Source organism: Coregonus lavaretus (genome assembly GCF_964263955.1).
Source record: "Coregonus lavaretus genome assembly, chromosome: 2".
NCBI classification, from domain to species: domain Eukaryota; kingdom Metazoa; phylum Chordata; class Actinopteri; order Salmoniformes; family Salmonidae; genus Coregonus; species Coregonus lavaretus.
The window spans coordinates 16,634,736-16,855,447 of NC_139989.1; the positions used below are offsets into that span (position 1 = coordinate 16,634,736).

A 220,712-nucleotide genomic window follows, 5' to 3' on the forward strand; every position below is an offset into this window, starting at 1 on the left:
ATTTCTTCCACTTTACCAGTGAAATAGTCATTGAAATGAATGGCAATATCGAAAGGTGTTGTTATAAATGACCCATCAACTTCAATGAACGATGGAGATTCATTGGGTTTTCTGCCCATGATATCATTTCTTTGTTTATTTAAACAAATAAATAGATATCACTTGATTCACACACATGCACATGCACAGAGTGTAGAAACATCTTATTGTTTGCTTAATTAATATATCCAATGCTTGGGTTTCAGGGACAGGGAGATGGAGAAGACCTTTGAGGTGGTGAAGCACAAGAACCGTGGCCGAGAGGAAGGAGGCAGTGGGGCTTCCCTTCAGCAGTTGGAGCTTGGTAGTGGCACATTTATGACATGAGTGAGACCACAGATTATTTTCTTCCCAACATTCTTTATTGGTCTCCTTTCGTTGTCTCCTCAACTTCATGACTACTGACCACAAAGAACTTGACAGGTATAGTGTAGGTCCTTTCCCCCATCAGTATCCATAAGAAAGAGGAGGCAAAACCTTGTTTATACCTGGCTCTATCATGCATCCTGTGCAGGGCCAGCCCTAGGCATAAGCGACCGTTTAAGGCCCTGCGGCCACTAGGGCAAAAAAATGTGGCTGCCTGTGTAAACATGGACTACTCGTCTACACGTGTTTAAAAATGTGGGCACAATCAGAATGTGGACAAGATCTGGACAAAGGATGCATGTTAGAACTAGGTATAAACAGGGCTAAAGAGAAGAAACCAATTAGGAGTATTGGGACCTAACCAAAAACTGCTACAGGTGCAAAAGCTTAGTAAATCTATCTGGCCCCTGTTAAAGTTTGCACCTGGTGCAAATCTGGCCCGATTAATATTGTAATTAATCTTTCAGCAATTATTTTCAAGAGTACCTGTAGTATTTATCTCCAAAATAAATTGCAAACCAAAATAAATCTGAGATCTGATATTTGAACCTTTGCTGATCAAATTCCCTTAAATCATTGATTGTTATTTATATACAGTAAGGGTATTGATTCCTGTAAATTTGTGTTTACCCACTTTCTGTATTTGGTAATCAACCAAAGCAAATATCACATTTGTACCTTTGGACTGAAGTATCTTGGCAGAACAAAACATTTTACTTGCAAGATGGGATCAAGTGTAAGCTATAGGACATTTATGAATGGGATGGATAACCCCACAGTGACCCATTTTCCCCTTACCTCAAAATTGACAGATGGTGTAGTTGGTCCACGTTCTATTTGACTGTGGATGTACGAACCATTGTCCAGACTCTGCACAAAACTTTGTGACTTGCTGATAAAACAAAATGTAGGATTAGACACATTTTGGAACACTGAGATTCAGTTTCCTGGACAGAGATGTTCAATGGAGATTCTCCATTAAAAGTGCCTTTTAGTCCAGGGCTAGGTTTAATCTGTGTCCGGAAAACTGGCCCCTGAAACTTGATGGCGTGTTAATAAGCTCTGCTCCCGTTTGAAGCTATAACATTTTACATTTACATTTTAGTCATTTAGCAGACGCTCTTATCCAGAGCGACTTACAGGAGCAATTAGGGTTAAGTGCCTTGCTCAAGGGCACATTAACGTCATTTAGCAGACGCTCTTAGCCAGAGCGACTCACAGATTGGTGCGTTCACCCTATAGCCAGTGGGATAACCACTTTACAATTTGGGGGGGGGGGGGGGGGTTAGAAGGAATACTTTATCCTATCCCAGGTATTCCTTAAAGAGGTGGGGTTTCAAATGTCTCCGGAAGGTGGTGAGTGACTCCGCTGTCCTGGCGTCGTGAGGGAGCTTGTTCCACCATTGGGGTGCCAGAGCAGCGAACAGTTTTGACTGGGCTGAGCGGGAGCTATGCTTCCGCAGAGGAAGGGGAGCCAGCAGGCCAGAGGTGGATGAACGCAATGCCCTCGTTTGGGTGTAGGGACTGATCAGAGCCTGAAGGTACAGAGGTGCCGTTCCCCTCACTGCTCCATAGGCAAGCACCATGGTCTTGTAGCGGATGCGAGCTTCAACTGGAAGCCAGTGGAGTGTGCGGAGGAGGGGGGTGACGTGAGAGAACTTGGGAAGGTTGAACACCAGACGGGCTGCGGCATTCTGGATGAGTTGTAGGGGTTTAATGGCACAGGCAGGGAGGCCAGCCAACAGCGAGTTGCAGTAGTCCAGACGGGAGATGACAAGTGCCTGGACCAGGACCTGCGCCGCTTCCTGTGTAAGGCAGGGTCGCACTCTCCGAATGTTGTAGAGCATGAACCTGCAGGAGCGGGTCACCGCCTTGATGTTGGCGGAGAACGACAGGGTGTTGTCCAGGGTCACGCCTAGGCTCTTCGCACTCTGGGAGGAGGACACAGCGGAGTTGTCAACCGTGATGGCGAGATCATGGAACGGGCAGTCCTTCCCCGGGAGGAAGAGCAGCTCCGTCTTGCCAGGGTTCAGCTTGAGGTGGTGATCCGTCATCCATACTGATATGTCTGCCAGACATGCAGAGATGCGATTCGCCACCTGGTTATCAGAAGGGGGAAAGGAGAAGATTAGTTGTGTATCGTCAGCGTAGCAATGATAGGAAAGGCCATGTGAGGATATGACAGAGCCAAGTGACTTGGTGTATAGGGAGAAAAGGAGAGGGCCTAGAACCGAGCCCTGGGGGACACCAGTGGTGAGAGCACGTGGTGCGGAGACAGCTTCCCGCCACGCCACTTGGTAGGAGCGACCGGTCAGGTAGGACGCAATCCAGGAGTGAGCCGCGCCGGAGATGCCCAGCTCGGAGAGGGTGGAGAGGAGGATCTGATGGTTCACAGTATCAAAGGCAGCAGACAGGTCTAGAAGGACAAGAGCAGAGGAGAGAGAGTTAGCTTTAGCAGTGCGGAGAGTCTCCGTGACACAGAGAAGAGCAGTCTCAGTTGAATGACCAGTCCTGAAACCTGATTGGTTTGGATCAAGAAGGTCATTCTGAGAGAGATAGCAAGAGAGTTGGCTAAAGACGGCACGCTCAATAGTTTTGGAAAGAAAAGAAAGAAGGGATACTGGTCTGTAGTTGTTGACATCAGTGGGGTCGAGTGTTGGTTTTTTGAGAAGGGGAGCAACTCTCGCTCTCTTGAAGACGGAAGGGACATGGCCAGCGGTCAAGGATGAGTTGATCAGCGAGGTGAGGTAGGGGAGAAGGTCACCGGAGATGGTCTGGAGAAGGGAGGAGGGGATGGGGTCAAGCGGGCAGGTTGTTGGGCGGCCTGCAGTCACAAGTCGCAGGATTTTATCTGGAGAGAGAGGGGAGAAAGAAGTCAAAGCATAGGGTAGGGCAGTGTGAGCAGGACCAGCAGTGTCATTAGACTTAACAAACGAGGATCGGATGTCGTCAACCTTCTTTTCAAAGTGGTTGACGAAGTCATCCACAGAGAGAGAGGAGGGGGGGGGGGGGGGATTCAGGAGGGAGGAAAATGTGGCAAAGAGCTTCCTAGGGTTAGAGGCAGATGCTTGGAATTTAGAGTGGTAGAAGGTGGCCTTAGCAGCAGAAACAGATGAAGAAAATGTAGAGAGGAGGGAGTGAAAAGATGCCAGGTCGGCAGGGAGTTTAGTTTTCTTCCATTTCCGCTCCGCTGCCCGGAGCTCTGTTCTGTGAGCTCGCAATGAGTCATCAAGCCACGGAGCTGGAGGGGAGGACCGAGCCGGCCGGGAGGATAGGGGACACAGAGAGTCAAAGGATGCAGAAAGGGAGGAGAGGAGGGTTGAGGAGGCAGAATCAGGAGATTGGAGGGAGAAGGATTGAGCAGAGGGAAGAGATGATAGGATGGAAGAGGAGAGAGTAGTGGGAGAGAGAGAGCGAAGGTTGCGGCGGCGCATTACCATCTGTGTAGGGGCAGAGTGAGTAGTGTGGGAGGAGAGTGAGAGAGAAAAGGAAACAAAGTAGTGGTCGGAGACATGGAGGGGAGTTGCAGTGAGATTAGTAGAGGAGCAGCATCTAGTGAAGATGAGGTCAAGCGTATTGCCTGCCTTGTGAGTAGGGGGGGACGGTGAGAGGGTGAGGTCAAAAGAGGAGAGGAGTGGAAAGAAGGAGGCAGAGAGAAATGAGTCAAATGTGGACATAGGGAGGTTGAAATCCCCCAAAACTGTGAGGGGTGAGCCATCCTCAGGGAAGGAACTTATCAAGGCGTCAAGCTCATTGATGAACTCTCCAAGGGAACCTGGAGGGCGATAGATGACAAGGATATTAAGCTTAAATGGGTTAGTGACTGTGACAGCATGGAATTCAAATGAGGAGATAGACAGATGGGTTAGGGGAAAAATTGAGAATGTCCACTTGGGAGAGATGAGGATTCCTGTACCACCACCCCTCTGACCAGATGCTCTCGGGGTATGCGAGAACACATGGTCAGACGAGGAGAGAGCAGTAGGAGTAGCAGTGTTTTCAGTGGTGATCCATGTTTCCGTCAGCGCCAGGAAGTCGAGGGACTGGAGGTTGGCATAGGCTGGGATGAAGTCAGCTTTGTTGGCAGCAGAACGGCAGTTCCAGAGGCTGCCTGCGACCTGGAACTCCACGTGGGTGGTGCGTGCAGGGACCACCAGGTTAGAGAGGCAGCAGCCACGCGGTGTGGTGCGTTTGTGTAGCCTGTGCAGAGAGGAGAGAACAGGGATAGGCAGAGGCATAGTTGACAGGCTGTAGCAAATGGCTACAAAAATGCAGAGGAGATCGGAATGAAATGGGCTAAGCATCTGGGAGCGGAGAGAGCAGGGCCTCCCTCACCAAAAACTTCTACCTCAGAAACTAAAATTGTTTCACTGAACCACCCGAACAAAAACTCTCCCAACTTCCGCCTTTAGAAATCAGAATTGTTGTGAACCACAGCGGTTCAATGTTTAAAGGAATAGACTCAACCCACTTTATTCAGCTAGCCAACTATGACACCATAGCCAACTAGCAAGCTAGCATCCAATAACAATAACACACCGTTTAGCACCAACACTTGGTCACAACAAACCACCAATAATGTGATAACACACTAAACAGATCATTCGTGTCTGTGTCAAGTTCCTTTCATGACGCAGCAATGATTAGACGTTGGCTAGCTAGGACAAGTATATTGTAGTTAGCTACTACAGTACAGCTAGCTGGTCGTGTTGGGGAGCTAGCAATGGCCACTGTGTTGACTTTGTTTGAAGAACGGCTAGCTAGCTAGCTTCGTGCTACAGCCGGCACGGCCGAGGACACTGCCAAGACACAGTAACTACCCACAACAACCCACGAAGCCTAGCTATGACGCCGTAGCTAACTTGCAAGCTAGCATCCATTAACACACAATTTAGCATCAATACTTGGTTACAACAAACTGCCAAGAGTGTGTTAGCACACTAAACAGATAATTCAAGTCCGTGTCTAGTTCCTTTCATAACGCATAACGCAGCAAAAAATTAAACGTTGGCTAGCACTACATTAACATTGGAACCAGCTCTCTAGCGTTGCTAATCGTTACCAGTAGCTACCCGCTAGCTAGCTAGCCTCGTGCTTCGATACTAACCTACAATTACCTACGGAAACCTACAATAACAACAATACTAACCTATAATAAATACAATACCTAACTACAGCTAACTACCTACCTACGATCTAATACATGGTTAAGCAAAAAATTAAACGTTGGCTAGGACTACATTAACATTGGAACCAGCTCTCCAGCGTTGCTAATCGTTACCAGTAGCTACCCGCTAGCTAGCTAGCCTCGTGCTTCGATACTAACCTACAATTACCTACGGAAACCTACAATAACAACAATACTAACCTATAATAAATACAATACCTAACCACAGCTAACTACCTACCTACGATCTAATACATGGTTAAGCTTTACTCAACACCATATGAGAAGCTAACCTCCTGCTTACCTCCAGCTAGAGAAAAACACGACCTCTCCCGACTCGTGATGCTGCCGACCAAAAAATAAAAGATATGCATATTTCAAATTCAAGTACATTACCAGACCAAATGACCTATTCTGGCCAAGTCTTACCAAATATGTTAAAGTCTGTGAAATAACCAGGGCAGTCCTGCCAGTTAAGTGTTCCAGCTGGAGTGCCATCCCAGGTCCGGTTACAGTGCAGACCTGAATCACCAACCAGATACCAGACACAACACTTATGAGGAGAGCTAGGCCCATACGACTTAAGACTAACTGTAATTATGTGAAAATATGACTGCTCACTGTAACAAGGTGGTGAAAAGATTGAAGTACAACATAATATTCTCGACAAGATTCTATTCTATCGTATTCTATTATGTGTATTCAATTCTTAGCCGTGTTCAGTTCACTGAGATAATAATCAAACTGTAGAGAACTATTATTCACTACCTGACTCATTGTAAGGTGGATCTCTATTCATCCTGTCAAAGCAATTGTGTTGCTCATCAAGGATCATATTCTGACTGATAGTGGGCTGAGACCCTGTGTCTACCAAGCCATGCAATGTCTCATTCTGGGGAAACACATGCATTATTAACAACATAGAGAAATACAAATTATTAGCCCATTCATCTCTCAACTGTGTCTTTTTTACTGTCTATTTTACTACTGTAAGTACTATAAGTTGCACACCAATACAAAACAGAGAGATGATCAGAGATTTGAGCCACACAACATTTACATTTACATTTACGTCATTTAGCAGACGCTCTTATCCAGAGCGACTTACAAATAGGTGCATTCACCTTATAGCCAGTGGGATAACCACTTTACAATGTTTTTTTTATTATTTTTTGGGGCGGGGGGGGGGGGGGGGGGGTTGGAGTAAAGGGGGGGGGGGGGGTAGAAGGATTACTTTATCCTATCCCAGGTATTCCTTAAAGAGGTGGAGGTAAACATTGATTCTTTGACTCAGGTTAATGAACTCCCTGATATCTATTTCTATAAGAGTATGTATACCCTTAGAGGCCATTGACACCAGACAAAGCGAATATCAAATGACTCCAAATACACTTTCTTCTGTTCTCTAACAAATCAATTAAACATTCTATAATATGAAATAATGTCTACGTTTGGCCTTTTTTTTGCACCCCCCCTATAATATCCTATAATTATTCCTTAGTGTTGTACTTGTCTTTCTTGCTCACTAACACTGACACTTGTCTCTTCTTATTAGCACTTGTTTTACTGCTGCTTTATTGAGGAAAGTTCTTACTTGCAATGACTGTGATCCATGGTTGTTTTATCTACAATGTACCTTAGTTGAATGCACTGACTGTAAGTCGCTCTGGATAATACCGTCTGCTAAATGACCAAAATGTAAATGTATGATCTTTACTGAAGTATCTTAATGGAACCAAAAAAATGTTAATGTGGAACTCAGTCTTTAAAAAGTGTTATCCATTGTCTTTTGTTTAATCAAAATTATCTTTGGATGAATGTATAAGAATTTATACCTAGCAGTTCTTTCAGCCTACATTGGTATTCACTCAAAGGAAATTATTTCTTACCGACAGCCATTGAGGTTTAGGCAGAGCCAGGACAACACCCAGAAGACTAAGCAGTATAGTTCCCCTCATCTTCACTTCAGTCTGTGATTGTGCTTTATTCAGAGACCACAGCAGAGATTGTTTAGTAGCTATCTCTACTGTCTCTGACCACAGCACTGATGTATTTTATAGAGATTTCTGGGCGTGTTCAAGATCTGCTGCCAACAGGTAAGCATGGCTGCTTTGACTGGGGTTACTCAACTCCCTGATATCTATTTATATAAGAGTAGGATTCTCGTAAGTTTGTGTTTACCCGGTTTCTTTATTTGGTTACCAATTTCTACCCTTTACCTGATGGACAAAATCTCCAAACACTGTTCAGTTGGACATTGCATTTCACCTTTGGAATGGGGATAGTACTTAAGGTCTATGGGATAGTACACTGGAATAGTAACCTAACCTGTGCCTGCCATTTGTAAATATTTTGGCATCACATTCAAAATGTATACACTCAATGTAGGAATACACATGTTCATATCTTGATATAAATACTTTATATTTTTACTACATGAAATTAAACAATTAACAAACAATTTTTATGAAATTGCCTAGAAAGAATATCCATTCTAGTCCGTGTCCTTAGCGAAACAACATTACGCGGTGGATTAAAGCATGACATTTGGTAAAACATTCCTCAGGTGATATGAAAACATCCAGAAGTGGTGCCCATTTCAAACTTAACAAGGAAACATATTATGCAAAGATTCCAAATGGCTTCCATAATAGATGGTATTTGACCATAAAAACTGTTATGCAACAGATGAAAGCATGAAATGTCCTACAAACATTCCTCAGATGATATGAAAACATCCTTGAAGGGGTACTCATTGCAAACTTAATCAGGAAGCAGAATTCAAAATGGCCACCAATGTAGACGGTAACAATAGTCCAGGAGCGTTTTCAGCAGGACACAATGTTATGTAGAAGAAACATGCTTCTCTGACAGAACAAGGAATCATGTCGGCTTTATTCATTACATTTCTATCTGCAACGTTCAACAACGTTTAGCAACTGAACATGGCCCTGTTTAAAAAAGCTTATTACGTGACATTGTCATAAAATAACATGAAATTAAGTAATAATACATCAACTGTATTCCTTAAGTCCTGATAAGTGGAGAAAATAAAATACTAAGGGCCCTGGTTCACATGTGCAATGGCATAAGGCAGTGCATGATAATCCAGCATCCTGGCATCAACACATCCGGGAACAGAGGGGCTCATTTTTGCAGCCATACCTCAGGAGTTCTCTGCAAGCTTTGGCAGCCTTTGGTAAGAGTGTCCACAAAGGTGTCCAGGAATAAACTGTTTTAGCCCATCCAAATCTTTCTAGTGAAGGTGCCGATTGGATAGTTTTCAGACTTGTTGACCAAATGCTTGTTTGGTACACTGCTTGGTTTGAATGTCGCAGGCTGTGTTGTGGGGATGTTCTCCTTTGAGAAATACCACTTGTAGATGAGAGCCTACCACAGCTTTATGGTTGGATAATCCTTGGTAAGATGGAAGAACAGCCAGGCAAGGAGGACAATGATGTCTGTATCCACTGTTTGAAGTGATAATGGTCTATACACCCTTTTGAAGGGCATCTTTAAATGAAGGTATACTCGTCTGCCTTTTCATGATCACATTCTGGCATTAATGTCAGAGAGCCTTTTGATGCCACACTCATCAGTTGTAACCTTGATATCTTTTCTATCTTCAAATTCATTGGTACACACACCTTCTGTGTCAACATTTTGAAAACCTCCTGTTTGTAGTAGAATTTATAAGAAAGTAAGAGAAATTACATGGAAGCTTAGTTGTCTCCCCAACTTTCTTTCAGATGCCTTTCTTTCAGACGGTTCTCTCTCGTTTAGTCTTTTAGGCCATCTTCTTTGTATCTTTCCCACACAATATCGATTTTATTGCAGTTTTTCAACTGGTAATTTACCCAAGTTTGGCCATATTCACCAAATGTGGAAACTTGGTGGGTAGGTAAGGATTGGACAACGACGGCTTCCGTCAATGATTTTGGCATCTAAAGAAGAGGGCTCAGGTGGGTAGGAATCGACAGCAATCAGGCCTAGCAGATCTGATTTTGGTTTGACAGGTTAAGAATTTTGTTATTTGAAAGGGCTGGATGACATGGTTTATTCTTATGAGAGAAAAACGTATCCAGGTTTCCATCTCGCAGCTTGCTTGCAATGTAATGCTGATTATTGCTTCTTCTCTTTTGTGAATGGCTTTGCCCTAGCATTTTTAAGCAGTGAATTTTGTGTTCCTATCCACAATGACTTCTGTGAGGTATTTCTGATATTGAGAAATGAAGTTTCTCAATGGTGCAGACAGTGCTAATGACATTGTGTGTATCCAAAACCAGAAGCTCTGGACATTTATCTAGGAATGGACTCCCAATGCTTAAGATTGTATTGCACAAGCTGGCCAATTGTTTTTTGAATGTTTGCTAGTGTGATGAACTTTACTTGTGTTGAAGATTTCATGTTAAAGTGGACTCTACATTCAAAAGCTGGGATTCAAAATCAACCAGTAGTCTAGCCTGCTCAGGTCCTGCTACTATCTCTGGAAGGCAGTGGGGTTCTCTGTTAGACCAATGGCTCCCCCTGTACCTTTTAACAGCTCATTGTTTTGCTCATAGGCATGCATGTTTGTTTTGTGTTTTTGGCAGGACCCAGAAGTCTGAAAATTATCTGATGATTAATGACTCTTTGACCAGCCAGTGTCTGTCGATTGGATTGGTGTGTTGACCCAGCCTTGTGCTTTAGGTAAATAAAAGTCTATGATCTAATTAGATCAGCGATCATCAGTCATGCTGGTGACAGGAGATTAGCATATGGGCCAAGCTTGTGAGGAGTGCATTCGGAAAGTATTCAGACCCCTTGACTTTTTCCACTTTGTTACATTACAGCCTTATTCTAAAATTGATTAAATTGTTTATTTCCCTCTCATGGTCTGAGAGTCCTTTAGGTGCCTTTTGGCAAACTCCAAGCGGGCAGTCATGTGCCTTTTACTGAGGAGTCAGAGTGACCATCCGGTTCTTGGTCACCTCCCTGACCAAGGCCCTTCTCCCCCGATTGCTCAGTTTGGCCGGGCGGCCAGCTCGGAAGAGTCTTAGTGGTTCCAAACTTCTTCCATTTAAGAATGATGGAGGCCACTGTGTTCTTGGGGACCTTCAATGCTGCAGGAATGTTTTGGTACCATTCCCCAGATCTGTGCCTCGACACAATCCTGTCTCGGAGCTCTACGGACAATTCCTTCGACCTCCTGGCTTGGTTTTTGCTCTGACAACTGTGGGACCTTATATTAACAGATGTGTGCCTTTCCAAATCATGTCCAATAAATTGAATTTACCACAGGTGGACTCCAATCAAGTTGTAGAAACATCTCAAGGATGATCAATGGAAACAGGATGCACCTGAGCTCAATTTCGAGTCTCATAGCAAAGGGTCTGAAAACTTATGTAAGTAAAGTATTTCTGTATTTTATTTTTAATAGATTTGCAAAAATGTCTAAAAAACAGTTTTTGCTTTGTCATTATGGGGTATTGTGTGTAGATTGATTTAATTTTATTTATTTAATCCAATTTAGAATAAGTCTGTAATGTAGCAAAATGTGGGAAAAGTGAAGTGGTCTGAATACTTTCCAAATGTACTGTAGATCACTTTATATAATCTGATCCATTTTATTTTCTTCTTTAAGCTATTAGGCCTGTGCTTTTTGCAATTTTCTTTAATAAAAGGTAGGCCTATGGCATACACTCTCATACCCCCTCAATTCAAGTCTTGGTTTTAACTTAACAGCCCTTCACTGACAAGGGGATAGGCTATTTAAAGAGTGCATGGTGGGTGGAGGAATTGACCTACAAATCTATGGATATAGCATTTCGTCTGTCAAACAGGTAGGCCTACCTCTTATTTATTAAATAGGAAGAAATAGGCTCCAACACAAAGCTCTCTTGTTGTTAAAATTAAAAATGTTGAACTTAATTATGCCTATTCGAATTAGCCTACTTTCAGCACCATTTCCGATTGTTTGTGCTGCGGCTGCTGCTTCAAGTTTCAGCACCACAATGTAAGTTACTCGAATCTGGCTTATTGTGAGGTCAATAACTCTGATAAATACATAATGGGCATGAAACATACTGTTTTTATTAAAATCAATTATAGTAGTAGCTAGGGCTGTGGCGGTCATGAAATTTAGTCCGGCAGTTATTTGCTTGACAATCACCGGCTGTCTCAGGGTAATTTACCATTAATTAACATAAACACATTTCAAATCTCCTGGCTTCCACGCATAGCCTACCATCCACTGATGCAGACCTTTGGAACATCTACATTTGAAAAAAATCTAATAAATCCATGTAATACAGCCTACACCATCACAATAAATCCATTATTTATTTTAGACAGGTCTAAACATGATATGAAGAAAATGTAGTCTATTTCAGAAGAACAGAATCACATACTATGAGTTGTCCTTATGTTAGTCCCTGATCTGGCTTTGCCACATGGCTGTGGGCTACACTAGTTAATTTAGCAGACAACATTTGCTTAGAATTCTGTGGCATTATTTTATATTATTTTATAGTATGAAGAATACAATTGAACATAGTTCAATAAAATAGTGGGCACATGCGGCTATTATGTTGAGCGGTTAACAAAGACACAGCTACTCCTATATGCTTAATTTAGAGTTATTTATGTAACTGTAGTTGTGATACAAACATTGGGCTATATGTTTTGATTTTTAATGCATTCTAAGGCTGCATGATGCAACTCTAATGATGATTTGAAAAAAGTCGCATGAAAGGCATGAGCTCTGCTTTGTTTTTTGCGCAGGCTGTACACACTTCATCAGTCTCTCATTCACAATTTGACAAGCACTTGATATTGCCTGGAATTTCCTGGCGGCATCCCCTTTGTGTGGCTGTAATGCCCTCTAAAAAAAAATCTATGTTTTTTGTGGCCAGTGGCCGTTGTGCCCTTGGGCTGAATATAATACTTATAATTCCCTTCTCCCGGCTGCGTGCTCGAAGCACCTCTCACTCACATGGCTCTCCGTCACGTGATCAGGTCTTTCTCACAGGCTACAAGTGAAGACAGACACATTGGGGACGCAACTGCGCGAGTCCTTATCCAATTCAGGGGCGCATATTGAAGATCTAGGAAGAACTCGAAGCAGGGGAAAAAAAGACATGTCCTCTATGCACTTAAATAGCAAATGGAGGATGCTTTTCCCGTGGTTCATCTTCATGCCAGCCAGGTAGGCTATACTCCTGTTGTAACGATAAGCAATGTGCTTAATATTAGGAAAGTTGAGAAGCCTATAGAAAGCTGATGGGATCCTCCTCTTTTTAATAGAAGCCATCACTCTGTTTTCTCACACAATTGCATTGCCTATAGAAATGTTGCGCAACATGAGCTCATGGCCTCTCATGAAGTGTTTGATCAGATTTCCGATTACATTAGCATTGATGTCAGAGTGATTAGAGGGACAATAGAGTGCTGAGTACCAGGCGGTTAGCAAGTTTGGTAGGCTACTAATGACCATCAGCAGCATCAGAGCTAGGAGAAGCCTAATTACCGTGACTAAACGGTCACGTGGAATTTGACTGCCGTCATGACTCATGACCGCCGGTGAGGCAGTAATAAGGTCACCGTAACAGGCCTAGTAGTAGCAAGCTATCAAAGTTGAGTCCTCTTTCTCATCTTCGCGCTCTCCTTCTCAAACTAAATAGAACATAGGCTATAGGCTAGTCTGCACGCAAGGTAGTGCATTTTCTGGACTAGGCCTAATCAAAAATTATTTTAGGAAGAAACCTTTGACTCTCCTGAACTGCCACCATAGGCCTACACAGCACAGCCATTGGTCAGGCAGCGCACAAAAACGTTTTTGATCAGCAAATGCAGAGCAGGGTTGGAATAACCATTGCAGTGTGTAATGCAGCCTAGTTTTACTTAGACCATCCCAGCAGCTAGCTCAGAATTATAACTTTGCTCAGTGCTTCTCCGAGCATGCACTTTGTAGCCTATAGCCTATTGATCATTTGATTGAGATCACACTAAATAGCCTATAGGCACACTTGATATTGGGCACCCAGCTGAGAATCAGAGATGAGAGGCAGCATCGGGCACAAATCAATATACAGCCTAATAAGCAACTAATTCTAAAATGTCATCAATTACAAATGACATGACCCTCCCCTGGACTAGATTTTAAAATGACTAAACCCTCCCCTTGACTGAAATTGAAAAAGCATGTCTCTCCTCCATTTTCCTCCAGGTAACCATTCTGTAAATTTGATCCATCCCTAAACCTAAAGGGCTCAGGTGGGAGGTGCATTTACTCTATGGTCATTATAGCCTAGATAGCTGATAGAAGTGGTCAATAGCAACAAAACAAAAAAACTGGCCAATAACTAGAATAGTAGAGCAAAACAAAAAAAGAGCTGGCAAGAAAAGAGACCATCACTAACAATTCGAAACAAAACACAGAAACCAACCAAGGACATCAATAACGGAAAAACATGAACTGACAGTAATACCAAAAATCGAGAATAACACAAGATAACAACGAAAATAGTAAGGTCTTCCCTTCAGATTAAATAATTCAATCCATGCAATCAATTTCATCATCCATAGCCTGCCTACATTAGGGAGATAAAATATACAAAATGAAAATCCACTCAAAATGTGGTCCTATAGGCCTAGACCAGATGTTAACCAATAAGCACTATCACCATAATGGGGCTGCTACATACAGATCCACTTTACTAATTCTCCCCCGTTTCTCACAGCGTGAAAATAATCCTGCTGCAACAGGACATGTGAAACATGTGGATAATAATTCATGGAAATCTCCGTAGGGGTTGACACATTGTTCATTAGGGAAAATCAAGTCTGACATTTTCAAGTGGAAACCACAAATCCTAGAAGCATCTTTAAACCTCAAATACACTAGCCTACAATTTGCACTTCCTGCTGCACAGGAAAATTATCCGCGATAACAGAACGATCAAATGAAGACAGCACACCCGCAGTCTACCTATTCACAAAGAAAGTAGAAAACGACATGTCATCAGTCCAATTAGTCCAGAAGATGCAGAACAGAATAAGCAATTCGTTCTGCAAAAAAAAAGAATGAAAATGTTTTTCTCCATCGCATAGTCCAGATACAGTGTGGAAAAAAAGTATTTAGTCAGCCACCAATTGTGCAAGTTCTCCCACTTAAAAAGATGAGAGAGGCCTGTAATTTTCATCATAGGTACACGTCAACTATGACAGACAAAATGAGAAGAAAAAAATCCAGAAAATCACATTGTAGGATTTTTAATGAATTTATTTGCAAATTATGGTGGAAAATAAGTATTTGGTCAATAACAAAAGTTTCTCAATACTTTGTTATATACCCTTTGTTGGCAATGACACAGGTCAAACGTTTTCTGTAAGTCTTCACAAGGTTTTCACACACTGTTGCTGGTATTTTGGCCCATTCCTCCATGCAGATCTCCTCTAGAGCAGTGATGTTTTGGGGCTGTCGCTGGGCAACACAGACTTTCAACTCCCTCCAAAGATTTTCTATGGGGTTGAGATCTGGAGACTGGCTAGGCCACTCCAGGACCTTGAAATGCTTCTTACGAAGCCACTCCTTCGTTGCCCGGGCGGTGTGTTTGGGATCATTGTCATGCTGAAAGACCCAGCCACGTTTCATCTTCAATGCCCTTGCTGATGGAAGGAGGTTTTCACTCAAAATCTCACGATACATGGCCCCATTCATTCTTTCCTTTACACGGATCAGTCGTCCTGGTCCCTTTGCAGAAAAACAGCCCCAAAGCATGATGTTTCCACCCCCATGCTTCACAGTAGGTATGGTGTTCTTTGGATGCAACTCAGCATTCTTTGTCCTCCAAACACGACGAGTTGAGTTTTTACCAAAAAGTTCTATTTTGGTTTCATCTGACCATATGACATTCTCCCAATCCTCTTCTGGATCATCCAAATGCACTCTAGCAAACTTCAGACGGGCCTGGACACGTCTGGCACTGCAGGATTTGAGTCCCTGGCGGCGTAGTGTGTTACTGATGGTAGGCTTTGTTACTTTGGTCCCAGCTCTCTGCAGGTTATTCACTAGGTCCCCCCGTGTGGTTCTGGGATTTTTGCTCATCGTTCTTGTGATCATTTTGACCCCACGGGGTGAGATCTTGCGTGGAGCCCCAGATCAAGGGAGATTATCAGTGGTCTTGTATGTCTTCCATTTCCTAATAATTTCTCCCACAGTTGATTTCTTCAAACCAAGCTGCTTACCTATTGCAGATTCAGTCTTCCCAGCCTGGTGCAGGTCTACAATTTTGTTTCTGGTGTCCTTTGACAGCTCTTTGGTCTTGGCCATAGTGGAGTTTGGAGTGTGACTGTTTGAGGTTGTGGACAGGTGTCTTTTATACTGATAACAAGTTCAAACAGGTGCCATTAATACAGGTAACGAGTGGAGGACAGAGGAGCCTCTTAAAGAAGAAGTTACAGGTCTGTGAGAGCCAGAAATCTTGCTTGTTTGTAGGTGACCAAATACTTATTTTCCACCATAATTTGCAAATAAATTCATAAAAAATCCTACAATGTGATTTTCTGGATTTTTTTCCCTCAATGTGTCTGTCATAGTTGACGTGTACCTATGATGAAAATTACAGGCCTCTCTCATCTTTTTAAGTAGGAGAACTTGCACAATTGGTGGCTGACTAAATACTTTTTTTCCCCACTGTATGACGCAAGATCCATTTGGAAATGTGTATATGATATGATATACATGGACAGGAAAGGTAATTCTTGTTGTTTGTATACTGTGGAGTAATAAAATCAGAGTTATAATTTTGGATTATGACAGCGTAAATTAGTTGTGCTTAGCTCACAATTAATTCATAAATTGGGTCGTTCATAAATTGCTGTGGCATTTGCGTTCCTCACCTTTGCAACCATAAAAAACACTTTAAAATTACAAATAGTTACACCTCATACATGTTTTTGCTTATATTTAAATGTTTATGCACTGTTTAAAGTACTTAGAGTAAGCAAATTGGCTTGTCCCAGTAGTGACCCGGTAAAGTTGTAGTGGCATCCCATTGGGCAAAAACAGGTGGAATCAACTTTACCGGGTCACTACTGTGGCTCAGCGGTCTAAGGCACTGCATCGCAGTGCTTGAGGCGTCACTACAGACCCAGGTTCGATCCCAGGCTGTGTCACAACCGGCCGTGACCGGGAGTCCCATAGGGCAGCGCACAATTGGCCCAGCTTCATCCTGGTTAGGGGAGGGTTTGGCCAGGGGGGGCTTTACTTGGCTCATTGCGTTCTTGTGGCGGGCTGGGCGCCTGCAGGCTGACTTCGGTTGTCAGTTGAATGGTATTTCCTCTGACACATTGGTGCTTCCGGGTTAAGCGGGCGGGTTTTAAGAAGCACGGTTTGGCGTTTTGGGGGACGCATGAGACAAGATCATAATTGGATATCACAAAATTGGGGAGATTATTAATTTTTTTCTCACCCAACTTTTAACCTAAATCCAATGGTGAAATGTTTTGTTGATTTCACGTTGAATTTACAGAAGCCCTACATGTTAGTTAACAACTCAACCTAATTTAAATCAAAACTAGACAAACTGATGTATGTGCCCAGTGGGATGTCCTCTTAATAGTCTCTTCCATCTAACACATTTTACACAAAGGGCATTGTTACATGTTCTTAGTCATTGTGTATTTATTTTGTGAGTTCGCAGATGTCTCTTCAGACTTGATGCTAACTTCAAGTGAGTTCCACACAAATGACATTGAACTCCCTCCCCTGTATGAACCTTCATATGCACTGTCAGGTTTCCCTTTAGACTGAAGCATTTGCCACATTCGTTGCAACGATGTGGTTTCTCCTCTGTGTGAGTCATCATATGCTTTGTAAGGGTTCCCTTGTCGCTGAAGCATTTGCCACATTCTTTGCATCGAAATGGTTTCTCCCCTGTATGAGTCCTCATATGCAATATCAAGCTTCCCTTAATGCTGAAGGATTTGTCACATTCTTTACACGGATACGATTTCTCCCCAGTGTGATTTTGTTGATGCTGTTTCAGACTTCCTTTTGTTGTCAAGCATTTTCCACACAAATCACATTTAAAAGCCGGCCCTGTATGAGTACCCATATGATTTTTCAGGTTATTCTTGTGATTGAAACATTTGCCACATACGGTACAGCAATGTTGTCCCTCCTCCGTGTGAGTCTTCATGTGCCGGATCAGGTAGCAGTTCAGGACAAAACCTTGTCCACATATGTCACACATGTATGGTCTCTCTTCACTGTGCCTATTTTTCCCATGCATTCGTAGACCACCTCTTGTCACAAAGCATTTTCCGCAAACATCACATTTCAGATCAGGCAACTCCCTGGATTCTTTCATTGGCCGTCCTTTTCCTCTCTTTGATTTAAGAGGCTTTAACCCTGACAATCGTATTCTATTCTCCAGATTTACTATTACATTATCACTTTCACTGTTGTCACTGTCAGAGGGGGGCTCATAGTCACTGGTTGATTCGGACTCGCCGTAGCTCTCGCCATCAGATTCTGTCCGGTTCTCTACAGTTATGATGTTGATAGAGTTCCATATAGACTCTTCGGCATCAGACTCCTGCGGCCCCAGACAGGCGCTCCATTCCTGCTCACAGTGCTGCTGCTCAGGGTTAACCTCCTCTTCAGTGAGAGTGAGCTGCTGGAGGTCTGGGGGTAAGGAGAAAGGAAGACATTTTATGAAAACTTCAACGATGAAGAGACAAATAGTGCTAGTAACTAAAACGGTGGGACAGTGACCACCTTTTCTGCTTTCATTTATGGTATCCAGCCCCATATTGTTTTCAATGGGATTCAAAATGGTATAATCCAATTCATGAAAAACGCAGTCATTTAAGATAGGCCTATATCTAAAATAATATTTGGATTTGTGGATTAATTTATAGTCGATGCCTGTTATAAAAATATTTAATGCTCAAGAAGTAAGACATCTCAGAAAGTTAAAAAAAGTATAATGTGAACTACAACTCCCACTAGTTCTGTTTGCGTGCTGGATTACATGTCACACTCGAGTCGTTCGAGCAGAACACTCACAGGTAAGGACCGCCGCCCGTAAGAACATATTATATAGATATTTTACTGAACATCGCCTGCATTGTGGGATGCACTCTTTGTCAATCTTTAGGGTGTTTTTTGTATTTTACCCACGCTAACGTGACCAGAGGTGACTGAAACAGGAAACAACTCTGCAGTGATTCAAAAGCTACAGTGGATACAAATTAAAGTTATTCCCCAAAAGTAACCACGTAAAACATGTTTTCAACCTGATAATCCTTAAATAGCAACATCACCATTAGAGCTTTGTGAACAGACATATGTCAGTAGCCTAGCTGTCCTGTGTCACTCAATCATAACAAATTATATTTCTTAGAAATTAAAGTTACATTTCACTGAACTCAAAAGTAGACTAATGTTGAGATATGTCAACATCTCAGGCAATCTGCTGTGTAGATCCAACTATATACCTCAATCCCAAATGAATGGAAAAGATCAGCACCATAATTTCCTGGTTTCCCTGGTTTGATTTGATTGTTATCTTTTCCATTCATTTGGGGTGAAGGCATAGAGCTAGATCTACAAAACTTGGTTTATACTGATAGAGTTCTGAACATGTCTGATGTAACGGAGGCTCCCCTATAGGTGGAGGTTTCAGTGAGGAGGCAGACAAGAAGTAGCAGTGCAATGTCCAGGGGCGGATGTTTATTTACAGTGACGTAGAGTAGTTGGCAAACTGTACACATGTACAACGGAAAATAACAAACAGGACGAGGAAACAAAGTGGGGGTAAATCAAATAAGTAGAGAGCTCAAAATAAACCAGGCCTCCATCATGCCTGAAAATATAGTGTACGCCAGCGGGAAACACTCTTTTCACAGCACTTCGATACCGACATGACTTTTCCGTAGCAGGTTAGGAGAACTTACGCAGCAGGTTAGGAGACTTAACGTAGCAGGTTAGGAGATGCCTATGGAGCTGTGAGGGGAACGGCACCTCCTTACCTTCAGGCTCTGATCAGTCCCTACACCCAAACGAGGACATTATGTTCTTCCACCTCTGGCCTGCTGGTCCCCCTACCTCTGCGGATGCACAGTTCCCGCTCAGCCCAGTCAAAACTGTTCGCTGCTCTGGCACACCAATGGTGGAACAAGCTCCCTCACGACACCAGGACAGCGGAGTAACTGACCACCTTCCGGAGACACTTGAAACCCTACCTCTTTAAGGAATACCTGGGATAGTATAAAAGTAATCCTTCTACCCCCCCCCCCCACAAAATATATAAAATAATAATACAAAATAAATAAAAAAGCACAATAAAAAATAAATAACAATAATAACATTTGTAAAGTGGTTGTCCCACTGGCTATCATAAGGTGAATGCACCAATTTGTAAGTCACTCTGGATAAGATTGAGATTGAGGTTAAGAAAAGGGTTAGGGTTAGCGAAAGTGCTCTCCTAACCTGCCATGAAAATCACTTTGTATCAAAGTGCCGTGAAAAGAGTGTGTCCCCTACGACCAGCATGGCACCTTACCCCTGTCTCTGTCTGGCCAACAATGAAATGGCAGGGTTTAAATACAAGTCCCTTAGGCCTCACCTTGGAATGTACCACTTTTGACCGATCACAACTAAATGGTCAAAATACATTAATGAAATGATCAATAACCATAAAAAGGTAATCACATTGACAATTCATAAATACACACACTTAAATAACAGTATTTGCATAAAGCATATAATAGCTTTGGGTAACACCCCCCCCCCCCCCGGGATTCAACCACATTATAGAGCCCAGTAGCACAGGATAAGTAGCGCTCCTGAACACAGCTCTGTTGGACACACCTCCAGATGCAGAGGAGCATCAACCTGGTCTCAGAGCATTTTGTATTACTCTAAATCAAATCAAATTGTATTTGTCACATGCACCGAATACCGTGAAATGCTTACTTACAACCCCTTAACCAACAATGCAGTTTAAAAAATAGAGTTAAGAAAATATTTACTAAATAAACTAAAGTAAAAAATGAAAAATACAAAAAAGTAACACAATAAAATAACAATGAAGGTATATACAGAGGGTACCGGTACCGAGTCAATGTGCGGGGGTACAGGTTAGTCGAGGTATTCTGTACCTAAATCCGCGACACTCCATTTAGTATGATATGTTATGTTTCGTATGGTATGTATTAATTTGTGGATGTCCATCATACATTTCGTATGGTATGTTACGAATTTGCAAAACGTATATGTTACAAATTCCAATTTGGTGTGGCTAACTTTAGCTAGGCGGCTAATATTAGCTAGACAACTAGGTGGCTAACGCTAATGTTAGCTAGCAGGCTGGCTGTTAGCTGGGTTAGGAGTTAGGTTAAAGGGTTACGTTTACGATGCTACATCTAGTCTATGAGACCAGGCTGGGAGCATTACAGAGTGGAACAAACAATTATCCTTTCAAATTACCCTTACCAGGTAAGTTTGCAAAAAATTCCTACCTTTAACATAACCAAAACATGTGCACTTGAATGGTAAAATGAATAAGCAAAAGCATGATTTCACAGAGTAAATTAGCGGAGCTTCAAGCAAAGGTTTGGCGTGCCCAAAACCAATTGAATGTCGGCATCTGACAAACATACATGCGTTTCTTTATAGATCAACATTAGCGGTACAGAGGGACCTCACAACACACATATAACATTTAATAAATTCATTTCATAAGCCAATGGGCCTAAACCGTTTCAATGTCTGGCTATTTTATTTGACAAGTCAGAACACAGGCACGGACTGACCCAGCTCCGTGACATCTGACAAACTCTCTTAGAATGACCATTGAACAGATTCCCAGATAGCAAACTGTACCATTAACCAAGAGCAGTGATCTGAGGGCTGTCTTCTTGATACGGTCTCTTCTACCTTCCATCTAACACATTTAACAAATTGCATTGTTACGTGTTCTTAGTCTTTGTCAATATTTCTTCTGTGAGTTTGGAGATGTCTCTTCAGACTTGATGCTAACTTCAAGTAAGTTCCACACAAATGACATTGAACTCCCTCCCCCGTATGTGTCCTCATATGCACTGTCAGGTTTCCCTTTAGATTGAAGCATCTGCCACATTCGTTGCAGCGATGTGGTTTCTCCTGTGTGTGAGTCATCATATGCTTTGTCAGGCTTCCCTTCTCGCCGAAGCATTTGCCACATTCTTTGCACTGAAATGGTTTCTCCCCAGTGTGAGTCCTCATATGCTTTATCAAGCCAGACTCACAGTCGAAGGCTTTGTCACATTCTTTGCACGGATGGGATTTCTCCCCAGTGTGATTTTGCCGATGCAGTTTCAGACGACCTTTTGTTGACAAGCATTTTCCACACAAATCACATTTAAAAACCAGCCCTGTATGAATATTAACCATATGATTTTTCAGACTTTCCTTGTGAAAGAAACGTTTGCCACATTTGGTGCAGCAATGTTGTCTCTCATCTGCGTGAATCTTCATGTGCCGGATCAGGTAGCGGTTCAAGGCAAAACATTGTCCACATGTGTCGCACATGTATGGTCTCTCTTCACTGTGCCGGAGTTGCCGATGCCTTTTCAGACTACGTGCCGTCGCCAAGCATTTTCCGCAAACGTTACATTTCAGATCCAACAACTCACTGGTTTCTTTCCTTAGTAGTCCTATTGGTCTCTCTTCACTGTGCCAATTTTGCAGATGCCTTCTCAGACCACTTGCTGTCTCAAAACATTTTATGCATACATCACATTTTAGATCAGGCAACGCCCTGGTTTCTTTCCTTGGCCGTCCTCTTCCTCTCTTTGATTTAAGAGGCTTTAACCCTGACAATCGTATTCTATTCTCCAGATTTACTTTAACATTATCACCTTCGCTGTTGTCACTGTCAGAGGGGGGCTCATAGTCACTGGTTGATTCGGACTCGCCGTAGCTCTCGCCATCAGATTCTGTCCGGTTCTCTACAGTTAAGATGTTGATAGAGTTCCATATAGACTCTTCGGCATCAGACTCCGGAGGCCCCAGACTGGCGCTCCATTCCTGCTCACAGTGCTTCTGCTCAGGGTTAACCTCCTCTTCAGTGAGAGTGAGCTGCTGGAGGTCTGGGGGTAAGGAGAAAGGATGACATTTGATGAAAAGACGTAACATAGTAAATGTAAATCCGGGACGTTTGGTATGGTTACATAAGACAGAATGTTCCTTAAGGCAAAAAACAAAATAACCCAAAGGTTTGAAGCTCATCACAGATAACTTTAGCATTTTAGCTAATTAGCAACTTTTCAACTACTTACTACTTTTTAGCTACTTAGCATGTTAGCTAACCCCTTCCCTAACACCAAACCGTAACAACTAGCCTAGCTAACGTTAGCCAGCTCGCTAGTGTTAGCCACCTAGCTAACATTAGCCACAACAAATTGTAATCCGTAACATGATACGTTTTGTAAATGTGTCACATATTGTATGTTTTGCTCATTCTTAACATGGATGGTGGACGGGGACATTCACAAATTAAAACTTACCATACCATATCATACTAAATGAAGTATCTCTGATTAACGTAAAGAATAATATGAAATGCTCTGAGACCAGGCTGGCTAAACATGTATGATATAGTCATTTCAGCGTTAATTAATTTGAATGAAAGATGCCTTCGGAAAGTATTCAGACCCCTTGACTTTTTCCACATTTTGTTACGTTACAGCCTTATTCTAAAATTGATTAAATTGTTTACTTTCGTCATCAATCTACACACAATACCCCATAATGAAAAAGCAAAAACAGGTTTTCATAAATGTTTGCTAATATATATTTTTTTAATAAAACTGAAATATCACATTTATATACTCTCAGTACTTTGTTGAAGCGCCTTTGGCAGCGATTACAGCCTCGAGTCTTCTTGAGTATGACGCTACAAGCTTGGCACACCTGTATTTGGGGAGTTTCTCCCATTCTTCTCTGCAGATCCTCTCAAGCTCTGTCAGGTTGGATGGGGAGCGTTGCTGCACAGCTATTTTCAGGTCTCTCCAGAGAAGTTCGATCGGGTTCAAGTCCGGGCTCTGGCTGGGCCACTCAAGGACATTCAGATACTTGTCCCAAAGCCACTCCTGTGTTGTCTTGGCTGTGTGCTTAGGGTCATTGTCCTGTTGGAAGGTGAACCTTCGCCCCAGTCTGAGGTCTTGAGTGCTCTGGAGCAGGTTTTCATCAAGGATCTCTCTGTACCTTGCTCAGGTAATCTTTGCCTCGATCCTGACTAGTCTCCCAGTCCCTGCCAATGAAAAAGATCCCCAAAGCATGATGCTGCCACCACCATGCTTCACCGTAGGGATGGTGCCAGGTTTCCTCCAAATGTGACGCTTGGCATTCAGGCCAAAGAGTTCAATCTTGGTTTCATCAGACCAGAGAATCTTGTTTCTCATGGTCTGAGAGTCTTTAGGTGCCTTTTGGCAAACTCCAAGCGGGCTGTCGTGTGCCTTTTACTGAGGAGTGGCTTCTGTCTGGCCACTCTACCATAAAGGCCTGATTGGTGGAGTGCTGCAGAGATGGCTGTCCTTCTGGAAGGTTCACCCATCTCCACAGAGGAACTGTAGAGCTCTGTCAGAGTGACCATCGGATTCTTGGTCACCTCCCTGACCAAGGTCCTTCTCCCCCGATTGCTCAGTTTGGCCGGGCGGCCAGCTCTAGGAAGAGTTGCGGTGGTTCCAAACTTCTTCCATTTAAGAATGATGGAGGCCACTGTGTTCTTGGGGACCTTCAATGCTGCAGAAATATTTTGGTACCCTTCCCCAGGTCTGTGCCTGGACACAATCCTGTCTCTGAGCTCTACAGACAATTATTTCGACCTCATGGCTTGGTTTTTGCTCTGACATGCACTGTCAACTGTGGACCTTATATAGGCAGGTCTGTGCCTTTCCAAATCATGTCCAATCAATTGAATTTACCACAGGTGGGCTCCAATCAAGTTGTAGAAACATCTCAAGGATGATCAATGAAAACAGGATGCACCTGAGCTCAATTTCTAGTCTCATAGCAAAGGGATGCACCTGGTCTGAATACTTATGTAAATAAGGTATTTCTTTTTTATTTGTAATACATTTGCAAATATTTCTCAAAACCTGTTTTTGCTTTGTCATTATGGGGTATTGTGTGTAGATTCCTGAAAAAATTATTTTTACATACATTTTACAATAAGGCTGTAACGTAACTAAATGTGGAAAAGTCAAGGGGTCTGAATACTTTCCGAAGGCACTGTACAATGGTATACCCTGAAACTGTAATTCTGCACACAGTGTACAGTATGCTATCAACATTTGTGCTGCAACAGTAAAATACTAATTCAAATTTAAGACAAAATGGCCTAAAATATAGAAAATGATTGACAAATTAACTCAGTCTTCTTTTTTGAAGTAGGCCTACATTTTCTATAGGGTTGTTCCGTTCAACTTTGAGGTCAACTTTGAGCACCTCTATCTCCTAAATGTTTTGGCATTCAGGTACAAAAAGTAATTTTCTGACCACTCCTACCATGGGCAAATATGTATGGAAAGTTTTGTTCAAATCAAAAGGTGTGCGGTCAAAAAGTGATTGAAATCAAACGGAACGACCCTAAAGCCACATTTCCTGACAGTATTTCTGGCAAAATTATATATTGTAATTGCAATATTATTGAGCAGATAATGATACTTGGCTAGCTAGCAGAGCTAACATCACATATTTTATTCTAGTCAGTTGCTACAGCTGCAGCCAAATACACAAAGGAAGGTGTTCCTAATATTGAGTTGCACCCCCTTTTGCCCTCAGGACAGCCTCAATTCATCGGGGCATGGACAGGGATGCTGGCCCATGTTGACTCCAATGCTTCCCACAGTTGTTAAGTTGGCTTGATGTCCTTTGGGTGGTGGACCATTCTTGATACACACGGGAAACTGTTGCGCGTGAAAACCCCAGCAGCGTTTCAGTTCATTATACACTCAAACCAGTGTGCCTGGCACCTACTACCATTCCCCATTCAAAAGCACTTAAATTTTTTGTCTTGCCCATTCACCCTCTAAATGGCAAACATTCACAATTGTCTCAAGGCTTAAAAAAATGTTTTAGCGTGTCTCCTCCCCTTCATCTACACTGATTGAAGTAGATTTAACAAGTGACATCAATAAGAGATCATAGCTTTCACCTGGATTCACCTGGTCAGTCTGTCATGGAAAGGTGTTCCTAATGTTTTGTACACTCCACAAACAGCAGTTGTTGTAGGGCACCCCCTCAAACATGAAAGAATTAGAGCAGTTTGCTTTTGAAGACTGGGACATTGCAAGCTCATTGATGGTTATGAGAAGCATTTGTCTGCAGTTATCGTCAATATTGTCTGGCTACAGCAAATATCTTCTCAGGATAGACGCTCTGAGGCATACGAGCTCAGACAGGTCGAATGGTGCCAGAGAGGATGGTGTGTTACCGCCAAAGACGGTAAGGTATGAAGATAGGCAGAAGCTGCTTCTACAATAGAAATCCCCGATCACGCTTGTAGGAAATGTCATGGCGACGTTGGCTAGCTAAGCTCATGCACAGAAACACGTCATCGAGTCTAACGGTCGTCTCGCATGTGCAGGCCATCAAATCAAAGGAACTCCTTCGATATAAAGTTGTCAGTTTGTCACTTACACAAGGTTGTAGTAATAACATGTTCAACTACTTAAGACATTGGCTCGAATCTAGGTTAGATTTAGAGAAAATTAACAACTAAATAATAATTTTTCACTTCGGTCATTGACTTCTCAAACCCCAAACCCCAGCCTAATCTGCTTGGTCTGCTTCGCAAGCGTTCCCAGAAGTCTCGCGATGTTGCGCCTCTGGGATTAGAAACTCTGTGTTACCGCAAGGCAAGGGTGTGTACTAGCTAGCGTGTTCTACAGCTGATGTGTACTATAGCTAGTGTGTACTAGCCATAGATAGACTCATCTTTGTATACCGTAAAAATTAATAGCCCAGGTGTTTATTTGCTTAAATCACTGAACACAACAGGCGCTTATTAGAGACAGGCTTCTATTTGAGCCAGGAGTCTATTTCCTTAATGCACACAGCATTTGCTCATTTGCATAGTGAATTGTTTAATTCCTGCATTAACTTCCAGCATTTTAATCAATTTCTTCATTTCCTGCACTAATGTGTTTTCCTTAGTATGCCTCTATTTAAAAAACAACAACAAAAAAACTTTTCCTTGACAGAATAATTATTCTCCTCTTACTGTGCATTTTCGGCAATTATTACTTTCATCAGACGATTTCTGGGGGTCTGTTCTCCCGAAGTTGTAGACTGTTTTTGTGCCAGTTAGCTGGCAGTTCTCAGCTGTTAGCAGCCAATGGCTTGCAGTTTCTTACTGGTAATAAAAACGGAACGATAGCCATCATTTTTCGAGTCATTTCTGAATTATTCAATGTAACAAATCAAACATTAATCCTCAAACAATTAATGGTAACCCCATAAACAATTCATTTAGACTAGGCGTTTATTTGAAACAGGCGTTTATTTGTTGAAATGTGTGCCATTGCCCGGCTATTAAAAGGGACAGCGTTTAATTGAAGTTTTACGGTATGTGCCATTATAGTGTCTGTGACAGCATGGGCAGTGCCATTGAGGCAATCTCCATTTTGTAGTAGTACATTTTCTTCTTCATGATTGGCTGATCCCTCCTGATGACCCGGTTGGACATGACTCCAACCGGGTCACCAGGAGGGATCAGCCAATGAAGTTGGAAGTCCCACCCAGTTGACTACATTAAAATGGTGGAAGCCCTCAATTGCGCTGCCCATGCTAATTCGGCCTTTTGGTCACTAGAGGCCTCTATCATTCTCTTTGTGTACAAGCTATCTAGCGTGTACTCTAGCCACAGATAGAACAATGATACAGATATTTCACTGGATGTATAATGTGAATCATCCACTTGGCGTTTCCACTCACTACCAAATATGGTAGTGAGAGGAAGCCCACTGGTGGGCAGTGGGAGAAGATGGAACTAAATGGATTTTGTGCGACATTCTGCAAATTTTCTCATCTATGAAACATTTTATCTCAATACAGTTTGTAGACTTTACCCTTTGCAAAAGTATTTAAAACTCACTTTGTTTAGGAGTGCAAAGGCGAATTGAGTTATTGCACACCCGCACTTCAGAGTAGGCGTTCCCTAACGGAAATATGCAGACGAGAGGGATTTGCTCCAGACACCCGACAGGGCCCTCATCCCCGTCATTCGCAGGAGAAAGAGACGGAGATATCGCGGAACGAGATCGGGGTGCCTGAAAAGGAGCCGACGACGAGTAGTTAATCTGCCTTTGCCATCGGTACTATTGGCCAACGTACAATCGCTGGATAATAAAGTGGACGAACTAAAAGCACATATATCCTACCAACCGGACATTAAAAACTGTAATATCTTATGTTTCACCGAGTCGTGGCTGAACGACGACATGAATAACATACAGCTGGCGGGTTATACACTGTATCGGCAGGATAGAACAGCAGCCTCTAGTAAGACAAGGGGTGGCGGTCTATGTATATTTGTAAACAATAGCTGGTGCACAATATCTAAGGAAGTCTTGAGGTTTTGCTCGCCTGAGATAGAGTATCACTCTATCTCTAAGAGAGTTTTCATCCATATTCTTCGTAGCTGTCTATTTACCACCACAAACCGATACAGGTACTAAGACCGCACTCAATGAGCTGTATTCGGCCATAAGCAAACAGGAAAACGCTCATCCAGAGGCGGTGCTCCTAGTGGCCGGGACTAATGCAGGGAAACTTAAATCCATTTTACCTAATTTCTACCAGCATGTTAAATGTGCAACCAGAGGGGAAGAAAACTCTAGACACCTTTACTCCACATACAAAGCTCTCCCTCGCCCTCCATTTGGCAATCTGACCATAATTCTATCCTCCTGATTCCTGCTTACAAGCTAAAACTAAAGCAGGAAGCACCAGTGACTTGGTCAATAAAAAAGTGGTCAGATGAAGCAGATGCTAAGCTACAGGACTGTTATGCTAGCACAGACTGGAATATGTTCCGGGATTCTTCCGATGACATTGAGGAGTACACCACATCAGTCACTGGCTTCATCAATAAGTGCATCGATGACGTCGTCCCCACAGTGACTGTACGTACATACCCCAACCAGAAGCTATGGATTACAGGCAACATCCGCACTGAGCTAAAGGGTAGAGCTGCCGCTTTCAAGGAGTGGGACACTAACCCGGAATCTTATAAGAAATCCTGCTATGCCCTCCGACGAACCATCAAACAGGCAAAGCGTCAATACAGGACTAAGATCGAATTGTACTACACCGGCTGCGACGCTCGTCGGATGTGGCAGGGCTTGCAAACTATTACGGACTACAAAGGGAAGCACAGCCGCAAGCTGCCCAGTGACTGCCCCAACAGATCCACAGATGATGCAATATCTATTGCACTCCACACTGCCCTTTCCCACCTGGACAAAAGGAACACCTATGTGAGAATGGTGTTCGTTGACTACGGCTCAGCATTCAACACCATAGTGCCCACAAAGCTCATCACCAAGCTAAGGATCCTGGGACTAAACACCTCCCTCTGCAATTGGATCCTGTACTTCCTGACGGGCCGCCCCCCAGGTGGTAAGGGTAGGTAACAACACATCCGCCACGCTGATCCTCAACACGAGGGCCCCTCAGGGGTGCGTGCTCAGTCCCCTCCTGTACTCCCTGTTCACTCATGACTGCATGGCCAGGCACGACTCCAACACCATCATTAAGTCAGAGACCTGGCTGGGTGGTGCCAGGACAACAATCTCTCCCTCAACGTGATCAAGACAAAGGAGATGATTGTGGACTACAGGAAAAATAAGAGGACCGAGCACGCCCCCATTCTCATCGGCGGGACTGTAGTGGAGCAGGTTGAGAGCTTCAAGTTCCTTGGTGTCCACATCACCAACAAACTAACACGGTCCATGCACACCAAGACAGTCGTGAAGAGGGCACGACAAAACCTATTCCCCCTCAGGAGACTGAAAAGATTTGGCATGGGTCCTCAGATCCTCAAAAGGTTCTACAGCTGCACCATCGAGAGCATCCTGTCTGGTTGCATCACTGCCTGGTATGGCAACTGCTCGGCCTCCGACCGCAAGGCACTACAGAGGGTAGTGCGTACAGCCCAGTACATCACTGGGGCCAAGCTTCCTGCCACCCAGGACCTCTATAGCAGGCGGTGTCAGAGGAAGGCCCTAAAAATGGTCAAAGCCTCCAGCCACCCTAGTCAGACTGTTCTCTCTGCTACCGCACGGCAAGCGGTACCGGAGCGCCAAGTCTAGGTCCAAGAGGCTTCTAAACAGCTTCTATCCCCAAGCCATTAGACTCCTGAACATCTAATCAAATGGCTACCCAGACTATTTGCATTGCACCACCCTTTGTTGCTAAGTGAGGTTGATTTGATCAAATAATAGTTTCGTAATGCTTAAATTGTTATGAATGTACTGATATAAGTAGGACAAGTGACATCCTGGCAACTAAAAGAAAAAACACATTGAGTTGTTTTCGAGATGGTTATGCATATTCATGCATTGAGGCTAGTAGCATAGCATATCTCTCCATTGAATACTGGCGGTTGATGTTAACAACCCTCCTCAAAAAGGAATACAATAATGAGACAGACCGCTGTACCGCTTTGTGGACGACTTCCATTGTTAGGGCGGAGAGACATGCATCTTGTCAGTATATCCATAATCTTTGGCATAGCACACTTGACACCCTAGAACAAAGCTACTGACTCACGCGACCAACAAACATCTGCAGGTTGCACTCACACATTCAATCTTAGAAGCATGCACGTTGATGTTCGCAGACCGGGCGGCCTTAGCGTGCATTATCTGAAACTGGATACTTCTCGTTATCTTGGCCAAAAACTGTTTAACCAAGTACTAGCTCCTGGGTTCCAATCATTTGTTGATATTTAAGCAGGAAATCGACGCTTTGCAGCCTAAATTTGCAACCTCCAGTATGAAAAATGTATGTACTCACTAACTGTAAGTCGCTCTGGATAAGAGCGTCTGCTAAATGACTTAAATGTAAATGGGGGATGTTTTACATACGAGCCGGCGCCGGCGGACATACATTCCAGTTGGATGCAATGACAAACTACGTAAAAGGTAGAGCCATCTGCCGGCCGGAATTGTAATTTGGGCGCAACTGTATATGACTAGGCGAAATTATGTGCTACTCAAAGCCCCTTAAATGTAAATGACTATAACTAGGCTACAATGTAAAATGAATGTCAAATAGAGAGACGTTGTCACAAACCTGCTAATCTATGCAACTTTATCTCTGGTTTGAAAACCAAATCCAGCAGTCTTCGTAAACGTGCATTCGCCTGTTTCAAACGGGAGATTTCTTCCTGGTGTTCTGCAATCGTTTTTTTAACTAACACGGATATCTCCAAAGGAACTGCTGTTAATTTTTCGTTGAGAAACACATTGATCTGCTGTAGTTTAGACATTTCGGGGAGGAAAGGGATAGATGAGAGAATGTATTGTTATTTTGCAGTCACTACGGATCCGTGTTTGAGGAACAGGAAACGATGTGCTTCTTCTTCTTTACATTTGTTTGGCTGTTCGCAACCAACTGAAAGGTGCATACACTGCCACCTACTGTATTGGAGTGTGAGGCCGGTCACAGCCTACCTATACCACTTACAGTTGATGTCGGAAGTTTACATGTACATTTTTACATTTTTTTCATTTAGCAGACGCTCTTATCCAGAGCGACTTACAGTTAGTGAGTGCATACATTTTCATACTGTCGGAGGTTTACATACACCTTAGCCAAATACATTTAAACTCAGTTTTTCACAATTCCTGACATTGAATCCTAGTAAAAATTCCCTGTCTTAGGTCAGTTAGGATCACCACTTTATTTTAAGAATGTGAAATGTCAGAATAATAGTAGAGAGAATGATTTATTTCAGCTTGTATTTCTTTCATCACATTCCCAGTGGGTCAGAAGTTTACATACACTCAATTAGTATTTGGTAGCATTGCCTTTAAATTGTTTAACTTGGGTCAAACGTATCGGATAGCCTTCCACAAGCTTCCCACAATAAGTTGGGTGAATTTTGCCCATTCCTCCTGACAGAGCTGGTGTAACTGAGTCAGGTTTGTAGGCCTCCTTGCTCGCACACGCATTTTCAGTTCTGCCAACAAATGTTCTATAGGGTTGAAGTCAGAGCTTTGTGATGGCCACTCCAATACCTTGACTTTGTTGTCCTTAAGCCATAACTTTGGAAGTATGCTTGGGGTCATTGTCCATTTGGAAAACCCATTTGCGACCAAGCTTTAACTTCCTGACTGATGTCTTGAGATGTTGCTTCAATATATCCACATAATTTTCCTTCCTCATGATGCCATCTATTTTGTGAAGTGCACCATCCCTCCTGCAGCAAAGCACCCCCACAGCATGATGCTGCCACACCCGTGCTTCACGGTTGGGATGGTGTTCTTCGGCTTGCAAGGCACCCCCTTTTTCCTCCAAACATAACAATGGTCATTATGGCCAAACAGTTCTATTTTTGTTTCATCAGACCAGAGGACATTTCTCCAAAAAGTACGATCTTTGTCCCCATGTGCAGTTGCAAACCATAGTCTGGCTTTTTTATGGCGGTTTTGGAGCAGTGGCTTCTTCCTTGCTGAGCAGCATTTCTGGTTATGTAGATATAGGACTCGTTTTACTGTGGATATAGGTACTTTTGTAAATGTTTCCTCCAGCATCTTCACAAGGTCCTTTGTTGTTATTCTGGGATTGATTTGCACTTTTCGCACCAAAGTACGTTTATCTCTAGGAGACAGAACGCATCTCCTTCCTTAGCGGTATGACGGCTACATGGTACCATGGTGTTTATACTCGCATACTATTGTTTGTACAGATGAACGTGGAACCTTCAGGCGTTTGGAAATTGCTCCCAAGGATGAACCAGACTTGTGGAGGTCTACAATTTATTTTCTGAGGTGTTTGCTGATTTCTTTTGATTTTCCCATGATGTCAAGCAAAGAGGCACTGAGTTTGAAGGTAGGCCTTGACATACATCCACAGGTACACCTCCAATTGACTCAAATTATGTCAATTAGCCTATCAGAAGCTTCTAAAGCCATGACATCATTTTCTGGAATTTTCCAAGCTGTTTAAAGCCACAGTCAATTTAATGTATGTAAACTTCTGACCCACTGGAATTGTGATACAGTGAATTATAAGTGAAATAATCTGTCTGTAAACAATTGTTGAAAAAATTCCTTGTGTCATGCACAAAGTAGATGTCCTAACCGACTTGCCAAAACTATAGTTTGTTAACGAGAAATTTGTGGAGTGGTTGGAAAACGAGTTTTAATGACGCCAACCTAAGTGTATGTAAACTTGTCATCTCCCGTCTGGATTACTGCAACTCGCTGTTGGCTGGGCTCCCTGCCTGTGCCATTAAACCCCTACAACTCATCCAGAATGCCGCAGCCCGTCTGGTGTTCAACCTTCCCAAGTTCTCTCACGTCACCCCGCTCCTCCGCACACTCCACTGGCTTCCAGTTGAAGCTCGCATCTGCTACAAGACCATGGTGCTTGCCTACGGAGCTGTGAGGGGAACGGCACCTCCGTACCTTCAGGCTCTGATCAGTCCCTACACCCAAACGAGGGCACTGCGTTCATCCACCTCTGGCCTGCTGGCTCCCCTACCTCTGCGGAAGCATAGTTCCCGCTCAGCCCAGTCAAAACTGTTCGCTGCTCTGGCACCCCAATGGTGGAACAAGCTCCCTCACGACACCAGACAGCGGAGTCACTCACCACCTTCCGGAGACATTTGAAACCCCACCTCTTTAAGGAATACCTGGGATATGATAAAGTAATCCTTCTACCCCCCCCCCCCCCCTTTACTCCAACCCCCCCAAAAAAAAAAAAACATTGTAAAGTGGTTATCCCACTGGCTATAAGGTGAATGCACCTATTTGTAAGTCGCTCTGGATAAGAGCGTCTGCTAAATGACGTAAATGTAAATGTAAACTTCCGACATGAACTGTATCTAGAATGATCTTAGATTAATTACCAGTTTATTCATTCCCTGCAACCTTTTTTGGGTTCTCTCTTTCAAATCGAGATGAGCATAGCTCTAGTTGAAATATGTATCTAGTATGATCTTAGATACTGTAAAAAAATAAAAAAATAAAGACAGGTCAAAGACGTGGAGAATAATAATCAGGTTAAAGACCTGATCTATCTACACAACCTAACTGAATTTCACCTCCCTGCTGTATATATATACAGTGGGGGGAAAAAGTATTTAGTCAACCACCAATTGTGCAAGTTCTCCCACTTAAAAAGATGAGAGAGGCCTGTAATTTTCATCATAGGTACACGTCAACTATGACAGACAAAATGAGGGAAAAAAATCCAGAAAATCACATTGTACGATTTTTTATGAATTTATTTGCTAATTATGGTGGAAAATAAGTATTTGGTCAATAACAAAAGTTTCTCAATACTTTGTTATATACCCTTTGTTGGCAATGACACAGGTCAAACGTTTTCTGTAAGTCTTCACAAGGTTTTCACACACTGTTGCTGGTATTTTGGCCCATTCCTCCATGCAGATCTCCTCTAGAGCAGTGATGTTTTGGGGCTGTCGCTGGGCAACACGGACTTTCAACTCCCTCCAAAGATTTTCTATGGGGTTGAGATCTGGAGACTGGCTAGGCCACTCCAGGACCTTGAAATGCTTCTTACGAAGCCACTCCTTCGTTGCCCGGGCGGTGTGTTTGGGATCATTGTCATGCTGAAAGACCCAGCCACGTTTCATCTTCAATGCCCTTGCTGATGGAAGGAGGTTTTCACTCAAAATCTCACGATACATGGCCCCATTCATTCTTTCCTTTACACGGATCAGTCGTCCTGGTCCCTTTGCAGAAAAACAGCCCCAAAGCATGATGTTTCCACCCCCATGCTTCACAGTAGGTATGGTGTTCTTTGGATGCAACTCAGCATTCTTTGTCCTCCAAACACGACGAGTTGAGTTTTTACCAAAAAGTTATATTTTGGTTTCATCTGACCATATGACATTCTCCCAATCCTCTTCTGAACTCTAGCAAACTTCAGACGGGCCTGGACATGTACTGGCTTAAGCATAAAACACGTCTGGCACTGCAGGATTTGAGTCCCTGGCGGCGTAGTGTGTTACTGATGGTAGGCTTTGTTACTTTGGTCCCAGCTCTCTGCAGGTCATTCACTAGGTCCCCCCGTGTGGTTCTGGGATTTTTGCTCACCGTTCTTGTGATCATTTTGACCCCACGGGGTGAGATCTTGCGTGGAGCCCCAGATCGAGGGATATTATCAGTGGTCTTGTTTGTCTTCCATTTCCTAATAATTGCTCCCACAGTTGATTTCTTCAAACCAAGCTGCTTACCTACAGCAGATTCAGTCTTCCCAGCCTGGTGCAGGTCTACAATTTTGTTTCTGGTGTCCTTTGACAGCTCTTTGGTCTTGGCCATAGTGGAGTTTGGAGTGTGACTGTTTGAGGTTGTGGACAGGTGTCTTTTATACTGATAACAAGTTCAAACAGGTGCCATTAATACAGGTAACGAGTGGAGGACAGAGGAGCCTCTTAAAGAAGAAGTTACAGGTCTGTGAGAGCCAGAAATCTTGCTTGTTTGTAGGTGACCAAATACTTATTTTCCACCATAATTTGCAAATAAATTCATAAAAAATCCTACAATGTGATTTTCTGGATTTTTCCCCTCAATGTGTCTGTCATAGTTGACGTGTACCTATGATGAAAATTACAGGCCTCTCTCATCTTTTTAAGTGGGAGAACTTGCACAATTGGTGGCTGACTAAATACTTTTTTTCCCCCACTGTATATATATACTACCAGTCAAATGTTTGGACACACCTACTCATTCAAGGGTTTTTCTTTCTTTTTACTATTTTCTACATTGTAGAATTATAGTGAAGACATCAAAACTATGAAATAACACACATGGAATCATGTAGTAAACAAAAAAGTGTTAAACAATATATTTTAGATTTTAGATTCTTCAAAGTAGCCACCCTTTGCCTTGATGACTGCTTTGCACACTCTGTGATCTGTGGGAAATACGTATGTCTAATGTGGTCATACATTTGGCAGGAGGTTAGGAAGTGCAGCTCAGTTTCCAACTCATTTTGTGGGCAGTGTGCACATAGCCTGTCTTCTCTCGAGAGCCAGGTCTGCCTATGGTGGCCTCTCTCAATTGCAAAGCTATGCTCACTGAGTGTGTATATAGTCAAGGATTTTCTTAATTTTGGGACAGTCACAGTGGTCAGGTATTCTGCCACTGTGTATTCTCTGTTTAGGGCAGAAAGCATTCCAATTTGCTCCGTTTTTTTGGTTGATTCCTTCCAGTGTGTCAAATAGTTATCTTTTTGCTTTCTCATAATTTGGATGGGTCTAATTGTGTTGCTCTCCTGGGGCTCTGTGGGGTCTGTTTGTGTTTGTGACTCTTCTCTAGGTTCATCTCTCTGTAGGTGAAGGCTTTGTGGTGGAATGTGTAGGCATCGCTTCCTTTTAGGTGGTTGTAGAATTTAACAGATGGTTGTAGAATTATTTGTCCCATTTTGTAAATTCTTGGTTGGTAAGTGGACCCCAGACCTCACAACCATAGAGGGCAATGGGTTTTATAACTGAGTTTTATGTTCCTTTTGATGGTGTAGAAGGCCCTTCTTGCCTTGTCTCTCAGATCGTTCACAGCCTTGTGGAAGTTACCTGTGGTGTTGATTTAGGCTGAGGTAGGTATAATTCTTTGTGTGCTCTAGGGCAACGATGTCTAGATAGAATTAGAATTTGTTGTCCTGGCTACTGTACCTTTTTTGGAGCACCATTATTTTTGTCTTATTGAGATTCACTGTCAGGGCCCAAGTCTGACATAATCTGTGACGAAGATCTAGGTGTTGCTGTAGGCCTTCCTTGGTTGGTGACAGAAGCACCAAATCCTCTGCAAACAGTAGACATTTCAAATAAAATAAAATAAAATTGTATTTGCCACATGTGCCGAATACAACAGGTGTAGACATTACCGTGAAATGCTTACTTACAGCCCTTAACCAACAATGCATTTATTTTTAAATAAAAAAGTAAAATAAAACAACAACAACAAAAAAAGTGTTGAGAAAAAAAGAGCAGAAGTAAAATAAAATAACAGTAGGGAGGCTATATACAGGGGGGTACCGGTGCAGAGTTAATGTGTGGGGGCACCGGCTAGTTGAGGTAGTTGAGGTAATATGTACATGTTCTTTGATTTCTGAGTTCAGTAAGGTGAGGCCGGGTGCTGCAGATCTGTTCTAGTGCCCTCGCAAATTCATTGATATAAATGTTGAAGAGGGTGGGGCTCAAGGTGCATCACTCCACAGCCCTCAGGAAATAAATCTGTATGTTTATTGCCAATTTTAACTGCACACTTGTTGTTTGTGTACATTGAAATCAAAAAGCATTAGAAGACTTTGCTTTTGTTTTGTTTCTCAATAAGGGTGTGCAGGGTGTATACATGGTCTGTCGTACGGTATTTTGGTAGAAAGACAATTTGACATTTGCTCAGGACATTGTTTTCACTGAGGAAATGTTGGAGTCTGCTATTGATGATACTGCATATGATTTTTCAGAGATTGCTGTTGACACCGATTCCACAGTAATTATTGGGGTCAAATTTGTCTCCACTTTTGTGGATTGTGGTGATCAGACTTTGGTTCCAAATATTGGGGAAGATGCCAGAGCTGAGGATAATGTTGAAGAATAGCCTATTTGAATTTCTGGTCTGTATATTTTATCATTTTGTTTTGTATACCATGAACTCCACAGGCCTTTTTGGGTTGGAGGGTTTGTATTTTTTCCTCCTGAAGCTCATCCAATGTAATTGGAGAATCCAGTGGGTTTTGGGAGTCTTTAATAGCTGATTCTAAGTTTTGTAAATTATCGTGTATATGTTTTCGCTCTTGGTTCTTTGTTATATAGCCGAAAAGACTGGAGAAGGGGTTTATTCATACATCTCCATTTTGGATAGATAGCTCTTCGTGTTGTTGTTTGTTTAGTGTCATGACTTGTCCTCATGGGCTGAGGATCAAAGATTCCGGCTAGGCAAATGTTTGAACACCCCCTTTCCTGGGGGCCAGTTTTATGACCGGTCGTAAATTCCTTGCAGAAACGTTCTTTTCCATGCCATGCAGTATTGGGAGAGGGAATTTCCCTGTGAGACAAAGGAAGTATTCCTGCCAAGACTCCAACATCCAAAAGTGGATAATGAAACAATATTCCTACTTATAAGAATGTGGGAAATGGTTGGTAGGGACTTCAAGAACAATCATGTCAAATTCGTTACTATGTTGTGATGTCATTAAAGATGGTGGAACAAAATAACTGTATCTCTGGGGGTGTACACTTCCCAGTTATGGGGTTTGCATCTAATGGTTGTATAAAACGAATGATTAAGTATAATAATACTTTTGTGAAGATAACAATGTGATTTTAGCATTCTAGATGAGATTATTGTTTTCCATATTGATTTGTTTTCAGTCAGTGGCCACGCCCAGATGAGCACAAACATGATGGAACGCCCCTTTTACCCCGAGTGCATAAAAAGCCTTGTGACAAAATTCACCTCAGACCAGCAAGCCCCACGGCTTAAAATGGTTGAAACTCTACAGACCAGCAGACGTGAAGCGTGAGCTAAACGTTGCAAATGGTTGAAACTCTACAGACCAAATCAAATCGAATCAAATTTTATTGGCCACATGTGCCGAATACAACAGGTGTAGACATTACAGTGAATTGCTTACTTACAGCCCTTAACCAACAATGCATTTATTTTTTATAAATAAATAAATAAAACAACAACAAAAAAGTGTTGAGAAAAAAAGAGCAGAAGTAAAATAAAATAACAGTAGGGAGGCTATATATACAGGAGGGTACCGGTGCAGAGTCAATGTGCGGGGGCACTGGCTAGTTGAGGTAGTTGAGGTAATATGTACATGTGGGTAGAGTTAAAGTGACTATCCATAAATAATTAACAGAGTAGCAGCAGGTAAAAAGATAGGGTGGGGGTGGGGGTGGGGGGGCAGTGCAAATAGTCCGGGTAGCCATGATTAGTTGTTCAGGAGTCTTATGGCTTGGGGGTAGAAGCTGTTGAGAAGTATTTTGGACCTAGACTTGGCACTCCGGTACCGCTTGCCGTGCGGTAGCAGAGAGAACAGTCTATGACTAGGGTGGCTGGAGTCTTTGACAATTTTGAGGGCCTTCCTCTGACACCGCCTGGTATAGAGGTCCTGGATGGCAGGAAGCTTGGTCCCAGTGATGTACTGGGCCGTACGCACTACCCTGCTTTGCGGTCGGAGACCGAGCAGTTGCCATGCCAGGCGGTGATGCAACCAGTCAGGATGCCCTCGATGGTGCAGCTATATAATTTTTTGAGGATCTGAGGACCCATGCCAAATCTTTTCAGTCTCCTGAGGGGGAATAGGCTTTGTCGTGCCCTCTTCACGACTGTCTTGGTGTGTTTGGACCATGATAGTTCGTTGGTGATGTGGACACCAAGGAACTTGAAGCTCTCAACCTGTTCCACTACAGCCCCGTCGATGAGAATGGGGGCGTGCTCAGTTCTCTTTTTTTTCCTGTAGTCCACAATCATCTCCTTTGTCTTGGTCACGTTGCGGGAGAGGTTGTTATTCTGGCACCACACAGCCAGGTCTCTGACCTCCTCCCTATAGGCTGTCTCATCGTTGTCGGTGATCAGGCCTACCACTGTTGTGTCGTCGGCAAACTTAATGATGGTGTTGGAGTCGTGCCTGGCCATGCAGTCATGGGTGAACAGGGAGTACAGGAGGGGACTGAGCACGCACCCCTGAGGGGCCCCCGTGTTGAGGATCAGTGTGGCAGATGTGTTGTTACCTACCCTTACCACCTGGGGGCGGCCGGTCAGGAAGTCCAGGATCCAGTTGCAGAGGGAGGTGTTTAGTCCCAGGATCCTTAGCTTAGTGATGAGCTTTGAGGGCACTATGGTGTTGAATGCTGAACTGTAGTCAATAAATAGGTGTTCCTCTTGTCCAGGTGGGAAAGGGCAGTGTGGAGTGCAATAGAGATTGCATCATCTGTGGATCAGTTGGGGCGGTATGCAAATTGGAGTGGGTCTAGGGTTTCTGGGATAATGGTGTTGATGTGAGCCATGACCAGCCTTTCAAAGCACTTCATGGCTACAGACATCAGTGCTACGGGTCGGTAGTCATTTAGGCAGGTTATCTTAGTGTCCTTGGGCAAGGGGACTATGGTGGCCTGCTTGAAACATGTTGGTATTACAGACTCAGTCAGGGACATGTTGAAAATGTCAGTGAAGACACTTGCCAGTTGGTCAGCACATGCTCGGAGTACACGTCCTGGTAATCCGTCTGGCACTGCGGCCTTGTGAATGTTGACCTGCTTAAAAGTCTTACTCACATTGGCTACGGAGAGTGTGATCACATAGTCATCCGGTACAGCTGGTGCTCTTATGCATGCTTCAGTGTTGCTTGCCTCGAAGCGAGCATAGAAGTGGTTTAGCTCGTCTGGAAGTCTTGTGTCACTGGGCAGCTCGCGGCTGTGCTTCCCTTTGTAGTCTGTAATAGTTTTCAAGTTTTCTTAGTCCTGTATTGACTCTTTGCCTGTTTGATGGTTCGTCGGAGGGCATAGCGGGATTTCTTATAAACGTCCGGGTTAGAGTCCCGCTCCTTGAAAGCGGCAGCTCTACCCTTTAGCTCAGTGCGGATGTTGCCTGTAATCCATGTGTCACGATCGTCGACAGATGCGGACCAAGGCGCAGCGTGATAGGCGTACATACTTTATTAAGTGTACACAACAAGAACCAAAACAACAAAACAAACGATATGTGAAGTCCTAGGTCATAACACAAACCTTACGGAACAAGATCCCACAATGACTAGTGAAAACAGGCTGCCTAAGTATGGTTCCCAATCAGAGACAACGAGCTACAGCTGCCTCTGATTGGGAACCACCCTGGCCAACATAGATCTAACCGATCTAGAACGAAAACCATAGCAAACAAAACATAGAAAATCCACACCCTGGCTCAACAATTAAGAGTCCCCAGAGCCAGGGCGTGACAGTACCCCCCCCCAAAGGCGCGGACTGCGACCGCGCCAACCAAACACAAGAGGGTAGGGGCCGGGTGGGCATTCCGCCTCGGAGGCGGATCCGGCTCCGGGCGTGACCACCACACTCTCTCTACCCCCCCGTTGCGCCCCTGGTCTGGTCTGGCCCCACTGGCCGGAGCTGGACTGAACACCGGTGGAGCGGATTGCTCTGGCTCCTGCGTGGAGCAGCTGACCGGTGCCGGACCAGGCACCGGTGGAACAGGCACGGACCGTGCCGGACTGACGACGCGCACCACTGGCTTGGTGCGGGGAGCAGGAACGGGCCGAACCGGGCTGGCGACGCGCACCACTGGCTTGGTGCGGGGAGCAGGAACGGGCCGGACCGGGCTGACGACGCGCACCATTGGCTTGGTGCGGGGAGCAGGTACAGGCCGGACCGGGCTGGCGACGCGCACCACAGGCTTAGTGCGGGGAGCAGGAACGGGCCGGACCGGGCTGGCGACGCGCACCACTGGCTTGGTGCGGGGAGCAGGAACGGGCCGGACCGGGCTGACGACGCGCACCACTGGCTTGGTGCGGGGAGCAGGAATGGGCCGGACCGGGCTGACGACGCGCACCATTGGCTTGGTGCGGGGAGCAGGAATGGGCCGGACCGGGCTGACGACGCGCACCATTGGCTTGGTGCGGGGAGCAAGAACAGACCGGGCTGGCGACGCGCACCACAGGCTTAGTGCGGGGAGCAGGAACGGGCCTGACCATACTGGGAACACACACCACTGGCCTTGTGCGGGAATCAGGAACGGGCCGGACCGGACTGGTGACACACACCACTTGTCTGGTGCGAGGAGCGGGACTGGGTTTCCTCATAAACCTCCGCTCCCTCTGCTGCCTAACCAGTTCCTCTCGCCGTGCCTCCACACTCTCCTTCTTCCTCGTGACCAATAGCCCCCGTAAACTGGCGGCCTCCTCTGCTAACCGGCTGAACCGCTCTATCGCGGCCTCCTGCTGCCTCGTCGTCCACGGCGTGAGCCCCCCCCTAAATTTTTTTTGGGCTTGTCTCTCCCCCGTGAACATGGCCTCCATGCCTCTCGCCAGACTCTCTCTCCTCTCCTCCCAAGTCCATCCTCTCTCCTCTTCACGCTGCTTGATCCAGTCGTGGTGGGATCTTCTGTCACGATCGTCGACAGATGCGGACCAAGGCGCAGCGTGATAGGCGTACATACTTTATTAAGTGTACACAACAAGAACCAAAACAACAAAACAAACGATACGTGAAGTCCTAGGTCATAACACAAACCTTACGGAACAAGATCCCACAATGACTAGTGAAAACAGGCTGCCTAAGTATGGTTCCCAATCAGAGACAACGAGCTACAGCTGCCTCTGATTGGGAACCACCCTGGCCAACATAGATCTAACCGATCTAGAACGAAAACCATAGCAAACAAAACATAGAAAATCCACACCCTGGCTCAACAATTAAGAGTCCCCAGAGCCAGGGCGTGACACCGTGGCTTCTGGTTGGGGTATGTACGTACAGTCACTGTGGGGACGATGTCATCGATGCACTTATTGATGAAGCCAGTGACTGATGTGGTGTACTCCTCAATGCTATCTGAAGAATCCCAGAACATGTTCCAGTCTGTGCTAGCAAAACAGTCCTGTAGCTTACCATCTGCGTCATCTGACCACTTTTTTATTAACCGAGTCACTGGTGCTCCCTGCTTTAGTTTTTGCTTATAAGCAGGAATCAGGAGGATAGAGTTATGGTCAGATTTGCCAGCAGATGTGAAGCATGCGTGAGCTAAACGTTGCAAATGGTTGAATTTCTACCAGACCATGAAGCCCAGAAAACGTGAGACGTTAGTCCACACATTTGAAATGGAGAAACTCTGAAACTCTCAACCTCAGTTCAGAATGAGACTGATAAGAGATAATAAGTGACTGTTATCGATATATAACATATATATCTTCTAAGAATTTAATTTGGGAGATGGTAACTCGTTAAACAACTTCTTCCATGGTGCCCCAAATTCCTAATGAGTTAATTGTTACATGATTCATTTAATCGAGTGACAATTAAACATAGATAGGTGATTCGATAAATAACAATCATACATTAATGTCACGACCGTCTGAGGAAGCGGACCAATACGCAGCGCGTGGAGTGAACATGATGACTTTATTAAAGAAAGCACGTAACTACAAAACAAAATACGATCGTGAAGTCCTACAGTGACTATGACTGAACCTGGAACAAAAACCCACAATTCCCACAGGAAAACAATCAGATTAAATATGGCTCCCAATCAGAGATAACGAGCCGACAGCTGACACTCGTTACCTCCGATTGGGAGTCATTGACCAAACCTAGACATAAACCCCACAGAACTGCAAACATAGAAATACACCCAAAACCCAACATAACCAAACCAAAACCCAACAAAACAAATACACCCTGGCTCAAATATAAAAGTCCCGGAGCCAGAGTGTCACAGTACCCCCCCCTAAAGGTGCGAACTCCGGGCGCACCAGCATACAGTCTATGGGAGGGTCTGGGTGGGCGTCTGTCCACGGTGGCGGCTCTGGCCCTGGTCGTGGTCCCCACCCCACCTTAGTCACTATCCGCTTCCGTAGCCTCCTCCATATGACCACCCCCCAACTAAACCCCACTGGATTAAGGGGCGGCACCGGACTAACGGGCAGCACCGGACTAAGGGGCAGCACCGGACTAAGGGGCAGTACCGGACTAAGGGGCAGCACCAGGATAAGGGGCAGCACCGGGCTAAGGGACAGCACCGGACTCAATGGCGGATCCTGGCTGGCTGGCTCTGGCGGATCCTGGCTGGACGGCTCTGGCGGATCCTGGCTGGACGGCTCATGGCTGGCTGAAGGATCTGGCTGCTCATGGCTGGCTGACGGATCTGGCTGCTCATGGCTGGCTGACGGATCTGGCTGCTCATGGCTGGCCGACGGATCTGGCTGCTCATGGCTGGCCGACGGATCTGGCTGCTCATGGCTGGCCGACGGATCTGGCTGCTCATGGCTGGCTGACGGATCTGGCTGCTCATGGCTGGCTGACGGATCTGGCTGCTCATGGCTGGCCGACGGATCTGGCTGCTCATGGCTGGCCGACGGATCTGGCTGCTCATGGCTGGCCGACGGATCTGGCTGCTCATGGCTGGCTGAAGGATCTGGCTGATCCTGTCTGGCAGAAGGCTCTGGCTGATCCTGTCTGGCGGAAGGCTCTGGCTGATCCTGTCTGGCGAAAGGCTCTGGCTGATCCTGTCTGGCGGAAGGCTCTGGCTGATCCTGTCTGGCGGAAGGCTCTGGCTGATCCTGTCTGGCGGAAGGCTCTAGCGGCTCCTGTCTGGCGGAAGGCTCTGGCTGATCCTGTCTGGCGGAAGGCTCTGGCTGATCCTGTCTGGCGGAAGGCTCTAGCGGCTCCGGTCTGGCGGACGGCTCTGAAGGCTCATGGCAGACGGGCGGCTTATGCAGCGCTTGGCAGACGGACAGTTCAGACGGCGTTGGGCAGACAGGCAGTTCAGGCGCCGTTGGGCAGACGGGCAGTTCAAGCGCCGTTGGGCAGACGGGCAGTTCAGGCGCCGTTGGGCAGACGGGCAGTTCAGGCGCCGTTGGGCAGACGGCAGACTCTGGCCGGCCGAGACGCACATAAGGCCTAGTGCGTGGTGCCGGAACTGGTGGTCCCGGGCTGAGGACACGCATCTCAGGGCTAGTGCGGGGAGTAGCAACAGGGCATGCTGGACCCTGGGGACGCACATAAGGCCTAGTGCGTGGTGCCGGAACTGGTGGTCCCGGGCTGAGGACACGCATCTCAGGGCTAGTGCGGGGAGTAGCAACAGGGCATGCTGGACCCTGGGGACGCACATAAGGCCTAGTGCGTGGTGCCGGAACTGGTGGTCCCGGGCTGAGGACATGCATCTCAGGGCTAGTGCGGGGAGCAGCAACAGGGCGCACAGGACTCTGGGGACACACAGGAGGCTTGGTGCGTGGTGTAGGCACTGGTGGTACTGGGCTGGAGCGGGGAGGTGGCGCCGGAAATACCGGACCGTGCAGGCGTACTGGCTCCCTTGAGCACTGAGCCTGCCCAACCTTACCTGGTTGTATACTCCCCGTCGCCCGACCAGTACGGGAAGGAGGAATAACCCGCACCGGGCTATGTAGGCGAACCGGGGACACCATGCGTAAGGCTGGTGCCATGTAAGCTGGCCCGAGGAGACGCACTGGTGGCCTGATGCGTTGGGCCGGCTTCATGACATCCGGCTCAACGCTCAATCTAGCCCGGCCGATACGTGGAGCTGGAATGTACCGAACCGGGCTATGCCTGCGTACAGGAGACACCATGCGCTCTACTGCGTAACACGGTGTCTGCCCGTACTCTCGCTCTCCACGGTAAGTCCAGGGAGTAGGCGCAGGTCTCCTACCTGACTTCGCCACACTCCCTTTAAGCCCCCCCCCAAGAAATGTTTGGGTAGTACCCACGGGCTTCCAGCCTCGACTCCGTGCTGCCTCCTCATACCACCTCCTCTCGGCTTTAGCTGCCTCCAGCTCTTCACGAGGGCGGCGATATTCTCCCGGTTGTGCCCAAGGACCCTTTCCAGCCCGTATCTCCTCCCATGTCCATGAATCCTTTGGAGGCGTCCATAAATCCTGTGTAGGTAGGTCCTGTTGCCGCTTGACACGCTGCTTGGTCCCTTTTAAGGTGGGTTTTTCTGTCACGACCGTCTGAGGAAGCGGACCAATACGCAGCGCGTGGAGTGAACATGATGACTTTATTAAAGAAAGCACGTAACTACAAAACAAAATACGATCGTGAAGTCCTACAGTGACTATGACTGAACCTGGAACAAAAACCCACAATTCCCACAGGAAAACAATCAGATTAAATATGGCTCCCAATCAGAGATAACGAGCCGACAGCTGACACTCGTTACCTCCGATTGGGAGTCATTGACCAAACCTAGACATAAACCCCACAGAACTGCAAACATAGAAATACACCCAAAACCCAACATAACCAAACCAAAACCCAACAAAACAAATACACCCTGGCTCAAATATAAAAGTCCCGGAGCCAGAGTGTCACAATTAAAGTAATTCACGTCACGACATTAGTATGTTCCAATTTTCCCAGAAGTGATTTGATTATATGGATTCTTCAATCACATTGAGCTGTTTTCTGACATTCTGTTCCTTCTTTTCTCTTAGTGTATTTCTGTATTGTTTTAGTGTTTCACCATAGTGAAGGCGTAAGCTAAGGTTTTTTGGGTCTCTATGTTTTTGGTTGGATAGGTTTCTCAATTTCTTTCTTAGGTTTTTGCATTCAAAATCAAAACGTTTCTCATTGTTGTTAGTTTTCTTAGGTTATCTGCTTGAATTTAAATGTGATATGTTAGCTGGGATAGGTTAAATATACTGTTCAGGCTTCCTACTGCTAAGTTTACACCTTCACTATTACAGGGAAACATTTTGTCCAGGAAGTTGTCTAGGAGGGATTGGATTTGTTGTTGGCCAATGGATTTGTTGTGTGAAAAGATGGTGCCGACAGAGAAGGGGGAAATCTTACGAGTACCAACCCAACTTTGCTATTTAGTGACTTTTATTGTGTTTATCTTGACTTTTTCTGTACAGAAAGTTCATACTATTATCACATATGACCGCCAAGCACTCTGGACATCAGATCGACATTTGCTAACCTTGATTTCGACTTCAAATACAACTTCAACTCCAAATCAGCTGTTCCACTGTTCATACCGGACCCTATTCCTTTGATCCATTGGCTACCAAAATGCTGTAGGTCCTAGTGAAATTGAGGCAAAGAGAAAACCGAACGGTGCTCCCCTCCATTCTATTGGCAAATGTCCAATCACTCGAGAATAAGATGGATTAGCTTTGATTGAGAGTCTCCTATCATAGAGACTTGAAAAGCTGCAATATTATATGTCTTACTGAAACGTGGCTGGATGATGACGCTATGCAGGTAGTACTCAGTGGATTCTCTATGCAGTGGCAGGATCGGACTGCTGCTTCGAGGAAAACGAAAGGAGGTGGTGTGTGTTTATTCATAAATAACAACTGGTGTGCTGCTTCAAGTTTGAAGGAAATCTCTAGCTTTTGCTCACCTAATATAAAATACCTCACGGTAAGCTGCAGACCCTTTTACCTACCAAGAGAGTTCTCATTCGTAATTATCACGGCTGTCTACATTCCTCCACAGGCCAAAACCACTCTGGCACTCACGAACTGTAAACAAGCAAGAAACCGCTCACCCAGAGGCAGCATTTCTGGTGGGCAGTGACTTTAACATGGGGAGACTTAAAACCATCCTACCTCACTTCTACCAACACGTTTCCTGCGCCACTAGGGGCGCCAAAACTCTAGACTACTTTTATTCTTCCCACAAAAATGCATACAAGGCCATCCCTCGTCCTCCATTTGGCAAATCTGACCATGACTCCATTCTCCTGCTTCCTGTTTACAAACAAAAGCTCAAACAGAAAGTACCAGCTATGTGCTCAATACGGAAGTGGTCGGACGAAGCAGACGCGAGGCTACAAGACTGTTTTGCTAGTACAGACTGGGATATGTTCCGGGATTCATCTGATAACATTGAGGAGTTTACCACAACAGTCACGGGCTTAATCAATAAATGCATAGACGATGTCGTCCCCACAGTGACTATAAAACATATCCCAACCAAAAACCATGGATTACAGGCAACATCCATGCTGGGCTAAAGGCTAGAGCTACTGCTGACAATGAACGGGACACGGACATGGATGCATACAACAAATCCTGCTACGACCTCCACGAGACATCAAACATGCAAAAGGATAATATAGGAGGAAGGTGGAATCCTATTACAGGGCTTGCAGACGATAACGGATTACAAAGGGAAACCCAGACATGAGCTGCCCAGCGACGCAGAACTCTCAAACGAGCTAAATGACTTTTATGCTCGCTTCGAGGAATATAACACTGTGCCTTGCGTGAAAGCCCCTGCTTTTCCTGATGACTGTGTGATCTCGCTCTCCGTGGCCAATGTGAGCAAAACATTTAAACAGGTTAACAATCACAAGGCAGACGGAAAACCAGGGTGTGTTCTCAAAGCATGCACAGACCAGCTGGCAGGTGTCTTCACAAACATTTTCAATCTCTCCTTGTCCCAGTCTGTAATCCCAATATGTTTAAATGACTATCATCTGTAATTATGAAGTGCTTTGAAAGGCTGGTCATGACACACATAAACACCATCATCCCAGACACCCTAGACCCACTCCAATTCTCATACCGCCCCAACAGATCCACAGATGATGGAATCTCAATTGCACTTCACACTGCCCTCTCCCACCTGGATAAGTGGGGAAATAACTATTATGTGAAAATGCTGTTCATAGACTACAACTCAGCGTTCAACACCATAGTCCCTTCCAAGCTCATCACCAAGCTAGGGACCCTGGGACTGAACCCCTCCCTCTGAAAATGGATGTTGGACTTCCTGACAGATCGTCCCCAGGTGGTGAGGGTAGGCAACAACACCTCCGCCACGCTGACCCTCAACACGGGGGCACCTCAGGGGTGGGTGCTTAGTCCCCTCCTGTACTCCCTGTTCACCCATGACTGCTTGGTCGCGCACGACTCCAACACCATCATCAAGTTTGCTAACGACACAACGGTGGTAGGCCTGATCCCCGACGGCGATGAGTCAGCCTACAGTGAGGAGGTCAGAGACTTAGCAGTGTGATGCTAGGACAACAACATCTCCCTCAACGTTAGTAAGACCAAGAAGCTGATCGTGGACTATAGGAGAAAAAGGGGAGAGCACAACCCCATCCACATCGACAAGGCTGTTGTGGAGCGGGTCGAGAGCTTTAAGCTCCTTGGCGTCCACATCACTAAGGACTTAACATGGTCCACACACAACTGCACAGTCGTGAAGATGGTACGGCATGGGCCCTCAGATCCTTAAAAAGTTCTACAGCTGCATCATTGAGAGCATCTTGACTGGCTGCATCACCGATTGGTATAGCAATTGCACCGCCCTTGACCGCAAAACGCTACAAAGTGTGGTGCGCACAGCCCATTACATCACTGGGGCCGAGCTCCCTGCCATCCAGGACCTCTATATCAGGCGGTGTCAGAGGAAGGCCCGAAAAATTGGCCAAAATTCCAGCCACCCAAGCCATAGACTGTTCACTCTACTACCGTCTGGCAAACGGTACCAGAGCATCGGCTCTCGGACCAACAGGCTCCGGACAGCTTCTACCCCCAAGCCATAAGACAGCCAGTCTGCTAAATAGTCAATTAATGGTACCCAAACTATCTGCACTGACTCTATCTTGCACTGATCTTCCTCACACTCACTAGACTTTATATACACACCATATACACACTCACTCACACACACTACACTGTCACTCCCACATAAATCCCACACACATTCAAACCAGTGGCGGTCAGTGCTGTTTAAGATGAGGGAGGACATTTTTTTTTTCATGAGCATGGCCTTATTTCTATTACAGCATATTGGATGACTGTCATTCATATTCTATTCACCCAGTTCAATGTAACAGCGATAGGTTTAGGCTACTACATGGTACTCACATTTTCCCTATACCCATCATGAGGTTGCTACAACCTAGCCTATGAATTAAAGTTTACAATGTAGGTGCACACAGGTCGAGAGAAAATTTGCTCTACAATCATACAGTAACGTTACAGGGTACAGTCAGTAAGCAGTTTAGTACTTACACCAGCGGACTCGGTGGCAATAAATGAGTAAAACCAAAAGCTTCCCTTGACTTGGAAGAGTTCCAGTGTTGTGTTGGATAGTAATAGCCTGCTAGCTAACATAGCATCTCTCTGTTTGAGCAGGGTGTTTGACTAGGCTAAACTAGCTAGCTGCATTTTCTAGCTAAGTACAGTGCCTTGCAAAAGTATTCATCCCCCTCATCCTCCTATTTTGTTGCATTACAACCTGTAATTTAAATGGATTTTTATTTGGATTTCATGTAATGGACATACACAAAATAGTCCAAATTGGTGAAGTGAAATGAAAAAAATAACTTGTTTCAAAAAATTATATAAAAAATAAATAATGGTAAAGTGGTGCGTGCATACAGTGAGGGAAAAAAGTATTTGATCCCCTGCTGATTTTGTACGTTTGCCCACTGACAAAGAAATGATCAGTCTATAATTTTAATTGTAGGTTTATTTGAACAGTGAGAGACAGAATAACAACAAAAAAATCCAGATAAACGCATGTCAAAAATGTTATGAATTGATTTGCATTTTAATGAGTGAAATAAGTATTTGACCCCCTCTCAATCAGAAACATTTATGGCTCCCAGGTGTCTTTTATACAGGTAACGAGCTGAGATTAGGCGCACACTCTTAAAGGGACTGCTCCTAATCTCAGCTTGTTACCTGTATAAAAGACACGTGCCCACAGAAGCAATCAATCAATCAGATTCCAAACTCTCCACCATGGCCAAGACCAAAGAGCTCTCCAAGGATGTCAGGGACAAGATTGTAGACCTACACAAGGCTGGAATGGGCTACAAGACCATTACTAAGCAGCTTGGTGAGAAGGTGACAACAGTTGTTGCGATTATTTGCAAATGGAAGAAACACAAAAGAACAGTCAATCTCCCTCGGCCTGGGGCTCCATGCAAGATCTCAACTTGTGGAGTTGCAATGATCATGAGAACGGTGAGGAATCAGCCCAGAACTACACGGGAGGATATTGTCAATGATCTCAAGGCAGCTGGGACCATAGTCACCAAGAAACAATTGGTAACACACTACGCCGTGAAGGACTGAAATCCTGCAGCGCCCGCAAGGTCCCCCTGCTCAAGAAAGCACATATACAGGCCCGTCTGAAGTTTGCCAATGAACATCTGAATGATTCAGAGGAGAACTGGGTGGAAGTGTTGTGGTCAGATGAGACCAAAATCGAGCTCTTTGGCATCAACTCAACTCGCCGTGTTTGGAGGAGGAGGAATGCTGCCTATGACCCCAAGAACACCATCCCCACCGTCAAACATGGAGGTGGAAACATTATGCTTTGGGGGTGTTTTTCTGCTAAGGGGACAGGACAACTTCACCGTATCAAAGGGACGATGGACGGTGCCATGTACCGTCAAATCTTGGGTGAGAACCTCCTTCCCTCAGCCAGGGCATTGAAAATGGGTTGTGGATGGGTATTCCGGCATGACAATGACCCAAAACACATGGCCAAGGCAACAAAGGAGTGGCTCAAGAAGAAGCACATTAAGGTCCTGGTGTGGCCTAGCCAGTCTCCAGACCTTAATCCCATAGAAAATCTGTGGAGGGAGCTGAAGGTACGAGTTGCCAAACGTCAGGCTCGAAACCTTAATGACTTGGAGAAGATCTGCAAAGAGGAGTGGGACAAAATCCCTCTTGAGATGTGTGCAAACCTGGTGGCCAACTACAAGAAACGTCTGACCTCTGTAATTGCCAACAAGGGTTTTGCCACCAAGTACTAAGTCATGTTTTGCAGAGGGGTCAAATACTTATTTCTCTCATTAAAATGCAAATCAATTTATAACATTTGTGACATGCGTTTTTCTGGATTTTTTTGTTGTTATTCTGTCTCTCACTGTTCAAATAAACCTACCATTAAAATTATAGACTGATCATTTCTTTGTCAGTGGGCAAACGTACAAAATCAGCAGGGGATCAAATACTTTTTCCCTCACTATATGTATTCACCCCCTTTGCTATGAAGCCCATAAATAAGATCTACTGATATTGTTGCATTCACTTTGTCTAGGAGTCCTACAGTAGGTCTAGCTAAACGGTCTGTAACCTGATTTGATGTGTGCATTTATGTGAGAAGTCAGAGTATGCGGACCATGTACGCATGTGCCCAGGAGACAGCAAACTTACCGGGGTCCAGGGCCAGCTCCGTCTTGACCCCTTGGTCGGCCAGTCCAAGTGGATTATTATTTGTTCAAAATGATGGTGACGAAAATAAATACATACAAAAAGATCAACTCAAAAGGCCATCAAACACCAGCAGCCTCAAAGCTCTGCAAGCTGCCACACTGTTTGACTCCACCGCTGTGCACAATCAACCCTTAACAAGGCTTCCTGGCAGAGCATCTGACCCGGTTGCTGCTGCCACCTGGGGATGCAGTGTGGAAATGGTAGTGTAGTGTCTAATTGTGTTCCTACTAACTAAACTACCTAACCTATTCCATAACAATTAGAATGGATGGTCTAAACAGGTTTCACTACGTCTAAAATCTTTAAACTGTATGCATGATAAGTGGGGAATTTTACTTCATCCACCACCAACTTAGGCCGGGATTCAATCTGATCCTAGATTTGGACAATGAGATATTTAAAGGTAATTTCCCATTGAGCTGACATACACAGCTTTTACCATGAATATGGTCTCCACAAACACGAGAACATTGCCTTTAAAATGTGCATTACAGACAAAGCGTGATCGGATTGATTCCCGGCCCAACTTGTTGTTGGTATTCATGTTCCACAAAGAGAGGTGCATATCTGTACTCTGATGTGGCCGGGCCAGATTGGCCTCTGCTTTTTCATCCCTGGACTCATCATGCTCAGCTAGAGCAAAATACTGGAGGTAGGATAGCTAGGCTGTTGTTTGACACCACTCAAAAAACTTTGTTGCATTGTCAGATTGATTTACACTGACTAAATTGTGTACATATGTGGCATAAAGAACAACAAAACTGTCTTTTTTTAAATTTGTGAAATTGGTTTGGTGTTTTGATTTATGCACACTTTTTTAAAACATACAGTAAGCATTGTTCACTAATGTTCATTCATGTCAGGTGATGATCAAACCACATATTTTTTGTATATATACGTTTCTTGTCTTTATTGTGCTTTAAATGGGAACAGTTTCATCATCAATGCAATTTGCCTTCTCCCTAAAGTGTCATGGGACATAACATTGATAGACTCAATTATATTTGTAGTGCCATGTAGATAGAATGGCTGTGTGTGTGGAACAAGTATATGTCCTATTGATTCCAGAGGCATGGAACACCAGTGTGAACACCATGTGCTTAACAGCTTTGTGTGTTCAGGGCTTTACATGATCTGTAAATATAAAAATAGAAGCCTAATTACAGAGGACTTAAACATTAAAAAGCTACAGCTCCACAGGTAATGGAAAACGATTCACCTGAGCAAAGAGAGAAACCCAAGACGGCAAAGGAGTTCAAGAAAGCGTTAAGAAATTATTTACTAAATAAACTAAAGTAAAACCACATTTAATAAAATAACGAGGCTATATACAGGGGGTATCGGTACAGTCAATGTGCTGGGGTATAGGTTAGTCGAGGTAATTTGTACATGTAGGTAGGGGTAAAGTGACTATGCATAGATAATATACAGCGAGTAGCAGCAGTGTAAAAACAAAGGGGGGAGGGTGTCAATGTAAATAGTCCGGGTGGCCATTTGATTAACTGTTCAGCAGTCTTATGTCTTGGGGGTAAAAGCTGTTAAGGAGCCTTTATGACTTTGCTAATGGTTGCAAATGGTCTTAGAGGATGTTGACTAAGCTTAAAGGGAGCATCTGGAGAGTAGTTCTATAGGGGCACCCTAATGCCGAGGAAGTCTGTTAGGTGGAGTCCTGGGATTGGTCTGTAGGGAAAACACCCATATCAGGTTACATAGGATATATACTATGGGTTAAAACAGAGGACGGGGAGAATAACATATTACAGATTGGAGCCGGTTATTCTCCAGATATCGGCAGATATCTGTAAATTGGCGCTGAGATCTTCAAATGTAATAAAGAATTATAATCGAGGACAGTGTCAGCGGATTTCCTTGTTCTCACAGCATAATAAGCATTGTTTTCTCGACACCACATACTAAATAGTAAGTTCTAAATAGTATAAAGCATCTTTAGTACATTTAGTAAGCAGTAGGCTGGAAAGATATTTGACACAGCCCTGATAACCTGTTTAGCTCCACTCTACAATGGCGCGATCTAGGGGAAATAATTGTGTAGGTGTGCAGTGCAGGTACTGCCTTCAGATTCATATTCATGAATGTTTACACAGTGCGATTGTATCTAATATTAAAATGTGTATAATACATCATGTATATAACACATCGGGCGACATTTTCGTGGTGCAAAAGAGCACAGATCCTTGAAATAATAAATAAACCTCATAATCTGACAGTGTGATTTAATTAGGAAATGTTATTCTACAATGTGTGTTATAAGGAGGTGAATATGTATGCATTACTCAGTTTACTAAACTAGTTAGTCAGCGATATGATGTAGCTGCACAAAGTAAACAGCATAGTGGGTCAATTTCGGCAACAACCAAGAGCGTTGGAGCGCAAGGCTAAATTTCTCAGCTGTTTTGGTCTGGTGGCTACCACGTTTTAATAAAGATGGAGCAAAAATGACTGTATAAAATAAACAATTCAAATACTTTTCTGCTCATGTATTCTCATTTTGACTCCAAACCCACCACTGGTGTCCGTGGCCAAAGAGCTCTATTTTCATGCCATCTGACCAAAGCACTGGTTCCAATCCAAGTGCCAATGCCGTTTAGCAAACTCCAGGCATTTTACATTTGTTGGATGACATGAAAATAGAGCTTTTTGGCCACGCACACCAGTGGTAGGTTTTTTGTCTAAATGAGAACGCCTGAGCAGAAAATAACCCCATACCTACTGTAAAATATGGTGCTGGATCTATGATGTTATGGGGCTATTTTGCTTCCACTGGTCCTGGGGCCCTTGTTAAGGTCAACAGCATCATGAACTTTACCCAGTACTAGGACATTTTAGCCAAAAACTTGGTTGCCTCTGCCAGGAGGCTGAAACTTGATTGCAAGACAATAACCCCAAGCACACATCAAAATCCACAAAACAATTATGAATTGCAAACAAAATCAACATTTTGCAATGGCCATCTCAGTCTCCGGACTTGAAACCCAGTGAAAACCTGTGGTTTGAATTGAAGAGAGCAGTCCATAAGTGCAGACAAAGGATATCAAGGATCTGTAAGGATTCTGTATGGAGGAATGGTCTAAGATCGCTCCCAAATCAAATCAAATCACATTTTATTTGTCAGATGCGCCGAATACAACAATTGTAGACCTTACAGTGAAATGCTTACTTACAAGTAAGCTCATAAACATCCTACTCATAAAACATTTAAGAAAAAGGCTCAATGCCATTATCCTCGCAAGGTGAGGCATTGAAAGGTATTGAAAACAGGGGTGTCAATCATTTTGACCCCTACCTTTTTGAGAAAAAAAGTATTACTTGTTAAACAAAATCTATTTCTCTGAGTAATTGTATTAGTATAAAATAATATAATTTCCCAATTTTTTGGAGCATACAATATAGCTCACTATTTGAATTATTTATTTTATACAGTCATTTTTGCTAATCTTTATCAAGGGTGTCGATAATTTTGGACCCCACTGTACCTGCCTTTACAGGTTTGTGTTTAAACAGTGTAGCCTCTGTGGCTTGACTGATATGGTGAGGTTTCCTAACTGTGGGAAATGGCAAGTAGGCTGTGATATCATGTCTGATGATGTGGAACATGTACATGCAATGGCGGAAATAGACTGGATTCCAGGGTTGGGGTCAATTCCAATTAAATGTGTAATTCCAATTTACTTGGAATTGAATTTGAATTGCAGCAATCTTTAAAATAAATTGAATTGGAATTTAGACTTTCTGATTTGGAATTGAAAAATAACCATCCTTGGAATGGAATTCGAATTGAATTGGAATGTATACTATCTGAATTAGAATTTAATTGGAATTAAAAAAGAAAACCATCCTTTTTGGAATGGAATTGGAATTTCGACTGTCTGAAGTGTAATTGAAGAAAAAAAACATATTTGTAATTAAATGGATTTGAATCTAGAAAACTTGAATTTGTGCAAATTCCAGGTACTGGAGTTGACACGTTTAATATTTTGACGCTCAGGCCCGGACTATTCTACTCATTCATTTTATGTGTCTCCCACGCAGGATCACACAAACACGCCCACCGTTTCCATGACAATAGACGTCAACATATGGGAACATTTTGATTTCGTGGATACAAGCCACTAAACAGCTGATTAATTTACTAGCTAGAAAAACACGTTTGATGTTTACAAATTAGCAAAAAATACGGGTAAGTAAATATGTTTTTGCCAAAGTTCTTAAGTTGCTAGCTAACAGTAGCTAGCTAACTTAGCTATGTGGTCCACAACATGCATTACTTTTGCTTTGGACCTGTTTTTATCGTTCTAGAAATGCCATGATGATTGCCCATGTCGGCAGTGAAGTGAGGGTGTTTATTCGAAGCCGACCGACTGCAAATTTTGCTCAAGAGCTCATTCAATACCTACCTGACAGACAGGTATGTTTTACAGTGTAATGCTGCAGTTTCCCACCCAATGTCATTTGCATTATGTAAACGTGACATTTTAAACTCTGAATTTGAGAGTGGTGAGTAACTTAACGAATCTTACCATACAATGTGGCAAGGTTTAGGTTATAGGTTGTTGAAATTACAGATTCTGTATTTCATTTAAAATAGCACAGCAATATGCATAAATGAGACATATGATATCATATTGATCTCAAACCACATCATTAACCCTAAACAGGTTAGTTTGTTGAAGGAGCTGATGAGCAGATTCTTATAATTGCTTCAACATGGCTATCTGTGTGATGATCTTCTCTCAGACAGTGAGTGTCCACCAGAGGAAGGACTCCAGGAAGGGAGTGGTGAACAACCAGCTGAGCTCCTGGTCGTTCCGGCTGGACGGGGTGCTGCATGATGTGTCCCAGGAGGAGGTATATGGCCGCGTTGGGCGAGGGGTGGTGCTGGGAGCCCTGGAGGGGTACAACGGTAGGCTAACTCTGTCCCCATGTTTTACACTACCATGGTCATAATTTGCTTGTATACCAGTCTGATTCTGCTCAAAGCCAATGGCAATGCAAGAATGTAGCTCATGTTGAATGTAGAAACAGTCAGGTGGGTAAACAGGCTAGGTAGTTAGTTCTTCCATGCAACCAAAAACCTGAGGTGAAACCTTTCCCCCCAAATCTTGCTTGTTTTTCTCTTAGGCACTGTGATGTGTTTTGGGCAGACGGGGGCAGGAAAGACGTACACCATGACTGGAGCCACAGAGAGTTACAAACAGAGAGGGATCATTCCTCGGGCCCTACAGGAGGTAGACCAGGACAATTTACATCACCCGACACTTACCGACAATTTACGTCACCTGGCGCACTAGAAGTCATTCAACCCTGGATTACATTGGCTACCAGTTGTTTTCCCTGCCCTAGTCTAATGCACCAAAGTGAATGGCTCTCAGTCTCCACACACATTTTCTGAATGGCTCTCAGTCTCCACACACATTTTCTGTTCTTCTCTCCCTGGTCTCTGATCAGGTGTTCCATGAGGTGGAGCAGCGTTTGGACCACGCCTTCAGTGTCCACTTGTCCTTCCTGGAGATCTACAATGAGACTCTGGTGGATCTGCTGGCATCTGTACGGGGTTGCCCAAGGGTAGGGCCAGGGGGCATGGTGGTGGTGGAGGAGGCAGGGGGAGGGGTATCAGTCAGGGGGCTGTCCCTGCACCCCGTCCACAGCGAGGAGGAGGCCCTTAACCTGCTCTTTGAGGTGAGTGTTAAATACCTGTATGTAAATATATGTTGTGCATCTGAAGTGTTGTACATCTGGACAGGTGATGGATATTTGTGTGACGAAGGGTCTTCTTTGCGCTACATTCAGGGAGAGATGCATCGCATCATCGGAGCTCATGCCCTGAACAAGAACTCCTCCAGATCTCACTGCATTCTCACTGTCCACATTGAGGTAAGGATGGCTTAGACACACCTCACTGCTTTACTGCATTTTCACCAGCCTCATTAATGGACAGTATTGTATAATGTTGTCTTGTATAAGAGCGTCTGCTAAATGACGTAAATGTAAATGTATAAAAACACAGTATATTGCAATGTGTACTGTGTGGCAGCCATTCTATAGTTCTGTAATGTGTCAATTTATGTTATCAATTTGTGTTTTACAGTCTCGCTCCCGTACTCTGTCTGATGCAAAGTATGTCACTTCCAAGCTGAATCTGGTGGACTTAGCCGGGTCAGAAAGGCTGGGCAAAACCGGAGTGAGTTTCAAAGTGTCCTCATACCTGACTTTTTCTCATATAGTGTAATTTTTACAGTCTATGTATTGTATTGCAATGAGTGGATTTCAAGTTTTCAAGACAAAAGCCACCAGTTCCTGACAGTTCTTAGCGCTAACCCCCATGTCCAACTGTGTTCTCCTCTCTGTGACCAGTCTGAGGGCCAGGTGCTGAAGGAGGCCATGTACATCAACAAGTCCCTGTTGTTCCTGGAGCAGGCCATCCTGGCCCTGGCAGACCGACGCAGGGACCACGTCCCCTTCAGACAGACCAAACTCACCCACGCCCTCAAGGACTCATTAGGTGAGCCAAACCCACAGAGTCTGGGGGTTAGGAGATCAGTACCAGAAGGAAATACTGTCTCTGTCAAAGGGTTCAATAGTTTTTGAGTGTTGGCTGAGGACATTGGTACCACATCCACCAAAGCCAAATCAATACAGAGACAAGAGAAATGGTCACCAACCCTGGTCAAGTTATCAATTTGTGGTCCAAGTCATTTCAAGGTCCAATGCAGCCATTTTTATCTCAATATCAAATTATTTCTGGGTAACAATTAAGTACTTTACTGTGATTGTTTTCATTCAAAATGGTCAAAATAAAACACAGACAGATTCTTAGCAAGAGCAATTTTTGGGACTGTCTGGGAGTGGTAGTCATAAGATCAATATAATCCGCTCTCCTCTCTATAGGTGGGAACTGCAACACAGTGCTGGTGGCCAACATCTATGGAGAGGCTTCTCAGATAGAAGAGACAGTAAGTATGGAGCTATGTGAGAACTGCTTCTTCCTGTAGTCCTAGTTAAGTGTAGTTTCCTATGGTAAAGTAGAGACCTGTGATGTGTGATCTGCTCTGTCTCTACTGTAGCTGTCCACACTGCGCTTCGCCAGCAGGATGAAGTGTGTACAGATGGACCCTGCCGTCAACGAACACACTGACCCTGTGGTGAGATTATTATATCTCAACTTCACACACCAGAACACATTTGGATTATGAAAGCGTATTCATTACTATAACTCTATATCATATTGACTGTTTTGTCCATTGATTATATTCCTTTGAAAACCTGTTTCAAATACCATTTTTACCTTGAAGGAATCCTGTAGGATTGTTTCTGTAAAGGTTATACCTTGACGATAACACTCCCTACAGATGAACAGCATTGCAGTAACTGAAGGACTGGCATTGTATTGATAACTGTATTGTTATGGGGCAAGACCTGTGCAGTGATTAGCCAGGGTTGAATGGTATCTGATTGGATGTGTGTGTTGTTTTGTGCAGCTCCAGGTCTGATTGGATGTGTGTTGTTTTGTGCAGCTCCAGGTCAGGAAGCTGGAGAAGGAGATCCAGCTGCTGAAACAGGAGCTGTGCATTCACAACACACTGGTGAGTAACCTCAAGGAAGGAAGGAAAGAAGAGTTCAATGTTGAAGTATTAAGTATTGCTTGGTTTTTACTAGCCTGAGTCCCAGATTTGTTTGTTGAGACAACACAAACCGGTCTTAGACCCAGGCTATGGTTTTACTAGAGAATACGACCGGAGTATGTGATTGTGTGCTGGTGTGCAGGCTAACCGCATGGGCATGTCCTACGACACGCTGTCAGAGACCCAGGTTGCAGAGATCCAGAGTCAGGTGCAGAGGTATCTGGAGGGCAGCCTGGACGAGATCAATGTGAGAACCCCCTGAGACTAACATTCTCTATGAGTAGAGAGATGGATTTTTTATTTGATTTACTAGGATCCCCGCCAATGGCGACAGCTAGTCTTACTGGGGTCCGACACATAACAAAAAATACATTAGAGACAAAATACTTTACAATTTACATATATTTAACACTAAGATGTAGTGTGTGTGTGTGTATCTATCAGTTACACATACATGTCAGTACATACACACAACAAGTGGGTCACATACAGTCAAAGTCGGAAGTTTACATACACTTAGGTTGGAGTCATTAAAAATTGTTTTTCAACCACTCCACACATTTCTTGTTAACAAACTATAGTTTTGGCAAGTCATTTAGGACATCTATTTTGTGCATGACACAAGTAATTTTTCCAACAATTGTTTACAGACAGATTATTTCACTTATAATTCACTGTATCACAATTCCAGTGGGTCAGAAGTTTACATACACTAAGTTGACTGTGGCTTTAAACAGCTTGGAAAATTCCAGAAAATGATGTCATGGCTTTAGAAGCTTCTGATAGGCTAATTGACATACTTTGAGTCAATTGGAGGTGTACCTGTGGATGTATGTCAAGGCCTACCTTCAAACTCAGTGCCTCTTTGCTTGACATCATGGGAAAATCAAAAGAAATCAGGCAAGACCTCAGAAAAAAAATGTTAGACCTCCACAAGTCTGGTTCATCCTTGGGAGCAATATCCAAACGCCTGAAGGTACCACATTCATCTGTACAAACAATAGTAAGCAAGTATAAACACCATGGGACCACGCAGCCGTCACAACACTCAGGAAGGAGACGCATTCTGTCTCCTAGAGATGAACGTACTTTGGTGCAAAAAAATCAATCCCAGAATAACAGCAAAGGACATCAAAGGACCTTGTGAAGATGCTGGAGGAAACAGGTACAAAAGTATCTATGTCCACAGTAAAACAAGTCCTATATCGACATAACCTGAAAGGCCGCTCAGCAAGGAAGAAGCCACTGCTCCAAAACCACCATAAAAAAGCCAGACTACGGTTTGCAACTGCACATGGGGACAAAAATCATACTTTTTGGAGAAATATCCTTTGGTCTGATGAAACAAAAATAGAACTGTTTGGCCATAATGACCATCGTTATGTTTGGAGGAAAAAGGTGGTTGCTTGCAAGCCGAAGAACACCATCCCAACCGTGAAGCACGGGGGTGGCAGCATCATGCTGTGGGGGTGCTTTGCTGCAGGAGGGACTGGTGCACTTCACAAAATAGATGGCATCAATTATGTGGATATATTGAAGCAACATCTCAAGACAGGAAGTTAAAGCTTGGTCGCAAATGGGTCTTCCAAATGGACAATGACCCCAAGCATACTTTCAAAGTTGTGGAAAAATGGCTTAAGGACAACAAAGTCAAGGTATTGGAGTGGCCATCACAAAGCCCTGACCTCAATCCAATAGAAAATGTGTGGGCAGAACTGAAAAAACATGTGCAAGCAAGGAGGCCTACAAACCTGACTCAGTTACACCAGCTCTGTCAGGAGGAATGGGCCAATATTCACCCAACTTATTGTGGGAAGCTTGTGGAAGGCTACCCGAAACATTTGACCCAAGTTAAACAATTTAAAGGCAATGCTACCAAATACTAATTGAGTGTATGTAAACTTCTGACCCACTGGGAACGTGATGAAAGAAATCAAAGCTGAAATAAATAATTCTCTCTACTATTATTCTGACATTTCACATTCTTAAAATAAAGTGGTGATCCTAACTGACCTGAGACAGGGAATTTTTACTAGGATTAAATGTCAGGAATTGTGAAAACTGAGTTTAAATGTATTTGGCTAAGGTGTATGTAAACTTCCGACTTCCACTGTAGGTAACATGGCGGAGATGGCCACACCACATATGGTTATAAGGCACTAAAATTGTATCCCTCTGTTTAGGGTTCTGGCAGTGGCATGTCTTGACTTAGACGATGATCTTCTACAGTTGATAGGGTGCTGAGGCAGTTCAGAAAGGCAGTAGTGGAGGGAGTGTCGATGAATCAATGCAATGTCATAGAGCTAACTTCTTGCATGGGTGATTTCATACTGTTTTATCTCCCCCATGTCTGACTTCTCTCCACAGATTGTGAGCATCAGGCAGATCCAGGAAGTGTTTGCCCAGTTCAAGCAGGCTATGCAGTGAGTAATTGAGTTGGTTGAAGTTACCCCTAGATGCTGATCTAAGGACAATTTGACATATTTCCCACTAATGGTTATCACTGCTAGGCAAATCCCCGCCTTATCTTAGCTCATTGGTCACCATAGCAGCACCCACCCGTAGTCTGCGCTCCAGCAGGTATATCTCACTGGTCATCCCCAAAGCCAACACCTCCTTTGGCCGCCATTCCTTCCAGTTCTCTGCTGCCAATGACTGGAACGAATTGCAAAAATCTCTGAAGCTGGAGACTCTTATCTCCCTCACTAACTTTAAGCATCAGTTGTCAGAGCACCTTACCGATCACTGCACCTGTACACAGCCCATCTGAAATTAGCCCACCCAACTACCTCATCCCTATATTGTTATTTATTTTGCTCTTTTGCACCCCAGTATCTCTATTTGCACATAATCTCTTGCACATCTATCATTCCAGTGTTAATACTAATTGTAATTATTTTGCACTATAGCCTATTTATTGCCTTACCTCCATAACTTGCTACATTTGCACACACTGTATATATATTTTCTGTTGTATTTTTTGACTTTGTTTTTTTACCCCATATGTAACTCTGTGTTGTTTTTATCGCACTGCTTTGCTTTATCTTGGCCAGGTCGCAGTTGTAAATGAGAACTTGTTCTCAACTGGCTTACCTGGTTAAATAAAGTTAAATAAAATAAAGGTCAGGATTGGGGAGATTAAGCTAATACTAGATCTTTGCCAGCATGAGTAACGCTCACCAGGCAACCAATGATAAGATCAGTTTATGTTATGGGTGTTGAGGTCAGTTTAGCATATGTGTTAAGTGTTGTGTGTTGAACAGGCAGCAGGAGCAGAAGGTGAAGGCCCAGCTGTGTCAGAACTACACCCTGGTGGAGAAAGCCCAGAGTACAGCTGCCTCCACTGCAGCCAAGGTCAGTCCCTGCCTGATGCCTGGACCAGTGGCCACCAAGATGGTGCTGCTTCAAACCTCTTGCATATGTCAGTGGTGAATTTGTTTATATTGTTTAAGCAGGAGGGTCAATTGCAAACCTGTTCTCATTTTCCGTAACGTTGATTTAGCCGCAAGGCTCAAAAGTTGTTCATACAGTTTTTAAACTAATTCTGTTGTTACATTGTGCCATAGTCACGGGGCTCCCAAGGCACGGTGGGCATGGTGGAGGGCCATGGGTTTGGGGTGGGGGTGGCGGCTCCATCAGAGAGGCACATTCGGCCCCTGTCTCCAGGCAGGACCAAATCCATTAAGACTAAAGAGCTAGCAAGGTCAGTGTCCTGACTCCTGAGGACAGTCCATTAATGCTGCCTCAGTAACATCGCTGTCAAATCCCTCCCTTCTCTTTGAAAGCCAATGTCAAGACCATCTTTTAATGTAACCCCCCAACTGTGACTGTCCAGCCAGGGGAGGAAGGAGGCTGTGGAAGGAAGGAGTCCTGGTCCAGGGAAGCCAGTGGAATCTGTGAACCCGGTCCAAAGAGACCGTGAGGGCCGCGAGCATGACCCACAGAGCCAGGAGCCTCAAGGACCACAGGAACCCCTTAGGCCTGAGTATACACACACCTATGTCCCTTTATACAACATCTGTCTTGCATATTACATGTGTTATTCTATGCACAGGGCCAACATGTCTGATCCAGTGTTTCTCCCCTCCAGCTCCCCTCCCCCTAAGGCAGAGGCCTTTGAGGACTTCAAGGCAGAGCGGGGCAGCGAGATCAACCGCATCCTGAAGGAGAACAAGTTGGTGCTGCTGGAGCGCCGCGCCCGCCTCCGGGAGCTGACAGAGGGTGTGAACACGGCCAAGAGAGAGATTGACAGCACCAGCACCGCCCTGCGCCAGTGGAGAGACAAGAGACAGAGCCAGGGTATGGGAGCTCAAAACTGTGTGTGTAGGTGTGTCACACCTAGGGCTGTTGCGGTGACTGTATTACCGCCACACCGGCGGTCACGAGTCATGAAAGCAGTCAAATTCCACGTGACCGTTTAGTCACAGTAATTAGGCTTCTCCAAGCTCTGATGCTGCTGCTGGTCATTAGTAGCCTACCAAACTTGCTAACCGCCTGGTACTCAGCACTCTATTGTCCCTCTAATCTCACTGACATCAATGCAAATGTCTTCGAAAATCGAATCAAACACTTCATGAGAGCTCATGAGCTCATGTTGCGCAACATTTCTATAGGCTATGCAATTGCGTGCGAAAACAGAGTGATGGCCTCTACTAAATAGAAGAGGATCAGCTTTCTATAGGTTAGGCCTACTATATTTATTTCTAAACTTTCCTAATATTAAGCACATTCCTTATCTTTACAACAAGAGTATAGCCTACCTGGCTGGCATGAAGATGAACCACGGGAAAAGCTTCCTCCATCCGCTATTTAAGTGCATAGATTACATGTATTTTTTCCCGCTGCCCCTGTTTCAAGACAGGTGCATGATCAATTTCACACATATTATTTAGTATATGTAAAGACAAGATTAAATCAAGAATAGTCTGATAGGTGACAATATTAGCCTATCACTTGTGAATGATGCCCAGCATAAGAAACAGCCTTTTTTTTGCGACTTTTTCTAATCATAGTCGCACACCTCATGTAGCCTAGCCCATAGGCCTATATGTTTTGATAAGGTTTGTATCACAACTAAAGTGGCCAAAAAACATCTTAAAATTAAGCACATTAAAATGCTTTACAAGGGGTTTAGAGCCTAACTGGCATACATAAGCAGCGCGTGGGTTTCATGTATGGGGAAGATAATCTTCACCATAAAAATGCACCTTTATAATAAAAGTATTACATGCATAATCGCATTTGAGGTCACTTTTGATAATGGTGTTTTCCCGCTATTGGAACGTTTCCGCTTATAGCTGTCCTGACGTGACTTTCATTATTGTGATGACTATTATTTATCGAATAATTACCTACTACGTTTAATTGTTACTAGATTAAATTAATCATGTAACAATTAACTCATTAGGAATTTGGGGCACCACGGGAAAAGTTGTTTAACGAGTTACCGTTTACCGAATTAACTCTAAAGCTATCTAGATATCTCTTATCATTTAATAGTCATTTATTCATAATTGACCTCATATCAATCTCATTCTGAAAGTCGTAGACGCTTTAAGTCTGCACGAACCCGGGTCTTACTGATCATTCCTTACCACACACATTGATTTAATTATTTATTTACTACCTAATTAAAAATGATAACACAAGATACAAACACGTAGATGGTATAGGTAGGGATTAGAAACTTAATACAATGAAAACGGGTCCCTAGCGGACTAACACAATATGACACTTGTTACAAAAGATGGCGAGTTAAAGAGAGAGAGAGAGAACAGTTGGATACACATGGACCTACGCTCACAGTAATCCTAATACTTTGCCCGGAACTGCCGCCCGTTTGGGGAAAAAAAGCAGTGCATGTATTTACGTGTTAGAGGTCTTCGTCGTGTACAGTGGGGAAAAAAAGTATTTAGTCAGCCACCAATTGTGCAAGTTCTCCCACTTAAAAAGATGAGAGAGGCCTGTAATTTTCATCATAGGTACACGTCAACTATGACAGACAAATTGAGATTTTTTTTTCTCCAGAAAATCACATTGTAGGATTTTTAATGAATTTATTTGCAAATTATGGTGGAAAATAAGTATTTGGTCAATAACAAAAGTTTCTCAATACTTTGTTATATACCCTTTGTTGGCAATGACACAGGTCAAACGTTTTCTGTAAGTCTTCACAAGGTTTTCACACACTGTTGCTGGTATTTTGGCCCATTCCTCCATGCAGATCTCCTCTAGAGCAGTGATGTTTTGGGGCTTTCAACTCCCTCCAAAGATTTTCTATGGGGTTGAGATCTGGAGACTGGCTAGGCCACTCCAGGACCTTGAAATGCTTCTTACCAAGCCACTCCTTCGTTGCCCGGGCGGTGTGTTTGGGATCATTGTCATGCTGAAAGACCCAGCCACGTTTCATCTTCAATGCCCTTGCTGATGGAAGGAGGTTTTCACTCAAAATCTCACGATACATGGCCCCATTCATTCTTTCTTTTACACGGATCAGTCGTCCTGGTCCCTTTGCAGAAAAACAGCCCCAAAGCATGATGTTTCCACCCCCATGCTTCACAGTAGGTATGGTGTTCTTTGGATGCAACTCAGCATTCTTTGTCCTCCAAACACGACGAGTTGAGTTTTTACCAAAAAGTTCTATTTTGGTTTCATCTGACCATATGACATTCTCCCAATCCTCTTCTGAACTCTAGCAAACTTCAGACGGGCCTGGACATGTACTGGCTTAAGCATGGGGACACGTCTGGTACTGCAGGATTTGAGTCCCTGGCGGCGTAGTGTGTTACTGATGGTAGGCTTTGTTACTTTGGTCCCAGCTCTCTGCAGGTCATTCACTAGGTCCCCCCGTGTGGTTCTGGGATTTTTGCTCACCGTTCTTGTGATCATTTTGACCCCACGGGGTGAGATCTTGCGTGGAGCCCCAGATCGAGGGATATTATCAGTGGTCTTGTTTGTCTTCCATTTCCTAATAATTGCTCCCACAGTTGATTTCTTCAAACCAAGCTGCTTACCTACAGCAGATTCAGTCTTCCCAGCCTGGTGCAGGTCTACAATTTTGTTTCTGGTGTCCTTTGACAGCTCTTTGGTCTTGGCCATAGTGGAGTTTGGAGTGTGACTGTTTGAGGTTGTGGACAGGTGTCTTTTATACTGATAACAAGTTCAAACAGGTGCCATTAATACAGGTAACGAGTGGAGGACAGAGGAGCCTCTTAAATAAGAAGTTACAGGTCTGTGAGAGCCAGAAATCTTGCTTGTTTGTAGGTGACCAAATACTTATTTTCCACCATAATTTGCAAATACATTCATAAAAAATCCTACAATGTGATTTTCTGGATTTTTTTTCTTCTCAATTTGTCCGTCATAGTTGACGTGTACCTATGATGAAAATTACAGGCCTCTCTCATCTTTTTAAGTGGGAGAACTTGCACAATTGGTGGCTGACTAAATACTTTTTTCCCCCACTGTATCTCTGTTGGACCCAGGCCTTCGTGGGAAGGGGTCGATAGGGCCTTCTCTTTCAGATGGCCTTTTAGATGTAAGGCTCAGGTTGTCCACAAGAGGTCACAATGTCCTTCTTCTTAGTTACATTTACATTTACATTTTAGTCATTTAGCAGACGCTCTTATCCAGAGCGACTTACAGTTAGTGAATGCATCCTTTTTTTTTGTTTGTTTGTTTGTTTGTTTTTCTTCATACTGGCCCCCCGTGGGAAACGAACCCACATCCCTGTCGGCCAAACCCTCCCCTACCTTGGACGACGCTGGACCAATTGTGCGCCGCCCATGGGTCTCCCGGTTGCGGCCGGCTGCGACAGAGCCTGGACTCGAACCAGGATCTCTAGTGGCACAGCTAGCACTGCCTTAGACCACTGCGCCACTCGGGAGTCTGTTTACTTTCACTTGTTCTGGAAGTGGTCTTCTGAGGACTTGTCCTTGTCGATGATCCCCTGTGGGGGGATGAGAGCAGTGTAGTAGACGATGGCTTGAAGAGAGTAACAGGATGGTCCCACTTAAATTCACCTTCTTAGATACAGTAATTAGAACAGCTACTCAGCCGTAACATTGATTATTAGTGGAGGCAACTTTGTCGTCTTCACCTCATGTTGATTTCAGGGTCCGGACCAATATGGACAAAAGCTGCAGCTTGAGGTCCGTCTAGTCTGATAATTCTTATCTCAATCTTTTATGCACTCTGGTAAAGAGGGGCGTTTCTGTCATACTGACACGCTCTCTGACAGAACTCTTTTGGACACTGACGACAATAACGATAGACCCCATCGGAGAACAGCTCTGATTGCTGCAGAACTAAGGTGCTACAACATTGACATTGCTGCCCTGAGTGAGACCAGGTTCCTGGATGAAGGTTCCCTGAAAGAGGAGGGAGAAGGCTACACCTTCTTCTGGAAAGGTTACCCTCTGGGTGGACAACATCAGCACGGTGTGGGACTGGCAATTAAGAACAGCCTCTTACCCAGCCTCACCGAAACACCTGTCGGCATAAGTGAAAGACTCATGTCTCTCCATATCCCTCACGCAGTCTCCTCTGAACAGTTGATGTTGAGATGTGTCTGTTACTTGAACTCTGTGAAGCATTTATTTGGGCTGCTTTCTGAGGTGCAGTTAACTCTAATGAACTTATCCTCTGCAGCAGAGGTAACTCTGGGTCTTCCTTTCCTGTGGCGGTCCTCATGAGAGTCAGTTTCATCATAGCGCTTGATGGTTTTTGCGACTGCAGTTGAAGAATCTTTCAAAGTTCTTGAAATGTTCGGATTGACTGACCTTCATGTCTTAAAGTAATGAGGGACTATCGTTTCTCTTTGCTTATTTGTGCTGTTCTTGCCATAATATGGACTTAGCCTATTTGGTAAAAGGCCATCTTCTGAATACCACCCCTACCTTGTCACAACACAACTGATTGTCTCAAACGCATTAAGAAGGAAAGAAATTCCACAAATTAACTTTTAACAAGGCACACCTGTTAATTGAAATGCATTCCAGGTGACTACCTCATGAAGCTAGTTGAGAGAATGCCAAGAGTGTGCAAAGCTGTCATCAAGGCAAAGGGTGGCTACTTTGAAGAATCTCAAATATAAAATATATTTTGATTTGTTGAACACTTTTTTTTTGGTTTCTACATGATTCCATATGTGTTATTTCATAGTTTTGATGTCTTCACTATTATTCTACAATGTAGAAAATAGTAAAAATAAAGAAAAACCCTTGAATGAGTAGGTGTGTCCAAACTTTTGACTGCTACTGTGTGTGTGTGTATATATATATATATATATATATATACACACACACACAAAAATACTTGAATATTAGAATGTATTTGGAAATACACTTGGAAAGTATAGGCATGTACTTTTGGAAATACTCAAATACAAACAGGGGTGAACGTAAGCCGGTACAGTCCAGTAAAACAACTGTAAGCTATTACGCCATAATTTATCATTATCACCTGTCAGCCGCATGAAAAATGTAACGGTGGTATACACTCCAAAATGTGGTGTGGTTTGACGTGAACATTTAACATTTTGCCAAAGTAGAGATGACTGGGGGGGATCTACTAAGCTAACACATGGAATTGTTTTAAGATGGTCATACCATGGATCATTTAGCTATTGATTTTGAATTTTAGGATCCTGAAGAAGGCACAGTGATGTCGAAACATTGGTGGTTTTTTACTACTATAGCCCATAGAAACACATTCATAAATGGCAAAAAAGACAGTCAAAAAATAAATCATAAGGAATAAGGTTTTGAAGTGTCTGTCTTATATCTAACCCCTTATTTTTGTTGGCACAAAACTACCTCCATACTTCCATTCGTTTGTGTGGGTCGTGTTGGTGAGAGGCTCCCCTTTCCACAGTGGAAAGTAGGCCAAACCGTGAGAAGATCAATTTTCGGGATGTTTCATGGTCTGACAAACACTGCTGCAGCTCGGCCACCTTCCACCGCAGATGCGGAAGGATATATCTAGCTTAAACTGACGGATTTTGATGGGGATTTTTGTATTATGTTACTTAGATTGACGCACGAGTCAATAGACTCTTAAGGATGAAGGGGCTAGAATTTACTATGGAAGCTCACACGCCATTGGCATTAAAGTAGTTGATCATTGGAAACACATGCCAATCAGAAAAAAGGTCAATTCATTTGATTGCTGTAGCTATATTTGTATCTTGTGTGTGTGTGTCTCCTCCTAGGTCAGTTTGTAAGTGCGGAGGGGGTTCCAGTGCTGGACGAGGCAGAGCTGTCTCTGGTCCTGCGTCTGAGGGAGTTGAAGACTCAGTACCGGCAGCAGTACGAGGAGCTGTGCGGCACCAAGGCAGAGGTCAGCTACTGCCAGCACCTAGTGGACCAATGCAGGACGCGCCTACTGACCGGTGAGCATTCAAACTCTGGCATCACACCCACTACTTCCGTTCTCCACACTGACTGCAATCTTGTATCATGGGAGAAGACAGTTGTTCCATGACTGATTCTGAATAGACAGAGACAAAGTTATTATGAACCAAGAGGACTCTACCAGCCGGTCCCAAAATGCTACCTACCCCTCCTCCCCCTTGGCCCCCTGACCCCTCAACGTTTCAGATCTGTATGGGCTGGATAGATTTAAGCAGTGCAGTGGTGGAGTTTCCACCATATATTGCTTCTGCCTTACAAATCTGCAGGGGAGAAAAGGGGCCAAGGGGAAGAGGCAGGCAGGGATTTGGGACCGGCTGTACCTCTCAGAAAGCCACAGGGTGATGGCCCCACATTGACAGCATGTCTCGTGTGTGTCAGAGTTTGAGAGCTGGTACAATGAGTCTTTCCTGCTTCCTGAGGAGGTGCAGGCCATGCTGAGATCTGGAGCACCCATCAGGCCTGGACTGGTACCTGTGTACAAGGCACTGGCACTGGTGAGTCTGACCAGCCCATAGGGCTCTGGTCGAAAGTATTGCTCTATATAGGGAATAGGGTGCCATTTGGGACACAACCGTGGTTTTAACAGGAGAGAAGTCATTGATATTTCATGGTTACAATGTCAATCTTAATATCTTATGGTGTTTTGTCCTCAGGAGGAGGATGAGCAGGAGCACTTTGAGCGTCTGCGCTATGAGCTGCTAGCAGACAGTCCCAGTGCCATCTCCTTCTACAATGCGCAGAACAGGACTGTACAGAGGGTCGGTCTCGCACACACAAACACACACTCTCATTGTGGGTAATGAATGAGTAACAGTGTCACTCACTCGCACACAGACCAATATAACAGTATAGCCATACAGTACTACTATAGCAGTTTTGTCTCACACACACTAGAAGCCTGTGAGTTACCCCACCCACAAAGAGGTTTCATCCCAAATGGCACCCTTATTGCCTGCACTCCTTTTGACCAGAGCCCTGGTCAAAAGCAGTGCACTATAAAGGAATTTGGGAAGCGTCCAGAGAGTAAATGAATGTGTTCTGTTTGCCCTCTGGTCTCCTATCTGTACAGAGGAACTACAGCAAGGCCATGTCTCAGGCGCCAGTCCAGAAAACTACACCCAGGGGCTCTGGGAGAACCAAACTGCCTGCCATTCTCTCCGTCATCTGAAGGAGAACTGCTTGACTCTATCCATTTCACCAATAATTATTGCCTCGTAGTTGTCCTGAATAAAGACACACTGGCAACCTAACATTGTTTTTAATTTGATCTACTAGTGATTAAGTGATTGCTTACTTCTATGGCAGTAATCTTAAAATACACACCAGGATTTCAACCAAGGGCTTGCTGCATGGCAACCCTCGTATTACACCCTGTGCCACATGTCCAGCCTTTTCTCCTGTTTAGTCTCACCTGTTGCATTCTAGTTTATGAAGCTAGTTTATTCAACTAGAAAACAGTTAGGAAAGAAAAAAGACAGTTGAACAATCAAACTAGGAACATGCCGCATCACAAGATTTGTCCCATTTGACTCTCACCTGTTACTATTGGCTCCGCCCACTAATAATTTAGCTAATTAGAAGACATTAACCACACCTGGATTCTAACCATTCAACCAATCACATTTGTGCTGCCCTCAGAACAAGATCGAATAAGGAAACCTTGGGCTCGATTTAAATCAGAGGGAGAGGCCCAACTCAGCGGAAAATCTCTCCCTTCAGCAGGTGGCATTTTTTATTTATTTCACCCACCAAGCAATGAGTGTCGAATTTGGTCAGCAAAAAAATTGCGTTGTGGACAATGACTCCCATTGTTTGGCGGAGAGACGTATCTTGTCAGTATATCCATAATGTTGGATTCAATCCATACCACAGAAGATCTGCATTGTAGCGCGGTTCACATTTAAGGAAAGGCACCACACCCTAATACGATATGTTTTCCCTCTTAATCAAATCGCAATCAACTTTTACAAGTTGAATGTACACGTGGCTTTTTTGTATAAAACAATTTCTGAACTGTATGGAAATATGGTAATTAGGTACTCTCATTAACTATGTTAATATTTGCTTATCCCGCTATTTTCTGCACATTGGATGAAGTCAGCCTAAATATTTTGGTTTCATTTAGTTAAGACGCTCCAGGACCATACTTACAGAGCAGATTGTGCATAAATACTAATGTGTGTAAAATGCATTTATATACCAAAAATGTAATGCACATTTTAAATTTCAGCCTGTGGTGCCTGGCTTTAAAGGTAATTTCTGATTGAGCAGACCATATGCAGCGTTTACCGTGAATGCAGACTGCGAACGCGGTAACATTGCCTTTAAACGTCAAATGCGCTACAACGCAGAAGCTATGGATTTAATCAAGCCCCTTGACTGCGTGAGAAATAATAGGTTCACTGCAGGTTGTGTCGGATTACAAATACAAATACAAAGGCAATGCAATGAATCAGCTTGTTAAATGAAAAGTAAATTTTATTGTTCCTGAACGACAAAATAGACTTCTTTGGTTGTACAAATTCACTAGTTACAGTCTTGGATGAGCTCTAACCCTTGACCCCAGCACTTCTGCCCTTCCCCTCCGACCCGTTTGGAAAACAACAGCCCCCTAAGAGAATTCAAGAAGAGAGTAACCAAAAAAAGTTCAAATAGTTGTTCTGCCTTAAAAATGTAGTGAATCCCATTGTCTGGAAAGTTTTACCTACTACAGTAAATTTAAAAAAAAGATCAGCCATTCGCAAATGTTATCAACCAAACTGAATTTCATTCAGGGAGAGCAACACGGAAAGCTCTGATTAGTACATTAAATTAAACGCGATTCTCTGCAATCAGATAACATCCACTGACAGCAGCAGGTAAAGCAGAGGAAAAACAGATTGAGAATGATGGTCGAATGAGATACATTTCCAGAGGGATTAACAAAATGTCTTCTGCCTCCACATGTTCTCACATTTAAAGCCAATATACATGCAGAAAGAGAGAGAGCGAGAGAGAGAGCTCCCCAGTCCAGAGCCTGTCCAGACACTCGCTTGGTCGTGGCTTAGTAGACTGGCTCAGTTCCGACCATTAAGTTTTGCTTTCCTTTTAGTATTTTGTACATTATTCACACAATAATAAAGGATTTTCAGTGGTGTCAGATTTAAATTAATAAAAGACAGATACAAAAATAAGCAAACACCTGCTACCTTCACCGGCCAAATCTGGAATACCATCCAGATATGAAAGATATGAGAGATTCACATTGACAAATTATGTCCCCAAAAAGGGCTGGGAAAGTACCATATAATGTAAATGGAGAAGAAGCTGAAACTGAGTTTATGTTCCCAAATTGATAGGCATTTTGAATTACGACTCCAGGCTTATCTGATTTCTGTCAATATATGGATGTCTGATGGTCTCTCCAGTGTAGTTACATTCTCTAGAATGGGAATCTGACAGAATCTGATAAACCTGGTCTAGGACAGCTAGAGATCCTTTACTCTGGTCCACTGATATCACAAGCTTTACTGGGATCAGTTTCCCTACAAGAGTATGTGACAGCCTGTACATGTACCATGCTACAGTCAGAACCTGGATTAGGCCGGTGCATCAACAAAGTGAAAACAAATGTATTCATTGTTAAAGAAAAAGCAGGTTGAGGATGGATTTAAAAAATGTGCTTGCCTCATAAGATCCTTATAAATAATGCAAGGTATTTAAAAGTACATTTGAATTAATATGATATTATATGCATTGATGTCATTATGATAAATAAAATGCTATGCACCGCTCCAATGTTTGGTAGCACTCAAAAGTACAGAGGTTAACAACAATGTATTACAGGGGAGGCTTTGGATTGAAGTAATAAAATACAAGCAAAATAAATTATTTAAAAATATAAAAATGTTTTCTAAGCAGTGTGGCAGTGCAGTCGAGATATGTACGTAGTGTTTAAAATGCCTTGCACACATGTGGCAGTGAAGGTAGCAGTATGTTCCCCCCTCCTACAATATATACACTCCCCCTCCCCGAAGCCCACTAAAATCCCTGACATTTCACAATCTATTCACTGAAAACCTCCAAAATAGCATCTGAAAAGTTAGTATTACAGCCAGACATTTCATATTTTTTTCCTCTCTCTTCCAGAACACATTTTTCTTTTAAAACTGCAAAAATCAGAGGCGCAAAAATAAAAACATATAAGTCGCCTGTTAATATAATTCAGCTTCTAAAACGCAAACTGAAGAAAAATAACCCAAATAAAAAGGAAAACTTTTTGAAGCGTAACGCTAGCCTCACCGGCCCTCCTCCTCCTCCTCCCTGGCATCGGGAACATTGGGCCTTGTGTTCATGCCAACTCATCCTCAGACTGTCAAGGCAAGACTGGCACGCAGGATATGACATGGTGTGTGTGTGTTTGTTGATTATCAGCATCATAGTCTCTGCAGTGGTTACATGGGATGCATCTCCCAAATTTGTGAGTGTGTGTAGTGTATAGTGACTCAGCGCCATCTCTGTGTGTCACACCCGAGTCTCCTGCGATAGGTGTGTGCGAGGTGTTATGTGGGCACGGCGGTCTCCAGGCTGCGGCGGCCCTGCCTCAGCTTGCGCTTGTTGCTGTAGAGGGCCATCTCCTCCAGCGCCGAGGTGGCAGTGGGCACCTCAGCGGGCACTAGCGGGCACAGAGAAACCAATATCAACATGACACCCCGGAGACTAAACCTAGGTTCACCTTTCAGTGAATCATAGTGACAACAGTTTTCCCCAATGTCAGAGCTGTGGCCAGTAAGAGCAAGCTCTGCTTTGAGAGAGGTTAGAGAGAGAAAGCGTGGCTAATCTGCCCAGCAACACCAGCGATACAGTTCCTAATAGGCAGGGGGCTGAGGGGGGAAAAGGAGAGGCTTGGTCCTGAACAGACCCAGTAACCTGCAAGGGAAGCCTTAGCCCAACAACATCAGCAGCTGCAAACCAAACCATCCAGTCCCATTTGGAAGTAGAAATAGCAAAATGTGAAATGATTGAATGAAGGAAAATGTATTAGAAATACTTGGACGCTCAATGTCTTAAAGGGGAAGTGTAGTATTTTACCAACTTAATGTTAGATGGTTCCTCGCCCTGAAAGTAGCTAGCAGTGGCTAAAGTCTGCTTAAGGTTGTAGTGGCTGTTTAAAGAAAACTGAACCATGGATTAGTTTCTCTTGGCCCATAGACTACTTTCAAGGTGAGGAACCATCTCAAATTAAGTTGCAAAATACTGAACTTCCCCTTTAAGTCTTTGGTTTAGTAAATTTGAGTTAATACAGGATCTGGATCTTGATCAGCAGTGTCAGTTTAACACACCAAACATTATGTACAGTACTGTAGCATGTTTGAAGGTCCTAGCTACACCTGAGGAATGGTAAGCGGGAGAAGCCATCAATGGTAAAGCAAACCCCTCCCAACGTTGGAAAACATCCCACGCCCCTACCCTGATACAATTGTAGCCACCACAATGACAGACACTGTTACAAAGGCTACAGCCATATCAGGACAAACCATGCCCTGCCACTCTAAAAAGCTGTGAGAGCGCGAGCGAGAGAGCGAGAGCGAACATAGAGAGTGAGAGAACATCCTACTACACTATGGTTTTCCACACTTAACTAACGGGGGTTAGAGTGAGAATGTGTACACAACTCATTAACACACAGCAGTTCACACACACACTCAGGCCAAAGTGCTCACACACACACACACATACTGAAACACGCAGTGTGTGAATCCTACCAACACGAGTTGCTTATCCCAGGAAGTCACCTGAATCAAAGAGATAAAAGTGATCAGGATAACATATTGTACATTATATGGGCTAGGTCTGCAGAATTCTGGTAATTTCCCCAAAATTGCCATGTTTTTCAGATCCAGGTTGGACTTTTTCAGGTATCAGGAGGGAATAAGCAGGACATCTGGGAATCCTCCAACCAGGATTTCTGGAAAACCTGGCCATTTTGGGAAAGTTACTGGAATTTTGCAACCCTTGGGCTTAATCCTACTTAAAGTACCCTATTTACCAACAGAGACACTGGACCTCACTTGCTGTTGTTGTCAAGAGGTTTTTTAGACCCTGACCAACAGACACTCACCTGGGTTACTGGAGCCATCGTCAACGAACTGAATGTCGTCGACCGTGTCAGGGGACTGCAAGAGAAGGACACAGAGAGAGTGTGAGTGGATGAAGACCAGGGAATGTGGCCACCTTTTATCCCAGGAACACCTTCACCAAGTTGGGCTAGAGGACTGGCAGTGGGTGGGTGTGGGTCTTGACCCAGGCAGTCACTGTGGCAGCAAGGGGGGGAGAAGGTAGGTAGGTTGGTTCCATTTGCCCACAGCCACTGCAGTCTGGTCAGGCTGATGTTAGGATTGGGGAGGTTAAAGGTAAGGTTGTGTTAGTCCATCAGTTCCGGGGGTTGTTACATCACCCAGGTACAGCACAGAGAGCAGCTGTTCACAAGCAAGGAACCGTTACAAGACACTGAGCCGAACCACAGTCACCAATGCAGCAGAGAAAGTCACAGCCCAGCCCACTACACAGGTATCTGGACTAAGCACACATACAGTAGCTCATCTTGGTGCGAATTCTACTTTGTATCCTTTTCTCTCTCGCTCTCCTCCAACACTACTCACTCTGCCCCTACTCAGATGGTAATGTGCCGTCGCAACCTTCGCTCTCTCTCTCCCGCTACTCTCTCCTCTTCCATCCTATCATCTCTTCCCTCTGCTCAATCCTTCTCCCTCCAATCTCCTGATTCTGCCTCCTCAACCCTCCTCTCCTCCCTTTCTGCATCCTTTGACTCTCTATATCCCCTATCCTCCCGGCCGGCTCGGTCCTCCCCTCCTGCTCCGTGGCTTGACGACTCATTGCGAGCTCACAGAACAGGGCTCCGGGCAGCCGAGCGGAAATGGAGGAAAACTCCGGACCTGGCATCTTTTCACTCCCTCCTCTCTACATTTTCTTCCTCTGTTTCTGCTGCTAAAGCCAATTTCTACCACTCTAAATTCCAAGCATCTGCCTCTAACACTAGGATGCTCTTTGCCACCTTCTCCTCCCTGCTGAATCCTCCTCCCCCTCCCCCCTCCTCCCTCTCTGTGGATGACTTCGTCAACGATTTTGAAAAGAAGGTTGACGACATCCGATCCTCGTTTGTTAAGTCAAATGACACTGCTGGTCCTGCTCACACTGCCCTACCCTATGCTTTGACTTCTTTCTCCCCTCTCTCTCCAGATGAAATCTTGCGACTTGTGATGGCCGGCCGCCCAACAACCTGCCCACTTGACCCTATCCCCTCCTCTCTTCTCCAGACCATCTCCGGTGACCTTCTCCCTTACCTCACCTCACTCATCAACTCATCCTTGACCGCTGGCCATGTCCCTTCCGTCTTCTAAAAAAACTTACACTCGATCCCTCCGATGTCAACAACTACAGACCAGTATCCCTTCTTTCTTTTCTCTCAAAAACTATTGAGCGTGCCGTATTTAGCCAACTCTCTTGCTATCTCTCTCAGAATGACCATCTTGATCCAAACCAGTCAGGTTTCAAGACTGGTCATTCAACTGAGACTGCTCTTCTCTGTGTCACGGAGGCTCTCCACACTGCTAAAGCTAACTCTCTCTCCTCTGCTCTTGTCCTTCTAGACCTGTCTGCTGCCTTTGATACTGTGAACCATCAGATCCTCCTCTCCACCCTCTCCGAGTTGGGCATCTCCGGCGCGGCTCACTCTTGGATCGCATCCTACCTGACCGGTCGCTCCTACCAAGTGGCGTGGCGAGAATCTGTCTCCGCACCACGTGCTCTCACCACTGGTGTCCCCCAGGGCTCAGTTCTAGGCCCTCTCCTATTCTCGCTATACACCAAGTCACTTGGCTCTGTCATATCCTCACATGGCCTCTCCTATCATTGCTACGCAGACGACACACAACTAATCTTCTCCTTTCCCCCTTCTGATAACCAGGTGGCGAATCGCATCTCTGCATGTATGGTAGACATATCAGTGTGGATGACGGATCACCACCTCAAGCTGAACCTCGGCAAGACAGAGCTGCTCTTCTTCCCGGGGAAGGACTGCCCGTTCCATGATCTCGCTATCACGGTTGACAACTCTGTTGTGTCCTCCTCCCAGAGTGCAAAGAGCCTTGGTGTGACCCTGGACAACTTCCTGTCGTTCTCCGCTAACATCAAGGCGGTGACCCGATCCTGTAGGTTCATGCTCTACAACATTCGGAGAGTACGACCCTGCCTTACACAGGAAGCGGCACAGGTCCTAATCCAGGCACTTGTCATCTCCCGTCTGGATTACTGCAACTCGCTGTTGGCTGGGCTCCCTGCCTGTGCCATTAAACCCCTACAACTCATCCAGAATGCCGCAGCCCGTCTGGTGTTCAACCTTCCCAAGTTCTCTCACGTCACCCCGCTCCTCCACACACTCCACTGGCTTCCAGTTGAAGCTCGCATCTGCTACAAGACCATGGTGCTTGCCTACGGAGCTGTGAGGGGAACGGCACCTCCGTACCTTCAGGCTCTCATCAGTCCCTACACCCAAACGAGGGCATTGCGTTCATCCACCTCTGGCCTGCTGGCCCCACTACCTCTGCGGAAGCACAGTTCCCGCTCAGCCCAGTCAAAACTTTTCGCTGCTCTGGCACCCCAATGGTGGAACAAGCTCCCTCACGACGCCAGGACAGCGGAGTCACTCACCACCTTCCGGAGACACTTGAAACCCCACATTTTTAAGGAATACTTGGGATAGGATAAAGTAATCCTTCTACCCCCCCTTACCCCACCCCAAATAAATAAAATAAAAAACATATTGTAAAGTGGTTATCCCACTGGCTATAAGGTGAATGCACCAATTTGTATGTCGCTCTGGATAAGAGCGTCTGCTAAATGACGTAAATGTAATTCAACACTCATCCACATACCCACATGTGTCCCGAGTCTCCACACTTCAGCACTTCCACACTCCCTGATTTAACCTTTAAATCCATCATAGGGAATGTGCAGGTGCACTCTTTGGGACAAGAGTGGAGAATCAGAACGCAACCATACATGTTGCACACATACACCGAGGTCAATACACATTGTTAAAGCCCACTAAATAGCATCTCAGTAACCGTATGCCAGAGAAGTTATGCACATTCCAGTGTCCCCCTAAGTTAGTGGGCAGCATATCAGTATCAGAGCAGCATATTGGCCTCTTTAGTTCTACTGGATTTAGGTCACATGAGGCACATCAAGACTAGGAAAGCTGGCTTAAAGAACATCAAATGATTAATCAAACTGGTGGAACTATTCGAGTATATAGCCATGTTATTTTTACTCGTTGTTATTCACTGTGTATTTATTCCTCGTGTCACTATTTCTATTAAATGTTTTATCTTATCTCTGCATTGTTAGAAAATGACCCGTTAGTAAGCATTTCACTGTTAGTCTACACCTGTTGTTTACAAAGCATGTGACAAATTCAATTAGATTTTCATTAGTTAAGAACAGCATGTTAAATTTAGAACTCCCCAAGGACAAATTAAACGGGAGCAGTGGAGGAATATTTGGTGGCCTTTCAGTGTGGAAGACTGATTGATAAAACACTTAATGCACAAATACTGTACAAAATAACATTCCAGAAGAAGCCGTAGCCCCCCCCCCCCAACTCAGGAAATAAGACTGATAGCAGTACAGACAACCACAAAATACTGGACCAAAAACCACCACAACCACTGAGAAACAAGTCTCCCTGGCCCCGATGGAACCCCCTGCTTCCCCTGTAGACTCCTTCCCATGCAGGCTGAGATCCAAGCTTAGGGAGACCTCATTCTGTTTAGCCCAGGAAGTTCCCATCACCAATATGTTGGTTATGTTAAGTGATAGACTGGAAAATTGTATGCACCAGGAGTCAAGAGCATGACAGAAGATCCCAAATAGAGGATGCTGTGTTGTTGTTAGGTCTGCCTGATACTGGGAGACATGATTAGGAACCAGGACAGACCGGGCTCTGAGCCTCAGCCATGGAGAGAGAGGGAGAGCTGGTGAGAGTGAGAGTGGCTGAGAGGGAGGGAGAGATGCAGGATCTGGGCAGTTTTTCTGATTGGTGGCTGGTTAGTGGGGCTGAAATCACTGGTTGGTGAGTGTTGATGTTGCTTGGTGAAGGCTGGCTGGTTAGTTGGGTTGAAAATAAACTTAAAAGGTATTGGTTGGTGAGTGTTGGATGGTGAGTGGGAGAACAGCGATGGAGGGAAAGCTTTATGTGGAGGTGAGAGGTCATCCTGATAGGAAACCCAGGGCCTGATTTGATTACGTGGTCAGTAGCTTACTGGTTTATTAGCGTATTAGCATGATTTTTCCAACTAGCAAGCCACATGCCCAGAATGGAGCAGTGGAGCAGGGAAAAATCAAATCAGGTGGAGAGCCAAAATGGCAGCCGCTGTAGAAGCAGTGGCACCACCAGCACTGTAAGGTCTGATTACTGGAGGACTAGAAGGGAGAGATGGGGACTTGGGCGGAGGCAGCAGGGAAAGCCAAGTGAGGGCTGGGGCCTGGGAGCTCAGCATGCAGGCAATACCTGGATGTCGTATACGGGTTTGGAAGAAGGAATGGCAGCAAACTGTCGGTAGTCAAACTTCTTTTCCGACAGGGACTAGAAGGACAGCAAAAAGGAATGAGGAAGAGGTCAGGAAAGAGGGAGAGAGTGAAGGGGGACAGGGATGGGTAAAGGGGAAGAGAGGGAGAGGGAAAGTGAAGGAGAGAGGAGGCAGCAGGAGGTGGATGGATGACTCATACTACAGTCTGGTGTGGCTTTTGGAGGGAGAGGGATGTGATTGGCTGTGGTGATGATCCTGGCATTTGATTGGCTGCAGTGATGATTGTGTATAATGGTGGAGATAAAATGTCAATGTGCTTTAAAGCCCATAAAAATAACTTTGGTCTACAAATAAGCACACTTTTGATGATGGAACGTCTCTCACCGGAACAGCTACTTAAAAGATAAGGAAGGCAAAAGTTACTGTTACATTGTTATTCTCATTTAAAATTAGCTCTGGTTGTCCAAGCAACAAGACCCTAGATTGAAATAGATTGATGTTTATCAAACAAAAGCAGGAGAGAACTCGATCCTTACCAGTCTGCCTGGTGACGTCACTCCTCGGGGACTGAAATCTGTCCAAGACAGAAAAATGGAGGTGGGTTAGGACACTATTAGTCTGAATCCAATCGATGATTGAGGCGCGGTATTGAGTGAGAGGCCGCGTCCCAATCGGCACCTTATTCCCTATATAGTACACCCTAGGACTCTGGTCAAAAGTCGTGCACTATATAGGACATAGGGTGCCATTTGGGATACAGACATTGAGTGAAAGTGAATGAATGTAGGGGCTGAGCTGTGTGAGAGTACAAGAGACAGCCACTGATGTACCTTCCAGAGGGGTGGGGGATGGCGTGGGGGCGGGCGAGGGTGACTCGGCCAGCTGGTCCAGTGTCCCACGCTTCTTTCCATCCCGAGACTTAGCGATGACCATCTGAGCCTTCAGAGCATCCTGCTCCAGAGACTTCATCCTGTTGGAGAGAGAGAGCGCAGGACACCGTCAGATAGAGAGATGGACAGGAGAGGGAGAAAGAGTGAGGGAATGAATGAGAAGAGGAGAGAGCTAGAAGTGACAGAGAAGAGAGCCAGAGAGAGTGAGGGAGAGCGAGAGGATACTAAGGCACGGTGCTCTAATTGAGTGGGGAGGACAACCAGACAACAGCAGCTGTTGGGTGCTCCTTGTCCTGGCCTGCTGTGGTTCACTCAACTCAGAAATGCTCGTTAATAAGACTACAATATAAAGACCAGCATGACAGACAGCATCCAGGATAAGGACTACCTAGACAGGCCCTCAGCTCACAGACTGCTGCAGCCACACTGGGGGCTGTATGTTAGTACGACGAAAGATGGATTAAAACCAAGAGACGAGCGAGAGAAAGAAAGAGAGAGAGATTGAGACGTAGAATGTAACAAAGTAAGAGAGAAACCTAGCGACTGAGCGAATGGACGCAGCCAGCCAGCACGTGCAGAAGCGGTGACATCAAAAGCAGTCGGTGAAAAGCACAGTTGCAAGCACAGTCGTGTTGTGTGCACTTGCTTGGACCCCTAAAACTCAACACCCCCCAAACCATGGCACCCCACAGCAGCACAACCCCCACATTGGTGTGCGGGTCAGGGCCTGGGCCGGTGGGTGAGGTGAGGTGAGCAGACCTGAGCTGGGAGGCAGCGGAGGAGGAGGCAGCGTTTGGGGGCTGAGGGGGCGGCACGGTGCCCTGAGACGCCCTCACTCGCGACTGGTAGAGCCTCTTAGCCAGGTCCTGCTCATACTGCCTAACATCCTCCTCTAGGCCATAGGGCCTGCACCCACAACGAGGGGGAGGGGGGACAGGGAGAGGAGGACAGGAAAACGTACAGAGGGATGGGCGGATAGGGGACACAGAAAAAGAGGGGGAAAAAAGCAGAGATGGAGGTAAAACATTGAAACGAATAGGAGAGAGTGTCAGGGGAAAACCAATGAGACTAGTCTAGCAGAGATGAAAACAGTGAGAGGGAGGAGATCAGAAGTAGATAGAATCTCTGACAATTCCATGAGGAAAAGATGAGAAGAAACACGACATTTGACAAAAGCAAAGACAGTAGAAACACAGAAAAAGAGGTTGGGAAGGAAAAGAGGAATCCTGGCCCCTGCTGTTTTCTACTTGGCTCAGTATTTAGAATATATTGATTTATGTCCCTTTTTTGTTCACACATATTCAAATGTCCTTTTATGAGTGTGTGTGACGTGTGTGATTGTGTAAGTGTGTCTGTACCTTGCTGCCCTCCACATGGCTCTCTTCTCGGCCTCCAGAGCCCGTTTCTCGGCTGGGGAAAGGTCCTTGTCTCCGGCCGGGGCCAGCTCTGGACTCTGCATCCTAAGCCGCTCCTTTTGCCTCCGCTCTGCCTTGGCCGTCCGGATGGGAGCCCCCGACTCTCCAGGGTACACTGGGATCAGACTGGAGGAGAGGGAGGAACACAATGTAAAAAACACACTGCTAACACACAAACACCACCTCACACACACTGCTGGAGACTTGGGAGATGCGTCCCATGTATCACTGCAGAGACTATGATGCTGATAATCAACACACGCATGGATATGACTTAAAATCCATGAAGTGTTAGGTTGTCTTTACCCAGTCATGGAGTTGGGCCTCTGCTGCTCCAACCTGAAGCTCTCCTCTAGGGAATTCCTCTGGGAGTCTCCTTTACCATCCACTGACGAGGGCCTATGGGCACAACCATAAATAAGTGAAGATTAATTAACTGAATTTAAAATAAAAATCCTCCACAATATAATCTTCCATTACTCCAAACATAAACATCAGATAATTATAATGAGCAATCAATTCATCTACATTTAAAGTGCATTTCCTAACAAGAGAAAAGGCTGTACCCTGAGCTGCCACAGTAGCTAGGGGGCGTGTTATAGTGCCTGGGGGGCGTGGCCACAGGCTCCACTTTGTACTCCACCCCGTCCAGCAGCACCTTGCCCGTGGCCTTTAACACTCCCATCTGCTTCACCAGGTCGTCCTCCTCATCATCATCGTCATCCATCAGGTACTCCCGCGCCCGCTGCTCGAATCTCCTCTCTGGTTTAGTGGTGGTGCAGAAAGAGTTCCATTAGGATGAGATTCATCAAAATCTCAGTGTTTCCCAGCACCAGTCTTCCAGTGCCCCCAATAGTACACATTTTTGTTTTAGCCCTGAACAAGCACACCTGATTCAACTTAACTAATCATCAAGCCCTTGAGTTGAAACAGGTGGACTTATCATGGGCATCAATAAAAATGTGTGCCGTTGGGGGTACTCAAGGACTGGTGTTGGGAAACACTGGTCCATCTATACAGTGGGGAAAAAAAGTATTTAGTCAGCCACCAATTGTGCAAGTTCTCCCACTTAAAAAGATGAGAGAGGCCTGTAATTTTCATCATAGGTGCACGTCAACTATGACAGACAAATTGAGGAAAGAAAATCCAGAAAATCACATTGTAGGATTTTTAATGAATTTATTTGCAAATTATGGTGGAAAATAAGTATTTGGTCACCTACAAACAAGCAAGATTTCTAGCTCTCACAGACCTGTAACTTCTTCTTTAAGAGGCTCCTCTGTCCTCCACTCGTTACCTGTATTAATGGCACCTGTTTGAACTTGTTATCAGTATAAAAGACACCTGTCCACAACCTCAAACAGTCACACTCCAAACTCCACTATGGCCAAGACCAAAGAGCTGTCAAAGGACACCAGAAACAAAATAGTAGACCTGCACCAGGCTGGGAAGACTGAATCTGCAATAGGTAAGCATCTTGGTTTGAAGAAATCAACTGTGGGAGCAATTATTAGGAAATGGAAGACATACAAGACCACTGATAATCTCCCTCGATCTGGGGTTCCACGCAAGATCTCACCCCGTGGGATCAAAATGATCACAAGAACGGTGAGCAAAAATCCCAGAACCACACGGGGGGACCTAGTGAATGACCTGCAGAGAGCTGGGACCAAAGTAACAAAGCCTACCATCAGTAACACACTACGCCGCCAGGGACTCAAATCCTGCAGTGCTAGACGTGTCCCCCTGCTTAAGACAGTACATGTCCAGGCCCGTCTGAAGTTTGCTAGAGTGCATTTGGATGATCCAGAAGAGGATTGGGAGAATGTCATATGAAACCAAAATATAACTTTTTGGTAAAAACTCAACTCGTCGTGTTTGAAGGACAAAGAATGCTGAGTTGCATCCAAAGAACACCATACCTACTATGAAGCATGGGGGTGGAAACATCATGCTTTGGGGCTGTTTTTCTGCAAAGGGACCAGGACGACTGATCCGTGTAAAGGAAAGAATGAATGGGGCCATGTATCGTGAGATTTTGAGTGAAAACCTCCTTCCATCAGTAAGGGCATTGAAGATGAAACGTGGCTGGGTCTTTCAGCATGACAATGATCCCCAAACACACCGCCCGGGCAACAAAGGAGTGGCTTCGTAAGAAGCATTTCAAGGTCCTGGAGTGGCCTAGCCAGTCTCCAGATCTCAACCCCATAGAAAATCTTTGGAGGGAGTTGAAAGTCTGTGTTGCCCAGCGACAGCCCCAAAACATCACTGCTCTAGAGGAGATCTGCATGGAGGAATGGGCCAAAATACCAGCAACAGTGTGTGAAAACCTTGTGAAGACTTACAGAAAACGTTTGACCTGTGTCATTGCCAACAAAGGGTATATAACAAAGTATTGAGAAACTTTTGTTATTGACCAAATACTTATTTTCCACCATCATTTGCAAATAAATTCATTAAAAATCCTTCAATGTGATTTTCTGGATTTTTTTTTCTCATTTTGTCTGTCATAGTTGACGTGTACCTATGATGAAAATTACAGGCCTCTCTCATCTTTTTAAGTGGGAGAACTTGCACAATTGGTGGCTGACTAAATACTTTTTTTCCCCACTGTACCATTCCAGCAACTTTCCCCAAATTCCCAGGTTTTCCAGAAATCCTGGTTGGAACATTCATGAAGGAATAAGCAATGAATTAAGTATCCTCCAACCAGGATTTCTGGAAAACCTGAGAGTTTGAGGAAACTTACCGGAAATGTGAAACCCTAGAAGGGGTTAAAGGGTATTATTTGGCTGTGACATAAAGGAGCTGGCTGACAAACCTTCCTCCTCCCTCATCTTCTTCAGGTCATCTGCTCCCACCAGGGACACACGGCCTTTGGGCTTGCTGTCGGGCGTCTGCTGCTTCACGTCGATCTCAAAGTACTTCTGTCTGTCCCTGAAGGAGCGCTGCTCTGGGCTGTCTCTGCCCCCAGGGGATGGAGTCTGTCGGGGAGGGGACCATCGGGTTAGGATGGAGGCAGAGCTACAGTCCATACACCAATATTACCCACACCGCCCTCTGGAATGGCCATGGGGACCAAAGAAGATATAATTTAGGGTTTGACATGCAGAATGAAGTGTTAATTGTGAACAGATGCAGATCCCACAGCAATGATTTCCAAACATGCAGATTTGAGATAAACCAAAATGTCACCATTTTGAATTGAGAATTCTCAGAGTTTTGAAGATATTAAGTTTTTACAGTATATCCAGCACAGTATTCATTGATTGTCAAGAAGTAGGTTTGGAAAAATATAAATTAGGCCGTTGATCACAACCCAACACGACTAGCTACGATTGATTCTGAGAAGGATGAGAAGGATGATTGGTTGAAAGGATCCCACTTCTGACACTAAATGTAGCACCGGCGCCCCTTATCTCTGTAAGTAACAGTGATATAGACACTGTCATCACCACCAAAGCGAAGGGGACCACAGCCTGATCTGAGCCCGATTACGGGTACCCTTGGCGGGGTGGGAGGGGGTTACCTTTACGACCATGTCCATTGAGGCTCTGGAGAGGCGTGGCACTGCTGCCAGACTCCTATAGTCCCGACGGTCAGAGGAGAGGGAGGGTCGGGGAGAGACGGGGGCTGCCAGACCTCCACCCACTCCTCCGTCCCCCTCTACCTCATCCTCAAACACCTCGTTGTTCAGCTCAGGCTGAAAGAGCCACATGTACAAAAGTTGTCATGTCACCGGAGTGTCAGCCCAACGGGACATGACCAACTGCTAATTTGTCACTTTAATACAGGTTTTTATCTGCACTTCTTGGAACACATTCCAACCTGTGTTGCCATTCAAACTCATTCGACATCACACAGACAACACGAAAACACACTTACGGTCCTTAATGCTGTGTCTATAACATGTATTGTAATTTGGTACAAAGGCTCACCTCTGGAGAAGGAGAAGGCAGGTTGGAGTGGATGTTGTTCCTCTGGCCATACAGATCCTGTTGGTGGACACAGAAGTAAGAGGGAAACAGGAAGCAGCCATTGGAATGGACAGAAAAAAGACAGCCCAGTCATCACACAGTGGAGAGGCACAAACATAGAAATAGAATCATAGATTCTATTTCTATGGGCACAAAGCAGGCAAGGTGATGATAATGGTTGAGATGGGACTTAAATGGATGGGACTTCTCAGCACAGGAGCCATAGACGGCTGATGATGAACGATTGCTTTCAGAATGTGAATTGTGAACAACAGCACCAGGACGACAGAGATGCCGCTTTGTACAGTACAAAATGACACAAACTACTGCATTCCAACACAGTACTGACCACAGTTACAGGCCCAAACTGGGGGGCAGACTTTGAGGGGAGGGGAGGGGGGGGGGACAGGGACGACCAAATGGTGAAGACGACCACCACAGCATGCTTGTTGGGACCCAGGGGGTGCATGGGTGGGGCAACCTGCCTACCTGCAGCGGCGGCTCCAGCATGGCCAGCGAGTGAGGCACGGCGGCAAACGCCTTGTATGCCTGCTTGGGATTCAGGGAGAACTCATCGATCGTGTCGGGGGAGGGGGCACGAGGCTGCAGCTGGGGGGGGGGGGGGGGGGGGGTCAGGAGGCAAGAGAGGGAGGTCCATGAAGTGGGAGGAGGAGGAGACAGACCAAGACAAGGAGAGGGACTATGAGATAAAACAGCCAAGCTGAAGAAGACAGTGGGAGAACAGGTAGGTGGAGACAGACCATGACATGAGGGGGATGTTTCGAGAGACAGACAGTAGGGCTGGGCGGATGAGGATGTGTCTGCCTTGTTGAAGCTATGGCACTCAGATAATGTGTGCACAACTCGTCGGCATATACAGGAAACCGGGAGATTGTTGAGATTCAACCCATAGCTGACTTATAGCTGTGGGCTGATGCGGTGGGGTTAGCCCAATCACCAGATGGAATGAAACAAACATTCCAGAACTCCCCTGTGTGCCATTGGTTGGCTCTGGCTACAGTAGCAGCTAGTTAAGCTGAGAATGCAAGTCCACTTTCACAGAGCTTGTCTTCAACAACAGTGTTCTCTTACTGTGAGTCCCTGTGTGCGAATGAATGCTGGGACAGGGACCCAGTTCAAACTCTTTGGTAAGTAGCTTCAGAAATAGTATGACATGTTATTTTTTTTGTCGATTAGCATTCGTGACACTGCTGTGAGTCAGTGAGGCACCGGTTTTTGAGACGACAGCACAGGGGTGGGGGGGTCTCACCCTCACCCTACGTGGTGGTGAGGGGTCTTACAGAGGTCTGGGAGTTGATGGGGGAGGGGCCATGCTGGAAGGGGTTGGGACTGCTGTGCCCGTCTCTGCTGTGACCGTCCGGAGTGGCTGGCGAGGTGTTTGGCCGCCCGCCACCACGGGAGAGGGGCTGGATGGAACCCGGCCTCGTCTGGAAGGGAAAACCACAACAAATATGTTAAGAACTTCAATATAGTCTCAACAGTGAGAAAGGACTATGAATGCTTACTGTCAATGAGGGACAATGAGAGCACAGATCTTGCCCCCATACATGACTAGATTGAAGGTCAATACCTCATAGGGACTCAATGGTGAGTTATTCTTGGCAGGCAGTGCAGTGGGGGGGAAATGAATGCTTGCCTGAAAGAAAATACGGCAGAATGCATGGAGCTGACACGATTGCTTACATGACAAGTCACACACCCCCATGCTAGCATTTCAACATAGATGTAGGGTGAAGTTGCCCCTAGATGCTGATCGTGGGTCAGTTTGGCATTTTCCACACTAATGGTTCAAGTTAGGATTGGGGAAGCTGATCCTAGATCTGTATCTAGAGGACACTTCACCCAGGAGCTTTCAACATGCAGGCATGGTCTGTATAGGCGCAAACATGGTTCTCACACAAACATACACGCAGAATGGAAATGCTTTCGCAACTACTACCCTAACTTGAGCTACCCTGACGATGCAAAATTAACACTAGCTCTGAATTCTGGAACACATCTGTTCTGAAACTGAATAACCTGCAGTAGCTCAGAACACCTTCCAATACTTGGTAAACATATTTCAACATCGTTCTCAATGCAAAGCTCAGGGTTCCTTACAAATTCCAGCCAAGCTAGAATTAAAAAAGGCACAGATGGGGTAGGGTCCTCAACAGGGAGATAATCTGAGTCTCCAAATACGGAGTGTGCATCCCAACCTACACCCTATTCCCTATGGGCCCTGGTCAAAAGTATTGCACTAAAGGCAATAGGGCACCATTTGGGATTAAACCAGTCTACTACTGCATGAAGCAGAGAAAGTGTCAGTAAGGCCAATTGAAAGCTCAGCAGTCACAAGTCTCAGAAATTCACACTTGCAGTATAGCTCTGCGTAGTACAGCTCATTAGAAACAGCTGACACAATGGCAAAGGATCAGACTCTACTGATAGTCGTCTATGGAAGCTGAACGGACAAAGACAGGCCAGAGCAGACCACTTACGAAGCGGGTCTCCCTGCCTGCACACAGGGAGCTGGTGGAGGAATGAGCACTGGGCTAGGGAGGGATGGAGGAAGAGGGTGAACCAGCAGGTAGGGTACCTCAATGCTATCTACCCTGTTCTCTGAATTGACTTATGGAAAAAGAGAACATAAATAGGTGCTGTGAAAGCGTAGGTGTCAATGAGAGGATTTGTTGGGGTGAACTTACCGGTTGTGTGCTAGGTGAGTAGGGGGCATCTCTAATGGGACTGTCTGTCCTGGGGGGCTCAGTGGAGGGTGCCTAGAGAACACAGACAGACAGAGACACAGAGAGACACAGACAGAGACACAGACAAAGAGAGCGAGAGAGAGACAGACAGAGAGATTAAGCAGCTGTTCCAACTTTCACCTATTTTACTCTCAGTGCAATAAACTGGTTATTGTTATTGGTAAAGTTGAAAAATTGCAGATTTCCTGCTTATTCTGGAACACTTAAGAACAGGATTTCTGGACAAGAGTGGGACTTCTGGCAAAGCTACCAGAATTTTGCAACCCTTTTGGTGCAGCAAATACTTGTAGACATGTAACAGTCCTTGAGCACATACACTTCTCATATCAGTCAACACACAACCCAGTCAATAAGAAGTTACCGCTGGGCACCATGCACTTTAGCATCGGTCTCTACTGTACCATGGTTCTTGTTCCTTTCAAACTCATACTTGAGATGTTTAGGATTGAGGCTTGAGTTCCTCCTCACAGCTGTTGAGTGGACATTCCTACCAGTCCAGGACTCCTAGCGGGAATGTTACACTGCAGAGTCCCTGCTGCGCTGTGCACTCCCACACTCATTCATAGCAGGGCATTTCTCCATCTCAATTCCAACAGTCACATGCTCAATTGCTCATGGTTATTTTCAAAGGGTTAGTGAAGGAGACATCCATAAAAACAGGTGACTTCACACATCTTGGTCATTCAAGTCATCTTGGCTGGCAGTGTTGGTGATTAGCAATGATGATGTCATACAATAGCAAGTGTGTATCCTTTACAACAGGGAGAAACTCCATGAAAATAAGTCAGATCGGTTTATTACCATAATGGTTAGGTTACAATGGAAAACTCAAACACATATTTCTATCTTATAAACTCCTGGTTGAAACATTTCTATTGGTGCGCAGAGACAAAGGGAGGTGCTACTCCTACACCAGGCCACTCACTGTGCCACACACCATGCTGGCTAAAACCCACACACGCAGGCAGGCAGGCCGGCCGCTTGCCTTGCTGAACAACCAGGGCTGCAACTTGCCGCCGCTCCCGTAGCCCACAGGAGGCCCTGATAGGATACGCTCCGAGGGGGGGCGGCCCTTTCCCTTGCGATTGGCCACCAGGAAGGGGTTCTCACTGAAGTTGATTGGCTGGGAGTCCACCAGAATATCCTCCTCCTCGTCTTCAGCGGTAGGAGGGGCTTCTTGTCTAGCTGCTTCTTGATTGGAGGAGGTGATGGAGGACCTGGGAGAGTGCTGGGACATGTAGAGGGGTTCGGCCTCTCTGATCATAGTAGGGCAGGACTGAGGCAGAGCATTGGGGTCCACGTGGTAGAGGGAGGTGGAGGGCTGCCCCTGGCCAAAGCCCAGGGGCTCTAAGGGGACAGAACATTGGGCCTGCAGGGGGGCCTCCATGGGGGCAGTCGCACAGACCGAGGGAGCGAACTGAGGAAGAGCCAGGGAGAGAGAGAGAGAGAGAGAGAGAGAGAGAGAGAGAGAGAGAGAGAGAGAGAGAGAGAGAGAGAGAGAGAGAGAGAGAGAGAGAGAGAGAGAGAGAGAGAGAGAGGGGGAGGGATAAAGGCCTAGAAAAAACAACATCTGAACAGAGAGGGATGCAGATAAAACACAAAGGGGGAGGGAGAGAGAGAACTGAGGAAGAGAAAAAGTACAACAGATATATAAAGACCAGAGGAAAATACAGAGAAGATGGAAATACAGAACAGAAGGTAAAGTCCAAGCTTGATAAAAAGAGATGGCGACAGATCTCTACGTGTTAAGAAATGAGAGACCGACTGGAGGGAGAGAGGATGAGACAGATGGGATAGAGATATAGGGAGCAGTGTTGAGTAAAGAGAGCTAAAATAGGCACACAGCTTATCTCAGAGTTAGACCCACTTGACACTCTGGCAGGCCAGATATCAGGGATCAGAGCCATCAAACCAAACCCATGTGTAACCGGCACAAAGTGCTATCACCATGCTCAGAAAACAAGCCTTACGACACATCTATTGCCTAGTCAGCGTCCAAAATACAGTTGCAAAATTCCGGTAACTTTCCCAAACTCCCCAGGTATTCCGGAAATCACGGATGGAGGATTGACGGATTTCCTGTTTATTCCCTTCTGATTCCGGGAATTTTCCAAACAGAATATCTGGAAAACCAGGAAACTTTGGGAAGGTTATCATAATTTTCAACCCTACACACATCTCAAATGCCTACCGTCCAGTTAGTGTGCAAAACTTATTTAATGCACAAGGGCTTTTTGTGTATAAGGGAGGAGCCCAGCCCATGTGACAGTTAATTTCATCTGGGGAGAAGGAGCTCCCGGCAGATAGATTAGTTTCTTGATTCCCGTTATACCAGAAGCATTAAAGGGTTATCTATCCTTCTAGTTACGCTCCCATTACCACAGCAGCAGCCTTCCCTGCCACCGCCTTAAATAACCCAAACACTATCAGTACAGTTTGACAGTAGACACTTAGGCTCCAGTCCACTCCTTACACTACGAATCAGGCCTCAATACACTCCACATATGGGATAGCAGAGAGTTAATTACAGAAGCAAACCATGATGCCTGCCTTCATGCGTGACTAGATACAATACCGCACACAACCGTGGATAAGGTGCTTGGATAAAACAAATATTCTTCAACCAGAACATGGCGTCATAGAGTGTGTTCCACTGGGACCAGGTTGGATCTCAACTCAAAATGTAATGTGCAAAATATGCCATGGCTTAAAATCGGACGAGGCGTAGTTACTTCAGAACTACATTGTTCTACATTGCCCCGTGCATTCCAAGACATGACCTTGACATGTCGTGACAATCCAAATGGCATCACTAAGAATACCTGCAGTCTTGAATTGTGACACATTGTAGTGTTGCTGGTGGACATGGCGGTAAAATGTGGCCTATAATATTGGAGGTCAGTGGGGTCACCCACTGGGGTGGAATGTGAACAAGTACCCTTTTGGCACAGGCTCGGAAGACAGTAGAAGACAGCTGGGCTGGGGCCTGAGGGGGAGGGCAGGAGCGAGAGAGACGACCAACATGCCAACTAACGTTACCCAGCTGGCCTGGGAAAGGGTGGAGCCAAGTAAGGTTTATTACGACACACCCCTGCTTACCGCTTAATTTTAATGCCAAGAAGAACTAATAATCTTCTAGGGTACACTGGTCATTGAACCCAGTGGTCCTCATTCCAACTGTAATGCATAGCCATAATGCAAGAACAGCTGCAGGCAGTATATAGGTTTAGCACTCGCAGAAAAGCCCCATGGCCTAGTACTAGAGCTTATTAGGAGTCTAACCACTGTGGCATAAAGAGAAAATAAATAGCTAACCCAAATACAATAAAGAGTCCTACTACAAACAAAGCAAGGGGAAAAAACTGCAATATTGTCAAACTATAGCCTTGCCTATACATTTATCTATGCAGACCCTAAAACAGTGATAGGTATGAGAGGGCCAAAGTCAGCACCTTGTCAGCTCATAAATCCTTAGTCATTCACATCGTTAGCAAAATGGCTGCCGTTCACACATGGAGCTAGAATACAGAATTGACACAAAGACGGTCCAGAGAGTATCTCAATGGACTTGAATAGACAAATGAAGGAAGGAAACACTCAAGAAATCAGATTGATGACAAAGAGAGAAAGACACAGAAAGTAGAGCACAGTCACCCCCCGTCTGTCTGGCGCTGTCCCTATACTCACTGTGGGCTGTTGGTTGGAGGGACCAGGGGTGCAGTAGCTCCACTCAGACCAAACTCTTCCAGGGACACCGACTGACTGAATGACTGAGAACCCACATTGGGACATTCTCCCACCCTCTTTTGCCTGCACCCCTCTGACTCTGATCTCAGCCAGGTTTAAAATAACCCCCTGAGCAGAGGCTGGGTGGTGGTGGGGGCAGCTGTCCCCCTCCCCCACCCCTCCCAATCAGCCCAGAGACTCCAGTGTTTTTTACTGTACCAGCTACCAACCATTTTGGCTGCATAATTTCCCTTCTATTTCCCTCCATCTCATCTTAGTCTTTCTTCGTGTACTAGATCTTCCATTAGTCTCTGGATTTTTCCTCTTGATTACTTCTTTAGGCGATGTCTTCAAGCCAAGGTGGACGAACCATTAACATAACATAACACAAATGGATCCTGTTTTGGGATGCAGTGCTTCATCATCATATCACAGAAGTCAATAGAATGGTTGTAGAGGCAATCCATTCCTTGGGCCTGGCATTCGCTAGACAGAAGGCACAAAGCATTGGTGAGGAATGCAGGAGTCAGGGTTGTGAATATGGAGGGGGGGGGGGGGGGGGGGGGGCACTTTCAACATTCTCCCCCTGGCTTCCAGAGGCACCTGCTTGGCCTCTGGTCACTTAGGGTTTCCCGGAAGATAAACAGGGCAGATTCCACAGGGAGGTCTATTCTGGGCCCAATGGGGCCATTTCCAAGATAGTCAGCAAACAAATCCAGGCATTTCAATCCAGGTATTTCACAGCCTTAGTCAGGAATCACAGGGTATATATGGGTTACCTCATAATTTCCCCATAATCATCAAAATGGGGGTTGTGTTACCTTTCAAGTAAAATCATTCCTTAACTGTTAACTTCAACTTACCCTGTTGACCTTCTGCAGAGCGGTGGTGGGCAGTGCGGCCAGCGTCCGGTAGTCCAGATTCAGAGGCCCAGTGCCCAGGTTCTAAGGGAACAGGAGAAGGTTGAGTGTCAGACATACTGGAGAAAAAAAAAACACTTCCTCTCATACTACTCTCATGTGTCACTCTGTAACTGACCAAAGCTACTTCATCATTACATAAATATGTATTGAAGAACAACAGTTTCCAGAACATTCCAATCCAAATATTATAGTAAAATCGTCCGGACTGGAGCTGTCCCCTCTCTGGTAGGGAGGTGGTTGGTTGAGCTGAGGACTCGGAGGCCCAGGGAGTATCAGTCTCACCTCGGTCTCCTCTTCTAGCAGGCGAGTAGCCTCCTCACGCTCCAAGCGCATGCGCTCCTTCACCGAGAAAGGGGGGAGGAGGACACCCAGCCACACACGTGTAATTATAGAGAATGAGGGTGAAATCAGTGAAGGTGGAATGGAAAGTGAAATGGGCAAAAAGACAAACATGGAGGAATGAAGTGGAGGTGGGATGAGTGGAGATGGAATGGCGTATGGACGACCCAGACACATTGTGGGGGTAAGAGATAGGGAGTGGGGGGGAGAGAGAGAAGATAAAAGGGAGAGAGGATAGAATCCACACACATTAGAAAAGTGCTCCGTTTATTTGCCACAGTAGCAGTAAAAGCATGCGAGGGAGGACTTGACTACGTAGTCTCACTCACCACTTTCTCCATCTCTTCTCTCTCCCACTGTGATGCCTCTCGCACCATCTCCACCTCCTAGAAAATTGATTTTAGGTCAAAATGTTTCATATTAACAGTCATCCATTCTGTTATCATGTATTTGTGGAAACATATGCTCATTTTCTTTGTTAATCACTTTGCACTAGCACCTTTTGTTATTCTTTGGAGCATGGATTAAATGTAGTATATCTTTGCATCTCGGCCATCCATTGTAGCCTTAGGGCAGACCCTCACACTGGCTTTCTGTGTCATATTATTCTCACCTTCTGTAGGATGTCCATCTCCTCAGGACTCAGGTCTCGGTCTATAGAGGAGATGCTCTCCATGCTGTTCTTACGCACGATGCCCACCGCAAAAGGGTTGGCAATGATGCCCGGCGACGCCTGAAAAGACTCACAATAAACACAGCGTCCATTTTGAATCTGACTCTGCAACTAAGGGTCATTACAACCCGGAATGGAAGTCAGTTTCTCTTACCTCTATGGCGGCAGCGTTGCCGGGGTCGAAGCCGTCACACACCAGCATGACCAGGGTGTCTCCCACGGCGCGGAGCACGCGTACAGCCTCCGTGTGGGTCATGCCCAGCAGGCTGTGGTTGCTCACCTCCAGGATCCGCATGCCCACCAGCAGACGGCCGTCTCTGGCCGCTGCACCGCTGGCGCTCACCTACAGGGGGCGATGCAGGGGGGGGGGAGGGGGAGAAGATAAAGCAATAACACTAATGGGAAAACCATCTACATTGGTGTAGTGGTTGACCCTGTGAGAAAGACGAGCTGTAATGCCTAAGGTACCTTGGATATGAAGATGCCCTCATCGGTGGCGTCGAAGGGGTTGCCAGCGTGGCCCTTGGCACCACCACGGATGCTGATGCCCAGCTTCTCTCCAGGCTGCTTCTGGATCACTATCTCCTGTATAGGGACACATAGATCAGGATATGGGACTGTGTGTGTGTGTGGAGAAGGGACAGAAGATGTGTGTATGCAGGCCTATTTCCGTGTACATGTGTGTTTAAGAGACGTCACCTGCATCCCCGGCGGTGAGGGGTCCCTGCGCACCAGCATGCGGATCTCCTGTTTGTTGGAGAGCAGGGCTCTAACAGCCTCCTGGTGGGTGGCGTGGCGTAGGTCGATAGTGTTCACCTCCAGTATCCTGTCCCCGACCCGCAAGCCACTCTGACACGCCAAGCCATTGGGGATCACCTAGCACAGGCAGACATGGAGGGTGAGATACACAAACTAGGAAAGATGGGAGGAGAGAGAAAGAGAGAGAGAGAAGAGAGAGAGAAAGAGAGAGACACCTTTGAGATGAAGACACCAGGCTCGCTGATGCCGAACGGATGACTAGCATGGTCGCTGCCTCCCACGATGCTCAGTCCCAGAGGGCCGCCCGCCTTCACCAACATCACTTCCTGTCAGGAGAGAAAGTGAAGCGACTAACGTAAACAGTGTTGTCTATAAAGTTTTATTTTAGGGACTTTGACTAGGACAGGGGCACTACAAATACAGTATCTGGAGGAAAACAGGAAAACATCACAGAAGGAGTGTCCCAACAGACTAATACCAAATACACATTTGAACTCAATACCTTACCCAGAGTCTCCTATTTGACAAGACCACAAACCATCTTTGGAACTACTATATCTACTTGTAAATGAGACTAGACATAGGCCTAAGCTCTTAGTCAATGGAACAGACTCCAGTTCATGGCATTATTCACTCAGTGGATAATACAGCATTTCACTGGGCCACACTACACCATCCTAGCATATTTAACCTAGGTTAGGACTAAGTCTTCGTACCGTGCACCATCTTCTCTGGAGCTGGAGAACAGTTGAGATAAAGGCCAAATGAAAAGGCATTAAAACTAGAATAAATCTGAAACTCCTTCATGGTAACTAACCACCACCCAAACCACATTGTACTATACCATCTTCCCTCCCTCCGTCTCACCTCGATGGGGTACTCGTCCTGCAGCGGCCGGCTCAGGTGGTTCCCGTGGGGCGAGAGGCGCGAGTCGTCGTTGCCCTCCTCCTGGTCGGGCGAGTCGGAGGGCTCTGGTGGCGGGGGGGAGTGGGCGCGGGCACGGGACAGGCCTGGGGAGCCCCCTGCGGTGCCTGGCTCGGCCTGGTCGCGCTCCACCAGGAGGGCGATGGTGGGGGAGGTGCCGGTAAGCAGTGCTACTGCCTGGTCATGCCTGGCCTCTGTCATGTCTACACCATTGATCTGAATCGAACGGCACAACCAATGAGGCCGGGCGTCAGTAGGCTGACTGACCAACCACAGTGTGCGACACTCAGGACTGGAAGCTCGGTGAGGGCGGACAGCTATGTGTTCAGACTCATATCATTACTGAGTAGATGCACATCACGTTGCCATAAAGCTGTATATTATCGTCACTGTAAAATAACTGTCTCAATCGTCACTCAATATAATACATTGAGACGTACAGTACCAAAGCAGGCCTGAGTGTTTGAGTGCATGTGTGACTGTGTGTATGTATGTATGTATGTATGTATGTGTGTGTGAGTGTGTGTGTGTGTGTGTGTGTGTGTGTGTGTGTGTGTGTGTGTGTGTGCGAGAGAGAGAGAGAGAGAGAGAGATATCTGAAGACATCAGGAGCCAACACCCATACAGAGGAAGGGAGGCAGGCGGAGAGAGGAGAGGAGAGAGGGGGAGGAGCGGAGGGCAAGCTAGCAAAGAGGAGCTTCTCCTGGGAGCTACAGTAGGATAAACCGTTTCTCCAATATTCCAATCTCAAAGTCTTAAAGGTTGTCCTAAAAGTCCTGTCAATGCAATATACTATATTTAAGACTGGCCAATCTGACTTAGGTCCATACTATCCAATTGCCTTGCTCACTGAAAATAGAGGGCAACATCATATGATGACTGCCAAAGAAGGGGCTGATCTTAAGTCAGCAACAGCAAGCAGAGTCGTTAATATTTTTTCTACAGGGCAAGGCCGAGTGATACAGCTCCATCCCAGTACTGCTCCTAGACCTATTCTTAAACTGTAGAAATGGTCAACTATCTTATTACATTGCAGGGGGCATTTGAGGATGGATTGCAGTCTGTAAACTTTCATAAAATGTTGAACGAGGTCCTGAGTGATTGAAGAAAAAGGGGCTGATTGGTCCTCTGGTCCGAGTGACAAACAGAAGCCAGCACTGACCATACAGTACCGGCTCTTACCATTGGCTGATATGCTTACTGTGGCTGCTGCTATGGTAATACATGTGGTTACCACGTCAGCCGTCCCAGAGGGTCCCCCCTCCCCACCACACCCAACACCACCGAGAAGGCAAGGAAACGCATTGTGCATTAGTGGCCATGCGGAGAGAGAGAGGTGACGAGAGAGCGAGAAATAGAGAGGGGGGAGAGAAAGAAAGAGCAAGAGAGAAGCAGAATCATTCATGGAACCATTATATGATTCCCCTCACATAGGAGGAGGGAGAAGAGGAGGGTTTGGGAGAGAGAAAGAGAAACGGTTATGATTCAGAGAACAAGACAGGAGTAGCTATAGAGACACGAGTGCACCGTATCACACTGCACACAAGGTTAACAAATGTTGAGATTGAATGAATTGAGATTGGTTCAGTAAAGAAAAGTTGAGGGCTTGTGCAATCATATCAAGGCCCTATATTTGCAGCCAATAGACCATGGTCGTGGATATGGGCATGAGGGTACATGCTACTCTGGCAAGGCCATGCTACGGTATGATAAAACCACTATGATGCCAAAGAAAAGAGAGGCACAGTGAAGAATCATGCAGTAGGAACCTTGGCTTCAGCAGTCAATCACATACAGTTGAAGTCGGAAGTTTACATACACCTTAGCCAAATACATTTAAACTCTGTTTTTCACAATTCCTGACATTTAATCCTAGTAACAATTCCCTGTCTTAGGTCAGTTAGGATCACCACTTTATTTTAAGAATGTGAAATGTCATAATAATAGTAGAGAGAATGATTTATTTCAGCTTTTATTTATTTCATCACATTCCCAGTGGGTCATAAGTTTACATACACTCAATTAGTATTTGGTAGCATTGCCTTTAAATTATTTAACTTGGGTCAAACATTTCGGGTAGCCTTCCACAAGATTCCCACAATAAGTTGGGTGAATTTTGGCCCATTCCTCCTGACAGAGCTGGTGTAACTGAGTCAGGTTTGTAGGCCTCCTTGCTCACACACGCCTTTTCAGTTCTGCCCACAAATTGTCTATAGGATTGAGGTCAGGGCTTTGTGATGGCCACTCCAATACCTTGACTTTGTTGTCCTTAAGCCATTTTGCCACAACTTTGGAAGTATGCTTGGGGTCATTGTCCATTTGGAAGACCCATTTGCGACCAAGATTTAACTTCCTGACTGATGTCTTGAGATGTTGCTTCCATATATCCACATAATTTTCCTTCCTCATGATGCCATCTATTTTGTGAAGTGCACCAGTCCCTCCTGCAGCAAAGCACACCCACAGCATGATACTGCCACCCCCATGCTTCACGGTTGGGATGGTGTTCTTCGGCTTGCAAGCGTTCCCCTTTTTCCTCCAAACATAACGATGGTCATTATGGCCAAACAGTTCTATTTTTGTTTCATCAGACCAGAGGACATTTCTCCAAAAAGTACGATCTTTGTCCCCATGTGCAGTTGCAAACCATAGTCTGGCTTTTTTATGGCGGTTTTGGAGCAGTGGCTTCCTCCTTGCTGAGCGGCCTTTCAGGTTATGTCGATATAGGACTCGTTTTACTGTGGATATAGATACTTTTGTACCTGTTTCCTCCAGCATCTTCGCAAGGTCCTTTGCTGTTGTTCTGGGATTGATTTGCACTTTTCGCACCAAAGTACGTTCATCTCTAGGAGACAGAACGCATCTCCTTCCTGAGCGGTATGACGGCTGCGTGGTCCCATGGTGTCTATACGTGCGTACTATTGTTTGTACAGATGAACGTGGTACCTTCAGGCATTTGGAAATTGCTCCCAAGGATGAACCAGACTTGTGGAGGTCTACAATTTTTTTTTCTGAGGTCTTGGCTGATTTCTTTTGATTTTCCCATGATGTTAAGCAAAGAGGCACTGAGTTTGAAGGTAGGCCTTGACATACATCCACAGGTACACCTCCAATTGACTCAAATTATGTAAATTAGCCTATCAGAAGCTTCTAAAGACATGACATCATTTTCTGGAATTTTCCAAGCTGTTTAAAGGCACAGTCAACTTAGTGTATGTAAACTTCTGACCCACTGGAATTGTGATACAGTGAATTATAAGTGAAATAATCTGTCTGTAAACAATTGTTGGAAAAATTCCTTGTGTCATGCACAAAGTAGATGTCCTAACCGACTTGCCAAAACTATAGTTTGTTAACAAGAAATGTGTGGAGTGGTTGAAAAACGAGTTTTAATGACTCCAACCTAAGTGTATGTAAACTTCCGACTTCAACTGTACATATCAGCTAAGGTCATGTTAGTCTAGAACTGCGTCCCAAATGGCACCCTATTTTCTATATAGTTCACTACTTTTAACCAGAGCCCATAGGGAATAGAGTGCTATTTGGGATGCACACTACATGGGCTGGCACAGCAGCACAGGACAAGCAGAGGCCCAATTCTCTCAAGTGGGATGAGTGTTAGTTGTCATATAGTTGTGTTTGTTTTGGGAGTAGCAACCGGTGACAACACTATTGTGAGTCTGATGAGATCACTCACCACGTTGTCTAACGTGTGTGTGCTTAGTTGGTGTGTTTGGCATGAAGTTGACACAGACCCAACCCAAGTTAGTCCAATTGAACTCTTAAGACAGGACTAGACTTGGGGATCATAACAGTGTAATGCGGAATACTTTGCTGCAGTAAGTTTTGCATGATCACTTCACTAAAGTGAACAAATGGAAGAATAGGAGGGGGAAAGGGTATTGTCTTTCACTATGGCAGTAGCTGATCAAAACCATCTGTCACAGTTACAAAAACAACAGGCAGCATTCCTTTCAACATAGTTGAATGCACTCACTGTACAAGTAAGTCACTCTGGAAAACAGTGCTTGCTAAATGACTAAAATGTATGTGTTAACATTTCAACTAAAACATTGGAATGAAAAATCAAAGAACTTTAATCTTCATTTAACTGAAGACAGGAGGAGGGTGAGAGGAGAGAAAAACATTGGTGACGTCCCAAATGGCACTCTATTCCCTGGTCAAAAGTAGTGCACCATACAGGGAATAGGGTGCCATTTGGGACGGCTCCATGGGGCTAAAACAGAGGAGTGGAGGGGTACTCACGGTGATGACCCTGTCCCCTACGCGGAGCGTGCTGTCTCGGTGGGCCGCCCCTCCATCTGCGATTCTTGAGATGTAGATCCCCTGAAGAGACAGACGAGTCAGGAGACCGTTCATAATGTGATCATGTCTGTGTGGATCATCTTGGAATGAAATTGAGATTTAAGCTCATTTATGTATACAGGGCGACAGCATATCCCCAGTGTTGATTAATTAGATGATCTCATTTCAGACTCAATTGGAACAATTAGGTAATCTTATACATTTTGGAGAGATGATGCACTTCTTTTAATCTACAGTGACATGTCTGCTAGCTGTGTATCCGGTCACCCAGGGGGTAGTGGGTGAGTCTGGTGCAACAGGGCTGTAATGCCTTGCTAGCGCCATCACTCCCAGTCAGTATACTCTGGGACGGCGGTTACCATAGGGTCAGCAGGGGGCGTCCCATAATGACTAGCTCACACAACCTGGACTAAATATAGCCCTGCACTCGTATTCACAGTCACTAGTCTAATGCTGCTCTCAATAGTTGGCTTGGGCTTGTTCAGAAGTATTTCCTGTGGTGGGTTGTGAGCACAAGAACAACATAATGCCTTTTATTACACTCCACTACCAACAACTACACAAACAAATACAATATTTGGCTGAATACATTTACAAAATATTGAGAGGTCGCACTCAACAAAATGGTAATAATTCTATCCTACTGCAGTAAAATTAAGTTCAGAGATCGCTAAGGCTATAGATTAGTAACACCTCAAGGACAACAGAGTCACCACTCACAGTAACACTAAGACCCTGAGCCCTCCAGTCGCTTGGCCTGAAGAGGAGAGTTACACAAGCTGCAAGGTTGACCAAACAACTCATTGGACTTAACAAACAATCATGTACACATGCAGACAAAGTGCAGGCCTACTCCTAGCCCACCTCAACAGAGACCATCTTGATCCATTCCAGAAAAGACACAACATGACTTACAGACTCCAGTGGTGAGTGTGCGTCTCAGTTTCTGTCCGTGGGCTCCCTGGGCTGTGTTGGTCTGTTTGAGAGCAGTATTGCACAGGACATGTAGCCATGAATGTGGTCAATGCGGTGGCCCAAAAATACCCCCATCCCAGTTACACAAGACCTATCAGGTGTCAAGGCTCACTATTCATATCTGTGTCCCCTTGGCGATGGCTGTAAATGTTGGGAGTGGAAAAGTGGCTGTCAGAATGAAGGAAACCTTGGAGGGGTTGAAGGCTATGACTGGGCATAAAACAGAAATAGGTAGGAAACCTACCACTCCTGACTAGACTTCTCCCTCTAATGCTGTAGCTAGTGCAGTTAAGAGGGTGTCGTTGACTTGTGAAGTTGGACAACCTGACACCACATACATACACAAGGTGTTTCACCACTAAGGGATAAAATATTCATCAGGGATGAATGCCGCCCAATATTCCTCCACCACACACCGTAGAGTTTCCATATCTAGGTCATGTCTCACTGTGTCTGTTGTACATTCAGCAGGGAAATGTGTGACTGTCTGCTGTACACTAAGGATGTGTGTTTTTCTCACCAAGTCCCCTGTGCGGTAGGCTGTGGAGCCCTTGCCCCCGGCGATGCTGAAGCCCAGGCCCTTGTCGTTGCGGACCAGGCAGGTAGACAGCCTGTGTCGGGGTCCTGCGGGGGAGCTGGCCTCCATGCAGAACGGCAGCCCGCTGGCCCGTCTCTCCCGGGGGAAGTAGTCGTCCTCGGGCCTCAGTGGTGTTGTGGTGATGGCATTCTCCGGCTCCACCATGTGCTCCCGGATGACGCTCATGGAGACGGCGGTGCCCGAACTGCGCAGGGCTTCCACCGCCGTGTGGTGCTCCGCCCCCTGGAGGGCCACGCCGTTCACCTGAGGGGGAGCGGAGATCATAGCTCATGGTTCTCTCTACAGTCAAAAGGCCTGTTCATGTAGACCATGAACGCAACATGGTGGCAATATCTTATCGTGCATGCACAGACTTTACCTCTAGGAGTTTGTCTCCCACTTTGACCCCAGCCCGGGCTGCAGGTCCCTCCTCAGACACCCTGGAGATAAAGATTCCCTGGAGGGACAGACAGAAGGACTCTACTACACAGTCACAAGGCCCAATCAATCCGCAGAATATGAATGCGTCCCAAATAGTACCCTGTTCCCTATGTAGTGCACTACTTTTGACTAGGGCCCTGGTCAAAAGTAGAGCAGTAAATAGGGAATTTGGGACGCAGCCCATCTGTACATCTGGGAGTCTCCACAGCTGTCCTCAGCCCTCACCTCATCGTCCCCCTTGTAGGGTGTGGATCCCTTTCCTCCGGCTATGCTGATGCCCAGACCCCCAGTTTGCCGTAGAATGGTCAGGTTGTGCTAGAAATGGAGGAGAGGGGGTCAGCGCACTGAGTGGAGACGCCCCATACAACAGCCCTATCCTCAGATAGACAGGCTGCGACAAGAGGGAGGAGGACTAGGGACAGACACACAAGACAAGACAGACAGGGGCTACTCTGGTCTCAGGGCTAAACTCAACTCAAGTGTATGTTGAATGAGGGAGAAAAAAACAAGAGCGGGAGTGTTGCCTTGCATCTTACAGTGCAGAGTAGCTACAGTAACTTATCAAAAGGCGGCCATTTTGGAGTAGAAGCAGAACGAAAGCAGTGCCAAATATCATTAACGGTAGTACTAAACTAATTACCCATCATATCACAATGCATTGACGTTAGCCCAAAGACACAGTGAAACAACTGGACAAACGTAATCCTTTTGACATAAAAACATAGGCTAGTTTCAGACATTAGCACGGAGGTGTGTATTTGGGGAGGGGGCTATATGTAACACAATACTCTGTCATGGAACAGTCACAACAAGGGGGGTACGATAGAGACACGACAAATCAGAACATGTATGGGTCTGAACTGGATGTGTGAATGCTGTCCGCGCAAGCCATGCAGAGTTGGGGATGAGGGTGAAAGATAAGTGGGAGCAAGAGAGGAAAGAAAGAGTTGAGTGAAAGTGCCGGGGTTGGGAGAGAAGGCAGTGGACGTTGATTCCGTTGGGTCGTCGTCGACAAGATTCTGGTCTTTCACAAACTCGTTGTCACCGTTGCAGAATGCAACCACGGACAGAGCAGATGCACATGCCAACCAATCCACAGGCATCCTCACCAGAAGTGCAGTCACTCACCAAGGATTCCTCCATAAACCACCCCATTATGAAGAGTGTTACTTCTTTGAAGGTCATTTTAACCAAATTAATGATCAGAAATACTTTTATACCATTACGAAGTACATAACACCATCAACAAAACACCAAATGATGGAATTTCTCGGGAAAGAATGGTGTCGCATCCCTCCAATAGAATTCCAGACACTATCTGAATCTACGCCAAGGTGCATTGAAGCTGTTCTGGCTCGTGGTGGCCCAACGCCCTATTAAGAAACTTTTGCTGCTTTTTAACTAACACCAGCGTGTTATACTAGTGTATAAACTTTTATGTTATAATAGAGAAATTGTGTTTCAATATCTAGGGCTGACAGTGAGGACTTGTGAAGAGCAGAATCAACAACCTCTGCATAATCAAGACAGTTGCTTTGTGAGAAGGTGTTAAAGTTCACATTTAGCTATTGTTACGTAAATGCCAGTGGCCTGGCTTTGACCCCAAGTGAGAGCAGGTCCGCCGGAGCCATGGCCCAGAGAGACAAGGGTGCCAGCCCGCGTAGATGGAAACAGTCTGATCATTTTGGGTAAAACACTGGGGTAAATCCTATATGGAAATGCACCATGTATGTTGGTGTTTCCTTTATTTTGGCAGTTACCTGTAATGCTACCACTCAAATGGCACCATCCTATCATTTCAAAATGAATGTTAATAGAATTAATACAGAAATACAATATCAATCCCAAATAATGGATATTTAACCAAAATGGTATTTATTGTGTCAGGTGTTTCACATATCCTTGGTGTCTCTGTATTGAATGTACGTACAGTCACTATGGTGACTCTTGAAGGACCTTGATATTGTACATTTACTTTGACTACCTCAAAATAATAAATTATTCCATTGTGGTATGTGGATAGATTTCATGCCCATGTGTTAAGTTCTGAACACGACTGATACGCTGCTTTGTGGTTCTTGCGCTATTCATCAGTGCAGATCAATGAGCATAGTGCTTACCCTCTGGACTGAAATCACTGTAAAGAGCCAGGTTGAGTCCCAAATTGCACCCCATTCCCTACATAGTGTACTACTTTTGACCAGATCTCTATGGGCCCTGGTCAAAAGTAGTGCGCTATATAGGGAACAGGGTGCCATTTGAGACGTAGCCCCAGTGTATTTCTTTGTCATACATTGATAGATGGAGGGTGTGGTACCATAGTGGAAACAGCTGGGTTTAGTATACCATTCAACTGTTATTTCATGATGTTCTCACAAAAGGTACTCAACTATTTTAGATATCTTTTAGAAGATATATTTGTCCTGGTTAGAAGTTCCATCTGTGTGGGCCAGATCCTGCTAGTGCCTGGTGAGAAACTGTAAAACCTGAAAGAAGACGGACCTCCTCCATCACAGACAGCAGCACAAGCAGACATTCACTCCAGGGCCTCTCAGCCTGAACAAGGGGATGAAGAGGAGAAGAAGAGAAAAGGGGGGGGGGGGGGGGGGCCACAGCGTGGTAGAACCCGAGAATGGGGTAGGACATCATTGAAGGGTACCCACAGATAAAATCTACCCCCCTTTCTTACAATTCGTATAACCTTATTGTTACAGATATCATTTCAATCCTAAAACCCTCTGCCCATTTTAGTCCCCTTCGAGTTCTATCACGCTGGTGGTCCAATGGAGAGTTGTGGTGAGCATTTCCCTGGCGATTGGCTTGGATTAATCATGGATTTTTGTGGGCAGTTTTTTTGTTCCCCTCTGAGAGCCAGCGGGTGGGTGAATGGGTGAGTGAGTGTGGGAACGAGAGAGAGAGAGGGGGGGAGTGGATGGAGTGAGAGAGAGTAAGTACAGACCTCTTCCTCCTCAATTCGAGCAGGCTCAATCAGCAGATTATTGACTTGATCAAATGACACCCCCTGTTAGGACAGGAACCAGCGAGAGGCATGCGGATTAGTGAGGCCAAAATAACTAAATATGCACACAAGCATATTCCAACCAAAACAAATCAAAAACAGAACACCGCACACACACGCATACAAACACATCAAAGAACAGTAACACACATTCATTCAGCCACTGGGATAAACCCAAAAAGGTAATATCCACTATTGTATAGTGGTTGAACTAGGGACTCCATTTGATATGGCCAATTTCATCGCCAGTCGAGGTCATTTGAACAGGGGCAACAACATCGGTCACACACACATCACTCACTCACTCCCCAGCCACCAGAAGCGGATGCAGGCAGGGGTGGAAACTCGAGACCCAGGATGAGGTGAGTTACAGGCCACACGGGGAGGGCAGCTTGTGTTCAGAAAGAGAAGTGGGGGAAATAAAGCAGTGGCTCCCAAAGCAAAGTTCCCTCCAGCCTATAGACAGACACCACAGGAAACCCTCTTCCCCTTTAAAGTCCTTTTTCAGATTGAATAGTACCCGTCAATCATGTTTGTAATCAATCAACAACCCAGGAATCAGATAATTATATCCAAACACCTCAAATCAGCATTAGCCATTGTATGCCTTGCATCTACTCTAAGTGATTATGTTTGCAGATCTAGAGGAGACAGCCGGATGTATAGTAGATGGGGAAAAGCCATTGGTGCGTTTCCCTTCAATGTGAAATCTGTAGCAAAATTGTGAGAAATTGTTCCGTGATGTAGGTGTACATTAAATAAAAAACTGTTTGTCTGGGTCTCAACATTTCCACCTCGGCCAAGACAAATTCTGGATGGTCAGTAGACAATAACACGCAGACATACACACCTCCATCATTCAATGCACATTAGGTAGCAGCTCTGGTGGTGATTACGATTAATAATACATTTGAATACAATAATTGTCTTAGAGTCAAACATTCCAAGAGCCATATTCACACACTCTTTCTCACTAACACACAAATGTAGGAAGGCAGGTAAGGGAAAGTTCATTAACCAATTAAAAACAGAACAGCAGACAGCAAATTATATGGTGAGAAGCATATATAGTACTGAGGTGGGCAGACAGAGGCATGGTGAAGGAGGCCAGCAGGAGGCCAGCATAGGAGTCTAGTGCACAGCTGATGGGGGTGGGGGATTCATAATTTAACAGATCTTCACTTTTTATTAAGCAGATTTGATTGGTATTATTGACAAATAGTCCTAGAGAGTCGTGAATCTTGATGCGGGAGCTCAGAGCAGCCACAAGAGGGAGCTCCACTCTGAGCAGTCTGGGTAGTGTGTGGATAAAATTATATGTGTGCGCGTCCACAATGACACCCTATTCTCTTTATAGTGTACTACTTTTGACCAGGGAATAAGGAGATATTTGGTACACAGCCTGGTGAAATGTGTCCATATCTGAAGCATTTAAACAACTGACACCTGATTTGGTTTGTGCTGGTTGTCCATTCGTAAACTGTCAGTCTGTTTGACGACATTTACAAACGTTTATCAAATATTGTTAATGAGAATGTCCACTCGTTAGTTATTATTATCTTTTATCAAGTTACCGACTACCTGCTACCGCCATCTGTGAATGTAAGAGCGAAAACTGCTTGTGTGGGACAGAGAGAGCAACGTAAAAGCACGAGTGCAAGCCATAAGACAACTCCAGGCAAACATTCCCGTAAACTATCAATTTGTTTGTTTTTCCTATACACAGCAACATGGCATGCAATGACATCTCCTTCTAAATCCAATCCAATCCAGTGCCAGCAGTCCAAACTGAATGCAGGTTGCATGGTGACAGAGAGACGGGGAGCTTCTATGCACTTGAGTGTCTAAGGTGTGCATAGAGGCGAGCAGGCCACCAACATGTCAGCGTGAAGAGAGAAGGTGTGCAAGAGCTTTATTCAACTGTCAGTTCATGAGGCAAAACACAAAAGAAAAACTAGTCCCATGGTTGTCCTGGCTAATTTGAAATTGGGATACATGGTTAGGGCGTTGAGGTTTTCGTGACCAGCTGACCCCAGTTAGTCTAGTCAAGTTATCAGAAAAAACATGGGGGCCCTAAACACAATAGCTACATGATAATAAGTGTGTACCCTTCAGTTTTGTACAACAGCCCTACTCATTATAGACTATGTACATATTGTAAACGTGTTCTCTACCCCGCCCATCCCCTGATCCCCCAACCCAGCCAACCCCGAGCCCAGGTTACCTTGACCGGCTGCAGGGAGGAGTTGACATGAAGCAGACTCCTATCCTCCAGCTCTGGCTCTTCTATCCTGTTGTGGCGCTGCGGAGTTACCATACACTCCTCCTCCTCCTCCTCCTCCTCTTCATCATCATCCTCCTCCTTGGGGGCAGTTTGGTGCAAGGCAGGGATTTGGGCCAGGTGAGCGTCGGGGCTGAAGCCCTGCAGTAACGCGGCCACCGCCTCGGGTTTGGGCAGCTTGGTGATCTTGAAGTTCTTCTTGTAGTGCGGTGTGTCCTTCCTGATCAGACGCTGCTTCTCCGTGGGGAACTGGGGCCTCTGTTGTTCCTCTTCGTCGCTGTGTGGGACCCCGTCCTCACCCTCCTCATCATCACCATTCTCGTCCCCACCCCGGTAGATGGGCTCCTCCGCAAAGTGCACCGTGGGCTGGCGGGAGAGGAGAGGGGATGATATGAGTTAAGGGAGAGAAAGAAAGAGCAGGAGGGAAGGGATCGTATTCAAGACAAGGATGGGTCTCAAGTTACTGATATGCATGATTCATTAATTGACCTGACCAGGAGAAAGTGTATAACTAGGGTACATAGTTTTTCCTGGCCAAGTAAAACTCCAGGTCTTAAATGGCAGCTCCAGTACTAAGAGATGTGATTGTAACAGACTGTCATAGTAGTGAAACTCACCTCTACGTACTCCACCTCCATCTCATCTAGCTCCTCCTCCTCCTGGTGGCCACGCCCACCCACCAGGTCTGTGGTCATCAGGCCCCGACTCTCCTCGTGGGAATTGGCTGAGGCCGTGCTGTTGGATGCCGCAGAGTCGTGGCTCTGACTGGACAGATTGCTCAGTCGCTTCTTCTGCAACCACCAATCACACGACGGAATTGCAAAAACAGAATCCTGGATTAGGTGACCAACAGGTAACACTCCAATTCTGTCTCAATGTTACACTGAATGACCCATGAGGCTGCCCAGAAAAGACCCACTTCCTACTTGGGATACACATGCATTACTGTGTATGTCCCAAATGGCATCCTATGGGCCCTGGTCAAAAAAGCGCACTATATGGGGAATAGGGTGACATTTAGGACGCACCCTTTTATTTATATTTGTGCAAAAAGTTGCGCTCATGGATCTCAAGTATGGTGGCATGTAGGATGTCCAGTGGTGTGTTGTACCTCAGCACCAGGAGACTGTCTCTCTCCATCATGTCTGGCTGTGTAGACCTCGTTCCTCCTCTCCTCAATCACCTTCTTCATCACCTTCAGCTCACTGTGGTGCGGTGTCGCCCGCCGCTGGAGACCCTGCACACACACAGACGCGAAACAGTAAATTCCCCAGACTGACAGTTCATCTACAGACAGTAAATTACAGACAGTACTCCTCAGGCGAACAGTAAATCAAACCCAAGGACAAAGTACAACCAACTTGTGACACAGAGATCAGTAAATCAGACTGATCTGCCAAAACAATGACTGGAATGGAGTCTGCCACTGATTGTCTGACTGGATGCCTCTCCATCATATTACTTTCACCTGTCATGCCCTGTCAGATCAGAGGTCACAGTAGGAAAGGAAAGGACAAGGAAGCTAAGTTGAGCCAGCCATCGAGTGCTTCACTTTAGAATGTGTTGGCTCGTGCAGTGCAGGAGTCACATGAACAAAGCTCCTTACCAGAGACCGGGGTTCAATCCCCACGGTTTCTCCCGCCTGCCTGTATCCCTCTCTCATTTCATAACTGTCAAAATAAAGTGTCAAAATAACCTACAAAATGTATTTAAAAACAAAGTGTATTAATTGTCTCGTTACTCATTGTGTATTATTACTTGTGTTATAATTTCTCTCTGCATTGTTGGGAAGGGCCCATAAGTAAGCATTTCATTATTAGTCTACACATGTTGTTATGAAGCATGTGACAAATACAATTTTATTTGATTTCTCTTACCCTGCGCTCTGCGGTCGCCTCGTCGTCCTCCGCCTCCTGCTTGGTGGTCTCCTCCTGGAACTGGATGACTGACACACGGTTCAGATTGCTGTCTGTCCAGCTGTCGTCCACACTATTCTGGAGCAGGTTCTCTGTAGGGAGAGACAGGATAGAGAGAGGGACTGGGTTACAAAACAGGTAGAACCTTCCAACAACTAACAAGATAATTAATTACTGGATTTTTGTAGTACATGGGATGAATGGATGTTAGGAGAAGTGATTGTAAGAATATCTGGGTTGAAAGTGACAGGAGAGTGAGAAGGACTCTGGGTTATAATACAGGCTACACTTCCAATAGTTAACATTAGAAGATATCAGGATAGATGAGCATCATCACTGGACTGAAAGTCATCTTTAGAGCAGGGGGTGAATGGGTGTTCCTGGCCTGCTACACTAGACGTGTAACTTTTACCAAGCGTGAGACACTCCTATTCATTTCAATGAAACCTTGGCGTAAGCGGCACAGCTCCAGGATTTGGTTTTTATTTTCAAGATTTCGATGCACAGCTCGCACCCCAGAACAATGGATAAAGTGGCTTGCGCTCTGCTCATGCTAGTCAAAAGTTACACTTCCAGTGTAGCAGGTAAAACACCTACTGTGTAGCCCTTATGTTAGAGGAAGTGATGGAAAGAGGATATGCAGTGAGAGTGAAGAAAGAGAAGGAGGTAAAGAAAGTCAGTAAATAGCAAATAGCCTAGGAAAAAGATATGATGGAGAACAGAGCGCTATATAGAGGTAGTGAGAGAGGAGGAAGAAGAAGATTATGATGAAGATGATGATGGTGTAGGTGTAGGGCTAACTCACCCAGGCTAGAGGAGGGCTGCTGGGGCAGCAGGTAGCAGGTGAGCACCTTCTCCCCGGTGCTCTCGTCATCCTCCGTCTGGAACTTGAGCATGGGCTGGGACTGGTTCTCTGCCAGCCACATGGCCTTCAGGTTGAGGTTGGCCAGGGCAAATGGCAGGTTCTGTAACCTGGGCACACCACACAACATCGTCAACAACATGGACACAACATATGGAAAGTACTATTCTGATTTATAAGAATAAATCTGGTGTGGCTCAGTTGGTAGAACATTGCGCTTGCAACATCAGGACCGTGGGTTCAGTTCCTGCTGGGGCCACCCATATGAAAATGTATGCATGCCCTGCTGTACGTAGCTTTGGAAAAAGCGTCTGCTAAATGGCATTTATTATATTATTATTGGATTGTAAGGCTTGATAAAAGGATCAAGCGAAGGAGCTCAGACTACCTGAGGAGTGGAGTCACTAGATATGTTACAAGAGAGAAGTGTACCAACACCACTGAGTTGTGGGACCTATATGGGGGGGTGTAACGGGGTTACCTGTTCCCTGCCACGTCTAGCACATGGAGCTCGGTGGCGTCGGCCAGCTGGGCAGGCAGCTTGGCCACACGGTTGTCCCTGAGGGAGAGCACGTTGAGGCTGGCACAGCAGCCCATCTCATCGGGCACGCCGCCCAGCCGGTTGCGGTCCACATTCAGGTTGGTCAGCTTCTTCAGCTTGCCCAGCGAGCGAGGCAGAGTCTATAGAATTAAACATTTACAATAATACAAAGTTTATACATTTCATGGATATTAAAAATAATGCATCTCAAGGGGGTTGTTAAAAGGCCATGTGTGCCAAGACTCCCGGCCAAGGCACATACAGTACTGTACATTTGTTCTGAACCTGAGAACCGTGGTTCTAAGACGGGTTATAAATGCAGTGGTTCTGTACCTGTAAGAGGTTCTCGGTCAGCACGAGTTCCGTCAGGTTCTCACACTCTCCTATGGAGTCGCTCAGGTGGGTCAGTCGGTTCTGGTCCACTTTCAGGATGGACAGCTGCTTCAGAGAGCCTGGAGAAACAACAAACATCGAGTCACCCAGGTCGTATTCATTAGCGCATACCGTAGTAAAATGTTTTGTAACCGAAAATGAAAACGTGTTCAGTCAGTTATCATCCGTTTGTTTCCTAATGAACATGAGCAAGCCTTTATGTCAGTTTACTGGCATTATTTCCCCAGTAGGGGACAGTGTGGTTCTTTATGAGTCAAGTGCATTACCTTCAATTGAATCCAAGCAACGATAATGTCCATGGGTCTACTTATTCAACAGTACTTGGTAAAAAGCAGACACCTTAAAGTACTTTTTAAAAGTCAGTTCAGTTTGATAATGAAGCTACTGTGTAAACCAGTTCAGGTGAATAAGGCTCCCTCCTTGCCCCTCTCTCCCTCCCTCTCCCTCTCACCTATGCTGTCGGGGACCATCTCCAGGAGGTTTTGTGTGAGCAGCAGGTCAGTGAGGGCCAGCAGGCCGCTGAGCTCCGAGGGCAATTCCTCCAGGCGGTTCTCTGACACGTCCAGACACACCAGCCTCCGCAGGTTCCCCAGCTCCTACACACACACACACACACACACACAGGCACAGGCACAGGCACACACACAGCAATGGAGTTTTTAGTGTGAATACTCTCACTAAAATGATGTGATGGGTTTCATACTGAGCAATGTTCTGAGTCTAAGCGAATAAGATGGGCATAGACGATAAGCCAGGACTGTACTCACTGGTGGCAATGAGGAGAGCTGGTTGCGGTCCAACCACAGCTCCCGTAGGTTAGGCAGAGCACCAAGAGTGTCTGGCTGTTAGAGATTGAGAGAGGGAAAGAGAGAGAGAAGAAAGGTAAACAGAGGGCATGATGTATGTTATCGTTGCTCTGCTTTGTGACACGAGGCCAGGCGATCAGGTGTTCTGAGCCAATGCACGCTAGAGCGAGTGGGAACAAACATGCAGCATCCACTTAAATATGCAGCACTTGGTAAGGGAAGGGGGGGGCTACACAAACACACATCATACGCCCCAAATACCACCATTCCACTCCGGGGTCCCCAAATGGCAGTGGAAAGGAGCAAGATTCACCTGAAAACACAAACTATCATATATGCACACCCACACACTGCACCCATTGGCTATGCCCATAAACCAAACAGAACAAAGCATGTTGCTATCCAAAACAAGATGCCCTGGGTCCTGTTCCAATTCGTTATTTATCCCTGAGGGGCAATTCACTTTGGGCTTCTTTAGTTATCAACCCCAGAGAACACAAAACCTGTAAAATGACCCCAGACTGTATTTAAGTGATACATTAAATTAAAGACTTAGCATGCCTGTCAGGGCTGAGCAGTGTACAGTATAACAGGCAGGGTGTCAGGCGGCAGCATGACGTCAGGTTGTTTGCTCAGCCTACGCCCTTGTCAGCTCAACAGGCACTGTTTACCCTGTCCCATTGAGAAGGCTAGCCAGGCAGGCGTTCCCATGCTCAAACAAACAGGACTTAAGGATACACTATGGATGCGTCCCAAATGGCACCGTATTCTCTTTATAGTGCATTAGGGCACAATATAGGGAATAGGGTGCCATTAGGGACGCATCCATAGCATGCAGGGGCCCTGATGTCCAACAGACCTGCTCCAAGCCTTTGGGTTTGTTTGTGGGCTAAATATGTGGATTAGATGGGTTCTTATGGTGGAAATGTAAGACGGGTGTTTGGCGGTGTGATGTTGTGTGTGTGTGTGTGTGCGCACAAGCTGGACATTCAGGGTGTATGCTCCGGTTTGGTATGTCCCGTGGGCTGTATATCTGACCAGCTTCTAGCTAAGATATGTGTTTTTGTAGTACAGCATAAAACAGGGTCATGGGTGTGTATATTTTGTATGGCCTCAAAGCATGTTGAGAATGTGAGTTATTGTCATGCAGTATATCACAAATCCTTTACATAGAGTCACCGTCCCAAATGGCACTCTTTTCCCTATAGGGCTTTGGTCAAAAGTAGTGCATTATATAGGGAGCCATTTAGAGCTTGTTCTTACCAACACTTCCAGTTCATTGCTGCCCAGGTCAAGCTGTTCCAGTTTCACCAGGAAAGAGAGCGACCTGGATAAGAGAATCAATTAAATCATAGAAACACTGAAGTAATGGTGACTACTGCACAGACTCCCAGACCACACGGTCTGTTTAAACACACACTCAGTCTTAGAATATATTTATAATCTATACATAAATACATCAAGAATGTATTTGAAGACGACATCTGGACAGTCAGGACCAGATATGCTAATTGTTTATCATCACACACACAGTCACGACAAGCTAGTCATTCAGCAATCACACATTTACAATCTGTCCCTCTCACAACAACTGCATCCATAGAGAAGGGCGCTACTAATGCGGTTTACTAGTGAACAGATAGACTAGTGATGACTGAGGACTCTATTGTGCTTCAAATCACTAGTCATATCAGCAACAACTCCTTTTTAGGAAATAACCACCTTTCCTAGCATGGCGGGAGGCTGGGAACTATGCCAGGCTAAAGAGGGCACTTACGTGGGCAGGGACTTGAGCAGGTTCTCCCTGAGCTCCAGCGTCACCAGGTTGGCCAGGCTGCAGGAGAGAGGGAGGAGGAGAAGAGGTTAGTCAGATGGGGCGTCTGTTGGTCCTGGTTAACTTGGCATGGCGATGGGCCTCGTCCATCATGGCGATGGGCCTCGTCCATCTGGTCACTCAGAGCAGTCAGTCTGTCTGTCTGAGAGCCCACTGTCATGTAATTAGGCCTTTACCAAAGTCTGTCATTTTACAGAACGAGGAGTTCAAATGTTTAGAGCAAGAAGGAAACCTGTGTCGGAGTTCAAATACCCATTCATATAAGGTGGTTGGGTCTACATATTTCGTTGGTGTGTGTACTCACTTTCCTATGTCGTTGGGCAGCGTCTGCAGTGACACGTCGTTAAGGGCCAGGTGGGCGAGCCCTCGCAGCTGAGTGAAACCATCAGGCAACCTAGTGATGAGAGGACAGAAGGGAAGACAGGATTGAGAGTGGGCGCGCGAGCGGGGGAGAGAGGGCGCGCGAGCGGGGGAGAGAGGGCGCGCGAGCGGGGGAGAGAGGGCGCGCGAGAGGGGGAGAGAGGGCGCGCGAGAGGGGGAGAGAGGGCGCGCGAGAGGGGGAGAGAGGGCGCGCGAGCGGGGGAGAGAGGGCGCGCGAGCGGGGGAGAGAGGGCGCGCGAGCGGGGGAGAGAGGGCGCGCGAGCGGGGGAGAGAGGGCGCGCGAGCGGGGGAGAGAGGGCGCGCGAGCGGGGGAGAGAGGGCGCGCGAGCGGGGGAGAGAGGGCGCGCGAGCGGGGGAGAGAGAGCGCGCGAGAGGGGGAGAGAGAGCGGGGGAGAGGGAGAGAGAGAGTGGAAGAGTGCTAGAGAACGTGAGAGAAAACGCGAGAGGGGGAGAGAGAGAGCGCGAGAGTGCGAGAGGGGGAGAGAGAAAACGCGAGAGGGGGAGAGAGAGTGCGAGAGGGGGAGAGAGAGTGCGAGAAAGCGCGAGAGGGGGAGAGAGAGTGCGAGAGAGAGGGGGAGAGAGAGTGCGAGAGAGAGTGCGAGAGGGGGAGTGCCAGAGGGGGAGAGAGAGTGCGAGAGAGAGTGCGAGAGGGGGAGTGCCAGAGGGGGAGAGAGAGTGCGAGAGAGAGTGCGAGAGGGGGAGTGCCAGAGGGGGAGAGAGAGTGCGAGAGAGAGTGCGAGAGGGGTAGTGCCAGAGGAGGAGAGAGAGAGTGGAAGAGAGTGCGAGAGCGAACGGGACAGAGCGGTAGCGAGAGCGAGCGGGACAGAGCGGTAGAGAGAGAGAGAGCGCGAGAGAGAGCGGGCGAGACGGGGAGAGAGAGCGGGCGAGACGGGGAGAGAGAGCGGGCGAGACGGGGAGAGAGAGCGCGGGCGAGAGGGGGAGAGAGAGCGCGGGCGAGATGGGGAGAGAGAGCGCGGGCGAGAGGGGGAGAGAGAGCGCGGGCGAGAGGGAGAGAGAGCGCGGGCGAGAGGGGGAGAGAGCGCGGGCGAGAGGGGGAGAGAGCGCGGGCGAGAGGGGGAGAGAGAGCGGGCGAGAGGGGGAGAGAGAGCGGGCGAGAGGGGGAGAGAGAGCGGGCGAGAGGGGGAGAGAGAGCGGGCGAGAGAGCGCGCGAGAGGGGGAGAGAGCGCGCGAGATGGGGAGAGAGAGCGGGCGAGATGGGGAGAGAGAGCGGGCGAGACGGGGAGAGAGAGCGGGCGAGACGGGGAGAGAGAGCGGGCGAGACGGGGAGAGAGAGCGCGGGCGAGAGGGGGAGAGAGAGCGCGGGCGAGAGGGAGAGAGAGCGCGGGCGAGAGGGGGAGAGAGCGCGGGCGAGAGGGGGAGAGAGAGCGCGGGCGAGAGGGGGAGAGAGAGCGCGGGCGAGAGGGGGAGAGAGAGCGCGGGCGAGAGGGAGAGAGAGCGCGGGCGAGAGGGGGAGAGAGCGCGGGCGAGAGGGGGAGAGAGCGCGGGCGAGAGGGGGAGAGAGCGCGGGCGAGAGGGGGAGAGAGCGCGGGCGAGAGGGGGAGAGAGAGCGGGCGAGATGGGGAGAGAGAGCGGGCGAGAGGGGGAGAGAGAGCGGGCGAGAGGGGGAGAGAGAGCGGGCGAGAGAGCGCGCGAGAGGGGGAGAGAGCGCGCGAGATGGGGAGAGAGAGCGGGCGAGAGGGGGAGAGAGAGCGGGCGAGAGGGGGAGAGAGAGCGGGCGAGAGGGGGAGAGAGAGCGGGCGAGAGAGCGGGCGAGAGGGAGAGAGAGCGGGCGAGAGAGCGCGCGAGAGGGGGAGAGAGGGCGGGAGAGAGGGCGCGCGAGAGGGGGAGAGAGGGCGCGCGAGAGGGGGAGAGAGGGCGCGCGAGAGGGGGAGAGAGGGCGCGCGAGAGGGGGAGAGAGGGCGCGCGAGAGGGGGAGAGAGGGCGCGCGAGAGGGGGAGAGAGGGCGCGCGAGAGGGGGAGAGAGGGCGCGCGAGAGGGGGAGAGAGGGCGCGCGAGAGGGGGAGAGAGGGCGCGCGAGAGGGGGAGAGAGGGCGCGCGAGAGGGGGAGAGAGGGCGCGCGAGAGGGGGAGAGGGCGCGCGAGAGGGGGAGAGAGGGCGCGCGAGAGGGGGAGAGAGGGCGCGCGAGAGGGGGAGAGAGGGCGCGCGAGAGGGGGAGAGAGGGCGCGCGAGAGGGGGAGAGAGGGCGCGCGAGAGGGGGAGAGAGGGCGCGCGAGAGGGGGAGAGAGGGCGCGCGAGAGGGGGAGAGAGGGCGCGCGAGAGGGGGAGAGAGGGCGCGCGAGAGGGGGAGAGAGGGCGCGCGAGAGGGGGAGAGAGGGCGCGCGAGAGGGGGAGAGAGGGCGCGCGAGAGGGGGAGAGAGGGCGCGCGAGAGGGGGAGAGAGGGCGCGCGAGAGGGGGAGAGAGGGCGCGCGAGAGGGGGAGAGAGGGCGCGCGAGAGGGGGAGAGAGGGGGAGAGGGGGAAAGAGAGTGAGAGGGTGGGAGAGGTGGCCCTGGTGGCCCTGGACTGATCCACTAACCTGGAGAGGGGGTTTCCACTGAAGTCTGCAATCTCCAACGCCTTGCAGAACTTAATGCTCTCGGGGATCTCAGGAATGTCTGCGGGGAGAGAGAGCGGGGGGAGCACACTCAGCACGATAGACACAGACAGCGGGGTCACATACCTACAGAGCACACCATTTCAGGTTCCCCTCCCTTGTAATCACTAGCAGATGGGCTGGGGATGAGGAGGGGAGAGGAGGAGAGGTGGACAAAGAACAGGGATGGTTCGGGCAGAAAACAGGAGGATGAAGAGAAAAGGGAAACCCCTTCACCTGTTCCCATCGAAAAGACTGATGATAATTACCTTACTTTTCTTACTGTACATGATCAGACATTCAAGTAACAGTCAGTGTCAACGTTATCACCCTCATTTCAAACGCTTGACGTGCACGCAAACACACTCTGGGAGACTACATTAAGGTTGGTCTGGATCTGAACCTTAGATGTACATATAATGCTAGAACTTGGCACTAACCTAACCTATACATAGGATATGAAATCCATGCTAGGTTTAGGAGCCTGGTCCGACACATGGAGGCTGGTTAGTGTGTTAGTCTCCTGGGCAATAGAACCAAGGCAGCAGTAGCAGAGCACAAATGGAGTAAGTCGTTAGGCCACATCTCCCACAGCTCTTGGTTCAGCTGGCTGCCCCTGATGCAGTCGGTCTGTGGCAGCAGGACAGATGTCTCATATCAATCCTGCCTTCCCTGTCACCCCACTATGTGATACCTACAGCAAGGACACAGAGGGCAATGACTACTTCTATCATGTGTGTGTGTGTGTGTGCTCTGAGTTGCAGATTTCAATACGGTAGGACTAAACAAAGCAGGAAACATTTGAGATCGGTTTGACGTATACAATCGAGAGTGTAATTGACTTGAGCGTCTGGCATTGGTTTCTAGGGGGGTATGTAAGGTTTAGAGCCCAGATCACTTTTCTTACATGCCCTTCCGTGTCCGTGTTTAACTACCAAGGCTGGCAAGGCCAGGAGGGGGTTAAGCTCGTCTGCCCATGAATGCAGGATTTTGTTCTAGGTCTTACTTTCTTCCTGGTTCTCTGAAAGTGGTGTTTTGCAGCATGCTTGCCAAAGCAGCATTTGTTATTTATTAGTTGGGCGTTAAAATAATTGTCTGTTCATGGTGGTAATTTGCATGCATGGATGCAATATGCTGGTATTGAAACTGGGTAATGACCCCAGCAGAGGGGGCCACCGACCGTGTGTGTGTGTGTGTGTGTGTGTGTGTGTGTGTGTCCTAACCGTTTCTGGAAATGTCGAGCTCCACCAGCTGCATGAAGTTGGCCACCTCAGGAGGGAGCCTCTGGATCTCATTGTCACTCAGGCCCAGCTTCCGCAGGTTCAGAAGTCTGAAGAAAGGCTGAACAGACACAGAGAAACACTGGGTTAGGACAACAAAAAAGCTTTGACAAAGATAGATTGTGTTCGGAACTCGTCAGCTTTTAATAAATAAGAGCACCTGTGCATCGAAAAATGCCATCAACGTTTCCCTTTTAGAATATGACTTTACCTGGCCAGATGAGCCCCCCATTCCATCGAAGCGTTCTAGTCGCTGGCATATCTAAACTTCACTGGGTTAAGACACTTCAAACTGCAGCACATATGCTAAACCCAAACAGTCAACTCAACATTTGTCAATGAGATCAAAGAGTTGGAGACGCACCTAAATGCAAAGGGTTGGGCTCAATCGACTATATTGTGCTGTTCACCAGAAAAGTTAGATTATTGAATTTTTGATGAAGTGCACAAGGTGCAATTTATCAGCATTTCTTCTAGCTCAATTCTCTCCACTCCATCACCCCCTCAAAACACACTCTGTAGACATTGTCAAACCACAGGCTGCAAACACTTGATCAGAACTACACCACTACACACCCATCCCTGTATGTTTACCAGAATAGGCCTAGGATTTATTTGAACCGATTCCATCGGCATGTCCCTAAACCCCTCCTTGTGTCACCATGGCAATGGTGGACAAATAACAGTGGCTTTGGATAGGAGAGGTCTGCTCGGGGCCGGGCTGCGTTGCCAAGTATTTTCACAAGAGGCTGGTTGTTGGAAGGGTAGGGTACGGCATTCAGAACATTCCTCCAGCATGCAGGCAGCACCGGGCGGCTGGGCGGGCAGGCGGTGTGTCCTCTGCTGCTAGCTACACAGCCTGGCAGGCAGGCACAGGGAACAGGTCCCAAACTATGCAGCCATTAACTACTCAATCATCCCCCTGAGGTTGCAGCCACAGAGGGCCAGTGTCTTCCAGGGCAATGAGGGCATCATAGCAATCAGAAACTCAGACACTATGGTGGAAGGAGCAATGAGGACAATGTGAAGGAACTCAGATTCTTAGACAGGAATCCATGATTCTGAATCAGAATGCATTCCAAGTCATCAGAAGACATGGGGCCTGAACCAAAAATCTACCTTGACAGACTCAACTTAATGTGACATATTGGATTCCCTTGAGTGAAAGGCATCAGTTTGTGTTTGAGACATGATTAACGTGAAAATCTTGTAAATTGCTAACTGGTTCCAACCAATCAAGATGTTTCACAATTCCACTGCAATACTCCTGTCTCTAGGGGAAGTTGCATAAACGTTCTTAGGCATATCGATTGAGTGAATCGAGGCCTCCCTTTGTGCTTCATGTTGTAGTGTTTCTGGCCGACAGGCAGCAATTGAGTAGACACACAATATATGCATCTCAAATGCCATGCTATTCCCTTTATAGTGCACTACTTTTAACCAGGGCCCATAGGGCTCTGGAAGAAAGTAGTCCACTATGTAGGGAATAGGGTGCCATTTGGGATGCAGACAATATGACATGCTAGAAGACAGCTCTACAATTACACTGCCAGAGGGAAGAAGAATGCTTCCTGTTCTCTTAGTCAGTATATATTGTCTTTGGCTGGTACCGGGTGGTGAGCTGCACTCTCTCACCAAGGAGTGTGTGCGCGTGATGGAGAGTGAGTGTGTGTGCGCGAGTGAGTGAGCATGTGTGTGCGTGCGTGCGGCAGGGCCAGGTCTGGCAGCTGGCAGGGAGAATTGTGGTGGTGGCGTACGGTGGATCTGGCAGTTGACCGGTATCAGGTGATCGGAAGAGGAAATGGGAGCCGGCTGACCATGTGACCTGCAGCTCAGGCCCAGATGGAAGACAGGCCCAGAGAGAGCAGACGCCTGCCACTGGCATAACAGTTTACCCTAGAGCCAAGGGACTTCTGCACACACACACACAGTTCTTCGTATTCTGCCAACCAACAGACAGACAGACATTCAACAGGAGTCAACTAAGTTAATGGGCACATAGACAGATGGACACATTTGTTCAACAGTTCCCATATCAACCACTTGAGTCAGGACAACAGGAGAGGAGACACCAAAACAGTGGAGGGGGAAGAGACTCCTCCATGCGAGACCATAACAATGTAGATTAAAGCTTCTTGATACGTTCCATACCTTCCTCCCCTGGACCCTATTCCTATGGGCCCTGGTCAAAAGTAGTGCACTATATAGGAACTAAGGTGCCATTTGGGACAGTCTCTCCAGAACCCAGTCAGTGAGGGCAGACTGGCCTGCCGTAATGCAATCAGTCCGGTGAACGGACGATTATGCGCCACTGACAAAGACGGCCATTCAGTCTGCTGCAGAGTGGCCAGCCAACGCAGCCACACCATGGCCATACAGTCTCCTCTCCGGTGCTTCTACATAAAACTCCCATCCCTGAGTCAAGTCAGAGAACATGAAATGGGAAAAAGTTAATGGAGTTGGACATAGTCTACTATCTAAACTCTAATACGAACACACATTTTCATGTTCTGTGCTCTGTGGCTCTCATTCAGCCATATTAGTTCAGCAAACAATGCTATGCCAATGTCAGGACAACTTGTCCATGAACTCCTAAATGAGAAGGGACAGTAGGATTTACTGTACCCCTAGCTACTGACCCTGCCCTGTCTCCTGCATTCACTCACACCTCTCGCTACGTAAATCAAACACAACAACTCTGTCTGTGTGTGTGTGTGTGTGTGTGTGTGTGTGTGTGTGTGTGTGTGTGTGTGTGTAGTGCCCTAACGCCGTCAGTTGGGCAAGCCGGCATTTCAGTGAAATCCAGCGAGCTACATTTCCTTTACAACTTGGTGAGTGGGGATTTCTTTTACAACCCCCTTTGTAAGTGATGTTTTCTCAAGGAAAGAAGGGAGAGTGAGTGAGGGGTGGGTAGAACTGGGAGGGGAGAGAGTAGATGTGCTCTGAGGCAGCAGAGGGCACTGACTTAAAAATACGCCCCGGGTCGAAGTTTCCCCTAGGTACAAATCTAGGATCAGCTTCACCTCTCCCAATCCTAACCTTAACCATTAGTGCAGAAAATGCAAAACTAACCCAAGATCAGCATTTAAGGGCAACTTCACCTTAGTTATAAAGCAGGTCAGCCTCACGTCCTCACCTTAACTAGAGTGGTAGACCTAGTAATCTAGTGGTAGACCTAGTCTTATGTCAGTCCAATGAAAAAGCTCTCAAACATTGGATGAATGATGCGACTGTGATGTTGAAAGAGGGTGAGACTCCTTGCTCTCAGAGACTGTTATTCCTTGAAGGCAGCCATAAAAACAGCCAATTTCATTTGAACGTGCGAGCGTGTGTGTACTTTGCCAGGGTTTTCCTACTGTAGATTGACAGAGCAGCATGAGCAATTATTTATCCACCAGTATACACACAGCTTGTACGGTTTACAGAGGCTTATTACCATAAGGGCGGTTAGGCTAGATAGTAGCTACTGTAGGTGAGGGAGGAGAACTGTTAATGTGCATATTTGTGTGTTTATGTGTACGAGCGTTGGTTCTTGTTTTGTTTTAGTGTGTGTTTATGTGTGCTTGAATAGAGCGGAGAATCCACGGGGAGAAATGAGTGTGTGTGTCCTGAGATTGCAAGGCCCGTAACCTAATGAGGAAGACGGGGAGCAGCCACAACGGTGCTGCGCAGGGGACGTGTGTGTGTGTGTGTGTGTGTCAGTATGTTGACGATCACGGTCGTTTCCAAGCACAAGTTAGCGGTGAGGTTACTTGGCAGCCCATAAGAAGAAAGCTCACACCTGGCATGTATTCATTAGTGCTCACCGTTTGCAACAGAAAACAAAAACAGGAGTTTCTTATTGGACAAATTCAGGTAGTCCCTCCCTGTTGTGGTCCGTTTGCTTCCTAGTGAAACACCCCAGACTTTGCCTTACACAACCCTGACCAAAAGTGAACCACAACTACCAGGGGGAGAGAGGGACAGGGACATACAGTAAGAGAGTGAGGTATGTGTGTTGAGTAAAGGTGCGATGCTGAGCTGAAGCTCCATGGGACACAGACAGACACTTCAGTGTTCCAGTCAAGTGACTCCATTTAGCCACCAGCCGTTCTCCAATCAAACACACACACACACACACACAGAGACTGCACACACACACACGTAATGTTTAAAAGGCTCATGAAAATCCCAGACAGGTCTGCTGTTCTGTAGTATCCTGTTGCTGCCCTAAAGTTATGAATCTAGAGAAACTCTAATTCACTGTTGAGCCCAGACAAGCAATCAACATAATTTTGAGTGGAAAAACCAGAGAGATTGATAGGTTAATCTCTATGGCAGAAATACTGACCAATCAGTGGGGCACAGTTCAAGCAGTCTCTTCAACATTGGCTGAGATTGCCTTTCTGGCCTGAATTAACTAAGTGCTCAACCATCTGATCAATGGGACTACTGTACACACTTTTCCAAGCTGGCTACGGGGAGGAAGGAGGAAGTGGAATTGCATTGATCTTATCCCTCTCAACCCCTCCCCCTCTTTATTTTCCTCTCTGTTTCTCAGCCTCTTCTTTTTCATCAGGGAGTGGAGGCCACACTGGATGGTGTGGTCTATTCTAGTAATTCTCCTCCATCTCCTAGTTAATCCAGTGCCAAACACTGCTCCACCACTCTACTGATCACATCCTAGCTCTACACACACACCTGACGTGCACACTGGACACGCGCACAAACACACAGCTGGGGTGAGGGGCAGAAAAAAGGGGAACGGGGCTGGAGGGAGAGCGGCAGGGGGAACAAATGCTTTTGTGATGGCCTCCTCTTTCAGGACCCCGGCTGGAGAGAAGAGAAAAGCAGCTCTGGGAGGATTTGGTTGAGTGAGTAACTTGGCCAGTCACTTGAATAGGAGGCCTCATGTCTTGACAGCACTCATATTATTCTATACATAGCACCAGTGCAGTCTGCTGTGGTATAAACACTAATGTACTGCTGGTTTCCTTCCAGTACTACTAGAATGGTGCTAACTGGGGAAAGAGAAGGAGTAGAGAAACACTGTCTCTGAAGGAACCTCAACAGGTGCCTGATACTGGCATGTGAAAGCATGTATGCGTCCCAAATGGCATATCCAAATCCCTACATAGTGCACTACGTTTGAAAAGTATTGCACTACAAAGGGAAAAGGATACCATTTGGGATGCAGATCCTGTGTCCCCTCTCTCCAGTCCAATATTTCAAGCATGCGTTTGACTTAAATTAAGTTGATTCATGTGATCCATAATATAATATAGGGTGTCCACTAGGGGTGTAAAGGTTCACCAAACCCACGGTTCGGTACGTGTTGCGGTTTTGGGGTCCCACTTCAGCAGGAAAAGGAAATGTCAACGTTTTTTGTTTATTTGGCAAAAGATGCAAAACTAAAAAGCACCCTTTCAGTGGCCCAAGTCCAGCTTCTGTGACAGCATTCACAATGTTCCTGCCATTGTCTGTTGAGACAGGGCCTCTCAAGTAGAGGTCTTCACAAGTCCAAAAATGTGTGAGGGAAGCAGCAGAAAAGTCCATTTGTAAGCTACTTTATTAACCAGAGCTGATAAAGCAAAAGGGAGAGACTAGCAGGCATAGGAGGGACCTTGTGTTGTGTGTACTGTGAGCGAGTGACACAGGGAGCAGGGAGAGAGACGGCAACCAACCATACCAAGCCAACTCGCGCTAGTAGACTAACTTCTAGCGTGTCATAGCTAGGTTATTTAATATATTACATAGTACCCGTCTTGACTGCATCAAACCGAGAGAAGCTAGTTAGCTAAGCTAGCTAGCTAAGGTAACTAGGCTAATTGAGGCTGCATGCACTTTCTTATCCTACAGTTACAAATAACACCAACTCCATTCATATTATTAAGTAGCTGTTGGCTCTTGGTCATTGTAGCATATCCTTCTCATTTAACTTTTAATACCATTCTTTTAATTGCCTCTTCCATTGATTAGATCATCTAACTGGCTTTGCCACACATGTAGGCTCTATGACTGTAATGCCGCATTGATGACTTGTGACATACCACTCTGCATAGGCTACTTTTGTTGAGCAGTGGCGATATACTGTTAACGTTTTATCCACAACCCTAATGTCAGAGCCTAATCTACCGTGAACCCAAAATGTTCACAAACTGGAGATTTAAACGATGGAGGATCCTCCAATTCTGGTTTATCGACCCCACCATCGTACAGAACTAGTTCCAGGCTGCACCTCACAAAAGGATAGTTTGAAATTCCCCAGTTAAGATTATAATTTATATTACAACGTGCACATAGGCTCTAGTTGTTTTAACGGAATAGCCTAAAATGTTGTTTTTTACCCCAATTTCGATCTTGTCTCATCGCTACAACTCCCCAACGGACTCGGGAGGCGAAGGTCGAGTCATGTGTCCTCCGAAACATGACCCGCCTGCTTAACCCGGAAGCCAGCCGCACCAATGTGTCGGAGGAAACACTGTTCAACTGATCACCGAGGTCAGCCTGCAGGCGCCTGGCACGCCACAAGGCGTCGCTAGGACACGATAAGCCAAGTAAAGCCCCCCTGGCCAAATTCTCCCCTAACCCGGACAACGCAGGGCCGGTTGTGATACAGCCCAGGATCGAACCTGGGTCTGTAGCGACACCTCTAGCACTGCGATGCAGTGCCTTAAACCGCTGCGCCACTCAGGAGGCCCTTGCCTACAATGTTTTTCAGCTCAGATTTACTTGAGGCAATGGCATAGATATAGGCCTAATGTTTTTTTTTTTATGTATTCATTTTTTATGTTCACAGTGCGGACCAAACAAAGGTCCCCGTTCGGTACGAATACAGTTACACCCCTAATGTCTACACACTCTGCCCAGAGTGGGTGAAAACACACTTTGGTGATGACATTTAACTTCCTTAGGTCATAAAATACATTTTACCAAGACAAATATGATTCTTCATGTTCTGAATCGTTCAGTGGGTTCATTCTCTAACATATCATTCACATTATATCCTAATACATCCGACAATAAGCACCAAGCTCTGTTGACAGAGCGGTGCTGCTTTCTCACAGCGACTTGAGGATTTTACGTTGTTTCCACAGGTCGTAAAAAGTAAAATTAGCATGACACGTACTGAATTAAATGTAAAATACTAAAATATGAAAATACTCTCAAAATCAATATCTATCTTAACTCTATATTGTTTTATGTTCTCCGGACTCAAGAAGAAAGATCAGTTCAACGGTGAGCCTGTCAGTTAGCCTTAATTCTCGCACAGCATCCAACCTACCTGACAATGCTATTTTCCTCATTTTTGACCACTTTTTCCTCTGGCCTCCATTGACTGTCACCCTAATTTTGGCCATCCTACAAGGGTAATAACTCCAATAAACAGATTATGATAGAGATATGAGGTTTGGACCATTGGCTTTCTTAGAGGAGTATCTACACAATTAACTTTTTACCCATTGGTCAAAAGATTTTTGATTAGACACCCTATATCAGGGATGGGCAAAGGCCCCCCTTTTGTAGGCTCACGGACCAATTTCACAATTTATTTTGGAACTCAGTCGGGGTCTCAACTTATTGTTCAGAGTTAGAATAATAGAATACACAAAGTGCAATTTCGAAATTTGGTTGTGCAGTCAGTCAGTCGACCACGAAGATTCCATCTGCTAGCCCCGGCCCGCTAGCACACGCTAGCCGTGGCCTCTTGCTCGCTAGTGCTTTAGCAGCCCCCGAACTACCTCCGAACTATCCTATTGCTGTTCACCGGACCTTATGATAACTCAGCTATACAGCTGATGTCTGCTGGACTGTTCCTTTTTACGGTACTGCATCCTGTTTATGTTTAGCCTCAGCCCAAACTGTGTCGTCATTACCAGCTGTTGTCTTAGCTCTCTCAAATTACAACTGTGATTGCTTTATGCCTCTCTCCCTTGTCAATATGGTTAGGTTATTGTTGTTTCGGTTATTTCTAATTGTACTATTTCACTGTAGATCCCCCAGCCCAGCTAAACCTGCCTTAGATAGCTCCTTTGTCCCACCCCCCATACACGCGGAGACCGACTCAATTGGTGCCTCCAGTGATGCCATCTCTTTCATTGTTACCCAACGCTTAGGTTTACCTCCACTTTACTCATATCCTTCCATATCCTTGTCTGTACATAATGCCCTGAATCTTTTCTACAACGCCCGGAAATCTGCCCCCTTTATTCTATGTACCCAACGCACTAGAAGACCAGTTCTTAAAGCCTTTAGCCGTATCCTTATTCTAGTCCTCCTCTGTTCCTCTGGTGATGTAGAGGCTAACCCAGGCCCTGCAGCCCTCAGTATCACTCCTACTCCCCAGGCGCTATCATTTGCTGACTTCTGTAATCGCAAAAGTCTTGGTTTCTTGCACGTAAATATCAGAAGTCTACTTCCTAAGTTTGAGTTATTCACTGCGTTAGCACACTCCGCCAACCCTGATGTTCTAGCAGTGTCTGAATCCTGGCTTAGGAAGGCCACCAAAAATTCTGAAATTTCCATCCCCAAATATAACATTTTCCGTCTAGATAGAACTGCCAAAGGGGGTGGAGTTGCAATCTACTGTAGAGATAGCCTGCAGAGCTGTATCATACTATCCAGGTCTGTGCCCAAACAGTTTGAGCTTCTACTTCTAAAAATCCACCTTTCCAGAAACAAGTCTCTCACTGTTGCCGCTTGCTACAGACCCCCCTCAGCCCCCAGCTGTGCCCTGGACACCATATGTGAATTGATTGCCCCCCATTTATACTCAGAGTTCGTACTGCTTGGTGACCTAAATTGGGATATGCTTAACACCCCGGCCATCCTACAATCCAAAGTAGATGCCCTCAATCTCACACAAATGATCAACGAACCTACCAGGTACAACCCTAAATCCGTAAACATGGGTACCCTCATAGATATAATCCTGACTAATTTACCCTCTAAGTACACCTCCGCTGTCTTCAACCAGGATCTCAGCGATCACTGCCTTATTACCTGCGTCCGTAACGGGTCCGCGGTCAAACGACCACCCCTCATCACTGTCAAAAGCTCCCTAAAACACTTTAGCGAGCAGGCCTTCCTAATTGACCTGGCCCAGGTATCCTGGATGGATATAGATCTCATTCCGTCAGTAGAGGATGCCTGGTTGTTCTTTAAAAGTAATTTCCTCTCAATCTTAAATAAACATGCCCCATTAAAAAAATACAGAACTAAGAACAGATATAGCCCCTGGTTCTCCTCAGACTTGACTGCCCTTGACCAGCACAAAAACATCCTGTGGCGTACTGCATTAGCATCAAATAGCCCCCGCGATATGCAACTTTTCAGGTAAGTTAGGAACCAATATACACAAGCAGTCAGGAAAGCAAAGGCTAACTTTTTCAAACAGAAATGTGCATCCTGTAGCACTAACTCCAAAAAGTTTTGGGACACTGTAAAGTCCATGGGGAATAAAAGCACTTCCTCCCAGCTGCCCACTGCACTGAGGCTAGGAAACACTATCACCACCGATAAATCTACAATAATTGAGAATTTCAACAAGCATTTTGCTACGGCTGGCCATGCTTTCCACCTGGCTACCACTACCCCGGCCACCAACTCTGCACCCTCCGCTGCAACTTGCCCATGCCCCCCCCGCTTCTCCTTCACACAAATTCAGACAGCTGATGTTCTGAAAGAGCTGCAAAATCTGGACCCCTACAAATCAGCTGGGCTAGACAATCTGGACCCTTTCTTTCTAAAACTAGCCGCCGAAATTGTCGCAACCCCTATTACTAGCCTGTTCAACCTCTCTTTCGTAACGTCTGAGATCCACAGAGATTGGAAAGCTGCCGCGGTCATCCCCCTCTTCAAAGGGGGTGACACTCTAGATCCAAACTGTTACAGACCTATATCCATCCTGCCCTGCCTTTCGAAAGTATTTGAAAGCCAAGTTAACAAACAGATCACCGACCATTTCGAATCCCACCGTACCTTCTCCGCTATGCAATCCGGTTTCCGAGCTGGTCATGGGTGCACTTCAGCCACGCTCAAGGTCCTAAACGATATTATAACCGCGATCGATAATAGACAGTACTGTGCAGCCGTCTTCATCGACCTGGCCAAGGCTTTCGACTCTGTCAACCACCGCATTCTTATTGGCAGACTAAATAGCCTTGGTTTCTCAAATGACTGCCTCGCCTGGTTCACCAACTACTTCTCAGATAGAGTTCAATGTGTCAAATCGGAGGGCCTGTTGTCTGGACCTATGGCAGTCTCTATGGGGGTGCCACAGGGTTCAATTATTGGGCCGACTCTTTTCTCCGTGTATATCAATGATGTCGCTCTTGCTGCTGGTGACTCTCAGATCCACCTCTACGCAGACGACACCATTTTGTATACATCTGGCCCTTCATTGGACACTGTGTTAACAAACCTCCAAACGAGCTTCAATGCCATACAACACTCCTTCAGTAGCCTCCAACTGCTCTTAAACACTAGTAAAACTAAATGCATGCTCTTCAATCGAACGCTGCTGGCACCCGCCCACCCGACTAGAATCACCACTCTCGACGGGTCTGACCTAGAGTATGTGGACAACTACAAATACCCCACCCCCCTGCCGTATATAATAGGAGAGTTATTTCCAAGCCCTGCCTGTAGCTTGCTGGTGGAATAACGGTGAGTTAAATAGTTCCACTTCTGTGCTGTTACAACAGGGTCGTTGTGTACCCTTCCCCTCTCCCCTCGCTCCACAGGGACTGAAAACCAAAAGCCCCAGCTCTACACATGAATGAAGCCCCTACCCATCCACCACCCCTCCTCCTTTCCACTCACTCCCTGGCCTAGCTCCTCCACCACACTCTCCTTTCCCTCCATTTTACTTGGCACGGGGACAAAGGGTGAGCGGCCAGCCCCATACAAAGATTTCCATCACAGGACGGCCGACTCTTCTCCCCTCCCACTGGCTAAGCTGGGGGATTCCTCCATTATTCAGAGAGGGGGAGAGGGGGGAAGAATGGGCTGGGAGAGGGGGGAAGAATGGGCTGGAAATGGAGGGATGGGGGACTTGAAAGACCGCAACGAGGACAAAAGGCAGGAATGACTCAGAAGAGGAGAGGGATAGACAGGAGAGGGGGGGGGGGGGGCAGAGGGAGAAAGAAAGAAATGGTGGATTATTAAATGAGGAAGGGAAGGTAAACAATGGAGTTCCCACAGGGGAGTTGCTCTCTTATTTTCAAGTTTTTAACAGCACAAGTACAGTGAAACGCCTTTCTTGCGTGTTTTGAACACTAACCCTGACTGACCACAAGATACATGTTTTTTTCATGCCCACAATACATAATGAGACGCTTTATGGATGCGGGGCCCCAGTAACACGTCTGTGCTCCATGAGGTAGTTCCCCCTCTTGGTATGTGCTTGACGGTTCAGCCCGAGGCTAAAGCCCTCGCCTGTTGACAGTGTTGAGCGGTTCAGTCTGGCATGCTAGTGACCTCACCTCTATTAACCTAACCGTTCTACTTCCTCAAACCTCAACCTCCCACACACACCCTGTGTGTCACTAAGGAGTGCAGGTGTGTATGTATAAACACACACAAACACACACACACACACACATCTACTGTACACATGGGTCCATAAACAAACCGTTAATGGCCTGTTCTACTTGCTTACACATTACAGACATGCATTTACTTTAAAATAGCATATATAAATCACATTACCCATGTCACAGATCATGCACCTCTACTCGGCACGCAATCCTCCGGCTGTGTGTGTGTTTCTACACAATGTGTACAGTTTGTCTTTGTGTGTACTGTCACTGTGTGTGGCTTCCAGTACAGCATATGTAAGTAGTCAGTCCTTGATTTAAGACAAAACGTGACAGGTCAGCTAAACTGAAGCATGTTCAGCCCAAACTACAGTGGATTTCTGGGCTGAAGGTGGACATAGAGATAAGGTCACTGGACTGGCCTGGGCAAAGCTGACAGAGCAAACCTGGCTGTAATGCTCACTGTGCTGTGCTAGTCTAGGGAACCATCACATTGGATAGGTGCTGAGCTGGGTCCTATTCATTAATGCACAACGTAGCAAAAAGTTTTGCAACGTAAACGAAAACAAGTGTTTCTTATTGGAGACATTCAGGTAGTCCACCCCCATTTTGGTCCGTCTGTTCATAGTGAAACGGACCTTGGTCTCTGCCCTCTCGGTCTTTTGGCCCTTCTGATACAGCATAAAAAGTCTACATAAACCAGTCTTGGTGGTGTCCTCAACATCGACACTGCATTCTTCAGCGACATACCGTTTTCTCCCTTGCGTTCCAAATGGCAATATCTCCTATATAGCGCACTACCTTTGACCATGGCCTCATGGGCCATTTGGGACATGGCATATTAGTGATGTTTGATTAGGAAACACTGATCTAAAGCAATGAGATGAGTCTTGATTTTTGGGCTGGAGTCGTCACCGCTGGTCTGATGGTGTTGTTTTCATAGGTGCTCTACGATGAGCCTATTGTGTTACTCGCTCGCTGAGCCGGAGATGCTATCTGGTGATCAGCTCAGAGCAGAGCACGGACCAGCCGCTGCCGACTGCCGTAGCCTAACGTGTGTCCCAAATGGCACCCTAGTCCCCATTTAGTGCATCACTTTGGAGCAGGGTCCATAGGGCTCTGGTCAAAGGTAGTGCACTATATAGGGAATAGGGTGCCATTTGGGACGCAATCTAGGTTTCCCCTGCTAGGCCTCAGGCAGGCCCCTGGCCCTCTGTGAGAATGGAACAACATGTTTTGTCCCTCTCCGTGTGTGTGGATCTTTAATAAAACAACCAGGCTTTGCAGGGCAGTGTCCTCTCTTGTACTGTTGCCAGCAGACCCCAGCTGACAGCCCCCCATGTCTCACTGTGTCCCCCTCTCTCCCCAGAGGATCATGTTACACACACACAAAATGGTGTTTCTACAAAAGACTGTACCGCAGGTAAGCGCACACACACAGCCGCATTACACTAACAATAGTTTATACACTGTACCGCAGACAAGCACAGACACTCACACAAATACAAACATCCTTTATACATAAATAAATACACATCCTGTGTAAACACACACACTATTAACAGGTTCTCAACACGCTCTCTGGAGATGTGTTGCTGCATTGTAACGTGTCGTCCATCTTTCCCCCTTTAGTGATAGTCAGGAGTGGAGGAGCGCAGGGTAGGTCTATGCTGTGGGGTAGGTCTATGCTGTGGGGCTGTCTCCAGGTACCATTTGTCTGACACACACGGATGCTAGGAGGGGCTGTGTGTGTGTGTGTGTGTGTGTGTGGAAACAAGACGCTCTGATCTCAGGCTCCTCAGGAAGAGAGCACTGCCATTCAGGAACCAGGTTCAGACTGGAAGAACAACACTTAGGCTGCGTCTCAAATGGCCCCCTATTCCCCACTAGTGCACAACTTTTGAACAGGGCCCATTGGGGCACTGCCCATAGGGCACTGGTCAAAATTAGTGCACTATATAGGGAATAGGGTACCAATAGGACACAGCATTCGAGTACAGCATAGAGAGGAAATGCTTCACATTACCCTCAGAGTACAGTAATAGTATACTGCCTCGACTAGAGACATATATGACAGTTTTGTGAACCAAACCTAATCAGGTTAGCCTTGCATCATAAAGCCCAAGAGCAACTATCCCCCCTTTGCTAGCAGCTAATCTGTGAATATTACTGAATAATGTAACTCAGCATTACCAAATTTGTCTAAAACTCCTCTTTTCAATTGCAATCTTGGGGTGCTGCATCTCAGTCACAGAATCCCTCCTCCACGGCCAAACCCAGTGAGTCGCTCCATTCCACCACATCACTAAGGCCCGTGTGCACTCACTCTGCCTTCATTACCTTAAGTCCCAGTTGGCACCCTATCCCCTAGATCCCTCAAACCCCAACTCCGGACCTCGAAGCCAGTTCCACTGCGTTTTGTTATTATTGCCCTCTAAATCAGGGATTTAGGGGATAGGGTGCCAACTGGGATACCCCTGCCCTATATAACGCACTACTGTTAAATATCACAATATTATTTTGGACTAGGGATGGGGGTTTGAAATAATTTCACTATTCAAATAGTATCATGAATTTTGGTCAGATATCCAGATATTCAAAATACAAGTGGTTTTTGAAACTGAGCACTGCTGCGCAAGGCAGAGGTTGGCGCTCTATTGCTGCAGCTGGTGAGATGGGAGCGAGCAGACAGACGGAGCAGGCGGAGAGAGACGCTACTCAGCTACAGCCATGACTACCTAACTAGTAGCAGCCACAATGTTATTGATCATCCCATATAACAGTGCCTGTCTTGACTGGAGTACCCTAGAGAAGCTAGCTACCTAGCTAGCTAGCTACACCATATATACAAAAGGTATGTGGACACCACTTCAAATTAGTGGATTCGGCTATTTCAGCCACACCCGCTGCTGAAAGGTGTATAAAATTGAGCACACAGCCATGCAATCTCCATAGACAAACATTGGCAGCATGAAGAGCTCAGTGACTTTCAACGTGGCACTGTCATAGGATGCCACATTTCCAACAAGTCAGTTCATCAAATTTCTGCCCTGCTAGAGCTGCCCTGTTCAACTGTAAGTGCTGTTATTGTGAAGTGGAAACGTCTAGGAGCAACAACGGCTCAGCCGCGAAGTGGTAGGCCACAGAAGCTCACAGAACAGGACCGCCGAGTGCTGAAGTGCGCAGCGCAACACTCCCTACCGGGTTCCAAACTGCCTCTGGAAGCAATGTCAGCACAAGAACTGTTCGTCGGGAGCTTCATGAAATGGATTTCCATGGCCGAGCAGTCGCACACAAGCCTAAGAACACCATGCGCAATGCCAAGCGTCGACTGGAGTGGTGTAAAGCTCGCCGCCATTGGACTCTGGAGCAGTGGAAACGCTTTCTCTGGAGTGATGAATCACGCATCACCATCTGGCAGTCTGACGGACTAATCTAGCTTTGGCGGATGCCAGGAGAACACTACCTGCCCCAATGCAAGTTTGGTGGAGGAGGAATACTTTTTTTTAATAGTGAGACATGTTGTTTTCAGCACTTTTATTTCCATTACATATCAAAACCAATTTTCTCATGCTCTCTCGTCTCGCTGCAGCAGATATGAGCAATATGTTTGAAACAAACAAAATCACAGTTTCGAATCGCAATACATATAGAATCGTGAAAATCGCAATACATATCGGCACTTAAATATCGTGATATCATATCCTGAGGTCCCTGGCAATTGCCAGCCCTACTTTTGACCAGAGCTCTATGGGCCCTAGTCAAAAGTAGTGCACTAAATAGGAAAATCAGGTGCCATGTGGGACGTAGCCCTCATCACACACAGACATCACAGCAACCACGCATCTCCCTCCACAAACACACAACAACTCTAACTACATCTAAACCAGTCAACCTCACATTACACTACAGCAGTGGCTGGAGGTTTCCTCGTCTTATCGCAAAGCGTTTAGACAGATAAAATACCACAAGGTCTAAAAAAATAAAACATTCCAATTGGCTAAATGGGAGAAGCAAGTGTATCACAGAACAGGAGAGAGGGTGAACTTGTGGTGCACATAGCATTGCTAGGGTGCTAACCATGAGAAGTTGACATTAAGCTAGGTATTTGACACTGTACATGCATGCAGATTATTCCCCAGGTATAGAACAAACATGTTTAGTACCCTGTCCCATTCCAGCCTCATGCTCAGCATTATATGCGGTGGGGAGAGAGGGAGACCTACCACTGTGATGGAAACTGAGCAACGTGCCTGACATGTCGGCCCGGCCCAAGTTTATATATCCTCTGGGCCCCTTTGACCCGTCATGTGATCAAGGCTAAAGCCGATGATGTCGTCACAAAGCCTGGGAGGCCTGGCTGTGATGTCATAGTCATGGAGAAGAAAGTAAACGACAGAGTCAGGACCAGCCTGTACCCATTACTACACACTACAAATCCAGTCAGCTAGAGCAGTGATTCCCAACCAGAGGTACTAGGACCACTAGGGGGTACTTGGCAATCCACAGGGGGTACTTGAGAAGACCAATGAGATCATAGGCCTACTGGTAAAATGCACATGAGGGGGTACTCCAGGGGTACTCCGGGCAGAGCCAAATTCAGTTGGTACAGTAACCGAAAAAGGTTGGGAACCACTGAGCTACAGTTTGGTTTGGTATTGTTTACAGGCTTAAAACTCAGGTCACAAATTTTTTAGATGATCTAAGTTTTAATGCTGCAAAATAATTTGACAAATTCTAGATTTAAAAAATAATGAAGCCCAGCCTAAAAGGCTGACTCAGAACAAACGGTGGATTTGTAAACCAAAGCATCTCTGGCAGAGACCGTGCTCGTTGCTCAGAGCTCTAAGGCTCTTTTCAGATGGTTAAAAATAGGCAGGTAATCCAGCCTGGTGTTCCTCCATCAGACGTTGTGTCACAAATGACACACTATTCCCTATTTAGTGCACTACTTTTAAATACAGCCTATAGGACACTGGAAGTGCACTAATAAAGAGAAAAGGGTGATATTTGGGACGCAGTCAGACACTAATCAGTGCTTTGGTTACTAAAACTGTCCCAGTGCAGCAGAAGAGAGGAGACCATTCAAAGTAGGGAGGGAAGGAGGGAGGACTGGACTAGAGCCTGACCGATTTATCGGTTGACTGATATCATCAGCCGATATTAGCCTTTTACGGATCGGCGTTTAACCTCTAGAGTCGCACCCCATCAACATCTGCCTGTTTAAGCTAGAGATCTGTTTTTTGCATGGGCTGCGTCTCAATACACCGCATCCGCCAATGGCCCATTCCGCATCTGCGGTGGATTGAGTAGCAGCCAACGCAAATAACAGATATCTCTAGCTTAAACAGACCGATTTTGATGGGGAGCGACTCTAGAGGTTAAACGCCGATCCGTAAAAGGCTAATATCGGCTGATGATATCAGTCAACCGATAAATCAGTCAGGCCAATTAGATTTCTGAGGTGGCGCTGGCATCGTCTGTAGCGTCCGAACGGTTTGGCCTACAAACTATTTGGCCTACAAACTAATATGACCACACTATGGAAAGATGAGACTCACAAACATGATGGTGTTCTCTGTTTTGCTCTACAACCCACACAGGACTTGTTTGAAGTTGGTACCGCCGATCTGCCAACACACTATGACCCCTCTATGGAAAGGTGACTCACAAACACGAACATGTCAGTTATTTTGCTCACATGACTCGTCTGAAGGCAGCCCAGTACCAGTTAAAAACATTAACGGAAGTAGTTTAGTGCGAAATATTTTGTTAAATATGGCAAAACATTACTTTTATTTATTTCCTGATCTTCCTTATATCGCTCAGATATAGGACAGACACTTTAAAATGAACTTCCTTTAGATTTAATTTGACTGCTTTTCCATGTATGAATCTGTTATTCAATGAGTTTCTATGGCCTAACAGCAGTAATCCCAAATTCAATGTTTTGTAAAATAATAAATAAATACATATGTTTTGATACCTATTGGTCCTAAAATTCTAAATCAAATAGCTAAATTATCCTTGGTATGACCATCTTAAAACAATTCCATATGTTAGCTTCGTACAATTCCATATTATTTGCATTTCATTATTTGTCCTGAAGAGAGCGCTCTTTACATGGCCATAAGCCCATCTTGCCTTGGCGTTACAGCAAGACTGGACACAATCCCCCAATGCAACTAAAGTGCATTCGGAAAGTACTCAGACCCCTTTACTTTTTCCACACTGTTACATTACTGCCTTGTTCTAAAATGGATAAAATTGTTTTTTTTCTCCCTCATCCATCCATCCATCCACACACACACACACAACACCCCATAATGACACAGCAAAAACTGGTTTTTAGAAATGTTGGCAAATTTATAAAACAAAACAAAAACGGAAATATGACATTTACATAAGTATTCAGACCTTTTACTTAGTACTTTGTTGAAGCACCTTAGGCAGCGATTACAGACTCGATTCTTCTTGGGTATGAGGCTACAAGCTTGTGTTTGGGGAGTTTCTCCCATTCTTCTCTGGAGATCCTCTGAAGCTCTGTCAGGTTGGATGGGGAGGGTCACTGCACAGCCATTTTCAGGTCTCTCCAGGGATGTTCGATCGGGTTCAAGTCCAGGCCCAGGCATTTGGTACCCTTCCCCAGATCTGTGCCTCGACACAATCCTGTCTCGGAGCTCTACGGACAATTCCTTCGACCTCATGGCTTGGTTTTTGCTCTGACATGCACGGTCAACTGTGGGACGTTATATAGACAGGTGTGTGCCTTTCCAAATCATGTCCAATCAATTGAATTTAACACAGGTGGACTCCAATCAAGTTGTAGAAACATCAAGGATGATCAATGGAAACAGGATGCACCTGAGCTCAATTTCGAGTCTCATAGCAAAGAGTCTGAATACTTATGTAAATAAGGTATGTTTTTTTTGTTTTATACATTTGCAAAAAAATCTATAAACCTGTTTTCGTTTTGTCATTATGGGGTATTGTGTGTAGATAGATGAGGAAACATTTTTATTTAAATCGATTTTAGAATAAGGCTGTAACGTAACAAAATGTGGAAAAGTGAAGGGGTATGAATACTTTCGAATGCACTGTACATGTATAAATCGCATTTGTGGTCACTTTTGAGAATGGTGTTTTCCCGCTAATTGATTGCATTTTGGAACATTCGTGCTTATAGCCTACTGCCGTGTGCGCATTACTGCTCTTACAATGTGAAGAAATAGCCTAATAGTTTATCAGCATGTTAAGCTAAATGTTCTGATCTGTTGCATCAGCCTTATTTCTTTTTAATGTTTTTTTGATGCGAGTGGTTGTATTAATTTGGGATCTATCACATCCCACAACTGTCCCAGACTATATTTGGAATATTTCTTTCTTGCACAGAAGGACAAGGTATAGAATAGGTCAACTTTTGTACTATGGGGGACAGTAGATCGACATAGGCTAGTGCTTTTGCTGTTCGTTAGGCCTACTCATCTTGTTGGCTGACGAAAAGTAAATGTGGACAGTTCTTCTAACATCTTCAATATGCTCTTTGGAATTCGATAAGGACACACGCAGTTGGGTCCCCGATGTGTCTGTCTTCACTTGTAGCCTACTTCGGAGCTGAGATGTAGCCTGTGAGAGAACCCGATTACGTGACGGGCATTGGCTAATAAGAATTGAAATATCTGAGAGAGCCATGTGAGTGAGAGGTGCTTCGGAACAAGCAGCCGGAAGAAGGGAATTATAATTATTATATTTAGCCCAAAGGCACAACGGCCACTGGCCGCAAAAGGCCTGGATTTATTTAGGGGGCATTACGGCCACACTAAGGGGATGCCGCTGGGAAATTCGAGTCCTTATTTAGTGCTTGTCAAATTGTGAATAAAGAGACTGATGAAGTGTGTACAGCCTGTGCAAAAAAAAGCAGAGCTCATGCCTTTCATGCGACCTTTTTCAAATCATCATTAGAGTCGCATCATGCAGCCTTAGAATGCATTAAAAATCAAAACATACAGCCCAACGTTTGTATCACAGCTAAAGTTGCATAAATAACTCTAAATTAAGTCAATATGAGGACCTGTTTCTTTGTTAATGCTCAACACATAATAGCCGCATGTGCGTAATCCCTAAGAAATCGTTTGGAGAAAACATCCTATTTTATTCAGCTATGTTAAATTGTATTTCTTCATGCTATAAAATAATGCCACGGAATGCTAAGAAAATAATGTCTGCTAAATTAACTAGTGTAGCCCACAGCCATTTGGCATAGCCAGATCAGGACCTAACATAAGGACCACTCAGAGTATGCTATTCTGTTCTTCTGAAATATACTACATTTTCTTCATATCATGTTTCTTTAGACCGGTCTAAAATAAATAATGGATTTATTGTGATGGTATAGGCTATATTAAATGGATTTATCAGACTTTTTAAAATGTAGATGTACCAAAGGCCTGCATCAGTGGCTTGTAGGCTATGCGTGGAAGCCAGGAGATTCTAAATGTGTTTATGTTAATTAACGGTCAATTACCGTGAGACCGGCAGTTATTTGCTTGACAATCACAGGCTGAAAATGTCATGACCTCCAAAAGCCCTAGTGGTGCTTACAATGTGCTCAGAATGACGGAAATCACATTTAGATTATGGTAATTAATCTTAACAGAACATGCAAGTCGAGGATGCAATGACGTGTGTCCTTACCGCGCACTTTGAAGATGTTAGAAGAGTTGTCCACATTTACTTTTCCTCAGCCAACAAGGCCTGTAATGAACAGAAAAATCTCTAGACTGCATAGGCGGCGCAGAAGTTTGAAGTTTGGGGAAACAAATTTCCACCATAAAAATGCAGATTTATAATGAATGATAAATGCATCATCTGCATTTGCAGACTTATGTAAGATAACCGACTATTCGTAATGTGATGAGTAGATTGGATAGTCATAATTTAGGCGAATAATATAACTCAATCACTGTTCGCAAAAAAGACTGTTCAATGCATGGCTGAGCCTGGGCTACATCAGATACATTTCTTCTTTGCATGGGAAAAACACATTTCATGCAATTCTACTACACTTTATACAGTGGGGGAAAAAGTATTTAGTCAGCCACCAATTGTGCAAGTTCTCCCACTTAAAAAGATGAGAGAGGCCTGTAATTTTCATCATAGGTACACGTCAACTATGACAGACAAAATGAGGAGAAAAAATCCAGAAAATCACATTGTAGGATTTTTAATGAATTTATTTGCAAATTATGGTGGAAAATAAGTATTTGGTCAATAACAAAAGTTTCTCAATACTTTGTTATATACCCTTTGTTGGCAATGACACAGGTCAAACATTTTCTGTAAGTCTTCACAAGGTTTTCACACACTGTTGCTGGTATTTTGGCCCATTCCTCCATGCAGATCTCCTCTAGAGCAGTGATGTTTTGGGGCTGTCGCTGGGCAACACAGACTTTCAACTCCCTCCAAAGATTTTCTATGGGGTTGAGATCTGGAGACTGGCTAGGCCACTCCAGGACCTTGAAATGCTTCTTACGAAGCCACTCCTTCGTTGCCCGGGCGGTATGTTTGGGATCATTGTCATGCTGAAAGACCCAGCCATGTTTCATCTTCAATGCCTTTGCTGATGGAAGGAGGTTTTCACTCAAAATCTCACGATACATGGCCCCATTCATTCTTTCCTTTACACGGATCAGTCGTCCTGGTCCCTTTGCAGAAAAACAGCCCCAAAGCATGATGTTTCCACCCCCATGCTTCACAGTAGGTATGGTGTTCTTTGGATGCAACTCAGCATTCTTTGTCCTCCAAACACGACAAGTTGAGTTTTTACCAAAAAGTTATATTTTGGTTTCATCTGACCATATGACATTCTCCCAATCCTCTTCTGGATCATCCAAATGCACTCTAGCAAACTTCAGACGGGCCTGGACATGTACTGGCTTAAGCAGGGGGACACGTCTGGCACTGCAGGATTTGAGTCCCTGGCGGCGTAGTGTGTTACTGATGGTAGGCTTTGTTACTTTGGTCCCAGCTCTCTGCAGGTCATTCACTAGGTCCCCCCGTGTGGTTCTGGGATTTTTGCTCACCGTTCTTGTGATCATTTTGACCCCACGGGGTGAGATCTTGCGTGGAGCCCCAGATCGAGGGAGATTATCAGTGGTCTTGTATGTCTTCCATTTCCTAATAATTGCTCCCACAGTTGATTTCTTCAAACCAAGCTGCTTACCTATTGCAGATTCAGTCTTCCCAGCCTGGTGCAGGTCTACAATTTTGTTTCTGGTGTCCTTTGACAGCTCTTTGGTCTTGGCCATAGTGGAGTTTGGAGTGTGACTGTTTGAAGTTGTGGACAGGTGTATTTTATACTGATAACAAGTTCAAACAGGTGCCATTAATACAGGTAACGAGTGGAGGGCAGAGGAGCCTCTTAAAGAAGAAGTTACAGGTCTGTGAGAGCCAGAAATCTTGCTTGTTTGTAGGTGACCAAATACTTATTTTCCACCATAATTTGCAAATAAATTCATTAAAAATCCTACAATGTGATTTTCTGGAGAATTTTTTTCTCAATTTGTCTGTCATAGTTGACGTGTACCTATGATGAAAATTACAGGCCTCTCATCTTTTTAAGTGGGAGAACATGCACAATTGGTGGCTGACTAAATACTTTTTTCCCCACTGTATGTGCAAATAGAGATACTGGGGTGCAAAAGAGCAAAATAAATAACAATATAGGGATGAGGTAGTTGGGTGGGCTAATTTCAGATGGGCTGTGTACAGATGCAGTGATCGGTAAGGTGCTCTGACAACTGATGCTTAAAGTTAGTGAGGGAGATAAGTCTCCAGCTTCAGAGATTTTTGCAATTCGTTCCAGTCATTGGCAGCAGAGAACTGGAAGGAATGGCGGCCAAAGGAGGTGTTGGCTTTGGGAATGACCAGTGAGATATACCTGCTGGAGCGCAGACTACGGGTGGGTGCTGCTATGGTGACCAATGAGCTAAGATAAGGCGGGGATTTGCCTAGCAGTGATTTATAGATGGCCTGGAGCCAGTGGGTTTGACGACGAACATGTAGTGAGGACCAGCCAACAAGAAAGTACAGGTCACAGTGGTGGGTAGTGTATGGGGCTTTGGAGACAAAACGGATGGCACTGTGATAAACTACATCCAATTTGCTGAGTAGAGTGTTGGAGGCTATTTTGTAAATGACATCGCCGAAGTCAAGGATCGGTAGGATAGTCAGTTTTACGAGGGCATGTTTGGCAGCATGAGTGAAGGAGGCTTTGTTGCGAAATAGGAAGCCGATTCTAGATTTAACTTTGGATTGGAGATTCTTAATGTGAGTCTGGAAGGAGAGTTTACAGTCTAACCAGACACCTAGGTATTTGTAGTTGTCCACATACTCTAGGTCAGACCCGTCGAGAGTAGTGATTCTAGTCGGGTGGGCAGGTGCCAGCAGCGTTTCGATTGAAGAGCATGCATTTAGTTTTACTAGTGTTTAAGAGCAGTTGGAGGCTACTGAAGGAGTGTTGTATGGCATTGAAGCTCGTTTGGAGGTTTGTTAACACAGTGTCCAATGAAGGGCCAGATGTATACAAAATGGTGTCGTCTGCGTAGAGGTGGATCTGAGAATCACCAGCAGCAAGAGCGGCATCATTGATATACACGGAGAAAAGAGTCGGCCCAAGAATTGAACCCTGTGGCACCCCCATAGAGACTGCCATAGGTCCAGACAACAGGCCCTCCGATTTGACACATTGAACTCTATCTGAGAAGTAGTTGGAGAACCAGGCGAGGCAGTCATTTGAGAAACCAAGGCTATTTAGTCTGCCAATAAGAATGCGGTGGTTGACAGAGTCGAAAGCCTTGGCCAGGTCGATGAAGACGGCTGCACAGTAGTCTATTATCGATCGCTTAGGACCTTGAGCGTGGCTGAAGTGCACCCATGACCAGCTCGGAAACCGGATTGCATAGCGGAGAAGGTACGGTGGGATTCGAAATGGTCGGTGATCTGTTTGTTAACTTGGCTTTCAAACACTTTCGAAAGGCAGGGCAGGATGGATATAAGTCTGTAACAGTTTGGATCTAGAGTGTCACCCCCTTTGAAGAGGGGGATGACCGCGGCAGCTTTCCAATCTCTGGGGATCTCAGACGTTACGAAAGAGAGGTTGAACAGGCTAGTAATAGGGGTTGCGACAATTTCGGCGGCTAGTTTTAGAAAGAAAGGGTCCAGATTGTCTAGCCCAGCTGATTTGTAGGGGTCCAGATTTTGCAGCTCTTTCAGAACATCAGCTGTCTGAATTTGTGTGAAGGAGAAGCGGGGGGTGCAGAGTTGGTGGCCGGGGTAGTGGTAGCCAGGTGGAAAGCATGGCCAACTGTAGCAAAAAGCTTGTTGAAATTCGATTATTGTAGATTTATCGGTGGTGATAGTGTTTCCTAGCCTCAGTGCAGTGGGCAGCTGGGAGGAAGTGCTCTTATTCTCCATGGACTTTAGTGTCCCAAAACTTTTTGGAGTTAGTGCTACAGGATGCACATTTCTTTTTGAAAAAGTTAGCCTTTGCTTTCCTGACTGCTTGTTGGTTCCTAACTTCCCTGAAAAGTTGCAGTACGCCACAGGATGTTTTTGTGCTGGTCAAGGGCAGTCAAGTCTGAGGAGAACCAGGGGCTATATCTGCTCTTAGTTCTGTATTTTTTGAATGGGGCATGTTTATTTAAGATTGAGAGGAAATTACTTTTAAAAGAACAACCAGGCATCCTCTACTGACGGAATGAGATCTACAGTGGGGAAAAAAAGTATTTAGTCAGCCACCAATTGTGCAAGTTCTCCCACTTAAAAAGATGAGAGAGGCCTGTAATTTTCATCATAGGTACACGTCAATTATGACAGACAAATTGAGAAGAAAAAAAATCCAGAAAATCACATTGTATGATTTTTAATGAATTTATTTGCAAATTATGGCAGAAAATAAGTATTTGGTCTCCTACAAACAAGCAAGATTTCTGGCTCTCACAGACCTGTAACTTCTTCTTTAAGAGGCTCCTCTGTCCTCCACTCGTTACCTGTATTAAATGGCACCTGTTTGAACTTGTTATCAGTATAAAAGACACCTGTCCACAACCTCAAACAGTCACACTCCAAACTCCACTATGGCCAAGACCAAAGAGCTGTCAAAGGACACCAGAAACAAAACTGTAGACCTGCACCAGGCTGGGAAGACTGAATCTGGAATAGGTAAGCAGCTTGGTTTGAAGAAATCAACTGTGGGAGCAATTATTAGGAAATGGAAGACATACAAGACCACTGATAATCTCCCTCGATCTGGGGCTCCACGCAAGATCTCACCCCGTGGGGTCAAAATGATCACAAGAACGGTGAGCAAAAATCCCAGAACCACACGGGGGGGCCTAGTGAATGACCTGCAGAGAGCTGGGACCAAAGTAACAAAGCCTACCATCAGTAACACACTACGCCGCCAGGGACTCAAATCCTGCAGTGCCAGACGTGTCCCCCTGCTTAAGCCAGTACATGTCCAGGCCCGTCTGAAGTTTGCTAGAGTGCATTTGGATGATCCAGAAGAGGATTGGGAGAATGTCATATGGTCAGATGAAACCAAAATAGAACTTTTTGGTAAAAACTCAACTCGTCGTGTTTGGAGGACAAAGAATGCTGAGTTGCATCCAAAGAACACCATACCTACTGTGAAGCATGGGGGTGGAAACATCATGCTTTGGGGCTGTTTTTCTGCAAAGGGACCAGGACGACTGATCCGTGTAAAGGAAAGAATGAATGGGGCCATGTATCGTGAGATTTTGAGTGAAAACCTCCTTCCATCAGCAAGGGCATTGAAGATGAATGTAAAAATGTAAGATGAAACGTGGCTGGGTCTTTCAGCATGACAATGATCCCAAACACACCGCCCGGGCAACGAAGGAGTGGCTTCGTAAGAAGCATTTCAAGGTCCTGGAGTGGCCTAGCCAGTCTCCAGATCTCAACCCCATAGAAAATCTTTGGAGGGAGTTGAAAGTCCGTGTTGCCCAGCGACAGCCCCAAAACATCACTGCTCTAGAGGAGATCTGCATGGAGGAATGGGCCAAAATACCAGCAACAGTGTGTGAAAACCTTGTGAAGACTTACAGAAAACGTTTGACCTGTGTCATTGCCAACAAAGGGTATATAACAAAGTATTGAGAAACTTTTGTTATTGACCAAATACTTATTTTCCACCATAATTTGCAAATAAATTCATTAAAAATCCTACAATGTGATTTTCTGGATTTCTTTTTCTCATTTTGTCTGTCATAGTTGACGTGTACCTATGATGAAAATTACAGGCCTCTCTCATCTTTTTAAGTGGGAGAACTTGCACAATTGGTGGCTGACTAAATACTTTTTTCCCCCACTGTATATCCATCCAGGATACCTGGGCCAGGTCAATTAGGAAGGCCTGCTCGCTAAAGTGTTTTAGGGAGCGTTTGACAGTGATGAGGGGTGGTCGTTTGACCGCGGACCCGTTACGGACGCAGGCAATAAGGCAGTGATCGCTGAGATCCTGGTTGAAGACAGCGGAGGTGTATTTAGAGGGTAAGTTAGTCAGGATGATATCTATGAGAGTACCCATGTTTATGGATTTAGGGTTGTACCTGGTAGGTTCGTTGATAATTTGTGTGAGATTGAGGGCATCTAGTTTGGATTGTAGGATGGCCGGGGTGTTAAGCATATCCCAATTTAGGTCACCAAGCAGTACGAACTCACACATATGGTGTCCAGGGCACAGCTGGGGGCTGAGGGGGGTCTGTAGCAAGCGGCAACAGTGAGAGACTTATTTCTGGAAAGGTGGATTTTTAGAAGTAGAAGCTCAAACTGTTTGGGCACAGACCTGGATAGTATGATAGAGCTTTCATCTTTTTCTATCTGTTTCAGGGATACAAACCTCCACTACCAGTGCAAGCAAATGTATAATATTTCAGCACTGCATTGTCTTGAAAAGGGAAATGACACTTAGTGAGCAAACAAACCCGCTTGGGGGATAACTGCCACCTCAAGGCATTCCTGTAACATGGACAAAATCTGGTTGCCATAGATAGAAGAGGGTGTGGCAAAATCAACACCAACACTGGCTGTATGCAAATACACATGATATGAGCTCCTGTTTTATGACCGGTGGCTAGACATGATAATACATGAGAGATGAAGACAATGATCCTTTTTAACCGTTTAACAACACTGTAGCACATTGCTGTTGTTGCACATTAGCCACACCTATAGACCTAGTCTGCATTGGACCACCCATTACGATAACTTCTTATAACCAAAACACCAACCATCCAACTGTGCACTCACATGCAGTGGCGGCTCCTGAAAAAATTCTCAGGAGGGGCAATTTTTCTGATGATTTAGGTGACCTACACACATTTAAAAAAAAGATATGTCCAGCAACAACATGAAGACAGGGGCAGCATATAAGTCAATACCAGAAGCATTTATTGACTGATCTCAAAAGTGTTGGCTTACCAGGGTTGGTGGAGCCCTCAGTTTCATCTTTGCCTCGCAAAGCTAACTCAAACACTCCGCAAAACTTCACACACTGGATTAGCCGGCTGAGGATGTGGCGGTTCTTGCTAATGTCGTAGTAAATATATTTGTTATAGTGAATATGGAATATGATATGTTGAGTAAAATGTTGTGCTAAGATCTATTTAGGTCAGGAGCTGGTTATAAGTTCTGTTCCTATCCAATAACAATGGACAAAAGGGTCCTATCTTGTCAGCCTTGTCAGCAGGTGGCCAAGGACAACACCCACGCCATAGGCCTCTCAGTTCTTCCAACTCACGAGTTCTTGCTCTGAGGACACACACACACACAAACACACACACACACACATCATCACTGTTAAACACACACACACACACACACATCATCACTGTTAAACACACACACACACAAAAATCCCCTCTCTTAGGCTGAACATTTGAAGACAGAGAACCCGACTCAGAGCCAATGCAACAGTGACAGTAGCCTGGAGGTGACCTCGCCCAACTCATCAGGACCAATCAGAAGATCAGAACTACTAGATTGAACCTACTTCATTTATTGCATAAAATGTCTGCACACAATGTTTCGGGGCTCTCTTCAGATAATAATAATAATAATAATAATAATAATATGCCATTTAGCAGACGCTTTTATCCAAAGCGACTTACAGTCATGCGTGCATACATTTTTGTGTATGGGTGGTCCCGGGGATCGAACCCACTACCTTGGCGTTACAAGCACCATGCTCTACCAGCTGAGCTACAGAAAGTGGATACTCATGGATGCGCATTGCAATTGTAAAATGTCAACACAATTGGAGACACCACGTCATTTTTGGAGACATGTTATTGACAGTAAACTATTGTAGATGCGACTGCTAACTAAATAAAACATTTTAGCTGGCTAGCTAATCATCTTAGCTAAATGTGGGGCAAACAATTCAGTTATTTACCGTTAATTTGAGGGATTGGGGTGAAAGAAATCGAGTTACATAGTGATACTTTACGATATACTGTATTGACAATATCGCAATATTTTAGCGCTAGTTGGCTGTACCTGCACCAAAACACCATTATTGTTCCTTCATAGCTTGTTCTCAATCTTTTCACATTGGGAGCCAATTAGTTTTCAGCACTTTTATTTCCATGACTGATCAAAACTCGTTCTCATGGCTTTCTGATCCCTCTGCAACAGACATATGGTGCGCAATAAAATCACAGTATCGAATCGCAATACGTATAGAATCATGAGACTCGCAATGCTGATGCATATATCTTATCGTGAGGTTCCTGGCAATTCCCAGGCCAAGTTCATTTGCCACAACAAATCTCTTCGCTAGCAAACGCGATGTCTTCTCCAAAACGACAATGTGTCTCCAGCAATGTTTACTTTTTTGACGTTCTATGGCATCTCCACTTTCCAAGCATATATGACCACATGTAATATTTTGGTAAGTGATGCAAATAGTGAACTATGTAGGGCCAGGATGTAAAATATATGTAGCTGCAGCAATTTCTCTTATCTGATATGGTAAGTAATGGGGCTTAATTTATAGCTCCCTAAGAGTTTGACGAACGGGTCCGTGAACGCGATTCCAGATATATTTACCTCTGAATAAACTGCCTTTATTACACCATATCCACATCCAGTAAACTTGTGATTATCAACACTAACCTCATCGTTGTGGCGGCGGACAGCTAGCCTGTATCCCTCGTCATCCAGTTGAGTGGCAATGTCTTTTTTCGTTCGTACCAATTTTTGGAAAATCCTCGGGTGTAGGACTTTCCGCCTTTAGTAGAAACCTGTTGAATTATTAAATTTGGTCTGGGAGGTCCTAATTGTTTCGTTGCCAATTTATCTTAATTTGTTCGCCGACAAAAAGGAACTTCTTTCAAAGACACAATCGAGTTGGACTGAAGCCTAGCCATTTTGATAGTAGTAGTGAATTGATTGAGGCTGCTACCTGGTCTTTTCTTAGTTACGTTCATTCGTGGTTACGTTATGTATGACGAAAGCGCGTAAGTGCAAGCCCACAGACACCCATAGAGAATGTATTGAAAGCTTTGAAATGTGAAAAAAATAGATTTTACATGACAGGCTATGAGAGACTTCTGGGCGATTTTCAACCTGACTGAAATCGCCCAAAAAACGGGCGGGGCCATTTGAAGCACGACTTTAGCCTGATTTGACATTTAGTGGCTGTCAGATCAGACGTGAACACTGATAACTGCTGTTGCCGTGATATAATTTTTTATAAATTTATTAAAAAGATATATAATATTTTTTATTTTTTTTATTTTTTATAATTGATTAGAAAAAAAATCCCTTCTTTTTCCCGTTTGGCAGTGCGTCGCCCATATCGCCCTATTGAACAAGCCGTCCCTGCTCACATGAGGAATGAATGAGGGAGGTTAGTGAAAAAGTGGACAGAACACAACAGCTACATTGAGGTTTTTCTTTCATTATTTGTATCTGGCGTTCGCGCGTAAGCCTTAGCTTTAGGGCCTTACTGTACACGCGTCAAATACATACCAAATGCTTTTGGGAACTTGGGCAGAAAAGGTTAACGTTGATCCACTGAGGCAAAAGAGGACAATGTCAGAGTTTAATTCAATAAGAGAAAAGCTGCAAAATGGAGAGATGAAAATAAAGAGAAAGGAGGGCCAGAACAGTAGCCTAATGTTTGGAGAAGATTTCATGGGTGATCTTGGCACTCAAGGGAACTGTACTGTTCAGTTGGGTTAAATGGAATAGAAACTGACATTTGGATACTGACTGCAGGTATATAACCTCTCACATAGCCTAATACAATATTAACTCCTGCAGAATTAAGCAGTTCTTGCAGTAAAATGATACACCAAATGTAAAAGTTTTACTCAGGAACAGGAGTGGGGATCTTGAGAGAATGAATGCGCAATTAGGGACCGTCTGTAAAGGTGCTATCTTTATCAGCATCATAAAAGCTGATAGTATTTCAACCACATAAATATGCATCCAAGCCAAACTGAAATCTTATCAGAAACATGTTGGGTCGTTTTCACAACTTTTAATTCCCTTAAAGGTTCAATATTAACTATTTGGGCGACCCTACCAGATTCACATAGAAACATAGTCAGAGATCTGTAAAGCATTGAAAGCAAGTCTAAGAAGCGGTAGATCTGTTCTATATGAGCTATTTCTATGCTTCCCGTTCTTAAGTTTTGATTTTGCGTCTTTTACTTTCGGTGTTGTACACCAGCTTCAAACAGCTGAAAATACAATATTCTTGGTTATTTAAAATATATTTCAAAGCAATTTAGATGGTACAATGATTCTCTACACTATGCAGTACATTGCTTGTTTTGTCGCAAACTGAAATTAGGCTAACTATTAGAATTTTAGCAACCAGGAAATAGCGGAGCGATTTCTGCATATTGCACCTTTAAAACTGGTCAAACTGATGTAATTTAGAAATTTTGCAGGGGAAATATTTAACGGTTGTTTTTGTTATTTCATTTTCTTCCCAGTCCCTAAACATCTTTGCATGTGCGAGAGAAGGAGAGATGAAAGAAAACTTTACAAATGTCAACAAGATTGAAGCATTCATTCTATCGATGTACACTACTGTTCAAAAATTGGGGGTCACTTAGAAAAGTCCATTAAAATTACAGCAATTTGATCAGAAATACAGTGTAGACATAGTTAAAGTTGTAAATGGGAGGCCCCGGTGCACAACTGAGCAAGACGACAAATACGTTAGTGTCTAGTTTGAGAAACAGACGCCTCACAGGTCCTCAACTGGCAGCTTCATTAAATAGTACCATCAAAACACCAGTCTCAGCGTCAACAGTGAAGAGGTGACTCCGGGATGCTGATCTTTTAGGCAGAGTTGCAAAGAAAAAGCCATCTCTCAGACTGGCCAATAAAAATTCTTTTATTTTTATTGGCCAGTCTGGGATATGGCTTTTTCTTTGCAACTCTGCCTAGGTCAGCATCCCGGAGTCGCCTCTTCACTGTTGACGCTGAGACTGGTGTTTTGATGGTACTATTTAATGAAGCTGCCAGTTGAGGACCTGTGAGGCGTCTGTTTCTCAAACTAGACACTAACGTATTTGTCGTCTTGCTCAGTTGTGCACCGGGGCCTCCCACTCCTCTTTCTATTCTGGTTAGAGCCAATTTGCACTGTTCTGTGAAGGGAGTAGTACACAGCGTTGTACGAGATCTTCAGTTTCTTGGCAATTTCTCGCATGGAATAGCCTTCATTTCTCAGAACAAGAATAGACTGACGAGTTTAAGAAAAAGTTTTTTGTTTCTGGCCATTTTGATTCTGTAATCGAACCCACAATTGCTGATGCTCCAGATACTCAACTAGTCTCAAGAAGGCCAGTTTTATTGCTTCTTTAATTAGCGCAACAGTTTTCAACTGTGCTAACATAATTGCAAAAGTTTTTTTTAATGATCAATTAGCCTTTTAAAATGATCAACTTGGATTAGCAAACACAACGTGCCATTGGAACACAGGACTGATTGTTGCTGATAATGGGCCTCTGTACACCTATGTAGATATTCCATAAAAAAAAATCAGCCGTTTCCAGCTTCAATAGCCATTTACAAAATTAACAATGTCTACACTGTATTTATGATCAATTTGATGTTATTTTAAAATGGACGAAAAAATTGCTTTTCTTTAAAAAACAAGGACCCCAAACTTGTGACCCCAAACTTTTGAACGGTAGTGTATGACATAGGTTATTTTATTTAGTCTTCTAGGGCAACAAGTAATGACAGAAGAGAAGCTGCATGTATCTACACTGAACAAAAATATAAAACGCAACATGTAAAGTGTTGGTCCCATGTTTCATGAGCTGAAATAAAATATCCCCGAAATGTTTCATACACACAAAAAGCTTATTTCTCTAAAATGTTGTGCACAAATTTGTTTACATTCCTGTTAGTGAGCATTTCTCCTTTGCCAAGATAATCCATCCACCTGACAGGTGTGGCATATCAACAAGCTGATTAAACAGCATGATCATTACACAGGTGCACCTTGTGCCAGGGACAATAAAAGGCCACTCTAAAATGTGCAGTTTTGTCATACAACATAATGCCACAGATGTCTCAAGTTTAGAGGGAGCGCGCAATTGGCATGCTGACTGCAGGAATGTCCACCAGAGCTGTTGCCAGAGATTTTTATGTTAATTTCGCTACCATAAGCCGCCTCCAACATTGTTTTAGAGAATTTGGCAGTACGTCCAGCCTGCCTCACAAACGCAGACCATGTGTAACTACGCCAGCCCAGGACCTCAACATCCGGCTTCTTCACCTGCAGGATCATCTGAGACCAGCCACACAGACAGCTGATGAAACCGTGTTACGTTCCCCAGCAAGAAACAAAAATGTCGCTCAAACAGAAGGGGGAACTAACAAAGAATCACTGACAACAACCAAAACAAAACAGGTGGGGTTTTAGGAGGGGTTCTAAAAGACATGAAAGTTGCAACAACTGGGACCTAAAAGACACCCACCATGAGCGCCCACTACATTTCCCCACTAAGAGGCAAACAAAAGAAAAACCCACACCAAACTTAGACAGGAAGCAAAACAAAAAGTGGAGCAAACAAAAACAGGGAAATCAGAAAGGAATGTTTTTCTAGAAATCAAATAGGGAGAGCCAACTAAAAGGTGTTCAGCCTCCGCATCTTTCAAGATAACTGGAGCACTAGGCCAGCACAGGTTTAACACATGACTGACTAATGAGGTGACACCAACCGGTGTGCCCTACGTGCTATACATGCTAAAGTCCAACCTCAAAACATAAATGGAAAAACCAAAGCCTGTAACAACAGTCTCAGGGAAGCTCATCTGCGTGCTGGTCGTCCTCACCAGGCTCTTGACCTGACTGCAGTTCGGCGTCGTAACCGACTTCAGTGAGCAAATTCTCACCTTCAATTGCCACTGGCACGCTGGAGAAGCGTGCTCTTCACAGATGAATCCCTGTTTAATCTGTACCAGGCAGATACCAGACAGTGTGTATGGTGTCGTGTGGGTGAGCGGTTTGCTGATGTCAATGTTATGAACAGAGTGCCCCAAGGTGGCGGTGGGGTAATGGTATGGGCAGGCATAAGCTACAGACAACGAACACAATTGTATTTTATCGATTGCAATTTGAATGCACAGAGATACCGTGACGAGGTCCTGAGGCCCATCTTCGTGCCATTCATCCATCGCCATCACCTCATGTTTCAGCATGATAATGCACGGCCCCATGTCACAAGGATCTGAACACAATTCCTGGAAGCTGAAAATGTCCCAGTTCTTCCATGGCCTGCATACTCACCAGACATGTCACCCATTGAGCATGTTTGGGATGCTCTGGATCGACAGCATGTTCCAGTTTCCGCCAATATCCAGTAACTTCGCACAGGCATTGAAGAGGAATGGGACAACATTCCACAATCAACAGCCTGATCAACTCTATGCGAAGGAGATGTGTCGCGCTGAATGAGGCAAATGGTCACACCAGATACTGACTGGTTTTCTGAGCCTTTAAGGTATCTGTGACCAACATATGCATATCTGTATTCCCAGTCATGTGAAATCCATAGATTAGGGCCTAATGAATTTGTTTCAGTTGACTGATTTCCTTATATGAGCAGTAACTCAGTAAAATATTTGAAATTGCTTCATGTTGCTTTTATATTTATGTTCAGTGTAATTAGAGACAAGTTGACCAACAAATAGCCTACCAAAATGTTGGAAATAACAAGCAGAAACATCTAAATAAAATCCTGCACCCCTGTCAAAAAATGTGTTCCGGCATCTGACTGTACAGCGCATTTTCTATATTTGCGGATTAGGGTCGGGTGCAGGGCTCAGATTTTCACTTGATCACATACTGTATAGTAGGGCGGTTGCAGATGGGTTATGAGCAATTGCGGGCGAACAGCTGACCCACGCATCACTAGTGTGGGTGTGTGTGTGTTTTATGTTTCCGTGCGTTAAGGATTCACAATGAATCACATTTGAATTGAAATTGCGATATTGATATGTGCATATAGGGAATATATAGGGAGCCATTTGGGACTCATCCAGAGGTGTATTTTATCATCCCAGAGGACTCTGACAGGCAGCTATATGAAGAGATAACATATAGATGCGTAGCCAAATAAAGAAAGGGTTTGAGAGAGTGGCTGGGTGGCCCTGTGGTGGTAGAGTTGTAAAGTGATAATTGTCATCAGTTCCTCCCGTTACCGTTGCACTTTAAGATGCCTCACCCCAAAACTGTGTCTCCCCTACACTACTGCTCACTATGGACACACTCCAGAATCCAGCAGAACTAGGTCAATGATAGGTGGGGGGGATGATGACTCATGACTGTAACCAATAAGCACACACCTGCTTTTGTCACGCTCACTGGCCTTGATGGAGACAGGCAGTGATGGCATATGACTCGAGACGATATTCCAGTGCTCATGTTCAGAGATAAAGAATCAATAAAAAAATAATCTGTGTGTACGATGTGTGAGCGTGAGATAGGTATGACCATATGACTAACTCTCTGCATCTATGTGTGTGTGTACAAAGCCTCATTGTATATCCAGGTTGCAGCGGCCCCCTCACAGGATCATGTGCCTAAGTGTCAGTGGCTCCATGGCAGCCTCTGCATTCCCAGGCTCCTTGCCTGCCTCCCTTCACACAGGCTGCTGAGACACAGCCTCCCTCAGCAGGCTACACACCAGCCCAGACTCAGACTGACATTGAGGAATGCACCCGGACTACAACGGGGAGTCACCGATCCTAACCCCATGATACTGCTCATCACATACTCCACTGATACCTCACTGCTGACTCGCACAAAAAAGTTGAAGTGGGATCACAAAGTAAAGAATCTGAAAATGAACATATCATCATGCCTGAAAAGCACAAGACGATCACAACTGGGTAGCATTGGAACACTGACGTCGCTGGTGAGGCTGTCCAAATTCCATATCCCTTTGTTCTGATGGTGAGAAAGATGCATCATTCCCTGTAAAAAACACTAGACGAGTTAGTGTCAGATGGCTAGGCAGGTGCAGTCATCTCAGTGTGGTGTAAAAGCAGAACAGAGCAGTAGATGAGCCTGAGGCAGGACTGTTTCAAACAGGGCCATGGCACTTCTGGCTACCCCGGAGAAACATACTTGGCCTATATCGCCAGCTGGATTTTTCATCAAATATATCTTTCATCAAATGACTTATGAAAGCTGAAATGTAACATGCTAACAGTACTACTACTAATAATAATAATAATAAAAACATGCACATTAGAGATGGCATACACCATACCGTCACAAAAAGTCCTGGTATCCATGACAATACCCCACCCCATAATGACGAAGGGAAAACATTTGAGGTGTTATTTTTGTAATGAAATATATAAATATCTAATTTACATAAGTATTCACACCGCTGAGTCAATACGCGTTAGAATCCCCTTTGGCAGTGATTACAGCTGTGAGACTTTCTGGGTAAGCTTTGCACACCTGGATTGTACAATATTTGCACATTATTATTTTTTAAATTGTTCAAGCTCTTTTAAGTTGGTTGTTGATCATTGCTAGACAGCAATTTTCAAGTCTTGCCATAGATCAAGGTTTCTCAATTGGAGGCCCACGGGTAGTTTTATTTGGCCACCCAAGTTTTCTGAGCAAATTAATTAATTAATAAAAAAATTAAAATCCCCATTTGACATAACACCAGGAAATCCACTCCCAATTTATTTAAAATGTAAGAAATCTGTTTCCAAGTATTCCCACACATAATAGAGAGACACGTGATCGTATACAAATGTTAGCAAGGTTTGAAATTGTTATGTTTTATTCAAACATCATCTGTTTGAGCTTCTTGCGGTTAATTTGCAGTCTACAAATTATTTGTAATTATGTTCCGGCCCCCCAACCAGCCGCTCAACAAAATAAAAAATAAAAAACATTCGGCCTGCGGCTGAATCTAGTTGCTGATCCCTGCCATAGATTTTCAAGCCAAAACTGTAACTAGGCCACTTAGGAACATTCAATGTTGTATTGGTAAGCAACTACAGTGTATATCTGGGCTTGTGTTTTAAGTTAAAAGTGAATTTGTCTCCCAGTGTCTGTTGGAAGGCAGAATGAACCAGGTTTTCCTCTAGGATTTTGCCTGCACAGTTTCTTTTCATCCTAAAAAACTCCCTAGTCCTTGCCGATGACAAGCATACCCATAACATGATGCAGCCACCACCATACTTTAAAATATGAAGAGTGGTACTCAGTGATGTGTTGTTGGATTTGCCCCAAATTTGTGTATTCAAGACATCAACTTCATTTCTTTGCCACATTTTTTGCAGTTTTACTTTAGTGCCTTAATCCTGATCAATTTCCTTCCTCTCCGGCAACTGAGTTAGGAAGGGCGCTGGTATCTTTGTAGGGACTGGGTGTATTGATACACCAAAGTGTAATTAATAACTTCACCACGCTCAAAGGGATATTCAATGTCTTATTTTTACCCATCTACAAATTGGTGTCCTTTGTGAGGCATTGGAAAAACTCCCTGGTCTTTGTGGTTGAATCTGTGTTTGAAATTCACTGCTTGACTGAGGGACCTTACAGATAATTGTATATGTGGGGTACAGAGATGAGGTAGTCATTCAAAAATCATGTTAAACACTTATTGCACACAGTGTGAATCCATGCAACTTACATGACTTGTTAAAGGGAAACTACACCATTTTTCAACTTCATATTCATCATCTCCAGCACCACCCAAACATCAACATATGTGAAAATGGCAGTATATGTTTTGTAGTAAAATAGAGAAAGAAACGTGTTACCAATTACATCAACCAAGTAGTAGACAATTACTAGGCAATTAGTATGCAATGCCTACTCACAATTGGTCAAAATCACACGACGCACACCGATGTCATTGGAAACGTTTATCTTCCTCCATATTTTTTACTACAAAACATAGAAATACAAAATGTTCACATACAGTGGGGGAAAAAAGTATTTAGTCAGCCACCAATTGTGCAAGTTCTTCCACTTAAAAAGATGAGAGAGGCCTGTAATTTTCATCATAGGTACACGTCAACTATGACAGACCAAGACCAAAGAGCTGTCAAAGGACACCAGAAACAAAATTGTAGACCTGCACCAGGCTGGGAAGACTGAATCTGCAATAGGTAAGCAGCTTGGTTTGAATAAATCAACTGTGGGAGCAATTATTAGGAAATGGAAGACATACAAGACCACTGATAATCTCCCTCGATCTGGGGCTCCACGCAAGATCTCACCCCGTGGGGTCAAAATGATCACAAGAACGGTGAGCAAAAATCCCAGAACCACACGGGGGGACCTAGTGAATGACCTGCTGAGAGCTGGGACCAAAGTAACAAAGCCTACCATCAGTAACACACTACGCCGCCAGGGACTCAAATCCTGCAGTGCCAGACGTGTCCCCCTGCTTAAGCCAGTACATGTCCAGGCCCGTCTGAAGTTTGCTAGAGTGCATTTGGATGATCCAGAAGAGGATTGGGAGAATGTCATATGGTCAGATGAAACCAAAATATAACTTTTTGGTAAAAACTCAACTTGTCGTGTTTGGAGGACAAAGAATGCTGAGTTGCATCCAAAGAACACCATACCTACTGTGAAGCATGGGGGTGGAAACATCATGCTTTGGGGCTGTTTTTCTGCAAAGGGACCAGGACGACTGATCCGTGTAAAGGAAAGAATGAATGGGGACATGTATCGTGAGATTTTGAGTGAAAACCTCCTTCCATCAGCAAGGGCATTGAAGATGAATGTAAAAATGTAAGATTAAACGTGGCTGGGTCTTTCAGCATGACAATGATCCCAAACACACCGCCCGGGCAATGAAGGAGTGGCTTCGTAAGAAGCATTTCAAGGTCCTGGAGTGGCCTAGCCAGTCTCCAGATCTCAACCCCATAGAAAATCTTTGGAGGGAGTTGAAAGTCCGTGTTGCCCAGCGACAGCCCCAAAACATCACTGCTCTAGAGGAGATCTGCATGGAGGAATGGGCCAAAATACCAGCAACAGTGTGTGAACCTTGTGAAGACTTACAGAAAACGTTTGACCTGTGTCATTGCCAACAAAGGGTATATAACAAAGTATTGAGAAACTTTTGTTATTGACCAAATCCTTATTTTCCACCATCATTTGCAAATAAATTCATTAAACATCCTACAATGTGATTTTCTGGATTTCTTTTTCTCATTTTGTCTGTCATAGTTGACGTGTACCTATGATGAAAATTACAGGCCTCTCTCATCTTTTTAAGTGGGAGAACTTGCACAATTGGTGGCTGACTAAATACTTTTTTTCCACACTGTATGTTGATGTTGGGGTGGTGCTGGAGATGAATATGAAGTTGAAAAATTGTTACGTTTCCCTTTAAACAAATGTTTACTTCTGAACTTATTTAGGTTTGCCATAAAGGGGTTGAATACAGCTTTTCATTTTTTATTAATTTCATTTTTACATTATGGGGTATTGTGTTTAGACCGTGAACCTTTACAAACATCGAACGCAGCTACAGTAAAATGTCGATAGCGACAATTGATACATTTTCAGACAATTAAAATGAGTGCCGCATCAGAAGCGTCTGTACCTTTTCAGACAGAATTCTGCTCCGGCATAGAACGTTCTGTATTGTTTCCCTGACAATGTTGCTGATTGATGTGCTGCCGTGCTGTTTTTTTCTGGTAGGGTAGCTAGATGGGTTTTCTTTTTCTAAATGTCTTGGTAAGCCACAGTATTTAACTTTATAGTACTTTTTTTTAGGACAGAATCCCGCTTCAGAAGCAGCATTCCTTTACAGACAAAATGCCTGTTCATATCTCCAGAAGTTTTGTTTCAGCATTTAAATAGCCGTAGTGTAGCGTACCCTAACAGACAAACATGCCGTAGCAGAGGCGCTTTCAAGGGGCCACATTCCATTATGTCTAAAAAGGGTCATCGATACAGGCTACCGGTAGCCTACCGTAATTTCATATTATGAGACAAAAACACCCCCACCCACTCAGCAACGAAGAGTACCCCGTGCTCGCAAGACTAGCCCGAAGATACCGGTGTCCCGCAAACCTCGGCGCCATGACTAGGCTAGGATATTCTACACACAAGACTGAAGACTGAGAAACACACTTGCATCATTAGCAAAGAAAATGAGCAGGCAGGCCAGTGCGAGGGAGAGAGAGGGGCAGGCAGCATTGTGCGCAGAAATCTTGGTAATCTGCATTGGGCAATGTCTTGTCTTGTATGCCTGGCAAATTTACCAGTAGCCTAAAGTTCACCTCTTCCTCTCTGGTCAAATTTAAATTACACAACTTTCCCCAGGCCTTTACAGCCTATCTAGTTAGGCTATAACACAGAAAATAATATGTTTCGTGATAACTGCACTCTGACTTTAATTATGTGGGGGGGGGGGGACAAAAACTGTTTCACGGTTAGGGATTTTTCTTAACATTAAGGATCCAACTTCGTTTAAACGTTTAAGATGTTTACACCCCTACTTGAGAGATTGTACTATTTGCTTCAAGTTATTATTCCTCCGATATAGGCCTAGACGTTCGCTTCATTTGGAATTCCTAGGAAATGTTCCTCTTTTCAGTAGCTGGTTTAAACACAGGAACAGACAAGCAGCAGGGCCCTCAACAAAGCATACCACCCGCTGCCAGAAATTCCTAAATTTGTCATAACACTGCCTGGGAATTGGCAGGGAGGGGGGAAAAATGCTGCGGAATTGAAATCGACAGGCCTGCTTTGCACGGACCAGAGCTTACTAACATCTGTCAGTTGTGCCTCCAAAACTGGATTAAACTGAGTTTAATCCAGCTTTGGAGGCACAACTGACAGATGTTAGTAAGTCATGGAAGGGTCAAACCCAGGGGCTGAAAGGCCTTCACCTTTTATTTTTTAAATTATTTCACCCACATAATGGATGCTGCTTTTCTTTGCTACCATGGCCTAAGACATGTTGGCATGCAATCGTTTGATTTATACAAAAATAAAAATATCTGCACACATAAGGCATACATTATACATTCAGATCAAGATGGAAGCAAAATCCAGCATTGTACTAGAACAAAAAAGCAGGAGCATTTCTAAGTCATCCCTATAGGCCATGAAGGCTAGTCCACAGACATCAGAAACACTGCATGTGACCCATAAAAAAAACTGTCCCAGATTTAGATGTGCTTGCTGCACATACCTTTGTTGGAGCCCAAGGACAAACTCTGGCTTGCATCTCATGCCATAGGAGCTCCCCTAGGACAGCTCCTATGGCAGGGATCATCAACTATACTGAACAAAAATATAAAAACGCAGCATGCAACAATTTCAAAGATTTTGCTGAGTTACAGTTCATATAAGGAAAATCAGTCAATTCAAATAAATTAATTAGGCCCTAATATATGGATTTCACATGACTGGGCAGGGGCGCAGCCATGGGTGGGCCTGGGAGGGCATAGAACCACCCACGTGGGAGCCAGGCCCACCCACTGGGGAGCCAGGCCCAGACAATCAGAATGAGTTTCCCCAACAAAAGGGCTTTATTAAAGACAGAAATACTCCTCCGTTTCATCAGCTGTTGGGGTGGCTGGTCTCAGACGATCCCGCAGGTGAAGAAGCTGGATGTGGAGGTCCTGGGCTGGCGTAGTTATACATGGTCTGTGGTTGCGAGGCCGGTTGGACGTGCTGCCAAATTCTCTAAATTGACATTGGAGGTGGCTTATGGTAGAGAAATTAACATTACATTCTCTGTGAACAGCTCTGGTGGACATTCTTGCAGTCAGCATGCCAATTGCATGCTCCCTCAAAAGTTGAGACATCTGTGGTATTGTGTTGCATGACAAAACGGCACATTTTAGAGTGGCCTTTTATTGTCCCCAGCACAAGGTGCACCTGTGTAATGATCATGCTGTTTAATCTGCTTCTTGATATGCCACACCTGTCAGGTGGATGGATTATCTTGGCAAAGGAGAAATGCTCACTAACAGGGATGTGAACAAATTTGTGCACAACATTTGAGAGAAATAAGCTTTTTGTGCATATGGAAGATTTCTGGGATCTTTTATCTTTTTAACTTATATTGCTTACATTTGTAAATGATCACGCCTCTCTTTATTATGCGAGGAAACACTTGGGAACAGATTATGTGGTATTTTTAATTAGTTATGTCCAAAAAAAATAATAATTACATTGTAAATTTTTGGGCTCAGAAAACATGGGGGGTCCAAATAAAACCACCCGCGGGCAACCTATGGGATGGGAATGGATGGGGGCAGGTAAGGCCTGGGTGAATGGTGTGTTCAGACCATAGAAAGACTAGAGCCAATCGATCTAGACAAAGGCCTCTTCTGTGACCGCATGGGCTTTGTGTGACATTGAGGGCCATCTCCATTTTAAAGTAGTCAATTCCTTCTCTATCCATCTCTATGGTTCAGAGTCAGACTCAACTGTTGATACTTGGAAACATCTCTGCACACAGCAACACTGGCTGACAGTGAACAGCTCTGTGGTTTGAAGGGTTGGTGACTTCTAGATACACTGGGTAAACAGAACTCCCAGCTCACTGAATCCCCAGGAAGGTCCCCATTAAATGTACAATCTCCATGGAGACCAGCATTTGGGTTGGAGGGAAGGAAGAGATGCAGCCAGCGACATCCATGATTGGACTGAGATCTGACTGACTATGGCTTAAGCTGGGGGTCCGACTGATTGAGTGACAGAGTATGGATGGATGACACTTTCCTCCAGTATGACCAATCTTATCTGGGGCAGAATATAACATGCAGCTGCCTGTATGAAAGTGGAAACCATTACTAGCTAGTCTATGCAGATATGCTATAATCTGGCATTAAAGCTTTGACCGCAATGACCCTCATTTGCATACTTACAGTGCATTCGAAAAGTATTCAGGCCCCTTGACTTTTTCCACATTTTGTTACGTTACAGCCTTATTCTAAAATGGATGGAATAAAAAAAATGTCCTCAATCTACACACAATACTCCATAATGAAAAAGTGAACAGGTTTTTAGACATTTTAATACAAAATAAAACATTGTTTTAAATAAGTATTCAGACCTTTTGCTATGAGACTCAAAATTGAGCTCAGGTGCATCCTGTTTCCATTGATCATCCTTGAGATGTTTCTACAACTTGATTGGAGTCCAACGGTGGTAAATTCAATTGATTGGACATGATTTGGAAAGGCACACACCTGTCTATATAAGGTCCCACAGTTGAAGGGCTTGTCAGAGCAAAAACCAAGCCTTGAGGTTTAAGGAATTATCCATAGAGCTCCGAAACAGGATTGTGTCGAGGCACAGATCTGGGGAAGGGCACCAAACATTGGCTTTGGGACAAGTCTCAATGTCCTTGAGTGGCCTAGCCAGAGCCCGGACTTGAACCGGATCGAACATCTCTGGAGAGACCTGAAAATAGCTGTGCAGCGGCACTCCCCAATCCAACCTGACAGTGCTTGAGAGGATCTGCCAAGAAGAATGGGAGAAACTCCCCAAATACAGGTGTGCCAAGCTTGTAGCATTATACCCAATAAGACTCAAAGCTGTAATCACTGCCAAAGTTGTTTCAACAAAGTACTGAGTAAAGGGTCTGAATACTTATGTAAATGCAAGAATAAAACATTTGCTACATTTTCTTAAAGCCTGTTTTTGCTTTGTCATTATGGGGTATGGTGTATAGATTGATGAGGGAAAAATTGATGAGGGAAAAAACCAATCAATTTTAGAATAAGGCTGTAACGTAACAAAACATGGAAAAAGTAAAGGGGTCCGAATACTTTCCGAATGCAGTGTATGTGATTGTGAATTGACCCCTTTGTAGATGGGTGAGGCCAGAGAAATTCAGTCCATGAAACGATGTAACAACATTGGGTAAGGGTAGTAACACCATTGAGTATGGGTAGTAACACCATTGAGTACGGGTAGTAAGTTAGTAACACCATAGAGTAGGGGTAGTAACACTGACAGTACAGTGGTGGTTCAACTAAGGATGAAGTGAAATCCCATTAATTGCTATTATGAAGACGGTATAATTACAGGAGTAATGGCTCCACACCCCTCAGGAGAGGATCACTGCCAGGAAGGGCTTACGTCAGCCAACTTCTCCAGTGTGTCTTTGTGTATGTGTCAGGGTTGGGATCAATTTAGAATCGACTCCAATTCAACTCATGAGTTGAAATTTGAATTGCACACACCCCAAAGGATGTAGAATTTGAGTGGCCGGAAGTAGAATTTAATTATGTGCAATTCAAAGAAATTCCACTCAGTCCTTAACATGAGTTTCATTGAATCTGACAGGTCACACTTCAAGATACCAAAGAACATATCCCTTACCTCTGGAAACAATGTTCATATGCTCTTTTAACCTTAGTGCTTAGAATAGCCAATTATACAGTGCATTCAGAAAGTATTCAGACCCCTTCCCTTTTTCCACATTTCGTTACAGCCTTATTCTAAAATGGTTTAAATAAAATATCCTCAATCTACAGACAATACCCCATAATGAAAACGCAAAAAACAGGTTTAGACATTTTTGCCAATTTAATAAAAATAAAAAACAGAAATGCCTTATTCAGACCTTTTGCTATAAGACTCGAAATTGAGCTCAGGTGCATCCTGTTTCCATTGATCATCCTTGAGATGTTTCTACAACTTGGTTTGAGTCCACCTGTGGTAAATTCAATTGATTGGACATGATTTGGAAAGGCACACACCTGTCTAGATAAATGTCCCACAGTTGACAGTGAATGTCAGAGCAAAAACCAAGCCATGAGGTCGAAGGAATTGTCCGTAGAGCTCCGAGACAGGATTGTGTCGAGGCACAGATCTGGGGAAGGGTACCGCAGCATTGAAGGTCCCCAAGAACACAGTGGCCATTCTTAAATAGAATAAATTTGGAACCACCAAGACTCTTCCTAGAGCTGGCCGCCCGGCCAAACTGAGCAATCGGGGGAAGAAGGGCCTTGGTCAGGGAGGTGACCAAGAACCCGATGGTCACTCTGACAGAGCTCCAGAGTTCCTCTGTGGAGATGGGAGAACCTTCCAGAAGGACAACCATCTCTGCAGCACTCCACTAATCAGGCCTTTATGGTAGAGTGGCCAGACGGAAGCCACTCCTCAGGAAAAGGCATATGACAGCCCGCTTGGAGTTTGCCAAAAGGCACCTAAAGGACTCTCAGACCATGAGAAACAAGATTCTCTGGTCTGATGAAACCAAGATTGAACTCGTTGGCCTAAATGCCAAGCGTCACATCTGGAGGAAACCTGGCACCATCCCTACGGTGAAGCATGGTGGTGGCAGCATCATGATGTGGGGATGTTTTTCAGTGGCAGTGACTGAGACTAGTCGGATGACCGCTCAAAAAAAAAAATCCCCTGATGGAGAAAACAAATTTGTGCACAACATTTGAGAGAAATAACATTTTTGTGCTTACGGATAATTTTTGGGATCATTTATTTCTGCTCATGAAACATGGGACCAACACTTTACATGTTGCGTTTATATATTTTTGTATTCTATTATAGAATAGAAGAGACATTTGAATGTCATTGAATTGAATTCTATTTCCTTTCATTCAAATTAGAATGGCAATTCTGTATCCTGTTTACTACAATTTAAATTCAAGAATTGAATTGGAATTTATATGGGATTCTCAATTCAATTCATTCTAACCCTGGTGTGTGTGTGTGTGTGTGTGTGTGTGTGTGCCTCATAGATAGGAACTCCATGTATCTTGTGTAAGTATCATGGGCCTGGTGCACAGAGCACAGAGAAAGTGTGCGTGTTTAGTCTGTAATGATTAGTCATACCCAAGCCTCCAGGCAGCGATGCACACACACGTCCTTGACTCCTCTCAAGTTCCAACGCCACAGTAATTCAGCTGTGACACACTACTCCGCCTCCGTCACTGTCGCTGTCACACTCTCTATTCTGAAACAGTCACTCAATCACCGACCCTGCCCGTCTCACCATCTGCCACGACACCCTGCCCGTCTCACCATCTGCCACGACACCTTGCCTGTCTCACCATTTTAGCATGTAAATCCCGGTGGGGCAAACTCAACCAATTTTTTTAATGCATGCCAGCAAAGCCACTACACAACATTGTATTATGCCTATGTGGTCTAAAAAGGAAGGAAAATACAAACACGAGGATCCACTTTCATAGACAATATACCGACACACAGACAGCACATTGCGCAAACAAAACAACCCTTGCAATATCAACTGGAATTACATGGGTCTATTACTGAACCTTTTGTTGAACAAAAATATTTGAATGGGAAGACACTGTCACTGGCAAACATGGTTACAGACCCAACAACATTATGTATTATCACATCATCGTGAAGAAAAGCACATGAGCTAATAATAATACACAAAGTAAGCAAAACAATGAAATCATTCCAACATTGGAAATGACTGCCGTTTTACGGACTCCTAACCAATTGTGTTAGTGTGTTTTTTCGCGTTATTTGCAACTTATTTTGTACATAATATTTCTGCCACCGCCTCTTATGACCGAAAAGAGCTTCTGGATATCAGGACAGCGATTACTCACCTCGTACTGGACGAAGATTTGTTCTTGAATAAGTCGGACGCGAAGGATTTACTTAAGACAACTGACAAGGCAAGATAGAACAACTGCCTCCGGTAAGACAAGGGGAGGCAGTCTGTGTATATTTGTAAATAACAGCTGGTGCACAAAATGTAATATTAAGGAAATCTCAAGGGTTTGCTCGCCTGAGGTAGAGTATCTCATGATAAGTTGTAGAGGCGGCACTCCTAGTGGCCGGGGACTTCAATGCAGGGAAATCTGTTTTACCTCATTTCTACCATCATGTTAAATGTGCAACCAGAGGGGAAAAAAAACTCTAGACCACCTTTCCTCCACACACAGAGACGCGTACAAAGCTCTTCCTCACCCTCCATTTGGCATATCTGACCAAAATTCTATCCTCCTGATTCCTGCTTAGAAGCAAAAACTAAAGCGGGAAGTACCAGTGACTCGCTCAATAGGGAAGGGGTCAGATGGGGCAGATGCTAAGCTACAGGACTGTTATGCTAGCACAGACTGAAATATGTTCCGGGATTCTTCCGATGGCATTGAGGAGTACACCACATCAGTCACTGGCTTCATCAATAAGTGCATTGATGACGTCGTCCCCACAGTAACCGTACGTACATAGCCCAACCAGAAGCCATGGATTACAGGCAACATCCGCACTGAGCTAAAGGGTAGAGCTGCCGCTTTCAAGGAGTGGGACTCTAGCCCGCACACTTATAAGAAATCTCGCTATGCCCTCCGACAAACCATCAAACAGGCAAAGCTTCAATACAGGACTAAGATTGAATCATACTACACCGGCTCCAAAGCTCAGATGTGGCAGGGCTTGCAAACTATTACAGACTGCCTAGTGACACGAGCCTACCAGGCGAGGAAAATTACTTCTATATTCGCTTCGAGGCAAGCAACACTGAAGCATGCATGAGAGCATCAGCTGTTCCGGACGACTGTGTGATGACACTCTCCGTAGCCGATGTGAGTAAGACCTTTAAACAGGTCAAAATTCACAAGGCTGCAGGGCCAGATGGTTTACCAGGACGTGTACACTGAGCACGCACTGACCAACTAGCAAGTGTCTTCACTGACATTTTCAACCTGCCCCTGACTGAGTCTGTAATACCAACATGTTTCAAGCAGACCACCATAGTCCCTATGCCCAAGAACACTAAGGTAACCTGCCTAAATGACTACCGACCCATAGCACTCACGTCTGTAGCCATGAAGTGCTTTGAAAGGTTGGTCATGGCTCACACCAACACCATTATCCCAGAAACCCTAGACCCACTCCATTTTACATACTGCCCCAACAGATACACAGATGATGCAATCTCCATTGCACTCCACACTGCCCTTTCCCACCTGGACAAAAAGAACACCTACGTGAGAATGCTGTTCATTAACTAAAGCTCAGCGTTCAACACCATAGTGCCCTCAAAGCTCATCACTAAGCTAAGGACCCTGGAACTAAAACGCCTCCATCTGCAACTGGATCCTGGACTTGCTGACGGGCAGCCCCCGGGTGGTAAGGGTAGGCAACAACATCTGCCACGCTGATCCTCAACACGAGGGTCCCTCAGGGGTACGTGCTCAGTCCCCTCCTGTACTCCCGGTTCACCCATGACTGCATGGCCAAGCACAACTCCAACACCATCATTAAGTTTGCAGACGACAACAGTGTTGGGCCTGATCACCGACAATGATGAGACAGCCTATAGGGAGGAGGTCAGAGACCTGGCCGTGTGGTGCCAGGATAACAACCTCTCCCTCAACATGATCAAGACAAAGGAGATGATTGTGGACCACAGGAAAAGGAGGGCCGAGCACGCCCCCATTCTCATCGACGGGGCTGTAGAGGAGCAGGTTGAGAGCTTCAAGTTCCTTGGTGTCCACATCACCAACAAACTATCATGGTCCAAACACACCAAGACAGTTGTGAAGAGGGCACGACAAAGCTTATTCCCCATCAGGAGACTGAAAAGATTTGGCATGGGTCCTCAGATCCTCAAAAAGTTCTACAGCTGCACCATCGAGAGCAGCCACCCTAGTCATAGACTGTTCTCTCTGCTACAGCACGGCAAGCGGTACCGGAGCGCCAACTCTAGGTCCAAAAGGCTTCTTAACGGCTTCTACCCCCAAGCCATTAGACTCCTGAACAGCTAATCAAATGGCTACCCGGACTATTTCCATTGTCCCCCCTCACCCCACCCTCTATTTTTACTGTACTGCTACTCTCTATTTATTATCTATGCATAGCCAATTTTCCTCTACCCTCATGTACACTACCAGTCAAAAGTTTGGAAACTTTATTTTTATTATTTTTTACATGAAGACATCAAAACTATGCCTTCTTAAAAGTTAATTTGTGGAATTTCTTTCCTTCTTAATGCGTTTGAGCCAAATCAGTTGTGTTATGACAAGGTAGGGGGGGGGGGGGGTATACAGAAGATAGTCCTATTTGGTAAGAACAGCTCAAATAAGCAAAGACAACCGACAGTCCATCATTACTTTAAGACATGAAGGTCAGTCAATATGGAAAATGTCAAGAACACTTAAAAGTTTCTTCAAGTGCAGTCGCAAAAACCATCAAGCGCTATGATGAAACTGGCTCTCATGAGGACCGCCACAGGAATGGAAGACCCAGAGTTACCTCTACTGCAGAGGATAAGTTCATTAGAGTTACCAGCCTCAGAAATTGCAGGCCAAATAAATGCTTCACAGAGTTCAAGTAACAGACACAACTCAACATCAACTGTTCAGAGGAGACTGTGTGAATCAGGCCTTCATGGCCGAATTGCTGCAAAGAAACCACTACTAAAGGACACCAATAAGAAGAAAAGACTTGCTTGGGCCAAGAAACACGAGCAATGGTCATTAGACAGGTGGAAATCTGTCCTTTAGATTGATGAGTCTAAATTTGAGATTTTTGATTCCAACCGCCGTGTCTTTGTGAGACACAGAGTAGGTGAACAGATGATCTCTGCATGTGTGGTTCCCACTGTGAAGCATGGAGGTGGTAGTGTGCTGGTTTGGGGGTGCTTTGCTGGTGACACTGGTCGGTGATTTATTCAGAATTCAAGGCACACTTAACCAGCATGGCTACCAAAGCATTCTGCAGCGATACACCATCCCATCTGGTTTGCGCTTAGTGGGACTATCATTTGTTTTTCAACCAGACAATGACCCAACACACCTCCAGGCTGTGTAAGGGCTATTTGACCAAGAAGGAGAGTGATGGAGTGCTGCATCAGATGACCTGGCCTCCACAATCACCCGACCTCAACCCAAATGAGACGGTGTGGGTTAATTTGGTCCGCAGAGTGAAGGAAAAGCAGCCAACAAGTGCTCAGCATATGTGGGAACTCCTTCAAGACTGTTGGAAAATCATTCCAGGTGAAGCTGGTTGAGAGAATGCCAAGAGTGGGCAAAGCTGTTATCAAGGCAAAGGGTGGCTACTTTGAAAAATCTAAAATATATTTTGATTTGTTTAACACTTTTTTGGTTACTACATGATTCCATATGTGTTATTTCTAAGTTTTGATGACTTCACTATTATTCTACAATGTAGAAAATAGTAAAAATAAAGAAAAACCCTAGAATGAGTAGGTGTGTCCAAACTTTTGACTGGTACTGTATATAAGCAATATAACAATTGAGATTAACAAACTATGGCATAAGGTAGGGGTGTCAAACGTATGGCCCGCGGGCCGGATCAGGCCCGCAAACGGGTTTAATCCGGCCCGCGAGATGATAAAAAATAAAATTAAAATAAAATAATGTAAAGTATAAAAATGCGCTGCAATTTTTCTATAAAATAAACTGCTGTTCCAATTGCGTCCACTGGATGGCGCAATAGCAATTGTGTTAAGCAAGCAAACTGTTTATACCGGGGCAGAGCAAGTAGGTCAAGCACGTGCAGCCAATGAGCTACTTTGTTTTGCCCGCAATATTTATTACGGCTTCTACTTTTAACATTATGTGCTTTGGCACCCTCATTGCCCCAATATGTCTCTGTCAAAAAAGAGAAAAGTGGACGCAGAGTGCAGAGTGTTCCAAGAAAAATGGTCATCCTATTTAATCACGGAATTTAATGGGAAAGCTGTATGTTTGGTGTGTTCAGAGCATGTTGCAGTGCTGAAAGAATATAACCTTCGTTGCCACTATGTGAGTCTTCATGCCGACAAATATGACAACTTTCAAGGACAGCGGAGATGAGAGAAGGTGAATGAACTGTTGGCGGGTCTGAAGAAACAGCAGTCTGTGTTTACTCACAGCCGAGACATCAGTGACGCTGCAGTGAAAGCTAGCTACCTCATTGCTAATGAAATCGCAGTGGCTTCAAAACCATTTAGTGAGGGTGAATTTGTAAAAACATGCATGATGAAGGCAGCGGAGATTGTGTGCCCTGAAAAGAGGCAGGCTTTTGCAAATATCAGCCTGACAAGAAACACAGTTGCAGACAGGATTTCCGATCTTTCAGTGGATTTGGACAGCCAGTTGAAGCAAAAAGTAAAGTCATTTATTGCGTTTTCGGTTGCAATTGATGAAAGCACGGACATTACAGATGTTGCACAACTGGCCATTTTTTCATCCGCGGAGTTGATGACACATTGACCGTCACCGAGGAGTTCGTGGAGTTGGTGCCGATGACAGATACAATGACAGCAGCTGATATTTTTACCGCACTCGTCGGCGCGCTGGACAGGGTCGGAGTGGACTGGTCCCGCGCTGTCAGCCTGGCTACAGATGGTGCGCCCTCAATGATCGGGAAAAAAGCAGGCGTTGTGACAAAGTTCAGAGAGAAAGTGCAATCTGCAAATGGAGGACGTGATTTTGTGACTTTTCACTGTATTTTGCACCAGGAGGCTTTGTGTTGCAAGTCATTAAAGATGGATAACGTCATGAAGGTGGTCATCCAAACTGTTAATGTCATCCGATCCAGAAGCCTGAATCACCGTCAGTTTGACAGCCTTCTCAGAGAGAAAGACCACATCTATGGCCTGCCATACCACACTGAGGTAAGATGGTTAAGCCGAGGTGCTGTGCTGAGGCGTTTCTTTGAAACAGTTCATGGAAGAAAAGGGCAAACCAGTGTTAGAATATCATTCCGCAGAATGGATGCCGGACCTTGCATTTATGGTGGATGTTACAGAGCACCTGAATAACTTGAACAAACAGCTGCAAGGGCGCAACAAAGTTGTCACGCAGTATTATGACAGCATACGTTCTTTCAAGTTGAAGCTGTCATTGTGGGAGACGCAACTTGCCGGTGGTGATGCAGCTCACTTCCCCTGTCTGAAAAATGTGTGCGCGACCCAACATGTGGCAGACATGAAGCGGTTCAAAGATAAAATAACGGGACTGTTACGGGAGTTTGAGCAACGCTTTCAGATTTATGTTTATATGTTTTTATGTTGATGTGCTATTGTTTTTAATTGATTTTATTTTATTTGTATATTTAACCTATTCTTGACTCTGTGGTTCTTGCACTTGTTTGGGGAACAGGATTTCATTATTTTTATCTACATTTCTGCCTGAGAAATGACACCCTGATATAGTTCTGTGATCTGTGAAACAGTTCTGTTAATCACTGAGGCATTGTGTGTTTGTGTGTTCTTTGTCCTCAGAACTTTCAAATAACTTGAGGTGTTTTATGATTAATAGTGATGTTGTGCTTTTGGACACTGTCCTCAGGCTCCAGCTTTATGTTTATATGTTTTTATGTTGATGTGCTATTGTTTTTAATTGATTTTATTCGTATATTTAACCTATTCTTGACTCTGTGGTTCTTGCACTTGTTTGGGGAACAGGATTTCATTATTTTTATCTACATTTCTGCCTGAGAAATGACACCCTGATATAGTTCTGTGATCTGTGAAACAGTTCTGTTAATCACTGAGGCATTGTGTGTTTGTGTGTTCTTTTTCTTTAGAATTTTCAAATAAACTTGACGTGTTTTATGATTAATAGTGATGTTGTGCTTGTACTATTTTGGACACACTGTCCTCAGGCTCCAGCTTTATGTTGTATGTTGATCGTATTAAAACAAAGAAAACAATCTGAAGTTGTTGTTTTTAAGTTATATATACCATGATTTTTCTGGTCCGGCCCACTTGGGAATAGATTTTCCTCCATGTGGCCCCTGAGCTAAAATGAGTTTGACACCCCTGGCATAAGGGAACAATGAGCGGATAAGAGGCAAGCCGTAATTTCGATTAAGACATTAATGAGCGAGTAGTCAATATAACTATTTGCTCAGCACTTTTGAAATGTACAGCGACAGAATTCAGAACATGGGCCGTTCTTACAGTATTCTCCCTGTACACCAAGTCAGAACCGTAGGTTAAATAACGGGGGCATATAAGCAGACAATGAAAGCTCTTACAATATTCTATGATTATATTTCTCTAAAACAGGCTATAGGCTACATTTGCACCACCAAGTCAGAACAGTAGGCTAAGTTCTGATAGGGAGAGGGACCACATTCTTAGGGTGAGACACATGGACTACTAACAGCTTACTACGCAACATACACTTAGTATTGCTTTCTTAGCTACATTATACATATCTCCCTGGCATATTACATCATTTATGCAGCAGTATACAATAAATATTTTTGGATCGTTGTTGTGCTGTGCTCACTTGAACGTGGCGCGGTGGTCCTTCTTGTGGGCAAATTTTGCCATCAAACTTTGTCATCAAAGTCTGGCATTCTCTGGATTTATGGTGCTTTCCAGACAACTTGCAACAAAGAAAGAAAAAAAAACAGGGTCGAATCATGACGTCAGTGATTTTCAGGTCGGAGCTCTAGAAAGAGGCCAGAGTTCCCGACTTGGAATTCCGAGTTGATGACCATTCAAAACGTATTTTCCCAGTCCAATTTCGTTTTTTTCAGAGTTCCTGAATGCACTGAAGTCTGAGATTTCCCAGTTCAGAGTTTCCAGTTGTTTTGAACGCGGCAGAAGTCATGCTGGATTGACAGCATGGCCAATGTATTCAACCTTTTCTGGCCCATGGTGTTGCATGTGTATGTTGATCCTTTTAAGCTTGGAAAAGAGACACTTTCAGACAGATGACCACACACCCTCGATCTCCACCGAACAGCAAGCAGGGGAAGCAAAACAATGAATGCGGCCATTGATTCTTTCCAAACCACTCATTGTTGAATTAGCAATTTCCGACTTGTTGTGTAATGTTTATGTCCAATGGCCGATGAGCACCGATACGTTTTATCTATAATTTCTCTTCATATGACAAGGCCTGAAAAGGATTTGCCAGTAGATTGTCAACGTGATTCATGATGACAGCTTGTCTAGCTAGATTGCTAGCTAAGATTGTGAAAGTATGATGTTGACATGATCAGTCCAATCAAAGCTAAGGTAGATATAAAATGATTTGACATCTTATCTGTGGCCAATGACCTTGAGCCTTCTTGGACGGGCACTTTAATGTAAATCTATGGCAGCACCCAAGGGGTTTAACTTTTAGCTACCCCTGTAGATTCTGCAGTGACGTAGTGTCCCCATGAGTGACAGAACATTGAGCCAATAACAGCGCAACTAGAGAAGATTACCAACGCCTACGCTCTGTATTTTCACTGGCTGCCCCTCCACCACAGAAAGCACTGAGCTAGGCTGAAACACCTGCATTTTGGAGCTGCCTTACTCAAGAAAGAGACCATGTTTGTATGCAGCATTATTAACTCAAGGATTATTATTTTTTACATTGTGTGCAAACTGATGTGACACGAATTAATGCCTAAATAACATGCAGAACAGGCACCGCCTCTAATATAGAAGTGGGAAGGAGCGGGAAGTTGCCCCTAGGTGCTGATCTTGGTTCAGTTTTGCATTCCCTCCCCCCAATGGTTAAAAATTGGGGGAGGGGAAGCTGATACTAGATCTGTACCTAGGGGAAACTTCAACCTGTAGCGGGAAGTGGAGAGAACAATGAGGAACAAGAGGGCGTCAAGGTCTGTGTGCCTGAAAATGCCCCAGCGATGCACATACTTTGACATCATCCATTTTTGGTGTCAGCCCAGCATTGCAGGGGTGTGTGTTGCCGGGAGGTGGTGACAGCGAGGAGAGGAGAGGTAAGTTGCTAGCTGGGGGTCAAGCAGGGGCTAAGCAAAGTCAGCGCTTGCCTCAGTACAGCAGGTTAACTAATGCACTTTACCGCAGTGGCTGCCAGAGCTCATTGGCTCCATGTCAGGGGCTTCCAGCAACTGTCCTGTCCAGGAGTGACAGGGTGGGACCTGCAGAGGCTGAAGTTCACAAGGAATATGGAGGGAGAGGGAGTAGCAGGGAGGGAGGAGAACAGGAAGACAGGGAGGCTACCACACTCTGGACAAAAAATGCACCGGTTTCTAAACACAGATTAGGTGGCGAAAACACATTTCATTTTATATTTAAAAAAATAAAAATAATAAAAGAGTTCCCCTTTTAATTTAAGATAGTCGCATTATTGCCACACACCTGCAACAAGTTCTCTCAAATATGCTAGTGCTTTTCTGAAATGAGAAAATATCCTCGTTACAATAAACTTGCAAAATCTGCAAACATGCATTTCAGGTAAAAACTTCAATACTACTCAAACTCAAATACCATGCTGTCTATGTGGAGTATTGACAGCCTTACGTATCATTTCAAAAGCATAATGTGTAGGCTGAGCAGTCTTCCATGTTGGGCAGGATTACTTGAATAAGACCAGGGCTCTCCTCTGTAAAACCATCTCATTACCAAACAGGGCTTTTTAAATCATGCAGCTCTTTGAACCTCTGTCTAAATGTCTCCTACATTCTTCCAGCTTAGCTCCTTACCCAGGCTCAGGTTGTGTGAAACCCGCTGGGGTATAGAGGACAGATTAAATTAATACTAGAGAATTAGAGCATGTTCATTTTAATGATGCCAACATTAAAGTCAAGTTTGATTAGTTGAAGGAAAATGTGCCTCGGATGGACATTTTCAGAACGTGTGTGTGTGTGTGTGTGAGATTGACAAACACAGAAAAGCTACATGCACACAATGTGTGATTGCATCTAGTGTGCACCATGTAAACCTGTGTGTGTGTGCGCGTCTCTCTTAGTAGCAAGTTAATCTACTAAATTTGTGTGTGCATGTAGCGTGTCTGTGTGGCCCATTCAGCCAGGAATTTAGACTAGCTAGGATCAGTGTGGTTGAAGGATGGCTAAGGCTTACAGAGGGCATGGCAGGTAGACTGCTAAAGATTCCAGTCATGCCTTCCTTTCCCCTTGCTGGCATCACGTGCTAGGGCACTCAGATGGCCACGCGGAGTTAATTATTCACAGTACACACACTCAGAAAGATACAATACATTAAAATCGGTCACTCACAAGTCTGGCTTAAGCTACCTCCCAAACAGAGAAGTAGGAGAAAACAATAGTTGTTTGCCAAAGTTAACTCACTATAGTGTCGGAGGAAACGCTATCGAAGATGTATGCATGCATACACTAGTGATGGGGGAGGGGGTGGGGGAATCAATACGCTTACATATTGGGATATTATTATTGACGATATATCGTATCGTTTTGACAATATCGCTAGTTGGCTGTACCTGCACAAAAACTGTCCTTCATTGCTTGTTCTCTATCTTTTTAAATAGGGAGCCAATTTGTTTTACATTTACGTCATTTAGCAGACGCTCTTATCCAGAGCGACTTACAAATTGGTGCGTTCACCTTATGATAGCCAGTGGGACCACTTTACAATTTATTTTGTTATATTTTTAGAATTTTTTGTAAATGTTAATTTTTAGAGTATATTTTTTATTTTCAAAACTGTTCGCTGCTCTGGCACCCCAATGGTGGAACAAGCTCCCTCATGACGCCAGGACAGCGGAGTCACTGACCACCTTCCGGAGACACTTGAAACCCTACCTCTTTAAGGAATACCTGGGATAGTATAAAAGTAATCCTTCTACCCCCCCCCCCCATTTTTCTTTATATATATATATATATATATATATATATATATATATATATATATATATATATATATATATATATATAGGGTGCCAGAGCAGCGAACAGTTTTGACTGGGCTGAGCGGGAACTGTGCTTCCGCAGAGGTAGGGGGACCAGCAGGCCAGAGGTGGAAGAACGCAATGCCCTCGTTTGGGTGTAGGGACTGATCAGAGCCTGAAGGTAAGGAGGTGCCGTTCCCCTCACAGCTCTGTAGGCAAGCACCATGGTCTTGTAGCAGATGCGAGCTTCAACTGGTTAGCAAGGTTAGCAATGCTAACAGGTACATGTCAAATCCCTTAGAGAGCGCTAACTAAATGCTAACGAGCGCATTGGGAACATTTTATAGTCTGACCTAACGTATTTGCAGGACAGACATCCCAGCTCATAAAGTTGTACAAGTAACTCAAAAATGCTACTCACAATTTGCTGCACACAAAAAAATTATTAGACAGCAAGGCTCTTGATCCAGGAGGGGATTCTCTGCTGTTACCAAGCAAAACTTTATTTTGGAAGGAGCTAACTACTTAGCTAGATAGCTAACTAGCTACTAAATTAGCAAACCAAATGCACAACTGCAGTGCATTTAGCACATTTTAGACATTTAACTTAATAGTTATAAGATATCTAGCTGGCAAACATTTAGTTGTGAATTTCATACCATAACTAGATCACCTGGCTGCACAACAGTGAGGGACTCAAAAGGCTCTGGTCTCTCGTCGTTGTGTGCTTGAAACAAACACCACGTGACTGGGGACTACCGGTAAGCTTCATAATGAAAAATGATGTGACAGGTGAAATTAAGAATGCAGTCTTCTTTATCTCGTAACGTATTGCACAAGTTGACTACAGGTATTTACTTAAAAAGTAGTTACAAATATTAACATTTATTATAAAAAAATAACTAAATAAATAGTTTAAACGGTATTGATGGTATATTGAAAAACCATCCCGTGGCTATTTCCAAATACAATATACCACCCAAGCCTATCAAAACTTTTTTTCTCATGGCGCCCTCATCCCTCTACAGCAGACATATGGTGAGCAATATGTTTGGAACATCGAATCACAATAAAATCACAGTATCAAATCGCAATACATATCGTATCGGCACATAAGTATCGCGATATCGTATCGAGAGGTCCCTGGCAATTCCCAGCCCTAGTAAACTGTGTATAGTGTATTGTGCTTAATACCATTTTAAGCATTAAAATAACTCCTACCTTTCACTAAAAAAACAATGTCATAGGCCCTTAGCTGTCAACACTATTCTCGAGAATAACTCCGGCTGCCCTATCCAAACAACGTTCTAAGAACCTGAGGGAGCTACCGTGTCATGGAGGGACACAGACAGTATGGAAAGGGTTAAGGGCTCCGAGCAAAACACGTTTGGTGCAAAATTGAGCAGACAATCGCAGCGTTCTTGCTATGTTGAAGGATGAAAAGATGTGCTTGGGGGTGGGGGAAGAGACACTGGTGGGGCTCAATGGCTCCCTTTGTCAATCCTGTAGCCAAACACACAACACACACGAGATGTATGGGTGCGCTCTAGTGTGCCCATCTCATTAGTTGACACTTGTTATTCATTGCGGCATGTAAGCCATATGACACTTACACGTGTTGTTACCAACTCCCAGTCTGCCATTGGGCTTTCTAGTTGCCACTCAAAAATACCCTATTACTAAAGTCTGTCACAATGCTTCAACGTTCGTGGGGCCCACTTTTTAATCTAGGCTTACGTCCCTTTAAAATCAGACAACAGCCTCTAAAGAAGAGAGACTGGGATTCTGCAAGTGCCTGTCTAACAATCTGAACTGCAAATGATTGCCAGCAAAAAAAAGATTTAAAAGATGATCTGAGATGACTGGGAGAGACAGCAGGTAGCGTAAAGAGCACCTGAGTAGCGTAAACAGAGTCCTCTACATACTAAACACTGCTGTCGCCGCCACCGTAAAATGTTAGTTTTATCTCCACCAGGGCCCACCAGACTACCTCACAGGTCACTGACATGGCTTGTAGGGATTACAGAGAAACAATACACTTTGTCTCTTATCAGAGGCCCTACAAGTCAGAGTGTGTGTGTGTATGTGTGTGTGTGTGTGTGTGTGTGTGTGTGTGTGTGTGTGTGTGTGTGTGTGTGAGAGAGAGAGAGTGAGAGAGGAGGCACGTAAGCTACTGTAAGAGGCACTGTTGGGTAAACGCGAATGAGTGATAAGAAAACATGAACAAAAACAGACAGGATGAAACTGAGCTATTATGAGTTAGTGTATGTCATACTATGCTGGGTTCTGAGCCTGTGTGTCCCTCTGCTCACAACAAGGCCCAGTGTGTCTGTAGCCTAAATGTGCGATGATGTACTCACAGCAGCCAGCGCTTCGTCTCCCCCAAAACAAAAACAACGCATTCCACTGCTCACTCGATTATTCATTCACACTTCCTGCTCGCCCAGGCACTCCCAACAAAAAGGATTCAACAAGAAAAACACGGACGTCAACATATCAGCGGCCCGGGCCCAGAGCCTCCACAACAACCGACCGACAGACAAAGTCCCCCCCTCAGGGGAAACAAACAAGCGCTTTGTGTGGACTCAAGACACTGGGACTGACACAGTCTGGGCAAAAGAGTTTAGCATCAGCTGGGCTCACTGCACTGTAGAGACACTTTGTTCTACTGTTGGCCACTGGAGGATAATTAGCCAGGCTAATAAACTGGTGATGAGAACAGCCCATAGATTGACCAAGAGAGAAAGGGGGGGGGGATATCAGCAGTCTGACGGAGGGCCCTCTAAGGAACAATTGCGTGGTAACGCAGCAGCGGTACCAGTGACAGAGCTCCGGTGGAGATCAAAGGTCCCAAAACAAACTCCTCAAAGAAATGTCAGGGCTGTGTTTGAACACCACCTCAGAGGCTCACGAGCAGTGGGTGAATCGCTTTTGAGGCTTTAAATAGGATCAGATGGGTTATATTGAGGAGAGTTCTACCACCTCTTAGGTTGGGATAACGAATGCTCTGAAAATATTTTTAGGGACAGTTAAACACCTACAACAATAATGCAAGTCTACTGTATGTCTTGTTTGTCTATTAATGGAGCAAAGCCATGCTGGTGACTGGTGTGGAATCCATAACGCTGCAAGCCTAAAAGGCCAGGCAGATGTGGAGGCATTTTGTCAGAAAGCATCCTGTCAGGACATGACTCACAGCCACCTAAGATTGGCAGGTCAGCGCACTTGACCAGTGAGGCCCCAGACCGACTTTAAATACCCAAACAAACACACTGAGAAAGAGAGCGTGAGAGAATGGTGTGACATGGAGAGGACACCATGACTCCATGTCGCCCGGTCCCTGCCTCTTAGTTAGTGGCCGTGTGGCACATCAGTCCTATCTCAGAGCACCAGCCTTGCACACAGACACTAACAGCAGCCTCACACCACTGCAGCTTTCAATTATTCTGCTGCCTCTGCTCATTGTTTACCTTGGAGGCTGGTGACTGCGGGCAGGAGGGAGAGCTGTGAGACTCACAACAGAAACAAGAGCCTGTTTATGGTTGACACTGCCCTGATAGGAGCAATGACCATCACCATCAGGCTAGTGTAGGTGTCATCGGTGTTTACCAGAAAGCAAGGCATGACCTTCTCTGTGGTCTTGTTGGTGTGTGTGTGTGTCACGCATAATGACTGGTGAACCAGCAGCAGTATCTCCCTAGGGCTTGCAAGGCGCTTAGCTCCAAGACAGTCTCCCTAGCTGGCTGTTTTCCACCTAGAAATAGAATTCTATTTCTATGGTTTTCCACCGGACACCCTCACTCAGCCTGCTTGGCTGCTCTGTGGTCAGAGATGAAACCGGTGGAGCGCTCTGCTCTCCCTAAGGACTGGGGATCAGTGGGGCTGAATACTGCTCACTTCTGAGGCACCCAGGATCACTTCCTCCTCTGGGGGGGGCTCCTGTTAATCCATCTCCAGAATTAAAAAAAAAAACTCCACTGGGGGAAGGGAGGGGTGGGGCAGGATGTGAGACCAGCTGGTCATCAGCTCCGACAAAGGAACCTGATGAATGGTGCTTCTGCATTAGAAGAGAACTCGACACAATGCTTCTCCACTAGCTCATCACTTCTGGTTACCTCTCACCTACCGAGCTCTTCTCAGAAGTGGGATTGAGCATACTGACTGTGCACATACACAATGATGACAGACAGAGATCCATAAAACCAAATTGCATCAACAGAGACGCAGACTAGAGTCCTTTTGTGTAGTTTCCCATGCTACTGAACCGCTGCGCCACAGCTTCCTGCCGAGAGAGAGAACGAGAGAAAAAGAGAACGGTGGCGAGACAAAAAGGGAGAGCAAGGGGAACTAATGTGTTTTTTTCAGAGAGGCCGGTGGCAGGTGTGATTTATCACCAGTCTTGGCCTAGTTCAGCCAGCAGAGTTGCAGGGGAGGCCCCTCCCCTCCCAGTTAGATGGCTGGAATAGAGGAAGATCCAGTACATAAAGCAGTTCTGCACTTTATGGAAACAGGGTCTGTACAGTGTGTATGTCCTAGATTCTGGCTGCGAACCACTTCCTATACCTGGACAGACATTAGGCTCCAATTTAGTGCAGAAGTTGTGTAAAAAATAAAAAATAAATTCAAAGTGGTGGTGAGTTTAGTGTATTTTTGAGTGGAGCCCCTGTGGGCCATTAAAGATGGTGCTTTCAAGGAGAAGGCTAGGTCACGAGTGGTCTCACTTTGAGGGCAGGTTCCTCCTGAAATATTAACAGGACGTTTTACACCTCCTTACAGGGTTTTTTCTGGATAAAAAAGGGGCGTAGGTGGTGGGCGTGCCAGGGGGCGTGGCAATGAGCAAGGTTGGCTACATATTAGCAAACATTTGAGGCCCCCAGAAAAATGTTTGCTGCAGAGAAATGTTTGCATTTAAGCCAATTTCCTGCAATTCTACAAATTACTCCATGGAGCTGGGATCCCTCCCATTTTAAAGCTAATTTCCATGGATAAATAAAAATAATGCATGCACTCACTAACTGTAAGTCGCTCTGGATAAGAGCGTCTGCTAAATTACAAAAATTTTAAATGATAATGCAGTGTTCTTTTGCTCAAACATAACAAAATGAATACTGCTAAATTAATTGATTTTGCATTTTCAATTCGCCCTGTCTAGCTTTTATTTTGGTGATTGTTCATTCTCAAAGATTATTTTAAAAATATGTCCACTATCTTTTCTAGTTATAGGGTACAGTCGCGGCCATTGCCAATGTACCCATAAGTGCAAAGCGAGAAGTAAAAGCAGGAAGTGTACCCATCACACTTTATACACTGCTCAAAAAAATAAAGGGAACTCTTAAACAACACAATGTAACTCCAAGTCAATCACACTTCTGTGAAATCAAACTGTCCACTTAGGAAGCAACACTGATTGACAATAAATGTCACATGCTGTTGTGCAAATGGAATAGACAACAGGTGGAAATTATAGGCAATTAGCAAGACACCCCCAATAAAGGAGTGGTTCTGCAGGTGGTGACCACAGACCACTTCTCAGTTCCTATGCTTCCTGGCTGATGTTTTGGTCACTTTTGAATGCTGGCAGTGCTTTCACTCTAGTGGTAGCATGAGACGGTGTCTACAACCCACACAAGTGGCTCAGGTAGTGCAGCTCATCCAGGATGGCACATCAATGCGAGCTGTGGCAAGAAGGTTTGCGGTGTCTGTCAGCGTAGTGTCCAGAGCATGGAGGCGCTACCAGGAGACAGGCCAGTACATCAGGAGACGTGGAGGAGGCCGTAGAAGGGCAACAACCCAGCAGCAGGACCGCTACCTCCGCCTTTGTGCAAGGAGGAGCACTGCCAGAGCCCTGCAAAATGACCTCCAGCAGGCCACAAATGTGCATGTGTCTGCTCAAACGGTCAGAAACAGACTCCATGAGGGTGGTATGAGGGCCCGACGTCCACAGGTGGGGGTTGTGCTTACAGCCCAACACCGTGCAGAACGTTTGGCATTTGCCAGAGAACACCAAGATTGGCAAATTCGCCACTGGCACCCTGTGCTCTTCACAGATGAAAGCAGGTTCACACTGTGCACATGTGACAGAGTCTGGAGACGCCGTGTAGAACGTTCTGCTGCCTGCAACATCCTCCAGCATGACCGGTTTGGCGGTGGGTCAGTCATGGTGTGGGGTGGCATTTCTTTGGGGGGCCGTACAGCCCTCCACGTGCTCGCCAGAGGTAGCCTGACTGCCATTAGGTACCGAGATGAGATCCTCAGACCCCTTGTGAGACCATATGCTGGTGCGGTTGGCCCTGGGTTCCTCCTAATGCAAGACAATGCTAGACCTCATGTGGCTGGAGTGTGTCAGCAGTTCCTGCAAGTGGAAGGCATTGATGCTATGGACCGCCCTTTCCCCAGACCTGAATCCAATTGAGCACATCTGGGACATCATGTCTTGCTCCATCCACCAACGCCACGTTGCACCACAGACTGTCCAGGAGTTGGCGGATGCTTTAGTCCAGGTCTGGGAGGAGATCCCTCAGGAGACCATCCGCCACCTCATCAGGAGCATGCCCAGGCGTTGTAGGGAGGTCATACAGGCACGTGGAGGCCACACACACTCCTGAGTCTCATTTTGACTTGTTTTAAGGACATTACATCAAAGTTGGATCAGCCTGTAGTGTGGTTTTCCACTTTAATTTTGAGTGTGACTCCAAATCCAGACCTCCATGGGTTGATAAATTTGATTTCCATTGATAATTTGTGTGATTTTGTTGTCAGCACATTCAACTATGTAAAGAAAAAAAGTATTTAATAAGATTTTCATTCATTCAGATCTAGGATGTGTTATTTTAGTGTTCCCTTTATTTTTTTGAGCAGTATATCTATACTGAACAAAAATATAAAATGCAACATGCAATAATTAAATCCGTCAATTTAAATAAATACATTAAGCCCTACTCTATGGATTTCACATAACTGGGCAGGGGCGCAGCCATGGGTGGGCCTTGGAAGGCATAGAACCGCCCACCCACTTGGGAGCCAGGCCCAGACAATCAGAATGAGTTTCCACACAAAAGGGCTTTATTAAAGACAGAAATACTCCTCAGTTTCATCAGCTGTCCGGGTTGCTGATCTCAGACGATCCCACAGGTGAAGAAGCCAGATGTGGAGGTCCTGGGCTGGCGTGGTTGCACGTGGTCTGCGGTTGTGAGGCCGGTTGGACGTACTGCCAAATTCTCTAAAATGACGTCGGAGGTGGCTTATGTTGTATGACAAAACTGCACATTTTAGAGTGGCCTTTTATTGTCCCCAGAAGAAGGTGCACCTGTGTAATGACAATGATGTTTAAATCAGCTTCCTGATATGCCACACTTGTCAGGTGGATGGATTATCTTGGCAAAGGAGAACTGCTCACTAACAGGGGTGTAAACAAATCTGTGCACAAAATTTGAGAGAAATAAGCTTTTTGTGCGTATGGAACATTTCAGGGATCTTTTATTTCAGCTCATGAAACATGGGACCAACACTTTACATGTTGCGTTTATATTTTTGTTCAGTATAGTTTTAGTCATTTAAGTTTACACTTAAAGTGTTTTTTCCATCCAGAAAATATATTTAAAAATACAAATATTGGGGACTTAGGCAACCCGGAAAGAAATGCTTAGGCAGCCCTCCCAAGGATTACAATGGAAGAATAACCTAATGCAGGGATTTAAGAGTGGGACAGGGGATGAATTAATGTGTTATTTGGATCTCACATATCCAAACAAAACACAATGCTGACTTGTGAAAGAGACTGCTCTTTGCTCATTAAACAAATGATTCATATCAATACCAAAAAACTATGGAAATGGTTACAGGGCATTCAATATTAGCAAAGTGGTCCAAAATTGCCCTTTCCTTTGAACTGCAATACTGACCCAACGCTGAACACAAACATACACAAGAGACTGGAGAGAAAAAAGCACTCCAATCTAATCTGTCCATTTGTGCTCTAAAAGAGACCGGAGTAGAATGAAAGAGGAGGTCCCAGAGGAAACTCTCTCGCTCGGGCGTATTCGCCTGATTGGCCTGTGCGTGTGTACGGGAGGGCAGACAGAGTGGGGGACTGAGGGCCGTTTTCACGAATGGGTGAAGCCCTTATCTGCCCCTTGTATGTTGACCCATTTGCTGATTTGGTGGGTTATTACTCTAGATAAAATACTTTGGGCTTCAAATCTTTAGATTTGGTCTAGTTGCTGGACAGCGTAACATAGGCAACAGCCTACATTACACCATGATGTATCACCCTGCTAAAGTTGGCTACTTAGCACCCTCCCTAATAAATGCAGGCCAACTGGTTACTGCTCTGCACTAATCCCCTTAACCAGGATAAATGTGTCGAAACACGATTTCCTTAGCCCAGTATTTCCACACACACCTGCAAATGTCCTCAAACAACCCACAGTTTAGATTTATCCTAGAGACATGAAACCCTACTGAGAATGAATGAGAGTAGGTATGGTCCCCTACAGAAGACCACATGTAACCACGCCAGCCCAGGACCTCCACATCCGGCTTCTTTACCTGCGGAATCGTCTGTGGGGGGAGGGTCTGTTGTGCTGAGGACTATTTCTGTCTGTAATAAAGCCCTTTTGATTGCCTGGGCCTGGCTCCCCAGGTGGTGTACCTGGCTCCCAAGTGGGTGGGCCTACACCCTCCCAGGTCCACACATAATAATAATAAAATAATATGCCATTTAGCAGACGCTTTTATCCAAAGTGACTTACAGTCATGCGTGCATACATTTTTGTGTATGGGTGGTCCCGGGGATCGAACCCACTACCTTGGCGTTACAAGCGCAGTGCTCTACCAGCTGAGCTACAGAGGTACACATGGCTGCACCCCTGCCCAGTCATGTGAAATCCATAGATTAGGGCCTAATGAATTTATTTCCATATTCTGATTTCCTTATATGAACTGTAATTGTAGCATGTTGCATTTATATTTTTGTTCAGTATAGAATTAATAGAATGGGCGTCCCCATTCAAGTAAATTATGGCATAATGAGTGGACTGGCAGCCATTGCGACTGTACCCATACGAGCAAAGCAGGAAGTAAAAGCAGGAAGTGTACCCATCAATATGTGCTGAGATTTGTTGATTCAACTCAACTGACATTACAACAAATGTATTCCATTGCATGACCCACATCAGTTAACATAATTTGAATGAACATTATACATTACCATGGAAATTATTCAATCACAATCCCAGGCAGCCATTGCGAGTGTACCCATGAGTTTACTAGTCAAACCGCCAGGGTAAACTGTTCCAAACCCATTGTATTCATCGTTTGCTACAACACCTTGATTGTTTCAGCAAGGGGCAACAAAGTTTCATCACGTTGTTAGGAGCCTATGTTAAAATCGCAGAAACAGACTCAACCGCACTAATGCCTGGCCATCCCTTCTTCAGTCAACTGTTCATTGCAAAAATAATCAAACAAATATTGTTTTAAACGGTTATGGCGTTTTTTTTATTTTCATGACCATGACAGTCTTCATCCATAACTGTCGGTTACATGGTTATACAGTAATTGTGCCAGGCCTAGATGCGAGTGACACTTTTAGCTTACACTGCAGCCACCCCATTAACTAGCCAGCTCCTCAGATCTCTACCTACAGTGTGTTTTCACGCGTGTTTGTTTACTGAGCGTAAATTATCCTAAAACAGTAATAATACAGGGAGAGACCTTCTTCAAACCTGTTCTGCAGACTATGGGTGCACACATCATCCACCACACCCACCAAGCATTTTAAAATCAGTCAAAATGTACAGGACAATGGGAGACCAATGGAAGACCAAGCAGATATATTCTAGTCGCAATGTAGCAATAGCAAGCCTGCTGCTCCGATTGCATTCTGATAAATGCATCGTTGTGTCTAACCAGAAAGGCAGGGAACTGAGAAAGTGCAGCTGCAAGTGTAGCCGTAAATTCTGACGGGGGCCACCGGGCCAAGTTACTGACAAGTTTATCAGGAGAGGCTTTTAACAGTGACCTTGCCTTTCTCCATAAAAAATATGAAAAAGAGACTATGTCCTCATGTGCTTTACTGAAGGCCTGCCCTGTTCTGCGGCCAACCTTCGGTTTGTGCAAATGTCTGTTTCTGACTGGTGTGTTTTGAGTGTAAATGCCAAGCCAAGGGCAGGACAGAACATAGAGTGCTGGGACAAAGAGCCATGATATTGGATATGAGTGACTAGGTAGAGGATGTCAGGAGAGGCTGAATGGGCTACTATGTAACCTGTCACAAGACTTCAAGACTGTTAAAAGATACTTCCCCCGGCCTCCTCAACTTGATCCTACAGAGCGGGCTGGGGAGCACCCACATCCATTTCCTCACAAGTGCCTAGGCCGGCGCATTCACTCTCACTAGCACGAGAGGGAACCACTGATAAAGATGTCCCTAACAAGGACTTTCACATGAGCGATCCATCTCTAGTCATTTACAGAGCTAGGAGACAACGATGTAGCCCTCTGCTTCTCAGAGACACACTTCAATTAGTCCGTTTCAGCACTCACTGGCATTACAAGGCAGTTGTATTTGTGAAAACCACCGAGGAACCCTACTTAGCAGCAACACAAAAGACGCATTAAGGAATAGTGAGGATTAGGCATTGCGTAATGAGAAAACAGAGCTGGGGCTTGATGTTAAGGGCTCAGAAAATATGGGCGTGGGGGGGAATTCCTGACCGCTTGCGCTCTCCAAGGGTCCTTTTCGGTTCTGTTCTGTATAGTAGTACAGAAGTAGGGTTCTATGGAGGCAAGCCTCTTTTTGTGGCCAGCCTTACTGTGTGAAGGCCTAGCCCGTTCTGTTTGAGCTGATAGGGTTGCACAACTTGTCCCAAGCATGCAATTTAGTTCTTCCAGCACAATACAATGCTCAGTAATATTTCTAAAGGAAACAACCTTATCAGGAAAAACACCCTGGACCGGAGCCATTCGATAAAACGAGTCCCAAAGCAGAAAGTTTGAATACCCAAGCCGACGCGGCGAAAAATCTGTCGACGTGCCCTTGACCAAACTCTTAACACTCATTTGCTCCAGGTGCACCGTACTACTATTGCTGACCATGTAAACCAACACATTTCACTGCACCTATCCGATGTCTGTGACAATAAAACATTTGTATGTACTTTTCCACATGCAAACAAGAAAAAAGCAATATAGTACACATAAGCCAGGGTTGCCAGGTGGAGCTCAAGAAACCCACAGTGAACCTAAGACCTTGTCAGAGCATCTGACTCTCCATCTGTTCACACTTAAATCCCCCCCCCCCCCCCCCCCCCCCCCCCCAAACCCTATAAAGCAAATCTACCCCCTACACCCCCCAGCCCAACCCCCATGTAACTCTGTGTTGTTGTTTTTATCGCACTGCTTTGCTTTATCTTTGCCAGGTCGCAGTTGTAAATGAGAACTTGTTCTCAACTGGCTTACCTGCTTAAATAAAGGTGAAATATTAATATTAAATTAATATTAAATAAAGGTGAATTTGCCATCATCGCATACATCCAATTTAACTTCTTGACTGTATGGAGAAAATGAATGCCTCATGAGTTGTGTGTGCCAGGTGTCATTGAGCATTGCTCAAGCAGACTTAGGTATAGATATTGGGTCCGTTTCCATGGTGATGGCCTTAGGCCACCCTGCAGCCCACCTCTCTCCACAGTGAAATTTTGTGAAGGTGTTGTGAGACGATTATTGTCAATTATATCTGGCACACACGGCGGTGCATTAGAAGGAGAAGACGGAGTCGTTCCATGTCATTTCAGCAAGCCATGATACCCACCATCTCAGATTGTTCTGAAATAGTTTCTGTAGATAGAAACAGATACGATTAGCATTCCTATAACATTATTTGGCTCTGAGAAATTAAGTTAATTGATTGCACCCAAATCTGCCCTTTAATTTATTGGCTTGACATAATATTAAATAAATATATTACCCAACATCCGATCATTTGAATGAAATGTATTCCTACCATTGAGTAAGACATGAAGAATACAATAAAATGGTTAAAAGCCACCCATAGAACTCCCAACACCAATCCCGCCCCAACAACCAGTATACAGTATCAGTTCTCTATGTCAGTAGTATGGAGCGACGGCTTGGAGTATTGCTGTTCTTGCTACTTCCACACCCTTTTATAAAATGTTGCTGTTTATTAAATGGAGAACAAATGGAGCACAACATTATCTTTGCAACTTTGGGTAGAAAACATGCAGTCATCCTCACAAGTTAAGCCAGTCCTCAATGGAAGAAATTCAGTTTGCCCTCTCTTAGCAACCTAACGCTTCAACCCAACTCACATTGAATAGTCCAACAAACGGCAACTCTCTGAGAGGGCTATCCATATGGTGCAATTCTCATATGAATACTTTTCCTACAAGCCCAAAACTTTGATGGAGAATTGGGCTAGTGAATAAAATGTGACAACCCGCATGGCAGTTGTGTTTTTCAATAAAATGATTAGAAAACATCTCTATATGTAGTTTTACCATTAATCCCAACACCATTGACATTGCAAAACACTATACTGTGTGAGTTTGGGACTTTTAACCTTGAAACCATTAGAACTGCTGTAGCCTAATGGTTTGCTTGTTCACCAGGAATGGACCAACTAATCCAGACCTTTTTGGAAGGGAATAAACCACACACAGAGGGGACGTTTCCTGATTAAGCCTAAAAGAAGGATGCTGATATGCCCTGATTATTATTTTTGAGACGTCTGAATAACAAACAAACAAGCACGCCAGCCACCATGGGCAAAATATAACCCAGGAGGACTTGTCCATTTGTTAACAAGAAATTGGCACTGTAGAGAGATAGAAATGCCATAAATAGCTGTCATAGCATGACAAGGAGAGCCCAAATGAGATGAATGAGAACACGCGATCATTTTATGTTTGAGCGTTCTTTTAATGCAGTGTTTTCTCCACACGGCCCTTTCATGACCCTGTATGGACCTTTGATGGCCCCCCCTCTCTCTCCCGCTCCGAAACCCTCCTAGGACTGCAGGCAAGGGGACCATATGCTTTGTGTCTGCACGCAACACGGCCCCAGACATGCGCTAGAGCTGCTCTGTCACACCATATTTGTCTCTCGGCTTAAGCCAGCGCTGTGTACAGGGGTCTGTCGGTGTGCGTTAGCGGTCCTGATTGTATGCCTTCTGCCAGCCTCATGGCCCCCTGCACCACCAGGCTCACGGTGGCTGGGCTGAGCCAGGCTGAGTCAAGCAAGCCAGGCAATGCACCCTTGGGCACAGCCTCCCCCAGCAGCTTCGATCTGTGTCAGGAAACCCCAGTCTGCATCTAGCCTAACTAACAGCCAGATTAAATATTAAACAACTGGATGTCTGTGTGTGCTTTTGTGAGTCTTAAAGCTATACTGAGCTGCTCCCCCAACCCCCTCCCTCTGTTTATCAGTCTTTGTCCCTCCTCCAGTGAACATGACCGCATGAGCCAAGTCTCAGCCCGCTCAGTTTAGTAACAGTCGTCCCTTGGCGAAGTCAGCACAAACAACCACACATGCTCTCTCATCACTGTTACGTCTGGGTACAACTAAAAGACAATGCGTAAGTGACACTAAGACAGTGAGGTCTAGGGTGACAAACCAGATTGTTTTTACTGGATTGTGAACAATTGCATTCTGTCAGCTAACTTGAGTAAGAAATGCAATTTGTGCTTCATTGCCTTACATACTGGTGCTTACATAGCTTAATAGAATGGCCTGGGACTCAGAGCATGACTAAAGTGTGCTCAACAGAATAGCGTACTACTTAGGCCTATAAGTGAGCTCTTACACTGGTGTTCAGACTCTTGCTAGGGATTTTTGTGGATCTGCATACTTCTGTTGTCTAAGCATAGCTCCTTATGACCTGGGATTGTGGACAGACACTACTGGTGCCTGTGCAACTTGCTACTCTCCCCACCACCACTGTACATCATTAGCCATGTCTGAGAGCCTGACTCATAATTTCTGAGAAGCAGCCAATGACTAAAAAGAATGGACAAAGCCATCAATCACGTGATACCATTCATTCCTATATGAAGACTCAATAGAGCATTGAAGCCAAATGACGTCAATTAAGATGGCGTCTCATGGAGACATAGCATGCGCAGTTTGAGCTACTCCAGGAAGTGACGTTGCAGCCTCTCTCAGTGCTGCCCCCTCTCATTGAGTAACTCAAGTTGAAGGCACACCGGGGTTCTGCAGGCTGCCATTAGCAACTAAATGATCCTTATAACTTCTTCTGTGTGCGATTTTAAAATAAATCAGTTCAAGGACATGCATCTGGTGTACTAGAAGCAAAGAAGATTGACATTTCCCCATTCACTATAATGGGGGATTGTGTTTTCTGCGAACAATGCCTGCAGTACCGCGATCGGCCTTGAACTTCCATGGCTTCAATGAGAGGGGGCAGTTGTTCTCTCCTTGCAGCAGTACATCTCACACACCCTTCGCTCCTCCAGGTCCGTCTCCCTTCAGCAGCCCCGCAGCAGACTAAAAACGATGGTGACAGGGCTTTCAGTTGAAGGGCTCCGGAACGCACTTCCAGACCAGTGGAGGCTGCTGAGGAGGGGCTGATAATAATGGCTGGGACGGAGCAAATGGAATGGCATCAAACACATGGAAGCCGTGTGTTTGAGGTTGTTGATACATTTCCACTGATTCCGCTCCAGCCATTACCAGGTGCCCATCCTCCCCAATTAAGGTGCCACCAACCTCCTGTGTTCCAGACACTATAAGGGCTGCAGAGTCTCTGTCCTCCTTTAAGGCACAGCTCAAGACTGTGCTGTTCAGAAAAGCTTTCAAAGACCTCTACTAATTCTGTTCTAATTTCCTCTGGATCTGGCGACACCTGTATATAGCTTTGATTGTTGTCTGCGTTCTATGTTCTAGATTGTATTTTTTTTGTTGCGCCTTGGGTCTGATAAAAGCACTTTACAAATTAAATGAATAATCTCTGATGAAGTCTAGAGCTCCATTATCTTCCACAGCCATTCCCTTACACCGGAGCAGAACAATGAACACAGCTGCAAATTGAGGCGAGAGTCAGGCCACTGATCCGCCCAAGTGCTCTGGTGTAAATGAGTATGTTGGGAGCTGGAGGGGAACAGAATGCATGGCCAGATAACCATCCAACTCCCCTAAAAATAAACAAGGGCCATGCAAGCAGAGCTTTTGTCATTTTTCATGTAGGAGGAGTGTGGGTGGGTGGAAGAGGATGAGGGAGAGACTCATTCCACAAATGCCTCCCCCCTCTTGGTTTCCAATCGGTTCCGTGCTATCCGGAATCCTTAGGACATCCCTACCCCATTGAAGTTGAAATGTAAAATGGTTAGGGTTTTGGTTAGGGTTTAGGGTAGGGACGTCCCAAGGATCCCTGATAGCACTGACCGTTTCCAATCCCACTGGACCGTGCAGTTATTGCAGGCAACGTAGTGCGTGCCAGCCAGCTCCTTTCATCAGCTGAGTCCGTCTCCACATTTGATATCAGGCAGCACACCCACTCCACTGCAGCATGAGCCTCTGCCTGTGACTCCAACAGCAAGCATCCAAGGCAGGAAGAGGCCCGTTTCTCCTCGGATTCCTATTCTCTGCTGACATCAATTTTAATCTGAGCACAGCGCAACCAGCCTCCTATCCCAGTTGCTTTGATTCCCATTGTCAATGGTTATGCAATGCAAGAATAGGACATACAGGTAACATCATACCTTTCTGTGTATACAGTCGTAACCCCCATAATATGAATGGAGCTACAACATTCACCCAAGACAGTGTTTGGAATATGAATAAATGACATTTAAGCCACAAAATAAACAATGTTCTTCCTGCATTAGTTAGTTACTATGCTCAGTTGATTAAATACTGATGAAGTTGACTAATGTTTACAGATGCGTGACAGGCAGACAATCAAAACATCAGCCACCTGTCCCATGGGGGTTTCTCATGGTTGCATGCCTAGATTTGACCATGCCTGATAATGATTTGGACGGCCAAGATAGGCCACAATGTGTGCCTAATGATAACCACTGGTTGCTTACTTTGGGTAGATCTCGGAGTTGGTTGGCGTCGAGGAGAAGCTCCTCCAGACTGCGGCTGTAGCGGAATATCTCTTCGGGGACATTTTGCAAATTGCAATGTCGCTTGTCCACGGACTCGACGTGGCGGTTACAGCGCCACAAAGGGATACACTTCAGCATGTCCGGCTGCCGTATGGATTTGGTTGCCGGTGCTACTCAACAATCCGCATCGGAGAGAGAAACGGGTAAAGGTTGTGGGGGAGGATGGAGAGGACAAAATATCGACAGTGACAGATAAGACTGGACGTCGAAATCCCGCTGCTCCCACGTCGATCCAAAGAGGACAAAAATCCGGTTAAAACCAGGGACAGAAATAATTCCGATCGTCAATTGATATCCCAATTCCAGTCCTTTTCGTTGGCTCTCAGCGACTCAAATCCAACTAAAATGTGATTGATACATACAAATAGAATATGAACTTTAGCTATCTTCCTTCATTGTTAGCTTGCCATCATACGGTTTGATGATAATCTAAAAACACAAACTACTAAATTAACGTTATCGTTTTCATTTCCATAGTTGTGTGACAATAATAAAAGCAGCCCAGCCACCGTTAGCTAGCACTAGCCCATTTGTTATTTGATACAAGGAAGCTGACCTGTCCAGCAAGATAGCTAACTAACTAGGCAAATATTATTTGTTTCCCCGTTACAAATGTGTGTTCTGCTGCTTAATGCGAATAGTCCCGTGTAAGCACACGGAACGACCTCTCGAAGTTGCGTATGGAGAGATGGAACTCGTTTGTGTCGCGAGCTAGTCGCTAACGTTAGCCACCTTGTGATCTCCCGTGTCTCTTTAAGCTACGGAAACAAACTGCAATATAACGACCTTCCAAATTCGAAACTGACAATTGGCAGTCTTTCAATAGCTATTTGCACTAAAAGAATAACTAGAAGTCATATGAAACGTTTAAAGTAACAAATGTTGAACCCACAATATCAGCAACAGGATTATTTTCACTAAACCGGAGGTACCGCCGCTTTGTGGCAAGCTGTGCTCGTCTGGAGGGCCACACAGAAGTCTGAGGTGACGCGGGCAACCTGTGTGGGTCTTCGGGCTTTTGGCTCAGTCTTCATTTAGCGAACAAACCTTCGCTATTTGACAAAATACCGGTCTGAACGAAACCTCTGTAGTTAAATACTCCGCTGGGGAGCTTCCTCACTTTCCGGCCGGGTGTGTGGTGCTGTTGTAAGAATGTGGTGGGGAGTGCTAACCACGACCTTCCAGCTCCGCCCAGTGGCTCCTCCTTATTGTTGTTGTGGCTGGGTGTGCACGATTTACACCCCCTTCAACTGACACCTCCCGAAGATGCAAAGACGCACTTTCTACGCCGCTCATCTCACGGCCCACACGTCTACCTACTACATACTCAACATTTACTTCATAGTAATAGACATCAAACTAGAGATAATATTGCACTATTTTTATAATTGTGGATTCTTGGTTTTTGGAGGACAACTACCGCCCTCCACGCGGGTATGACTGCGTACGCCGGCCAGCGCGGCCACATATATATAGGAAAAGAAAATGAAGTGCATCCATTAATTACTTCTCCCTCCCTCGGCAAGCACCCAAAACTGCACATCGGTAATAGCGACCCCAAGGGCCTAGGAGGTCTTCAATATGCCTTTTAGAAGATGGTTGCCTTTAGGTTCGTAGTGAAACCACTCTGCTTTTGTTTCTTATCAAATTGCCCCATCTAGCGGTAATGAAAGCGAAGTAGACTTAAATTAAACCAAATGCGTAGGCCTATCGTAGATTGTCAAGAGTGAGCCCGCTGACAGGTAGATATGTGACCTCATTCATGCTTGCTGAGGAACACAACTCAGTTCTCTCATATGGAGATGGAGTTGAGTATTGATAACTGGTCGCGCGATTTGCTAGTAACATTGAATCCCTGTCAGTCGATATATGTCAATTCTGAAAACGCTTACCTGTACCTATGTTTGTCCTGTACAACTGCAGTCCTTCTGCAGGGTGATAACATTTATACTTTTAATACAACTTTTATATACTGAAAAAAAATATAAACGCAACATGTAAAGTGTTGGTCACATGTTTCATGAGGTGAAATAAAAGATCCCAGAAATGTTCCATATGCTCAAAAATATTATTTATCTCAAGATTTGTGCAGAAATATGTTTACATCCCTGTCAGTGACCATTTCTCCTTTGCCAAGCTTCTATCCCCCAGCCATAAGACTCCTGAACATCTAATGAAATGGCTACCCAGACTATTTTCATTGCCCCCCCCCCCCCCCCCCCCCTCCCTCTTTTAAGCTGGTGCTACGCTCTATTTATTATCTATGCATAGTCACTTGAATAACTCTACCTACATGTACATATTACCTCAATTACCTCGACTAACAGGTGCCCCCGCACATTGATTCTGTGCCGGTACCCCTTGTATACAGCCTCGCTATTGTTATTTTACTGCTGCTCTTTAATTATTTGTTACTTTTCTTTCTTTCTTAAAACTCCATTGTTGGCTAAGGGCTTGTAAGTAAGCATTTCACTGTAAGATCTACACCTGTTGTACTCGGCGCATGTGACAAATACAATTTCATTTAATTACACAGGTGTACCTTGTGCTGGGGACAATAAAAGGCCACTTTAAAATGTGCAGTTTTGTCACATTTACATTTTAGTAATTTAGCAGACGCTCTTATCCAGAGCGATTTACAGTTAGTGAGTGCGTCACACAACACAATACCACAGATGTCTCAAGTTTTGAGGGAGCATGCAATTGGAAGCTGCAGGAATGTCCACCAGAGCTGTTGCCAGAGAATGTAATGTTAATTTCTTTACCATAAACTGCCTCCAAAGTCAGACCACATGTAACCACGCCAGCCCAGGACCTCCACATCCGGCTTCTTCACCTGCGGGATCGTCTGAGTATTTCTGTCTGTAGTAAAGCCCTTTTGTGGGGAAAAACTCATTCTGATTGGCTGGGCCCGGTTCCCCAGTGGGTTGACCTTGCTCCCAAGTGGGTGGGCCTAGGCCCTCCCAGGCCCATCCATGGCTGCGCCCCTGCCCAGTCATGTGAAATCCATAGATCAGGGCCTAATGAATTTATTTCAATTGACTGATTTCCTTGTATGAACTGTAACTCAGTAAAATCGTTGAAATTGTTGCATTTATATGTGTTCAGTATAGAATACAACCAACGTTTTCCTAATTTGTGTTGCTCAACTGGAGACATAGCGGCCTTGACATGTTACATAAACTGAGATTCAACTGGCACAAGCACATTTGTGCTGAGTTGAGCAACACAAATAAGGAAAAAGTCGGTTTTCCATAAAAGTTTTGATTGAAAGTATCAATTTCAGCACCCCGCGGAAGGACCGCAGTTGTACAGGACAAACATAGGTACAGGTAAAAGTTTTCAGAATTGACATTTCTACAATTATCGACGGATGGTGACTCAATGTTGCTAGCAAATCGCGCCACCAGTTATCAATACTCCGCCTCGGTATAAGAGAACAAAGTTGAACTTTCCTCAGCTACATTAATGCTGGACAGTTGAAGTAAAGTTACCAACACGTTTTCGTGCAACACTTGCAAAGATACAGTATGATTAAGCCTATAATAGGCTGCAACCAGTCAATTATTCAACCTTGAAAAAAAGAGCCTTCAGAATCTACAGACAAGTTTTAAATAAAAAAAGCTTTATAAAACTTTGAGAATTCCATAAACAGAAACTTGATAAAACACAATAACAGATCTCATTCAAATGTGTTCAATGCATGTCTATGCACATACTGTATCTAAATTGATTGAACTCACTTTATAAAAACTTGAGGAAATGTTTTTCCCCCAAACCAGTGATGCTGACAAAAATTAAATATTCATTAGTGGTCTTCAGAGCCAAAGGTCAATAATTGCAGTCATAGCTACTGTATATTTAATAATTGAAATTTCAACTGAAATGACTAAGTTCTGTTGAAATGTCTAGAAATGTGGAATATTATTTGAAATCAGATTTTTCCTTCCCAAACCCATAAGAAATTCACAACAGACATTCACATAGTTGAAGAATTTATTTTTGTGGGTAAACGGGAACCAATAGCTCTAAAAACGGTGTTTAAAGAATCCTGACAACTTAAAATGGGGGTAACCTAATGACTTCTCAATTTGATAACAAAAAAACCCGCAAATAATACAAAATAAATCAAAAGTCTTCACAGTAGGTGACAAAACAAAATCCATGAGGTGCAAATATTCTTTTCTTAACCAATCCCTCAAAAGAGGCCATTAATAATATTAATATTAACATCAACATCAATAAAAAAAAATATTACATTTTAAAAAGAGGCCCAAATCTCTAGCAGCAGTGACAGTGGCTGAAGTGAGTTTGAGCAACGGGTATGGGATGGGTGTTGGGCGACCATTTCAGACAGTTTATGCGGAGAGGTCGCTACTGTTGAAGCGCTCTTGGTCGTAGACCTCCGCAATGACCTTGCGACCCCCAAACCAGCGGTCGTTGAGCGCCTGGATGGCCTTGTTCATCTCTGAGACCATGGAGAACTCCACAAAGATCTTGACGATGATCTCGGCATCCTCCTCCTCCCCCTGCTTCTCCTGGTAGATAATGACCCGGTTGACGGCACCAAACTTGCCGCACTCCTCTGTCACCTCACCCTCCAGGTCGTCATCGATGTCCTCCGGCCCCACCATGTTCCGTAACACCATCACCGTAGACTGGAGAGGAGCAAGACAACATGTCAATATGTATTCCTACCCAAATCACATTACATTAAAATATCAATTTCTCAGTGATTTTTTTTTGCTATTAAATAAGGCAAATAAAAGTATATTCTGAAAGTATTCAGACCCCTTAACTTTTTCCACATTTTGTTACGTTACAGCCTTATTCTAAAATGGATTTTCTTTTAAATTTTAAATCCTCAATCTACACACAATATACCCCATAATGAACAAGCAAAAACAGGCAGCGATTACACCCTCAAGTCTTCTTGGGTATGACGCTATAAGCTTGGCACACCTGTATTTGGGGAGTTTCTCCCATTGTTCTCTGCAGATCCTCTCAAGCTCTGTCAGGTTGGATGGGTAGCGTTGCTGCACAGCTATTTTCAGGTCTCTCCAGAGATGTTCGATCGGGTTCAAGTCCGGGCTCTGGCTGGGCCACTCAAGGACATTCAGAGACTTATCCCGAAGCCACTCCTGCGTTGTCTTGGCTGTGTGCTTAGGGTCGTTGTCCTGTTGGAAGGTGAACCTTCGCCCCAGTCTGAGGTCCTGAGCAGGTTTTCATCAAGGATCTCTCTGTACTTTGCTCTGTTTATCGTTCCGTCTATCCTGACTAGTCTCCCAGTCCCTGCCGCTGAAAAACATCCCAACAGAATGATGCTGCCACCACCATGCTTCACCGTAGGGATGGTGCCAGGTTTCCTTCAGACGTGACACTTGGCATTGGGGCCAAAGAGTTTAATCTTGGTTTCATCAGACCAGAGAATCTTGTTTCTCATGGTCAGAGTCTTTAGGTGCCTTTTAGCGAACTCCAAGCGGGCGGTCATGTGCCTTTTACTGAGGAGTGGCTTCAGTCTGGCCACACTACCATAAAGATCTGATTAGTGGAGTGCTGCAGAGATGGTTGTCCTTCTAGAAGGTTCTCCCATCGCCACAGAGGAACTCTGGAGCTCTGTCAGAGTGACCATCTGGTTCTTGGTCACCTCCCTGACCAAGGCCCTTCTCCCCCGATTGCTCAGTTTGGCCGGGCGACCAGCTCTAGGAAGAGTCTTGGTGGTTCCAATTTAAGAATGATGGTGGCCACTGTGTTCTTGGGGACTTTCAATGCTGCAGAAAGTTTTGGGTACCCTTCCCCAGATCTGTGCCTCAACGCAATCCTGTCTCGGAGCTCTATGGACAGTTCCTTTGACCTCATGACATGTTTTTTGTTCTGACATGCACTGTCAACTGTGGGACCTTTATCTAGACAGGTGTGTGCCTTTCCAAATAATGTCCAATCAAATTAATTTACCACAGGTGGGCTACAATCAAGTTGTAGAAACATCTCAAGGAAGATCAATGGAAACAGGATGCACCTGAGCTCAATTTTGAGTCTCATAGCAAAAGGTCTGACTACTTATTTAAATAAGGTATCTGTTTTTTTTATTTAACAATTTAAATCAATTTTAGAATGTTGTAACATAACGTGGAAAAAGTCAAGGGGTCTGAATCCATCCCGAAAGCACTGTATATCGTCATGTCTGATCTTACCTCTGATTTCCTCAGCAGTTTCTGCATGACCATGTGTCTGGCGCTGCTTCCTGAAATGCTCATGTGTTCTTGGTCGCTCAACATCTCCTGGCCTGTCCCATCCTGCAGCATCTCCTTCTCCTCCTGCTTCTTCTTCTGAAGCTCTTGTAGAGAGGGGTTGAGTTGGGCTGGGTTGGTGATCACGGGCGGTGAGGCCAGCACAGGGTTGACCAGGCCCACCTGGGGCAGCACTGGCAGGTTAGGACGCACTGGTGTCACACCTACAGGGACATTCACATGCATCAGCCATACAAATATAAATTTTCATTGATATGGTTTCTCCGAGACCTGACATGGCCATTCATATGAGTCAAATCCTCTGTTGCAATTTTCTTGTTTCTCTAACTGGTCTCATGTGAACCAACTGTAGTCAAGTTTTTTTTTAACACAATCTCTAATGAGCAGGATCAGATGGAAAACTACAAAACCTGGCTGACCAGATAATCCCTCTCAACACTGTAGCATTGAGTAGATAAGATACACAATTGAAATCATTTAAACGATCCTCTAACAAGATTCCAACAGACCTAAGTGAGTGCATAGGTCAGTGGACAATACTCTTTGTACTCACACATGTCTCGATACACACCTGTGATCATTCCGGGGGCCTGGGCAGCCATGACTGCCTGAGGGATGCCCATCTGACCCATTTGGCCCATCTGACCCATCTGACCCATCTGACCCATTTGGCCCATCTGGTTCGCCCCGGCCATCGCCCCCAAGATGGACGCCCCGGTCACAGCCTCCTTGAGAGAGGGGCGGGACGCATTAGCAGGAAAACACAGTGAGGTTGCACAGTCAGACTTCATACAGCATGTATAGTGTTCTACTCTGCATTAGGGTTGGGGATGTCAACCTTTGTCCTATCGTGATTAAGTACCCATAAAAACATAGTGATATACGATGATATTGCTTCCTATTGGCCAACCCCCAAAAAACATTGAAGAAAAAACGGTAAAAAAAAAAGACAGCTAAAAAGGACCACTAGCGCAAGCTCGCATGCTACGGGAGATGAAATTTCCTTTCGTAGGATAGTCAGAGGCAAAGGTTGAGCCTTCTTGGGTGAGTGACGTCACAAGCCTTTAGCTTGCTCACCAGCATGAGCAGTAAGCACTGAACAACTTGGGAAACCCAATCGATTTCAGTTTCACTGTCTGATCATTCATAAAACGAGTCCACTAATTGTTATTTTTCTACCTTTCCACAAGCTGTCTAATGCTCGATATGAGCAAGTTAACCTAAATGTATCAAAGAATAGGTCATCCACGATTAGTTTGCTAGTCACGTTAGTGGCTGGCCAGTGAGCTAGCTAGCTACATTTCAGTCGGTAGCTATCCTTCTAAATGCAGTGGTCACTGAATAAACTATACTGAACAAAAATATGAAAACGCAACATATAAAGTGTTGGTCCTATGTTTCATGAGCTGTAATAAAAGATCCCAGAAATTTTCCTTACGCACAAAAAGTTTATCTATATTTTATCTCTCAAATTTTGTGCATACATTTCTTTATATCCATGTTAGTGGGCATTTCTCCTTTGCCAAGATAATCCATCCACCTGACAGGTGTGGCATATCAAGAAGCTGATTAAACAGCATGATCATTACACAGGTGTACCTTGTGCTGGGGACAATAAAAGGACACTAAAATGTGCAGTTTTGTCACAACACAATGCCAGCGAATTGAATGTTCATTTCTCTACCATAAGCCGCATCCAACGTCGGTTGGACGTACTTGACAGTACAACCGCAGACCACGTGTATGGCATTGTGTGGGCAAGCGGTTTGCTGATGTCAACATTGTGAACAGAGTGCCATGGTGGCGGTGGGGTTATGGTATTGGCAGGCATAAGCTACGGACAACGAACACAATTGCATTTTATCGATGGCAACTTGAATGCACAGAGATACTGTGATGAGATCCTGAAGCCCATTGTCGTGCCATTCATCCACCGCCATCACTTCATGTTTTAGCATGATAATGCACAGCCCCATGTCGCAAGAATCTGTACACAATTCCTGGAAGCTGAAAATGTCAAAGTTCTTCCATGGCCTGCATACTCTCCAGACATGTCACCCATTGAGCAAGTTTGGGATGCTCTGGATCGACGTGTACGACAGCATGTTCCAGTTCCCGCCAATATCCAGCAATTTCGCACAGCCATTGAAGAGGAGTGGGACAACATTCCACAGGCCACAATCAACAGCCTGAATAATTATATGCGAAGGAGATGTGTCGTGATGCATGAGGCAAGTGGTGGTCACACCAGATACTGACTGGTTTTCTGATCCACCCCCCTACCTATTTTTTAAGGCATCTGTGCCCAATGGATGCATATCTGTATTCCCAGTCGTGAAATCCATAGATTAGGGCCTAATGATATGCATTTTATTTTTAAGATAACCATCATTGAAGTTGGTGGTTACTACTGGTTTTAGATCCGAGGCGAGATAAGTTGTCAGCCATGTTTTGTATTTTGGTACGGGCTCGGAGTGATGTCACGCAACCAAGAAGGCTCAACCAATCATCCAACGGATAATGATGACTTTGCCTCCGGCTATCCTACGAAAGGAAATGTAGCCTATGGGAGGGATGAGAGGAATCATGACAAAATATATTTTAGAGCCAAATCTTTTTTTAGTAGCCTATTCCTCGCTATTGGAACTGTTGCACGAAAGAGGTGTGTGTGTGTGCCGACGCACAAGTGACAGTCAGGAGCCTCGCTGGCTGTGCGTCATGTGATGGGCGCGGCTGCAGAGCACGCAACTTTGCTGTCCCCAGAACTGGATCATTTTTGCCTAATCTTTCTCTTATTAGGCCTAAGCTCCTCTATAAGTTGTAAGTAGGTTGTAGCCTACATTGCTAATAAAAGGCTATGGAAATAGGCCTACTCTACACAGTTTCTTTCATAAGCTTTGCTCAGCTGTAAATTCTTTTGACTTCATTTGATTTTTCCATCTTTATATTGTTTGCTCAATTTCACTTCTTGTTGCCTGTAATAGTTGTCATTCATAAAAAATAGCCTATAGACTGACTTTCACAAATGTTACTAAACTCAACAAAAAAAGAAACGTCCTCACTGTCACCTGCGTTATTTTCATTAATTGTTTATGGTTAATTGAACAAGCATGGGAAACAGCGTTTAAACCCTTTACAATGAAGATCTGTGAAGTAATCTGGATTTTTACAAATTATCTTTGAAAGACAGGGTCCTGAAACAGGGAAGATTTTTTTTGCTGAGTTTATTTGAAGGCTGCAACTTTAGGACATTACACACAATTAGAATATCCTATTTGGAAAATACTCTTCATAACTTTAACTTGTCTTAATGCTTTTGATAGGCTATTTTAATTAGTAGGATTTGGACTTTGGCCATTTGGTTCGCAACGGCAAGAGGGATGCGTGCATGATATGATTTTTATAGCTTTTCACAACTTTAAGATTTCTTCAAACTACTCGTTCGATTTTTCTATCTTGCTATTGTTTGTTCTACCTCATCTTAGGCCCATCAGGTTATTCCAAAATTACTTAAGTTTGAGAACTCCTTTAGATAAAGCCTAGAACGCAGATAAATTCATTGTTTGATCATGAATAGTGCAGCGGGAGAAAGACATTCATATCAAATGGAGAGAAAATACAGAATTGGGCTTTTAGTGTCCACTATAAAAAATTAAATAGGCTTCAACTATATGGCCCAGATCATCCAACATAGGAAAAAATTAATTATTCTGACTGGACATTTTGTGCTGCTTTGGTAAAAATCTTAGCTCTGTCTACATTGTTCTCTTTCATTCTGTAAATTGTTTATAACATATTTATTGAAATTGCTATAGCCTGCATAACCTAAGGAATAGGCCACTTGGCGTGGCAGTGCTGTGGGCTGCCCGGTCAGCTTTTTACTGCGGTGTCTGTCAAGTTGAAATAGGCTATACATCGTCTGTCACATCACAATGTAATCACCATCAACGATGGCTGTCAATCATCTTCAATATCCGACACTATGGTAAAATAGCCCAACCCTACTCTCCTGTCCTCAAGGCTCATGTCAGATTACTATAGTGCCAGGCCAATATACATAAAATAATATAATATATAATATATTCTACTACTAAAACTTGTCAATATAAACATCAATTTAACTCATAAGACTATTTATTACTAAACAGAACTATGACTACTGTTGCCAGTGCCAGATATAGCAGTGAGGGTGTGTGCTTGCTTGAGCAGTGAGACTCCAGGGAGTAATTAGCTTCCACAACCAATGACACTGAACAACAATATAAACACAAGTGTTGGTCCCATGTTTCATGAGCTCAAAAAAAATTATCCAAGAAAATGTTCCATACACACAAAAAGCTTATTTCTGAAATTTTGTGAACAAATTTGTTTACATCCATGTTAGTGAGGATTTCTACTTTGCCATAATAATCTAGCCATCTGACAGGTGTAGCATCTCAAGAAGCTGATTAAATAGCATGATCATTACACAGGGGCACTTTGTGCTGGGGACAATAAAAGGTCACTTTAAAATGTGCAGTTTTGTCACAACACCACAGATGTTTCAAGTTTTGAGGGAGCGTTCAATTGGCATGCTGACTGCAGGAATGTCCACCAGAGCTGTTGCCAGAGAACTGAATGTTGATTTCTCTACAATAAGCTGCCTCCAACGTCAGACCACGTGTAACCTTTTGTGGGGAAAAACTCATTCTGATTGGCTGGGCCTGGCTCCCCAGTGGCCTGGCCCACCCATGGCTACACCCCTGCCCAGTCGTGAAATCCATAGAATAGGGCCTACTGAATGCATTTCAAATGACTGATTTCTTTATGTGAACTGTAACCCAGTAAAATCTTTGCAATTGTTGCATGTTGCATCTATATTTTTGTTCAGTATAGTTTACAGGAGGAGCTTTGCTTCTTAGTATTATAGTACTTAAAAATGACAAGGAAAGAGGGGCAGCCTTCTTTTCACAGGGGATAAACTTTTGCAACCGTGGGTTGAGCTCACATCACAAGCACATATGGCACAGCACATTTTGTTAGCAAACACAGAGCAGTGAACATAGAATACTTTATATTGCCCTGCATGGGTTCTGCATTATCAATTCATCAAATATTATATCAAATTCTACAACGGCAGGGCACATCAAAATATATCTTACTTATTGCACACAGAAAATAGAATATTCAGCTTTATATGCACATACATTACATTTCTATCTTTAGTATATGAATTTTACTTAGCACATTTTAAATAATGGTTACACCTAGCTACCTACAGTGAGCTCCAAAAGTATTGGGACAGTGACAAATGTTTTGTTGTTTTGGCTCTGTACTCCAGCACTTTGAATTTAAAATGATCCAATAACGGAGGGTAAAGTGCAGACTTTCAGCTTTAATATTAGAGTATTTTCATTCATATCGGATGAACCGTTTCAAAATTACAGAACGTTTTGTTCATAGTCCCCCCATTTTTAGGGGAACAAAAATAAAAATCAGGACAAATTCACTTGTGTATTGTATTAAAAAGTTTAGTATTTGGTCCTATATTCATAGCATGCAATGACTACATCAAGCGTGGATGCATTTGCTGTTTGTTTTGGTTGCGTTTCAGATTATTTTGTGCCCAATAGAAATTAATGGTAAATAAAGTAGTCATTTTGGAGTCACTTATTGTAATAAGAATAGAATGTTTCTAAACACTTCTACATTAATGTGGATGCTATCATGATTATGGATAATCCTGAAAGAAAATTAGACGCACAAATATATTTATATATATTTTTTAATTTGTACGTTTTACCCCAATTTCGTGATATCCAATTGGTAGTTACAGTCTTGTCCCATCGCTGCAACTCCCGTACGGACTCCGGAGAGGCGAAGGTCGAGAGCCATGCATCCTCCGAAACATGACCATGCAAAGCCGCACTGCTTCTTGACACACTGCTCGCTTAGCCCGGAAGCCAGCCGCACCAATATGTCAGAGGAAACACCGTACAACTGGCGACCGAAGTCAGCGTGCATGCGCCCAGCCAGCCACAGGAGTCGCTAGAGCGTGATGGGACAAGGACATCCCGGCCGGCCAAACCCTCCCCTAACCCAGACGACGCTGGGCCAATTGTGTGCCGCCTGATCGGTCTCCCGGTTGCGACACAGCCTGGGATCGAACCCGGATCTATAGTGACGCCTCAAGCATTGCGATGCAGTGCCTTAGACCGCTGCGCCACTTGCGAGGCCTGCACAAATATTTTTACTTTAATACACATAAGTGAATTTGTCCCAATACTTTGGTCCCCTATGTATAAAAAGTGATGTAATTTCTAAATGGTTCACCCGATACAGATGGAAAATACCCTCATATTAAAGCTGACAGTCAGCACTTTAACCTCAGTCATTGTATCATTTCAAATCCAAAGTGCTGGAGTACAGAGCCAAAACAACAAAAAATTTCACTGTCCCAATACTTTTGGAGCTCACTGTATATCAGAGGTATATTTACCTGGAAGGCCAATAGATCCCTTTGGAAGGGAATCATACTTGCCTGGGCCGTTATCTTAGCGGTGGCTGCTGCAGCAGCCACGGCTGCAGCGGGCGGCAGGCCACCAGGCTGGGTGGGAGTCAGCATGGGCATGGGCGGGGTGACGGCCTTGCCCACCCGCAAATACTGGCCCCCCAGGTCAAACAGGTTCATGGAGGACACTGCGTCCAGGGACGACTGGGGCTTGTCATACTCTGCCAGGGAGAGAGGGGGGGAAAGAGGAATTAGGAGAACAAACACACAGCAACAGCACATCCTGAGGGCCGCCAAACGCCTCTCTGCTCACCGATGAAGCCAAAGCTCTTGTGTCTTCCCGTGGTGGGGTCCCTGGCTAACGTGCAGGACTTGATCCTCCCGAAGGCCTCAAAGACGCTCTTGATGTCCTCGTCTGAGAGGTCAGGGTGGACGGAGGCCACGAAGATCCGGTTGTAGGCGCGCGCCTCCTCTGCCAGCTGGTCGATGATGGGTTGCGCCTGACCAATGTTACCTGGCCGCCCCACCTACAGCACAGATACCAGCACAGGGCCAATGAGTGGGGTGTCACAGCCACTGACCGAGCAACGCAACACCTCGAGCTACAAAACCACCTAACGCCTTCAACTGGAGCAATGCAATTAGAGATCGTAGGATACCATTTCTCTTTGCAATTGGTCCCGTGTGGCTCAGTTGGAAGAGCATGGCGCTTGCAACGCCAGGGTTGTGGGTTCGAATCCCACGGGGACCAGTACGAAAAAGTAACAAAAAAATGTATGCACTCACTGTAAGTCAATCTGAATAAGAGCGTCCGCTAAATGACTAAAATGTAATTGCAGCCCAATGTATTATTCGCCAAGTTTCCAATAGCCTTGCTAAACAGCATCTTTCCACCAGGGCTTTCTGCAAAGGCTTAGGTAATACGAGTGATATAAAACTTGACAACCTGCACTATAACCTAGAGACAATGCCTTCTATTGACACTTTTTTTTCTCTCACACTCCCCCTTTTCTTTCTAGATTATGGAAACTGACAACTTACCAACAACTTAGATGTTCACTTTAAAATCGTCACCTGGAAATTAACTATAGCGAAGATCACACGTAATAAAATTTTTAAAAAAAAGAGATCAAGAAAATAGCCCGTCTAGAATATATTTCTACTGTAATAGCTGCTTCACTCACTTAGGCACGTTTGAACAACACTAAAAGGAATGTTCAGATTGCCTCAGCCAGAGCTGCAGCTGAGGATCAGATAGTGGAAATGCTTATAAAATGAACAAGATAAAACCACACGTGTGGCTGGCACTACACTTTCTAGGACCGAAATGTCGGAGGTATCTCCTCTCACAACTGTCCATCTATAGGCTAGTGTTTGGAGCTTCTCTATGAGCGGCTATGTAGTATATGATCTGTGCTGCAGGTGGGGCGGCCAAGCGACACCAACCAGGCGCAGCCCATCATCAGCACATCTCGGACACAGAGCAACGCATCATCACACGCTGCCCGGGCATCCTAGAGGAACTGGTCACTAAAACAATGTGGTGATGACATCATGGAAGCAGAACACAGCACAGACATTCACAAAAAAACACACCCGTGCGCATGTGCGCACACACGCACCCAAACACACACGCATACCTGTAAATGAATTGACATACATACAAGCAAAGAAAGACAAAGAAATGAGTGGCTTTAGATACACTTCCATACAGAATTTAGAGACTACCAATTAGTGATTCACACAGAAATAATAGTGCAGTTACACGGAAAGAGCGAAATGAGGATTTCAAACTGGTTCCATGCGTTCTCGATAAAAAATAAAATAAAAAATAAAGGTTAAAAAGATGATAGCAGGAGCACCCCTCTTTCCAGGGGTATAGAGAGGGGGTTCTGAGAGGTCCACTTCCACTGGGCCGGACAGGCTGCCTCTCCAGGCCACTCACCTTGATGTTCCTGCCCCCAAGCATGACTGAGTTCATCTGCTCCAAAGCCAGCTGTGCCGCCTCCGGGATCTCATACTCCACAAAGGCAAAGCCCTGCACAGACAGACACACAACCATGGAACAACAGTCCACTGCATTACAGACACGTGCATGCCACATTCTCCAGTTGTGCTTTAAAAGTTTCCCCTCACATTATTTATTACAGATCTAAATTCTAATCATATTGCAATGCTGTGTGATGTAGTTTAAGGGTGCTCTATACACTGACCTTGTGCTTCATTGTAACGGAGTCCCATGACATGTCAATGCTCTTGATGGGGCCAAAAGGGGCAAAGGCCTGTCTGATGGTGTCCTCCCCAAGCTCATAGTATATGGAGCCCACATACACCCGGCACATGATGGCTAGAGCACGCTGCCGCTGAGCCGCCACCTGGTAACCACGGAGAAAAACACACCATGATGTTTAGGGTGTCTAAGAAAGCAAGAACACACCAAATCAATCTGTGTATGGGTAAATTGTGATTTTCTTTCATTGAAATCTCATTATGTACATACATATTTTTTAATTTCTGTATGGTGTTTGCTTTTCCCAACAATAGACATACAGGCCAATGTCAGGGATGGATGCAATCTGGGCATATGCAACATGAGTCCTGAACAACGATTTTGCGACTATTACTAAACTATACAAAGATTAACAATTTGGTAAATGCAAGCAACGTAAAAATGTTTTTCTCATTACTGCATTAATATGGGTGAAAGCAGTGAAGGTGATAACATGAATGTCTTTCGCTAATATTTGGCTCCTGAAACTGACCTGTAGTCCAGGGCTGCATATACTGTATATTGTGACACATTTCAACATGGCAAACAAATGAAATAAACACCTATATCAGTTGAAAAGCATCCATAAAAAGCCTAAGGAAAACATTTTACACTTACGTCTCTAAGGGGAGGGAGGGATGGTTAACCACTGAAAGCAGAGTTTACTGGGTCCTTTACTCAAGTATTTTTACTTGAGCATAGCTGCTTTTACTATCACCCACAGGCAAAACTAACAGCCTAATCTATTAGAGAAGAGAAAAGTGTTTCCCCCTATTACAACATAAAATTTGAGATTGCCAAAAAGTGATTCCTGTTTGAGCAGTTCTCTTGTTTTTGGTTATTGAAAGAGACTGCTAACCCTCTTTAGCCCCACACCAAAGCTGGCTTTTTCAGCTTCAATCAATGCAAAGTAACAGCATATTTATAAAGAAGACATGGTCTTCCCCATGTTAATATTCTCGACCCCTCTTGGATAGCCATTTCAGGCTAGCGTAAAAAGCCATCATGATGTACTGCTAAAATGCACTGATGAAGTTTGTATTGTGCTCAAATGTACGAATTCATCATACATAACCCAAAGTCCCATTATAAATCACTATAAAAAAAAAACTACATCAACTAACAGCTGTCGCCACTAGTGGAAGTACTTCAGGGCATTTCTTCTGAAATGGTGCAGTGGGCATACAAACACACGGTTTCATTAACCAGACTGAATTAAGCAGAAACAGTGTGTGTGTAAGAACTGGTCCCTCATAATTATAATATTAAAAACCATGTCTTCTTTTGAAATATGCTTTCTTTGGTCAGCTGCTATGGCTAGGACTGAGGGCAGATGGCCAATCAAAGAAGGGTAACCGTCCTTTTTAAGAGGAATGCGAACAGAGAAAAAAGTTTAATAATCTATTGACCGATTGTAAAGGTGAGAGAGGATCTCCAAAGCCCATTGTCACTGCTGCCATCTGAAAGACAGTAAAGATGAAAAAGGTGCTGAAAAGTAGGTTAGATATATATTTAAGCTTTGCTTTTTCAAATGTTATTGCTTTGCTATACATCAGCTTTGACACACATCTCCTAAAAAGCTTTCAGGACTGATTTGACTTTCCCTCTGCAGTCCCACCCACTCCAATCTGCCCCAAAGCATTTCACAATATTACCCCACATTCAAGACATTCAAAAGCCCTATGTGAGAACAAGTCCAAACATTCAACATGTTTAACTAAGTCTTCATGTTGATCTTCTCCAACTGAAAAAGAAGAGGCAGAAGCAAGAGGACAAACATCCCTATCCCATCATCGAGAAATACACTTGTATATGCTGTGCTGCAGTTGTGGAGGAGGTTACTATGTTTTTGTGCAACTGAACAATAAAGTAATGTTCATAACTACAAAGTTACTAAGGCTGATCCTATTAATTTGATATGTGACCATCTAGCTAATAGTCCAAGTTACTCTTAGAAACAAGGCTATAATTGAGTGCATGTGGTTGGTGTTAAGAGATAAGAACATATGATCAAGGGGATGGAGAGTTTAGTTGCAGGAGTAGAGAATTCAGCACGTCTCACCTGCAAGTTCGTGAGCTGCTGTTGCTGATGGGCAATGGTCTGCTTCACCAAGACACTCTTAATGCTCTGCTCCATGGCATACTTCTTTGCCTGAAGAAAAGTCAGTCAGCGTTAGAGAGAATAATGGAACCACAGGTAAATTGACAGATCTTGAGTCATTATGTATACACATGTATTTAGTAATGTTTATGTAGTAGGCTCACCCTTTGTAGAGCCTCCTGCTGCTCTGGGGTGAGAGGCGGAAGGCCAAGCTTCCCACCTGTGCCCTGTCCATTCTCCATCATCAGAGCTGTCCCTCCCTGAAGAACCACAGCAGAAAAAAAATACATTAATACATATATGAGCATCCTCAGAGACAGGAACATTTATTAATTGGAGAAATTAACATTTGCAGTGCCATGCACTGCACATTTGGTAGGCTACATCTCTCTTCTACTATCACTATCTTTAAGAGATTTGAGGTACAGAGATTGGGAATCATCACAGTGCATATATCGTACTGGAGGAGGGGAATCAGTTAATCTTGATTTGGGTAGCTATAGGCCTAAAAGCACAAAATCAGACCAGTCACCAGTGATTGGAACGCACAAGGGTGCGTAGAGATGAGCTCCTTACCTACAACCTGCTAAACGCTGGGGCCACCAGAGGCAGGATAACCCCAAGGGGAAGAGTGATGGGGAAGCCTTAACAATTCAAAAAGTCTGAGAGAGAGAAAATGCCTTCAGACTAATATGGTAGCAGCTGCAAGGCGGTAAACTTGGTATCCTCCATTTGTACCAAGTGTTTACCTAGCTAATTTCCAACTAACTTAGCTAGATAACTATGTAGCTAGTTAGTTACTATATAACGCATAGTGTTAGCATAGAAGCACGTACAAAAGATAGCTAACGTTAGTTAAGTTAGTTGACTAACTTGATACACTTCAGTGGAGCTCAATGTAACGTTGGTTAGGCTAACGTTAGGCGAGCTAACGTCAGTTAACTAGCTAACGTAGCTAGCTAGCTAAGCTGGTCGTCGCATCATATCATAGTTAGGCTAGCTAGCTAGCTAGCTAGCGTTTCACCATTTTCAATCATACATTCCAACGACAGTATGTCACACTAGCAGCTCTATCTATGATTAGTTGGTTACAAATACGATACATTTAGCGATTGCTTCATTTTTGTAGCTAAGTAGTATTAGCCAGGAGCAAATTGTCGCAGTAGAGAGCAAGCTAACGTTAGCTAGCTAGCTGATAAAAGGCCGCATGCCTAAATTCAGGTTTTGTGAATTAAACATGGTTAATGGGAATAAACCAATAGCTCCCACAAGAGATGTATACGCACAACCGTTAAACAAACAGAATGAAGAAATCAATAACTGAGTTCATATTTAACTTATTTAGCAAGCTATTTACCGCAATCTCCGTCACCGCCATAAGCACACCTTCTTGAATAGGCCCCACCGTTCTTCTTCTTTAAATTGTATTGGCGGATCGCATCAAACTAAGAAGTGCATACACCGCCACCTCCTGTACTGGAGTGCGAGGCCCTATACAGCTATATGAAAATGGAAGGGAAAAGGACGGGGAAAAGGGAAGAAATATTGCCCTATAAACTAACAACTCACCAGTATTACACTACTTGGCCCTATCTGATCCTACACCATGCCGGCAGCTTGGGAGGACGGGAAACCATCGTTCAACCATCCCGTATACCCAAGTACTTCTCTGCAGCTGCCACCACATCTATTTTATGTGATTTACATTCCATTTATGTGGTACAGTTGATAACCATGGCTTTGAATGCTAAGAAGCCAACCTTACTGAAGCATATGGTATTCCTATCACTCTCTATTGGCCTCTGCCTACTCACAGGGAGCCTCTTAGGATCCCTTGCCCTGGACCCATCTTCCTCTACTACTCTCTTCACTGCCTCAGAATACGACTCCTTCTGTACTACTCTGACCCTGACACTTCTGATCTCCAGCAACATGATGTATAGTGATGGAAAATTGTATCATGTGAAGAGACAGCCTTGAACATTTTCATATTTTCTTTTGTGTCATAAATAATAATTGGTTCCTGCCTGTGCTTGGTAAAGATATGAGGAGGATCAGCATGACCTCCTCCTTAGGACCATTTGGCAGAACGCCCAGAATATGTTCTATAAGTTAAGATAGGAGATGGTTCCAGACACATGCCGGAACCAACCCTATGAACTATGCCTATGTAACGTGACTGTAAGCAGTATAAGAGATCTAACGGGACTGCCCCGAGAGAGCTCACTTCAGACCGGTACTTTATGCATCTAAGTTTGACTGTGACCTCTCCAGCTTGCTGTTAATAAACAATGATTACTTTGAGTTTGACTTCGAGTGTCCCTGTGTAGAATTTCCACGACAATTTATAAGAATAAGATGTTTTATTGTCAAATACACTGGATAGGGGCAGTGAAACGTGTTGTTTTACAGGGTCAGTCATAGAAGTACAGCGCCACTGGAGCAAATTAGGGTTAAGTGCCTTGCTCAAGGGCAAATTGACAGAGTTTTAACCTTTCGGTTACTGGTCCGATTTTGATTTGGTTGATTTGCATTTTAATGAGGGAAATAAGTATTTGACACCTCTGCAAAACATTACTTAGTACTTGGTGGCAAAACCCTTTTGGCAATCACAGAGGTCAGACGTTTCTTGTAGTTGGCCACCAGGTTTGCACAAATCTCAGGAGGGATTTTGTCCCACTCCTCTTTGCAGATCTTCTCCAAGTCATTAAGGTTTCGAGCCTGACGTTTGGCAACTCGAACCTTCAGCTCCCTCCACAGATTTTCTATGGGATTAAGGTCTGGAGACTGGCTAGGCCACTCCAGGACCTTAATGTGCTTCTTCTTGAGCCACACCTTTGTTGCCTTGGCCGTGTGTTTTGGGTCATTGTCATGCTGGAATAGCCATCCCACGACCCATTTTCAATGCCCTGGCTGAGGGAAGGAGGTTCTCACCCAAGATTTGACGGTACATGGCCCCGTCCATCGTCCCTTTGATGCAGTGAAGTTGTCCTGTCCCCTTAGCAGAAAAACACCCCCAAAGCATAATGTTTCCACCTCCATGTTTGACGTTGGGGATGGTGTTCTTGGGGTCATAGGCAGCATTCCTCCTCCTCCAAACACGGCGAGTTGAGTTGATGCCAAAGAGCTCCATTTTGGTCTCATCTGACCACAACACTTTCACTCAGTTCTCCTCTGAATCATTCAGATGTTCACTAACTTCAGACGGGCATGAATATGTGCTTTTTTGACCAGGGGGACCTTGCGGGCGCTGCCGGATTTCAGTCCTTCACGGCGTAGTGTGTTACCAATTGTTTTCTTGGTGACTATGGTCCCAGCTGCATGGAGCCCCAGGCCAAAGGAGATTGACAGTTATTTTGTGTTTCTTCCATTTGCTAATAATTGCACCAACTGTTGTCACCTTCTGACCAAGCTGCCACACTCCTTTAAGAGTGTGCTCCTAATCTCAGCTCGTTACCTGTATAAAAGACACCTGGGATCCAGAAATCTTTCTGATTGAGAGGGGGTCAAATACTTATTTCCCTCATCAAAATTCCAATCAATTTATAACATTTTTGACATGCGTTTTTTTCTGGATTTTTTTGTTGTTATTCTGTCTCTCACTGTTCAAATAAACCTACCATTAAAATTATAGACTGATCATTTCTTTGTCAGTGGGCAAACGTACAAAATCAGCAGGGGATCAAATACTTTTTTCCCTCACTGTATATACAGTGGGGAGAACAAGTATTTGATACACTGCCGATTTTGCAGATTTTCCTACTTACAAAGCATGTAGAGAGGTCTGTAATTTTTATCATAGGTACACTTCAACTGTGAGAGACGGAATCTAAAACAAAAATCCAGAAAATCACATTGTATGATTTTTAAATAATTAATTTGCATTTTATTGCATGACATAAGTATTTGATACATCAGAAAAGCAGAACATAATATTTAGTACAGAAACCTTTGTTTGCAATTACAGAGATCATACGTTTCCTGTAGGTCTTGACCAGGTTTGCACACACTGCAGCAGGGATTTTGGCCCACTCCTCAATACAGACCTTCTCCAGATCCTTCAGGTTTCGAGGCTGTCGCTGGGCAATACGGACTTTCAGCTCCCTCCAAAGATTTTCTATTGGGTTCAGGTCTGGAGACTGGCTAGGCCACTCCAGGACCTTGAGATGCTTCTTACGGAGCCACTCCTTAGTTGCCCTGGCTGTGTGTTTCGGGTCGTTGTCATGCTGGAAGACCCAGCCACGACCCATCTTCAATGCTCTTACTGAGGGAAGGAGGTTGTTGGCCAAGATCTCGCGATACATGGCCCCATCCATCCTCCCCTCAATACGGTGCAGTCGTCCTGTCCCCTTTGCAGAAAAGCATCCCCAAAGAATGATGTTTCCACCTCCATGCTTCACGGTTGGGATGGTGTTCTTGGGGTTGTACTCATCCTTCTTCTTCCTCCAAACACGGCGAGTGGAGTTTAGACCAAAAAGCTCTATTTTTGTCTCATCAGACCACATGACCTTCTCCCATTCCTCCTCTGGATCATCCAGATGGTCATTGGCAAACTTCAGACGGGCCTGGACATGCGCTGCCTTGAGCAAGGGGACCTTGCGTGCGCTGCAGGATTTTAATCCATGATGGCGTAGTGTGTTACTAATGGTTTTCTTTGAGACTGTGGTCCCAGCTCTCTTCAGGTCATTGACCAGGTCCTGCCGTGTAGTTCTGGGCTGATCCCTCACCTTCCTCATGATCATTGATGCCCCACGAGGTGAGACCTTGCATGGAGCCCCAGACCGAGGATGATTGACCGTCATCTTGAACTTCCATTTTCTAATGATTGCGCCAACAGTTGTTGCCTTCTCACCAAGCTGCTTGCCTATTATCCTGTAGCCAATCCCAGCCTTGTGCAGGTCTACAATTTAATCACTGATGTCCTTACACAGCTCTCTGGTCTTGGCCATTGTGGAGAGGTTGGAGTCTGTTTGATTGAGTGTGTGGACAGGTGTCTTTTATACAGGTAACGAGTTCAAACAGGTGCAGTTAATACAGGTAATGAGTGGAGAACAGGAGGGCTTCTTAAAGAAAAACTAACAGGTCTGTGAGAGCCGGAGTTCTTACTGGTTGGTAGGTGATCAAATACTTATGTCATGCAATAAAATGCAAAATAATTACTTAAAAATCATACAATGTGATTTTCTGGATTTTTGTTTTAGATTATGTCTCTCACAGTTGAAGTGTACCTATGATACAAATTACAGACCTCTACATGCTTTGTAAGTAGGAAAACCTGCAAAATCGGCAGTGTATCAAATACTTGTTCTCCCCACTGTATGTATTATTTAATTATTCAAACTTTAATTCACTTTATTCATTTATATACAATACCTGTCAAAAGTTTTAGAAGACCTATTAATTCAATGTTTTTTCTTTATTTTTACTATTTTCTACACTGTAGAATAATAGTGAAGACATCAAAACTATGAAATAACACATATGGAATCATGTAGTAACCAAAAAAGTGTTAAACAAATCAAAATATTTTTTATATTTGAAATTCTTCAAATAGCCACCCTTTGCCTTGATGACAGCTTTGCACACTCTTGGCATTATCTCAACCAGCTTCATGAGGTAGTCACCTGGAATGCATTTCAATGAATGGATCTTGAGTCCATGAAAAGTGGTAAGGCTGTACATTGCAATATCAATGTCCAATACGCACAATAGACTGACTGGGGAGGTGATTTCCCACTGTCAAAGTCCTGCAATAAGAGCTTTTACGCTAACATGTGTAAACTCTTCACAGTTGTGTTCTCTGGGTGTCACTGAGTATAAAATCTAATACATCCACAGTGCGATTTCAACTGATTTGTCCTTTTTTGTCAAATTAACTAATTATTGTGTTTTGTTGAATTTATATAACAACATTCCAAAGTTGTTAAGCATTATCTAGTCCAAATATGGCATGATTCCACTATTTGTATCCGTTTCAATGTGGGACCTTTATTTTGAAGGCGAACCGCAAATTCCACTATTGTGGCTTATCTTTATTGTGGCTAATAAACTACACATCTCCAGATTAATTTATTTTCTGTGTGGAGGCATGCATCGAAAACGTGGGTCAGCTAGCTGCTACAAGGTACACATAGGTGAACAAATATATTTGCTAGCTATTCATCTGATTGATAAAGTACTCCCACCAACAGTTCACCTTAGCTAGCTAGCTAGCTAAGTGGACTCTAACTAGGTTTCTAGAAAATAACAACTAGCTATATACTTGGTAGCTATATTTTAAAGACTAGCTAGTTACTGACTATTTTAATAGTTTTTGTCAAACTACTTTGTTCCCCTGCCTGCTTATTGATGTATTTGTGCCCTAAAGTTGGCAAGAAAAATGCCCCTCATTTTACTGCAAATAGGCTGTGTTGTTTTCATATAATTTGGCTGATCTGGGGGCTTGTGCACATTTAGCTACATGCGTGTTTCCTTAGTTAGTTAGCAAAGTTCCTGACTGACTAAGCTAATTCTTATTCATGTTTTTGTTGCATTTCAGGTGGAGTGGCATTACTGACACGCCAGCATACTGACAGGCCAGGGCCCATATTCACAAAGAATCCCAGAGTAGGAGTACTGATTTTAGGATCAGTTTTGTCTTCACACTGAGTAAAGTTACATTGACAAGGGGGAGGTTATCTTAGATCACTATCCCTACTGCCCCGATTCTTTGTGAATATGGGCCCTGGAAGAAAGCTGTTGCCCAATACCTTGCACAGCAATCGTTTCACCACAGGACTCTAGAGCAGTGGTAGGCAACCCTGTTCCTGGAGTGCCGCAGGTACTGCAGGATTTTGTTCCAACTAGGCACCACACCAGGGGAGCGTTCAGTTCGCTTGAACGTTTGTAACATTGTGGAACGGTTTGTACTGAACGACCCGTTATCCCAAAACGTTCTTGAACAGACTTTGAGATACGTTTGCTCCGCCGTTCGGTGGGTATGCCGGGGTGTGGCTTGAAGCCACAACCCAACCCCTCCCCATTTTTCAACTGGTCGTTCAGTACAGCACTGTTTCCATTCAATTGAACGTTCTATTACGTTTTCATGTACTGAACGCAGCCCTGACCAACTGAGCTAATTGATCATTTCGGTGATTGCCTAAATTCAACACACCTGGTCTTCCAGGTCAGTTTTTGACCTCCCAATAAAACAGATTAGAGTAATTTACATTGTGGTGCTGATACTTAAAGCAGCAGCCACGGCACAAACAATCGGAAATGGACAGCTCATGGTGCGGAAAGTATGCACATTTGAGTAGGCACAATTAATTTCAATCGTCTTAATTTTAATCTGACTAACAACGAGGGCTTTGTGTTGGAGCCTATTTCTTCCTATTTAAGGAATAAGAGGTAGGCCTACCTGTTTGACAGACTAAATGCTATATCTATAGATTTGTCGGTCAATTCCTCCACCCACCATGCACTCTTTAAATAGCCTACCTCCATGTCAGTGAAGGGCTGTTAAGTTAAAACCGAGACTCGAATTGAGGGGGTATGAGAGGGTATGCCATAGGCCTACATATTATTAAAGAAAATGGCAAAAAGCACAGGCCTAATAGCTTAAATAAAATAAAATGGATCCAATTATATAAAGTGATCTTTAACAGCGCTTTGGTCTGCCATACTTTATGCTAGAAACAAGCTGTAAAATACCCGGGAAAGACGTGACTCTGATGCATATGGGGATATCATTGTTTAATTTATTTGACATTCAGAGGCTGACTTTCCTTGGGAAGTAATCTAATTCTGTCACTATCAATTGATTAAGATATTCACTTTCTGTACAATATAAGATGTTTAAACCCAGACAGCTTTTAGGGATACACTTGTGACCTCTCATTGGGTTAAGACATGGAAGAAGAGTAGCCAGCAGTTAAAGCTAAAATATTTCTACGTCAGTAGGCCTACTCTGTCTCGGGTAGGCCTAACTTTTGAAAGTACAATGCTCAGATTCCTAATGACATATTAGATTGAATTATTTGCAAACAGGGACAGTTTCGTTGCAAAGAAGACACTGATTTGGCATTGGATAAATATGATCAGATGAACACATAGGCCTATCTCTCTGTCCATTCTTAGCCTGTAATTTCGGTAATTTGTGTGGTATTAAAAAAAGATTCAGCTGATATGTAAAATTACGTAGAATTGCAAGACATTTTTTATAATAGGCTATTTTTTCGTAATAATAAGAAAATCCCCTCAACCATGCCCACAAATTGGGGAAACAATTTACCCTCAGTGTAAAAGAGCCAACATTGTCATATATTTTTTTGTTATACAGAAATAACAAAACATGCAGAAAAACTGCTGTGTTGTTCAATGTACATGTAACCAGGTCAAAAATCCCGACCTATGGTTCGTATTGCTCCCGGGTAGGGAAATGGAGCTTGCGAGAAGAGCCCTGTGGCTTCAGGCTATTCGGTGTGGGAAATTGTGGGGAGCTGGTGTCCAAGTAGGCTACACCTAGTTAGACCTCTAGCTCTATGTGTGTGGAAAACATTTCATCACAGGTAAAACATTGAACTTGTACAGTATGGTCCATTTGTAAGTCTATTCACTACTTGTAGCTGTATAGTCCATTTGTTTGTGTTGTGGGTCTTGGGTAGCTTAATGTTCCTGTCAGTAGTTAACTATTGACTCACTCACTCGTGGCTGCTAGCACCGTCATGAAAAGGGGCATAAGTGAAGCCCTACACTAGGGAGCAGGCAATGTTGAAAAGTAATCTTTATACATGTACTTTTCTTAAATGTAGTTTTGTAATTGACTAAAACAAGCAGACAACAAAATTGCTTTTTTTGAAAAAGGTCAAGTTTTTGCTGTGAGCAAATGGGGTAACCTAGTGGTTAACAATGACGGCAACGCTTGAAAAATAGAGCAAATAAGAGTAGAATTCTATTCGCCGTGTTCGAGAGGATCAAAACCATAATAAATTGTGACTGAATGACTGCTCTACAAAATAAAAATGAGTACTTATTTATGATGCAAGGTTTTTTGTAGATCAGTCAATCGGCAGTGGCCTGCACTGTCGTTGGCTGCAATGTTGAACAAGCCCATTTTGGGCATGAGCACCACCAACTGCTGCATCTGGATAGAATTTAACTGCACCTACAAACGTTCTAACGATAAACTAAAGCGCTTTTTGGACAGCCAGCGGAATATCGCCATGTACACCACTTGTCCCTCTAGTCAAAGCGGCTAGTGCATTCATACACAAGGGTGACAGCCACTGAGATATAATAAGAACTGGAGACTGCATTCAAGATGTTTGACCGTTGTTTTCGAGGTAATCTACTCACGTTCGCATATGACAATTTATGGACCTTTTTAAATCTGGGTTGCATCCAGTTTATACGGACCAACATCACATGTGCACTAGCACTCAGTAAGCACAGGGAGCAGTGCGAGCAGCGACTATCTCATTACGTCATCCAAAAACATGGCAGACTTTGGATGTATATAAAATGTTAATATCTTAGGCTGTGAGACATTTTTAAAAATCGGCTTCAGTCACAATTATTTGAATAAATCAATGGATGTTCTGTGCTCAAATGTGATAACTAAAGTGTCTTATTAGGAATTTTCAAATCTGAGTTCTCTATGTGGCCGTGTATGGACATTGTCTTTCTGGGCTGGGCGTCAGTTAAACTGCCGTACCGAAGCAAAACTGTAGGAGCAGTAGAAACCGTGCTTCTAAACCGGAACCCTGGTCCCTTGGTGAAAGCCCACAGTCCATGTGACAGCCACTGGTGAAAATAGCAACGGAAATGGAAAAAAATTATCGACGTGTGAAAAAAGAATCGCTAGCATGCATAAAGATGTGTTTACATGCAACAGAAATTAATAATCCAAAAATGGATTAGAAAATAATTATTTTTATGGTTAAACGTGATTCTGTAAATGATAGTGTTAGCCACCTATGCACGTGCATAACTACAACCAGTTAGCAAGTCGGAAATGTCAGAGTTTCCTAGCTCCGACGAGTACTTGAACGTGGCATAAATTCCTAGGCTAGAGTGGGCAAGTTAGCTGGTCCTGCTGTTGGACATATGTTCTGACGTATCACCACGCAGGCTACGTTTTCAACTATGATTGGTCAACAACGATGGAACCGCTTGAAAAATAGAGCAGAATCCTACTTTCTCCGCCTCGGCTGGCTGAGTAGCTTCCATTGAGCACCGCTGACCGCTCCGACTGGATAGAGGCTTCATTGAAAATGAATGGGCCACCCCGTCCACCGGCGCTGTCTGTCAGCGGGTTTAGCCTTAATATGCTTTTGGGAAACCGGGCCCAGGATGTTCATGCACAGTTCAGGGTTGCCAGGTTTGGTTTCATGTTTTTTTGCCCATTTTCTTTGACAAAAGTAGCCAGGTGCTTTGCATTACACAGTGTAGTGTTGATGTAGCCATAAGATTGCTTTACATTCATCAAAAAAAAATGTGGGGGGTCATATTCAGGACAGATTAAAGCTAGAATCCGTAATTGAAACAATAACAAAGCATTGACCCCACCTCAGTTCTGCTAAAAAGCTGAGGGATAGGCCTGGAGAAATGTTAACTCTCAAATTCATAGACAGAGGTATGGATGCCTCTGTCTGACCATCCATGATATAGAAAATTATAGTTTAAACCAGAGCCTAATATATATGGCTCTGGTTTTAACCATGTTTTGAGGCTATACAGTGTTTGTTTACATTTACATTGTTTACTAATATTGGAGTAAAATAAGCTTATATTTTGGGTTCTGATGGGTTACGACAGTTGAACTAAGCTCATGAGGCATTAATAAGTTATATTCTTCAATAATCAATGTGTATATATCATTCATTTATATGTCCAAAAATGGATGTAGCAACAAGGATTCTAGCTTTAAGTAAAACTGTTTTAATAAGTGTAACCTGCCCCTTGTCACGATCTATCTGCTGAGAGGCCCCTAGAACTGAATTCTCTAAAAAATAAAAATGGTTAGTTATCTGTGTCTTGATGTTGATATGTAAAATTGAATGTAACTAAGTCAGGACTCCAAGATATAATAACATTCAAAACCCCTCTGTAAACGCAGTCTCACCATGATGTGACATCACATTGTTTTATTGTCATTCATTGCAGTACAATATTTTACAGAAGGATAAGTAGAACACGTCCAGTACAATAAAGAGCCGACATACAACAGAATCCAGACTCAGGAGAAAGAAGTGATAGCTACGGAAAAAGACTAATGGATGGATGGGCTTTGCTTAGTCTGAACATTCATTTTTCTTGATCAGGTTACCCCTGGAGTCAGTCAATGGAGCTCTGTCAATGACTAAGGCAATCTTGGAAAAGAAGAGTCTGAACAGTTTGGAGCTATTATTAAGACATGCATTGCAGACTACTAGACAACAGTAGCACCACTCCGAGCATTCATACTTCTGTTCAAGGTAAACACCTTTGAACAGACACAGACATATTTATGTACACCATATCCTACAGATAAATGACTGGGAGAAAAGCTTTCCCCAAGAGACTAGCTGATAAAAGGCTTGACATTTTAAGAGCAATGAGCATATTATGCAACATCTATACAGGAGTGTAATTGTAATAGGACCAAAGATTTACTGATAGGATAAGGAACAAACGTCATATTGTTAACAGATGCAGGTACTGAAGAATATACACTGAGTGTACAAAACAATAGGAACACCATGACAGACTGACCAGGTGAAAGTTATCATCCTTTATTGATGTCACCTGTTAAATCCACTTCAATCTGTGTAGATGAAGGGGAGGAGACAGGTTAAAGAAGGATTTTTAAGCCTTGAGACAATTGAGACATATATTGTGTATGTGTGCCTGCCATTCAGAGGGTGAATGGGCAAGACAAAAGATGTAAGTGCCTTTGAACCGGGTGTGGTAGTAGGTACCAAGCGCACTGGTTTAAGTGTGTCAAGAACTGCAACACTGCTGGGTTTTTCACGCTCAACAGCTTCCTGTGTGTATCAAGAATGGTCCACCATCCAAAAGACATCCAGCCAACTTGACACAACTGTGGGAAGCATTGGCGTCAACATGGGCCAGCATCCCTGTGGAACGCTTTCGACACCTTGTAGAGTCCATGACCCGATGAATTGAGGCTGTTCTGAGGGCAAAACGGGGTGCAACTCAATATTAGGAAGGTGTTCCTAATGTTTTGTACACTCAGTGTATACTGTTTAAGATTGATAAAGCAACTTTTATTTTTTATTTATTTTTTACTTTAAAGGCATCCATAAATTATTAAATCCCACTGCAACAGATCAATTATTTACTTTTGCTTGCTTTAGAATGCATTGGACATCTGTGGACAGAACAGCCAAATAACACATTTACTAATGCAGAATTCAGCTTCAACCTACAGAAAGTATATCATGCTTTTTTGTGTTGTGTACTGTAGTAGTTATATCGTTCAGCAGAATAGTAATGAATTGCTTTCAAATCAGTTTTATTCTGGGCATTATTTATTTTAAACCCTCTACTATTTAACAAAACCCTCCATTCATAATCATATTCTGAAATGGCTCAATCGGAGTAGACTATATTCTGTGTTTAGCTGCAATTCATTTTCTAGAATGGATTTAGACATTTCTAGAGTACAAGCTGTGGTCCCTCAACACATTCACAAGCTGGTTTTCAGAATAAATGAAAAGTATAGTATTCTGTTGACACCAACCCAATAGACTGAATCGTTGACTGTCTGGAGTTTTTGTCATATTCTGAAGTTGCGTTCTGTTGCTGTGTAGTTATGTATTATGGGTTTTGTACATAGTGGGTTGCC

The 220,712-nt window shown here is 44.8% G+C and overlaps 4 protein-coding genes and 1 pseudogene across 8 annotated transcripts; 1 reads left to right on the forward strand and 4 right to left on the reverse strand.

Annotated features, from left to right (window-relative positions):
• Positions 1–17,222: 17,222 nt before the first annotated feature.
• LOC311138538 lies at positions 17,223–19,485 on the reverse strand (annotated as a pseudogene). The gene is made up of 2 exons: positions 19,443–19,485; positions 17,223–18,242 (listed from the first exon to the last, which is right to left on the reverse strand). The product of its transcript is annotated as an uncharacterized misc_RNA (transcript).
• Positions 19,486–21,378: 1,893 nt separating this feature from the next.
• LOC311145059 (uncharacterized protein) lies at positions 21,379–31,154 on the reverse strand. The gene is made up of 2 exons (XM_084181247.1): positions 30,906–31,154; positions 21,379–22,693 (listed from the first exon to the last, which is right to left on the reverse strand). The coding sequence occupies exons 1-2, from the start codon at positions 31,099–31,101 to the stop codon at positions 21,543–21,545; spliced, it is 1,347 nt and encodes a 448-aa protein (XP_084037373.1). The 5' UTR covers positions 31,102–31,154; the 3' UTR covers positions 21,379–21,542.
• Positions 31,155–56,061: 24,907 nt separating this feature from the next.
• On the forward strand, positions 56,062–70,957 carry kif9 (kinesin family member 9; the record flags this gene model as incomplete). The annotated part of the gene is made up of 19 exons (XM_084180380.1): positions 56,062–56,163; positions 56,493–56,658; positions 56,877–56,983; positions 57,204–57,434; positions 57,546–57,629; positions 57,844–57,936; positions 58,110–58,257; positions 58,644–58,708; positions 58,820–58,897; positions 59,270–59,338; positions 59,520–59,624; positions 61,745–61,800; positions 62,641–62,731; positions 62,944–63,084; positions 63,217–63,676; positions 69,588–69,767; positions 70,168–70,283; positions 70,443–70,547; positions 70,859–70,957. The coding sequence occupies 19 exons, from the start codon at positions 56,062–56,064 to the stop codon at positions 70,955–70,957; spliced, it is 2,496 nt and encodes an 831-aa protein (XP_084036506.1).
• Positions 70,958–72,248: 1,291 nt separating this feature from the next.
• On the reverse strand, positions 72,249–191,909 carry LOC311100171 (protein scribble homolog). The gene is made up of 43 exons (XM_084140974.1): positions 190,692–191,909; positions 118,940–119,057; positions 117,660–117,738; positions 115,048–115,137; positions 114,687–114,743; positions 114,173–114,236; positions 112,871–112,945; positions 112,555–112,699; positions 112,044–112,162; positions 111,651–111,850; positions 111,113–111,279; positions 110,269–110,399; positions 109,503–109,628; positions 109,009–109,182; positions 108,335–108,757; positions 106,051–106,113; positions 103,317–103,406; positions 103,030–103,107; positions 102,594–102,914; positions 101,039–101,119; positions 96,716–96,988; positions 96,064–96,174; positions 95,789–95,965; positions 95,558–95,674; positions 95,244–95,432; positions 95,030–95,149; positions 94,746–94,802; positions 94,018–94,098; positions 89,369–89,440; positions 88,252–88,317; positions 87,962–88,108; positions 87,150–87,269; positions 86,622–86,678; positions 86,213–86,386; positions 85,505–85,667; positions 83,250–83,445; positions 82,990–83,082; positions 82,627–82,809; positions 81,209–81,348; positions 80,915–80,952; positions 80,360–80,434; positions 75,890–75,944; positions 72,249–74,443 (listed from the first exon to the last, which is right to left on the reverse strand). The coding sequence occupies exons 1-43, from the start codon at positions 190,848–190,850 to the stop codon at positions 74,331–74,333; spliced, it is 5,577 nt and encodes a 1,858-aa protein (XP_083997100.1). The 5' UTR covers positions 190,851–191,909; the 3' UTR covers positions 72,249–74,330.
• Positions 191,910–194,754: 2,845 nt separating this feature from the next.
• Positions 194,755–209,302, reverse strand: LOC311149750 (poly(U)-binding-splicing factor PUF60-like). 4 transcript variants are annotated; one of them, XM_084186963.1, is made up of 12 exons: positions 209,241–209,302; positions 208,460–208,545; positions 208,048–208,143; positions 207,845–207,934; positions 207,192–207,242; positions 205,727–205,888; positions 205,459–205,551; positions 203,827–204,040; positions 203,502–203,734; positions 197,595–197,751; positions 196,967–197,226; positions 194,755–195,430 (listed from the first exon to the last, which is right to left on the reverse strand). In XM_084186963.1, exons 3-12 carry the CDS (start codon positions 208,126–208,128, stop codon positions 195,131–195,133), a joined length of 1,641 nt encoding a protein of 546 aa, XP_084043089.1. In that variant the 5' UTR covers positions 208,129–208,143; positions 208,460–208,545; positions 209,241–209,302; the 3' UTR covers positions 194,755–195,130. The 4 variants fall into 4 exon arrangements, with proteins under 4 accessions (XP_084043089.1, XP_084043088.1, XP_084043091.1 ...); XM_084186962.1 differs by having other exon boundaries at positions 197,577–197,751; XM_084186965.1 differs by having other exon boundaries at positions 203,544–203,734; positions 209,241–209,296.
• Between the last annotated feature and the right edge of the window lie 11,410 nt (positions 209,303–220,712).

Excerpts from the sequence above, each read along its gene's own strand:
- LOC311145059 (XM_084181247.1), bottom strand. The coding sequence starts at position 31,101 with ATGTCTAAACTACAGCAGATCAATGTGTTTCTCAACGAAAAATTAACA. Across the intron at positions 22,694-30,905 it reads AAAGTTGCATAGATTAGCAG|ACCTCCAGCAGCTCACTCTC; the intron begins GTTTGTGACAAC and ends CCTTACCCCCAG.
- LOC311100171 (XM_084140974.1), bottom strand. The coding sequence starts at position 190,850 with ATGCTGAAGTGTATCCCTTTGTGGCGCTGTAACCGCCACGTCGAGTCC. Across the intron at positions 95,150-95,243 it reads GCAACGCTGCCGCCATAGAG|GCGTCGCCGGGCATCATTGC; the intron begins GTAAGAGAAACT and ends GAGTCTTTTCAG. Across the intron at positions 82,810-82,989 it reads AGGCCCAACTCCATGACTGG|TCTGATCCCAGTGTACCCTG; the intron begins GTAAAGACAACC and ends CCTCTCCTCCAG.
- LOC311149750 (XM_084186962.1), bottom strand. The coding sequence starts at position 208,128 with ATGATGGAGAATGGACAGGGCACAGGTGGGAAGCTTGGCCTTCCGCCT. Across the intron at positions 205,552-205,726 it reads CCGTTACAATGAAGCACAAG|GGCTTTGCCTTTGTGGAGTA; the intron begins GTCAGTGTATAG and ends CTGTCTGTGCAG. Across the intron at positions 203,735-203,826 it reads CAAGAGCTTTGGCTTCATCG|AGTATGACAAGCCCCAGTCG; the intron begins GTGAGCAGAGAG and ends TCTCCCTGGCAG.